The sequence below is a fragment of the Lepisosteus oculatus genome, chromosome 15 (genome assembly GCF_040954835.1).
Source record: "Lepisosteus oculatus isolate fLepOcu1 chromosome 15, fLepOcu1.hap2, whole genome shotgun sequence".
In the NCBI taxonomy this organism is placed as follows: Eukaryota; Metazoa; Chordata; class Actinopteri; order Semionotiformes; family Lepisosteidae; genus Lepisosteus; species Lepisosteus oculatus.
In genome coordinates, this window is record NC_090710.1 from 3,051,515 (window position 1) to 3,339,872 (window position 288,358).

The 288,358-nt window shown below is 41.8% G+C and overlaps 9 protein-coding genes across 10 annotated transcripts; 4 read left to right on the plus strand and 5 right to left on the minus strand.

Moving 5' to 3' along the window:
• Nucleotides 1–285: 285 nt before the first annotated feature.
• Nucleotides 286–7,802, plus strand: creg2 (cellular repressor of E1A-stimulated genes 2). The gene is made up of 4 exons (XM_006638929.3): nt 286–1,390; nt 1,970–2,139; nt 2,884–2,997; nt 7,259–7,802. Exons 1-4 carry the CDS (start codon nt 926–928, stop codon nt 7,404–7,406), a joined length of 897 nt encoding a protein of 298 aa, XP_006638992.2. The 5' UTR covers nt 286–925; the 3' UTR covers nt 7,407–7,802.
• Nucleotides 7,803–11,831: 4,029 nt separating this feature from the next.
• mgat4a (alpha-1,3-mannosyl-glycoprotein 4-beta-N-acetylglucosaminyltransferase A) lies at nt 11,832–79,315 on the plus strand. The gene is made up of 16 exons (XM_069179011.1): nt 11,832–12,002; nt 12,535–12,826; nt 36,648–36,815; nt 37,887–38,027; nt 43,368–43,501; nt 48,497–48,543; nt 49,667–49,780; nt 51,909–51,984; nt 53,476–53,590; nt 55,606–55,736; nt 63,545–63,652; nt 66,369–66,562; nt 72,775–72,853; nt 74,169–74,229; nt 75,394–75,506; nt 76,265–79,315. Exons 2-16 carry the CDS (start codon nt 12,733–12,735, stop codon nt 76,289–76,291), a joined length of 1,602 nt encoding a protein of 533 aa, XP_069035112.1. The 5' UTR covers nt 11,832–12,002; nt 12,535–12,732; the 3' UTR covers nt 76,292–79,315.
• A 4,081-nt stretch (nt 79,316–83,396) lies between these two features.
• Nucleotides 83,397–92,753, minus strand: unc50 (unc-50 homolog (C. elegans)). The gene is made up of 6 exons (XM_006638880.3): nt 92,641–92,753; nt 89,861–90,144; nt 89,120–89,240; nt 88,183–88,322; nt 86,937–87,044; nt 83,397–83,867 (listed from the first exon to the last, which is right to left on the minus strand). Exons 2-6 carry the CDS (start codon nt 90,138–90,140, stop codon nt 83,731–83,733), a joined length of 786 nt encoding a protein of 261 aa, XP_006638943.2. The 5' UTR covers nt 90,141–90,144; nt 92,641–92,753; the 3' UTR covers nt 83,397–83,730.
• Nucleotides 92,754–92,871: 118 nt separating this feature from the next.
• Nucleotides 92,872–96,534, plus strand: coa5 (cytochrome C oxidase assembly factor 5). Its single transcript, XM_006638881.3, has 3 exons — nt 92,872–93,101; nt 94,801–94,884; nt 95,803–96,534. Exons 1-3 carry the CDS (start codon nt 93,000–93,002, stop codon nt 95,842–95,844), a joined length of 228 nt encoding a protein of 75 aa, XP_006638944.1. The 5' UTR covers nt 92,872–92,999; the 3' UTR covers nt 95,845–96,534.
• Nucleotides 96,535–98,485: 1,951 nt separating this feature from the next.
• Nucleotides 98,486–106,365, minus strand: LOC102684955 (thiamine transporter 1). Its single transcript, XM_069179012.1, has 6 exons — nt 106,157–106,365; nt 104,134–104,720; nt 102,584–102,824; nt 101,694–101,886; nt 100,971–101,112; nt 98,486–100,295 (listed from the first exon to the last, which is right to left on the minus strand). The coding sequence occupies exons 1-6, from the start codon at nt 106,287–106,289 to the stop codon at nt 100,068–100,070; spliced, it is 1,524 nt and encodes a 507-aa protein (XP_069035113.1). The 5' UTR covers nt 106,290–106,365; the 3' UTR covers nt 98,486–100,067.
• Nucleotides 106,366–108,309: 1,944 nt separating this feature from the next.
• f5 (coagulation factor V) lies at nt 108,310–144,844 on the minus strand. Its single transcript, XM_015363526.2, has 25 exons — nt 144,610–144,844; nt 143,728–143,810; nt 143,038–143,160; nt 139,661–139,873; nt 138,663–138,824; nt 136,014–136,235; nt 134,989–135,154; nt 134,091–134,268; nt 133,683–133,785; nt 132,740–132,945; nt 131,935–132,085; nt 130,940–131,152; nt 124,851–127,794; nt 123,286–123,454; nt 121,750–121,986; nt 120,005–120,221; nt 119,146–119,325; nt 118,067–118,183; nt 116,833–116,904; nt 115,342–115,436; nt 114,122–114,277; nt 112,874–113,018; nt 110,643–110,794; nt 109,236–109,418; nt 108,310–108,698 (listed from the first exon to the last, which is right to left on the minus strand). The coding sequence occupies exons 1-25, from the start codon at nt 144,822–144,824 to the stop codon at nt 108,552–108,554; spliced, it is 6,849 nt and encodes a 2,282-aa protein (XP_015219012.1). The 5' UTR covers nt 144,825–144,844; the 3' UTR covers nt 108,310–108,551.
• A 4,981-nt stretch (nt 144,845–149,825) lies between these two features.
• Nucleotides 149,826–166,647, minus strand: atg3 (autophagy related 3). Its single transcript, XM_006638882.3, has 12 exons — nt 166,424–166,647; nt 164,106–164,147; nt 163,561–163,610; nt 162,873–162,943; nt 161,986–162,093; nt 156,798–156,847; nt 156,500–156,584; nt 155,794–155,828; nt 153,688–153,843; nt 152,500–152,627; nt 151,985–152,053; nt 149,826–151,134 (listed from the first exon to the last, which is right to left on the minus strand). The coding sequence occupies exons 1-12, from the start codon at nt 166,493–166,495 to the stop codon at nt 151,053–151,055; spliced, it is 948 nt and encodes a 315-aa protein (XP_006638945.1). The 5' UTR covers nt 166,496–166,647; the 3' UTR covers nt 149,826–151,052.
• A 115-nt stretch (nt 166,648–166,762) lies between these two features.
• slc35a5 (solute carrier family 35 member A5) lies at nt 166,763–176,200 on the plus strand. 2 transcript variants are annotated; one of them, XM_015363440.2, is made up of 7 exons: nt 166,763–166,838; nt 169,901–170,055; nt 170,163–170,261; nt 170,916–171,049; nt 171,804–171,871; nt 172,835–173,612; nt 175,948–176,200. In XM_015363440.2, the coding sequence occupies exons 2-7, from the start codon at nt 169,926–169,928 to the stop codon at nt 176,014–176,016; spliced, it is 1,278 nt and encodes a 425-aa protein (XP_015218926.2). In that variant the 5' UTR covers nt 166,763–166,838; nt 169,901–169,925; the 3' UTR covers nt 176,017–176,200. The 2 variants fall into 2 exon arrangements, with proteins under 2 accessions (XP_015218926.2, XP_015218925.2); XM_015363439.2 differs by lacking the exon at nt 166,763–166,838 and adding an exon at nt 167,388–167,476.
• Nucleotides 176,201–178,761: 2,561 nt separating this feature from the next.
• Nucleotides 178,762–196,884, minus strand: ccdc80 (coiled-coil domain containing 80). Its single transcript, XM_015363438.2, has 7 exons — nt 193,999–196,884; nt 192,371–192,527; nt 189,030–189,166; nt 186,101–186,252; nt 184,085–184,188; nt 182,560–182,640; nt 178,762–179,557 (listed from the first exon to the last, which is right to left on the minus strand). Exons 1-7 carry the CDS (start codon nt 195,829–195,831, stop codon nt 179,220–179,222), a joined length of 2,802 nt encoding a protein of 933 aa, XP_015218924.2. The 5' UTR covers nt 195,832–196,884; the 3' UTR covers nt 178,762–179,219.
• Nucleotides 196,885–288,358: the final 91,474 nt, after the last annotated feature.

The window sequence follows — 288,358 nt, forward strand, 5'->3', positions numbered from 1 at the left end:
AGGGGAACAGAAGAACTGAGTGATACACCCTGCCTATTGACAGTCATTGGAAATACTGGTAGACTAGTGTGCCAATTATATGAGGGTCTCTCGTGTCACCAGAAAATTATTCCACCAGACGTACTCACGAACGTAAACCTCTGTCACGTGCGTCTTTACAAAGCAAGGACTTCGGAGAAAAATAAAAGGGCAACTTAAATGAGTTGTTGATGTTTAAAGAGTGTATGTTCCGAACACGCTTCGAAATCCGCTGCAGAATCTCAAATAAAATTAAAGCGCACAAGTTTGTTTTACTTGTTTTAGCATCATTGCACTGGGAGTCTGTCGAGTTGAGAATAAAATTAAGAATGCTTTTGCTCACCGTTAATTATACAACTGCTTGCCCTCTGTACTGTACACCTAATCTACCTGTTGGACGGTGCTTTTCTGTCTCTTAGTACACTGGAATAGGCATGCTGGCTTTCTTTTCTTTTGATTTTCTTAATGTTCTCTTTTATTCTATAGTTTTTAACTGTTTCATTTACTTCATTCATTTGTGTGGACCTCACTTTTTTGTTGATGTATTTTAAAATACCGTAAGCCGATGTAGCATGCCAACTCAAGAAAAAGCTGCAGTAGACGACAGGAAAAACAATGGAATTTGAGTTTTATTTTATTTACTACATCAGAGTCATTTACCTTGGAGTTAGACCAAACTTCATTTTTATTCTGCACGAGTATACATTACTCGTATGTTGTGATTTAATGCATATGGCACAATTACACACGCGTCTCGGCGGTTAACTTCAGTAATTCCAAAAAATAACTCGGGTGGCTCTTCATTGCGCCCCAAGGTGGAGCTGTTACGCCGGCAGCCGGCGGTTATCTTCTGAAAATTCATGCTGCTGCGTATTTTGCTGTTGTGGGCAGCAAGTGAGCCAATATTATGGGTTTTGAAAATAAGAGTACCATGACGGAAACTCGGCGTCTTTTCGATGGACGGCGTGACCTGATTTTGGTGATCCTGGTTGCCTTGTTCTGCCTTGGAGAGACCTATGTCATCCTAAATTCAGTTTCCTGGGCTATCACCAGCGAAGTGGACGAGGAATTGGAAATCTCTTCCAGCGAAGACGCAGCTCCAGCTCTTTTGGAGGATACTGGCAGTATATGGAAGCAGCAGTCCTACCCGGCCTCTATTTACAAAGATCATTTGGACAGGCGAAGAGGGCAAAGGACTGCAGATGCCAAACAGGTTTCATCCCCGTCCAGGATGTTTTCGTACCGGAGGGAAGGGCTGAACGCGGCCGTCGCCCCGCCGCCTCCCCCGCACGAGCGGACGGCCAGGACAGCCCGGTACCTGGCGCACTACAGTGACTGGGGGTTCCTGGCGACACTTTGCACACAGGAGAAGGTGAATCACATGTCGTACGATTTTACGGGGTTCAGTCATACCAACCTGCAATGCAGGCTTTAGAGAGAAGGCAAGGGGGGGGGGCAGGAATTAAATTGTACGATTCCAAGATGCCCATAACAGTTCTTGTATCATCACGTAATGCTTTACAGCTGTTACTAAAAGTATGTTTTTACATTAAGTTTAAATTATTGGTTAACAATAGTCATATTAAAGAAGTCAGAGGTAATTGGTAAAATAAGGCTCACTGTGTCCAAGGGTCTGAATTTGTAGGGAAGATGTAAATTTGGGACCTCGCCCAAATTGTAAGGGACATTTAATAAATGATCTCGCAGGATTTCATGGCAATTCAATAGCCATACTCATTTTACTTCCATGTACGCAAGCATATTGATTTCAGAGTGTCGTTACCTCACAGTCAACAAGTCAACAAGGTGACCCACAATATTTACGCAGACACGTCATGGTGAACATTTCCTCGCTCCCACACCAGTCGGGGCTCTTGAACACGCCTCCTGGATGAATCTCTGGGGTTTAAGTGCTTCTGGGTCGTGTTATGGCTTCTCTTGTGTTCGTCAGATTCAGGGTCGGCCTTTTGGGAGTGTTTTCTCTGTGAGCGACGGTCCCCTGGGCAACAGTACAGGAACACCCTACTTCTGTGTCTCTGCCCTGCACAGCAGCGTGGAGGACCTCAAAGTCAACCCCGTGGCCTCTCTGACTTTTCCCGCGCCAGAAGGAGACTACTGTAGGTAGGGCCGTTGGATTGAGGGACGGTTTAGCTGGACTGCGTGGGGATTTTTTTCCCCACAGTGAAAGAGCACTTCAGCCCTGACGTTGTTGTCACGCCAGCTGTCTGATGCCAGTCACCTCGAGACACATTTTGATGGGTTAGGAGCCTTACCTTTCCCATCAAAAAGCTGCCTTGAAGGGCTGTAATATCTCTGTGCCATCCTTCCCACAGGGAACTTGTAAAAAACGGTGCAGCTCCTTGGGCAGTGTGAATGTCCACAATATGGACAGTGATGTGTAAAAGAGCTGGATCCACTCAGCTAGCCAACCACTGCATAGTCCAGCTCAGCAACCCCTCTCAGCCCGTGCTGCACTCCGGCAGGCTCTGTGCAGCCAGATCTAGTGAGGCTGTAACAGCAGACAATAACAATGTGAAATAACCCTGACTCCTACTCTCAAAACTTGGTTACAGCCAAGTCCATGGCCGTCCAGGGAATGCCAGGATGCTACAGCTGGCTGACTTGCTGCGCTGTGTTGTCAAAATTACTGTATTGATCCTTTAGCATCTGAGTAGGAGGTGCTGGAAATCAAAGTACTTTTTTTAGTGGTTTGGTCTGCTGTCAGTTAAAGCAGCAGACCCTTGTTTTAAAAAAATAAGTGTTTCTGGAATTTCAGACACAAGCTGGGCCTTTGAAAAAACAGACACGTGTGGAGAAGTGTCCCTCAGCCCCTGCGCTGATGATGTGGGTTCTCCTTTCCCCCAGGGAACACCTGATGGACCCGGAGGAGCCCAGGTGTGCCCAGTTAACGCTGACTGGCAGGATGCTGGCAGTGGAAGAGCCAGAGGGGGAGCTTGCAAGGGAAGCCATGTTCTCCAGGTGAGTGGGGGCTTCAGTACGCTCGCAGGCACGTGGAGAAGGTGGCTGGGGTTCTGTGTGGTGTACATGGTGATACACTGCCTTCAGAAAGTATCAACCCCCCTCACCAGAATACTTGTAAGTACACTTGTGTTATTGTTGGAGGTGCTGTATTTTATCAGTGAAGGAATCCTCCTCCAGGTACGATTGTTCTTAAATCTGAGAGACAAACACTTAGTAGTGATAGGCTATACTGCAAAACTGTACAAGTATGTGTTGTCAGCAAGGAAATGTACCCTGCATACTGGCTCTCGGTCTAGCTGAGGTCTAGCTGAGGTCTTCTATATTGCTCTTACCACAGTGCTTCCCCCTTTTTGACAAAGGTTCTCCTAGTTTTTCTTGGAGTTATGACCCATTGGCCCTAAATCGCAGAGATCATCAAAGAAAATGCCCTGTCTTTACTTAGATTTTGGTTTGTTTTTTAGACAATTCAGTGAAGAAATACAGTGAAACCTTCTGTGGACTGTTCCTTGAAAAATACTGTCCATATACATGTACTTATACTGTTGTGTATAAATGCACCAGTGCTGTCTGAAGGATTTTGTATCGCTATAGGCCTTTCCCATGTGCGTGGTATAAATTGGTGTCATACTATTTGAGTGGTGCCTTTTTTTAAGTGAAACTTTATCCTGACATTATTAAGATCACACCGTATCTCGCACTGTATTAAAATCTAGCTAAGAAAGACGGCTTTTGATCGGACCGTGCAGGTAACTTTTAGCAGAGCGTCTCCACTTGTGTCTGGGTATCCGAAGAACAGAGTCAGTGAAGTGAGGCCATGAGGCTGTCTCATATTCTGAAGGCAATGAATAGGCAATAGTCCCAGTAACCACTGGGCCAGCTGCCCAGCTGGCATCTCCCTTACAAAAAGAATTTGCCTGTTCTGATAGACAAGTGTGCAGTAGCAGACCTGTCTTGTGTAGTGTTGTCTGTGTGCATCAAAGATCTCAACAGAAGTGAGATCATTCTAGCCCAGAGCATACTGTCCTCTGGTGGCACATATTGGAAGGTTTGTGTAAGGAGACCAAGTGTGAGTTTTCTTTCAGGCTCCCTCACAGCAACTCCTCCTGGTGCAGCACAGATGTCTCATCTTCTGCTTCAGTGTTTTACTACACTATATATGCTGACAGGCTATGTTTCTTCAGAACCTGTGAATCTGAATTGTTCATAGGTTAGTGCTAACATTACTTTTAGTTGCCCTTCAGAAGTTTAGCTGTGACAAGGAACTACAGAGAGAGAGTCAAGTGAGAACTTTTTCAGTGATGGGAGGAAGTGTAGTTGCACAGAAAAAAAAATAAAGAAGAAAGAAATGAAAAATTATTAAATAACACAACATAAGACAAGAAGACTTGTAAGAACATTAACAAGGGAAATTGTGAGGCAGGATGATTTAATCACTCAAGGGAAAGTGCTCTGGGACAAAAAGATGTATAATTGGAGGTCGTTTGGCAGATTATTTCAGTCATTAGTGGCAATAAATTGAAGTGAGTTGTCGCTAAAAATGGCACCTACTCTTGGGAGATTCAATTTGATAAATTCTACATCTTAAATTGTGAGGCGGCACAGGTATGCTGAAATAAATTCCGCGGATGGGAAGTTGTTTTACTGACTGAAGGCCATCACCAGTTAATTGAAACCTCAGAAGCATTTGTCTAGTATGCAGACAGGACCAATCAATCAAAGTGATAAGTCAATGGCAGGACAGTGTGTCCCCAGAGCAGCTGCAGATGCCGTTTTGTAAACATCATCATCATCATCATGGTCGGAGATCAAGAGTTCTGAACAAAAAACATATTGGCACAGTGTTCCACAAACACAGAAATTGTACTGTGGCAGGCTGTTTGTTTCAGAGTCTAAAACACAAGATTTCCAAATTCAGGAAAGCAGACGATGAAGGAATGAGACAGTGCAGTAGGATAGGATGTGAAATCAGTGGAGGATGGCGGAAGGTTAAACAGGTTCTTCAGATTCAAAGCACAAAACAGATTCATCCCAAGAATAAGCATATGCTAGAACATGTAGTTCAGGTGTGTAGCTGCGTCAGCATGCGTAGGCTGCAAAGGAACAAGTAATAGGTTTATTCCATGCTGAAAAAAAGAAGAAAGAGAACACAACGTTTCGGCCGTGGAGCCTTGACACCGTGACACCTGAAGAAGGCTCCACGGCCGAAACGTTGTGTTCTCTTTCTTCTTTTTTTCAGCTTGGAATAAACCTATTACTTGTTCCTATGCTAGAACATGTTTAATAAATCAAAGAAGATATACAGAAAAGGAAAACCTTTTCTAAAATGATAAAAAGAAAAGGAATCAGTCCCCATATTTGGTGCATGTTTTTTGACAGTATTACTAAAACTAGCTGTACTAAAGACTCAAGCATCTCTGCTGGGATGAGAGATTTCCTGACCCTTTATTTAAGCCAGAGCAAGTAGAAGAGCCGGTTTATTTTTTAAAACTTAAAATGTCTTTTATTTGAAATCATATTCTGGAGATTCACAGGTGGAAGGTGTACTTTTCAGATGGTTCCTGGAGGTGCTGTGCTTCAACAGTAGTGGGTCTAACTCCAGATCAGAAGGTTATGTGTTCAAAGCACATCACGGGGTCAGTGTTTTCTATGTGAAAGTGTATTCGAAATTTAAAAACGGGAGGTGCTTCTTTATCCAACAGGTTTTGGGAGTATGAAACAGTCACTGAATGACCTCTCATTTTGAGCCTTTCTTCTTAATACGTGCTGTGGCACAGTGACCGGTAGGATCATAACAATCGGCAGGCGTATTTGTGAGATATCAAGCAATATTGAGATACCAAGCAATGTTGACTTACAATCTGAAAAAGGTTAAAAGAATCGAATTGTCTTGTATGAATGTTTAACAAGGATCAGTTTAAATAACCCTAGAGAATAAACCTATGGCTCAAGTAAGGACCATTATGTTCACTAAATAAAGGTAAGGTGACTGCAGAAGAAAGCAGAGAGAGACTGTCAGACATTGTTTCTTCAAAACCTGGATTTTGATTATGAGTAAGTCTAGGGTGGCACGGTGGTGTAGTGGACTGTATTGCTGCTTTGCAGCTCTGGTTCCCTAGATTCTACTCCCGGAGGGCTGTCTGCATGGAGTTTGTATGTTCTCCCTGTGTTTGTCTGGGCCTCCTCTCATTATCCAAAGACATGCTGGTGTGTTAATTGCAGAGGTCTTGCCAGTCCAAGGACCCCTACCTGGATAGAAGGACAAACAGGGGACTCCATGAGATTTTAACCTGTTATGTCACTGCATAGTATATTTTATAATTATTGATGTAAACACCCCATAATTATGCTATTTAGGGAGATGATTAAAACAATAATAAACCTGAAGGATTACAAAACACCTTGTAATCAGCACACATACCTCAGTGAGAGGACTGGCACACAGCTTTTCTATTCTTGTGGAGATGGAGGATAACAGACAGAGCATCTAATCACCCTCTGGCTGCAGTCTTGAACCATATTTGTTTTTCAAGTAACCCAGGGCAGAAAATCCACATTCATACAAATATGTTGCTTCAAGAGGCCCTGAATTGCCTTTGTGCTCACTTGGGGAATCATCCCTCTGGTAACCAATCCAGAGGGCTGAGCAGGGTTTTTGATTGAGGAGCGATCCATTATCCCCTTAGCTGTTGTCTTTCTTGTTGCCACGCATAATATTGACCAGTGAATATGGCCAGTCGTTATTGGTTGAGTGCCCCAACCAAATGATACGGTACGTTGATTTGTTGATGCAGAAATGAAGATCAGGGAAGCCCTGTATGACAGAGTGGTGATTGCATGAATAAGCAAGTTCAGAGTTTGAGTTATAAAATAAAGTGTTTGTTCTTTTGTAACACATCTTTAAATGGATTATACTTTATATAGTTAATATTTTTTCCTTCCCTAAAAATTTAACTTGCAAAAGTATTTTTCTACAGACCTCCTTACAGACAACCCTTACAGGTTGAATTGGATTCTGGGGAAACGAATCTTGGTGTGAGTGTGTGTGTGTCTGTGTGTGCCCGGTGATGGACTGGTGTCCTGTCCAGGGTGTATCCTGCCTTGTGCCACTTGCTTGCCAAGATAGGCACAATTCCAAATAAAATGGATGTAATCTGTGAATTACCTGGAAGAAAAACAAATCTTTTGGAAAAGCTTAACACTACATGCTGCTTAAACTGTGTGCTTGAGAGTGTGTTTAAATTACAGCTTTGCCTTGCAGGCACCCTGTGATGAAGAAGTGGCCCAGAGGACAGGACTGGTTCTTCATGAAGATGCACATCGAGCAGGTGTGGCTCCAGAACTTGGTTGGAAGGGTTTCCTTCATACCGTTGGACGACTACTTCAAAGCAAGCCCAGACAAGCCCTGACAGTCTCACTCTCACGCAGAGCTTTACAGAACGTGGACTGAGATACAGGATGGGCTCATAGGCACCCATTCTCCTGAACGGCGTCCCCCATAAATAGGGAGACATTTGAACATTTGAGCTCCTGTTCAGAAGTCTAACAAAATTTGACAATCTGAGAGTAAACCAGGGCAGGGGGAGGGGCAAATTGCATGTACTAAGGTGTCAGCATTTGTTTTAAAGTGTGCCTGCAGAAACAATAAAGCTCTCTATGTATTTTTTCTTCTTGAAAACATGTTAATTTTGAGGTCTTACGCTAAAAAGACAGAGAAACTGAGATTAATTTTTGTGAGTGGTTTGTGTTGGCACCAGAAGCCCTTAATAAACTAAGAGCCTTTATTCTGTTGAGGTGGTGTTAAATTTTTGTTAATCTATTATTATTATTATTATTATTATTATTATTATTATTATTATTATTAGTGTTTGTCATAGGTAAGAATGATCCATGTTTTGTTTTGTATTGGTATAGGTATCAATAATCATTAAGATGGCAGGACAGTCGAGGGCCTTTGGAGCAGTTTTGCAACCAAACAAAAGCTGAAGCTAACTAACAGCTCTCTAGGAAACTAGGCTACTTACAGTACCTGCTTCAAAACAAGCAACTCCAACACTCGGTATCCCTGGAGCCTCTTCAAAACATCCAGACTCGCCAATGTAGCTTCCCAAAACTCCAAGATTCCTTATATTCACTATCGGTGAACGTGCACTGGGGGGGGCGAGGGAGGGAGGAGGAGGAGGAGGGCAGCAGGCCCCCCAGAGGTTTCTGGAGAATGTGGTCCCAACAGGGCCATGCTCTCACAATGCCCAAAGGCTAATTAATTACACACCACAGGATGACATGGGATTATAGTTGAATTAATAGAGCGCTTATCATCTTACAGTGCTCATTTAAGGACTCGTTTGTACAGTATCTGTATGTCTACCAATAGGGATGAACAACCCAATAAACAAGTACTGGGATCAATACCAGATGGTGCATTTTTAATGCCTCTCATTATATTTCCTTGAATTTTTCTACCAGTAGTTGAATGAGCTAATAATAATTGATTACAATTATATAGAGCTTTTCTGGACACTCCACTCAAAGTGCTTTACAGGTAATGGGGACTCCGCTCCACCACCACCAAGGTGCAGCCCCACCTGGATGATGCGACGGCAGCCATAGTGCGCCAGAACGCTCACCACACACCAGCGATCAGTGGGGAGGAGAGCAGAGTGATGAAGCCAATTCATAGATGGGGATTATTGTGAAATTTGGCCAAGTCACCAGGTTCCTGTTCAGGAGAGCTGATGATATGGTGTGAATCCTAGTTGAGAAAGGGCTTGTGTGTATAATACAGAAAAACAATAGAACAGCCTGCTTTACGTGGACAGCTACAGACCCACTACATCAGGCTATCTTCTGTACATGCAGTGTGAGGCTTGCTCTGCCTGTAACTTACAGTGTAAGGTAATTACAGTATTTTTTCCCCAGTTCTTGAACTTGGTGAGTTTTAGAGTCAAACACATTGCATTCAACCTTCCCCATTTGATCTCTCCAACATGCTGAGTATCCTAATGCTCTCAGTAGTGAACATAAATCTTAACACGGGCAGGTGGGACTGCCTTCATTAATGAGGTAATCCTCTGCCGACGAGCCTGCCCTCACAACTGGTGGGTTCAAACACATCCGCTGTTCTAAGTTTCACCTGGGCGCTCAAATCAATTAAATCCTTATCAGAACTAATAATAATAGGTTTGAGCTCTTTAACCATTTTCAGTCCCTAAACAAGTAGGAAAGCTAAAAAGAAAACTTGTAAAGGTAGTCCAAGTAGGGAGCTGTGTCAGCATGCGTAGGCTGCAAAGGGAGAAGTAAAGGTTTCTTCCGTGCTGAGAAGAGAAGAAAGGAAACACAACATTTCAGCTGTGGAGCCTTCTTCGAGTGTGAACAAAAGGTCCCCCCCCCGCAGAAGGCTGCACAGCCGAAATGTTGTGTTCCATTTCTTCGCTTTTTCAGCATGGAATAGACCATTCAATTATAAAGGTTGCAACCAAGTGACTTCATGGCTCGATTCAGGTTTCGTTGAACTAAATAGATCAGCTGTGATGACAACCACCAGGCGTGGGGGTCCAGGACCAGGCCTGGAAAGCGCTGCTCCGGGATACTTTGCCTGATATGTCAAGCTGCTCACGCAGTGTGCTTTGCACTTCCTCCCTCGTTCATTCATCGCTGGCCTGGGCGCAGACTCTCAGCTTTGGCTGCGTGTGCTGTAAAGGCTTTTAGAGGCTCCATTTAAAAAAAAAAGGCTTTGTTTTGAATAATTAAGAAAATCTTTCCTTGGGCAGGTTGCTGTGCATGGGATCTGAACAAGATGAATGAGAAACACGCTTTTAGAAATTAACGAGAATTTATCGCACATATTTGATCCGATTTAGTGGATACACTGAAGGCTGCGCTTGTGGGAGTGAGATTAAAACAGTTACAGTAATGCTGACTCTCTCGGCTCACGATAACCGCCAAATAAGAGGCTGTAAGAGACTTGTCTGTGTAACATCAATGCTGGGCGTTATCCTGTACGACGATCAACAGAAATATGTTTGAACTCACTGAACTTGTCATTTTGCTCTCTAGTGATGGATTTTCCTCGAATCGTCCTGACTTAGACCAATTCACAACCTCTCCTAGTTGTGACTAAAAGGTTTCACTGTTCGGAAGGAAGCATTCACAAAGCAAATCAGAGGTGATGCAGTCCTGCAACTGTGTTCTGTGTATCACATCCATCTGATTCGGGAGAAGCCCAGAACACCTGGGATCCAAAGAATGATTCTGTGGAAATTGTGATTTTCAGTTTTTGGGCCTGGAATGTGACCCAGATTTGCGGGTACTTTATTCGTGTATGGATCAGATTACAGCTCAGCAGATCTTGGGATTTTTGAATGCTCAATGTCCTTTGGTATTTTCATTCAGTATGTCAGTAAGGAACTTCATTTAAAGGCTGGGATTTTGCGTGATGGCTCTTACAGTGGGACTATTGTGGTCCAGCACGGTATTGCTGTTTCAAAATGCAAATGGAAGAAATGAGTGCGATGTCCTGCACTGCCGCCAGCAAGACATGATAGTGTTGGCAAGAGACAGGCACGTCCCGTACAGAAAGCCAGTTCATCCCGCTGCTCGTGCGCCCGAGATCGGTGTGTGTTTTCCTCAGCTCGCGAACCCCCCTGAGCGCGTGCAGGCTACTCTCGGATGACCCACTTCCGCCCCTTTGTTTTCGGAGCTGCGCTACAGTCTTGCCCATCCAGGTCGTTTGTGTTGTGCACGTTACGACAGGGGAAGTGCCTGCTGTCCGTAAAAACTGCGACTGGGCGAATCATCCGCTGAAGACCTTCAGACCACATTCAGAAAATAATTCTAACCAAACAAACTTTAATCCCCTTCCGTCGCTGAAAACAGCGCAGCGACGTTTTAAGCAGTCACGTAACCCGACACCTTTAGATGATTAATTTTTCCACATTTGATTTCAAGTTGGGGAGTTATTTTCCATTTTAGAAATATGGAATGGTAGAAGATGTTTAGACATTTGACAACGACCACCAGTAAGAACTGTCGACGCTTGACATCAATTACTTTCGTGTTTTGATGTGGAGATTATTTGTTCTGTTCGATGTCCCTCACTTGATAAGCCACGCAAAAATTATTTAAAATATATTAAACCTACCAATAGTACCATAAATGGCAATAACATTAAAGGACTAGATTTCAATGGTCATTTTTGAAAATGTTAGGTATAATTATATAATTAAATGTTGTCTTGGATATATTTCCTGACATGTTTTTACACGTTAATGGATTTTTTCTATACATTGCCCAGAAGCACACGAAACGCCAAAGGTGGAAGTACCCTGAGCTGTAGTCCCAGGTTCAGCCACACGGGGGAGTACGCGAGCAGGACGTCCAATGCAACTTTACTCCTAATCATCTGTGGTCACCACTTAATTTTATCTTACATTACGACCAAAGCTTGAAAGTCTGGAAGTAAATGTGTGAAACATATTTGTTTTCAGCGTGCATGCTTTGACAGTTATTAATATTCCGCAACTAACGTTAAACTAACGTATTAAATATAGTTTAATATTTCCTTTGATATATGTATATGAGGGACGCTCTTGAACCCGATTCCTCCACAACAAAACGGTAAAAAAAAAAACTAAAGCTTTGGACACAATTTACAACACAGCCTCGCGCAAAGGCACTCTTAATTAGAAACCGCTCACAAGGGGGCGGGAAAGACAGGGTGATTGACAGAGGAAACGTCCTAACAGAGAGAAGACTGGCGCAGCCCGGGTGTCGTGGTGCCCAATGGGAGTGCGCGGCGGGCGGGCGGGCGCCGCGCGAGGGTAGGTTGAGAGCGGAGAGTCCGTGTTTGTGAGAGAGAGGAAAGAGAGGCGGCGGTGGGCGACTGTGAGGGAGCTTGAAGTGTCGTGGGGGGGGGGAAATACGAATTTCTGTCGTGAAGTGACTTGGTCACTAGAGAGGTGGGGATCATAGCGTGTGGCGCTCGGAGGCTGGACCCGCACTGACAAGTAAGTGCAGCCTGTGAGGCTTGACCAGCTACAGTGTTTGTGGCGAGTAGCGGTTGAGAGCTGGGAGAGGGAGAGAGACGGCGCACTTTCAGATCAGTTCAGATGCCTCCACTCGTTGGCTTTTCATTTTTGTTTTTTTTAGTGTAGGGGGCGACCGTGTTTTCCATCAGACTTGCCGTTTCTCTCTTTAATGGGCGACCCTGCCGCCCGGGAGAAGGCGTTAATCTTTCGGATCCTGTTAGTTAAATCTCGCCGCGGGTTTGGCTGCGCAGCGAGTGACAGCCGTGCCGGAGAGGAGAGTGTCCAAACTTGGGGCTGTCTCGCTTCTCCTGTTTTATTTGTTGTTTTACGGGGGCGAGGGGGAGTTGGACACCGTGGACTGCTTAAGTATCCCGACCTGACGGCGTGGAGAGCAGGAGAAGGAAAACACGAGCAGCATCACCACCGTGTAGACGTGTCCACGCGTGTCCCTCGCGTGCGATATTGATCTTAATTTTTTCCACCTTCCCTTTGCCTGGCTTCCTTTTTGCAGCGCCGAGAGAGACGCACCGGCGGATCTGCGGCCGGGTTTGGAGGGGGGTCCGACGTGCCCCGGAGGGAGCGCTGGGATGCTCTGAGCCGGGCCGGCGCGCAGCGGGCTCCCTCGGCTGTCCCCCGGCGCCGGGGTGCGCACTGACAGAGAGAGCGGGGAGCGCTGGACGCCACGGAGTCAGCGCCGTGCTGAAATGAGATGAGGCTCAGGAATGGGACTGTGGCCACCGCGATCGTCTTCCTCACCTCTTTCCTCAGCTTGTCCTGGTACACGGCCTGGCAAAATGGGAAAGGTAAGGCCGGCGCTTCTGTCAGCTGGAGAGCTCTCGCCATTTCGGGTTGGCTGGGTCCCCTGCGCGTCGCCAGGAAACCACCCCCCGGTCTGACCGGCTCAGCGTGGTAGGCAGAAGGAGGTGCGGCCCAGCACCGTTTTCTCGTCTAGGGGCTCCTCGCAGGCGCTGCTGCTATCCCAGGTGCTGTGGTAAAGGTGGCAAGACGCAGGCTGTGGTTTTCTGATCAATTAGGGGGTTTGAGAAACGCCAGCTGCTTGACGGCGCCGGGAGTCACGGGCAGCGACGTGTGTGACTTGCGGGCTGGTGTTTGCCCAGCGCCGGCTACCTACCCCAGCGCCTGCGGCCCCGGCGTCTGGGAATGACACCTGTTCGGACACGGGGCAGGACAAGGAGGGCCACCGACTACACGTAGTCTCTGCTGTATTAATAATAAAACAAACGCACACAACTTTTTTTGGGGGTAGAATAGCAGGTGTTTGCGCATGTTTTCGGCTTATTAATAAGGACCGTTGCCGTTTTGAATGTTTAATTTCGGGGGGGGTGTGTGATTTCATGCAGGCGACTGTGCTCAGTCGCTGTGTGCCGCGACGACAAGTGCTTTTGGGTAAAACGATAGATCTCGCCCTCTCAGATTCCCTTCCTTTATCGGGAAAAATGGGTTATTCCTGGGGGGGTCACGACTGGCCGGGAAGTGAATGAGGAATCAGGTTTGAGGACGCGGTGAATACGGGCTGCTCGGGTTTAGGGAAATGGACTTTGCGGGTCTGATTCGTCGTTGAAGGAGCACTGACGTGTTTTATTCACTGGGGGCTCAGAAACGGAGCAGGTGGTCGTGGAACACCTGCCGGCCGAGCCGAGCTTCTTTTCGGTACAGGGCACAGTTGAAAGCAGGATGAGACTTGGTGTAGGAAAATAAAAAGCTAGGCTTCAAGAGTCGGTTGGGGGATAGCCGAATAGCTAAATGATCAAATTCCACATCTGAACATGTCTCGGCCGTTTTCGCACCGAAAAACGGCTACAGTATGTGGTGCAGCCAGTTTCATTACTTGATAAAACGATCAAGTTTGATGAGTGGCCCTTCTGCTTATATTTTTAGAAGCTCTCAACGGCCTTTTAAGCTCAGTGAAATAATTTAGCTGTATGTGATCTAAACCTCCTACGATGCGTTCTTTTAGTCTTGAAAGCAGTAGTAATTAAGAGGCTTCAATAAAAATGGGGAATGATTTGTGCTATGAAGCCTTAACTTCCTGTTGTCTGAGTAGATTGAGGTTTGAAGCCTTTGCTGGTATAACTGCCACAGTCCAGCTTCAGTATTGTTTACAAGTGGCATCACCTTTTGGAAGGTGCTTTTTGGAGCTGCTGTGTAAGAAGTAGTTGCAGGAAGGACAGTAACTGTTTTATACTTCGAGGGTTGAGACAAACTGCAGTCCAGCTGTGAGCCATGACTACACTCAGGATGAGACACACACTTATTGGCTTTCACTTGAACACGGGAGGCAAGTCAGAGATGCCAGCTTACCCAGACAGCAGCATGCCTGTGGAAGATGCGGAAGGAGCTGTAGCCCCAGGAGAAAACCCACATGGACATTTAAAGGACCTGCAGCCTCCATATAGACCATATATAGAAGGTGTCCCAGAATCTAACTGAGGACGCGAGAGCTGTGAGGCAGCAATGTTAAGCACCAAGCACTGTACTGCTCCTTTTTTAATTAATTTGCAAGATCGCCTGAAGCGGCTCATGTGAATACCCTCTTAAATGTACTACAGGACACCAGTGGTCTTGATCGTGATGGGTTCCCTGCTTGGACAGTCTCACTGTGTTGGCTAGGAATCGCGGGTGGCAGGACCTGAACTTGACTTTACATAACTAATGGATCAGATTATTTGATTAGGTTGATTTGACAAGGTGCAAATTGTAGAAATCATCATATTTAAAAACAAAATAGATGCCCACTCTGCAATGTTTATTTTTATTGCCAAAGAAAGTAATGACTGTTGGTGTTTCTTTAAAAAGTTATAATAGCCAGTTGTGTGTTTTGGGTAGCAGTTATGAACAGCACAACTGCACACAGGAAGTGTCTCAAAGATCTGACCACACCCACCTTCCAGCCAACCAATTATCTTTTAATTTGTCACATGTTGCCCAACCCCATACTGGAGGATCAACACTGATTGGGGGGGAGGCATGTCCCTCGTCGACAGTACTACATAACCGCAAGCATCAGGAAGCTGCAGGGGTGCCTGTGCTACTGATCGCCATGGCAGTGTTCAGGTCATTGTGTGTCACTGCTAGGAGAATCCTGGACGAGTAGTGACATAACCTTAGTTCAGACCCGTGATGGTAGAAGATGCGCTTTTATCAGCCGGGCCACTCTAGAGATCCCAGATGATCACCTTTTGAGAAGTAAGGAATTCCGTATTGGGGGTGAAGAACAGAAAAATGTACCACCTCTGCGCAGAACTGCAAAGGCTCTGGGAACCGAGCGTGGCACCCTGACACAGAAGCTGAAGCAGGCGGCTGGGCAAGGGGCACTCATGCTTGCATTGTGCAGGTGAACGTGGGGTGAGGGAAGGAGCTTCTGGCGAGAGCTGGCCCACGCTTCTCATCACCCTGCCTTGGCTGTGACGGGTGCAGCCTTGATGACGCCTGTGCCCCAGGCATTCCAGTCACACAAGCTGAAAGAAAGACAGAGTGTGACCTGAGTTTAATTCATCCTTCCATCAGAAGGACCACTAGACTCGAGAACCGCTTCTACCCCACTGCAGTGCATTCTTAACGGCTAACTGCAGTGCCTCAATACACGTCTGGACTCGGCTCTTTTTACATGGTCTACCAGTTTTTTCGGTCTCACTGCTACATATGTTTTTCTACAGTGCATTTATTGTTCCTGTTGTCTGCACTGTGGTGTTTGTTGCACCGTGTATGTCCCGAGAGATCAGCACGACTAAGAATTCCAATGTACGTGTACATATGGCAATAAACTGCTCTACTCTACTCTGAAGTCTGTTTTGACACTGGAGGAGATGACTCCTTTAGCATTTGTGCTTTGGAAGATCGGTTTTAGAGGCACTGTGTAGATGTGAGAGAAGTCACAGTGCTGCTCAGTGAATGTTTGAGATTTAATTTGTGGTGGGTTAATTTTGTGGCGAACGAGGCCATTTCCAGAGAAGACTGGAAATGACACACATCAGGTGTATCCCCCACCCTCCAAGCAGTGTTAGAGCTTCATAGTCCAGATACAGCCGTGGTCCCCATACGGTGTCACCATGAATGGGTGTTGATGAGAGACCATTACCAATTGTACTGGAATCATAGAAGACAGGTCAGAGTCAGTTTCTGCAATTGCTTCTTGAATGCCTAGGTTATATTTTTAAAAAGCACATTAGTCCTTAGAATAATAACTTAAGAGGGCCGTGGGAATTACCACAAAAACATCATCACTTCAGTAGAGTGTTGCACAATGCTTATGGTTTAATTTAATAATTGTCCTGTGTAAATAATTGCCTCAGCCCTTAGAGGAGCGGCTCATTTTCCTACAACCGGCTCAAGTCTGTTTTTAAATAAGAACGTCATGATGTGTCCTGAACGTAGACTACTCATGTTTTTACGGCCATTGACAGAAGTGGGGTTTCGTGTTGTGTTGGGTGTATGCTGCCGAGGTTATTTCATTCCCTGAGCAACGGTGACTGCTGCCTCGTGTCGGTGGTTTTTTGCCTCGGTGGGCTGGTGGAAAAAACGGGCCCTGACGGTTGAAGGACACTGTTCAAAAACCTCGGCCTGGGTGTGAGAAGTGGAGGCAAAATGTGTGTTTTAAAAGACTGGATTCAATTGGCTTCACTGAAGCTAAACATGCCACTTGAACAGGGCTCCACACTTCGTAGCAAGCAGTGGTGGCTAGTGGGAATGAATACATTTTCTTCAGAGAATTAATGCTGCTTTAAGCACATGATGCAGTGGTGTTCAGAGCACAGCCCTGTCTTCTTGTGAAGTGAAATGTCGCTTAAGGAGCTTGGATGTATGCTGAACTATAGAGAAGGCTGTCTTACTACTGTATACCAGTTTATTTAAAGTCAAGGCGTCTGCTCTGTGGGTAATGGTGCCTTGTATTACTTTGCCCACTCGGCAACTTTTAGTATCTTTTTTTAGTCATGTTTTTTTGTGGTTGTTGTCTTTCTTACTTGCGTGATGATTTTTGATTCTTTTATTGTAATGCGCTTGGGATGATTACTTTTAGAGACACGAGGTAGAAAAACACCAGTCACAGCACATGCTGTACTGTACATCGTATGAAATTAGGTTTGAAGTCCATAAAAATCACTACATATGAGATTGTTATTCTGAAGATTGTGAAGATCAGAAAACCTGACTTATTTCTAAGGACCTCCTGGTGTACGCGGTGCTAATTTTGGTTTCCTCCCTGCAACAGTGGTGACATGAACAGTAGCTCCTAAGACTCCCGTCCATCTCAAAGTGTTTTAGAAAACTGCCTCACAGGCATTGCTATATGGCATGTTTATGAGTGTTACCTGGGTGTATGTAGTGCTGGTTTGGTCTTCACAGGTGGCCAGCGGCTGAAACCAGGAAAAACACAAAATAAATGCAGTCTGTCTAAAAACAGCCTTGACCGCACAGTGGAAACAGAGATTTCATGCACTTCAGGTGTGATCTCGTCATCGGTCTCCATTGCCTACATGTCTTGTGAGCGCTTGCTCAGTGACGTGAAACCGAGGGACCGCTGTGACAAGCGCGTGGAAACCTGCGGAGCCAAATCCCAAATTCCGAAGCCCTCGTATCCGAAGTTGGGAAGAGCGCGGGGGTTTGAATCCGGCAGAGGAAATCCGTGGCCTGTTAGACTGCAGGTGAGCAGGAGGAACTGAGAAGCGGATGTCTGGCTCCTTGTACCTGCTCTCGGTATTCAGAGAGGCTGCAGCAGTTCTCACCGTGGGTTGTGCGGTCTGTGCGAAAAGCAGCTGGGGCAGATAGCGTAGATATTTAAATACTCATTTGAATTAGGCCAGAGGTCCTCTGCGCTTCTCTAACTGCAGTGTGGCAGTAGTGGTTAGGGCTGCAGATCACAGGGTTGTAGGTTCAATAGCCAGGTGAGGTGCTGCTGTCATACCTTTAAGGTCCTCTTATCAGATTGAGCCAGTAAATGTCCTCCTGTATGAATTAGTTTACAGGTCAGGTTTCTCAGTTTACTGTGGGCTGCTGCACTACCTCTTGGGTCCTAATCCTAGCCCTGGTGACCAACACACATGCTGGCTTTAGTTGACTAATCAAATCCTTAATAGACCTAGAAATAGATTTAATTTAACCTCATTCCATTTCTAATCTAATGAAAAATTAACATTTATATATATATATAATATTTCTTAAGGTTTTCTAAGGGACCACTTGGGTGGTTTAAAGGCTTCCCAGATCCCCTTTCTGAAAACAGGTCTGAGAACTGCCAATTATTTGTCATCTGATCTGGAATAGCCAGTTCTTTGCTTTGCATGTTCTGGGACACAGCTGGGAATTCCTTGACCAGTTACAGGGGAGAAGGGGGAAGTGGAGGCAGACTCCTCCTCCTTCAAGCCAATCATCTTGTAATAGGTCACAGGCAGCACCCGCCCCGAACCAGAGGTTCAGCACCCATTGGAGGAGAGGTGCTTCCTGAGAGCCTTGGTGACTGATCCAAGCCTGCCAACAGTGGTGCACAGCCAGTTGTGAACCGCTGCTTGGCGAGTCCTGGCCTAACCTAGGCTTGAACCCACGATCACAGAGCTCATTTTGCACTTGAGCAAACACCTTTAACAATTGAGCCACTCTGGAGGTCTCATAGCCCCCTTTTTAACAAATGTCATACAGGCAACAAAAATGTTTGTTTCAAATAAAAAGTGTGATGGTGGTCTTGATGGAACAACCTTCAAGTAAAGTTTTTAGGAGTTTTGTTTGGATTTATTGTCCTCAGCTCCACTGAGTTTAAGAGCACTGAGAAGGTTCAACATAATTGTGGGTTGTGTAGCTAAAAGTGTCGAACTTAAACTTTGGCCTTTGTTGAGTATATTACAGCAGTTGCTATCCTGGGAAGAGTTCAGGAAAGAGATGCAAAAATAATTTCTTGCCTAAAAGTGTTGTTGAACATGACTTCTTTAGATTTGAGTTTAACTGTCATTTAAAGCCTTTTAAAAAATCTTTTCAGTGTATTTTCTTTTTTTATCTTGGTTTTATTCAATCGACAGAACTTTGTCATTTTATTGTAGAATAAAACGCCATTAATATAAATTGATATGTAAAATACAAATATAGCTTGCATTATTAATACCTTCACTGTATCGGCTATCAGCTATTCGGTTGCAGTTTTGGTTTATTCTGTCTCTTGGGTCTTTCAAGGGCTGTAATAGAAACTAACTCACATACTACACTGAAGTACAGAATGATGTGCTGTAAATTGCAGTTAACTATATAATCTCGACAGTATTTCTGTCATCTTGTCTAGTTTTAGTTTCATCTGTCTGGTTTTGGTTTTGACCTTGCCTTCTGTTTGTGAAGCTTGGCTGCACAGATGTTTTTTTGACAATCTGTTGAAGTGCAATAAAACAGTTCATTGGCCATGCTTGTCAAAGTCATTCGGTTGTGCGCCACTTTGCTGATTAGTCAACAAGTTACCTGTACCTTAAATACTCTATAAGTTTAAAAGTCCAAAAGTCAGTTGAAATACTGCCAAATAGCACTATGGAATAGCACAAAGGAATTATGTAGAAAGCAAAGCATTGGTTCAAAAGCCATGATCTTTTGCTTGCAACAGGACAAGAAGTTTCCTCCACTTTAATGCTAGGTTTGATCCCATTTATTTAAGTGGACCGGGTAGACTTTCATATTCTTGTTCTCAGCTTTAGATCTTGAAATGTGATTAGTCAGTAGCTACTGCTGTTCCACGCTGCCTTTGTAGAAGTGCCGACAGGGACAGAGAGACTCTTGCCCCAGAAAAGGGCTCCTTTCTGCGACGTGCAGGTAGGACTGGGCTCTTGCTGATGTTCCTACCGCTCGCAGGCTGAGTGCGCAGGGTTACTGCGTGTGAGGGACAAGGACCCCCTCTTGTGGCTGCCTGGCCAATGTCTCACTGACTGTGGGACCCCCTGGCATTGACGTGTTGGATCCCCACTCTGGTCCATCCTGTTCTGTTGGCTGAAGCCCCCTTTTCATTGTGTTGAAGCTCTGAGGAGCTCTTGTCTTATCGCAGTGGCATCCGCGCCACACACTGCTCTCCACAAAGATTTTGTCCTGTGTGCTGTGGCCCCGGAGGAGCTCATGACGCATGGGTACCAGTCCTGGGACTGGCTGCAACACCACAGCATCGCCACACCAATTACCCCATTATTCTGCTAATGATTATTCACATCAACGTAGTATCTTTTAAAGGTGCAGAATCCCTTTCGTTGTGGCTTGTGCCCAATGTGTATAATGGCAATCAGCCAGTTTCCCATTGCTATATGCAGTAATCCCTTGTTCCCCCTAAACCTGCTCAGAAAGTGAAAACTCATACAGTGGAAATAGAATTCCCATTACTTTCTGTTATCATCTCTGATTTGTTCTCTCCCGCACCCAAACGTCACGTCAATACGCCATAGAACAGCACCTAAGAACTATATAAAAATTCCTGTATGAAAAAGTAAATAAGAATCTTGACAATGCTTTTAAAATGAAAGAACAGGTAGGAGTAACTCCATCACGTACAAACACAAACTCGTGCAGCGGTGGCCGGAGGGGTTGCTGTACAGTACATACTAATTCTCGTTGAATGATGGGGCTGGTTTCACCGCCCGCGTACTTTGAACAGACAGTCCTCACACCTGGCTCTGGTCTGCGGCAGCCCTTCAGAGTGAGGGAGTCTGTGGGCTCGCCATCTCTATAACTTCTCACAAGCGCTGCTCTTTTGGTAACCTGCCCCTGAACAAGTCGCTGTTTAAGTTTCACAGCCGGCAAATCCGTTTTGTGTAACCATCCCTCGGAGAGATGTACGTGAGCCGGGTCTCGTGTGTGCCCTTGTTAACGTCTGTTCATGCCCCGAGTGCTGCCGTTTATAATTGCATCATGTGCCCCGGGCAGCTCTCTTGTTCAGTGGGCTCACACTAACGCACATTGTTCCAGAGTCTTCCTTGTGCCTCAGCTTTTCTGTGTGGGGTTTTTTATGGACCTTGTTTCTTGGCAGCTCCGTCTTCCCTCCTGCAGCCTTTTCTGGAAGCGCTCTCCGCGGTTCCGTGGGAACGCAGAACGTCCTCGGGGCTATGGCTGTGTTTCCGAGCAGGACTGGAGCAGTGGGGGTGGGACTGCGGTGAAACACGTGCTCGCGTGCGGGGGGAGAAAAGGCAGAGCTGTGACAGCCTTGGGGTCCGCTCGCGCTTTTAAGAAGCACAAGGGTCCTTACAGACGGGAGCATTCCATCAAGCGGCTGAACCCTGGAGGAGGAAGGAAAGGTCAAATGCAAGAAGATAGTGTCTGCCACCAGAAAGGGAGATGAGCAGAGCAGGGTGTTTTATAGTCGCGTTCGGCATTAAGCAAAAATGGTTTCAGATGCACGGTGTGCAGGCCCAGTCGTCCCGCTGTGCTCGGGAGAAGGCGGCAGTGGTCCTGCAGCATGTCAACCCAGGGCAGTGTGCAGACCCCCTCATCAGAGATCTCTTACCAGATCAGTCTACAGCCTGTTGTGACCGCAGTTAGCCTGCGGCTCCGTTCGATTGGAGATCGTTAACTGTGAAAAGTCTGCCTTTTTTTCCCCCTGAACCAGCCAGCCCAGTTGCGTTGTGATTAAACTATCCTTTAATTAAAAAAAAGAATAAATAATTTGAAACGTAAATGACATTTTTTCGTTTGCTAACCTCTGCGTCTGGGGGGGAAAAAAAAGAATACATTTCATTTTTTTCCGTTTGCTGACCTCTGCCTGGTCTCTTGGTGGTCAAGAGGAGTCAGCTCCTGCTGGCAGGGTCTCTGTCCTTGTGGGGCGCTCTGTCCGAGGAGTGGGGTACAGCACCCTGTGGGCTGTGACTATCATCACCCTTCCTCGTGAACAACGAAGTGACTGGGACCGCTTCCTAAAATGTAGTGCAAAATGGACTACAGAACAAAGTCTTTGCTCTTGTTTCCTGCTATATTTAGTTTTGTCGTGAAGCTTCAGTACTCTCAAAAGTACTGCAGTACAGCTGAAAAACAAAAGACTGCTTATGTTATTTTCTGTCAGGCTTGAAATCTTCCCGAGTTTTGAATCCATCAGTTGTCTAAGGGTTCTTTGTGATCTAATTTCCCTTTAGCTTGTTTAACCCGAGACGTGCAGATCCCATGAGATCTCATCGCATCCACATTGATTCACCCATAGCCAGCTCACAGAGGCCCTGGCGTGAGATGTCTTACAAAGTGATGTGACTGAGAGCAGTCTGGGAAGGAAAGACGCATCTTCACAACACTGATAACATCATGAAAGAGGAAGTGTGCTGAATGAGAATCAAGCAAGGAGTGCTTGCAGGCCCCCAGCCCCGTTCTGCGTCCTCAAGCGTTCCTCAAATGCTACCTTTTGCTGACACTGTGCTTTTTTCTCTCTGTTTTCCCTTCTATATTTGGCATTTTTTCATGAGCTTACAGCCCTGATCTGTACAATACGTTACTGCGGTCCTTCATTTTGGCTGCTTATGTATAGTTTGCTTTGAGTTTTTAGCATTTAAAATCTGATCAATATGTATTAAACCACTGCTGAATGACAAACTTAAGCTTCCTTTCACTGAACCAAGCTGCATCATTAACAGTCAAGATCCCCGAGCTGGCAAGCAATGAGTGCGAGGCAGGATACACCCTTAATTGTAGAAAACGCCAGCGAAGGCTTTTCAATACGTTGTTAATGTGCACATTGTTCAGTAACCCTTGAGGATGTCTGTGATGCTCAAGAACTGCACAGTGGTATGTACAGTAAGTGGTATGCACATTTCACCACAGTTTGGCTTCTTTGTTTGTTTGTGATGCTTTCAGGAAGATAAGAAGGGTTGCACAGACAAGGAGGCCCCTCAACTCATCTGCTTTAATCTACTTTAACAACAGTATCTTGTTCTATACTCCCACAAACATGTATTTTAAAAAAAGCTCCTCCTGTTTTTATTTTTAAATGTGCTTATGCTTAGTTTCATCTTATTCTGTGGTTTGTTGGTGGCTTTGAGGATTTTTACCACTTGTATCAGGCCAACTGCTTATGTTAGGGTGTATTAGACTAAAACAATTCAGTTTTTATTCAGCCTAATGGTATAGTATAGGACATTCCCAGGCTCTATAGTATATATCTAATTTCTTTTCTATGGTAATATGGTGACGCTGACTGTACACTGTATTCTCGGTGGAGTCATACAAGTGAATTGTTCCATTATAACCCATTTATTTAAATTCTGCACTTGTAACTTGATGTGTTATGTTTGCTTTTTTTATTGCTTCTCCACATTGTCTGGAAGAGAAAATGATAGGTGCCGAAGTCTTTTTCATTAGGAACTCAGTTTCTCATGTTGTGCCTATAATTTAATTACGAATTTGCATGGAACACTTTGTACTTGGCATTCACAATGTGGACATCTGCCAGATTGTCCTGTCTTGAATCCTGTCTATATCCCTTTGAATTTCATATAGAATGTTTTGGCATCATCCGCAAGCATGACTATTTTACTAATTATATGAGAATCAAAATAATAAAGTTGGAAGAGTGTCGGTCCCAATATAGATCCCTGGGGTGGTCCACTAGTTACATCACAACAGGGATTGCAAAAGTAATTTTGCAGTCACAGATAAATGCAGAAAAGCTCTAAAGTATGTAATAGACTAAAGCGACATCTTGTACTATGTTTCAGTGTGATCAGCAGCAGTGAGACAAGTCAGGAGAAATTTTGAATGATCATAGGCGCTTGACCTGAAGGCAGTGAAATGTTGATGGGTATGTTGATGCAATCTGTTGCAAGAATTGATGTTTGTTGTTGGTTTCCTGGGATTGGCGAAGGGGGCTCTCTGTTTTCCTCGTGTGCAACAGTGATCTTTGTCCTCGTGCGCTCTGCTGGAACTTCACGAGAGTTTGAAAGCTGCTGGCTTTGGCTTGGGGAATTCTGTAAGAATAAAGAAGGGGGAAAACGAAAAACTAGAAACTCTCGGGCTTCCAAGTGCTTTTGTTAGCACATCCATGTCTTTCCGGCTTTCCACCTACCAACTGTATTCCCTTCATTTTGAGATTCTTGATCCACACTGATAATTGTTTTGAGGGGTACCCTGCCAGCAGCCGGTGTCTGACACCTGACAGGTATTACTGTCTCTGAATGCCGATCGGTCCTGTCCCTGTCTATATGTCTGATTTTTACAGCCTTGATGCTGTATCTCTTGTGGAGCACAGCCCTATATCGGCAAGGCACAGTGGAGACAGTGCATTGCGTTTGTAAATGTTTTTTGAATTTGTAAGTGGTTCAAATTCTCGAATACTGTTTTTTTCAGCAATTGTTTTTGCTCTCAAACATATGCTAGTAAAACAATTCCTGTTCTTCTAGTAAACGTGGTCATTAGTCTAGAATATATTAAGCCGTGTAGTCAGTTTCACGCCATAGAATATCAAATATCACTTTTGACCTGGTCTTCTGAATCTGAATGTCTTTTTCTCGGGATCTTGGGTCACTCATTTCTTCTGGCGCTGTGTGTGTTGTTTCCCACACTTTGAAGAATGACCGTCGTTTTGTCCACAGGTGGAGTATGATGGAGATGGAGTATGATGTGATTTCAAATATGAATTCTGGGGAAGAATAGTGCTGTATTCAGAGATATTCCTTGCTCTCTTCAATAAAATGTTTCCCAGCATTTGTAATATAACGTTTTTTGAGAAGTAGATTCTAATGGGAAAGCCCAGATAAACAATTTTTCCTAAATGTTACAAGCCAAACAAAGAATTCAGTGAAAAGTGTTTTGTTGGGCATCTGTGGGAGGATGCTGATTATGTAATCTCTGTTCTGTAGAATGAATGGTTTGGTCAGTATTTGGAAGCTAGACGTTTAGTATTGCTTAGAAACGCTTTCTCTCTCTCTCCAAGACCTTTGGCCTGTTTTCCACAACTTCTTCACTTGTCCTTTCTGCGATGTTAACACAATCCCCCATCCTGCCAACAGCGGAAAAAACAGCTTTTGTTCTCTTCAGAATGTCCATAATTTCCTCCCATTGTAACAAATTCAGTATGTGATTACAAAGCATTTTTAATCTAATTATGCATTTATATAAAAATGTTCATTAAGTTTAAACAAGTTCACATACAGTCCAGTAGTTTGAAGTTAAAGATATTGATCTACAGAGTTGTTGATTGCTGTTGAATCCTGAATTACTGTTCTGCAAATTTTATATTCATTTGATGCGAACAAAAGCAAATGTGCGTATGAAGGTTTAGCAGAACCATAATGTGCCAAATGAACAAAAAAAGTTTCTCACTGCATGAATCTATAAAACACAATGAAGTAAAAACAACACGTTCACACTTGGTGTAATGTGGGATGGACACATTAGTTTTGATTACCAAAGGTTGAGTTTAACAAATCTTTGTTGCAAACAGTTCATGAAAGGTCTCCAGCCTTTTTTAGTAGATGATGGTTGTATTGTTTCTAAAAGAAAAAACGTATAAACTGTTCGCTCTGTTGCCCGGAAAACTCAGGCATGTATCCTTTCAGGAGGAGGTGGTGCTTGTCATGTCCTGTAATTAGGAGAGATCATTTGAGAGGTTTTATCGATTGTCATTATATAGCTCATCTACACACTGTGGTCGGTTTTCTTGGCCTAGATAACAGACATGCTCAGTGTATGGAATGCCACACCTCTAGTTAACTAAAAGCTCCATCATTTTTCTTCCATGTCTCTTTTGAATGTGGAAGAAAAGAGCTGCTGTGTTTATTGAGTGAGTGTGTGAAAGGCTGTTTTTAGTTCTGCAGGAAATCAGTATTTAATCCAGAATTCCACCAGGACTTCATAAACATCCAGGCAAAACTGCCTCAGTAAACTTGGTTTACCAGTTTTTCATAAACTGTATTTCTGTTGTCTGGTTATGACCTATAACTTGATCTGTTGCCATTTTGAGTTTCCTTTCCTTGACATGTAGATTAATAGAATGCAAAAAGAGGTCCCGAAAGGACTCAATGTGTTCAAAAATATGTGATCTCTGGTTCATGATTTTCTCTGCCATTTCTTATATTGAACAAATCCGTTCTTTATTGGAAGTCATCAGATTTAACATTGAGAAAGATGGGGGTTGGGATCAGGGATCCTCACAGACAAGAGTGTATTTTTCTTCTTAGGAGCTTGTTCATCCAAGAAGCATAACAAGGCATTTGTTGGGAAACTCCTTAGGAATCAACTCTGCATGTTGTCTTGTACCTTGATCCTTATGAGCACCCCTTTCATACAAAAATTGTCTTTTTTTAGTACTGGATTTGCTTCATGGACACTAAGATTCCTGATGAGCTTTATTTTATTTTTGGTGTTTTTTTACAAGTTTTATTTTTAGATGTTGCCCTTTGTGCTTAGCTATCACACGTGCCTTACCAGGTTAGAAATAGAACAAGTGTGAAGCAAAAGTTTATCACTGCATAAAAAATAGTTTCAAACAAAAGGAGCCCATTTATACAACATTTTTAAATTCTGATCATGGTTCCTTTTGTTGAAGAGGGTAAATATTTGCGCGAGTTACTGTATATTGTACGTCTCTCTGGTAAGGCCTTCTGCCTAGTAAGTCATGAGAACATAGAAAACTGGCCTCTTCCGGTGATAAAAGGAAAGTTGTTAATATGTTGTTGTTTCTAGTTTACTGACTTGTTGCTTGTTTGCGTGTCCCTCGGGGTTATCTGCTTTTATAATCAATTTTGTAGTGGCAGATGTTGGAACACTCTGACATGGAGTGCGGCACCCAGTCTAATCGTGGGATTCACAAATCTTGTCCAAGATGCGCGCTGTCTGGGCAGTGCCTTTTGACAGCAGAGAAAAGCATTCGAGTCCGGATGAAATTCCAGCTGACCTCATCCAGTCCCAGAGCCACGTGGTCCCCCACAGGAAGGAGCAAGACGGTAATCTGGAGCTGTGGCCCAGCCTTGGCTGGTTTGCACTCGACTTCATTAAATTGGTTTTAGTTCTTATCTGGAACAAGGGGTTCACACTATGAGCCAGTGCCTCTTCATGAAACAATTTAAAGGCTTTTAGAAGTAAATTTCCAGTGGCAGCTTGTTAGAGACTGTGCACATGATGAAATAACGACCCTCATTCTAGCCAGAAACATAGTCCATCTGCGTTTTTTTTTCTGTCAGTGAAGATGGTTGTGATGTGCAAAACCGGACAGCTGGCCAGTGCCAGAGTATCCACCGATAAGCCTCCAATCTAGGGTTGGATCCCCAGATCAGCAGTTCAGTGAACCACAAGGATATTAATCCTGGCTCTTGAGATTTGCAGATGGAGGGGAATAATTACCCCCACCTTCACTGTTTTAAAAAACGGGAATTATTTTCTGAAAATTAGCATAATGCTTGTCGGTGATAACAGCCACAGCTGGTGTTTTTTAATGGCAGCAGAATAAAATGAAAACAATAGAGATTGATTGCGGGCTTTTAAATAAAAAAAGGAACACTTTCCAGCAAAAACCCTTATGACATTCTCTTTCTTTTTTGTAACCGATATTTCTAATGGCCACATCCGTTGTGTAAACAGTAATTCATTAAAAACTAAAAGAGTGCTACATTTATGTATTTGCAATCGTAGTTTTGCCTCAAGTGAATCACAAGAGACGCAATTAGTGTGTGATCTCTGGAGAGTCAGTCCTGGCTGTTCAGTGCTGTGGAGCTAAACAGCCTTCTCTCCACATTTCTGTGGACTCATGAAGACTTCAGTGCCATTTTATGTTTGTTCTTATGCTGGCATTACACTTGCTCCAGACACTTTCTCACACAGCACAGGTGTTCCAGTTGTTAAGGTAATGCTCTTATGTGCAGGGAGTTCCTGGTTTGAGTCCTGACACAGGAGTTCTTCTGCAAAAGTCAATAACCGGTGTATGGCCTGTCTAGATTAGATTAATATAAAGTTGTACTGAAGGAATAGGGAGGTTTATCAACCTAGGAGACCTCTGTGTGTGCGGCCTGGAAGAGCTTTGCAGTGAGGTTCTTTCGAACATGGAAGAGGAAACTGGGTTTTGCTTGGGCTTTCCTGGGCACACGCTTTGTGGTTAAATGCCCACAGTCAGATGCTCCGAAGTCCGGTTTAGGGAACTTGACGTAAAACACTGGCGTCTGTGTTTCCAGGGATTATGCTGGGAAAAGCCCAGTGGAAAGTGCTGCTCTGTCACTGTGGTTCTGGTTAGGCGTCGCTCTAGGGACCCAAAGTTTGAATGCGCTGTTACCCCGGGGGCACGAGTTGCCACCACTTAACAAGAGAAGGGCCAAAAGAGTCTTTGGAATGTTGGTAGGACGCTGGGGCCTCTTTGTGGCCACATAGATGTTCTAAAGAAAACATACAAATTCCACACAGAAGACACCCCCATCTCCACCTGGGAGCTGTGAGGCAGCAGGTTTAAATGGAAAACCTCCTTGTTGTCAAACACAGGCAAGCAATTGTATTTAGATCCCAAATACTTTAAATGCATCCTTCATTAAATGAGCCTCCATGAGGACGTTGCTTTCCTGCTTCTTACTGCAATCCTTTAGGAGGGGCCAGCCTTATTGTAGGGAGATGAGGTAAAGGTTCATTCCATACAAACCTGAAGAAGGCTGCACAGCTGAAATGTTTTTTTCTTCTCTTTTCAGCATGGAATGAACCTTTACTTGTTCCTTTGCAGCCTATGCATGCTGACGCAGCTCCCTACTTGAACTAAGATAATGATGGCGTATGCATGCTGATCTCAATAGGTGCTGTGATCCTGCCAAGAGCAGAAGGCATCTACGAATCCCACAGCACTGAAAACCAAAGGGTGGATGTGTGAAGAGCATTCCTGGGTGTCCGAGCATGGAGCTTAGTTTACACGCGTGAAACGGTGATGGTGTGGAAAGGCTTTGTGATCGCTGCTCTTAAAGAGGATCTTATATACTGTAGGTCAGTAGTTCAGAGAGTGCTGAAGTTCTTTCTTACAAGGAAACGGGTTACTCTTGGCGTTTGGGAGAGTTATTAATGCACAGCAAGGATGAACCTGGTCCTAAACCTTGTGAAGATTGTAATAGAAGCTATTCAGCGTGTGAATATAGGAGTTGCTCTTGTGTTCTGGTTCTGGTAGACCCTCGTGCGTGTGTGAAGTATTAAACATGCCTCCGTGTCCGTAGTGTCGGCTTTCTGGGAGCTGAAGCAAGGGTTAGGCCTCTTCAGACCGAGAGGCCCACTCGAAGGAGAAAGACCTGCCTCTTGAGGGCGGCCCGGAGGTAGATCTGCTTCTCCATCACGCCCGGCTCGTACGGGACAGGAATTCATCACACCCGCGCGCACACAAGGGGCTTCCTTGTGCAGAATGTTGTTCTTGTTTCGGTTTCGCTCGGGCCGTGCCAAAGCCCAGCCGCTCCCCCGCCAGGGCAGGTCTGTCCCAGGCCCGCGTGCGCCAGGGCCCGGAGAGCTGTCTGCGCCTCTCTGAAAGGGCCCTTTGAGGAAGGGGCTGCGTGCGTTCGCGGAGCTCGGCGCGAACAAGGGGCCGTGTGATGAAGTGAGCGAGCAAGTGCTGCCGCCCCCCCTCCCCACTGAGGGGCGGCCATTACTTTCAGAGAGCCTGGCCCTGGAATTAAACGTCTGAGGTCGGTGCCAACCTAGTTAAGCCCCGTAATGCCCATCGCGCCATACACTGCCGCCACACAGTACAGCCGTGGCGCGGTTTCTGGCTTTGAATGAGACATTATGCAGCAAATCACCATGGCTTCCTGAATTAACTTACTGAACAGAAACATCAGTGTCTATTTAATAAGGAAGGTTCTCCATTAAAAATGCATGACTCTTGTTTATTGTATGTATGTTCTTGGGAATTATATTGCTTTGTCCTTTTTTATTGAGTTAACTCATTTAAAATCTGGGAAGGCTTGCTGCAGTTCGTCTTATTAAATATGAAGGCACATTTTAGTTGCACATGGTTTGTGTGGTTCTTATTAAATGCATTTTCCGTAAAAAAAAAAAGCAGGAATGAAGTTTCATTTGTAAGTTTTCTTTTCTCATTCTATGCCAATTGCTCCACTACACTGGAGATAGGAGCAAGAAAGTAGAACTTATTGACTTCTGGGCACTTCAGTGGAGGCCATTGTGCAAGCAGAAAGATGAATTTAGCTAGGGCATCGGAGTTAATCCATTTCAGTGACTGACCATTTTTTTAGTCTTGAACAGTGAAAACTACAAGGGCACCTCTTTTTAGAGGAGCTCCATCTTTTTAGTCTTGAACAGCGAAGACTACAAGGGCACCTGATCCAAGTATTTCAGAGTCCCGAAAGACATTGACAAAATCAACAAAGCAGATTTTTCAGAATGACCAGAGAAACACAAACCACGGCACAAGTGGAAACTATGTGGAAGTGCATTTGAAACTGTGATCACAATGCACTTCTTTAACAAAGGATTGTGGGAGTCTGGAACAAGCTAGCCAGCCATGTTGTTGAAGCTGATTACTAGATTCTTTCAAGAAACAGCTGGATGAAATTCTGGGATCAATCAAATAATGACAAACAGGCTGGATTGGCCTGTTTGTGTAAATGCGTAAATATTCTTACAGAGTTACATATGCATATTTATAAAGTGACACGGGATCTTTGAGCACCAAGTTCAACTCCTCTGTTTACCATCTTGTAAGAAAGGGCATCACGTGCTGGTATCACATCACTGTGATACCAGTTGTCCTGGAGTATACTGGCAGTATACAGGGGCATTCGTCTGGAAACTCTGAGCACCACCTACTGGTCCAACAGTACACTTACAGCAGCAAGCTGGTTTCCTTAGAGATATCCTCTCCCAATACTGCCCAGGCCAGCCTTGCTCTGCTTCTGAGATCTCATGAGATCAAGCTACAAGGTGATAGATACCTTTACCTAGAAATGTAGTGCAAACTTTTGATACTTTGGACTTTAATTATTAAATTAAAGGTGAGAAATGGGGCATTAGAATTGCATTAGGGATATCAACAGTGATGCAGAGGGAATCAAAAACGTGTTTCTGATTGCAGGTTCATTGGTGTTGGTGCTGACTTTATTCTACCTTTCTGCTTTTACTGGATTGATGTGCGTTCACGGGACATTTAAGCTCATTTACATTCCTAGATTTTTAAATGGCAGCCTAAAATGATCATGGGTGTTGGGGATCTAAATCTGGCAGTCTGGTATTATCAGTGGTAAGGCGTTGTTTTGAAGTGCCATCTTTAGTGTCGAATTATTGCTGCACCTCAGCTCTTTGCTCTGACACAAGCCCCACAGAGATAGCGAGCCTGCTGCTTCAGATAAAATCTGACAGCCCTCTTGCAGGTGGAAATAATGACACTTTGAAATCCCAAGAAACCCAAGGAATTGGTGCAGTTTAATTCACTCGTGGACTTTGGGTTATTTTTCCAGGCGTATAGTTTTAAACGCTAGTTTACGGTGACACCAGGATTAAACATGAACATTTTTATTTTTTGAGTGTATTCATTTCTTTCCAGGAGTCGGTATCCCCCCGCACTAAAAAAGTGAGTTTTTAGTGTCAGATTGCGAATCCTTGATGAAAGGGTGCGTCCTCAGGAGGTGAGCAGTGCACATAAGTGTATTGTGGTTGACAGAGTGATTGATTGTTCTGTATTGCAGCTGACAGACGCATGAGAAGATATGCCGGTGGTGTGTCTCTGCCGTTCCCTCAGTTGTTGCTCTGCTGCCGACGGATGGGCCTGCAGCTCTGTAAATCTGACCACTGTGACATAATATTAACCTAATTTACTGTGTCAAACCACTTTACAGCTCTCCCTCGAGACTGTGGTTGGTCTGCAGCCCTGCTAACAGGAGGCTCTTTGGGTAGAGTAGTATTGAAAACAATCGGTTGGACATCTTAAGTGTTATGGCTTTATTAGTATAGTCGCAGAGATTGCTTGGGCTGGTCCCTGTCCTTGTTTCCCAGGTGAAGGGTAAATTTGTGCTTCCTCATGACGAGGAATGTCAGAAAGATTTCCCTCAGGCGTCGGATGTGCGATGCGTCAGCTTTTGTCCTTGACTTTCTGAACGTCTTTTTTTCTCCAGAATATCCTTGCCTTAAGAATTAACATTTCACCCGAAGGAGAAGAAGAGCTTTTTTTTTTACACCATGGTTCGTTGGAGGCAGTTCTGACTAATGTGAAAGCTAGTGTCCTGGATGGTTTGTAGGCGTAAGCCTATTGTATAGTAGTGAACTTGAAGTTCAGGGAATATTAAAGGCTGGGTTCTGGTGCCAGCAGGCAAAGAGACGCACAAAACCAGTGTACCTATGGAGCAGAAAATGTGAGGAGAGAGGTGCTGCTTAGTCCAAGGATTTAAATACGTCTGAAGACTGTACTGTTCCCGGAACATCTTTGGGATAATATACACTGTCTTGCACAGCAGTAAATGGGGACTAGGTCAGGATATCCACAGACCAGAGCTTGTTTGAAGTGTGCCGTAATGTCAGCCGAGAGATAATCCCACTTCCGCAGTCCTGAGGCTGTAGATAATGGGTTCTGTTTACTGGTTGGGAACAGTAGAGACCAAACTGAAAACTTTTTAACAAGGTTACACACATTGTATGCCTCTCAAAAAGAACAGCATTCTATGACACCAACTTATAAATATTTTGCTGCAAAGCCACATTTGTTGTTTCTTAAACGGCTTATGAATGACAGGTTCTGGAGAGCAATACTCTCTTGAGAGGAATGCACTCATTGACTTAATAGTGTGAACGCAGACTTTTTTTCTTTCTTTAATCCTATAGCCTGTCTGTTACACTCCCTCCTACTCTTTATTTACATGTATACCTGAACAGCAGGATCCTCTTAACTCCCAGCAGGTGGTGTTTAGAAGGACCTGAAACGCACGCAGCAGTCTGTATATAAATTACAGCTTTGCACTACTGAACATGGATCTTCAAGGTACTGTTATGGAAAGCGTATGCTTTTGCCCAGCCCATAGAAAAAACAGAAAACCTCATCCTGTAATTTGCGACTCCCTTTTTCTTAACAGTGTGAAATCTTCTGGACTTCGAACTTGAAGCCAGCCTCTCTAATTCAGATTCCTGGATGCAGAGTAATGAGAGGAAGGAACGCATCTCTTATTCTGAAGTAGAAGTATTTTCTCCATTTGGCCTCCTGCTCGCCATCCCTTCTAGCCATTTCCTGCTGAATGCCATTCTTGAGTCCCAGCCTTCGGACCAGCTGCGCAGGAGTGATGAAATCCAATCACACCTCCAGGGGTCAAACAGCGGGTCTCCCATATTGCACGCGGGATTACTGTAGTTGCTGATAACATGTGCGAACTAAGAGCGGGATTGTAGGATCCTCGTGTCTATTTTGATCCACTCGATCCTGGTAGCTCTTTACTATGAGGACGCTACCCCCACCTGGGGGGCCTACCTTTACACAAAGGGTTGTAGGAGTATGGGACAGTCATGTTGTTGGAGCCCATTTCCTCGGCTTCCTCCATGAAACAACTGGATAAGATCCTTAAGTCAGTTGGCTACTATCTATCTTGTGGGCTGGAATGGCCTTCTCTGGTTTTGTGATCTTTGTTCTTAAAGTTGTGAATGGCTTGATCAGTTGTGCCTCACGTCGGGCTCTGTTCATCTTCCTTACACTGTTTAGTAAAGCGGTCATTCAGGAATTTGACAATCTGTCACAGAAATCTCCAGAATGGGGAGATGCAGAAGAGCAAAAAAGAAAACCTGACATATTTGGTTCTTTAGTTTGCTTGCAGGCTGTGATCTGCCTGCCTTTGGCTTTATGGTCTCTGAGGCCCTAATTATTATTCAGCTAGCTGTCATAGTCTCCAAGCCGTCTATTATCCATGTATGTACGTGTGTGTGCTCTCTGCTTTAAGTGGATTAGTGGCTAGAGATTAGTGGAAATAAGATATCAATCCCAAGAGGAGAAGAGGTTTTGGGTGAGTGGGAGTTTGCAGATGGGGTGTGTGTGGGGTACACTGCTGTCAAAAGTGAATGCAGAAGAGGAAATGAAATTGATGGTGAATGAAAGCTAAAAGGATCTCTTGTATCGCACCCCTATAGTTTTATTGAACCCGGGGATGAGGACAAATATCTGTCTTCCCCAACCCCTATTCTCACTCAATGCTTTTTAAGCCAAATGCAGTTTAGTAAGATGTCTGCCCATTAAACTACAAACAGCCACTAAATCTAAGATGTGCCTTAAGCTAAATTTAGAAAAAGTAATTGAATCATTAAATGCCTTATTGCTTCTGCTTTGAAAATAGCGAAGCGAAACACCCTTAACCCCTCTGGAGTTTACAGTGACTCACTGGCTGGTGTGGAAGGGAACTCGAACCAGAAACAGTCCCCATTCCTTTAAGTCTAAGGATTTTAAGAAAAGGTCGCTCGGCTGTGCTCCAGGAAGAAAAGGTTAATGCTCCGCTTCCGTGTTGGAAATCTATCTGGTGAAACTGCCAGAACGTATCGGCGTGTACAACTTCAATTACCAGTTCCGCTCGTGCAGCTTGTTCAGTAATAATACAGAAGAGTATAGTTTTCAGTCTGGGCTGCCTTAGAATCGATCTGTCTTAAAGAAAAAAGAAAGGTATTGTCCTGTTGTCGCATTCAGTTCCGAAAGCCATTCTTCTCTGTGCGGGAAAACGAGGAGGGCGAAATTGAGCTTGGTGGTCTCTCTGGAGACAGATTCCAGGTACAGAGGCAGACGACATGCTTTGTCCTCCCAGTGAGGCCACGAATTCAGTGTGGAGGTCTGACAAAAGGGAAGGAACAGATAGCTTTACACATGCTGAACGTGCTACATATTAATACTCATTACCTGAAGTTCAGTCCTTCCTATGCTGGTTTGATTTTGTATTTGGGCAAGTTAACTGAAGATGTAAATGAGTCAAAACCGCGCAGCGGCCCGTGGGGCGCCAGGGCTGGCACTGTGCCCGCCGCCCTCTTTCAGAGCCCGTCTCTTTCGCTCCCCGCGGCCTGCCAGCGCGCTCGCTCTGCTGTATCCGGTGAAGCATGATTTCATCTAAAATCAGCCAAATTAATTTGCTGCCAGTATTAATGACTCTGTTCAGATTGCACACCAACTGAGTACAACCATGGTTTTACATTGTCTTACTGTGCACACAGTATTACAGTGTTTCCACATTAGAGGCCTTCAAGAGGTCTCTTAAGTCTTCTTGGAGTCTTCTGTGACATGAAACCCATCAGACTGGTCTAATTCTAGGCTCTAGAGAGTCAGGAGCACTGCTCTACACTGGACATACATATACATCGAGTTACTGTGGTTCTGGTTCTGTATTGATAAACCAGTCTTTATAGGGACTGGTAGGGAACATCCAGCTGAGGATGTCTGGAAGGATGAAAGGCTTGTTAAAACTGTTAGCATCTACTCAAGTTCAGGGACACAGTGGGGGGAAAGGGGGCAGGTCTGTGAGAGGAAGAAACCATTCAGATTAAGGCTTGAGGGAGCTCTGGGGGACTAGGGTTCCAAAATAAAGGCCAGTTACTTACGGATATTACAGCTGTTAATTCACGATCTTGCATCTCTTTTCATGTAATTTCATGGAAACATTTCAGCAACAGCAAGAACAAAGCCCTGAATCCCGTATTCTACCAGTTCTTATATTACAGTAATGAAGAGAAAAAGAGCATAACCTAAACTTAGATGGCATTTTTCGTGGATTTCTTCTGCGTTGTTCTAGCAAACACCTGTGTTTGTGTTATCTTTGTTCTTGGATTGCCAGATTCTCACACTTGTGTGATATGTTTTTCTGTGCAGGTGTTGTGCTCACACCACAGTAAATGTGCTCAATTTCAGACTCTTCCGAAAGCCTTCAGCTTCCAGCTTATCCTTATATTTCTCTGTACTTTACCAAGCGCTCACCAAGAAGCTCAAGCCTTGAGCAAGAACTCAGGCTGCTTCTTTCCTTTCATCTCCTGCCTTGCGGCATCTCGTGATGAAGAGCTTTTTGAAAAAGTCTGTCGGATCTCCACTCAGGAAAGTGGGAACTTGAGAATCGCGACGAGAAGGTGGCAAGTAGTTTTGAAGGCTTCCGCACTGTTCTCTACCGTCTCTCATGAACAGTCCTGAATAGTGTCGGACGTCTTCCGCAGAGCTCTTGCAGAATCCTCATGGCCGCAGGCCTCGTGGTGTCGAGAATGATACTTTACGTACAATAGTAACCCCACAGTAGCATGTTGCAACTACAGATGCTGCAAGAATTCTTTGCCTTCAAGCAGCTGTTCTCTAGACATGGAAAAATCGATGCCACACGATTATGATAGAGATGTTTTGCTCTGAGCTGCAGGCACGGGGAGTGTTGGAGAACACCACGCTTCTCTGAAATCCAGCATCAGAATCATTAATCCATGGTCTTTTTACTTACAGCAAGATACTCTACAGTTCTGAACAATGGCTTTTAGAAAGCAGAAAATGCCACACAGTAAAATGTGCACAACTGCCTGGATAGTGGATCAGACTGCTATAGGGAGTGTCCAGTATGTCAAACGTTATGACAGAAGAGCCTCTGGGGGCACTATTGTGTTAATTCGCCATTGTGGATCTGCCATACTGACGACGCAGAACATGTCCTGTCATTTTGTTGCGTTTCTGTTCCTAGAGCTGCTGATATGATTCTGTCAGAACAGGGTGTAAATGCGCTTCTCTCCGTGTTGCAGAGAAGCTGGTTGCCTACCAGCGCGAGTTCCACGCCTTAAAAGAGCGCCTCCGAGTGGCCGAGCACCGCACCCTGCAGCGCTCCTCTGAGCTCAACGCCATCCTCGAGCAGTTCAGGAAGGCCATTGCAGAAACCAATGGCAGCAAAGATGCACTCACCAACTTCTCAGGTAAGGGTCGGCTCTCTGACCGTCTCCTGCGGCCAACAGCTCTGCATGAATATTCACAGAGGTGCTCATGTCTGCTGTAATGCCAGTATATAGGGGGCAGCGTCAAGCACTCACATCATCAAGAATCATTTCTGCCTCTGCTTTGTTGTGAATCTCAATTCCTTTAACTTTTGGGATTGAACAAAAACCCAGTTTCTGTTTGATTCATGCGTTTTTGTCTGATTAAATGAATGATGTGCTCAATAAGATGAACTGTAGAACTTGCAGGATTGATCCATATCTTTTGAAATTTAATCATTACTCACTTTACAAATGAAGAGGTTGATCTAGATCCCAACACTAGATGCTTTGAGCAGTAGCGTGTGGAGTTTTGTTCCTCATGATTTTTGCCTACATGAAAAACTGGATAGTGTCCATTGTCAATCGCAAGATGTTAACATGCAAAAGTAACATACTGGTCGTTGATGTGAACAACCACAACAGCCTTGAATCATCTTATAGCCACTGAAGAGTCACACCGTTTTTTAAGAAGGATGTTACTACCCTTGGGAACTGTACTTAATCAAGGACAGGCAAACATTTCAACGTCCACTAGCTTATTGTGTGTGTGCGCTGAGCATATCGCACCAGTTAAACCACTGAAAGATTAGTCATTTTTTAACATGCATTTTTGACATGCATGTATGCTGTAACAATGACGAATTAATACAAATATGAAAAACTCTTTGCACCCTCTAGGTGCACCATTTCTTGGCATGCATGTGCTTTAAAAACGCAGGATTTGATCCACTGATGTTTTCTAAATTGTCCCATTTCTCTGTGGGTCTATGATGGTCTGCCATCTCTTGCTTCCAGGATAGGATAGAGTTGAGAGACCCTCATCAGGGGCACCAGAAAGAATGGCTCACTGATAATGAATGTCCAGGTTTTAGATGGGGTGTGTGATGAGTTCCTGAGAGTATGAGCACAGGGTTTTGAATTAACCACACAAATTCCCCTGCTTCTCCCTCGATGATTCTGTTGACTTTGATCCGTTGGTACCATGAGTTTCTGCTGTGCTCTTGTTAACAGATGAGACACAGAAGCTGCTGAAGGAGCTGGCTCACAGAAAACCGCTTCAAGTGCCAAATATCTACTACCACCTGCCTCACCTCCTCAACAATGAGGAGAGTCTTCACCCGGCGGTCCAGGTGGGCCTCGGAAGGACAGGAGGTGAGCATCCATGCTGGGAGCGCCCTGGAGCTCCTTGACCGCTGCCTGTCTTTCTCAGCGCCCTGCTACAGACATGGGGGATTGCAGACACCGGTCTGAGATGTAACGTCTTGGAGATTCTGTCCGCCATGTAGTGAAAAGAGGTTTGGCATACTTAACACGTGTTTTACACCTGTACTCTTCCAGCTGAGAAGAATGACAACCAGCCTGTAAGGGAGGGGCTGTCAGACCCTCGCCTCTTTAAGGAAGCCAGGGTGAGCCAGGGCGCTGCTGCGGGTGTGAAGATGGGGAGGCAGGGGTGCAAAAACAAAATGTGCAAGCTAGTTGGCAAGAAGGGCTATAATGCTGAGATTAGGGTTTGACCTCATCCCCAGCTATTGATTTAGACTCCATTTTGTGTTCTCTTTATCTCTGAAAATGCTGATTGACTCATTAAGGTGGAAACGGACAGTTTTAATAAAACAAGGTCTCCTAATTTGTGTTCTCTTTATCTCTGAAAATGCTGATTGACTCATTAAGGTGGAAACAGACAGTTTTAATAAAACAAGGTCTCCTTCATGCCCTTGGGTAGGGTTGATCAGTTGCTTCACTGCCCGCCTACATTAACCAGCCAATTCCCCAAACATTTTAGAAGCAGTCTTCAAATAAACTCATTGAGTAGTGAAAGGTGTGAGTTAGAGCTGAAAGATAATTGAAAGGTAGTGTAACTTTGCCATGACTTGGTAACGGCGCTTTCTGGAAAAATCCATCCCAACGGCCTTTTCTTCCGCTGTTTTGCTGTGGAAAAGCTTGTTCGAGGCGTGGGAGCTTCGCGCTGCTGGACCATCCGGTGATGCAGACGGTGCCTGAGGAGCGGCAGGAAGGGTAACCTATAGGGGTGAGGAAGTGCCCAGGGTGGGAGTATTGCTGGGGGCCTATCGACAGGCTGAGCACAGCGCGCCCCTACTCCCAGCAGGCTTAGCAGGAGGATGAAAGGAGAATCCAGGAGGGCAGCTATTGATCTTTTCTTTGGAATGGAGATGTGTTCTAAAATTCAATCAGACTGAAAGGCGGGCGAGAAAATATAACTTCACTGCGAGACCCAGATTTGGCAAACTGAGGTCACTTGGGTTTAACTGCCTTTCCTGGTTAGAGCCAGCAGGCATGAGGTGACGGCAGGGAAACAGTAAGCCACACATTGCCCTTTCATTCCTGCTGTCGTAGGCGTGAGCTGCCAGGACAAGGGGCTCTTTTCTGGGTGTAAAGCCCCCGGCCGCCATTTTTCATCTATAAGAACTTGGCAATTTCCAAAACTTGAGTCGTGGAAAAAAAAACAAACAATGTTATATGGTGAATCACTTCTTGTGTTGATATAAGAGTCTCTCACATTCCAGAGGAAGTGTTATCTAAAACAAAAAAAAAAACTTCAAATTGCTTTGTTCACTTTCCAGGTCCAAAGACAAGCTGATTCATTCATAAGCCAAGTGAGGAAAATAAAATAAGGAAGTTTAATTTCCTTGGCGGATTCAGTAAGCATAACTTTGTGTTTTAGCTTGTAGAAGAGCAAAGGCTAAGAGCCAGCCTCAATGACCGTTTCCTGTGCCCTTTTAATCTAAGTCCCTGTGTTTGTATGAAACGTGTGCTTCTGATATGAGGTGGATATTATTAGAAGTCCAAAATGGGACGTCTTGTCCCTACAGAGCACGTTGCCTGCTGAAACCAGGCCGCCTCTTTCCGCGGGTGCTTCTTCGGCGGCAGGGAGCTTGAGATTGTGTGAAGGCCAAGCCGGGATCTGTCACTGAGCTCTTCAGCTGAACATCAGCTCCCAGGAGGAGGGGGCGGTTCCTCGCTTGTTCCTCTTTAACCTTGAACCAAACAGATTTGCTCAGAGCACTCCAGTGGTGAAGTCTTCTGTGCAGCAGTTTGCATAACCATAAATGAGAGGAACTTTGCATCAGTGTGATGAAACAAAAATAGAGATGCGCCAAAAAAATAGCATTTGTAACATCTTTCTCCTATAACATCAACAGCGCAGAGATACGAAGCCAAGCTGTGTGGAGCTCAAAGATGGCCCAGAAATAGTGAGTCCAGTCAGGTAGTTGGTTTGACCATGATAATTATGCCTTTGCTTGTTTTTGTATTCAGGCAGATATTCGTACAGGATGACAGTTAGCTGAGTTAATGAGTGTTTGAGTGTGTGCCTGTATGACATCAGCCTTGTGTATTTCAAAGGCCTTTAGACTGTAAACACACCCCTCCCACATGCCCCACATTGATATCTTCACTCAGCAGAAAGAGTGCTTATCGAGACCCCAGGGCTTCCTGTGTCATATTTCAATGCAGAACTTTTCTCTACTCCTTAGGCAAGGAGTGAAGGCTCTGTGCCACCTTCGGCAGTTTGTTTAACAGTTATCATGCAGCACGGCCTTTACAGTGCTCTGGGCTGATAAATTTCAGGGGGAGAAAAAAATGGGTATCATTTTCTTTAGTCTCCTTGCTTGTTTTTCTGCCAGTTTACTTACCTCTGAGTTGTTCTCGGGTGTTTGACGAAAAGGGAACTTCTTTGTTGTAATTTGAAAGGAGTGCTGAAGCTTTAGGACACTTAAGGAGAAATTAAAATAGACCTCCCCCTGGGCGATAAAAATCACTGTCAGTTCTTGAGCTTGCGTTTGTTGACATAACAGTGACCCTTTTAGTCAGAACAAATGTTTTTATAATAGTAATTTATGCATTAGTTTATTATGTTTGTTGATAACTGCTTTCAAGATGACTTACAAGTAGGAAATTACTTTGGAGCATTGGAGACCAGAAATCATAATTCTGGACTCAGACTGGTAGTTTAGTGGAAGTCCTGGAGCTTGGTTGTGACTCAGAAAGGTTATGGTCTTGGTTTAAGGGTACAGTACAGTCTACCAAGGAAGTCCATGCCTGATGCAGATTATTTTAAAAACCCAGAGCTCATGCTGCTTTTGGGAACATCTCGGAATATTTCTGAACATCTCCAGGCTATTGGAGTGCCCTGTATTTTGAGGGATTTCGAGAGATTGCACTAGGTATGAATTGGGAAAATGAACTTGAATGGGTTCTCCTGCAGTCCCCTGTAGAGCCCTTTCACTGTCTGAGTTTTTGCTGTTGATCTGGGTTTTAACTGAAGTGAGGAAATGTTCCTGAAAGCATTGGAGGCTTTTGGCTGGTCCTTGGCTTTAGAGGTGGTATTTGAATAAGGCAGTAGGGTTGAAGGAAATGGGAGGGCATTTGAACATAAACAAACATGAGAACAAGCACACAAAAAATGTTCAGTTTCTGCAGTCTGCACTTCTGCTGGAATTCAAAGATTTTGAGATCTGTGCCACAGCTGAAAATACGGTGACAGGACAACACCCACGGAATATCCTCTGGGCTGCCCTGAGCTTTCCAGCAGAGAGCGGACAATATGCTACTGTCCAGCCTGCCTTCTCAGGTTAAACTGTAAAACTGCAGAGACTGCTGCCAAATGTGCACACCTCCTACTCCATAATGAAAGAATTCACCCCTAAGAAACACCTCTGGCAAAACTGGTTCACTGGTACGATCTCATTTCAAAACTTCAAAGAATTGTAGAACACAAGTTAGACACTGCCTTTTCTTAATCCACATTCTTATAGTGCCATCGCTGTGTTTTATAAAAGTCTTTCTAGTGATGCTCTGTTTTTCTCATATTGTGTCAAAGACTACAAAGACCAATCTTATAATTTTGCCTAAATTGCTGATTTAGTGCTAGGGTTCAGAAGCATTTGGTATAAAAGAGATTGACTATGAAACATTATTTTTGTAGTCTGGATGGGGGATGGCGACACAGCTAAACCTCTTTTCTCACCTGTTTTATTTTTATCTGTAAATGGGTCAGCTAATGTCACAGCAGTCCTTTGGGAAACGAGGTGTTATTTGGGGAGTCACTGTAAGGAAATGAACAGCAGCTTATTCTCCCTGTTGAAACAGTCCATTTGCCTTGGTGTGTGGTTTTCTGATGGTCGTTTTCGGAGAAGTGTATTTCTTTTCAGTCTTCTACTTGTAATAGCTGGAGGTGAAAAATACAAGAACATGAGTGCAGCTGCAGATAAGAGGAAGCCATGCAGCCCATCTAGCCTGTCAGCAGGATGTTGGTGGTTAGTGCTTTAGCTCATTGATCTGTGTATCTCATCCACGCAGGATGTCAGCTTGAATAAGCTAGCTGGATAGTTTATTTCAGACTCCCAAAATAAGTCTTTCTCAGGACGGTACTAGCCAACATGCCAGTTTCAGTTACAGTAAGTTACATTGAAAATCCTTGGCAGGTAATGAGGTTCATTTCCATGTATGCAGGACTCCTTTGGCTTCGTTATACAGTGTCCTCCAAAAGTCTTGAGGCAGCAATTGCAAAACTTATTTTTGCTTTAAGCTCTTGCAATTGGAGTCAGAAACACCTGAAGAATAGCACAATAGCACAAGAATAACACAAATGCAATGGGTGAGCAGATCTCCGACTTCATGCAGTTATTGTTTCAAAGGGATATTCTTTATAATCTAAGATTTGCTTAAAACGAATGTGTTCTGATGTTTATGGTCAATTAAAATGACTGGGTGGAACACAAAGTGTATTTTTGTTCTAATACGATTAAATGTTTGCATGCAGTTGCCCAAAAATAAAGCCTATTTTGTAATTTTTTTAAAGCTAAAATAGATCTTTAACTTTGTTATTCCAGCTCTTGGAGGGCACTGTACAAGGAAGGTTACACATGTGATGAGACCATTTGATATTTTTATAGGTCTTTGAAACTGCAAAAAAATCGCTGTTATAGCTTATAGTTCTTTAATAAATGCTCCGAATGAGAGGTTAAAGATGTTTAATGGAAACTGCTTAATGTTGCCTCATTAATGGTGTTCCCTGCTGTCTGGCATCACACGGCAGAATTGATAAGTACTGCAGTCTCTTTTGTAATACAGATAAAATGCCAAATGGCGGTGGATTGTTCTCATCTGCTGTGCAGGGCAGGCTTTATGTTAAGTTCCAGCTCAGAATAAAGCTTCACATTTGTCTCTGGTTAGGTCTCTGTTATCGGCTCTACTTTATTTGATCATAAAATATAGTCTGTTTCATATGGATTATACTTTAGTTTAAAGTGTATACTTTATGATTTAGTTTAGGCTTCTTGAAAAACATCCTGGGTCTGCCTAGTGAATGTCAGAAATGTACTTGGTTTCCAAGTCTTTGCGATTTACCCTGGACACACTGGCAGCGCTTGTTGTGTGCCGTTTCCTCCTGCGCTCTAGTGTCCCGGGACAGCCTGTGTCCTGCGCACGGTGGGCAGCACCTGTTCTCACATGGCCTCCATTGCTTCCCAGTGTCCATCGTCATGGGAATCCCGACGGTGAAGAGGAAAGTCAAGTCCTACCTGGCAGAGACACTGCACTCCCTGATAGACAAGCTGTCTGACGAGGAGAAACTGGACTGTGTTATCATCATTTTTGTTGGAGAGGTATGCTTTCTTTCATTTTTAAAACTTTCCCACCCAGCAGTGTGGCACAAGGCCTGTATTATTCCCCCTGTCTTCCTAAACCCGCGGCCTCTGAGGTGAGTAATACTAAGGCATTGGCCTCCTGCTGTGCTGGTACCTGGCAGGCCCAGTGACAGACTGCTTGCTTTTTGCACCACAAAGACGCTTACTGATAGGGCACACATGGTCTTTTCACTCCATGCATTTTGTTTTCTTAATAACATGGGTGCAGAGCCTTAATAGGGCCAGTTGCACATTTCAATCAAAGTTTATCAAATGCACAACAATACAGTGTGCAGCAGTGCGTGCTGCAATGTAATGTCTTTTCTGCAAGCTCACCCGGGGGGGGGAGGGTGGTGGTGAAAATCACAAAATTTAAAGTTTGTGGGTGTGCAGGCAAAAAACCAGGTGATTTGTGGGACCTGCCCCTCTTTTATCCTTGCCTGAATGGGATTAGTTACAAAGGAAGAAAATGTATTTAGCTGTTTTACAACTTCAAATCTGGATTGGTGCTTTTGGTCTTCACTGGCTCCATTTAAGGGGCTTGACTCTTGGGATCTAAGCTTTCCTGGCAAGAAGGTAAAATGAATGTCGTAGCGACTGCTGGGAATCCTGTGTCAGTACAATATGGCAAAGAGAACCCTTTATCTCAGAGGGTGGAAGTCAAGGACTGAAAGCCCATAGGGAAAATGACACCTGAGCTTTGGGAAAGGATGTCAGAACCTCAAGATAAAGCTGGTAACTTTATCAGAAAAAAATTGGTAACTGTCTAGTTTGATCTAGAATGCCAGAATCACAGGATTGACCAGCTCTAGAAAAGATCTGTTTCTGTTTTTCACAAAAGGGAGGATTATTTGTCAACAGGAGAGTCATCCTACTGTGCTAATCGTACTTGAATTTGGCAAACATGAACTGGAAACAGTTTTTGGATACTGTCTTTTCAGAGGCAACATGAGCTTTGCCACAGATGCCAGGCTTATGAGGTCAGCCTTGAATGATGGACATGTTGTAGTCAGATGATGTTTATTTAAAGTTTTCCAGTTGCTACCCCTGTGTTAGTTATCTTTCCAATTACTTTTCTGAACCTGCATTTGGGTAAATTGCTTATGTCTTGATCCTGGTGTAACAACTATCCCATTATCCTTCAGCTCAAAGGTTGAAATTGGCATGGTTTATGGATTTTTTTTTGTAGTTTTCATGGAGTTATTGAAATCAGTAATAATTTCCCCAAAAGCTCCAGACCTCTGTCTTTCCCCATGATGACGTGAAGTGTTTTTCTTCTCTGTCCGCCTGCTGTAGTGTTGTATTGGTTATTATAGTGATTTTCAGATGCTTTCAAGAAATACTCAATGATATAAAATAAAAGAGGATTCAATTTGCCTCCTTTTATTTTCTCAAAATACACAGTTTGAAGAAACTCAACTTTGTTAATTTAGAAATGTATTATTATACACCTTTCTGTTTTGCTGAATCTTTACTTCTTTATTTACTTTACAGTTACTGTTCATCGAGGGTATGAATAGTAGGCTACTGTGCATTTGTATGTTTTCAGCACTGTGTGCATTGCTAACAACAAAGAAAGGTTATAGGATTTAGAGAGTCCTTTCAAACCCCTTTTTTGTCAAGCTGGAACATTGTGTGCGGAAGGTTGTGCAAGACATGTGGCCAGAATTAGCCATGGTATTGTAACACATTCCAAACACCTGTCCGTGCTAAAATTAACAAATTTTCCTCATGGCGTAATAGTTTGCACAGTGTTATCTCCGTTTTGCTGCTTGTTTCAAAGCATGGAAACGGCACTTGTTACACTACTGTCCTGATAAGTCAAAGTCACGAGTTCCTGCATCTCATTTGTTTTTTAATAAAAAAGAAAAAGGAACAATTGCTGTACGGATTCTGTCATATATTCATCCATCCAGTACAGCCTAATCCAGCGAGCAGCTGGACAGGACAGAGACACCGACAAGTGCACACTCACACTTAAGGCCTGGTTTCCCAGAAGTCACTTAACCTACCAGTATGTGTTTGGACAGTGGGAGGAAGCTGGAGTATCTGGCAGAAACCCATGTGAACATGGGGAGAACATACAAACTCCACACAGATAGCACCTTAGGTCTGGAGTTCAGCCCAGGACCTCAGTGCTGTGAGGCAGCAATGCTAAGGACTGTGCCACCATGATGCCCATATATTACGTGTATAATTCTGTCTATAAGACTAAGATACCTACAGTACTTTGAGATCATATCTTGAATATATGTAATTTGTACATAAAGAAGGGATTATGTTATATACATATGCGTGGGATCACCTCATAGCCTTCTGTTTTAGACAACATATCATATTATTTTGTTGGCCTTTTTTATTGCTTCTGCATGTTGTCTAGATGATGGAAATTTTGTCAGACGAAACACCTAAGTCATAAGAGGCTTTTTCAAGCTCAGTGTTTCCTGCCTCGTGTTTATAATTGATCTTTCTGCTGCCTGCATGTGACACTCTGCACTTATCTACAATAAATGTCAGCTGCCAGGTGTCTGCCCAGTCTTGAATTGTATCCATGTTTTTTTTAATTTCCTTTGCAGCTACTGTAGTGTTTGCTCACACTCTAATTTCGGTATCATCTGTGAACCAGTAGCTTTTATAATGAAGGACTTGACAAACTGTAATAGCTCACCGTCTTCTCAGGAACCATTCTTCCTGCAATTATCCCACACACTAGATGCTGGAGCACAGAGCCGGATGAAATGAGATGAGTAAGAAACCGCAGATCCTGTCTGTCTCTGCCCCATGCCGTGACCCACCACAGTGGTGTGATTGGACCAACTCTAAGTTCTGATCTCTACTTTAACAGCCCATGATCTAGATGTTTTTTCTCTAATTACAAGACCTAAATTGTGGGTCCCCTAATGTGGATTTCCAATTTCTAGCCATTAACCAGTTTTCAATCCAAATAAATGCATGGCTTTGAAAGACTGCCCATTTTCAAGTTGTTGTTAAACGTTAGTGGTGAATCGTACATTTTGAGAGGATCTCTCTTGAGGACTTGAGTATGGTTCAGCTCTTAATCCGAGACCAGTTGGCTCAAACCCTCTCTGTGGAAGACCAGGCACCACACTGTGGGCAACAGTGCTATGTGCTCAGCCCACGGTCCTTATCCACTAGTGCAGGGGTCTCCATTCCCTGGTCCTGGGGAGCCCCAGTCCAGGTAGTGTTCTTAGTGCCTGGTTTTAAAGACTGGCAATACCTGTCATCTGTTTCATTAAGAGAACTCTCGTTCCTGAATGCAGAAGAGTGCTTAAATTTTAGTTCTAAATGATCTGTTGTGTTACCCATTTGAACAAATCACTTGTTTAATTGATGTCAATGGAATTGTTCCATATCTACAAATTGGTTATTTATTGGTGACCCATAAAACTGGTTGGATTTCCTGCATTTGAGTCTGTACCTGCTGACACTTTCAAAACTCGCTTTGAAACCCGATCGAGCGCTGTAGCTGTTAATGTGGATTTTGGCTTGACTTTTGTATTTTATTTTACTTCTGTTGCATTGTGTACATGTAGTATTGGACAGTGCCTTGGGTGTTTTGAAAAAGACTTCACCTATGTTTCTGTGAATTGTCTGTATAGCTTGTTAATATGTAGGTTTAATAGGCACATTGATCTGTAATTACTTTGTCTAGGGTTGTCACCCCCTGTGTGGATTTCTGCATCAGCAATTTCCCAGGTGGTTATTGTTCCTGTCTTGAGCAGCTGTTGGAAGAGTTCAGTTAAGGCTACATAAATGATATTTTTAATGCAAGCAGAGTCTTAAGTGCTTCTTATATTGGTAAAGTACTAGCACTGTCTGCCTGTTCTTGACTAATATATATAATATATTACTGACTGTCAGGGTATTATATCACACTGTATTATACAGGACTTACCTGTACCTCAGCCTGGAGTTTTTTTGGTAAACACCAAACCACCCCTTATTTCTGGGACACATTACTTCATTGTTTTTCACTTGTGGTCCTGAAAGATTGTGTATTTGTTTCGGCCTCCTTTGCAATATTCCTTTCTTTTTCATCACTAGCATCTAACATACGAGGTCCTGGGCCTGAATGCTCTTTCTGATCTTCCACGTCTCTCCCCTCTTTTCCCTGTATCTCCACTAATTCTTTGTATCATCATTGCTTTTTTTCTGTGATTCCAATTACATCCTTGTCACATGCCACTATTCCCTGGATATTGTTTCTAAGGTTCCTGGTATTTAGGTGCAAACACTGTTTTTATTTTTTATTTTTTCGTTTGAGTTCTGTTTTTGTTTCTACTCCCTATATATCTCCCTTTATTTTCAGCTGTTTTTGATTTTCTCTGGAGATCCTTACCCTAAACCAAACATTGAGCTGTTGAACATTGAACTTTCATTCAGCTGTAATATACTGTATAATAAAAAACATGAGACCTTCACTTTGGTTCTCTGGTTCATGTTTCCCTCCTGGTTCCGAAGACATCTCCTGTGTTGACTGTCTTTTTGAGAATTTTGAACTCTTGTGTTGTATCAGGTCCTCTTGTAGCCTTTTCTGTTCAAGGCAGTTCCTTGAGCCCTGGGATTTATCTGGCTGCTTTCCTCTGGGCTGAATCCAGAGCAGCCTAAATTCTCAAAGCCGCCAACGTGATGTGCACACAACAAGAGAGTTGAGGTTGTTGATCTTCGCAAGAGAATTTGTCACCAAAAGAAGAGATCAATGTGCTTGTGAAGAAAGCTAACACCATGCCATGCTCTGGGTTTGTGTCCCATACAAAAAGATTTAAAGTGTTTTTAACGAGATGTGACCTTTATTTATCAAATTCACGCCTGAGTGAAGTGCTATTGATTTTCATTTGTTTTGTTTTAATTTGCTCAAGTTGACTTGACGTGGGCGTGAATGTTTTTGGAATTTTCCTCATTTATATTGCAAGGCTGTTTTCAAGGTGCTATGTCTTTGTTTTGTCTCTGCAGACAGATCTGGATTATGTGCACAGTGTCGTGGAGAGCCTGGAAAAAGAGTTGAGTGATTTTTTTATTTCTTTTTTTCCTTCCCACCCCCTTCCATTTTACCCAGACGAGGCAAGATGCCAATCGGTATTTTAAATTCTGTAATTGTCCGGAAAAATGCTTGCTTTGAAGAAGATTGGCTGCAGTCATGAAGATTTCCACACTGTGTGAAGCTGTGGTATGCGAGACGTTAGTTTTTTGTGACTTTAAAGGCTAGCGGGTCTGCAGCAAGCAGGCTGTTTAGAGAACCACCCAACAATTATGATTTGTTGTTGCTGACTGATAAAAAGGCCGAGAGTTTTGTTTTCCCTCTTTCACCGTTCCTGGTGGAAGTATTAGACTTGGCATAGATGGATGGTATTGTAGAGAGAGGTAACACGTTTTCACCTTCTCTCCGAGATGACCTGGCTTTACAGAAAACAAATCTTTTGGTTATTCAAATGGAAAACCTGGCTGGATGTTAAAGAGTTATAGTGTATAACGCAGGTTCCGTGTTTGTCTCGGCAATTTGTTGGGAATATCTTTTTGTGTGCAAAAAAAAATTCACTGGGTCTGCAGTTCAAGCTCAAGAGAAACAGCTGGCAAGTAAAATGTGTTCTTCGGGAAATCGTAAGAACAAGAGGGGTTACGAAGAGGCAGTCATTTGGCCCATTTAGCTTGTTTGTTATTTGATGATTGGTGCGAATAACAAACAAGCAAAGATCTCATCCACCTGTTTCTCAAATGAAGGCAGGTTATGGTCTTTGAGAACATGGCTGGGTAGCTTGTTCCAGATGATAGAATCCCTTTGTAGTAAGAAGGGCCTCCTGTTCTGATCAGAGAATCTCATCCAGCTGTTTCTTCAAAGAAGCCAGAGCTTCGGCTTCAACATCGTGGCTGTGTAGCTTCTTCCACACGCTCACAGTCATTCTCATTCCTGAACATTTGATACTTTCCTAAAAAAAAAAGGGCTTGTTCCTGTGTCCTGTTCTCCTAATAATCCCCATCTATGAACTGGCTTCATCACTCTGCTCTCCTCCCCACCGAGGTGGGGAAAAATGGCACAAGACTGCCAGTAAGCGCAGCAGTGGTTGAGCAAGCTCTACCGCGTGTGTGGTGTTATGGCTGACGTCAGCCCTGCCTTCTTCCTCACAGGTTCTCCACAGAGTTGAATTCAGGGCTGCTGGAAGTCATCTCTCCTCCTGCCAGCTTCTACCCTGACCTGTCCAGCCTGAAGGAGACCTTCGGGGACTCGAAGGAGAGGGTGAGGTAAGAGCTTCTCCCCCTGTCGGCCTGGGGCCGGCCAGCGAACCCGTGAGCAGTGCCTCCTGTGAGCAGCCGTGGGCACTTTTGCTCTCTGCCAGCGGGGACGTCGTCGTCGCCAGTGGCAACGCGCCTGCTTTGCAGTTTTATCGTGTGAAAGCAGCTGTGTGAACATGGCCGCTGAGCTGTAAACCATGAGCATGTTTCCTGAGCTTTGGTCTGTTGATTTGTATTGTACGATGGCTATATCGCAAATTGTGGGATTTGAAAATCTTTTTTTTTCCCCCGCTATCGTCAAGTTGAACATCCATGTATTAATAAAACAATTTGCTCTGAGGAATAATCATGTTTTTAAAATCTGAAATGGAAATGTTTAAACCAGGAATGTAAGAATAGTTATTATTTGTTGTCAATAGTTGCCGTCCTTCGAATGAGACGTTAAACCGAGGTCCTGACTCTCTGTGGTTATTAAAAATCCCAGGGTGTTTCTCGAAAAGAGTAGGGTTGTAACACCGGCATCCTGGCCTACTTTCCCATTGGCCTTTACCAATCATGGCCTCCTAATAATCCCCCTATATGAATTGGCTTCATCACTCTGCTCTCCTCCCCACTGATAGCTGATGTGTGGTGAGTGTACTGGTGCACTATGGCTGCCGTCGCATCATCCAGGTGGATGCTGCACATTGGTGGTGGTGGAGGGGAGTCCCCATTACCTGTAAAGTGGAGTGTCCAGTTATTATTAATTATTAAATGAAAGGAGACCATTTTAACTACTTGGATCAGGTCCCCTTCTTCTTCTCTGTTCAGGACTAAAAAGAATGTCCACCAGGCGATGTATCTCATCACTCTTCTCTGAGCTGTTTCCAGAGCAGCAATATCTTTTTTTATAACACAATGTCCAAAATTGTATGCAATATTCTAAACAGTGTTTTACTAGTGTATTGTACAGTTTTAACATGACATCTCTATAGTGTATAACTGAAGTAACTGTGAACCAAACAATAAACATTTACTTCCCTGACGTTACCTCTACTCCTCACAGCCCTAGAATTCTTAACAAGCTTTAGTTTAATAGTAAGTTTTAATGCAACATCTTTTACTAAAATAATACTAATATGCTATTTATGACATACACCATTGTTTTTTTAGAACCACTAAGTGGTGAAGATAAAGGTTATATTCTTAACTACATTCAGGGAATAAATCACAAAGCTTAGCTGTTATTTTGACTGAGTTTTTTTTTATGACCCTGCTTTAAGAACGGCTCAATTGTAATGCTGGTAGCAGCATTTGGCTTGTATCCGAGATAGAGAGTGTGGTTTCTGAAGTAGAAGAATTGGAGTGGGCAGAAAAGGGTATTGATCTTTCTGGAGAGTGAGGCATCTCATGTTCACAAGAAGGAATCCTGTCTCTCCTTATGAATCACGATGAGTCAGTGCTGGTCACTCCTGGGACAACAAAGTTGAAAATGAAAGTTCACAGTGATATCTGGAGAAATGTTTATCCTCAAATTCAACATAGTGCAGATATTTTCCTCTCTCTAGTTCTTTACAGAAAGGTTTTGGGTAGGGCACAAGATACACGATGGAGAGCTTGAGCATTTAGGAAAATAGGTTTTCTGTTTTAAAAGTCTCCAGATGAAAGAGGGAAGAACAAGGCATTAGTAGAGACTGACCATAATGGACAATCCTACAAGACCCAGACCCAGTCACACTCCTCATGCTCAGCTGTTATTAGCTGAGAAAAAAGCCTAACAGAATGACGGCTACATAAATATCCCAGAAACTGACAGCGTCTCTGTCACACCATCCATTTCCTTTTCATTTTCTAATCTATTTGTGTTTCTATTGCTTTCTTAATTGGATCTGTCACTTGGGAGTTTGCATAAGCAGGCCACATTAAGTATTGATTTATGTCACTTAATACTCTAGGAGGGAAGTGTAGTGTAGATCTGTTACGGTGACATTTCTCAGCAGCAGGTCACCCAAACCGTATAATTACTCGGCACTCCTTCTTCTGACAACTCGGTTAAAATATGCTTGTATTCCTGCTGCCTTCATTTGAGGGAGGCTGAAGGTTAGACTTGAGGTCTGATAGAGCAACATGACATTAAGAATAATTATTACTGTTGTAGGTGGAGAACAAAACAGAATTTGGACTACTCCTTCCTGATGATGTATGCTTTGAATAAAGGGGTGTACTATGTGCAGGTATGTGCATATTGTGCTTCCTTTGTATTACAACAATTGTTTTTCTCAAATCATTTTTTCTTTAGAAGTCTTAGGAGTTGATTTTGTTGAAATGATTTCAAGATTTGCTGTGCTTGTGATTGTCATAATCTGTTGTCGGTGATCCGAGTTGCAGGATTTCCCAAATGTGTGAGGGCCAAGTTCCCTTTTTCCATTGCATTGTGGACAGTTGTTTAATGTGCACATATTTAGGTATGCATGTCTATTACATGCAGCGTGTGTGCATATAGCTATGTGACCATACAAGTGCATATACAGCAGGTATGTGTACACCTGAAGCTACGTGCTTCTTCCCCTGTTACTTATTAAATTTTTGTAATCTGTGTCCTCTTTTCCTCTACTGGGGGGCAAAACTTTTGGCTCAGCCAACATTTTAGTTGCAGAGATTTTGCCTTTCTACAATGTGAATGTTGCTGTGTTCAGCTGTGTACCCTGACACAGACTTCACCTACAGATATGTGGCATCAGCCTGTGGTGAAAGCAGTTTTATTATTGGTGTCACGTTAGAATTTGCCACTTCCAGTGTGTTACCTTAGCAACCTGGGCTTTTAGGAGCTGAAATATATTTTTATAAAAGAAAATAGGTTTCTCTAGAAAATCACCTAACATTTCAGCTGGAAGGCACTATAGAATTATAAAGTTGCTATGGGAACGCTCAAACAGATTTTTGTCCAGCTGTGCAGTTTGTCATTGAATTGTTCACCCCTTATACCTCGGTTTAGGCAGTCTGAGCTTCCTCATTCCACACAGCTTTTAGGAAAGTACAGGCACTGTAGGTTGGTTGTCTTTAATGAGTGAATTGAAGGGAGTTAAGTTAAACTGATTTTAGCTGATCGATCGATCCATCCATATTCGGTCTTCTGTATGGAAAAGGCACCGCGGATGGTAGACCAAGGTGAATCATTATGATCACAGTTGATTTCTTCATTTCTGGTTGAATTACATACTTGCAGTGCACAACAAGATCATCGTTCCTTAATGTTCACATCAATCCTATTACCAAGTCGGCTAAGGTTTCAGTTGTGTATCTGTAGTGCCACTGAGGGGGCTGTGCGATAAAGTGTGTCGATTTCATAACTGACGATTCTGGACTCAGTTTGATGTCAAATTGCAAATCGGCACCACAGCTGTCAGTTCCTAATTAAAAAAAAAAACAAAAGTGATGGGCAGATTACAGTGCAGCTGACCGCTCATAACAGGCACAGTCAGAGGGATGTACTTTAGGAGCAATGTCTCCTGTCCTGTTTTCAGCACTTGACAAAAGGGCAAACATCTCGCTTAAGACAGGATTTGCCTTGCGTCAAAGCACTGCTTAGATTTGCAGAAAGTATAGGTGATCTTACTACTGAGCTGCCTTGTTAAAGGAAAACTTGGAAAACTATGTAAAAGGTGTATGAAACTTAACTTGGAATCACTTGGCCTCGTTTGAATTTTCTTTTACTCTCTCATCAGCTTGAAGATGACATTGTTGCCAAACCAAACTATTTTGCCACCATGAAAAACTTTGCACTCCAACTTTCTTCAGAAGACTGGATGATTCTGGAGTTTTCCCAGCTGGGTTTTATCGGTAAGGAAACTGTCAGCGTGGCACAGAGCCAGCGCTTCACGAGTCTGTGTTTTCTGTTGAATAATTGAAAATGAAGCCTGAGGGGAGTGGTGTCAGGGTTTGTTGAGCACCAGGGACATGCACAGCGACATCAAAGCTTTTATCTTGCAGAAGAAAAGAAGGAAAAAAAAACAATATAGTAGCTTTAGACAATGAGGGAGAAATTGAAATTCTCATGTCTCTGTCACCAGCTCATTACAGAAATGTTTGCAGGAGTGAACAGAGCCCATATAAGCAGAAAGTGAGTCAAGTACACACAATCGATGAATGAATGTTTTTACAAAATGCCGTCCTTAAACTATGCAGATTCTCAGAATCCCAAACCAACAGAGCAGATGTGGTAGGTTTTGAAAACTATAGTCAACGACAACACCATGTGCGAAGATAAGAGTAGAAAAGAAGGCACTGAAACGAATAATTGAGATGATATTCAAGGACTGTGCATTTATATGGTTTCATAAATCAACAGCACACAAACTTTTTCAGTAATTTAACCTCTTTTAGGGAGCCCATTTATGGGGTGAATCGCAGGAGGAGAAAAGTGAGCTTCCTTGTCACTGAAGGAGTGGGCGACATTTTAATTGAGTCTCAGTGCTCACAATGGACTGTCTAGTCTTTTCTACAGTGGCATTGAGCCTGCCTTTTCTCAAGCTCTTCTCCGCCCCCATGGCGTGGCGAGCCGTCAGATATTCATCAGCACGTAGGCTAATCTAAGTGACCCTGTGAGGGGAGGCACTGCCACCTGCAACCATACCCCCCTGGCGTTGTCTGTGCCCCTGGCGGCCTTCATGTTATGGCTGCTGGGCAGCTGTTTTGGCAGATTCATGCTGTTTGTGCGCTTAGGAGTATACAGACTAATTAAAGTGCTTAATGTAAAAAATAATACCTGCCTACACACAGCTTCAGCCCTGATTTAAAAAATGATGCATCCTGTTGCGGCTGGCTGTTTAGGATGGACCAGTAGGCGGCTGAGTTGACGTCCAACGGCAAGTAACCTTGTGGTCTGCACATCTCCAGGCGATGGTTTTAAACTTAGACTCCTCTGCGTTGTTTCTTCTCCTTGCTGTGCATAAACCCCAACGGGCTGCCCAGTCCTTTTCCTCCTTACAGCTCCTGCCAGCTGTAAATCATAATGCTTTACCTCCAAAACATTTAATTAACATTTCTACATACTTAAGCAGTTAAAATCCCAGATGACAAATGTCTTGGTTGTAATAGTTTTTTTTCCCCCAATCATGTACTTCAGATACAGACATGACCCGCTAGCCTCAATATACAGGTATAGCTGTTGCCGCCACCTAACCTCACTCTGGAGTGACATTCAGCAGAGACTTCTTACACTCAGACTGCAAACAGATCAAGCGCTGCTATCTTGTGTATGCTGAGCACCTGCTGGTAACTCCACAGGGGGGTTCTAGCGCAGCGGTCTTTGCAGAATCGGCACCTCTTTGTGCTCCCCATGTTATTCTAGCAAGCGTGCGGCTTTCGGGGGCAGTACCTTGCATGAAAGCAGTGGGCCAGGTGACTCGGGAAACAGAGGCCTCTTTACGGGTCAGATTTGAAAGCCAGAAGTGATTGACGGCACTCAGAAATCGCGGAGCCAAGTCTCAGGGGAAAGAAAATCCTCTTTCCTTTTGAGCTGCCTTGGCAAGTACAGCCCGGCTTTTCAAAGCCAGAATTCAAATGCATGTAAATGCCTAAATCTCAGGCCAACCGTATTGAATTGAAGGTATTGCAGGCAGCCTAGGTATTTCTCCCCAAGCTACACGCAGTCCAGCTGGAGGGAGCTGCTGATGGGGCGTCTGGAGGCCTTGTTTCCGCTGTGTGGAGGAGAGGTCAGGGCTCTGGACTGGACTCGTTACTGGAAGGTCTTCCACTCGGATTACCTCAGTGCACATTCCTGCCTGTGTACGTGGGTACAAATCTAAGTTTGCCGCGATGAATGCGTCGGCAAGATAACTTTCTCCTCCTCGCAGGAAAGATGTTCCAGGCTCCTGACCTGAACCTCCTTGTGGAGTTCATCCTCATGTTCTACAAGGAGAAGCCCATCGACTGGCTCCTGGACCATATTCTCTGGGTGAAGGTCTGCAACCCGGAGAAAGATGCGGTAGGTCAATTCAATTCACAACAAGGTTCCCCAAGTGACTAATCATGTTGTGAATACAGAACAGAAAAGACCAGAAGAACATGGAGGAAGGGAACCAAAAACTCCATAGTAAGGAGAAAATCTTACTGTGTAAGGACTAAGTAATTTTAGAAAGATTACTTAGTAATCTTAGATCGATAGATACTTTATTGATCCCGTGAGGGAAATTGCACTGCATCAGTAGCTTAACACACACAACACAGCCGCAGTGTAACGAATGATACAATAATAATACAATACATACAATACAATCAGTACAGTGAGAAGTGCACTAAGACCGGTTACTCACAGTCCAGAACACACAAAGAACAAACCAGAACAGAACAGTACGCAAAAAAGTCGTATTGCACAATGTGACTATAAATATAAATGTTTTGCACAGGTCCCTGGCATATATTGCACTGAAACGGTTGTAAACAGGAAAAGAAAAAGAACAGATTTATAATTTTGCTGTTCTGTCCAGAAACAGGTCACTGTCAATGTTGCCTCTGCCCAGACGCAAGGTGGATGCGTTGTACAGGTTATTAATGATGATGTGTCGTATACCCTTACTTAGGGAGTAAGGCTCCCTGGGAGATCTGTATCCGACACACACTACACCTTTTGTCACTTCGCTCCACCATTTCTCTTGCTTTTATTTTCGTCTGGGTTGCTTGCAGTGTAGCTTAATCTAATAACAGGTGTGGCTCACTTTGGGTTTTATTGAGAGATTCTACAGGCACAGAGGCTGTAACATTCAGAACATGAGACTGCAGGGCAAAGTTTTTTTTCCTCTACACCGATCTCATTTTACAACCCCTGGTCTCCAGACTGATTGACCTTCTTCAATGTTTTGCAATGTCTTTTTTTTACCACTGTGCAAGACCTGACTTCATGAGCTACATAAGAAACGAGCACAGCAGACCACTTTGATTCCTTCATTTGTTTTTATTTTAGAGAACAAAACAAAACCATTTTACATATAATCAACATTACTCTCTTTCACTATACACTTTCGACTATACATCAAAAATGTATCTATTTGTTTTCTTAGTATTTTACGATTATATAACTTTTAAACAAAACTATATACATTCAAAATGAGGAAGATGTATACTTTTAACTTTACCTTAAAATACCAAGGTTTGATGAAACAAAGTAGTTTTACTGCCTGTGCTTAATTTATGTTTTCAGTTATTTACCGTTTAAAACAATCCGGCTCTCTCGCACCCTTGGGGGGTGTGTGTGCGCACACCAGGTTAAAAACCACTGGGTTGGAGTATCGGTCTAATGGAACCCAACATGGAGCAGCATAGCCAGGGGTAATTGAAGCACAAGCATGTTCAGGACTGAGAGCAGGAGGCAGCTCTTCATGACTGGCTGAGCACGTAACAAGCTGTCAGACAGTGTTGTGGAAGCAGTTTCTCAACCACTGTGCAAGACCTGACTTCATGAGCTACATAAGAAATGAGCACAGCAGACCACTTTGATTCCTGTAATTGGTAACCTTTCTGGTGCCCTTAGGTAATGAAATCGTTTGTGCACAGAACATCAAGATTGTACATGAGAGGAAGATTGCTACATTTTAAATACTTGTATGAAGTCCTGTCTTTATTTCATCTGTTACAGCCTGAATAGATAATAGACCTTTTTCTTTAAGCCTCTTAAATATAGCAGTGCTTTTGTTCTGACAAAAATGAAAACGGAGAACATCAGTCCACCCTTGACCTTTTTGATGAATGTTCTGTAACAAAGGCATGTCAAATGGTGAGAAAGTGAATTATACAGATGAATCGAGGTTGTTCTTAAACTTTCTTTGACCTGACCATTGGTACTACTGTAAATGACATTCTGAGAGCAGACTCTTGTTTAAGCATAAATCCTGCATACAGTAATCCACAGCTCTCGTCTGCAAGTTTCCTTTACCTGTCAGGAGGTAGAATTCATTTAGAGAATAAAATGAAAAACACAATTCAAATTAGCAGTAGTTTGCCTTGATCATTCGATCAAAGGTAATTACCCACACTGACCAGGACTTTGCGGAAAACTGCTCACCCACCTTGCACAATCAGGTCGGTAATTATAAGGAAAACAAGTTACTGTGTAGGCCTGGGTAATTGTAATGGCGGTGAACTGAGACAAATTGATGCCCTGCGCAGCCTTTGTAAAGGAAAATCAGAAGCAGATATTGCAACGAAATAAGAAAATAACCAGGTTGAACTGCTTTTCCATTCATCACATCAGCAATGTATTTTTAATATCATTTTCTTTGGAATTTCCTGCGCTTATTTGTTGTTTATTCCTTTCTGTGGACAAGCCATTTTGTGTGAAAGCCCTCAAAGTCTCAATGCCCTATTGAGTTTTGAACAGTGCGTCAACTTGAAGCAAGCTCGTGGCTATCACATCCATCTTTGTCTGGGTGTTTGCTGTCATCACAGGATCTCATTGAAAGTGACTGGAATAGGGTCGAAAGAGCTCAATGGTATGAAGTTAGAATTAATTTGTTTTTTCTTTGTTTGACAAAATCTGCCCGTTGTAGCTCTGAGACGTTCATTTAACTGAGTAAGGTCGTTAACATTCTAGCACTTTAATATATCCATTTTATGCTGGTGTTCAAATATATCCCTTCCCAAAATCCTTTTTTTCCTTTTTCATTACATTCTATTCTTCATGTGGTAATGCATTAACTGCATTGTTCTGTACATTAACACTCCACAGTGAGTGTGCTGCTGTCTCTCTGCCTTGCTTCCCTCCACAGTAAACCTGTTTTGAAAGTAAGCCGAGCTGCGCTGTGACGTCTGGCATCCCTACGTTTGCAATTCTGGTGTGAATTTAAAAACAAACCTGGTGCAGAGATTAAGATGAAATATTGCAGTGAAATTAAACACATTTTCTGTTAAATTCCATCCGAGGTTAATGAAGGACCTGGTTGCGATATGTTGCCAAGAGTAATACAGTGCTTATAGAAAGTGTGCACACCCTTTCCGAAGTAACACATTTTGAGGCCTAAGAGCTCGCAATCAAGACACATTAAATCATAATTGATTTTATAGGCACTGTTATTGTAACTGCTTCCTTCCTTCGTGTTGTGTTTATCATCTGAAATGGATAATTCTACGCGGGGATTAAAAAATAAACCCTTAATTAGGATAAGCGGACTCCACATATGCCAGGAGATCATTTCTTCCCAATCTGATAATCGCTTCTTGTGGAACGAGAGAAAACTAAAGGGAGAGAGTGTGCTGTGGAAATGAAGTGTCATTATTTCACAGTGTCTCTCTCTTCTCCCCAAAGAACGTTTAACACTCAGTCATGCAGACAGGAGCAGCGCTAAGGGAACAAACCGTTCGCTTCACTGATCTGCTTCATTTTTTTTTAAATGTAGCAACTCCCGGAATAATTTTGTTTGTTTTAGATGGCAGCTCAGCCTTGCCGTTCTGTGGGCTGTGACAAACGGCATTCTTTCCAAAACAACAACGACAGAACTTAGAACGGCCGGGTACATCTGCAGTCATACTCCCAATCGGTTTCGAAGCATCAGTGATGGAGTCTGGGCCGCTGGTCTGGCTTCTGCGACAGATGCAGAACAGCAGATATTTGATGTGTGTTTTGTGGAGCCGTTGCTCAGTGGAGGACTGTCATGTATTAATGAAGCCCAGAGCTCAGCTGTGAGTGCTCTCTTGTGCACGGTTACACTCGAGATGGAGTCTCAGGGCCCAGACCCATTCGATGTAGGCGTCCCAAAATGTTGAATATAACCCAGACAGCCTGAGACACTCAGCTCTCAGCCAGTCCACAAGTATGTTCCAGCTGCAATGGAATTGGTCATACAGGGCGGTTAAAGTGAAAAGGTTGTGAAATTGACATGATCCAGGTTTTGGGAGTTGACAGACTAGTGCCTTTTTGGGAACGGGTTGCTGGTTTTGAGGACGTCCAAAGCTCCCCAGCCAGATTCATTCCACCCACCCCCGGAAGAAATGCTTGAACTCGAGGAGCGACTCCCCATTGTGGGCATTGTGTCGTGGCTCAGATTAGAACCATTGACCTCCAGGCACGACTGGTAAACCTGTTTAACCATCAGCAAGAGAGTCCGTGTAACAGTAAATACACCCAGTGAAAAATGAAACTACAGGAAATGGCTAAAACCCTCCTTATCACTGTGAGTGAAGAAGCAAGACTGGAAAAACATTGACTTGTTTTTCTTGTGGTTGCTTTTATAAAAGTTGCTGTTCGTTTGGGATTTTGGAGATGGCGAGGCCCGTGAGAGGATACCCTGGGTCAGAGTTACAGAACGCATTGGCAGATATTACTAACCTTTCATACATAAAGGAAAAACGAATGCCTAATCAAGTAGAATCATACTCAAACATTCTGGCTGCCCGTGAGAATTCGTAACTTAGCATCCCTGGGAGATTTCTGTGGCTTCACTTGCTAACCTTATTTTCTTGCTACAAAGAAAAAGCGGATGTGAACTTTACTCTGAATGTCTGTTCCCCCCCCCCCATCAAATTTGTAAAGTGTATTGTCTTATGTTTACGAGGAAAGTCATACAGTAGGTGACTTTGCCTTATCTTCTCCACAGATTAAGAAAGCTTTGGGCTATGATGTGTCCCAAACCACTTAGATAGATTTCCCCCTGTGCACTGGCCCGTCAGCCCCCATCTCTCACTGTCTTGAAGATTGTATTTCACTGCCTTGTCATGCTCACCACTTTCAGCCAGTGTCCTCTACATGTACAGCATAGGCACCTCATTGGAAATGCTGCTGCGTTTGAAAAATTGCTCTTGAAAGGCCAGTTGTGACAGTCCATGTTAAGGGAAGTGTGGCTTAGTGTTGTATGTATAGTGACATTTTACACATTACAATATAACCCTATGATCCAGATATTCTTACTAATCCATGTTACTGGGTGATAAATGTCCCTAAAATAGCTCAAGTGTAACTTCTTAAGCCAAGTCTATATATAGTATTTACTGTATATATATATGAGCAGTTGAGAAGCCATGTAGCAATGCAAATCTGGTGACTTTATACAGTGCCATCAAGAACAAAATGAATAGCCTCATGTAAAGTATTAAGAATGTTCTTAATGCATGTTCTCAAAATATGTTCACAATTGGACAAACAGTAGGCTGTTTTAAGGTGTAATTAGATGTAAAGAGTTTTGTAATTAGATGTAAAGTCCACGGTGTATCCAAATCTGATAGAGGACCTTACACAAACTGTTCCTGAATTCCTGCATTTTCCTTCATATAGGTCACATTAGTAAGATGTATGCATGATATATCATGTGGGATTCTTGGCCAGTTGCTGAGTCACTAATTGAGGTAATTGAATAGTGAGCCAAGCAATTCTTTTACTCGAGCAGCATTTGAGTTTTGAATATTTTACTGTGGGATACCTTCATTCCATTAGAGTCCATCGTGATTTATGTTTGCGAGAGAAATCCCATGCCTTTGCCTCATGACATTGTTTCAGTCTAGGGCACGGAATTTCCCAGCATTCTGAGTAAGTGCCTCGAGAAAACCATAGATCACCAGACTTTCCAAGAGCCCCCTGAGCTTTGACTTTCACCAGAAGCAACAAGTCAGAATGCCTTGTCTCGAAACTGCAAACAGTTCCTCTGTACACTAACACAATGAACCTTTAGGAAAACTTCAAGCTGGCTACATTTCTTCCTGAAATAAGGCACTAATTGTTGTTCGTGTTGGAAGTAGAATCACCGTTTTGAATGGCTCGTGACAAATATTAATGTCCAATTTTTAGCTCCACCTTTTATTTCGCAAAGACACTGTGTGATTCTACCAAGTGTTTTTTATCTTTTCAGTTTTGTTTCAATTACTGAATCAATGCTGTGAAAGGTGTGTGTGTCTTTTATACTGTGATGCATCACACCATACAACACTCACAAGTTTGAGACTTCCTCAGAACAGAAAAATGGGACTTCAGCACGTTACAGTGTCTTAAAAGCATTTGATTTGGGACAAAGTATAATCTCTCTGGAGAATCTGAACATTCATTCAGGTCTTTTGTTTTGGAAACTGTGTCCTAGGAGTCTAGCAGGGTTTCTTGGGAGGGTAAAGTAACGTTACCTTTTTAAAAAGACTGAAATGGTAAAAAAAAATGAAAAGGTTTGTGAAGAGTCATTCATTATGAACTCAGTTTCTTTCTCTTTCTGTAATTTACAATGGCAGCGATTGCAAACGGAATCAAATTTACTCTTAGATTCAGATAAACTCCACTAATTTTTAGAGTTAGGTTTGTTCGTGTTGTCAGCAACTAATGCAATATTAATTTGTAAAGTTGTTTTTTTTTAGAAGATGATCAAGAGCATTCGCACCATGTTAAATTCCTTTAATTTGCACCTTGTTTTAAGATTTTTATTTGCTTATTCGTGGTTTTCGATGTGTCAAGTGTACACCTGAGATGGAAGACAATGGAGAAAGGAGACGCAGAAAGAGAAGTGGGTGTTGGGTGTGAGTGAACGTGTGTGCACCCTGGGGTGGACCATCCTGGGTGGAGTCTGGCCCTGCGTCCTGTGCCTCTTGGGCTAGGCTCTGACTCACTCTTTCTTTGAAATATGAAGGACCTGAAAATGAATGGATTAAGAAAACTGGAGCTGACTGAAGAGAGACAAGGTGGCTTAATGGTGGCTTTGTGAGGGAGATTAAAGATATTTACTTAAGAGATTGGATAACCGATAACAGTATCTGCTGCAAAGATGTTGCCGGTTTCCTCGCTTAAAAAGAGTTAAGGGTTGTCATTGATGGTGGCAGAGGGTGTAAATCTAAGAAACTATCAAAAGGATTACAAAATGAGAGGAGGCCAATTAGTCCATGTAGCTTGTTTTTTAGTTGTTAATTGATCCAGACATTACTTGAAAGTAACAAGAGTATCAGCTTCAACAACATGGCTGTGTACTGTAGCTTGTTCTCCTACTACTCTTCGTGTAATGAAGCACCTCCTGTTGTCAGTTTTAAATGAACTTCCACATATTTTCCAGTATGCAAACTCACAGAGGTTCAGAGAAGGGCTGAAAATGTGCCAAATCCGGTACATATGAATGTACCTGTTGGCTTTTGTCAAAGTCTTGATCTGTAGGTCTGTCTTGTCCATTTTAACCTTGGAAGGGCAGGGATAGCACAAGAACTTGGAGAATGCACAAACAACACATAAATGTCTCCCTGGAGGGGCCCAACTCTCGTCCATCACAGAGGGGAGATCAATATTCAGGTCTGCCCTCAAGAGCTTTTAAAATGAATAAATTATCCTTGAAACATGCTCGACTTCTAGGTCAAGTTGTTTTGACTGGAGGCTTTAGTTGCAAACATATTAATTATCCTGCAGGTTTCATTAATTTGCGTTTATTACTTGGCCATGTGAAGTATTGGCTCTGTTGTGCCAGATGGCCAGATAATGGAGCCCCTGTGGTGTATGGAGCTGTAAGGAAATAATGTCCAGTTTACCGAGTGCTGCTGTCTAACAAGGGCACAGGCTTTCAATGTAAAAAAAAAAAATCTTGGCACAATTTCTTAACGCTTTAGAGCGGATGTCTTTCAGTGGACAGTGACACTGTGGCAGAGCTGGGGGAGTGGGAAGGTGTGAGTTTTGAGTTTGTCCCGACCCATGGCAGGGCACCGATGAGCTGGCGTGAAGCTCTGAGTGTCGGCCGGGGGACGGCTCTCAGAGAATGCTGGGAATGGTGTGAACGATGTGAAAGGCTGAGCGGCGCTTTGCCTCCAGAGGTGTTGAAAAGGCCCTGATGCGTGTCCTTTCCTCTCTCCCCGCAGAAACACTGCGAGAGGCAGAAGTCCAGCCTGCGGGTGCGGTTCCGGCCCTCCCTGTTCCAGCACGTGGGGCTGCACTCGTCACTGGCCGGCAAGATCCAGAAACTCACGGTGAGGTCACCTTCCGGCATGAAGCAGCACAGCACTGTCAGGGAGATCCTTGGGCCCTGTATTCTGTAACTGGCAGGCTTCCAAACCAGTTCATTTACTGTGAATCGGGCAGTGCAGCAAACTTAGCAATCAGTGTAGCAATGATATCCCTGATCAACTGATCAAAGTTAAGAAATGTGGTATTCCTGAGGATTCTTCGAGCGCATCTTTGCCTTTCAAATACGGGGCTTCTCATTTATGTTACTGCTGTAAGGGATGTTACTGTCTCCCAGCAGAGAGTGGACACTGATAGGCCACTCAAAAACCAGCTTTGCTATAGCACTATGTGAAGTTCTCCCATCTCCCTACTAAACTAAAAAAAAAAATACAACTTTCCCAAATACAAACTTGAAATCCGTCTGTGCATTGAGATGTCTTTTATGTCTGAGACACTCGGCTTGTTACCGTGACTTGACTTTTAAACATTCCTTGCAACACAGAATGGATCCTCCCACACAGCGTAGCAATCAAATGCTCTTCGGGGTGGAATCGGGAGGATATTGTTTATTTTTGGGACGGGAACAATGCTGGTAAGTCACGTCAGGAATGCAAGAACTGAGGCACTTCAAGAGTTGAGCACAGGTCAGGAGTTCAGGAAGAGCTCTGAGCTGCAGAGGAACCCTGTCGAGAGCGAAATCAGTCGCTTGATAAAATCAGAAGGAGTGCTGGTGCCTTGACAATATTTAATCTATGAAAGCTCCTGTCTTGCAGTCAAGGCAGGGACGGGCTGCCCTCCTCCACAGAGCTGGATTAATTAATGCTGTTGGTGGCAGAAATGCTCAGGAATCGGTTCAGGAGCCCCGTGGTGGGTGAAGGACGCCTCTCCGTGCCCTGAAGTATCACGCTGGGGTAGCGGTCCTCAGGGTCTCTTCTTGGGGTCAGCCTTGTTTAATACCTGGGGGTGTTTGAACCAAAACTTCTGATTGGAAAACACGACTCGGGGGGGGATACCGCAGGTCTGATCAGAATTTCCTCCTGCCGGAATGGGTTTGTCAGTTTGTCCCGCTAAACTTCTGCATCCCTAGCTTGAGCCCTGGCCTCCAGGTTCGGAATGTGCGTCTGTGTAAGGCCCTGTGTGGGACATGTGTTGGAGAATTTTTTTCCCCGCTTCCCCTTAAAAGACAGTCAGGAGTCCCTTCTCAGAAGTCAGAAGAAGTTTTCATTTCATGCGCATGGGAGCGAAACACACAGAGATGCTCGGTGTGTTTTTCTCAAAGTAATTCAACTAGGACAGTCCTTAAATGTTTTTCTGTTATCTATTGCACTTCCCTGTGTTTACAAGATCGGCAGTGTTCCAAATTCACGCACATCTTCCTACCTCCCTATTTACTAAAGATAACTGCTTTTAACACAAAAGCACGCATTCCTATACAGTATAACGGTATAAAATTACATAGTAGCCCTTGTGTCCAGTATTCTTCCAATCCAGTTCAAACTAGTTCTGAATGTCCACCTCATAAAATATTGCAGCTTCTGCAAGAAAAGTGTGTACAAAGTTCACAGAGACCCTCTCAACACAGGAGGTGGAATCAGGTGCATCCTTCTTGTCTGCTCCATCCTGTGTTGGTTGCTACAAGGGAGAATATGGCTTCTGAACTGCAGTCCGCTCTGGTATTCTCCTCTCCTGAGGCAGTGACATAGCAGAGGCTCAGTAAGGGTTTAACCATAGTGCTGATGTCAGGGTTCCTCAATGAGCTCTGTCCTGCCCGGTGTCTGGTTATGACAGCCTGAGGGTAGGAGCTGAATGCCCTTGTGTCATGTCCAGGTTGTTATCTGCTGAGTGGTTTGGCAGGTGGTGTCATTTGATTATTTCTCTATTTCAGATGAAATATGCTGTGTAAGCTTTTTACAGCATACTAATGGCATAGCCACCCAGGGACACCCTGACAGCCCATGCTGAGGACTGTGATCATGTGCCTTATCCCAGATTTTCAAAACAACATGGCCATTTCAAATTTAATCCTTAAACTACATAACGCCAGTTGACAACAAATTTCAAACAGCATTTTGGAAGTAACCACGATCTATAAGATCTAAAAAAAAAAATGCTGGTCCTTGAGGCAAGTCTGGTGTGGCTAGACAGATTTTTGTAAATTGAAAAGTGGATGGCATTTGTTTTAATTTAATGGCGAATGACCTCCTGCTTGTGGCCGAAATTTTCTCAACAGGTCACCTTTGCTAATCAGTATTAGCCTCAGTAAATTTGCATTGTAATTTTTGGGGATGCTTTTGCTTTGAAGTTTTCCTCAAGCTGTATGGAGGTTTAGCTCACTGCCTTGTGTGTTTTCCTCGTGGACATGTGGTGGTTGGCACTGACATGTCACTGCTCTTGGGTCCTGCGTTCATTTCCAGCCTGGCTCACCTTCTGTGTGGAGTTTGCATGGTCTCCTTGTGTTCACGTTCCAGCTTGCTCACTAGGACAATTGGCGACCTCTAAATTCTCTCATCTAAAGTTATGCTTGTGTGTGTGCGCCTGCACCCTGTGATGGACTGCCGTCCTCTTCAACGTGTAGCCAGGGCCTTGCCAGGAATAAGTAACCTCTGATGATACAAGAATGATTTACAGCAACGAACTCTCACAAGCTGACATTGACATGAGCTCTTAGGTGAAATGATTGAATTCCTGAAAGATAAGTATGAATCAGCATCTGAAGTCAATTCTTTCCCTTTGTTTCAGGACAAGGACTTCCTGAAGCCTTTACTTCACAAAATTCACGTTAACCCTCCGGCAGAAGTCTCCACGTCTCTCAAAGTGTACCAGGGCCATACTCTGGAGAAGACCTACATGGGCGAAGACTTCTTCTGGGCCATCACCCCAATGGCGGGAGACTATGTTCTCTTTAAATTCGACAGGCCCGTCAATATTGAGAGGTGACCAGAATATACAGTATATCTTGTGTGTTGTGGAGGTGTGGTATCAGTGATCTTCTCATGAAGTGAAACCAGGGGAAACGAACACACTAACTAAATAACACTAAGATAAACAACAGTGGTGTTCACTCACAATGAGCAGAACATAACCATATCTCTCAGAGCTCTAGCTAAGCTCTCTGTACACAACTGGGCTACTTACTTACTGGCTCCAGAATGAAATTCTCTTCCAAAAATTCCCACTTCTCTAAGGTGTCCACTGGTCGTTTATCAGTCACCTGCTTCCTCGCTCCCTTTTCACTCTGTTCTAGTGCATAACAGAAGTTCTGCCAGCTGGAAGCCTCTGCATCCTCTGCACCCATCTTGGATTTAACAGTCACCCAGCCAATCATCTTTCACCAATTGGTCAGGTGACAGAGGAAGGCAGTTAATTTCCCATTGCTTTCTGGGAAATGTGGTTCTGAGTGGAGCCTGCATCTTGTTTCTACTTACTGCTCTTTTATAATATATACTGTACAGCAGAATTGTCCAGTTATTTTGAGTGAAACACATCCAATTCTTTTCTCTGAGTACTGAAAGGTGGGTCAGCACTGTAGATCCAGAATTTAAGTGACCTGTGAGCTGGGTCTTAACTTTTTTTTAACTTGGTTTATTTTAAAATGTTATCATCGATTGCGTGTACATCCGTGCGCAATAGGACATAATATTTATATGCTCAGTTCTCTGTGGCCCTCCAGGACCAGGAGAGCATATCACTTACATAAGCTGTTCAACTAGTGTACTTTTACAGAAGAGAGCCCTGTGGCACTTTACCTTTCATACTAAAGGCGCTAATTGCAGGCAGTCAGCTCATGACCCAGCAGAATTGCTCATCTGTCAGCTCATGACCCAGCAGACTGGCTCTCCAATGCCTAGGTATGTTGTTGTTCATTAAGAATGGTTGCTGACAAGAGAAGGCCATTTAGCCCATCTAGCCTGTTTCGTACTTTGTAGCTAATTGATCTCATCCAGCTGTTTTCTTGAAAGAAACTATTGTATCGACTTCAGCAAGGCTGGGTAGTTTCCATACACCCATGTTCCTGACTCCCACAACTCTTTGGGTAAAGATGTGCCTCCTGTTCTCTGTTTTAAATGCTCTTCCAACTGAGACGTGTTGGCTTTGGCACCTCCAGGGCCCAGCCTTTGTTGTTTTTTTTCTTTTTAAATATTCTCATGATCATTCACTCTTTCTTTACTAAAACGTTCTAAAACCCTTTGGTCAGCCTGGTTCTGCTGACTGCACGTTTCTCTAAGAAGATTCTAAATTCTGGCATTTGTAGAATGGAAATATGCAGAAAATGTAGAAATTCATTGTGGTGTCCTGTTTTCTTATTTCCATCCAGAGCTGTTTCAGGGCTGTTATGTAATTACCATTACTTGTTTGAAAAGGGAAAGAAATTGCTGCAATTAGACTGTCCCTGGAGGTCTCCCAGCTTTTAAGTTGCTGTACTTCTGTTTTGGCTGGGATGCCTGAGGATTATGTTGTGAGAAAAAGGAGGAGTGGAAAATGTTCTTGTGAGAATGAATTCCGCATCAACAGTGCAGCAAAGACCTTTTACTTGTGTGTGTGTGTGTAGCATGACTACTGTAACATGAGCAGGGCCTGGTTACTCTCTGAAGACAGATATTCCATCAGCAAAAAGTTTTTTTTACAAATCTCAAGGGATAAAGAGTTAAGTGTTTTTTGAAAGTTGAAAAGCTTGACGTTTCCAGTTTGTGAACTGTTCAGTCCATTTGTAAGAGTACTTTAAAAAAATAAATGTAATGAACTTTAAAGACTGTGGAGCTGAAGAGATGATTCCTGAAGTTGCGTCTTCATGAAGCTGATTACAAGATTGCAGTAATTCGGATGACTGTCTTATTTTGATGCTCTTATGTATGTAGCCTTATTGACCTGTAGGTTATAGTACTACACTATACCTTCCTGCAAGAACTCCTTTCTAGATGAAAGGGGCTGATAGGAGTATTGGGAAGGCTAGCTCATCTTTTTAAAATCTTTTTAAAGAGGAAACCACCTCTTTGTTACTGAATAGTACAGAGTAGGCTACAGTTTGCTTTTTGCTTATTATAACCAAGGGATAAAAACTTTCAATATGAAGAGTCAAGGGAGCCGTTCCAGATCTTAATGGATTTTCTATGTATGTGATCTTGGAACAGAGAATTGCAATACAGGGGAGTGGCAATAGGGTCTAAGGAGTCTGTGGTGGAATTTATTTCAGGTACCTGCTGAGACTGTGCAAGGTGAGATGTTCTAAAGTTGAAAGTGTATGAACTAAGCTCTGAAGTGGAGCTATAAGATGCAGGCTGGCCTCTGATTTTATGATTTTTAGACCATAAAAGCTCAGAAGATTGATTGCACTGGTCAGTACAGTGTGTAAGAGTAGTGCTCTTAACTGGATTCAGGAGATGAATTGAAGAAAACCTTTTCCTTTCTGACTTAGTGGTTAATGCAGTACTGTAGTACTGATGGTGTTGCTTGAATGCATGTCAATGAGATAGGCATTCTCTGATCATGAGGTTTAACAGAGAAGCGTTGATTGCTGTGCTAACCAGAGTGATACTGTACAGACACGAGTCTTCTTGACTTTTACCAGAGCTGAGGAATCTATTATGTCCCCCACTGCGGATTTGTAAAGTATAATGGAGTCCTTGGGTCTAAATTGGCCAAGGGTAATGGAAAATCTGAATGAACAGGCCTCATGTTGAGAAACTTGACTGGATAATTAACAAAGAGCTACAGTAGATGATCCTGAATGCCTATTTCAAGAACAGGAGGGTCACTAACAGTCCGATCACAGGTGATGAAGAGCGTTTGCCCTTTGCTATGAGTGATAAAGCAAAGCCAAAACACGTAGGAGAGCGCAGAAATCTGCTGTAACAGAACAGTGTCAATACAAATGTTAAATTTTCCTATACCTTACCTTAGTTCCCCATTAATTAAAATGCTGAAGAATTTTCTCACTTCTTCCTCTGATCTGCTGTGCAGTGGGGCTGCTGGTGCAGAATGCCCTCTGTGTGTCACCCAGGTGGGGCTGCTGGTGCAGAATGCCCTCTGTGTGTCACCCAGGTGGGGCTGCTCTTCAGTGTTGGATCAATTAGGTCCCTTCCTATATGCAAAATGCTTTAGATACGTCTTTGAGGATTAAATGCAATATATTAATTATTATTAAAAACATTTATTCAGTACCTAAAAGCTGTGTATTTTATTTTACTGAAGACATAGAATGATAAAATTCTTCTGATGTACATATAAAGTAAAACAATTGCTACTGTCAAACAGCAATCAACGATAAACACCCCCCCCACTCTTCCCCTAATGGATATTTTCTATTCATTAGTCATTGCTGTTTGGATTTCCAGGCTGCACCGGGGATGCTGAAACTCTAAAGGCCCGCTCTGAGTACAAATCAATTGATCATTAGCTCCATCATTAAAGTGTTGCCAGGTGCCTTTTAACGAGTTGATTTAAACATGCGCCGCTGCCCCGCGGCTGTGGGAGCTCCTGCGGAGTGAGGGGCCTCACAAGAGGGCAGAGAGCACTTTCTGAAAGGTGAAGGCTGCAGGAAGAATGAGAAATGTGGCTCCTGTCTCCGTGGCCTTTGGACTCCCACCACAGAATCCAAAGACTGATTTACAGCGATCTCAAACGTTTATGTTCAGCTGAATCATGTGCAAGTCATTCTTCTGTTATCTTCTGTTAGACTGTGACTTGGGACATGTAGTTTTCTGTACAAAATTGGACCTGCTTTATTAAAGATGGTGAATTTTATGATTTCACAAAAACCTTTTCTAGAGTTTTGTTTAGGGATTGGAGTACAGTAGGCCAACTTCCTGTGGCCTTGAGATCTTTGGTCCTTCCAGTTATATTTTAAAAGGGGCACTTCAGGGTTTGAAGCCACAGAACAAACCAAATACCGCAATTATTGTAAGCCTTGTGCAGCATCTCGCTCCGTGGTAATATATAATAATAAACTCATTTATATAGCGCCTTTAAAGTAACTTCTTATGTAAAGCTTTAGACAGTAGGGTGTTTCTATATGGGAGCATATATTGGGTTAATTTTCCTTCTTTGAAAACGTTCTGCCCCCTTCAGTTCCAGCTTGATTTGTGAGGAAAGCAGTAACTGCAGTATTTGCTATAGGGTCTCACCCAGGGTCGAAACGTGACGTCTCGCTAGGTGGAAGCTGACGAGCTGCGGCGCCGTTTGAAATGAATCTTATCTGCAGTCGGAACCATCCTCCGAGGCAGAACCGCACGAGGACCCCAGACTGGCCCTAAAGGAGTGTAAACGCCCCCACACCCCGTCTCTGCCACTCACTGGTGGCAGGACAAGTTGGAGCAGGAGTCACAGCCAGAGCCAGACTGGCCTCCTAGTGATGCCACTTCAAATGCTTCCCTTTAATGAGAGACGGCTGTGATCTGAATAACATCGTCAAATCGCACTCCAGAAAGGAGTGTCATGTGTCAAGCAAAATGCATCAAGGGCACCATGATGGTGGTATTTTAGATTTTATTATTGGGCGCCCTTAAAATACATGTTGTCTTCAAAGGGTTGAAAAGTCATTGATTTCCCCCCATTCTGGGACTCGTTAATCCAGGTGCAGGGCTTTAAATGTCACAGCCGCGATTCTCTTGCAGCTTTTAAAGGGCAGGAAAGCGTGGGGAGCTGCAGGCCAAGGTGGAAAGCAAGAAGGTTGCAGCACAGTGGGCACGTCACTGGCTCAAATACTCGAGCGACCGAGAAGGAAACATGCGTTCGATTTGACACCGGAAAATCTTGAATGCCTCTCTTAGAAAAAAAAAAAGGGAAAATGGGTTTTATGGATACGACGAGTGCTGCACAGCAAGTTGCTATTAAAAAGCACTGGGATTCCTGCCAGCCCGCTGGAAGACTCCTGGAGCCATGATGTTTAAATCAATTATCATTAGTTTCCAAACACCAGACCTTGCTTACAGTGCGACTGGTGTAATAGAAAAAGCTGCAGGGTCCTGTTAGTGGATTGATGGTCTGGTTATAAAAGATCCATTATAAACAGCGAGTGCCATTCGTGTAGGTGAGCCTATCATTTCGGCAGTGTACTGTAATGGCTAGTCTAGGGCAGGTGCTGAGGCATGCTGTAGTGGTCACCAGAGCTTGGGTTGAGTGCCACTGTCCTTTGCAGTAATTTCTGCCCTTCTACCGGAGCTGGAGATGATGGCTGGGATTGATTGCATCGTTTTCCCGGGTACTTGGCTGTGGCTTGCTTCCTTCCTTACCAGTTTGTTCAGTATCATCAGCTTGGCTCAGCTGATTGTGAGCATTGTACAGCATTAAACTTTCACCCTGCAAAACTAATGATCTTTAGAATTCACGTTTTAATATATTTTATGTTTTCAAAAGGCCTTCGGTTTTTCTGTGTTAAAACATCGGGAGCCATTAAAACTGAAATTACAGTATAAATCTAAGAAGAGTTTATAAACAGTTCCCTTCCTTCTCCCTCTTTCTCCGTCTACTATCGGGACACCTGAAGATAATTCTGACCCACAGCTATCAGAAAAAACAGAAGTAGTGGAGTTTGTTTTGCTGGATTTTTGATTATGCGATTAATTTATATTAGCAAGCCCTTGACAGACTGTAACAATCAGTCTTTAAAAATGATACATACATGGAACTTGAGTTTGCCTCTCTGCTTGAACACTAAAGCCTTCAATGTTTTGGCTACGCTGCTATTGACGAGGATTGAAGAATTCAGCCTTGAATGTTTGTTTTTTCTCAGACATCAGACCTGCATGTTTCTAACGTTTCAGACATCACTTTGTCTCTTGTCAGCTTTTTGGCTGGATTTTCTCTTTCTTCATGCAAAGTTGAAGATTTTGAGCTCTTTGTCCAGACCATGCTGCCCAACCTATATGAACATTCATTTTTCATATGTTTTGTATAAAGCTTTGGTTAAGGATTGGGAGGTTCAAACTCATTAAATTCTTCGAATGATAGGTTGCTCTCTGAAATCTGTTTCAGCTTTGCAAGACAATAGCGTTTTCTCCTTTTAACCTGTGTGTATGTCTATATATGTATGTGCCTTTGAAAAACTCATAGCGAATGTTTAATTGGACAGTATTTGAAGGTTTGGCCCGTCAGGACTGTGTATCATAGTCCTGGGACAACACCTGAACCTTGGCTGTTTGTTTCACAGGTACCTGTTCCGCAGTGGAAACCCAGAGCATCCTGGAGACAAGATCCAAAACACCACTGTGGAAATCATGCCCGTCTCGGTAGGAAACACCGGCGAGCTTCGGGATTATTTTAGATGACTGAGCCCTCGTTGTCTGAAGAGAGTGGAAGGACTGCACAGGCATTCTGACCACTTACAGCTGAATCCGAAGTGTAAATATAAAAGAAGTGACTAACAAATCTGACAGCGAAAGGCTCTTCAATGTCCTGGAAATGTCAGGATGGAGAGTTCCCTGGCTCTCTGTAAGACAGGCATAAAGAAAATCATAACAGTTTAAAAAATGTTATTGAACACACTGCAGTACAATGCAATGAAATGAAATGAAACCACAGAATTGTGGTTACTAGTTCTTAACTGTTGACACCATTGGTATACATGTTTAATACAGTAAACCCAAGTTTGTTTTTTTAAATGTTGTCTTAAGGGTAAATATTGATGTGGTCAATATTAATATGACCATAAATAGCTTTAGCTATTTCAGGATGCTACCAGATCAGAAAATCCTGATCAGTTAATCATCAGTTATTGATCACTTGGATCAATTTTAATGTGATCAGTTAAATAGGTGATTTGAAAATGAAGAATTTTAGAAAAAAAATGAAAACATTGTGGCTCCTAAATACTAGCATTCTTGTAACTGAAGAAGATACTATATTAACAGATCAGTAAAGTAGAGACGTTTCTAGTCTGAGATTTTAAGTTGGATAACCGGCCTGGGCCCTCCAGGACCAGATCTCCAGGGTTGGAGGTCTTTGAATTAATTAATTAGAAGATGGCAGATTTTAAGCCATCTGGGGTTAATATCTTTAGGTTTGTTTTCGGAGTAACTGATTTAATAGGAGAACTTCCTGAATACACACACATTCTGTGTGTTGATCATCTTAAACTTGCAGCCGAACCTCTCCTTGGCTGCAGGGGATGTCGCAATTTCGTGTTTAGTTAGTCACAGGCTGGTGAGCAAAACGGTGGCCTCTCCCTTCCTCTCACTCTGAAATGCAAGAGCACTTTGTTCTTGTTTGACGGCAGTAACCCCAGCTGGCGCAGAGGCAGAATTCCTGACCTCACTGGACAGTGAGTTTGCCCATGAGTTATCCTAACTGGCACCAAAGAGTTTTTTTTTTCCTTTAAAACAAATTAAAACTCATGGATCCTCAACTGAGTGTAACACAACCTTGAGGCAGGTGCTCGGTTTGATTATCCGGTATGTGCCTCTGTGCTGCTGACCTGTACTTAATATTTCCAATCACTTTGCCAATCCATGGCCAATCGTGAGCGAAGAGGAAGTGAGAGTGTTACATTTTGTTCTGACTACTGATTGTGAACTGTCCTTTGAATGGAATGTCTCTGTTTCTCAGGAAGCTGGACTGGAGACCAAAGATAAATCCAAACGAACAGAAGACCGCTTCTACAGAATCGGTAAGCATAAAAGGGTTTCTTGGTTTGTGAGTGGAACTAAATGTTAACTGTGAGGTGCCAATGTTCCAGTAGTAACTTTAAAAAAATAATGGATATATGCTGCTAGAAATGTAAAGCTCTGTCTTCTCGTTGAGTTTTCTTGTTTGGCCAAGGTGCACAACCCCTTCCTGGCTGCAGAGCCTGTAGACCTCTGGTCTTTCTCTGGTCTTAATGACAATAATTGAGCTGATCATTAGCTTAACAGGAGCGGTTTAACACTTGTCAGCTGTGGATGTAAACACTCCCGCTGGGCTCTGGTCCTGGGAGGTTATGCACCTGTGGTTTGGCTCAGGACATCTCAGACTGATTAATAGGTAAATGCTTTATCTTCCAGCTGAACGTTTGCCTGCATAGTTGAACCCTTAATTACCCTAATTAGAGGATCCCTTTGAATTCTTTGTTTTCAGTTGCCAAATATGTTGGCGGTTGCCTTTTTATCACGTTTCAGAATTTCAAGCCGAAAAACGAGCACATGCGAGTTCAATGAAATAAAGAGCACAGCTGGAATAAAATCCAGCAGGTGAGAAACGGCTTCAAGGAACAGGGCTTGGAGTCCCCAGTCTACCTCTTTTCACTGGAGTTGATCTCATCTATCCCAGGGCCAGTCAATGAAAGAACCACACACTTCTCTGACAGTCTAGAGGAGTCCATTCAGCCAGTCTAGCCCATGTAGTCGTTGGTAGCTAATGGATCCAAGGATCCAGACGCTTCTTGAAAGAGCTTTGCTGCAGATTCCCACCACTCTTTGTGTAAAGATGTGTCCAGTCCTGACTGGAGGATCTCATCCAGCCGTTTCTTGACATAAACCGGGGAACCGTCTTCACCAGCATGCTTGGTAGCCCATTCCATGCTCGCATCGCCCTCGAACCTTTGTCCTCCTGTTCAGATTTCCTCTCCATTGTGTGGTACTGGATTGGAAAAGCCAATGCCAATAATTACAAGCAGTCCAGATTAAAGAAATAGCTACACCTGCATGTATTGCTGCCCGCTACTGGAATCGACGTCGTTGTCCTCTACCTGGAGGCCGGCGCCAGGAGGTGGACCCGCAGACTGTGATGGCGCGAGAGCTGGGCTGCCCGGGCGGTGCCGACGCTGAGTGGGGACTCTTGTGTGCTTTCTCTTCAGGGCAGTTTGAGAACGGGGTGGCAGAGGGCACCGTGGACTCCAGGTTTAACCCCGTGGCAGCGCTGCGCTTGAATGTGCTCCGGGATTCGGCCGTGTGGGCCATTCTGAGCGAGGTGAGAGCCTGCTGTGGTGCCGCAGCCAGGAGCACTGCCGGGAAGTGGCACTAAACAAAGTGCCGTTTTCCTCTTTAATTATAAACTCAGTAAGGATAATGGGCTCTTCTGATGTTTTTGAACTTTATTAGAAATATTAACAGGTCTGTATTCCTACAGTCAATTCCATATCCTAGAAAAAATACATTTGGTCCAATTAATGAAAAAGTAATGAAAACCCACAATCTTACTTTTTCTTAAGCTGCTGTTGGTTTACCAACCTCATTTGTGAATGAATTTCTGTCTGCCACGTGCAGTCTGGGCACTGAAATGGACCGTTTCCTCTCATGGGGGAAAAGTACAATATTTGAATGTTGCCATTGTGTCAAAAGTGAGATAATCCTGTGGCACTTAGTCGGTATGTCAGCTGGGAACCAAGGCTCTCTTACAGTGACAGCCTGTGAGGTTCATTTATACTGCTGGGCATTTATTGCAAAAGTGTGAGTGAAGTAATTTACTTAAGGACAGAACGGTGGTGTCCCGCCTGAGATTTGAACCCACAACCCTCCAGTGAGGAGGCTGGAGTCCTGCTCCACTCCTCGGCCTTTATTTTGTTCTCTGGGGAAGACTCTTGCATGTAGATATATAGGGAGGCTGGTAACTGTCATTCCGTTTTGGGAACAGATGGCCAAATCTGTGAAAATGCACTTGATCGACGTTTGTTTTTCACAGCTCGTATGCACAGTGTAACGCCTGCTTCCTTTCTTGTTTCCTGTCAGATCCACATCAAAAGAGTGTCAGGCTAACAGCCCTTGCTGGTGTGAGACAGTTCCGCGCTGCCCTTTGTGAACAGAGGCCTCGCTGCAAGCAGCAGCAGAGCCAGTGGAAGGACATCTGGCGCTTTCCTGTCTCTGGGAACGAAGGACGCTCTGAGTCTACCTCTTGTGAATACTACTGTACAGCAGTTCCCCAGCCCCCCACTGGAAACCTAACGCGCATTCCCACACCAAACCAGGTCACCTAAACTGCCAGCAGGAAGTGCAGAAAATACCCAGAGTGCTCCAGCCACCTTGACACGCAGCTCGTTCTGGGAAGCCCAGGCTGGGAGGGTAGGTGTCGCTTTTCTAGGGCACACTGCAGTTGAACGAGCCACAAGGTGGTCCAGAAATCTCCACCAGAGTACGCCAGTTCCGTGACGGAGGTGACAGTCTGTCCCGGGTCTCCTGTCCTCTCAGGACAGGGCGGTGTGCCTGTATTCTACACCAGTCTCCAAACACAAACTGTTTGGGATGAACCCTCTGGAGCCAGAGCCAAACACCGCTAAGAAACAATAAGCCAGCAGCTGTTCAGTTCATTCCACAAAGGGGAACCAACAAATAATCACACTGTGCAGTTTTCTGTTTTGTGAGGCTAATGACCTGTGTCATCCATGAATCAAGCAGTGTGCTTCAGGTGGGCGTGTTTTGAGTTTCTCAGTGGCTTTTTCTGAGAACATTGTGCCAAGCGCTCCTTCAACTTCATAACCTCTCACAAATGGTTGCTTTTCGTTATTAGAGGGGAAGCTTGATTCTTGTTATGCAAAAGTCCATTCGAGACCATGAGGTCGCTTAGCTGGAGTAATGTTAATTTAGCTGCCCGTTTTGCTTCTGTTTTTTACACAATAAAGAATTGTCTGATACCTTCATTCTCAGTCTAGAATGCTAGCATCGGGTTTGAAAATTAAATGTGTTACAAATGTGTTGGTATTCGCATTGTCGTCTGCTGTGCGAATCAACTTTGTGGTTACTGAACACATCGGTCACCCAGGCACAGAAGAGGCTTCTCTCCAGCCACCTGGATGTGTCCAGGGCGTCTGAGGGCCTGGCTGGGAAGTATTGTTCACTGGGCCCACACAGCTAAAAGGTTTAGAATAATGGAAACACTTTCACCAGCTTTGTTTAATGTATTCATATAAGGAAATCTGGATTGCAAATGTTGTAATGTTTTATATACATATAAATGAAACCAGATTTCGAACCGTAATAATATGCTGACAACTATATATTCCCATTTTTGGATGTTTCTTCAAAAGTGCTCTCAAAACATCTTTTTAAAAGCTTGGTTGATGATGTCAGTCATGATGGTGAAACAGCTCAAGCAGAAACTGAAAATCACATGGAAAAAAAATGATTAAATGACTGAAATATGTGCAACACAAGACATTTTCACTTCACTTCTCCCTTTCTAAGATGTAATGAAATTGAAAAGAGGGCGAGACTTTTAACAGTGGCTGGGGTATCTGTCCCGAGCACGTTCAGTTCTAAGTCGAACTGTCCCGCAATATCAGTCTTGTGGCTTCCCGGCCCGTTTTCAGGCTATGAAATCTTAAACTGATCGCCATCGCCGTGAACGAAAAGCAAAAACTAGTGTGAACATTTAAACGTTTATGTGATGTCAGTTCGGTTATTTGTTGCCGCTGGTGAATTCCAAGCACTGGGAGCAGTCCCGGAGCTTCCTGTGACCCAGTTCCGTGAGCGGTTCAGGGACAGGCAAGTACTGGGCTCCAGACACAAAGAGCTTCGAATGGTAGTCAGCACACTGAATTCAGGAATGCATCTTCTCAGACATGTTGCAGCGTTAGATAATATAAATCATACATACTTTTCAAAAGCAATTGTTGTATAAACCTGGATTAAAAAGGTTTGTTGAATAGTAGTGCTATATGTACTTCAGTTTACCTCTGTGTAGAGTATCTGTAAAGCTTCTTTCTCCATTCATTTGAAGGGATATATTATAAAGGATGAAGGTTAATTTATTATCAATACACATACATTTGTGTGTGTGAAATTTGTAAAGGTAGAGCTTTTCCTTTTTTACAAATGTCAAAATTTATTTATTTTTGTTTAAAACAAAGGATGTACTGCCATTTCAGAATCCGTTTGGGTGAATTTTCTTGAATTTGTACAAATAAAAGCGTCCTTTTTAGCGCTGAAGGCATATTTTAAAAGTGTGTGCCTTAATCGTCCAATTTCTGATGCAGTTTATCTTTTTAAACTGAAAAGAATGTTTTCACTCAAATGAGAAACAGCAGTTAGATCAAAATTGATATGCGGCCCAAATAACATTTACATAGGCTTGCAGTTTCATTTCTCTTATAACAGTGCAGTACTTTAGTATTTTTCATACAGAAAATATTTGTATGTGCCCAGAGTTATAGAAATATTAGTGATTTTTAGACCAAATGGCTAGTTTGTGTTCCATACAACTACAATCATCTTATAAAGCTGACAAATGTTCATGCCATTCCAGATACATGCCTTGTTTTAAAAACGTGCAATTAAATAAAAATAAACGCCTTAAAATGTTGTTAAACTGTTCGGCAGAGTGTAAAACGTAGTCTTGGTGTTGTTTCTGAATTGTACTGTTAATTATCTGACCAGATTAAGTTATAGCATTAGCCTGTGAGGCCTCCCTGCTTTTGGAACAACGGGGAAGAGTTCGAATATGATCCAATGGGCAGTTCATGGGTTATGATAACAAGAGTAGGTAGTGTATACTAAGCGCTGGGATAGCTGCCTTTGATATTTATTCTTTGTTTTTTGGAACTAAATAAAGGACTATCATTCCAGAATAAGAATTCCCCTCAAAGGCAGATATTGAATCTTATATCGAGGCACATGCATTAACAACAGTTCGTTTGCGTTTATTACATAGGTTTGTTGGCAAATAATTTTCAGCATTTAAAGGAAGTCTGCCTGTTACAAACATCCACAGTTTGTGCCTTCATCTGTTTCATCTTGTATCACAGATTTACGTGGCTATTATTGAAATAAAACTTGACCTTGGTACAATGCTGGTCTTTAATTTTTTTTTTTCCTCTTGAAGAGCACTTTCACTTTCATCCTGTGTGATAAGACATATTGGCTTGTTAAACACGGAAAAGCAGAGTCTCCACAAGGGAGGGTTGTAATTCCTCTTTACTTTCGTTAGCCTTCGAATGATTTTTCCGGAGTGCAGCCCAGTGGTTCATGGGAACATTAGAAGGGTTACAGACGAGAGAAGGTCATTGGGTCCGTCTAGCTATTTGGTTAATATTAGCTAATTCATCTGAGAATTTCAGCCATCTTTTTCTTAAAAGACACCAGAGTATTAGGTTCAACCACATGGCTGGGGAGTTCCACACTCCCACCACCCTTTGTGTAAAGAAGCACCTCTTGTTTTTTTCTTCCTTTTACTTTTCCACATGTGGAAATTGATGGCAATACCCTTCAACTCATTTAAGGTCACATAGTTTCCACTTGTTTTTCTGTAGATTGGGTTTCACTAACTAGGCTGAAGATTTTTTTTCTGATGGATGGATGTTTTTTTTTTTTAAAAAAGAAAAATACTCCATTACTGCTCCGTCTTAGAGAAAGACATGGAGCGTACATTGGAAATTTAGATTGGCAGGAATTAATATGAAAATGAAGACGGAACACCTTTTCACACAGGGGATGTACAAAGTTGGCTTTGTATTATGCTCCAATGATGTTTTTCTTCAAGACACTGAATCAACTTATTAAAACGCAAAATAAGCCTCTCCTTGTCACAAAACATTCACTTATGGCTGGAAACCAAAAGAAGTAAGATGTGTGGTCTTTACTGAGGAGGGGGAATAGAGTGCCAGCAGCCATATCACTCTGCAACTCACAACTGGCAACCCACTGAAGCTCAGCAGGTGTGAACCTGGTCAGTACAAACCACTGGCACTTACATCACACCTAATGAAAACTCTGGAAAGGCTTGTACTGGACCACCTCAGAACCCTGGTGAGTACACCACTGGACCCCCTGCAGTTCGCCTACCGGTCACACTTGGGAGTGGAGGATGCAGTCATATATCTGCTACACAGAGCTACTTCTCAACTGGAGAAGATGGGGAGCATTGTGAGAGTTATGTTCTTTGACTTCTACAGTGCCTTTAATACCATCCATCCACCTTTACTGAGAGATATGCTTAGGGCGGCGCAGGTGGACACTCCCCTGCTGTCCTGGATTATAGACTATCTGACCTGCAGGCCACAGTATGTACGGCTACAGAGCTGTGTGTCCGAACAGGTTGTTAGCAGTACTGGGGCTCCACAGGGGACTGTCCTTGCTCCATTCCTGTTCACCTTTTACACCTCTGTCTTCAAGTACAACTCTGAGACGTCATCTGCAGAAGTTTTCGGATAACTCTGCAATTGTGGGGTGTAGAGAGGGGAGGGAGGAGGAATATATTAACACCAGCAAGATCAAAGAAATGATCTTTGACTTTCGAAGGAATAAGTCTCCGCTGAACCCTGTTTCCATCCAGGGTGAGGACATAGAGGGCGTACATTCCTACAAGTACTTAGGGGTACACCTGGATGATAAGCTGGAGTGGTCCGATAACACTGATGCCCTGTACAAGAAAGGTCAGAGCCAACTCTATTTTCTTAGGAGACTCAGGTCCTTTGGTGTGTGTGGAACACTGCTACACAGTTTAATGAATCAGATGGTGGCAGCCATCTTCTACACTGGTGTGTGCTGGGGCAGCAGTATCATGACAAGAGATGCAAATAGGCTCAATAAACTTATCAAGAAGGCACTGTGTTGGGGATGAGCCTTGACCCCATGGAGGTTGTGGCTGAGAGGAGAATGCTGACCAAGCTCACAGCCATCATGAACAACACCTATCATCCGCTTCATGGGACTGTTACTGATCATCACATTTTGCACACACCTATGTATTTTTTTTTTTTTTTTTTTGTTGTCTTTTGTTTTATAACTATTCTGTTGTCTGTTTTTGCTTGTCTTGGGCTGGAGTGCTGTAACACATCAATTTCCCTACGGGATTAATAAAGTATTATCTATTAAAAATCCCAGGACGTTTCTCGAAAAGAGTAGGGGGTGTAACCCTGGCATCCTGGCCAAATTTCCCAGTGGCCCTTACCAATCATGGCCTCCTAATAATCCACATCTATGAATCTGCTTCATTCCTCTGTTCTCCTCCCCACTGATAGCTGATGTGTGGTGAGCTGTTGCATCATCCAGGTGGGGCTGCACACTGGTGGGGGTGGAGGGGAGTCCCCATTACCTGTAAAGCGCTTTGAGTGTAGTGTCCAGAAAAGCGCTATATAAGTGTAAGCTATTATTATTATTAGAGACATCCACTTATGTTTTCCTGGGAAATTTCACACTTGCTGAAAAACCTTCCGCAGTTCTCAAGTCTTAACATCTGCAGATGACACTACTGACCTCTGGTGTTTGATCAGAATTATTACACTAAAATTGCTGTAATGTTATGGATACCTGAATAGGAAGTGTTTTAAAGAAGAGGGGACCATTAGGCCCATTAAATATGGTTGCCTGTAGCACATTTTATCCAAGTGTCTCGTCCAACCATTTCATCAAAGACTCCAATGACCCTTTGTGTAAAAAAGTGTCTCCTGGTCACGGGTTTAAATGCACACTGCAGTTTCCACAGGGGCCCTTATCGATCGGCATTCCTTTCAGACTAATAATGTATCTGCTCTGGTCTGATTCCAGAACAGAAATATCTTTCGTTGTGTGTGTTGTGGTCAACAAAATGTATACAACATTCTAAATAAAGCATTGCTGGTATATTGGTCAATTTTAACATAAGATTTACATTCTTTTAACTACATTTTGACATTTTAGTGCATCCCTATGGTGCCTAAAAATAGCTGGTGCTGCCTTAAAAGTCTTATTTCCAAATTTATGGTTTGTTTTTGCTACCTGCATGTAAACCATTAACGTTGTCTACTCTAGGTGTTCCTTTCCCTTTGATTGCCGAGTGCTGAATTTTACCCCTTTCTTTCACATTTTTTTTTAATAATCATCTGTGGATTTTTCTAGTTTTAATTATACCAGCATTTAGATCAGAAATTTGTCACGTGTTACTGTATCACCAAATCTAAATTTACTCTATAATTGTTACTACAAAGCGTTCAGTCAGGTCAAGGTTACAAAGTTCCAGGTAGAATTTTGTTTCCCTATTTATAAGTACAGTAAGATCAAGATCACTTTATTGTCCGTATACAATTTCCTGTATTAAGAATTTCTTTTCACATACCCCAAATTGCTCTCCATGAAACACAGACAGGGAGAGAAGCTTGAGGGTCAGGGTGCAGGGTCATCCATTTATACGGTACCCCTGGAGCAGCTGGGGTTAAGGGCCTTGCTCAGGAGCCCAGCGGAGTAGGATTCCTCTGCTGGTCACGAGATATGAACCGGCAACCTTCCAGCTACAGGGGCAGATCCTTAGCCACAGAGCCACCACACTGCCCTAAACAACTTGCTTGTTCCCGCCTGGTTACGAACCGGGGACTTTTTTCGCTTGTGAGGTGAACGTGATAACCACTACACTACAGAAATGACAGTGATAACCCTGTGTATTAGTACTTATTACCCTTCCCTAATAGATCAGGGTGCAGGGCCCCATTTTGATTTCTAGCTGTAGCTCAGGCACTGACTACCAAAAGGAAAAACAACATGAATTCAGAAACACAATCAAAACCTCAGATGTTCCCTCAGAATCTTGATGCAACTGTTTTTTTTTTCGTTTAAAAATGGGAATTGTGATTGTCATCTCTCCGGCGGCCCTTTCCACATCTGTCCAAGAGAGAGAACCAGACATGCAGGCGTGTGTCTCTGTTCACAGGCTCATTTCTCATTGCACGGAGCCTGATGAGAGTGGAGTGACCCAGGTGTGAGCTTGCGCCATGGAATCTCACAGCCCTCTTCTGCACTGTTCACCATTTTTAACCAGTCGAGTCACTCGTGAGCCTCCCCGTATGTCCGATAATTCCGTTATGGAACATATGCTAGCCAGCAGTGTATCTGTCTTCCACATCCTAACACACAACTTGAGCTTCCACTTATTCCAGACTATTCCAGACTCACACAAGGGTTAACAGCACGCAAAGTAAAAACCTCTTTATTTGAAGAACGCCTTGTCACAGGAATGTACATTATTTTCGGGACCAACAGCCGATGTCCTCAAGACTGAACTGCATGCAAATTCAGAATTATCTTTTTTTTTTCCCTCCAGGAAGAGGAGGGATTCTTGAAACTCAAGATAAAAAAAAACCTCCAGGTACGTTATTACAAACAGTCCCACGTTTTATCTACAGTGAAAACTTTTATTTACAAGCTTTACAAAAAAACCTCCAAAAAAGGCTTCATCCCAGCTGGGTTCCCCAGCAATGAATGTGGATAGTCCTTCAGGGAAGTGGTCTCATATTCTACTGTACTCTGAATTTGTAGAACCAGCAGAGGCCTTTGGTGAAGTTCCAGCCCAGGCCCAAAGACAGCAGGTACAGCAACACCAGGGGTGCAAAAGGATACAGCAAGATGGCTGTGTTCTTCAGGAATGGTAACACTGTGGGGCAAGGAAACAGAAGTAAGAATGCAGATACTTCAGCTGGATGATGAAATATCCACAATCTCATTTATGTTTGTCTGGATCAGGCTTCCCAGCCAGGTGTTTGAAGACAAAAGTTTAGGCTCTTTCAAGAAACTGCCTGGACAAAAAGTGAGATTTTGAAATTTGTGAATTTGAGACAAAATTTCACTCAGCTAGTAAACCACCCGGTAAGCAATGTGGGCTAAATTGCCTCCTCTCGTGTGGTCTTTATGTTTCTATGAGATCTAGATCTGATCTCACACTCATGTTGACCCACGTCGAGTCTGGGGTGAATTTGTGATGACATTCCTACAGGTCTGTATCAGCTGTTCTCACACAATCCCCTCCCAGGAACAAGCCAGAGATCTACAGTGGATAAATCCCAGACCAGCAGGCTGATGGTTTAAAGATTTGGCATCAGAATTCGGCAGTGATGTTAAAGCTGCTGTGTTCAAAGCAATTGTCTTGGATGGACAACCCCAACTAAATAATCTTTCCATATCCTTCCACACACAACCGCATTTTCATTTCCAAGAAACAATATTGTTTCATAACTTGTTTCACATGGCCGAGAGGAAGAACACAAACACAATGACGGGAGGCTGCAAATGTAAACTGCACTGATGCAAATTCACAGCAAGGGTACAAGGCGGAATACCAGCGGGCTTTTAATCTGCAGATACAACTAGGTTATGACCTGGGGGGCAGCAAAGTTTAAATATGTTTGCATTTCCCATCTCAGAGGAACAAAGGGTATTGTTCTGAGGTGTCTGCCTGGTTGTATGTAGGCTAAGAAGCAAGCACGCTCAGATGTTCAAAGGGTGTTTCTGATGATTTGCTGAGGTTACGTAACTTCACTTTACGTGTATTCACAGACATTTTCAACATGTCTCTGGCCCAAGCCGTAGTCCCCACCTGCTTCAAGACAACCACCATCATCCCAATACCGAAGAAAACTACAGTGACATGTCTTAATGACTACCGCCCGGTGGCACTAACACCTGTCATCATGAAGTGCTTCGAGAGGCTGGTCATGAAGCACATTAAGGACACCATCCCAAACACACCGGACCCATACCAATTTGCCTACCAGCCCAACAGATCCACAGATGACGCAATCTCCATTGCCATACACACTGCCCTAACCCATCTGGATAAAAAGAACACATACACAAGACTACTATTCATCGACTTCAGCTCAGCTTTTAACACCAGCATTCCAGAGAAACTGGTCAAGAAACTCAGTGCACTGGGTCTCAACACCACCCTCTGCAACTGGATTCGGGACTTTCTGACAGGCAGACCTCAGGCTGTCAGGCTTGGAAACCACACCTCCGGCACACTAACTCTGAACACTGGGGTCCCCCAGGGGTGTGAGCTTAGTCCATTGCTCTACTCCCTCTACACCCACGACTGTAAGGCCAACACAACACCAATCCCCATCATGAAGTTTTCCGATAACACCACAGTCTTAGGTCTGATCACAGACAATGATGAGAGGGCCTACATGGAAGAGGTCAATCTCCTTACAACATGGTGTGAAGACAACAACCTCACCCTCATCGTCAGCAAAACCAAGGTGCTGATCGTTGATTTCAGGAAACTGCAAAACAGACACGCCCCTTTCCACATCAGTGGAAAGTGGAAAGGGTCAGTAACTTTAAATTCCTTGGCGTCCATATCACCGAGGACCTCACAGGGTCTCTCAACGCCACCTGTCTGATCAAGAAAATGCAACAGCGCCTGTACTTCCAAAGACGGTTGGAGAAGGCTAAGATATGTCCCCAGATCCTCACTAACTTTTACAGATGCACTACAGAAAGCACACTGACAGGCTGCATCACAGTGTGGTATGGCAACTGCAGTATTGCTGACTGCAAAACCCTACAGAGGGTGGTGAAACCTGCCCAGTCCATCACTGTGGTTGCCCTCCCATCTATACAGGACATTTATGATACACGGTGCTTGAGGAAAGCTCTAAGCATCATCGAAGACCCCACGCACCCAACTACAGACTGTATGACCCTCTACCATCTGGAAAATGGTACTAGAGCATTCCAGACTCAGAGACAGTTTTTACCCCCGCACTATCAAACTATTAAACTCCCAGCCTCTCTCACTCTCACCTATGATCTGAACCTTACAGTCCCTTCTTTCTTACCAAAAACTCAAACACATTGAAATCTACCTCTGCCTTACATGTCAAAAGCTCCCTCCCCAAAAGTTCTATCCTTTTATTTCATTCTGTTGATGCATGTTTTTGCACATTGTTACCTTTTGTTGTTTTGTCTTTAATTATACAATTGTATTGTTGTTTTTTTGTACTAATCGTCTGAGAGCTAGCTAAATAGCATTTCGTTATACCATATACCTGTATATGAGTATAATGACAATAAACTTGAACTTGAACTTCACTGTCAATCATTAAAACCATCACAGAAGTGAAGAATCATAGTGAAGGAGAACAGCATGAATAGGCAAAGGAGAGAAGAGGGAAAAAAAGAGCTTGTGCCACGTGAGAAGATCTGGATCAGTCTCGGAGACCAGATTCTGACTAAATAATCTGAACACTACAGAACATTTGTCGTCTCTTTTTTTAATCAAATTCTGATTTCTTGCACCGTGAAATCATCAGACTTAAAACGTTCTCTCCTAGTTTGTTGAATAGGAAGATTGATTCCTATTCTTTTTTGGCTATCCGTGTTGTAGGACAGGAATAATAGCCCTTTTTATTAGGATACAATTTGCTTCTCTCTTTGTCATGTTTAAGATTTTGCATGGTGAACCTGGATTACGAGGGCAGAATTCCATATTATCTAAATTTATTGAGAGTTTTGTAATAGGGATTATTTATAATGAATAAATATTTGTCTGGTCAAGTATGGAGTATGGATTTATTACTCCATTGCCAGAGAATAAAAATAACTTACAAGCCTCACATTTCACATGGTAACACTTAGTCATTTCCTAACCCATTATGTTATAATAATCATACAAGTAAATAACAGGATCTGATTTTATTAGCACTCAGACAAGATCACTTACCATTGTAGCCCAAGAAGGTGATGTAGATATAGTATCCTATGGCGATCAACCACACTGTGTTACCGACAAAACACCCCAGGAACCATTCAGAGTTTATGAAGAAAATGTCTACAAGAAAATTTTAAAAAATCGGAAATCATGTATTTTATAAAGCTTTTTTTATAAGAAAAACAAATATGCTTATCAAGACCTGACAGTGGGTGCCTGGCGTGGTTAGAGAGCTGACATGGTGAGGAGTCAATAGTCTGGGCCCACACATGCAAGACCAGATCAATCACATCCCAAGTGAAGTGCATATGGGTAATGATGTGATTTCTGAATATACCCCTAAAAAAGAAGCACCCATATTGATTTAACTTCCATCCAATTATGTTAACTATACATTTACAATACATACTTACTATTACATCTGTCTCGGCCTTTTCTTGTGCCAAGAGCCTTTTTTTTTCACTACAGCAATCAAGAAACCAGCCGTTAGGCAGTTTTCCCTTTTGGGGCTTCTTTTTCCTAACAGTGCTTCATTCGCAGCCCTCTTAATGGGTTCAGTCTAGACCAGCAGCCTGCAACGTACGAGTAGCATTTGAACAGCCGGACAGAAGTCACAGGCTTTCCAAGGCGCTTCCAAAGGTGTTTTCATGGGGAGACATGCTTTGTCAACTACTGCTGACAACATTAGTATAAAATCTAAGATCAATGCTATAAGGAGGAAGAAAATAAAGGGATGCTGATTCAGAGGAATCACATAACATGAATGCCATAATATAGACCTATACCATACATAAGCCTTCATGTTTCAAATTCCCAACTGTGATTGTCTTTTATTATGTACCCACCCAGTCTGCAAGTGACAATGGTGTATTTAGGTCTGACACAGATCATATAGCTGGCAAGAGAAAGGGACAGGCTCCTCTGACTTGCGGCCCTTGGGGTTATTCATCTTTCAACATGCTACAGCAGGGATCCCCGGTCCTGGTCCTGCAGGTCCAGTGGGTCTACAGGTTTTCAGTCCAGATGGGCTCTTAATGACCCGGATCAGCTCTTTACTGGCTGGACCAGTTCTCCCAGCTGCACCGACACCGTGGTTTAGAAGAACCCGGAAAGCCAGCAGACACACCAGGCCTCCAGAGATCCCTGCACTCGGCTGTTCCGGTTCTGATGCTGCTAAATCCAGAACTACTTACAACGGGGTGCCCAGGGGAGCTTTAACAGGTTGCGCAGAAATGTCCGCCCGGCCCTCCACACTTACGGTTGATGAAGAACAGCTGGAAGAAGTGCAGGATGACCAGCAGGGGGTAGAAAGCGTTGAGGTGGACGTCAAAGGCGTAGCCCCACTCCACGTCGTACTCTCGGCTGGGGTGCTTCATGAGGTACTTGTTTGCGACGACCCTGGGAAACGAAGCCAACAGTGCAAAGGGCCTCCTGAGCCTCCATACTGCAGGGGTTAAGCACACGGCGGCCACAGCTGACACTGCTGTATGTCGAGCACCATTTCTAGTGTCACATAACCAACAGTGAATCCGAGTAGAACAGCATTTCCCAGCCCTGGCCCTGCAGGACACCAGCGCCCCCTGGTGTTAGTTCCAGCCAAGTTCTTAGCTGCAGGCCAATTGATTTCAGTGTTTAATGCCAGGCGGGTTTTCAAATTTGCTTTCAGTTCTTAAAAAAGTTCAACGGGGCTGGTAATTACCCGAAGTGTCTGGTAATTGATATCGAACCTGTGCCAATTTATTAAGTTTTATATCTATCCTCATTTCAGGTGTTTACCTGAAATGGAATCAAATGAGTCTGCAGAAAGCATAAATAAAGTCCTTTTGGGGGAATATCGGATGCACCGTCTTTCCCACCTGGGTTTTTTAGGTTGATTGTCAGGTATTGAGACAGAAGAATAACAGTCTTTGGTAAAAGAAGACTGTTTGACGCTCAGCACACTCAAAAAGGGTGTTTTGCTAACGAGGTCTGAGAACGGAAACATACAAGTCTGAACAAGCAGTAAAATCAATTAAAGGCATTAATTCACAAATTTCAAATGAATAAACAGTGTCTTAAATGAATATTTAGGACTAATTGAAAAGAATAACAGAAAATATATTATTATATACAGTCAGAACATTTGGTAATACTTAAAAGAGTTTTTAGAGGTGATACCAGTGGAGGTTGCTAAAGTAGGTAGCGAGATATCTTACCACATTAACGTGGATATCAGGAGTCCCACACCTATGCAGTCAATGAAGACAACCCACAGGAACAGCTTCAGCATCTCCACAAACCCCATCCCCAGCACGATCGCAAAACCTATGGTTGAGACTGAGAACAGAGAACAAAGTCATCGTTGTTTCCCTCATGGCACTGAATCAAGGAGTGATGGAAATCCTGACAGGAGATACCCCAAATTCTCACAAGGAGCGACGGATATCCTGACAAGGAATATCCCAAAATCCCTAACAAGGAATACCCCAAATCCTGACAAGGAGTTACGGAAATCCTAACAAAGAGATACCCCAAAGCCTTAAGAAGGGATATCCCAAATTCTCACAAGGAGTGATGGATATTCTGACAGGGAATACCCCAAATCCCGAGAAAAAAACCTGACAAGGGGTACCCTGAACCTAAAGAAGATGTGACGGAAATCCTGATGAGGGGTGCCTTGAACCTTGATAGGGCATGATGCTAACTCTACTCCTGAAATCAAGCTGACTGTAAATTTTAGGGATGCCTGATTGCACAAACCCAGCAGACAATATGGCCAGGACACCGATACCAGTGTAACACCCCTATTCGTTCCAACGTGTCCCAGTGGCCCCAGTCACCACACTGCAGCCCTGGTTTGGAAACGCTGATCCAGGAGGAAGAGCACCTCCTACTGGTCCACCAGCACCAGTGAGAGCGGGAAGTTGGACGTTCACCCACCCGCGAGGCCAACTCACCGCACAGCCAGATGCTGAGAATCACGAGGAAGGCGGGGTCATCCCTGGCCCACTGGTCCTTGGTCTGCTTCCTGTAGTGGAAGTTGCGGTACACTTTCTGCGGGGACGTGAACAGGTAGAGCATCTGCCAGGTGGCGAATTCGAAGTCCATCTGCCGGAAGCGCAGGAGCCGGCGCAGGTACTTGTGCCGCTTGGCGCCGGCCGTGTGCCGCGCGGCGTCCCGTGGGCTCAGGCTGCCGTTGCCCTGGCTCGGGGGTGGGTACGCGGTGGTGGGCAACATCTCGCTGCGGGAGAGGGGAAAGAGGTCTTGAGCCGCTTCGGCTCCACGGGAGGGAATTGGGGATTGGGTCTTCATTCCCATGGGGCACTGCGACGGTCCTGCTGGAGCGCTCGCTCCCCCGCGGCTCTTTCCGAGCTCCTCGGGCGGATCGGTAGCCCAGCCGGAGCAGCTGAACCCTTGTCAGACCCCAGGGGTCTGCGGCTGTCGTTGATGCAAAGAGACCTCGAACACAGGCCGGGTTCTGGCGCTCATGCACCCGTGTCTAATACTTAGCCCTCCAAGCAAAAAGATTCCACATCACGGACTCGTTGAGCTGGCTGGCGCATCACGGACGGCACAGGCATTCGGAAGCGCCACAGGGAATGATCCGCTGACCAAGGCTCTCCAGACGAGTTGAGAGGCCTTTTGCTAGTGGGCATGCTTCCAGCTGTCCGGCCCCTCTACTGTCGGAGCTCGGGGGGGGGGGGGTTATTCATAACATCAAGGCTTGATTTCTGCTCAACTCTTTTGCTCATGGGCTCCTTCCCTTAGCAATGTGCCCCAAACTCTGCAGCTGCGTATCACTCCTACACTCAAACCTCTATATAAGCCAATATAAGATCTTGTTACCGACTTTTAAGACTTTAAATAACCTGTCTCCATCACACATTTCTGAACGCCTCCAGGTTTACACTCTCTCCTGCAGGCTCTGCGCAGTTGAGGCTGGTCCTTTGCTCATTGTACCAGGACTAAATCTTGAGATTTCTGGACTTAGGGATTGTGCTTCTTCTATCGCTGCTCCTTTGTTGTGGGATGACCTTCCTTGGACTCTACAGGAGACAAATTCTTTCAAATCTAAACTTAAAATTCACCTTTTTACCAAGGCCTATGTCTGATTGCCCGACGGTTTGTCCTATACAGTATGCTCTTGTTTTCTTTGACTTTTTACTGCACTTTGTTTTTTTTTATCACTACGTACAGCATCATTGGGTTTGGAAAGGCATTTTATAAGTAAAAAATTATTATTTGGAAGTTGGGAATGGGTGATAACACATGATGGGGTGTCCCCTCTGGGAAGAAACCGATTTTCACACCTGCACACAGTACAATATTCTGCTTCAGCACAGCGAACGGAGAGCAAGCAGGACACAAGAGGAGCCATGACGTGTCGAGCTCATGAAAGGAAAGGTTGGGCAATGCTGATCTATGAACCAAAACTTGAGCGCTGTACCATTTCAACACAGAAAACAGAGGCTACCCTTGGATCAGGCTCGAATATCAGAAGCCTGATATGACTGATATCATCAAAGCAAGGGACACAGCTTCATGACATCAACAGGTTGGACAATTCTGAAGAACTCAGTGAAGCTACTACAGCACTGAGAGAGAAATACAACAGAGGAAGGAAGAGGTTTTGGGGGACTTGCTGAAGACAGAAATGATACAAGACCGAAGTGTGAAATGCCTCTGGTCTCTGGTCCTCTGGACACCTGAGTCTCGCCACCCCCAGTGGTTCCTTAGGTTTTCTGACACACGGACAATGATTCACTGCTGTGGACTGCTAGGACCAGGACAGTATTTTTCTGCAGTATAAATGGGGCACAAATGTAGATTGTTTAAGACAAAAGCCTCAGCCAATTGCTTAATAATACAGAATGGCAAGGTACGGCCCTGTTTTCAATAGGTGGCAGATTTAGGTTCGGTGACTTTACACTGCAAAGTCAAACACTTTACTTTATGATAGCCGCAGTTCCGAAAAAGGCATTCGTTAAACAGTGCTGGAACAGAAATGATCAAACTAATTTTCAGCAAGCCGGAGAAGGTAACCTCCCCCTTCATCGGCCACGGGTTGCTCCCTTGTCATCGGACATACCCTTCTGAAACTAAGAGGTGAGATATCAAACCCTGTCAGTCCCGATCCCTTACTCCATGGCGTGTCGGCTAAGTTCCCGGGCACTGTGCCTTCCGTGATGACATGTTGTTATTAACGTCATGTGGTCTCGCTGCCCGGAGGCTGAAGTGTCTCCGCTGTCATTACCTTCCGATTCAACAGAGCAATCCCGTTCAACTCGGGGGACGATGGTTGTGTTGCCTTTCGGAACAACACAACCATCGTTCAAAGCAGAAATAGGCACCAAAAATAAGTAAAGAATTCGTGCATTTCTAGAAAAAAACAACGTTATTATGTGCAATTACGTCAATTCGCCCATATAATGCTTTGTTGCCCGGAAACAATGTTTACAAAAACAACTAAGCAAAACAAAATCAGATATAATCTTGTCCAAATCCAGAGGCTGACCTGCAATCTACATTGCCTATTCCCCTTGATTACAAATAACTACGGTACAGAGTTAGCTAATTAACGCAGCTTTAACTATGTGAGTTAGCTCTAAACAAACCTCTTTTCGAAACGGAACAGGCCGTCCTTAGCATTCACGGGCACAAAGGATGCTCAGAAATTAATACACACCACAATGCAAACGATAACAATAAAATACAGAAACTCGGTATCACTGCTTACCTACAAAACCAGCTAGAACCCCGAACTTCCTAGAACGCTCCAGCCCGAACTCCACAGTCCCAGTTCCTGCACACGTAGTCCAGTGCTTAGCACCTGAGAAAAACGCCTACTGTCATATGCACTCTGGGATTTGAAGTCCACTGACTGACAAAATGTAATGAGCTCTGCCTTTGAAAAAACTACAACTCCCATCGGCAATGCAAGAAAGGTCATGACCAGGTTATTCAATCCCACACGCCCTTGCTTTACGTTGTTTGTGCTGCTTTCGATACGAACTGTATGTGCGCAAGCAGTCAACTGGTGGGAAGATATAGCTTACCGTTGATTTTCCGGAGAAGTCTGCAGACTAGTTGTAAATAATGCCCAAGTATTACGAGGATAAAGAGGACGACAACAAAGCATGTTCCGGTGTGAGAGAGGACTTCAAGTCATGCCTCCTTCAACATGATTGCGTCCTCAAGGTAGGTCGGACGAGTGTTACGCAGTTGGTGTGTTACAGCCCTTTGGGGAAAAAACACTGCCCGTGAAAAACAAAATATGTTTCAGTGCGGCGTTGGCTAGGGTCCTACTACTTAATTGTCTTTACATTTCTTCAACCTGCTCTACGCGGTTTGATCAGCTGAATCCAGCTGCCTGGTCTGTAGATCAGGGAGTTTGGAACTGTCGGTGAGAACATGAAGAGCTTCCTGTCTCACCTTTACAGTATCAGCCCCCTTTGCCCGCTATGGCAGTCAAGTGTGTAGTTCAGTCACAGACTGGGATTACACAAAATGGGACAAACATCCCATAGGGTTTTATTAAAATATTATTTGCCAAATAGTGTGTGCAGGGGTGAATCAATGTGTTCCCTTTTAGCAATTAATATAAAGAAGGGGCAGTGACCAGAAATCTTACTACCACAAGGCCCTGCTGAGCCCAGTGAACAGTCCCCTCAGCAAGATGCTCCTGAATTTCACTGTCACAAACCAACCTCAGGACAGCACAGCTAGAACCACATGAACCACCAAACCACTGCCTGACCCACCGCGACACACAGCCAAACACAACACAAACCAAAATGCTACCAGACCCTAAACGGACAACAGATACTAGCTGATTACTGACCAGTGACCAGAAACGGCAAAGAGAAACAACTCTGAAGACGTACAGGCTCAGTCACAACAGCCTGGCCGTAGTTGCAGACAGAGCAGGGAGAACGGGCTGTGATCCCACTGCCAGCAGGGGGAAATGGAGACAGAGGTGCTGGTTTTGCTGCACTGTGGGGAAAACCTCTGGCATTAGACAAACATTCTACCCTAAAATAACAATCCCAGAATTCCCCCACCTGCCAGAATCAGAACCAGTCTCGATCCTGTTGGGAGAGAAAACTTAATGCAGCTGCAGTCCAGTATGTTTAATGTTTAATTTTGCTTTATTAGCCCTCTACAATTTCTTGCATTAGGAATTCGTCTTTTTGCATACCCCAGGTTGCTCTCCATGAGACACACAGACAGGGAGAGAAGCTTGGGGTCAGAGCGCAGGGTCGGCCATTGTACAGCATCCCTGGAGCAGTTGGGGTGAAGGGCCTTGCTCAGGGGCTCAATGGAGTAGGATTCCTCTGCCGGCTGCGGGATTTGAACCTTCCAGTCACAGGCACAGATCCTTAGCCACAGAGCCACCACTCCGCCCATGTGATCTCCTGTCGCCCTCCCAAACTGTCAGATTGAATTTAATTGCTTACTCTCTGCTCTACCAACTCAGAATTTTCTAGAACTTCATACTGTTAACAAATGAACATTTGTTTTGGCTATGATAAATAACTCCTGCATTGTCAGTGTCTGTGAAACAAGGAACTAAATAGAATTGTTTTGAATATTTTTACCACATACAGCTTGTCGTTTTGAATCTCATGTAAGTAATCAACGTTTTCATTGTATTAACACACAAATATGTTGGGGTGTTGAATCTAGTTTCCAGTTATGTAAAGAGTTCTTGTTTCTCTTTTTACAGATCTAAATATGGGTTTTATTGTATATTTTGTAGAGTAAATATTTCTTAGAATATTGCCTGCAGTCTTTGTTACATGATCTTCAATCTCAGCTTTTAGCAGCAGGATAAAAAATAAATTCTACAAAATCCGCCAGTTAGAGACAGCATCTAGATCCCGTCTCCTTGTTGCAGGACGGAAAGAGTGCCAGGCAGTGTCTGAAGGAAGGTCACTGCAGAGCTCTTCAAGTGTCCTTCTTCGAATGTAAAAGATCCATGGTAAGTGACTCAGCGCAACAGCTGCTGTTCACCACTAGGGGGCGCTGAAGCCTTCCTAATTTCAGTATCCGTGAATGAACGCTTCACATTATCAACATGTTACACAAGACTGTGTGTTATGTAATTACATAATATTAATAGAAATAGTACATAATAGTATTCGCGTTTTGTCTAATATTGTGTAATCCGCTCTCAAATCTTGATTTGAAAACATTTTAAAAGATGTGTTGAAAAGGGGTCAGCGACAGCATATTCTCAGTACAGTGTGTACAATGTATTCCAATGCATACATTGTACAGAAAACAGACACGAACTATTAGTAGAGAAATACCATTAAATATGTTGATGTGGAGTACGGTACATGATTTACATTTGACATTTTTAACACGCTCAATAAGGTCTTTCTGTCTTCATTTTTATATATCCATACAGTTCTTCTGAATTCCCTTTGTTTTTCCCCTTCCTTGCCCTTGTTCCTCTCCTGTTTGTAATGCATTATGAAGGGAGCAAAGCACAATCGCCCAGACTGCATTTCTGTTTGATTTAATATTTTTTTGCAGTTTTGGCTGACATGTAACTTCCTTCACCCATGCAAGGCTTAGGTTTGAGCATCTAAGGTTTGGTTAAGAATATGAGTGAAAGAGTGCAGTTAATTGGGTTCAGTAACACGGCTGGGTGGGTGTTCCAAACTCCCACAACCCCTGCCATGTTCACAGCATTCAGGTTCCATTTAGAAATATTCACTTGAAAAGCATGTGCGCCTTGTTGGTTAAGTTTTGGATATCCTTAGAACTAGGTGACTGCTTTTTCAAGGCACTATACATATAACACCTAAAAGATAAACCCCAGTTTACCATGTGTGCCTGCAACATATTGTGCTAATTGTTAATTGGTTAATGGCCGTTTCGGTTTTCCTAGGTGGACGCTCGGTCGAGATTCAGGGGCAGGAAGGGATACTGAAGTGGAGGCTCGGCCATCACGATCTGTCGGGAAAGACGATACAGCAAGACTCATTTCATACATCAATAAAGCAGTATGTTTGCACAACTGTATCCCTTCATTTTTATAATAACGAAGACAAGCCAAGGAAAATCAAGATGCATTATGGGTGAAGACTAAATGTGTTGAGCATCTCATGTAGTCGACTCCCCTGCGGTTTAGTAAGGAAGAGAACTTCATAGGCACGGTAAAGATCCGGGACTACAGTTGGTTCTTTGAGAACAGGGGGGCAACTTCTTGATGAATGGAACAAGTTACCCAGCCCTGCTGTCGAAACCGATACCCTGGCTTCTTTCAAGGAACAGCTGGATGAGATCCTCACAACAGTTAACGGCTAACCTCCAAATGGACTGACTGTGTCTCCAAGATGGTTCATATCTCTGAATCAGTCCATCCACTTCTACAACTAGGAGACATTGGGTTTAAAATCTAGTTTATTAGCTACATACCTTATCAGCAGAAGGGAAGTATTTGAACATTGATTAGTTTTTCTCCAGGAATGTGGTTGTCTTACTCCAAAGTTTGGGATTTCATTTAAAAATCACTCGATTTCATTTTTCCTATGCTTCCCTTGTAAATGTAATTATTTTATTTTTTTTTTTAAGTTTGACAATAAAATTGACACAAAGTGTGGAATTTGTTCATCACAAATGTAGTGGTCTTGGTGTGAATGTGTGTCTTTGGACTGTGGGAAGAAACTAGAGCACCTGAAAGAAACCCATTTGAACACGGGAAGAACATACAAACTCCACACAGACAGTACTGTATGTCCGGAATTGAGCCCAGGGTCCAGGTTAAGACATTATTAAGATAGAACAGGGTTTTGCTCCTTGCAATTTATTTCATGACCTGGGTTAAGGTATAATGTTATTCAAAGGTATCATCACTTTTATGCCGATTAATTTAGATGAGTAGTCTGATTTTGAAATAGTATTAATCGGTCCACTAATCAGTGTTTGTTACGTCACTGCTTTTTTTAAAAAGATCGTATTTACTCAGTGTAATGCAAATAACCAGACGGGATTTGTTTGCACAATATTGTTACAAATGGGGGGAGTTATGGAAAGAAAATCAATTGACCGAGTGGTTTATTTCGAATAATTAAAATAATCATAACCCACAACTTGTGATTTCTGCTAGAATATACCCTGGCTGTTAATATAGAGGCACCATAATTCTTTCTCTGGCACTGCTTTGGTGAAAAGAGTAATAATTCAGACATACTTGGTTAAACAACTGTTTATTAACAATAACAGTGACACTGCATTTCAGTTATTTAGACTACCACAATACTTACCTTACCACTATCTTATTTTTCAAACGACCATAAAGTAGGGGCTCTATCCTGGTGCAAGAGAATTCTTTTCAAGTTACAACTTCTGCTCTCTTCTTTCTTATGGTCTGGCCTTTTTTCCATTTTTCTCTCCTCTGATCTGATCCTATGATATCCTAGTGTATTTCTGGACTGTTGATTGATTGGTAAATTTAATCATTTGCCAAAGTAAACTCTGGATCACAGACTCTGGATCCCTACAGACTGTTTCTGCAAATATCACCACTGCTTTGAACCTGGAAATGTTTGTAGTGCCTGATGGTACACACTTTATCTAGAGTCTTGGACACCTCCATTGCCACCTACCTCAGCTTCTAATGTTAATTTTGAACAGATTTTAAAATTGTGTAGAACATTTTTGATCAAATCTGCTTGTTCATTTTACATTAAAGGCCCCTAAGACCAACGTGCCTTGCTTTTGGAAAATTCTGAAATGTGCTTTTTTGTACAGCATGATTAATTTTGAGTTTTCATCAAAACCCTTGACTATTTTGGTTTCTCCCTGCTATAAACCTGTGTAGCATATTCTGTCTGTGACATACTCGAGTTGTGGAATTTAGTAATGCATTAGCTAAACAAACAGCCTGTTTGTTTTTTTTTTTGCCTGTTTGTGCAAGGAAGGTGAGATTTTTTATGTAAAAATGTAAGACATTCCTGCTAGTCTTTAAATCACCAGCTTTTAAAACAGCAGAAACACTTGAAAGTTATTTGGAAGAGGGAAATCTGGTAATGTAAGGCTGCAGGACTGCTATTTCCCTTGTTTAATTGATAGCTCATCTGTTTTAGATTTTTTTAGAAATTCAGATTTTGATTTAGAGCAGGGCAGCTCCTCTACCAGCTCTTCCACTCCGCACCATTGCCGTGCTTTGATGGAACTGCTGTAGTGATCCAGTTTCATCAATTAAGGAAGTGGTTGTACTGGCGTTGTGTAATGGAGTGGATCAGAGGGTCTTCAGGCAGAGGATCTCTGATGTAGCTACCCATAAAAACCTCCTGGACTGGTGACCCCTGGATCAAGAAATAAAGATGAAGGAAGCCCAAAAATAATCCGAAAAGTTGAGTGATGCACAGGGCAAAGCTAAAAAATTGTCTATTAATTTAATAGAAATCGGGATTCAGCTGCAGATTATAACAGCAGTCTCTTCACTTATTTATAGGTAATGGTAACACTTATAGGTAACACTTGGTGACAACCTATTCAAATATCAGTTTTTGTAAGGGGATCAAAACTGGAATGACTGGAAATAAACTTACAACACCAACTCCAAATATTTTTAAATATTATGAGATCCCAAAAAATATTTTATTCACACTTCAATGCAATTTACAAAAATAGAAATGATTTTATAACACACGAAACAGCAGTTCAGTGTCTGAACATCATAATTCAGTTGCCTTATGTACATAAAAACCAGGAACCAGGTTTGGATTTGCACCAATATAAGCATGAGATACAAGTACTGTATTCTGATTTCACCAGAACAAAACAAACATAATCCATTACCAAATAAAAAACTGCCATGAGTCTATCACGCAGATTTTTAAAAATCTGGATTCATCATGTACTTTTCAATTTTTATAACCTCCTAGTTTGAGACTGCCCATTGTTTATCAGCTTGAATTGCTGCTGTAACCCCTGTACTGCCTGGGAAAACTGAGGCCTGGGCTCCCCTGACACCCAGGTGACACCACAGGCTATGAGTTCTGCAGTGCCCCATGGAAGAGGTGCCACAGCCTGCAGCTCCCGCTGACAGTGCTGGAGGATTAGGGCCTGCTTGGACAATCCCAGGATTTGGTGTTGCTCCCCAGACTGAAGGTGCTTTGGCTGATTAGATCAGCCAGCCTTGCTGCTACACAGCCAAGTTGCAGCTACTGCCTGGCGAAACCTGGTCTCGGTCAGCTAATTACATGACAGACTGGAACTAGTGACATCTGAACTATAACACAGGACTGGTACTTCCAAGTCACTGAAGAGCCCAGGCTTCGCCTTTTGGGCCGTATTACACATTGAAATTCATAACACCAGAAAGACTGTGGCAGGAAGCACAGAAACAAACTGTAACTCAGGCCCATCATTGGTACATTTTGCTCAAGTAAAACTGTGATGCAACTATGTATGTTTTACCTTATGTACAGTAGCATGTCTTTTAACAGTCCTTCAGCCCCGTCATACAGCATAATGTGCTTTAACCCATTTCAAGTTATCGGATTCCCATATATTAAGTCTCTTCCATGATCAAACAAGGTCATAAGGGTTATAATACTCTTACTTAGTGCTTTATGATTGTCTGCCCTCATCCGACAGTTCTGAAGTTTTTTTAGAGTGAAACTGGCACTGTCCTAGAGATCAAATTCTTCCCAGTTTGTCTTTAGGCTCAATATCATATAGTGCAACATTGTATGGTGTTATATAAGCCAGAGGTTCCCAATGCTTGTCCTGGAGGTTCAAACAACTCATGCTTTTCATTCCATCTGACCTGTATGACCTAACTGAAGCCTTAATTCATCTAGCAAGAAGCTTGATTAGAACGCTTGTACATTTTCATTTTTCTACTCAAACGGTTACATTTAATCCAACCATTAAATCGGGCTGAATTTGTAATTGAGCTAAACTGGAACACAAACCAGCAGTTTGGATGTGGACCTCCAGGACTAGGATTGAGAAACCCTGATCTAGGCTTAAGGGTCCAAATCCTGACACACTATCCCACAATCAACACCTTTAAATAATTTACACATATGTAGAAAAAGGCATCTTTTCCTGCGGTGAAAAAGGCATGTGGCAATTTTGAAACTATAACTCTTCCTGCATGTGTTGTATGCGTTAGCAGTCAAAGTCACAAAGAGGGTACTAGTGTTTCTCAGAGACATATCCTGTTTCTGTGCTCTGTACACCATGAACAGAAAGATGCTTTATCACGTCTTCTCCAGTCTCTGTGTCTCGGGCACAGTCTGACTCAGTCTCTGCACTCTCTGCCTGACACTGAGGCCGCCTTCGGCACCGCACCAGCTTCCGGTAAATTCCCGCTAGCAGGAAAATGACAGCAATCACTGCAAAGTAGCTGGCGTAGATCAGGAACTGGAAACGAAAGGACAAAGGAAGGATAAGAGTGTAAACCGAAACAGAACCACAGAGAACTACAGTTTCAAAGTCATATCATCAAGAAGACTCAATGACATGTTTGGGAAAATTCTGTGACCCCTCACCACACACCCCAAAAAAAATCAGATATGTTAGTGTTAAAAAGATGTTAGTGATAGTCTTTTTTGTGTGTTATTTGTGCTAGGTCTGAATTCTAATTCTACATGTTTTAAAACATTTTAGGCTTTTCAGCAGGTTTGGATATTTTTTTGTTGAAATACCTTGACGCCACTAATTCTAAGTAAAACGGTGATTAATTGCTGTGCTGAACACATAGTCTGCTGCAAGGATACATCAACATTCAGGTGCAATGAGCAATTCTAGGTGATCAGGGACAGTGTTGGGGAGTAAATGTAGATGTGGTTTATGTAATATTTATTTTTAGTGTAATGTTTATTTGTAGTTTTTATAAGTGTTTTCAGGTGCAAAACAAATTTCTGAGAATCAAAAGTATTATCGTATCATATAAGCGTTAGAGATCCGGAGAAGGAGAAACAGGAAGAAGCTCCGATAGTACGGTAGCTGCAAAAATGTGTCATGACTCCTCTTCGTGCAAAACATTTTAACTTTGCACGGGAAGATTTGCTCAGCGAAGGTTTGCTTTTGCGTTACCTGGGCAAAGATGTCCAATCCCAGGCCACTGGAGTCCACAACGATGACAGTCAGCACTGTCTGCAACGCAAGGGCAATGAACGTGTTCACCCCAAACACCAGGGCATAGCGCTCCATGCTGAGGTTTACTGCAATCTGATACCTGTATGGGAAAAGAGAGCTATTTACATGAGCAGGGGATTTTTCCTGCACTGCAGTCAAGTAATTAAACACATTTATGGGTGTCTGGGTCTGCAATTTTATTTCAATCCCAGAGAGTTTAATGAGCTGTATAAAACCAACAACAAACACTGGACATTTCATAGTTATTACCTGAACTAAAATCAAATTAAAAAGCAGTGGTTTTTGCTTCTCTTGTTCGATTAACACAAGAGCTCGCAGTTCACAAATCCACAAATCCCTGTGGTTGTGCAAACATAAGGATCCTTTTCAGGGACACAGCAAGGTTTTCCAAATTCCCCACACCCCTGTGCAATCAAGTCCACCCTCTTCTCAGGCCTTCTCCATTGACAGCTGTGGTACAGCGATCCTGAACAAGTGCATTGAATTCTGAAGCAGAAATGTAATTTTAAAATTGAAACAGCATGCGATACTCCTGATGAAGGCTTAATAATGCACTGCACCATTTTAACAACCCTTGGCTTAAATTCTGCACTTGTCCAGACCGCATCTGTAACATGGTGCACAACATCAGAAAGGAGCGTGGACAACAGACATACTCACGTGGCAATAGTGATCAGCAGCATATATGTAGCCCGGAAGACAATGTAGGAAGTGTAGCACACCCACACATTCCTGACAGTGTCCATGAGGTACACAGCCACGGCAATGACCACTGAGAAGCTGCAGAGGGCCAGCTCTCCCCACGCTGCCCAGGGGATTTTCACATAGCCCACCCCAAAGGCTGCCGCCGCACCTGGGAGACAAGAGACCACCGATTAGCACTCCGACGCCCAGCAGCTCCGAGCACAGGGACCTTCAGCGAACCGGCCTTCAGTCGAGAGGTTGCCTTGGTAATGCCTCCCAAAAGGCCATCTTTCACAAGAAGGGTGTCTTGAGACTCGGCTTCCGCACAGTCATCCAAAACACAGGATTGAAAGGTGTAAGGGAAACGTTAAAGAAGCCAATCTTTGCCCACAACCTTTTTAAGGATTCTATAAACGTTTCCGTTACTAAGAGAATTGAAAAACGGGTGTGAACAGCAGTTGCAACTTGTGTCTACTTCTGCAAGAGGTGCCCCAGTCTTACCCTACACAAGCCAGCCTGACCACAGTAACAGCCAGGTAGTGAGCAGCAGGAAGCACTTTGAGCTCTTAAGAGGGTGGCTGGGATCGGGCAGGGGCAGGACATTTTACAACCCGTTAAGGATTCAGCTGTTTCACAGGAGTGCACCGCCCAGTCAGAGTCAGCCCTTAATACCAGGTCTGGTGTTAATATTCTGATTCTGCTCGTTGTCCATCTGTAGTATCCTTAACAAGGCTAATCCTCAGTACCAGTTCTATTGTTTGTACAATTTTTCTGCCCATCGTCCATCTATACTCATAGTACTGTCCCTAAAGGTACCAGTACAAGTTCTATGGTTAGCACTCTGATGTTGGTAATCTGTACTGTACCTAATAAGGTTGATATAGTTTCCACATAGCCATTGTAGATCTCAAAGTCTTGTGAGGGCAGGACTCTCTCCCACAGAGCCTGGGCATAGTTGATCACCTGGTAGTAGCCACAGGTGGACAGCGCCCACCAAACAGACCAGCACAGCAGAGTTTGCGAGGAATAGCACTGCAGGAAGTCCCGCCACACGGTCCTCAGTACCTCGGACACACTCTTGCCCCCAGCTCGGCTAGCCTCTGCTTCCTGTGTTAAAACACAAGAAAACTCAGTCCGCTGAAAAGCACTGGGTTCTGACTAGTCAAGGACTGAGATGCAGAGAGATGGCTGCAAGTTAACAGTCATGAGTTATTACCGGGAAAGTACAGTATCGATGTTGCTGCAACACTGCAGCACTTTTAACAATGGAAGGATTATGTATGTAATTTGACACGTTTAATACTTAAAGAGAGAACAGAGTCAGACCCCTCAGAATTCAATATATGTGCTGCAATGCAGAAAAACGTGTTATTCAAGGTAATCTGGAATATCTTAAATCTTAAACCTGGTGGAGAGGAGGTCAAGCTACAGGTCAATGCCTAGAAAGAAGCATTTCTAGCTGAACTGCCACACTTCCTCACAAGAACGATTCTTGTTCTAAATAGGAGAAGAAAGTTAAAACCAGACTAAGACTCACAGCCGTGCAAGGATGATGATGATGATAATGGTATCTCTAGGAATAAATAAGCTGATAAGCAAAAGTCAGTCTCAATCGATTGTGTGGTGACATCAAAAGCAATCAAAAATAAACGTAAAGAGCCTCTGATTGCACTGCTGTACAAGGCACCAAAGGAAGACACATTGGCACAGAGAACATTCAAAAACCAAAAAAAAATGATTTTTTAGGAAAACCATGAAGAAATGTGCTACTATCAACATATTCCCATGTAAGAAATGAAGTAACAACAACTCTGCTTTCCTCGCCTACAGAAACTACACTCCCCCTGGAACAATTGGTCCTCAATCACATCAAATGTTGCCTTCCCCACGTGGAAAAGAAAATTGCTGTACTCAATACCTCAATCTGTTTCTCGGAATACGCAGATTATACATGGTACCTTATGTTAATTTGTTTGGGATCTCACTGATGAATTCTCTTACTGAAACATGCTGTGCTTCATACTGAGAGACCCCTTTCAAGAAATCCCTTTCTGTTTCAACAAACGGAGGCTGAAGTATTTAAAATCTGCAGTAACAGAACTGCAAGTCTACTGTACGCACCTCTGGACTAGATCCACTGAGTAATGGATACTTACAATGAGATTGATCTGTTAATTTAGTTAGCTAATCAAAAACAGATCTCATTTGTTTTTAGAGACCTCGATAGAGCCTAGTTCAAAATCAGAACCCATGCTGTAGGCCAGTTCAAGCACTCAAGGTCACCTGCCGATTACAGAAATAAAAATCTTAGATTAAAACAAAGAGGCAAAGAGTTGGCAGATCTGAACGGCCACGAACTAGCTTTGATTTTATTAGCTGGGCCCAAACAAGACTTAACAGGAAAGGCAGCTCTTACCCCGTCCGGCAGAGGACAGCTCTTAGGATTCAGCGGCTCCTTCGACTCAGGATCCTCCTGCTCGGTTCTGTACAGTTCTCCCAGAGGCACTGCTGGGGCTTGCTCGACCCTGGCCTCCTTGCCAGGACGACCGGGGAGCTGATGGAAAAATAAGCTCCTGCTGGCTACTGGAAGAAACCACGGAGCTAGAAAAGCCACGATCATGCACACCAAAGTCACAATGTTCAGATACAGTAAGCGGATCTGCGCCGTGGACACCAGGACCTGCCCGGTGAGGGAGCCCACAGCAGACCCCACCAGCGTGATGCTCCTGCAGTAACCGGTCACCTGCTGGTACCGCGCAGACTCCACCACGCTGTAGATGTAAGAGTAGTAGGCGATCTCTGCTGCTGTGGCGAGCCCGTAGAAGAACTCCAGGATCTGCATGCACAGCACGCCCTGGGCCTGGACCAGCATCACGTAGGTGACGATGAAGCTGGCCCCCTGCAGGATGATCACGGCCTTGTAGCGAAGATAGTCGGTGGCCAGGAAGACTGGGAACAGCAGGACCAGGTAGGAGTAGGTCCATACTGGGTAAATCTTGTTGACTACCTGCAAAATAAAAACAAGCCAGTAGGGGGCGAGCCGACAAACATGAGAGAGCTTGTCAATGACAAGAGGCCATTCAGCCCGTTTAGCCTGTTTGGCAGATCGTAGTTAATTGATCTCAGGATCTCATACAGCCGTTTCTCGGAAAACGACAACAAGCAAACAAACTTGGCAAAAAAAAGCCACCAGCTAGGAGTGGAAACAGTGACACACAGGCGTAGCCATCAGAGAGGGTGATATTTATATTGTTTCCAGTCTGTGCCAGGACTGTCTTATATTTTGCTACTTCGGTTTAAGAGGGATTTGAAAGTAAAGCAAAAGTTGCCCAAGTGCCGCTGAAATGTCATTAAGGCTGGTTTAATCTCAAAAGGGATTAACACACAGGTGCCAAAGGCATAGGAACTGAGCTTATTAAAATTCCATGTGGCATTAATGATCTAGAGCCTTCGTCGCTCAGTCCTGCTCCTGAAGGACCCCTGAAGGAGTCTGCTGTTTTCTGTCCCAGCTGGGCCCTTAACCCCCCAGTGCTAAATTCTTTTCAATCTTCCATTCGGGGGTCCTTTTTTTACATCGGCTTTCAGCTATTAATAGAGTGCACAAGATTTGAAATTTGTATAAAACATTGGCTATTTAGTACATTTTCAGGATTGCCTACATTCAGGTGTGCGAGTTGAATATACCCAACTGGACTGAAGAAAAAGAAAAAGCAATGAAACATCTGATAGTCTGTTTATCCCCAGTTAATCACCTAACTGAGCAAACCGAGGAGATATACATAGCGTTCAGTGTAGTGAAATTGCTGAAAATAATGCACTCTAAGTAAGAATTTTTTTTTAAACCAAGGTACTAAGTCTAAAGCAGCAAGCGGCTCAGTTACAGGTACCAATTTGCACATGTGCTTGAAGACAGCCGGAATATAAAGCAGACACACACCAGGGCATCACTGCTCTTACTCAAACGGGATAATGAAGGACATCATGAGATCACATTCTGCTCTTGGATCTCGGTAGTAACTCTCTCTTTTAAAGAAATGTCATAGTTTCTTCGCTCTCAATACAACACTCGACCGACAACTACACAATAACATGATGCAATGCTCAAGTGTATTTCCGCAATACATCTGAAGAGTGTAATGCAGTGCATTTCTGAAGCTTATATCTGCAATTCATGATCTACAGCCTTTTCTTCTAACCCCTGTGAATAACCACGATGTGTAAAATGGTTTCGAAGTTTGTTAAATCTTGTCCTCAACCCCAATGTCATTAGAATTCCTATATTGCCAAATAAAAAAAAAATACTCCGTGAAGGCTGACCTTTTTCTGAAATAGCTAACTTCTTCGCAGACGTATTCTTAATCCTAAATTTGGCATCGTCTTTAAGGTACTACCTCCACACGAGGTCTTGTGTTTTAATCCACCCGAGATTCCAACACCACCTACCTCTTTCTCAGTCAGGTTTTTATCAGGTCCCATTAGAAATGCTGTCAGGAAAGGCTCTGAAGGTCTCAGACTTGAGAAAAATCCGTAAAAACACAACAGGATTGTGGGGTAAAGCCATGTTTCAGACATTTCCAAAACCCGTATGACCTTCCTGTGCTGCAACGCGTGTGATCCAGCTAACCTGGCGCCGGAAAATGACAGCACCAATAGTTCTCCACACCCGGGGTGTGTGTGCTATCGTAACCGCTTCTGGATGACGGCATTGGTCACTCTCTTGTTGCGCACACACCCGCAGATCTGCATGTCGTTACGTTCTTCGGGGCGCCTTTGCCTGACATCACGCAGCAGTTTTACAGCTGCGAGAGACAGGTGTCGTCGTCGTCTCTAATTCAGTACAATATGGTGTTGTTAGTGTGTTACAGACCACTAAATGAAGATGTTATAATTCAATACTCCACATACTGTAATAAAAAGTTTACGTATAAAAGAAGAAGTAGTTTTTACAGGACACCTCAACTTTCACCTGAGCTACTGTACTTTCCTACTACCAAAGGGAGCTACTGTAGATATGCTGAAAGATTAATCTCAGATCTTAATCAAGAAAGATTAAGTAACCTTTCTTGTGGTCTTAACAGTTGTCAATGGAGCTGAATCAAATAGGATGAATACTATTGTACTGGATATGGTTCCATCTTTTACTCTGCTGCTACACATTAGTGAGTTACACATGCTTATCTATTCATGAATATTTTAGGGAAATGAAGTACATGGACTTTAGGTGTTCATTACACATTTTTACCATTGTTTTGATTGACTTCTCATTCTGACTGACATTACTTTGACTGTTACATAAGCACTAAATCATATTTCAGTAGGGAGAGAGTGGTTTGGGCACAGGCAATGAGGTGATTTAGCCTGTTGCTTTTTTCAGTGATACTACTATGTAGCACGGTCTTATCAGAGCACTGGAGTGACCTTATAGCCAAAATGTATTAGATGGTTGATTCCTTTACAGTCAGCATTATTACTGTCTTGTGTCCTGAGTTTGTCAGATCTCTGAGCTAAACAAGGCTGGGTCTGGTCAGTACTGGGATGGGAGACCACCAAGGAATTCCAGGTTGTGGCTGCAAGTACTGTAGTGTTTGTGGACCAGTATGCTCTTCCCTCTGGAAAAAGAATTCCCAAACTAGTACCTCACCATGGGGACAAGAAGGCACTGGGCTGTAGGATGAGAAGTTAATCCCAGGTCCTCACTACTTAGTCATTAACAAACCCAACGGACATGAACACTAATACCAGAGTGAAATTTAGTCACACTCCACTCCACAATCCCAAAAGTGGACATGAATATCTGCAATAAATCATGAGCAACCAGCTGAATGCAGAACAATGAAATGTCTTTTACAGAACCATACTTTTTGTGTTGCTTTCAGACATTGTTTCCCCAGAATGCCCTTCTAAATGTAAGCTCGGTGTCTCCTGAAACAGTATTTTCAGAATGAAATAATAATTATAGGTGATTATTTCAAATAAGTTAGAAGTGCTGACTGTTGCTGTTTGTTACTGCAATATAATTGCTTGCAACAATCTCAGCATCATGATATTAACATGACAGGAAAAACTATCTGTAGAATCAAAGCCAGAAAATGAAGAAATTGGGGCAAAGTATCTCCTACTAAGATCAGAGTGCACACAAGTTGCCTAATCTACAGTAAGTAACTATTCAGAAAATGATGAAATTCACTCTGTGTTGGGCAATGTGTTTCAAAATGTGTGAAAGGAAAAAAAGAATGCATTATTTCTTAGAAATTCTTTGTTGTCCGTTTCACATTATTTTGCCAAGAGATGATTCGCTTTTGCGAACAAGGGTAGAAAAAACTCATGCATAGCTCACTGTAGAAAAATAAGAGAGAACAGGAAAGGTACACAGAGGAGGCACCTCCAGTCTCCACTTACTGTATGCAAGAGCTGGGCAATTTTAAACACACCCGGACAAACAATGGAAAACCTTTTTGCATAGTAACTTTATCAATTTCCCCCTTTGTTTAGCTCATACTGTATATTTAACTTTAATTTACAAATCAGTCAAAATCAAATAATGTCGTATATCAAAACAGCAATAAAACAAATAGGCTGACCACACACTGCCAATGATTAAACTGATAAACATTTTATATAAAATATTTTACACCAGATTTCTCTTTTTACATAATCTTACTTAAAGTTCATTTTATAAAGTATAAAACAGGACACATTTCCTGTGATACACTTGAGCAAAAACATTTAGAACACTTAAATTAAAATGTAACATTTTTTTCCTGGTATTAAGAGAAGCTTCCGTTTCTGTAAAATTTAACATCTCGGATAACCTGCACAGTCATCTCGGTTTTCTCACTCAAAGTCACATCCTAACAGCTCCATTCTTAGGGTGATACTGTTGTTCCATGTTTTAGGGACAATTCGAATGAATCTTGCAAATATTGGAGGATAAATATAGTTTTTTACATGGCCATTGTTGTCCGTGTTTCCAATAAAAATCTGCAAAGGAAAACAGAAAACATGCAACTGTGAGGCGAAACCATGCAAACTGCCTGGCTTTTAAAAGTGGAAAAGAGATATTCCTTTCTGCACTTAATTCGGAAAAGACGTTTTCATTTATTTTCTCACTAAAAAAAACCCACAAAGCAAAATTACTGAAACAAAAAACATGAATAAAAATGTTACTTGTTTAGTTACTCTACATCCAGTTAACCGGTAACATAATGACTGAACTTCCTCAGAAATTTGACACAATAACACTCATAAAACATTGATGCCTCCTGCTTATAAGCATGACTAAATTTAATCTGGACTTCATTTCTACTCGTCTTGTGTTACTAGAAATATCAATATGGGACTATATTTTCCTAACGACTTTGGTATACATTAACTGGGATTGCATTCTTACAGTCCAATATTGATGAAAAGCACTGCAGATACCGTGTGATCTCTTAGGCAAGAACACAGTACCCTGAAGGAAATGGCCGAAATTAACGGCTGTTCTTCATACAGTAAGTGCACACTGAGAAAGAGTACCTTTTCTGCCACCTGGGTATCGTCCGAGTACATTTTCCAGGAGCTCCCGTTATCGCTGTACTGGAGGGAATATGTCTGGACGTACATCTCTTTCCCTAAAGATTTGGCACCTTGAGTGATGATTCCAGTAATCTTTTTAGTTTCCTTCAGTTCCACCTGGAGCCACTGGAATACGTTGTTAGACTGTGGAAATTATTTATAAAAAATAATTAAAATACGACAACTGGCTGATGATCCTGTCTTGAAATTCTGTAAAGGAGTGAAAAACGAGAATGGACAGGGGGCAACGGAGCAGATATGAAACATAAATCAGAAGATGCGCTGCTGCAAATTCAACACAACTATTTCAAAAGTTACAAGCACGTTATTTTTTACAGGAGCAAGACATCAACCTCATTTCACTCATGTTTCTTCCCATGGCGCCGTTTACACTGTCCAAACACTGCCATCTACTGTCCAGTTCTGTCAGTGCACATTGATCAGAGTAAGTGATCCCAAAGCTTCATTACAGAGAGTGTCAGCGGCGGCCTTCCTGGTTTTCTGTTTTTTTTTTTTATTTTCTAACGTGTCTTCTTGGAATGAGGCTGCAAACCCCAGGTGTCATTGTGTTACGCCGGGCCCGTAGATGGAAAGAAAAAGGGCATGGCAGAGTAATTGTCCTCAGAGACCGATTGGGGGTGAAGACTACAGAGTTCATTGTGTGATTGGGTGATAGCAATGCAGTAATGGGAAGCAGAAGGAGAAGGGCAGGCAGCTGAGATGCGCAGGGGAAGCAGAAGGAGAACGGCAGGCAGCTGAGATGCGCAGGGGAAGCAGAAGGAGAAGGGCAGGCAGCTGAGATGCGCAGGGGAAGCAGAAGGAGAAGGGCAGGCAGCTGAGATGCGCAGGGGAAGCAGAAGGAGAACGGCAGGCAGCTGAGATGCGCAGGGGAAGCAGAAGGAGAAGGGCAGGCAGCTGAGATGCGCAGGGGAAGCAGAAGGAGAAGGGCAGGCAGCTGAGATGCGCAGGGGAAGCAGTCGGATCTGGGCTGGAGACAGGAGGGGATGATAGATAGTTAGTGAGCGGTAGTGTTGCAAACAGAAACAACTGTAAGTAACTCCTGGAAAACCTGAAACAAAGGCCAAACACACACTCTTCAGGAATGGTTGCTCAGGGTTTAAATAGTTATGCGAGGTTCTTAACAAGGTTGATAAGCCCGGCCTGATCTCGTTAGCGAGGGCCCTGATGAGCTCTTTGCACGGGTGGAATGCGGCCTGGTGATTGAGGTGGCTGACGCAGGAACACATCAGGCACAGAAGTCTTACAAAAACCCATGTCGGTGACAGACACCTTGTCTTCTCAGGACGTTTTTAACAATTTGCAGTCATTCAAGAGAAGAAACTCAGAGCTTGGGGTGACAGAAAATACCTTTGCCCTCCAGGCGTTGACGTTTCCTTGGTTATTCAGCCGAGCGAACGAGGGCTGCCACATCCCCTTCAACCAGTTGGAGTAGACAGAGCTGGCTGTTATCATGTCGTTAGGGATGTCTCCGCTTTCCATTCCCAAGGGAATGGAACATCCTGCAAAATACCAGCCAGCTCTCAGCCATTAGTGTCACGAACCGTATTCCCGCGCACTTCTCGCCGTCAACACCTGCGCACTAGTTAAGCTCTTATCACTTCTCATGTTTTTCCCTATTTATACCCTCCCACTCCTCTCAGTCCCCGCTCACTGTTGACATCGACTTTTGACTTTCTCTTGTGCGCGTACCTCTCTGACCTGACCTCTGGATACCTGACCCTGTTCAATCTCTGGCCTTGACTTCCGTCTCAGTCTAGCGTCTTTTGGATTTGGATACCTTTCTGACCTGACTTCTGGATACCTGACCCTGTTCAATCTCTGGCCTTGACTTCCGTCTCAGTCTAGCGTCTTTTGGATTTGGATACTCTCGACCCGACACTCCGGAAACCAGACCAAGCCTTCCTACCTCGACCTCGTATTCTGCCTTTCGATCCTGGGATTTGGACGCCAAACTCATTCAAACTACTCTCTCAGCACCGCGTAGGGTCCGACCAGTTATTCTCACACATCCCTAGTGACAACATTGACAATCAGCGCAGCTTTCATTACATTCCTTGATCTACAAATTACTAGAGCAAAGCGTCGTCTCTGGCCCATATTAATCATTCTTGAGTTTAACACTAAGATAAACCCGTTAGATAGATCCAGTCATTTAGTAATGCTTTAGGCCCTATGGCCACTTAAAAAGTGGATTCCTTCTTTATTATACTAGATGTTTGTGTTCTTATTCATCCTTTTTAATGAGTGTTTATTGCTGTGCAGCGTAATCTGGCAGTTAAGGACAGTCTTTTAGGAGAGAGTCTGCATTAGCGTTAGTGCTAAATTCTCCAACACAGATGACTGTGGTATCCTTGAACAAGGTCAGCTGGGCTGTGGAAAAAGGGGTTTCAGATGTTACAGGAGGGTTCTAAAGAACAAGTGTTCCATCTGGTGCGGGAATCCTGCAGTCAGTTCACAAAGCTCTGTAGAAACTATTCACCTGCTTTGAGAAACTATCACGATGCAGGTCAGCTGTCAGTGGAAACCAAAGCTTTTCACTCACAGAGTATTCACAGACAGAGAGTGAGAAGATACCTCCATTTCATTACAGTTGCCCATGCTCTTAACTATGGCTCTAATGTGCTAAAATGCAGTCTCAGCCTCAGTCTTGTGTTTAAATTAGGCAACAGAGTGACAATCTGTTCTGAGCATCCCAAATGGCTCAACTGGTATAAAGGTGCTCACTTGAACACAGGCTGAGCTCTATGATAGTGGGTTTGAGCCTGAATCATGTCACTAGCTGACTGCCTAGGATTCCCCAAGCAGTGTGAGGTTAGTCAGCCAGCGCTCTCAACAACACAGAGACCCGTGAAGCCTTCCAGGCACTTGCAGGCATGAGGTTCTGGAGGTGAGGGACATGCCTCTCCTCCAGTCAGCACTGATTTACCAGTATGAGAGGTGGTGGCACCTGTGATGTGTTAAAAGACAATTGGCTGTAAGGTGGGTGGGAGGAATCTGCCTACACTTTTTCAATGTTCCCTGTGGGCGGTCATAGGGTTCAAACCTGAGAACTGATGCATGAGAAACACAGAACTGTCTATTCCAAAATGAGTGGGAATAAAACAAAAAAGATCTGGCAATTCTGAATGTATAAAAAGTCTCGACCTAACCGGACAACTGGAGAGTCTAGTCTTGCTCTATATGCCTTTCAACTCTCTTCTTTTCAATCCTAACTTAATCCACAGTCTTATAAGATTCACAGGAATACAGTTGTTTATTTTACGCATTTGTAAAACTCAAAACTCAATTTAGAAACAAAACAGCTATGTATTTCTTATTCTTGTATCATAATTTGAGAAAAACATTATCAAGACTGCAGGTCCAACAGCTCATGTCCATGAGCCATCAGAGATGCCAAGTGTCTTCAGACACTGCAACAGGAATAAAACATGTTATTAGCTACTAATATGTACATGGTTGGTCTCATGCTGTGAACAACCTCTCCTTTGTCTCCTAGGTGATTATTATTTTTTGTAAATACAAGGAGCAACACGTCTGTGGACTAAAGGCCAAGCAGTTCACATCATCAGGTCGCTCACCGTCCAGCTCACATCCGTAGAACTCCATCCGCACAGTGGGCGTGCCGTAAGACTCCACCGGGTGCAGCCGGACCAGCCGTGCGATCATGGGGGGGTAAAACACGTTTTCCTTCACATTGTAGGAATTTTGGTTTCCTTCAAAGGTCTTGAGTGACAGAGAGGGAGAAGATTTCATTATGGTGGCCCATGCTCTCTTTTACGTTCTGTAACATGGTGTAGAAACCGTGCTTTCAGCCAGAGTTTTGTGCTCCCATTAGGTGACACAAATGGCAGTCTGTATTATTTTGACTTGCTGTTCATTTTGCTCCAGAGCCCGAGGTAAGCTATGAATCACACACAAGAAATTCTGCTTTGTGGATTTACATTGTGCTGAGTCTTGTAGCGCACACAGACTTTGGAATAGATGACAGAAAAAAAGAGGAGAGGACTTGAATCATAGCATTTTACTATTCTAATAAATAATAAAATGACACTTGGGACAAGGGTATTATTATTAGGGTGTAAATCTTCACAGTGTGGCAAAGTACTGTGTACTATTATACGTACTGTACTATACTGTACGTACTATTATAAGTACTGTTATATGCGAAAAGATAATTCCTAATGCAAGAAATTGTAAGGGTTAATAAAGTGCTGTTAAAGTATAGGGCATAGTTTTATTATTATGGAGCAAGGCTGTGGCTAATTCTCTGCTGCCTTGTCACTAAGACTGTAGTTCATAAAGTCCATCAGGGTTTATATGAACTACATTTCCCAGGTGATCATGGGATGATCACCTGATGATACTTCCTTGGATGGAATAAACTCTGTGTTTTCAGTTAAAGTTTGTTTTCAGTGTATATGAGTTCGCAGTCTATTGTTTGAGACTGTGCAGAATGCTGATTTTGCCATCTGACTCTCTGCTTGGGGAAGGGTGCTTTTCTTGTGGTAGAAGAAGATGAAGGTTTTAAAAACCTTAAGATTTGATCAACTTAATCTGAACATTTTTTCTAACATAATACAAATGAGGAAAATGGATGAGCCTTTGGGCAAAATATATGTAGGAAACCAAAAGAAGAGTATTTTGATTTTGGGGGGCTTTTTTTTTTCTTTTAGTCTTTGAATTATGTGCTCCTTCAGTGCTGTGGAGTACTTGGAACTACTGCATTAAAAATGGAAACAAAAGCTGAAAGTCGGCAAACTGAATCTCTCTGAACAGGTAGAACATAAACAGACACTGAATGAAGTTCACTGAGGAGCTGCTCGCACCATTCTAAAGGAGTCACTCCTGCCTTTGTAGTAGATCCACTTCCTCTTGTCCGTGCTGTAGGAGATCAAGTACTTCTGCACATAGTAGGAGCTGAAGAGCTGCTTTGCTCCCTGTGTGGCTATTTTACTGATCACCACTGGCCTCTGAAAATCCACCTGTAGTTCACAAGGAAAACCCCAATCACACACAGAGGAAGGAGGTTGTAAAGTCAGTCGGCCTGTTCACACAACAGTAAAAGTTCACACATCGTGAAAGTTGTCCACTATGGAGCTGAGAAATGCTCTAGGGAGAGACATGGGACCAATGGAAACCTAAGGCAGTGCCTGCTGTACATCAGCTCTGTGTGATCTTCCACTCTATACTGTATATTGACCTTGCAATGTGTCGGTGCAGACAGCTCACAGATGAGAAACAGAGCTCATATGAGCCTGTTTTGGTGATGTAATCCTCTAGAAACCAAGACAGTATGGAATCCTCCTGTAGTAGGAGACTACTGTGTGTATACTCTGAGCTGGCCTCCACACAATTCCAGCAGGGAGCAGGGCTCCACATCGCCGATACACAAAGCCGCCCTGTGTCTGCTCTCAGTATTCATGAGAATGCTCTCTCTAAGGTCCCATGTATCAGATGTCACAGTCCATAATGGATAGTTCCCACGTTAAGGTTTTTTGACTAGTTGGACTAACTTTATCAGCATCCTGATTGCATTTAAAATATAAATTCTGATACACGAACGGCAAAAATACATTTGCAGAGAAGTTGCAGAGAAATGTCATTCCTAGAGCAAACACCTCCTTTAGATCAATTTTAAAGCCATAGACTTCATATGTTTGTCACAGCCTTCACACAGTAGGGCAGCTCAGTTTTCAAACCTTGCACCTCTCCTGCAAAATGTGCTTCCAAAGACTTTGGCATCCAGGAAGAATGAAACTGTTCCAAGAGGGGGACAAAAGAGCACGAGCACTTCCCAATAAAGTCCAAAGTAGCATTGAAAGTAGCAGTCACTGTTGTGTACGAATCATAAAAAGCTGTTAGCTTCTTACATTTCTTACTTACTGCATCATCGACTGGTTTATCTCTGTTTTTTCTTCCATTTTTTCCCAAACAAAGCAATCCTCCCTGTTTCGGGGAGATTGTTTGAATGTGAACACTGTACCCTAGGGTAAAACTGCCTTCTCGTTAACCCACCTGCCTCTCACCACACAGCGACTGTCCATACCTGGATCCAGAGTGAGTTAGCCGTGTTCTCGTCAACACTCCAGGCGTTGTATTTGCCTGTGTTGTGAAGTCTTGCTAAATGGGGCTTCCAGTCCCCTTTGGAGACAGCAAGAGAGATTTTTGTTTGTGTTCAACAGCCAAGACTCAGGAGACTCATTCTCAATCTTCATTATTGGAGCACGCACATTGCGCAATACTGAGTCTAAACAACAGTTTTTTAATATCCTGGGTTACTGTGGAACCATTTAACAGCTCCCTACAGTGGACCAGACTGAGAACAGTGAGGACAAGTTTAGATTCCATCCAGCGAAAAATGTTTTCTTGATTCCATGTACAAGAGTAATTGGGGGATGAAATATTGACCAGGAGTTTATAAATCTTCGGTGCATTGTCATTCACTTCTGTGCATCGTGTTTTTACTACATATGTTTCTCTCTGGCATTAACAATGCAGAAATCATCTGACAAGACATCGATGCAGCCATGACCTTTGTGATAATATTGTAGCAGCTGTACAGAAATTAGTGTTTTTTTTCCTGCTATTCATATTGCTGATACGCTGCAAAATGATGTAGTTCCCTTATGTGGTGGTGTTGAAGATCACAAAACATTATTTATTTGTAGTGTTTTGCACTAAATACCACCCTCTTAAATGCAATTAGCAGTCATTGTCATGTCATTTGCCAAACCACTTTATACCATATGGTGTCGCGGGAAACTGGAGCCTACCCAGCAAGCAATGAGCGCAAAGCAGGGTACATCCACGTCCCACTTACACTACTCCCAGCAGCAACCATAACTCAACTCTGCTTAGCTTCAGTGGGTAGCCACTTGAGAGCTGCAGGGTGATATGGCTACTGGCAGCAGTCGTTGTGTCTTCACTAAATGCCAATATAGCAAAACTCATTACCCTCTGGGTAATGTGATTACTGTGCTCTATGCAAATGTCTGTTCTGTTGATAAGACTATTGTCAGATTATCTCCTTCAATAACTGGTGAAAATAAACCAGCAACTGCTATACTGTACATGTACACGCACCCCTTGCAATAAAAACTGTTGACTTATTCTGATTTTTTCTACATTGAAGCATGCATTTCAATACCCTTTATTCGCTGTTCAAAGTAATTTTTTATACTATAAAGGCACTTCCCATGAGATCTCCTTTACTTAGGGATTTTTTTTATCATGGAACATCTTCCCTATTTTAAATGTCATGTCAGAACTTCAGGTTTTACAAATATCAAACAAAATAAAGAAACAAAAGCACCTGACTGAAAGAATTGGAGTGTTAGAAATATTAGAAAAAGTCTTATATAACATCTTCGACTCTTATACTACTGTATGTCAAATAGGCTAATTATCGTAAACACGCAATGGTGTCCCCATTGTGTCAATTCAGATGTCTGCATTTTCTAAACCTAACAGTCAGAAGCTTTTGCATGTATTTCATTTTCTAATAGAGAACTGGCCTTTCCTGCGCTAATGGACTTACCTCTGTATTGGGAAGCAGTTATCTGGTTGTCTTTCACACTTTGTTGCTGCAGACCCAAGGGATTGCCACAGTCTGCAAGACACAACCATGACATTCACTCAAAGGTGTATAATATAATATCATATCATATAAGATAATAATTACATAGCACTTTTGTCCTAATTTGTTTCACTAGCTGAATTAAGGGGTTCTTTTAAGGAGGTTAGATTGAGCATATCCAGAGAGGAGTTTATGAGCTCAGTGAAGCTGGACAAACAGCACAAACAATGAAACAATGAATCGGCAACTCTTGTGGTTACATTAAGTTATCGGAGATTTAATTTTACTATTTATACATATGCTCAGAAAATACTGTTATCCAAATACACAACCTCCACCCCCCAACACACTCGCAGAGAAAGCAAATTGCTGGTGTGTTATCCTCATGTTCAGTAATTAAGTACATTGACTATCCAGAGTGTATTCTACCAGTAAAGTTCTTTGTAGACAGTCACGGGATTATCTGCAAAATAAAATGCTATATCTCAGGAATGAAAGCCATCTGGAAACTTTTTTCATCATCGCAGATCAGCATTAACGGTCTACATTCAGTTCTCTTACACTTCAAACCCCTGAAAAAAGAAAGCACTATTTCTCTGGAGTGAAAGCAGCACAAACTCTACTTTTAATGGCACAAACCAGAACAGACTAAGCACTAACGAATGTGGTAGTTTTCATTGGTTCTGCCATTTGTACTTCATGGAGCTGAATTTTTCAAGGACACTGGGGTAAATATTTCTACTCTTGTGAAAAGCACCAACAGATCTTTAACGTCCAAGCAGTTTGGACCTTAGGTTAATTCAGGGTTGGGGACTTTAGTTTAATGCAGGTCATGGCCAAGAGGGTTGATGTGTTAGTTGTCAAGGTGTTTTGACAAGCTTGATGATCTGGGATAAATTGTTCCATTGATCTCATTCCAGTAACAAAAAGTGGATTTACGTTTTTCATTGCAGAGCAGGAATGACAACCTGCAGACACACTGGCTCTCTGGGACCAGAAAAATGTTTAATTTAAGGGAGAGCACCTACTGTACTACAGTACAGCGTCCTCTTTGGTTTGGAAACGCTAATCCACAGAAAATAACACCCCCTACAGGTCTACCAAAACCACTGAGAGCAGCAACATGTTTTATTTTCTGAAGTCTCCCATCCCAGTACTGAGTAGGCTAGGGCCTGCTATACTGACTGATGCACACCTTCGTCTAAAAGCAGGAACAGAGTCTGCATCCCCTTCTGCTGGAACTCTCCCACTTCGGACTCTAGCAGCCACAGGCCTGGCTTAGAGGGCCTCATTTCCACAGTAGCAAAGTCACCTGAGAGAACAAAAAACATCTGAAATGAGAGCTAGCATGGGAAAAGATTACTCTGGTATGCTACAGTGAAAGCAGAGTAAGAGTTGATAGAACCCAGTGAAGTCATATCATAGCTGATGCAAAAGCACACAGGTATGACAACTTTGTCAGGGTAACTGTTCGGAAGGGAGTTCAACCCTTAGGTGATACATGTTCTTAGTGGCGTCTGAGAAAGACTGCAGTGTGGAGCAGTGGCTAGGACTTGTAACTGGAAGGTTGTGGGTTTGAATACCAGGTGAGACTGCTGCTGTACTCTTGAAAATGGAATTTCACACTCACATCGCGTCCCTCAGACTTGACCCCACTTACTCTTGCAATTGAGAACAAGGGTGAACAATAGCTTATTCTGCATGGGGAACATGTAAGTTGGGTGGTGTGGTGGCACTGTGGCTAAGGATCTCCACCTGTGCCTGGAAGGTTGCTGGTTCAAATCCCATGGCTGGCAGAGGGGTGCTGTAAAAATGACTGACCCTGCACTCTGACCCCAAGCTTCTCTCATCCTGCCTGTGTGTCTCATAGAGAGCAAGTTGGGGTTTGTGAAAAGACAAATTCCTAATGCAAGAAATTGTATATGGCCAATAAAGTGATCTTATCTTTTCTAATTTCTAGCAATTTAAAAACCACAGAGACCCAACACAGTATTCAGTTTATACACTGTAAGTAGATGCAGGAGAGCGTTGCCTGCTCCAGAATCCGAACACATCTCAGCCCAGTGGCAAGATGGCATGAAAAACACCTTTGGTTACACTAAGGCACTGTGCTTGCACCTTCATTTTTTGCACTTTTGATCTTATTGTGTTCAAGGGCAAAAAGCAATAAGATCAAAAGTGCAAAAAATAAGGTCAATATAAAAAGCAAAAATCAGAAAAAACACATATAATATCAAAACTGCAGTAAGCACACAAATTAGGTCTGTCACTCACCAGGAAGCAGAGGGTAGACTCCCATTCGATAGTCCCTGTTCTGTCGGTTTAGAAAGGTCTGTCCGTGGAAGTGGACACTGTGGATGTCTTTTGGGGAGCCCATGTTAATCAAGTGCCACCTAACGAGCTGATTTGTGTACATCCTGAGTCCCTTCAGACTGTAAATGATCCCATTGATGGCTAGAAGAGAGGAAATAAGCAGAAGTGGATGCACTGAAGTGCTAGAAACACTTATTTAAAAATGAAACCGTAACAATAAGGTCACTCGTGTCACATTTAACAGCTGAACTGCAAAAAGCACACATTAGTGCCATTCCCGATCTGAACTGAAAAGAACGTCTTCAAGCCAGAAGTTACAAAAGTGACTGCAAGCTTTTAGTGGCATCAATCCATCCATTTTCTATCCGCTTCTTCCAGTTCAGGGTCACAGGGAGCTGGAACCTATCCCAGCATGCAATGCATGGCAGGACACAGTGTACAGGACGCCAGTCCATCGCAGGGGACGCACAGACACACACACACACACACACACACACACACCAGGGCCAGAAGCCAATTAACTCGCAGAAGTAAATTAACTGACCAGTGTGTGTTTGGACTACGGGAGGAAACTACAGCACCTGGAAGAAACCCACTCAAACGCAGGGTGAACATACACACTCCATGCAGATAGCACCCCAGAAATTGAACCCAGGGCCCCAGGGCTGCAAAAAAGTAACACTAACCAAACTACTCTTGCTTTTAATTTTACACTTCACAATTTAAATGGTTTGGAATCCAATGCAAGTTCCCTTATCTTTCATAATGTGTTTTTTCAAGAGGCAACACACTTCAGATTAAACATAAGAAAGTGCAGTACCATGGAATTTGTTCTTCTCTTTCAACTCTGGGTCATTTATATCCACATCCTTCATCCTCTGCCTTTTCCTCATGTTTTCTTCGAAATACCAACTTTCGTTTTCATCAAATGTCATGAACAGTAAAACAAATTCCCTCGTGTTCGCTGTGGTGTTGCTCAGGACTCCTTTCTGACAGATTAAGAGGGGCCCAATCAGGCCTGAGTGGATGTCTTTCTCCTTCAAATAAAAGCAGAAAGGATCAAGGGAAACCGTGTCCCTGTATTAGCCCACCACTGTGAGGTGCAAAAAAGGTTTCTATCACTAAAAGATGTAATAGAAAAATCTGACTGTAAGAACTGTAAATTGCAGTGTCAACTGTACTTGCAATTCTAAACCCATAGTCAGCGTAGATGCTCTCCAGTTTATCAAGAGGGCATTGGATTTAATCTTTGAAATACTTAGATGAAGGTGGAGGACAGCTGTTATTAATGTTGAGCGTGTGAAATACTTTGAAAACCACTGTCTATATACTGTAAGTGCTTTACACGACACATCCAATATCTTTGATTAAAAAAACTCCTATTTTTTCTGCCCACTCTGAAAATAAGAGTAGCAAGGAAAAAACATCTACAGAACAAGAATATTTGAAGTTCAACATGCTTTGACAGATACAACATGATCATTTTTCACAATAGTGGCATAGGTGTTAGTTATACACAATTAAAGTTATTCTTGTAAATGATTATCACGACCAGAACCATCCATTAATATGTGACTTTTGACAGCAAGAACAACCTCAGATTGCAGATGATCTTTTATTTATTTCCTAAACTGTCGTTACAGGAAAGGAGAGATCTAACAACCATAGAGGTAACAGTATACCTAAGTATCTACAGCAGTTCTTATAAAACTTTTTTTAAGTTCCTGCAATACATTTCATAGGAAAAATACAATATATTTCTTGTACTATACTTCATTTTCAGTAGGTGTGGATAAACAAAGTTTTGGACAAAACCGATAACATTTCACACTTGGACCACAATACCTTAGTACACAGTCATTCAATTAATACTACAAAAAGTCTTGCAAAGAATATCACATTTCCCGATGCCTTAAAGTTTTGTGACATAAGGATTAAGTTACCTGAAAGACCTTTTGGTTATATTTATTACTAAAATGTTTCATTAAGTAATAATCATATTTTATTATACTAATATACTTCTTCATTTTCACTTACAGTATTTGTAAATCTTTTCATTTTTTCTTATAATGTATATATTTCTACTCCATTCTTGTTTTATTATCTTTATTTTTTTTTCATTCTTTTGAGTTCACTTGTAATTCACTTTGGATCTTTCCGTTTTATTAAGTTACCGATTGTTTTTTATCCATTCAGAAATGTTCTTGAGAATTTTAGATGGCTTTGTTGATTTCTAATTTATTTTGTCTTTCAAGTGCTCCAAATTGTTTGTAGTCAACATCTAATGTCTCAAAGTCACTTTATGCAACATTGCTATATTTGTAAGGTTAGTGTATCTTAACACTATTATTTGAACATTTTCTGTGTAGTATTAATTTTTATAAGTCTGTAAGTAATTAAAAGAAAATTGTACTCATTCAGGCTCAGACGTCTGTCCTCTTTTTTGAACCTAGAGAAGATAAATTGACCTCCTGTCTTGTAAAGGGGAAAAGTATACTGGAGAACTAATTTTAATTTCACCTCATTCATTTCTCTTCCACAGCCGACACCTTGATCGGTACTTACAGGGTTCACTCCGGAATAGTAGGCCCAGGTCCTGCAGGCTGAATCAGCGGATTTAGGCCCGATTTTGTCAGTCGCCTGCCAGATGTAGGTGTAAGTGCTCCCTGGGGCGACGGCATCATCCTTCTGATACCAGTGAGGGGATTCGTCGTCATACTTCATTCCTTCCATTTGTTTCCCAAAGGAAACCCCGTGGGCATGTAAGGAATAGGGTCGGGAAGCAGAGTTTTTGAAAACAACCTGAAAATGTAAAAACAAAAGTTATCAAAAGGCTAAGAACAATACATTTTTAGAATACTTACCAAGGAGAGTTTAGTTTTTATTTACATATTTACATAGGTATTTACATATTACAACTAGCAGTGAAACATGAGCCAGACGGCACAAGTAGGAGCAACAGAGAATTGGAAGCAGATTTTAATGGGAGTGTGAACAAGCTGCCCAGCTTTGGTACTGAAGCCGATATCCTGTCTTCTTTCAAGAAATATCTGGATGAGATCCTCGGATCAATTAACTACTAACTACTAAGTGGGTTAATTGGACTGAATGGCCTCTTGTTTGTCACATTTCTTGTATGTTTTTGCTTCCATATGTCTAGTGTCAATACTCCTCCAGTTACAGGACAGAATTTCAATTAATTGTTGTGATATGAAGCTGCATCAGCTACAAATACAGAGAGCCTTGCTAAAGTATTCACCCTCTAACAATAATTTCACATTTTGATGAAATACAAGTAATGTATAATTTTGATTTTAATTTTAATGTATACATTTTGTTTCTGTATCTAACTTAAAACTTGTTTATGAAGGAGATTGAATGCTAATAATCTAAGGGAACTTTGAGAGACAGATGTATTTACTCTGAAGACAGTTTAAACTAAACACACATAGAGACCATTGCACTAATTTAGTAACCTTTCAAACTATTCTTCGTACCTTAAAAGGGTTTAGGCATATTACCATTGCCGTAGCAAAATCAGTTGATTTGCAATTAACCTATGCAATTACCTTTATGTTGTTTTGTTTTCATATTATCAGTATGTTTTAGGTCAATCAGTTTGGAGAAGATTCTGAAAATAAAATTCTATTTGAAATCCTTATTGCAGGCTCAGGTGGCAGCAATATACTGTATGGAATTGTGCACGGGGCTGAATTATTTTTCAAGGCTTGAATACTTAATAAAAAGACATTAAACGGGATCAAGTATATGCATGCCCTAGCTTGTTCAATATTTAAATGCTTACTGTTTTTTAGTGATATTTCCAGATTGTTTATTTATTCTGAGAATTTATGACAAACAGTATGCGGTCACCAATTCTTATTATATCAGCAAGGCATTGTGGTTTATATAAGCCAAGATATGTCACTTATTTTATATTCAGGTAATTTCAGTCTTTGCTGTAGGGGATGACTACCTATCCTGACCATATGGCAACAAAACTACAGTACAAGCCCTGTTTTCTTATCCATCTAGAACTAGTGTTTGCTAGTTGTTGCAGTTTGTTTCTGTGTAACACCATGAAAGGTTTAGGTAACATACTATGATGCTCTCATCTATCTCCGCTTTTATAATTGGACCAAGAATTCCCAGGTGCTCATCTACTTCTCCACGAATGCTTGGAATGCTAAAGGTACTGTCCAGGTAGCTGCGGAAAATGGCTTTCTTATACTGCGTGTTCCTTCTGCTGTCGGTGACCTCCTCATCCCTCCTGTAAAATAAACAACATTATGACATTTCAAGAGTGGACGGTCCACTTCTCGGTCCACTTCTATGAGCTGTGCCATCAGTGATGTACTCCTGCAAACCGAGTATCGGAGTAGATAGGAAAACGTTTACTATGCTAGTGACACTATGTAAATACTTTGCTAAATACTATAATAAATACTATGCTGGTATTTACTATACTATTTACTATTACTATGCTATGTGACACTGCTCTTACTACACAAGGCAGAGTATTAGAAAGTATGGTAAAAATATTGAGTAGCACAGTATGACCAGGCCACGCTCCTGTAGAAGGCACAGAAAACAAGGTTAACAGTTCAAAATTGATCAAGTAACTCACTATAGCAATGCAATAATGCTTAAAACATTGAATGTGTTACTGTTGTTCTGTTCTGTTCTGCAGCATAACCACTTACTAACCTGCAGATTCACCAGATCTCAACGGTTAATCAAGCCTTGGCCTGGTTTGTTCTGAGAGAGGAGACCTCTAACGAAAACCTGCTTGCTGCTGTAAGTGGTGTTGGTGGACCATTACGGGGCACGCTTTGCTTTGGAGCTAACAGTCCAAACCAATTTCCTAGTCTACTGACTAGGGACAGTGTGTTATAGGAGGTGTTATTCTTCAGACTGTATGTCAAACCAAGGTCCTGACTACCTGGTTGGGAACATCTGGGTTTTAAGAGTTGGGGTGTTGATTCTAGTATCCAGTCGAAATTTCATTTTCAACTTTCCTTGTTAACCTTGTACGATTCGTTGTTAAAGTTCCCTCTTAATACAATTGGTGAATCAAATTACAGCTCTCCATCTGGTTTGAACACAGTAGCAGCTTTGTGTCACCTAGAAGAATGATGAAGTGTAAAGTGCATTCGGATCCTTGGGTATAAAAAATGATATATAAATAAAAATAATGTCTTTTCAAGATCTAATTCTATATTGAATACCATTTCATTGGACCTATGCAGAACATCTGTCAGGTTCCGCAAAGCCTGTGGTACTTAACAGTCTGTAGGGGCATAATCACTCAAAACTGCACCACTTGCAGCGCCAAATAATTAATTGACAATAATAAACAGTAGATCTGTTTCCTCAGATCTAATCAGGTCTAATTCTGTATAGATGTACTTTTACATAAAAACACCTGAGAACAACTTGCTCCTCACATTTTGTAGAACAATGGACATGATGTGCAGGAGTCACCCTAATTGAAAGCTTATTCGGAGAGATCAGAGAACTTGCTGTCAATTTAAAATGTCCTGTGATGAGAAGATTTTGTGAATGGATGGTATCTCACTGTCTTAGTAAAAGAGTCCTGTGATTGTGAAAAGATACCATGAAAAATGTTAATTTGGTTCCTTTTACAACGTATGCTCTTGCCTTACCTTTGCCCTTTGTAGCCAGCATAGTCCCATTCGACTTCCTCTGCAGCTATGTAGTAGATTCTCACGTTGCCTTCTTTGTTTTGCAAGTAATACTTAACAGTTTTATCAATGTCTTCCACGTCAGCAGCAGAAGCATAAGGGTCCTTATATTCCACATACTCATACGCATTCCCAAGATTCTGTGCAGTCTCATCCATTTGGTCGACATCGTATTCTTTTTCTAGTGGGAGGTACAGCTCATAGTCGTCGAAATCTCTCCGTGGCACCCCTATGACGATGGCTCGTTCGTTCAAATCGTCTTCACTCTTGACCGGCCCAAACGATCTGGGGCCAGCAGTCTGGGGCTTGTGTCCTCTTGGGGAGATGACACTACTCCTGGATTCAGGCTTTGTTTTCCTCCTTCTTTTAACTTTGACCCCATCCTTTTTCCTGCGTCTCTGGCTCTGAGGTTTAATTTTGGTTTTGTGGTCTTGTCCAGCTGTTGATTCATTGTGCATGTATTTTGTTATGTGAGATGGGACCTTCACGGGCACACTTTGATGTTTTCCCTCGTAACCCCAGTGTCTCTTTGAGGGATCCAGAGAAGTAGTGAGAATGCCTTGCGTACTCGTGTTCTTCAGGCAGATCAGTACATTTCCTGCATTTCCCCTGGAAGAAGACTTGTCCTCTTCTGAATGTCCATCGTAGTCCAAGTCATGTGGGTTAAGAGTTTCTGTCGAGTTACTGGGGGGTGTTGGGGAAGTCCACGTGCTCAAGCTGTCTTCTGTGTGTTCTCTGATTAAAGAAAACGTAATGTGGGTATCTGAAGAGGACTCATTTACAGTACCTGGAGATGGGGTTGTGTTCAAGTGCTCATCAAACTCTGCAGAGGGAATGTCCTCTTCGCTCTCTGAGCTCACTGGATCTGGTGCATTCCAGTGTTCAAACCCAAGGTTTACTGTTGTTACGTTTGGACCAGTTTCTAAAGCCGGTGAAGATACTCCTGGAGAGGTCTCATTGCCTGTACTGGCTGGCTGTGTATCAGATGACTGGTCCTCCATTCTATGGACATCGGTTCCATTAAAAACATCTTTGGGGTCTTGAGGCAAACTAGATGGTGGAAGGACCCAGAGGTTTCCTTCTTCAGAATGAGTGTTTGTTTCCAATGTTTGGTTTGGTAAAGTGGCAACAGTGTCCTTCCCAAATTCAGTGGAGCCAGTAAAATTCAAGTCCTTCAAACGGCTTGCATTGAATAAATTCATATTTGCATTTTTCCCATTTTGATCTATTGTGGAACTTGAAAAGTCTGTGATATTGTTCTGATCTTCTCCATTACCAGCAGCTTTGGGAGACAGAATGCTGTATTGGATGTCAGTGTCCTGTATGTTTGCAGGATTCTTAGTATTATCCAAAAGAATTTCCACAGTGCCACTATCCAGCAAGACAAAATCAGCATCACTTTTGCTCTTTGATTCACTAGATCTATCACTAGTCCATTTGTTTGAGAGACTGACAGAATAAACAAACATGTCTTTATTGGATGTTGCAATATCGGAATCCCCAGATGATACATTGTCCATTTTTGAGCTTTGCACGCTTTCTTTCTGTACCTCCTCCCACTGTGAGGCAGAATAATTTTGGAACTGGCTTTCCACAAGCTCTCCTGTCTCCTCCATCTGAGCACTTACCATTTCCAATGTCCAGTTACTCTTCGGAACCGGCACTCCTGTTTCATTTTCCTGGATGTCTGTTGCATTTTCTTCAGAGAGGGAAATGGGATCAGGAAGATTAATTTCTTGAAGACCTGACCACAGTGTTTCTGGTTTTACAGTAGACATTTCAACTTCTTTGTTTTTTAAATCAAACTCTTCTGTCATTGTTGTGTTCACCAAGATTGCTTTTGAGTTATTTCTGCTTTCCTCTATGGGTCCCTCAAGTAGTGGCAGTTCAGTGAACTCAAGGTCCTCATTATCTGCTTGCTCAGGGTTAGTATTATTCTGTAATGTAGCTGCAGCTAAAATAGTTTGTTTTTTTCCTGATAACGTCTGGTTATAATCCTTGAGTCCAGAAGAGAGTTCTAAGATGTCTTTCTGAGCCAATGATGTTTGGTTCAAATTTTCTCTGGACAAGGTTTGATTATAATCTTGAGGTCTAGATGAAATATCAAACAAGTCTTCTTCAGTTGATGCTCTTTTACTCTCTTTCTTGTTTCCTCCTGCTAAAGTCTGATTATAATCTCCACGACCAGAAGAAATATCAAATGAGTCTTCAACTGAGGCTCTTTGACTCTCTGTCATGTTTGTTCTTGTTGAGGTCTGAATATAATCTCCAGTACCAGAAGAAATATCAAATGAGTCTTCAACTGATGGTCTTTGACTCTCTGTAATGTTTCCTCCTGCTGAGGTCTGATTATAATCTCCAGGACCAGAAGAAATATCAAATGAGTCTTCAACTGAGGCTCTTTGACTCTCTGTCATGTTATTTCTTGTTAAAGTCTGATTATAATCTCCAGGACCAGAAAAAATATAAAATGAGTCTTCAACTGATGTCCTTTGACTTTCTGTCGTGTTTCCCTCTGCAGAGGTTTTAAAATCTCCAGGAACAGCTCCTGTTCTTTGATGCTCTGTTATGTTAGTCTCATCACCCTCTCTAAGCACCGAAGACAGATCAAGCAGGTCTTCCTCAGCTACAAGTCCCTGAGATTTGTTTCTGAGTGACCGAATTTGAAGCTGAGAAATCCAGTAATCTGTTTCTGGGTCATCCGTGTTTGTATATTCCTTTGGTTCTAGAATTTCAGTTTTTGTGTCAACTACCCATTCCTCGGGTTCCCACAGAAGTATGTCTGATGGTTCACTATCAGTTTCCCACTCATCAGAAGAGTCATTAATGCATTCAAGATCTTTGAACTTTAGCCTCATTCCCTTGTTACTGTAATGGGCGTTTAAAGATGCCAAAAGCCAGTGTCCTGTAAGAAGAACAAACACCATTTATGGACCAGGGTTATCCAAATCAGTTTGATTCTTTTCAGGTTTTTCAAGAAGCCTACTCAGCATCTTGAATGAAGCAGCACAGCAAGCAAGACCATTAATATTACATTACATTAACATTAATCACCCGCCAATGCAATTCTATTAAATTAAAGGTAGTACAGTTTTTAAGTCATACAGTGCCTTGCGAAAGTATTCGGCCCCCTTGAACTTTTCAACCTTTTGCCACATTTCAGGCTTCAAACATAAAGATATAAATTTTTTATTTTATGTGAAGAATCACCAACAAGTGGGACACAATTGTGAAGTGGAACGAAATCTATTGGATTTTTGAAACTTTTTTAACTAATAAAAAAATGAAAAGTGGGGCGTGCAAAATTATTCGGCCCCTTTACTTTCAGTGCAGCAAACTCACTCCAGAAGTTCAGCGAGGATCTCTGAATGATCCAATGTTGTCCTAACTGACTGATGGTGATAAATAGAATCCACCTGTGTGTAATCAAGTCTCTGTATAAATGCACCTGCTCTGTGATAGTCTCAAGGTTCTGTTGAAAGCGCAAAGAGCATCATGAAGACCAAGGAACACACCAGGCAGGTCCGTAATACTGTTGTGGAGAAGTTTAAAGCCGGATTTGGATACAAAAAGATTTCCCAAGCTTCAAACATCCCAAGGAGCACTGTGCAAGCGATCATCTTGAAATGGAAGGAGTATCAGACCACTGCAAATCTACCAAGACCTGGCCGTCCCTCTAAACTTTCAGCTCAGACAAGGAGAAGACTGATCAGAGATGCAGCCAAGAGGCCCATGATCACTCTGGATGAACTGCAGAGAACTACAGCTGAGGTGGGAGAGTCTGTCCATAGGACAACAATCAGTCTTACACTGCACAAATCTGGCCTTTATGGAAGAGTGGCAAGAAGAAAGCCATTTCTCAAAGATATCCATAAAAAGTCTCGTCTAAAGTTTGCCACAAGCCACCTGGGAGACACCCCAAACATGTGGAAGAAGGTGCTCTGGTCAGATGAAACCAAAATCGAACTTTTTGGCCACAATGCAAAACGATATGTTTGGCGTAAAAGCAACACAGCTCATCACCCTCAACACACCATCCCCACTGTCAAACATGGTGGTGGCAGCATCATGGTTTGGGCCTGCTTTTCTTCAGCAGGGACAGGGAAGATGGTTAAAATTGAGGGGAAGATGGATGCAGCCAAATACAGGACCATTCTGGATGAAAACCTGTTGGAGTCTGCAAAAGACCTGAAACTGGGACGGAGATTTATATTCCAACAAGACAATGATCCCAAACATACAGCAAAATCTACAAAGGAATGGTTCACAAATAAACGTATCCAGGTGTTTGAATGGCCAAGTCAAAGTCCAGACCTGAATCCAATCGAGAATCTGTGGAAAGAGCTGAAAACTGCTGTTCACAAACGCTCTCCATCCAACCTCACTGAGCTCGAGCTGTTTTGCAAGGAAGAATGGGCAAGAATTTCAGTCTCTCGATGTGCAAAACTGATAGAGACATACCCCAAGCGACTTGCAGCTGTAATCGCAGCAAAAGGTGGCTCTACAAAGTATTAACGCAAGGGGGCCGAATAATTTTGCACGCCCCACTTTTCATTTTTTTGTTAGTTAAAAAAGTTTCAAAAATCCAATAGATTTCGTTCCACTTCACAATTGTGTCCCACTTGTTGGTGATTCTTCACATAAAATAAAAAAATTATATCTTTATGTTTGAAGCCTGAAATGTGGCAAAAGGTTGAAAAGTTCAAGGGGGCCGAATACTTTCGCAAGGCACTGTACTATCTGATATTACGGTGTGTACTCATTTCTTGCTAACAAGTAAGCCTGCATGCATTCTCAGGTTGGAACATGCCTGCTTAATGGGGCATTTGTATTCTTTGTGATTCCACAAAGGCTAGAAGATCAGTGAACCTCTCTCTCAAGATAAGAGTTGCACAGACACAGCCATAAAACAATTTAGCCATGAACAAAGTAGGCCTGATGATTCTCAAGTCAAGAGAAGAAATTCCCCAACACCAGACACAAGATTGTAAATTTGGGGCCACTACTTAGCAAGGAATGCAAGGAAGGATTTTTGTTAAACTTTAGTTTCAAGAAACTGTGCAACTATGCCTTAAAACCATCCATATATACTGTATACTCTATGCACCACAAACACCATATTTTACCATTCTTGTCATATTAAATGAAGGAATCACATAGTTATACTCATAAGAAACATAACCAACTGCATTGAATGTCACGACAAGACATGTCTGAAATAATAACAGAAAAGCCTGTAGATATAATTTGGTCTTAAAACAGCTGAAACAGTAAGGACTGTAGTTGCAACAAGCATTAAAGAATTGAAAGGATTTAGAATTTAGAAAACAGATTATTCTGTCAATTCCACATCAATTGAGAGTCCCACTTTGGAAAATCAGGTCACCCCTCTAGTGGTGAAATGAGGTACAAACCCCTCCCATTCTGATAGCAAATCACTATTCTGACATAATAAAATAGCGTCAATCATTTCTTATGGATAAAAAAGTGTATGAAGTACCAGATGTGTTACCACATTATCTACTTCATTCCCTTACAAAACGGTAACTCAAAATATTCAATTAAAATACAATTTAAGGCACCACAATTACTTCATGAAGAGGTGGTATCAAATTAATGGGCAAATCTTGAAGAATTCAGACATCTAAATATCAAACCTGTGTGTATTACTTAGTTTGATTAATATGCGTTTGGGAAAACAGTTTTCCTAAATAATGGACATTTTATTGCTGTTATCATGTCTCTCCTGATAGCAGCAATATAAATTCCTGAAGGATAGATGTGCAAATCACAGATTTGAATTGGCCAACCAGAACCCTGGCAGACAAGACACTGGAATGTCTTTGTTAATAAATAATAAATAGGGCAAGCAAAGAGCCACACCTTGGACGTTAGGCCCCGGAGGAAAGAAGTTAGGTCAAAGAAGACTGGAAGTTATAATCCCTCATAATCCCTCACTAGAATTACTGAGTCTTGACTCATAATCTCTCACCAGAGTTACTGAGGTCTGTACCATAGTCCCAGAGATAGCTTGTGTCACAATTGCTCACCTATTTTATCCATGTCCATTGCTATGGTCTCTCCACTCATAGGAAAGAGGCTCAGAACATCTTCTTTTCTATCATAAAGATCAAACGTGTGACCATAGGAGTGGAGAGTCTCTATGTAGTCCTGTGCCCCGACACTTGACACGTGCCAAGTAACGATCTCTCCGTGGCAAAATCCAAGGACTTGTCCACTGTCGTACACAAAGCCATTTATTGCTGTGGAAATTGAAACATGAAGGAAAGAGCTAGAAGAAAATGTGACTACAGACAACCTGTGATAGGTATATGTATAGTATAGTGAGCATCAAAATAATCATATTATTCTATGTCTGTTTTCTGAAAAATATATAGAATGATACTCCATTCATCAAGACCTGGGGCCTAACTTGCTGCCCTTCCTGTGGGCCCATCCTGATGTGACAACATTCCAGCAGGACAACACACATCCTCATGCTGCTCATGTAAGAGCAGCTATCTTGAGAGATGAGACTGTAAGAGTTATCGTGCCTGGGACGGCCAACTCACCAAACGTCAGCCCCTATGTACATCTGTGGGCTGAGTGGGAATAACATGTGACACCCAGGGCTCAGACACCAGTGCACAGGCACTTGATTGTCCAGGCTCTGGGAGAGGAATGGGACAGAGTCTCTCACTACATTCAGACTGAGGAACCTAGTGAAACATCAGTCATGGCTAAATTGGCATTGTAATACATAAGGTCACAAAGCCTCCTGGAAGAGCAAAAACTGCATTTTTTCACGTAACTGTCCCGTCTAAGCAAGCTAAAAATACATTTTCTTCCATGACAACATGATTTACCCTCCTCCTTACTGTGGAGTAACAAGAACAGGACTCAACTGTGCGCATATTTATAAAACAGTTATCGGCACAAAAACTTCATCTCCCTTTTTTCAAGGCCCCATCCACTTCTGTGAAATATGTTTCAGGAAAGAAACATCAAAGAACAAAAAAGACCAAAAAAAAGCCCAAATACTTACAACGCATAATGTTGGATTCATAAAATTTGGGGTCTTCTTTGTTGACCTTTGAGGGATCTGTGCAGTAGTTTCTAATGTTTTCCTCAATGTACCAACTTTTGTTCTCGTCAAGAACTGCCAGAACTGCATGCTGCTCCTTATCGGCCTTCAGCTGTTAAAGACAGGTGAGTGTTCCCTCAAAACCTCAGCTGAACCGATGTCATGATACTGGCGTGGTGGTTGACGCTGCTAATGTCTGAATGGGGGCACCTTCTGTGTGGCGTTTGCATGCTCTCCCCATGTTCACATGGGATTTCTCTATATACCTTCTACTCCTCCCACCTTCTGTGGTGGTGCACTGGTGAGCCACCTGGGCCCTGGGTTCAGTTCCTGGGGCGGAGTTTGCATGTTCTCCCTGTGTTCATGTGGGTTTCCACCAGGTGCTCTGGCTTCCTCCCACAGTCCAAAGACATACTGGGAGGTTAATGGGCTTTTGGGAAAACTGGCCCTGATGTGAGTGTGTGTTTTTGTGGCTGTGTGTACCCTGAGATGGACTGGCATCCTATCCAGAGTGTATCCCGCCTTGAAGAACCCACTGCTTGCCTTGATAGGGTCTGGCTCCTCCGCACCCCTATATTATATGAAGTGGTTACAAAATAGATGGACGAGTGGATTTAAAAAAAGAATCATCTTGTTTAAACATAATACAACAGGAGAAATATTTCTATACAGAAATCTACTGTATATATAGAGATTCTAAAAACTGCTGCAAGTGTGTTTGAAGTGTCAGGGCTGGTCAGACTGGGAGTAAACTGACTCAGATTACCTGCATGTTTCTTTTGTTGAGGGACTGGCTCTTGCAGATGAGCAGTGGCCCGATAAGGCCTGAGGCTATATCTTTGGCCACGTCCACGGCGCTGTGGTACATCCTGGTCAGACACCGTGGGTCATTCTGTGCCGGCACATCTTCCTCTGTCACCTTCCATGTGTAAGTGTGCGTCTCTCCTGGCTTCACCTCATGCTGGCCATTGTCTGCACAGTGCCGGACAAGCCATTAGCAATGACAGCAATTCTTCATTCCCGCATGTAAGTAGCACATTTCATCAAAAAGGATCTCAAAGCACTTTAGATGTAGGAGAGGGGCCACTTCATCTGCTACTTAAGAGCAACAGCCGCTCTGTGTCTGCAGTACAGAAATACTCATGGGGCAGAGTGGTGGCTCTGTGCTTGTGCCTGGAAGGTTGCTGGTTCAAATCCTGTGGCCAGCAGAGGAATCCTACTCTGTTGGACCCCTGAGCAAGGCCCTTACCCTCAGCTGCTTCAGGGGTGCTGTATAAATGACTGACCCTGTGCTCTGACCCCAAACTTCTCTCCTTGTCTGTGTGTCTCATGGAGAGCAAGCTGGGATGTGCAAAAAGACATATTCCTAATGCAAGAAATTGTATATGGCTAATAAAGTGATCTTATCTTAATGCCCTTCTTTTCATACCTTTCAGGGACCAGCTTTTAGACACCTACAGTACAGAGTTATTCCTATCCCTGCAGGGAACCTTGTGAAAATGTCTTTAGTGCTGCTATTCCTAGTCCTGAGGGCTATAAGGAATTCTCAGTTGATTCTTTAAATCATCAATAACTTAAGACTTGTGGAAAAGAATTCAATTGGCCCAAATAAGGGACAGATAAGTGGACCTCCTAGGTTTAGTTTGAGTGTTTCACCTTGATTTGGAACCAGAGCCAAAGGTTTGTGGTGAACATGAAATGGCACGAACCTGAGCCGTCTTTAGGATAGCTGGCTCCTTCCTCTGACTTGCTGATGGTGAGCCCATGGGGATAAATACTGTATGGTCGGCTTGCATTGTTCTTGAACACAATCTGTCAACACAGACAATGGATCACTCGACCTTCTCCCACTTCTCCCAGTCTTCCTTGACCTTTCATCTTTTAGTCTCTACTCAGTGCTGTTTTAAATATTAAGCAGTGTAGCCTGGCAGCCTCCACCACAGGATTAGAAGAGATAAGATCACAAACCTTTTGAGAAGCTTTTTCCACAGTCGGTGAATGTTCATCTGTTTGATTTCTTGGCTGCACTTTATCATTATAAATACTGACTTAGTCTTCTGAAACCATCATGTGTAGCTCAGGACATACAGTATGGGAAAACACTTAAATCACATCACCTTTATTACATCCCAGATCTGGGCCCTCACTGCCGGCCCGAGGATTCCAGTTTCATTCTTCCTTGCTCCTTCTTCCATTTTCGTGAAATTAGCATCCTTATACTGGACATAGACTGCCTTCTTGTACTTCCTGCCAATCCGATCAGCCCTTGGTTCCAAATATTTTGACTTGTACTCCCTGAAAGGTACCAAAGGTTGAGAAAGGTACCAAAAAAAATCTGCTTTTGACAGTCTTACACTGCTTAAAGCCTGAAAAGCAGTGTACTTCTCTGTTAGAGCATAGACTTGTTAATTATCTCTCTCTGCTACTACTGCGCTAAATTGCATTTATCTAACTTTTGGACTAACTTCCCCAGTAGAAGCCCTTTAAGTAATTTTTTGATGGCTGCAGTAAGATGAATGTCAATGCGCAATGTGGTTAGTATATAAGAATTTCAATATAATCTGCATTATGTAACATGCCCCTTGTACAATGTACAGTTTATACATCACACAAAACTTTAAAGCACAAACTTTAAAGCACACGAACTTTAAAGGAAATGACATAGAGAAATTACCAGACACGTGAAACAATGAGTGTATACAGTATGTATAAACCCAAAAGCATGATTATGTTTGGTTAAGTATGTACTGTATATATTGGGTAAGGGATCTCTCTGCATGACTTTCCCACTGCTCTGCTTCATCAATTTGAGATACATGTGCTCAGGCACTAACCTCTCAAGCTTATTTTGAAGTGGACATGGTGTTGGAACACCATTTCTGTACTCCACCTCACGCACACACCCTGCTGTTTGCATTCTAGAAGCACAGTGGGCAGCCTGACAATGTAGACATCATAGCAGACGTGTGCATGGGGCTGCAGTACTGTCTTCAGCTACTGTGGACTGGTTCTTACCTATCAACATATCCAGGCAAATTTGGTGCATAGTCCCAGATTATTTCTTCCGCAGCAATGTAGTAAACCCATTCACTACTCTGGCGTTTCTGCTGGACTGTGAGTCTTCGTGTTATAGGAGCCTTGCTCTCACAGGATTGCACCTCCAGGTATCCGTGCATCCCAGCTACAGGCAACCAGAAATAAAAAATGCAAAAGTGAACCCCGAACATTACTGCAACTGTAATATCAGTAAACCTTTACCAAGGAACAAGAAAACAACAACAAAAAAGAATATAGGGACTTTTGGTTTCTACTCTTTGGGTAAAGAACGGCATTCAGTTCTTAGTTTTAAATGCACTTTCAGTTACAGTTATACAGTACATGTAATACAGATTGGGTCCCAATTATTTCTTAACAAAGGTGGCAAACATGAGGTTTCCTGTTCATTCTGTTCTTAGCGTTTAATAGATCTCAAGAGGTCATCAAGGTGTCCTTTGGGGGTGTCCATTCTCCACTTTTATGTCTGTCTTGACAGTTAAATGATGTACAGGGCTGCCTAAACAGCCAGACAACCAAGGAAATGGATAGCGTGTAGCAACCAACAGACCAGAAGCAAAAAGTAGTAACCAGAAGATGAAGACCAGAGGTAAAGTACAAGAGCAGGTCAAATTCAGAATCCAGGAAGTCAATCCAAGGGAAAAGAACACAAAAAGCAGGGAAACAGAAAGGAGAAAGGGAGAAAACAATGCAAGAAAGGAGAACAAGAAACAGGACAAGAGAAAGGAACAAGGGAAGAAACAGGGTAGACGAATCAGGAAAAACAGGTTAAGTATAGATTAGAACCCACACCAGACTGAATGTGACTGAAAATAAAGAGGCAGGGAAGGGAGGCTGGAGTCCTTGGTACACTGGTCAGTGATTGGCTGATGCTTAATGCAGCTGCGCAGGTAGGCCAGCAACCAGTGAGTGAGGCATCCTCTGGCAGCGAAGATATGGAACCATAACATCTAAAACATGTGTCAGGGCCCAGCTGAGCGCCTTACCCTCTAGGTGCTTAAAGATTTTCGAGGACAGCAGCCAGACCCCCGCGTGCATGGCGGTCATGTTGGCTGAGGTGCAGGAGGAGGCGACGAGATCGATGGTGGAGAGCTTGTGCCCCTTCTGCTGCAGGACCTGCCCATTGAAATGGATGGAGAAGAGCTCCGGCTCGGAGCTCATCCCCACCAGGTGCCAGCTCACATGGTCGTAGGCACAGATCTTCAAATCTGGGAGAAGCAAGAGAACAATCAGAGTAGGTCAGAGAGTGGGTCAGAGAAAACAGAAAACGTATTAAATGTGGAATCACAACATTGGTGGAAACAGTTTGTTGTAGTACATTCTGTATCACCTGGGGCTCAGGTTGAAAGGATCATTCAGGAGGATTGGTCATTGAGCACTGTTTCATTGCAAGTTACCCTAAGCAACATACTTAACCTCCTTTTGCCTGGCCTATGCTGTTATCTCACCAGCAGCTGTTTAATGGGTCATTCACCCCTGAGTATCTGCAAGTTGTTCTGGACCAGTGGTTCTCAAACTTTTTGGACCAAGTACTGTACCACCCCTGATCAAATCAAAGCATCCAAGTACCACCTACAAGTCAACATGTAGTCAATATGACCAACATGAGCGTGCGTGTGCGCACACACTCACACACACATACAGTATAATACATATTATTACTTTATTTGATATAGCGCCTATAAGTGGCTTCTCAAAGCCCTTTACAGAAAAAAAGCAGGAACAACAACAAATAAAAATAAACAATAAAAAAGCACCATTTCAGTGAGAGGGGTTTGCCTGTTTAGTCGAGCAAAGCAAATGTGAATTCATTTTTTGAGCCTTGATACAATTCACAACAGAGTCTAACAGATTTTAAATCTTCAGGCATTTTCTTGACGGCAAAGGTCTCACGGTGGATGTTGCAATGCACCCATTAATTTCTGGAGCAACCTCTCTAATTCGTGCAACTACACCGCTGTTTCGGCTTGTCATTGCTCTAGCACCGTCTCTACAAACTCCAATGCATTTTATCCAGTCGAGGCCATTCTCTTCGATAAATTCATTCAGAAGCTGAAATATTTGCTCTCCTGTAGTTCCTGTTGGTAGCGGCTTACAGAACAGAAAGTCCTCACGGGACGCCCTCAAACTCATATCTAACGTATCGAGCAAATTGGCCAAATCGACTACAGACTCATCTAATTGCAGTGAAAAACATCTGCTCATCTTAACGCGCTCTATCAGCGTACTTTTTATATCATCCGCCATTTCAATAATTCTATGAGTGACTGTGTCTTTCAGAGGGGGCAGCAGGTCGAGCTGTTTAGCAGCTTTTTCTCCACACATAATACGTGTCAGCTCTTTTGCCAATGGTAAATAAGGTTCTTCAAAAATAGTGTGGGGCTTACCTGCTTTAGCAATCCGCAAGCTTGCATTTTTCCCCGTTTCCGTTTCAGGAGTCTGTCTCAGAAGTTAAAAAGTTTTTATTTCATACGCATGGGAGCGAAACACAAGAGATGCTCGGTGTATTTTTCTCAAATTAACCTAGAACAGTTCTTTAATATTTTTCTGTTATCTATCACGCTTTCCTGTGCATTCCTGTATTTACAACATTGTGCGTGAGTTTCAAACAATGCCATTCTCTTACCTCCCTATTTGCTGGAGATATGTTTTTTTAAATACAATTGTTCACTTATGTTCATAGCGTGCATTCCTATAGAATGGTATAGAATTACATTGTAGCTCTGTCCACTCAAGTATTAGCGTGCGCTGTATCGTAGTACGTAGGCTGCATATTCGATACGTCTTAAAATAGAAAATATGAAAACCCATCCCGATTTTTCAGCGCACACAACACAGTTCCAGGGTCATGTGGTGTACCACCTGGCGGCATCTGCGTACCACTGCAGGTTCGTACCACAGTTTGAGAACCACTGTTCTGGACAAATGCATGTACTAATAGGATTATTACTAATTATCCTTTGCTTTCACAGTGATCTAAGATGGATCACATCTACTGCCTCTTCACTTGCCAGCACATCTCACAGAGCCCCGGGGACAAAACACATTTCTGCAGGAACACATATCTTTAACTTGCTTTTGTTTGCTGTCTTTTAATAGCCATCCAGGGGAAGCAGCAGTTTGGAAGTGCCAACTGTCAGTCAGCCCAGCTGGGCACCAGCAGGAGGAAGACGAGGATTGCTCACTTGCATTGGTAATAGTGCAATGGATTAGCGATACCAGTGATACCAGTGAAGCTGTTTGAATTTAATGTCCAATGTCTGTCAGAAGCTATTTTTCCATACTTATGCTGTGCAGGAGACCTAAAACAAACTGCAAGAACGAGGCAAGTCTGGCTGATTGAACTGCTAGCTGACAGACGCCAGGCAAGACCAGGGGACTGTGCTGTGAGTATACTCAATACCCAGCCCTGGCAACATGTGACCAAGAGTGGACCACAAGACTCCTGGTGATAATCTGCTAATACATGAGCTTTTAAAACCAATAAAACCCCCAATAAAGAATCCTAAAATACTGCAATACTACTGTATATCTGAGAAATGTAATTGGAAATTACTTGCATTAGGAAGTCTTTACTAAGACACGGCTTGCCGTATGAAATCAGAGATCAGGGCTGTTTGTGGTGGTGTCCTTACCTGGCAGTGATCCATTGATATAGCCATTGATGGAGTACTTGATTGGACCAGCAGGCTCTGCCTCCTCTGTCCTGTACCAGCTCTTACTTTCATCAAATACACCAAAAAGGAGCACATGTTCCTGGTCAAAAGAGATCTGCTTGCCAGTGTCACTGAGGCTCCCTGGAGTATTGTGAAGAACAGAAGGAGATTCTGTTTAATGGGGAATCAGTCTTCAAAACATCCTTCAGGATCTCTGTCCCTTAAAAGGGGTGTTATCCCAGCATGCAGGTCAAATTTTCCCCTGGTCTTTATCATGGCCTCCTGATAATCCCAAGTAATCATTATTATTAACGAGCATTGCTTACTGGGACATTCCTTCTTCTGAAACTCCCTCAGAAGCAACATGAGCCAGCCTATAGAGCTACCACACCTGAAGTGGCATCTGTTTCTGCAGGGAAGCTGGCAATGTAAATGAGGTATCTTACAAAACTCCAAAAGCTTTGAATCCTGCTGCAGTCATGTTTTCAGATACATTAGAAGCTTAAATGGTCCCTGCTCATTTGGGTTTTCCTTGCTTCATACAGCCTTTTACTAGGATTCTCATAGTCTGTGCACAATGCTAACTTCCCTCTCCTCTTCTTTTAGATTTGCTTATACACAAGCCTGTCATATTTCTTCCATGCAAAGGAACAAGTATTAGGTTTATTCTTTGCTGAAAAGAGAAGAGAGAAAACACAAAGTTCTGGCTATGAAGCCTTCTTCAGGTGTGGAATTCAGCAACCTATTACTTGTTCCTTTGCAGACTAAGCATGATGACGCAGCTACCCAAATATTTCTTTTATTATTATTTGGGTGCATGACTCATTTATCAGGGGTTGTGACAACCTAAACCTGTACACCTTGGTTCACTGGGGCGCTCAAGACACAGAGCTCCAAAGGTTCAATTATCACCACAATAATGTGAACGCAGGTCAGGCAGTGGGATTTGCCTATCAGAGACAGAGCTGTCACGTTACCTTCTTTACAAATGAGCAGGGCCCCAATCAGCCCGGAGTTGAAGTCCTTGACCAGGTTGACATGGGAGAAGTAGGTGTAAGTGAGACACGGCGGGTCATCCATTGTGGGCGCAATCTCCTTGGTGACCTCCCAGATGTACTTGTGCTCCCCACCCGGATTCACTACGTCATCCTTCTTCTCAAACAGGGAGGTGTTGTCAAAGTAGAGAGATCCTAAGGAGTTGAAATTTCACAGCACGTTTAAGCCACAAGGAACATCCACTCTTAGTTAGAACTACCCCCAAAACGTAATTAAAGGTCAAGGCATGATACTATATTATTATTTTTTTTATTTCTGAGCCAGCAGCCCTTGCCAATCGCCCCCAGTCTCTTCAGCAACGCACCTCATGTCTCTTGGACAAGTACAGGAGAGCGTGAGGCAGCACACAGGTGCACTGTGGACATTCACTTTCTCTGACAAGAACAGATAAGTCACAAGGGGCCAAAGGTGTAGCTCTTCTTGTGGACAAGTGCAGAGCGGTACATGCAAGGAGCAGAAATATCAACTAGAAATATAAGATGGGAAATAGAGAACCCGAAAAGTTTCTAGAACAGCAAGAAACGTACAGTAGGTGCTTATGTTGACTCAACATTTATATCTTCTGTGCAATGTGGGTATGCAATAAGACAGGCACAGAATGTAAGGATGCATAGTTAAAAGTGTGGAATTGAAATTAAGGGATGCTATGTTTAATTTGCTCCAGACAGATCTCATTTAGAATACTGTATATCATGTCAACAACCACTGTATGTAAGAAAAAAATGACTGCTGATCTGGAAGGCCAGAGAAGAGCAACCAGACACATTCGGGCACTATGGCTAAGGATCTGCGCCTGTGGCTGGAAGGTTGCTGGTTCAAATCCTGCAGCTGGCAGAGGAATCCTACTCCAATGGGGCCCTGAGCAAAAGACCTAAACCCCAACTGCTCCAGGGGTGCTGTATAAATGGCTGACCCTGCGCTCTGACCCCAAACTTCTCTCCCTGCCTGTTTGTCTCATGGAGAGCAAGTTGGGGTATAAGAAAAGACTAATTCCTAATACAATAAATTGTATGTGGCCAATAAAGTGATCTCATCCCAGGTTAATGTAAAGTCCCACTTTGATAGGTTAATGTAATTCAATCTTTATACTGTAGTCATGAATAGAGAGGTTTGTGGGGGAGTCTGATAAAAGTATTTTATCAGCATACGGCTGGATCCTTTGACAAAAAGCTAGTAAAAACTAAATGAACTGGATGGTCTATATGTCCTCTTGTTTTCAACCTTTCTGATGTTCTTTTGTGAACCAGGGTCACCAGTGAGGACAAGAGGCACTTCTTTACACAAAAGGCTGTGGGAGTGTGGAACAAACCTTGACCTCAACCCTTATCCTAACCCTACCCAGCCGTGTTTCTGAAAATGATAAACTGGATTGAGATCCTTGGATCAGATAGATTCTAGCCACTAAATAAGCCTAAAGGATCGGCATGACACCCTTCTATTTGAAAACTTTCTTCTTTTTTTATGATCTCAGGTGCAAGCTGAGCACACCGTGAGCTGACATCAGACTCAACCAAATTTAGCAGAAATTGGACAACTGTGTGCCAGTTGGGGAATCCCATTAAAACCAGTGTTGATTATAGTTCCCAGTCCATGCTCTAACTGGACGCCTTTATCTGATTAGATTTTCAGTAACCTCAGATCCAGATTCAATGTAAACTAAGCACATTTTACTAGCAGCTTTCTTCCAACCATGGCTTTGAATGATATGTTACTGATTTTCAGCATACTGAGGGGAGAGACCAAACCAGCTTTCCAAATTTAGGTGCCAAAAAATCATTTTGAGTTGACAGAAGGTTTGATGTGGATCATCAGTGACTGGTGTGAACTTTAAAGGGTTTCATTTGTAAGTCAAGGCTGGTACAGGTGCTCTCTGAGATGTCTGTGAGAAATGTGTACAGTATGTACAACTGATAAAGAAAAGTACCAAAGTCCCTTGTACATACAATTAAAATTCAATAGAATTAAAATAAATTTACAACAATAAACTGATAATGATGTATTACATGCTCTACCAAGCATACATGGTTTCCTGCAGGAGTACACAGGCCAGGCGGACTGACAAAATGTACACGAGAGTCCATATTGAAATACTATCTTGTAGTAATACACTGCAAGATCATTTGCCAGCTAGAAGCAAATGGCACATAATCACAAAGTTCTCAAGTCTCATGTACTGTATAAAGACCAAAATCTTGAAAATCACATGCATTTGCACTGGGTCTAGGTTGACTAAAAAAATTAAGTTAACAAAAGTATAATTTTATAATTGTTATTTAGAGACTCATGATTCAGTTAATTTTCCAGTGTTAATTAGCTTGTGTTTTTAAACATGAAAAAAGTGACCATCGATTCAAATAGAATGCTATCGCAATTTTAAATGGAAAATCTCATGCATTATGGTTTAGGACTCTTGAGAGCTGCGTCAGTAACCTACGTAGGACACACGCAGGGTTTCCTCACAGCTGAATCATCGGGTCACAGATAGATACAGAAGAGTAGTTTAGTCACAATAATAAGATAGCTGGTTAGTCCACAAGCTAGTACAGTAATTTACTGTAGCTGCTCTAAGCTTTTACCTGCAGAAATTGTACTTAATTTCCAACCGGTTTCTAAATATGAACAATTCCAGAGCTTGAAAGGTAATGAACTTACAAAGCTACTGTACCACTGATAGTGCATCTGTTCCCCAGACTGCACTTGATGAGAAACTCTTTAGTTATCTGTCTTGGTTAAAAATTATCTACAGAAGACAAACACAACTGTTTGCTTTTTTCTCAATTTGTTTACCTACTGGAATGAGTAATGTCCAAAAGCAAGAGAAACAATATATAAATTGTGGAGGGAATGGGTCTCACATCTCTTCCTTCCATACAGTTGCAAGATCATAACTTTTTATTTTAAAAACGGACAATGCTGACTGTAGTTGTTAATTCTGCTTCATTTTGCTTGGCACAGCGTTTGCAATGCTTGGTCTGCTTGTGCTGGCTTCATTCTTCACTTTCAGTTTGTCGTTTGACCATGATCATTGCTATAAATATAATTTGCTGTACGAGGCCAAGTTGATTTCACAGATGTATTTCAGATCATCTTGGATAAGAGCTTCCGATTTGCAAAGAAACAAAGGCATACATACATACAGTAATAATAATCTCCCGCCTTGCAGTTGGTTTTCTTCACAACATTGAAGTAGTGCAAAATCCCCATTCAATGCCCTTTTCACTGTTGTGCTGATACAGTGCATTTCAAGATCACAACAGCACCACCCCACCTGCAATGAGACTGAGACACAGGCACGTACCCTCGGACTGTTTCCCGTACTCTATGCCATGTGGGTGGAGGCTGTAGGTCCGGTCAGCCATGTTCCTGAAGGTGACCACAATGACATCCCCCACCTCTCCACGCAGAGTGGGACCCAGCAGCCCTGAAAAATGAGGATGATTATTCTAGTGCTAAGAGGCCCTTCTGTCCATCTGATCCTCTGGGTTCCCAATAACTTATTGATCCAAGGATCTTATCCCGCTATTTCCGGAAGGACGAGACAGCTTTCATGAGCTGGGATGCTTTGCTTATCTATGTAACAACAGTATCAACAGTATGACAGAGATGGCTTTTAGTTTTTGTTTCTGTGTCCGTATTACACTGAATATGTGGCCAGTCATTCTCTGCTCTGGCAATGGCAGGCAGCAGATTTGAGAACGTCCTCATGGAGCTCCCATCACTAAGAGACATTAACAGCTGTCAGTGAATGTATTCATTCTTCAACACTTTCACTTCACTGGTCAGCACCCTGACCCACGTGGTCAACCGCAATACACTGTACAAATCTGTAAAGTGCTCTGTTGTAAACTGTTGCAATGTGCATTATAGCAAATAAAATTACTGATTGATTGATGGATCAATTGATGGATCGATTGATTTATTGGTGGATAGCCAGGACAGGGTGAGATGTTTCTTCCAGCAGCATGGCTGCGTCTCCTCTGGCACTCACCTGACCAAGATGGATGGGGCTTGGCTTGCTTGAATTCAGCATCATATTCCCTGAAAACCACCTTCTTGTAAGTCTGGCCTCCCCTAAAAGAACAGAAGGAAAAGAAAGTAGTGTTTAGAGCAGGGCTGTCCAGTCCTTGTCTTGGACGGCCGGACTCTGCAGGCTTTCAAGATCTGCCTAAGGCAGCAGCATCTTAAGAGCTGAGAGAAACTGATGCACTGGTCCAGTTCAACCCAGGAACCAGCTGATTTAGCTCCTTAAGAGCTGAGTTTGAATAAAAAACCCAGAGACACACTGGCCCTCAAAGACCAGGACTGTAAAACCCAGGTGTGGAGTCAAGGGTAGAATACAGATGTGTCATTTTGGACCCACATAGAGATATTATGAAGCACGGATACTCCTGAATGGGGAAAAAAATACTGTTTTTTTAGAAAAATTAAAACACTTGCATATTATATGAAATAGGATTTCAACATATTTGGTTTCAACATGTCAGTCTGTTTCTATCACAATCATCGTTTATCAGAAAAATTTAAAATGCCAATACATTCAACATATGTTAAATTCTGTAACTACTCTACAACACCAATCCATAACCACAAAATATAAATGTTGCAAGTTTTGTTGCGCAGGTGAACCGAGGATAGACGCAGTGCTTACTGTTTTGATCAATAAAAATCAGAAAGTGCAGCTTACTACTAGAACAATAAACACATGCCAACAGTTAAAACATTCAATTTCCAAATTCTGTACCGTGTAGAATAAAGTCTTTGCTTCGTGCCGGAGTTTTCTTTCGTATTCTGGATACTTTCCCAGCTCTCTCTGGTACGCGCGTCAGAGATACCAGGGGAGGAAGAGAAAGAGAAAACGGATTGCCTTTACCTTTGATCTCCATAGTAATCCCATTCCGTTAGAACCGCTGCAATGTAATAACGTCTTTCCACTGCCAGAGAGCACTGGGACACGAGTACCAGGAGCAGAGCCCCTGACCAGAACCAGTTTCTGTCTGTTCTCATTCCTGAAGCACCAGGACACATCCTCCTGGGACACCAGGAGAGTCGGCTATGCGTAACGAGGCGAGTTTGCCCCGCTTGCATTGACACCCACCTACGGGGCCGTTACGTATCAGCATTCAACATACCGCAAACACACAGTTCAAACACGCACTGTGTTCCCAGAAACTAGGACACAGTTGTTGACCCCCCTGAACAGGAAGAAAATAAAATAGTATCCCTACTACCTGTGCGAAATTAGTCATTAAACGGTTTAATATTCACATGACTCAATTTAACGCAAGTGTGATCAAGTCTTCGCAATTTCCTGTCTTTATCTGCCTTTACCTGTCTAGCTTTCGAAACTTTTGAGGAACAACACTACGAACTTTTTTAAAATAAAAGGACAGTGATTTTCTAATGAGGACAGGCCACAAACAGTTTTTTAAAAAGAGTTATCTTCTTCAGCATTCATTTTTTTAAGGTTACAATTTCAACTCCTTTCAGGAGTTATGTGTTCTAGAACATCATGGTCTCCAAACAAGTGGATCCCAGATATCAAATGATTCCAATGATGTCCTTATCTTAGCTCCTAAACGAACGTAGGTACTGTACACACAACTAGTCAGTACTACAAAATCTATGAGATACAGCATGACCTTTATGATAACTGAATGATTAATGACAAGCTCATGGATATCACCAAGGACGTAAACAGCATTGCAGTGGTTAGCATTGTTACCTTGCAGTTTTGGGCCCTGTGTTGAATTACAGACCTGTGGTGGGACATTATCTGTGTGGAGTTTGTATGTGCCCCCTATGTTTGTGTGGGTCTCCTGCAGGTGCTCTGCCTTCCTCTCACAATACAGAACATACTGGTAGGTTAATTGGCTTCTGGAAAATTGGCCCTGGTGTGAGTGTGTGAATGTTTCTGTGTTTTCCCTGAGATGGACTAACATCCTGGTCAGGCTGTGATAGGCTCCGGCCCCCCAGGTACCTGGATTGGATGAAACAGTTAGAAAATGAATGGACAGAAGGAAGCCATTTGGCTCCTGTGTGTGGTGGTCAGTAGTTAATTGATACAAGGATCTCATCCAGCTGTTTCTGGAAGGAAGCTGGGTAGCTTGTTTTGTATTCCCACAATCCTTTGGGGAAAGGGTTGCGACTCACTGCTCGGTCTGAAGAAATCTGCTGTGTTGACTCATTCTTGGGGATTTTGACTGCTTGTATCAGGTCCCCTTGTAGTCTTCTCTGGTCAAGAAAGAGAAGCTTAATTCCTCTAGCCTGTCAGTGTACGACTTTCCTTTAAGTACAGGAATGTACAGTATCTGGTTGCTCCTCACTGGATGGATTTCAGAGCAGCAATATATTTTCTATAATGTTGCGACCCAATCATGTACAATATTCTAAATGAGGCCTTATTAGTGCATTATACAAGTTTAACATTACGACCCCCTTTGATTTAATTTCTAAGGCTTTAAAATATATACTCAATCTAGTTCCGGGTAGGACCCCCTTTTACCTCCAGAACAGCCTGAATTCTTGGTGTCATGGATTCAACAAGGTGCTAGAAACATTCCTTAGGGATTTTGGTCCATGCTGACTCAGTTCCTGCAGATTTTACGGCCCCACATTCATGTTGTGAATCTCCCATTCCACCTCACCCCAAAGGTGCTCTGTTGGATTGAGATCTGGGGACTGTGCAGGCTATTGGAGTAAACTGAAGTCACTGTCATGTTTTTGGAACCAGCTTGAGATGATGCATGCTTTGTGACATGGCGAATTATCCTGCTGGAAGCATCCATTTGAAAATGGGTATTCTGTGGCCATAAAGGGATACACATGGCCAGCAACAATGCTTAGGTACGCTGTGGTACTCAAATGATGCTCAATTGGTATTAAGGGGCCTAATGTGTGCCAAAAAAACATTACCCACACCATTACACCACCACCAGCCTATACCATTGACACAAAGCAGGATGGATCCATGGATTTATGCTGTTTACACCAAATTCTGACCCTACCATCTGTCGCAGCAGAAATCGAGATTCATCAGACCAGGCGACGTTTTTCTAATCTTCAATCGTTCAGTTTTGGTCATCATGTGCCAACTGTAGCCTCATCTTCCTGTTCTTAGCAGACAGGAGTGGGACCCGGTGTGGCCTTCTGCTGCTGTAGCCCATCCGCTTCAAGGTTCGACACGTGTGCTCAGAGATGCCCTTCTGCACACCACTGTGCAGTGGTTTAGTATTTGTGGCCTTTCTATCAGCTGACTGCTCTCATTAACAAGGTGTTTTGGCCCACTGAACTGCCACTCACAGGATGTTTTTTATCACACCATTCTCTGTAAACTCTAGAGACTGTAGTGTGTGAAAAGCCCAGGAGGTCAGCTGTTTCTGAGATGCTGGAACCATCACGTCTGGCACCAAAAATCATACCATGGTCAAAGTCGCTTAGGTCACACATCTCCGTCATTCTAATGTTTGGTCAAACAACAACTAAACCTCTTGAGCATGTCTGCATGCTTTATATATTGAGTTGCAGCCACATGATTCACTGTTTGGCTATTTGTGTTGACGAGCAAGCATACATAATAACATGGCCGCCGAGTGTATATTCTAAAACGTTTTGATTGCTGCCCTACAGTCTGTAAGATGTCGACGTGTCAACATAATCATCTTAAAAAGTTTTCATTAAGTAGCTCAGCATTTTCCAGAAAAGAGATTGTTTCAGCTGCAGGGCCTTCTTCAGGTGGGAGGGTGAGAGGAAAACCTCCTCTCTCTCTGGGTTTTCCTCTCTTCACACCTGAAGAAGGCTGTTCTTTTAATTTACAGCTTCAATAGTGTATGAAAATCGTACAAATGTCTATACCTGCAAAACCGACTAGTTTATTAGTTAACTGAAAATAATATCTAGTTGGTGGATATGAATTAGGAGGAGCAGTGGTCCTGGTACAGTTCCCTGCAGTATCCCAACTACACTAACCGCCCCTAATTGTGCATCTACCCTTCGTCTATACTACTTTTTACATATTAACCAACTCCCAGTCTCCACATGTAACGTTATGATAAAACCCCTCTGAAATGCAAAACTGTATTCGCTGCCCATTACTGTTGTTGCTTGTTCAAAACAACTTCAACAAGTTGGATAACCAAAATCTACCATTTCTAAATCTATATAGACTAGTCCCTGGGATCCCATTTCCATTTCAGTGATTCTCCAGTTGTAGTAACTGCTCCCATAACCTGACATGAAATAGAAATAACACTTATTTTCTATTCTATGACAACTTGGGTCTTTTATGTCCCTTTTCTCACGTAAGGGCATTAGCAATTCTCCAGTCACTGGGTACTACTGGGCACTACCTGTATCTGTCAAACCATCTGTCAAACACCAGGCTCCACACAGCAGGTGTTCAAGCCTCCTGCGTGAAGCACTGCATCTGTTGGGCTCTCCCCAAATCTATTATGGACTCCACACCTGTAGCACATTTACCCAGAGCATCTCAATAATTTAGTTTCCCTCGTAGTTTTTTCCCTTTTCTTATTGTGGTGTTTGTTGGCAAATCAAGAGTAAAAAAGTCTGTGGTGCTAACCACTTTTATCCTGCTGTATTGATTCACATCGGGTTCATGTACTTGTATTGTTCTGTACATTGTGGAGCCTGATTTTATCCTGTTTATTAGTTGGGTTGCATATATTCAATTGTATTGCATTTTGAAATTGACCTATGAATAGTGTACTATAAATAAAATGTACTGATTGCAATGCCACTGTATTATACTTTCTGGAAAAGCACTAACAATCTCTTCCATTAATTATATAAATTATATCTAAGGGTAAAAAAAAGCAGCACTCCGATACACGTCCACAGAGACGCAACTCAAGAAGAGCCAGTGGCTAGATCCAACAATTAAAAAAAAAAGAAAACTCTCTTGTTCCCAGCACTCTTATTTACTGGGCTTCTAATTATGCCCCGACATTAAGACCATCTTGGTTGGATTTCATGGTGATTAAAAGCTCAGTTAAGAAAATACTGCAAAGGATACCAGTTTGGACAAGCAGGTTTCAATAAAATAACTGCACATTTGATTTGGATACAGAATTCAGTTTATTGATCAATATTTAAACTGAAAGAAGTGTTAGAGCTGTAACTGTAACAGAACAAAGAAACTGCAGGATAATGAATGACGCCAGGATGGTTCAAGCGATGAAGCAACTGTGGATTCCAATAGCCAGCACAGATTGCTCTGATACTTCATCAGAAAAGAGGAGAAATACCCAGAAAGAGACTTTGGACAATCAGCAACCAATGGAGCTAGATGAGGTGATTGGTTTCCTCCCATTTGGAAACTTTGTGTTCTTCCAATTTCCTTGCTATTTCCAAATGAAGATCAAAATGCTGGAAGAAATTTTAAAGTTTAAGAATGGTGAAACATTCTCACTGGTGACTTTTCAGTTTGCCCTTTTTTGCATTGGGCAGTTTAAATCATTTTGACCACCTTATATTGAACTTATTCTATTTTTCCCATTAATTAAGTGTGAAGCAGATGTACACAATTAACCTGCTAATAGCCATGTATGACAGACCAGTTGCTGGGTAGGTTGATGGTCTGGGCAAGAGAAGCTAGTTACTAGAGAACTCGCAATGATAGTGATTGATGGTATCCTGACAGCACAGCACTACAGTGTGCCTGTTGCCGAGAACAGACAATCGGCATAATTCTATACACAATGGCACCCGAACGCGGCTCCACAGCCAAAACATTGCATTTCCTTTCTTCTCTTTCGAGCTTGGAATAAACCTTTACTTGTTCCATAATTCCATACAACTGCTACAAAAATACTGCTTTGTAATTTTTTTAATCTGTTGAATGTCATTAGACATTCCAAGTGCTTGGGATATATGAAAATGCTTCTCTTCAAAAACCTCTCCATCTTGAAATGTAAATATACTGTATTATCTAAAGTACTGGCACATGCATTCCTTCACAGAAAGGTCTCCCATGGTAAAAGCCTTAAGTTTACATACTACAGCAATTTAGGTCTAAACATGGGCAATGGTACACACAGGGATGCAACATTTGATCACATTAACATAACAAGACACAGTTAGAAAATGCTTTATTTAGTCTTCCAAATTATTTCTCTTCTCATTTTATCCCCAAAATTGATTGTTTTACTGAACAGTCAGACCTCTTGAATTAAATGATAGTATACAAATAATATTCACAAAATACATGCCAGGCTAGCACTAGGGATAAGAACTCTTTCCATTAGAGCTCATGACGCCAGGTAGAAGCATGAACGTATACAGTAGATGGGAATTAAAATCACCATCCACACCAGCGATTCTTCATATTTAAGACCTTAACAGTTCCAAAACATACAGAATGAATTAATGTGGATAAATTTCCTCATATTATGCAAATATTTAGGGCAACAGAAATCAGAATATCTCCAAGACTGAAGGACACTGATAATTCTAAGACTTGCTGCCAACACCTGGAATAATACAAGCATCAGAAACATTGCACGCTCACCGCTGTGCGAGTGACAGTCTCTCTGATATTATTTCATTTGTCAGTCACAGCCACTGAGGCTGAGGGAAGAATCCATACAGCAGGAGGAGCACAAACACCACACTGTGGTAGTGATGCTTCTATAGCCCACGCAGCTGCAAGAGCTGACCAGCAGGCAGAAAAACTGTTAGCATCAGCTATATAGAACCAGACTGTGCAGCTCTGTCATAGTGGTCGGTCATCCTTAGAAAAGGTGATCACAGCACAGTGCCAAGACTGTTCTTAAGACATACAAGGTGCCTAGAGTACATTATTAGCTGGGTAGTAATGAGTGATATTTTTTGTTGCACTTTTTTGAGCTCTTGTATTGCAAATTTGTGAATTATAGTCAAAAGGCTAAATAATCCAAATGATAAATGTTTACTTTTAAAGGGGAGTAGTATACAGTAGGTAGTAGCTGTTTACATACCAGAAATGTCAAGGGCTCTGAACAGTTCATAAATTTGATGTGTGCAATGTTATTTTTAATATCAAGAGATTATGCTTTAAAGCACCAAGAAATGAATCACCAGAAATGCTCTTTCTGAAAGCAGACTGAAAAGGAGAGAATAACAGGGTTATGTGATGAACCACAGCATGGCATCAGAAAACTATCCATCCATCATGCAAAAAGTTTCTTGAAATCCCAAAACCGACATTTCCAATGTCACTGCAGAGGAGAGGGATTAAGTTCATATACCATGGGCAGCAATGTTCCCATCAAACTCCAAGCTCTGTAACCAAAGGTTTTGAAGTTTTATCTTAACTGAGCTTTACATTGTGAAATGCCTTGTGTAGTCATATTCTATTGTAGGAATGACAGCTTGCACAAATTTCAAGAAAATTAGAAGGTACCTGAGGTCTTGAGTTAAGGAATAGAAAAGGGTTACAATTACCTATTACACCACATAAGAGACAGTTACACTGCATTCCATTTGCAAATACAATATACTGCATTTATACAACATTTTCTTTTTAACTTTCTTTTTTGCATTAACAGTTCACCCAATGTAAACTGAATATCACTGTGGGCAATCACAGTTAATGGAATTAGGAGGACTCGTGCAGTGCCACCCGATAAGCATACTCCTTCAGAATGCAGGACGTACCCTACTAACACAGCACTTTTAACCCCAAAAGATGTCAGAGTGCTTCACGTAGAAGATTAGATCTGCTTCTACCACTACTCAGTGCTGTGCCCACCTGGGTAAAATGTGGCAGGTATGTGCCAGCAGGTAGAAACAGGTTCACCAGCTGAATAAATAGGGACCTATTGGGACACCAGACTATACAATCCCAGAGAGTACTTTAGGAAAGATACTGGGGGGTTGCCATCTCGACCCTAACGAACAGTGCTCTGCAACCTTCAACGACCAATTAGCCAGGACTTGTTTATTTTCTCATCTGGGAATTGCGTTAGACGTTCTGCAACAGAGGAAAGAGTGTCACCTACTGGTTCACCACTACTTACATCTGCAAACTGGCTGTGCTTTGAGGCCTTCCATTCAAGCATGGACCAGTCCCAGCATTACTTTGCTTCCGAAACCTAATTACACATCACGAGCTCCAGTCTGGGAATAAATTTCTTAGCTAATCGTGTTTGGTCACAACTGGGTGAATGCTACCGCCACCTTGCCACCCAACACACAACATCCATGCTCTGCGTTAAGCATGTTAATACATCGACCATTTCTCTGAAGGATACATATGAACTCCAAGTTCTCCGCCTCCTTCCGCAACAGTTTCAATTATTTTCTTCATCACTTCTGCATGTCTGTAAAACAAAAATTTACAACTTTACATATAATTTACTCTGGGCTCTTATGAAAAACACTAATAACAAGACAAACACTTTTGTACACGTACAATGAGAGGTGACACTTCACATTTTGGATGTGACTAAAGAGTGGCATCCAAAATGAAGCATTTCTTACAAGAAAGAAGCAATGACAACAGCAGGATGAGCAGTTTCACATCCTTCCTTAGTGTAACTAAAGCATCACTATAAAGTTCCAGCAGAGATGTCATGTAATTTGTTTTCAGTACTATTATAATATAGAACAGATACATGAAAATCTGAAAGTAAGAACATGATGGAGATGCTTCAGGTCTGCATGATGGCACAGCGGGTGGGCCGCTACGTGGTTTTTTGCTTCACCCTTGGCATTTTGTGTAATTTCTGAAGCTGTATGAGTTGGTCAGTCTGAAAGCATGGCTGACCTGCAGGGGTGGACAGAGCACATGGCAGGAGGAGGCAGGTGAGGGTGGTATTCCGTGGTCACAGTCTTCTTCACATGGTCCTGGCTGATGTCCTCGTACATCTGCTCCACTGTTAGAGGCTGCCGATTCTGGGTGGGTGAGAGAGGAGACATATGGCTGTGCACTGTCACGCATTAAGGCGAGGCATAGTTTTGGGAAAGGTAAGGTGCAATGTACAGGGCAAAAACGTGGTCCTGTTGCTAATGGACCTATCAAAACAACCATCCATACAGTCCTACAGCACACACTATCACACCTCCACCTCAGAACCCATCCCATACTGCAAGATAGCATGGACGGTACCTGTCACCTCAGACTGGTCTGCAATTTGTCTTTGGACATGACAAGTTTCACCAACTCGTTTTTGGCCAGTTTCTGTTGAATGCATCAGAGTGTGAAGACAACCTGATGGCCTATACCAGTTATTCAATACTGATCTTGCAGGGCAAGACATGGTGACCTGAGCTGTAGTTGGTCAGACGATGTATACTAATAGAGGTTCAATGACTGCCGACATCCTGGACTAAGGAGAATATCCTAATATTCTCACTTTTGGCATCTCAGTGGCCTGTTTCCTTCTACTTTGTGGCATCTACCATAGCATTTTGGTTCTCCCATTCAAGAGCAGGTTTTCCTCAGCTTTCTGTAGTTTCTGTCACATGTACAATAACAAGAACATTTCCCCAATCACATCCATTGCTGCAAACCATTTACTATATATAAAGTGTTAGAAATGCACAAGTGATGGAGATCAGGTTCAATCAGATAAAAAGCATTAATTGATTTTTTATGGATAATTCTTTCATGGAGCACATGAATATGCTTTTCTGAGCAAATAATTTGAGTTCTTTAAATGCTAATAGTATACTTTCACATACTTTTAAACATGCTGTTGTATCACCAAGTTTTAAAGCAGGATAAAATAAAAATTCAGAGCTCCGTTTTCTCAATAATACCTTAGTCAAAGCAGAAAATCACTTTCGAAATATGTTTGGGGGGAGGGGGAATCAGTTTTTGTTGTAAAACAGGTTGTGCAACTAAAAAATGTAGGCAGGAAGTTGTGGGTTCTCTGTAAATTTCCTGTAAATGAAATGGCCCCCCCTTTTCCCCTTGATTCAAATGCCTCCCCTGAAAAAAGCGTGCAGATACCTCATCATATCCGAACAGCCAGAGCCGTGGAGTTTGGTAGTATTTGTCGTAAGTGATGTAGAGGTCGTAGGTTCGGGTCTGCAGAATGACATCTTCTGAACCAGCATCTGCTTTAGGGTTATTGGCTTCCGCTACCTTACTGGTGTCCAAAGTCGCCTGTGAAGGAATATCCCACACATTCAAGGACTATAACTGTGCCTCTATCGCAGTGTCAAAAAAGGTAGTTTTACTTAACATTCCCCCCTAAATGACAGGAGCATGGCCCATTTTCTAGCCTGTGTCAGAGCTCAAGAAGGAAAAGCAAGGCTGTACCCGGTCAGTAGAAATCTCCTATCCCATTAGTAACACCCATGTTGCAACAGCATGTGATGTGGGTGGACCAGTAGAATGGCAGACTCTCCACAGCCCAGATAATTCAAACCAGTGCCTCAGTACAGTGACAGAGGAGACTGTGTTGTAGGAGGTACTGTCTGTTGAACAAAACTGAACCCTGGCTTCCTGGCCATTAAAAATATAAAGGAACGTTTCAAAATCCTCAGTATACTGGCTGACCTCCCTCTTGAGCTGATCTGCTGAGTAATAGGGCTGCAGGTGCAGATTATCTGCTCTGTCACTCTGGAGGGCTGCACCTCAGTGGTGGGTGAAAGGGGTCCCCCACCTATGTGTAAAGCACATTACATGAGAAAGTCAGTAAATGCAATTAAATTAGAATCTGAATGTAAATCAAAGATAAAACAGCTTCTTGAAATGTAAAGTTTAAAAGTACTGAACTGAATATTGTCCACATGATTCCGTCAAGCTAGCTTTAAGTTTATTTCTATGAAGCCCAAGTGCTTTACTCTTGCATGTCAAACCAATGCTTTTTTATAACATGATTTCATAAGGAGCTACTTGCGATCCATCCATCTCCTAACCAGTTCAGGGGTGCAGGCGAGCAGGAGCCTATCCCAGTAAGCAATGGGCAGATTACACTCTTGTCAGTACACTGGTCCACCACAGGGCAGACAGACAGATGCACACACTCATGCAAAACTATGTCTTTGGACTCTAGGAAAAACTCACATGAACAGAGGGAGAACATACGAACTCCATGCAGACGGCGCCCCAGGCAAGGAACTATACCCAGGGTCCAGCACTGTGAGGAAGCAATAGTAACCACTGCACCACCATGTTGTCCACTGTGAAAAGCTCAAGTTGAGTGACTGCTATACAAAACCCATTGAATTTAGCTGGTTCTTTCATAGGTAGCCATCTGCCTAGTGAGTACAAGGTGTTGGCTGCATGATGCCAGGAGTTGGATGCCTGAGTGATGGCAAACCAGCAGGACACTCCTTCCTTATTGAGGATTTAATACCTAACTGACTATCCAGTAATTTAATGGAGGAAAAGTACAAGGTAACTCAAGCTACAAGAGGCAGGTTGTCAAGCATAAAAATGACCGTAGTATAGTGGACTTTGACCAGACAAATGTTGTTTTGTAAGACAGAAGTTCATACTAACTTTTTATACAGTGGAATCTCTCCACTATCATAAAGTACAGTATATAATCTGGAAACAGCCTTAATTTTTAACAAATCATACTGGGTTTTATTTAAAGAGAGCCACAAAGATCGATGTACATGGTAAATATCTTACATTTATATAACAGACGCCTTCAACTGATGTCTTCCTTCTGCTGTTTCACTACACTTATTCAGTGCATTACATCTCACTTTATCCTCCACTGAAGAGCAGTGCCCCCCCACCACCCTGGACATACACAGCAGCTGTGATGCACCAGAGGCCCAGGTTGAGGAGTGAGAAACTTCTCCTCCAGGGAGGCCCCTGGAGTTAAAAGTCCTGTCCTTTCAAACAGCACCATGGAAGCTTTAATCAACAAGGTGTCAGGACCGCAGTTTCATCCACTACATGAGCACTGCACCTCTTACAGCACAGTGTCCCAAGTCAAGATAAAGGGACACTGGTTTGACAATTGTGGCCCAGGAGGGAGAGCACCACCACTTACTGGTCCACCAACACCACTTACCGCAGCAAACTGGTTTATCTTTAGAGGTTCCCAACTTGATAAGGACGACAGAGAAAAACAGAGGTCATAGATTTTCATACCTCATCCGTTTCCAAAAGCCCACTTTCTTCATATTCTAAAAAAAGTTTGAAAAAAAAAGTCAGATTAGTCTGACCGTATATTAACACGGAATAAAAAAAGCACCTAAGTCATGAATCAATACCTCCAGATGATTAAACATAACTGTCCTACATATTAAGTGTGTGAATGCAATGTCAAACAATTTCAAAGACTTACTTAAATTATACTCAGAAAAGACCACAAAACCAAATTAAGTTCTTTCTTCAGCTCTTTTAATATTCTGATTTTGTACAATCCTATGGACAGGTTCATCTTGAATAGCAGAAATTAATTTCAATCAGAAATTAGAACTTCAGCAATGAAGGTGATGACCACATGCTTCAATTTTATTCTTGAGAGGTTTGACCCATAATTTAGGAGGGAGTTATTAACAACTGAATTTAAGATTAACCCCGTACCAAAAGTGTAAAAACACCCATGGGCAAAAAGTTTCAGAGGCAAAATGTTACCATGTTTTTGTGTGTAAGACTGTCACAGAGGTATTATATAGACTTCCTCACTATGTTCCTAATTAGTTTGCTCATTTAGGCTTATCTGGCATCCCATTAGAGTTTGCTGGACACTGATATGTAATAGTACACGGCTGGGTATGAGCCGATAGAAGACACTGCACATGAACAATCCTGGAAGCCGAGACCACGTCCCTAGAACATTTCAGTCACAAACCTTCCATGTCAGCTGCCTCGCCCTCATCGTCATCCTCCTCGTCATCTGGACCAACCCCTGAGCGGACATTGAGATTCATGTTGTCCTTAGAAAAGGAAAAGAAAACAGTTGGAATGGGCTATCATTCCAGAATTAGCTTTAAGCACTAAGCTTTTAGAAAACTAGACGAGACCACATTACAAAGCATAGCAGCCTTTTTCACAACAAAAGGTAGGAATTAAAGTAATTACGATTGGTGTGCATTTGCTTGTGTGTATGAATGCAAAGTTGAAACCACAAGGCATGAGAGGAAACATACCTTACTGTCCAACGTGATTTCCCGAACCGCCTCAGTCACCCCGGTTACTCCTAAAGACAGGTTGAAGACAAACGGAGGGATATTCCACATTTACATCAAGAACAATTGGGATAAAGCCTCTGCTTTGCAAGAAGAGCACCTAGTCAGTAACTGCTATAGATTAAATAAAATTGTGCAAAACAGACTCACTTGGTTGTATGCAAGTTGAGCTATTTAAATTCCCCTGATCACAACCACTTGCGCACAATGTGCTCTGCAGTTATTCCAGGTGCATGTCTGTCCTGCTTAGCAGTAAACCCTCGATACACCTGGTGCGTACTGGATACCGAGTACCTCACAGATGAGGAATGTGCTTCAGCTGTGGATGACAAGTCCTCTCCAACATGCAAAGCACTGTGGAATCTTTGAGATGAAAAGTGTTAGGTAAACGCAATCAAAATTAATTTGGTTGCACTGCACTAGAGATATGCAATTGGTTGGTCAGTTTTAATTAAAGTTAAACCGGACACCAACCATACTCACTTTTTCTTTTTATATTAAAGGGTAAATATTTTCACAATATCTGTGAAAATTCTCGGTGTCTGGCAACAACATTGCTGTAGTCAGATATCACCTGACGACTATTTACTCCACAGGAACTCCCAATGCTAATTTTAATTGGTCTGTCTTTGATTGTGTTTAGTTACTATATCCCCTTTATGTTGGGGGAAAGGGAAATAAGGAGAACTCAGGCATACAGGCTGCTTCAATCAGAAAAGCTGTGAAGGAGTTTTGCTAGCCGCAGTCAAGTTTCCAAAAAACTTTTACACAAATAAATCTATTAATTTTATTTGTGTTGGTTTGATGCTTAAATTATTACTTTTATACAAGTATTATGTTGTTATAAATTAGAGGGCCATTGAAACACCTTTCCCCAATGCACCATTAAACAGCATATATTGACAGGCTAGATTTTTACAAATTTTTAGGAGACATCTGCAACACAAATCAAGTTTTTAGGAAAAACCAGTGGAACAAAAATGAGAAGGCAGACTAATGTTAGGATGTCTGAAAAATGATTTATGAGTATAATGCAGCTGCCTCCATACATGTTATTTATAGTGTAAAAACCTACCAATTCAAATTCAATACAGAAGATAATCAAAATAATCTTCAGAATTAGCCTAATTAACACCTACAAATATTATTGAAGTCTGTATGTGTGACATGGTAGTATTTTCAAAGTTGGTTTACACTTTAAACTTAGTAGATAGTGTCTTTTCAAATGTGTGGCTCAACAGGTGGGTTGAAACTTTAAATGTTCTTTGAATTGCCTAGTTATTTGAAAATAATTTAATGAGAAACTGATTAGAACATCTTTGGTTTAAAATAAATTGACAATTACAAAGAATTATAACAGGTTCTAGTTAAAGCCAGTTTTAAATAAATGTAATTGCCAATATTCCCATTTTTAAATGTGAAACACCAACTCTTGTGGTTTTGGGAAAGTTTTATTTTACTGTTCACACAAATGCAAAGAAAACTTACAAAAGTTATCTGGTTGAGTAATCTCACTTTGTCCCCCGGTCCTCACTTAATCTTGAGACACTCGCTTTGTGACCACACTGTGACCTCACGTTGTTATGAATAGTTACCATTGAAAATATTTTTGATTTACTAGAATATTCATCACTTGTGAATAACATTGCTTTATGTAAATAATTAGTGTCATCTTGGACTTACTTGACCCGAATTTACTAGAATGATTTAAATTGATAAAAAGGAGCATGCAACAGAAAAGGGAGTTTGAATTCACCAGAGAGAGTAACGGACGGAGTTTGAGCAGAGAGGGATTCAGCCTGTTTTAAAGTCATTTTATACTTACAAACAGGATTTATACAATATATTTGGATTTACCATTTATCGAGGGATATTGAACTTTGCTTCTTGTTTATCAGTTTTGGTGGACACGAAACAGTGACGGAAGGGCATCGACAGAAAGGGACTCGTAGATAAGTGAACTTTTGTTTTTCTTTACTCATGATAAATTATTGTAATTATAATTACAATAAATAATATTTAAAAATTGCTGACTTTTTTCTTTTTCTGTATCGTAACAACGTGCAGGTATGAAATACAGCAGGGCTAATAACTTCTATTAAAAAAAAATTAGATTTGTTTTAAATTTTGTATATGTTGTAACTGTTAATAGAATGGCAAATATAATTAAGATTGCACTATCACCTAATATTGCATGACATTGCAAGTCATTGGTTGTACACAGTTACTCACATGTTCAGTCTTAGCGCTTTCACACTGGGGAAAAAAAACATGCATGTGCTGTGTTGATGCTAGTGGTTTTATTATAAATAAGCCTGTTTTATTACATCATCACCATTACTTCGTTATAGGTTTTTCTACCTATATTTTGAAGGTAGAAAAACAGAACACAAAGCAAGAACTCATCATAGCAATTAACAGGTTCTGGGAGGAGGAGCTGACTGAACAAAGTTGCAATAATTGTATTAACAGACTTTTTTTGGGTTCTCCCAAAGATTGTGGGGAATGGGGAACATTCAGGAATGTAATTACTATAATCTCACAACAATAATACTACAGTGTGTGATCTCCTGTCACAGCCCGAGGAACAGTGTGCCTGTCTCTCAATGTTGAAAGTTTTATATCTGTAAATGTCCAATGATACTGTAGGTCCTGTATATAGTATAAACAGTACAACATACAGTATACACTGTAGAAATACACTGGAAATGTCTGTAAATGATGTGATAACTGTATATGCTTTTGGCAACACATTCATTTTCAAACAGATGCAGCCATATTGTTTGGATTACAAGTCTAGTTTGCACCTACTTAGCTAGCCTTTTTGACTCCAGGTACCAGTTCAAAAAATGAAAAAAAAACTGTAGTTTTTTTTATATTAGTTTTAAAGTTTCATGTGCTCTCCACAGCATACATTTTACTGGTAGCAAAGACACTATATCCTACAGCACATTGATGTTTTTGCGATTAAAAATGGTCTAACTCCATTTTTATTGCGAGATGGTTTGGTCTGTTTCACAGTGTGTGCAGTTTTAAAAATGTCGGCCATGTGAATCGAACACTTAAGGACAACAGTTCCCAACGTGCCACAGACTAGAATCACATTCGACTTGAAGTCATACCCACAGATATACCAAAACAATAACACACAATGTACTGTGCTTTGAGTGGCATACTGTATAAATACACTATATACAGTAAATAATAATAATAATTGCTTACACTTATATAGCGCTTTTCTGGACACTCCACTCAAAGCGCTTTACAGGTAATGGGGATCCCCTCCACCACCACCAATGTGCAGCATCCAAATACAGTATAATACACATTTTAAGCCACTTCAGCTCATGTGAAATATTTTTGTGAATCAAAATTAATAAAATTATTTCCTAAATACAAAATAGATTTTAATGTGGATGTAAACCTGAAAATAGAACATCGTGTTCACAACTAGCTACAATGAAAAACTATTTTTTTATATAGTTCAAGTAGCTGTGTCGGCATGCATAGGCTGCAAAGGAACAAAGTAAAGGTTTATTCCTTGCCGAAACATTTGCCAAAACTTTTTTTGTTCTCTTTTCAACCTTTACTGCTATTTACTAATTTTGTTTTGCAAAACATCCTTACTTTCTTTTTTAATAGAAATGTAATATTTAACATACTGTTATACACAGTATAAAATTAAAAGTAAAAAGAGTAGACAATTCTAGAATTGGAAAAAGATCTACATGTCTCTACAAGGCTGAGGACTGAAAGAACCTATGCCTGTTAGGAGACAACACTTAAGCCCTCAAGAACTGTTTCATGCATCCCTTGCTGACCTACGTTTCATTAAGGTGGGTAGCTGCGTCAGCATGCGTAGGCTGCAAAGGAACAAGTAATAGGTTTATTCCATGCTGAAAAAAAGAAGAAGAAAGAGAACAACGTTTCGGCCGTGGAGCCTTCTTCAGGTGTCAGTTTCATTAAGACCTTTTCAGTGGAGGTGTAGCTCATGTATCCTATGCTTGGTTCTGAAACATGAAAGGGAACAGGGTCTTAGCTAATAAGGGCCTTGATTATTTGACCTAACTGCCTAACTTTGACCTTGTTTATACCCTATATGGTAACAAACTAATGACCAATCATAAATGTATGTTTTGGTATGGAACTTTTACTCACCTTCAAGAATAAAAGCTTGTTGCAATCCTTAGAATAGTGAATGTGAGATGAGGTTAACCTGTTAAGTCTGTCCTCCTTTGTTTATAACAATAAAGAAATGATTCCCAGCTTGATCTGTGTGTTTTACCGAGAAAGGGTCGAACAGCTGTGACTAGGGATTCGAAATCAGGCGTTTTCAGGTGACAGCCCAGATACTTCCACACCACATTAAGCTATCACTGTGCCACCTGGCGGTTTTAAAAAGCAGTGCAGTCCTGCAATAGAATATTTTAAAGTGCATTGCAATGTAGTATGTATACCGCATTATGCGGCATTATTAATTGTGCATTTTGAACGGCTGGATCTCTAAGACCAAATTATTTAAGATATTTTATTTAATGCAGTACATGAATGTTACTTTCAATTATAAAGTAAAGGCGTAGTATTTGTGGAATTAATACTCTGCTTTAATTTACTTGGACATTTATGGGTGTTTTTGTCTGACAAAAACTCATTTTAAGAATTATAGGGATGAAACCATGAAAGAATGAAAGGACAATGCAAGTAAACAACTTCAACTAATCTATCAACTATCACATACATAGGAGAAGAGTGGGGAAAAAAGCAAAATGCTGAATCTAATGAAACTTTTAACCACCTTCATGGATATGAACAGTTAACATGAAATATTTATGGAAAACAATAGATGAATGATTAACCAAATTCAGGAACGAAACCAAGTGCTTAGAAACTCGGTTATATCAGGATACCAAATTGAAAAACTACACTGCACATGTGAACGGGCTCATTTAGATGCACTGTTTTATATCGCAAGGCAGAACCAGACAAGCCCCTCCAGCTCATTACATGAAGGTACCACGACACCAAGTGGACCATTTCAGCCTGGCCACGTGGTCCACCAGCCCTCAAGGTGGCAGTCAGTGATCAGACCTCCAAGGACGGCATCACCGTCTGCAAGTGAACAGCCAGAACCCACGGCTGGACTTCTCACCTGCGTTGTGGAAAGTGTCCACCCACCCCCCGTCGCCATCGTCCTCCTCAATGATGGCTTCTTGCTCGTCGCAATACTCCATCTGCTTGCATCGCTTGTAGCAGGGGACTAGTGGAGAGGAGAGATGGCCCGTGGGCTTTCAGGAATTTAATCCTTTTTATGTTACGTGTGAAAGAAATTGCAGTGAAGCGCAATGTGAAAAAAGGGTTTATGTTTTATAGACACAAACTTGACTACACCCATGTAGCCTGGACAACACAGGTAGTGGACAAAGTTAAACAATGATCAATGATAGGACTTGGGACCACCATGCGCAGCCAATACAGCCTATATGCACCACTGCATTCTCACGAGGGATGTGGCACCATTCTTCCACGATGAAGTCAATCACTGATGTTCAGCCTTAGGGCTAGGCCCATGAAGATGTGCAAACGCGTTAGGCTTCCTCCAGTTAGACCACGGGAGACATTTGTGTCACAGTAGAAGGTGCTACTTATGCACTGTACCCTGGACACACACAGCAACTGGGTGTGCTAAATAGTCTAAATAGAACAAGTTACCCAGTCATGTTGAACTAATGTGCTGGCTTTCTTCAATAAAGGGCTAAATAACATCCAAGAATTAATTTAATAACTTTAAAATGGGTGAGATGTGCCAAGCTGCCTCCTCCTGTGTGTAGTTGTTTTTTTTAAACCATTATGAAGGAGGAGTTATAGACTAAAAAGTCTATAAAGTAAAAAGGGGGCTGGGAACCCTCCCTCCTTCAATACTCCCAACTCTAATATTTTGCTTTTGTTTATAGCCAGCTGCCTAAAAATGCACGAGACTAATCTGAGTGGCATTCTCGGAGTGCAAAACGAGTTCAACAGACAATATGGATCACTTACCATTGCGAGTTAGAAGAAACTGCTTGTCTTTTGGCAAATAAGGCTTCACTTTCGCTTCTTCCCCAGAAGCCCTAATAGAAAACAGTTTCAAAATTAATAAAACTGCAATCTGACTTGCAGTCAGATCCATCCTTGTGCAGATGGAACAGTAGTACATTTCGGCTTACTTTCAGCAATCCCAACAGTCCTCTGCAACTGCTCAGACTGATTGCATACAGCTCTATGCTTTTTTGCATACATATTTAAACTATGCAATCTAGAGCGAAAGCTGTGCCCGACTCAATCCTATATCATTCGGCGTCTCTCGACATTATTAAAACATTTATTTCACGTAAAACATTGTGGCAAGTTGGCAACTTAGAAACGCAAAGTTTGTAAAAGGTTCAATGTAGATCAAAATAAGTCATGTAGATCAAAATAAAATGTGCCAACTCCATTGCCAAAACCCTAAGAGCTGTACAAAGTTCCTGTATTACAAATATACCCTAATTACACTTCCTTAAAAAAATACCAGTCTGATGAAACGCTGCATTTTTTGCAATTAAAACTAAAAAAACTTCCCCAAAAGTCTGCGATTTTCCCCAATTTCCCCCCTGTCCTCTACAGCTCACACCACACTTTCTCCAAACTGAACACTCCTTCCTTATTCCCCCTACTGATCCCCACTCTCTCTCAGCTCTGCACTCACCATTTCCATGTAGGACAGTGATGGACTAGATGATCACCCGCTGCCACAAACTGCAATAGGATGGGTGAAATCAGGAAGGTACAGTCATAAAGTCATACTTAAACCTGTTCTTTCAGCAAAAGAAAATCCTTACAACTTCAACAATAACAAATGCTACTCTGACTCTGTTACTGTAATGAAATGAAGTCATTGAAGCTTTCGAAATGGAGAAGTTCCCTTTTTTTTCTCAAGTTTGGACGCAAGAAGAAATGATTGGTGAACCTAGCAAACAACCTGTTCTGTTAAGACAACTCTGGTGTCTTTGAAGGCTTAAAGTTAGTCTTTTCCCTGGAAAAGGTTGGAGAAGCCTAAGAAATTCTTAGTGTTTGGTAATGATTTAAATAGCAAAATCAGGGGGATAGAGAACAAAAATGCATATTTCACACTTACTACTTCAGATGAGGTTTACCAATTGATTCCTCCTATGTTTGGAAATGAAAACTAGTCTTTGAAACTGTGAGCCAATAAAATATCAATTCCCGTCAGAGATTCCGGCATGGACTCACCTCTTCCGGGGTGATGACTCCCGTTTCTTTAAACTTGGATTCCTTGGGAAAAGAAAAGAAAATCTCATCAATGCAACACTAGCTGATATAATAAACACACTCATTTTGGTACAGACATGTTGCTTTACCAGTAATAGTATAAAGGCAGTATTTACTTTCAGTAGCATTGCCAAGTGTACTAAAATGTAATCAGTGCAAAAATTAATACTAGAGCTCTGCAGAGGTACACCTCTATTAAGCCATGCGTCTTACAGTACCTGATTTATTTCACTTGAAATCTTAACTGTTCACTGGAATGAATGGGATCCTTCATAAATACCGATGAAGCACACAATACTACACTACACAATATTTATATACCATATCTGGCAAAGCCAAATTACAAAATACATCAGAAAACACCCAACACCTGTTATTGGCCTATACAAAGTGACAGTTCTGCACTTGCAAGCGCTTGCTTGATAGCAGGAACTGCAGATGGGGCTTCAGTTGAGATAGCACTGCAAGTAAGAAGACTGACACGGAAAGAAACTACAAATCCTACACTGGCTGAAACTCAAGATTTAGGGGGTGGGTATAAGGACGAACACTGTGACCTAAATAGATCCCCTTGGTCCGATTGTTGGTTAGGCACTAATCATTTATAGCTAGCATGACACATTCCTATCCTAATGACATGGCGATGTGACACATTTCACACTTTCAAACCAAGCACTATAATGACTTGTAACAATACAGAGCTAATGCCAATCCCACAGTGAAGAATTTTAAACAGCTGACAGGCTTAAAATAATCCTTAGTCCCATTGAATACAATAACTCTGCCGTAGCACCACTTCTCCTGACAGTCACTGTATGCCAGAATCTTTATGCAATTAACAGTAAGCCCTATGAACAGGTTAATGGCCATCTATATTATGCAGGTATGAAAATAGAGCCAACATTGACAACGAATATAAGATACAGCTCAGCAGAACAGCTCTAAAAATGTCTATTTAAAATGAACTTCCTGCAAACTGATGGCACAGACTCTAAAATGATTTTAAAAGCTTCTGCCTCACAATCACAGCCTTCAATATATTTATGGTGGAGCAGCAGCCTGGCGATTTGCGTAGCTGTCCCACAGCTCTCAGTGCCAGGTTCGAGTCTGGCACGAGACACCTCCTGTGTGGCGCTGGCACCCTCTCCACATTCAAGATCATATGGGTCTCCTCACGCCTCCCAGCGACACACAGGCTGCTACTGTTCGAGGTCCTAACTGTGCAGTAGGCTGGGGTCCTGTCCAGGGCACAAGTGGAAACTGCATTTAAAACCAGCAACAGGAGGCATGTCTTGCCCAAAGAGATGTGGGAGTGTGGAACAGGGTACCCTGGGCTCTTTCAAGAAACAGCCAGATGTGTTCCTGGGATCAATACGCTACTACCAAAGAGGCTAGAGAGGTAAATGGTCTCCTCCTGTCTTTAATCTGTCTCATGTTTTTATGTTAAAGGGTGTAGTCCCACCTCCCTTCAAGTGTACTTCCATGACCTACACCCTCTAAGAGGGACAAATCCTACACCAACTAAAACTCATTTTTTTTATGAGCTGGGAATAAGGTGATACAGGAGTGAATGGTGGAAATCTGAAAGAGCACTAAGAACACATTCGTTTTACCTGTATTGAAACTACGACAGAAGTCACCAAGTTTCACGGTATTAGCTTCGACTACGCAGACAAATGTAACAATTGGGTTGCTAATTCTTTCCCTTTTATATTTTTAGAATTTCCTTGTGCACATAGCAGCCCGGTTGAGCAGCCACTGCAAACGGACAGACTTGAAATGTAAAACGAGCGTGTTATGTTAAAAAGAAGGAATGTTTCTGCACCTCTCTCTCTCGATACTCCCGCGAGTCCGCCCTGCCAATGGTAAGCAACTGCGCAACATTCGGTTCAGAAGAAAGAAAAACTGCAAGGTGTAATACTTCACATTTCTACTCCCATTCCCCTACAACAAGAATGTAATGGCGGGAGACAGCCACGAAGAACTTCAATTTAAGATCTTCGTCATCGTTATATATTTAGCATCAAACTTAGTGGATTTTACTGTTCGACGTCTTCAAGTTGTACCAATGCATACAACTTTACAGAACTGATGGACGTCACCAGTCTTGTCTTCATATTATCCGCCACATTTTACGAGGGATGTAGGTTTGGGATCAGAGGAGAAAGGTGAAAACAAAATCCGTCTATCTAGTGGGCAGTACAAAGACTTCTCTTTGGAAAGCGCATTTTGGAGTTAACGCTTCATTCCCCTGCTCTTTCCTCCTCGGCCAGTCTTACCTTGAGCACCGGGGTAAGAAACTCGGCCACTCCCAGCGCCGTCCCCTTCACTGAGTTTATGACATTTTGCATGTTTCAAATCCAGGTCCCTTCCGAACACAGTTAAACTCTACACACGAAACTCGTTTTTCGAAATTATTCTCTTTTCGCCCCCAGCTCAACCCGTTCACTACTACTTCAGCTGCCACCAGATCACATGACCGTTCTCCCTCGTCATGTGACCGCCCACTTCCGTGTCTCGCTTCTCGTGAGGTCGCGCGTGACTTTAACACAGCTGAAAACTATATCATGCTATTGCTGTTGTAATGTTTCACAAGTTTGAAATCCCAGAAATTGTAATGCATTCACCGTTTTATTCTCAGATACAATGTGTCGAATTTGGAGGCCATTAAACTGCATTCTTTGTAGCTCACAGGTAAAGCTGACTTTACTATCCGTATTGGAAATATATAGCCCTGAGTGTATCATCTTAATATTTTCATCACCTTTATAGCAAATTAATATACTCCTAGTTTATATTGCTTTGTGGCGCTAATTAAATGGGCTATATACAAAAGCAAAAAGAAGGGCTCCCCTAGTTTAAAAGCTGAATAAGCCTTTATACACAGCACTCTTAGAAATGTTCGTCTTCACAATTTCTTTATGTAATGACTGATGTTTGTAGACTTCAATACAGTATTATGAATAGGATTTTGTCCGAGAAAAAAAAACATTAAGAAATCAAAAACTCATATAATCGTTCTTGCTACAACATAGTTGTATATAGGCTCAATTGAACAAGAAGGATCCGTAAGTAGCTGGATAAAAGTCCTCGATATCAAACTTTCTCTCTTATATTAAAAGAGGCAACTACTGCGTGTGCTTCGCAGACGTTTAAATTATCCGTATTTTTCGATATACTTCCATCTATCTCTGCCTAATTCACAGCTCCCTCCGAGATGACGTACTCACCCCACATATTCTACGCTCACGTCGCGTCGGGCGTGTTTACAGTACAGCTCTGGAATAGGAAGTGATGACGGGACAATGAATACGGGTTAGGCTGGGGGACAGGTAAAACGCACTGCAGATTTAAATTGAATTATGTTGGCCTGTGGGACACGTTAACCGCAATGAAGGTTTATTTTCAGCCCACTCGATCGTTTAAAGAATTTACGTAATTGTGATTAGAAAAAAGACGTCACGTTGAGTTTACTTCATTGCTATACTGTCCAAATGCACTTTGCCGATAGCTAGTGGTTGTCCTACTTGTGCTGTATTTACGCACGGCGATGATTTTGTATCCAGACACGTTATGTGTAAGGCTTACTAATGAAAACGATACCCGCCGCTTGAACTTTATCATTACGGCCTCGGGGAGACAGAATGTTATGAGAGTTAATGGCCACGGTGTCGCTTCTGCAGGAATTAAACACAACCTCGATCTAGAGCGAAAACAATGGTAACACAGTGACAGATGTTTCAGTTATATCGAATAACTGCTGCAATTCCACTTTGAGATGTTGTACCTCACTGAGCTCTTCTGCAGTGTCAAATAGAGTTTTCATTGCAGTCCTTCAGAGAGTTTTTAGTTCTAAAGTCCTATTGCATTTTTGTTAGTACTGCTGGGCGTGTTTAATAACTTTCAAATGCAGTGTGTAGCCAAAGACTTATACAAAAACGTACAGTATGCTTTAAAGAATGGGTTACATTCTTACTACTACATGCAGAAGAGTTTGAAACTGTACAGGTAGAGTCAAAATGAAAAGATCTCTATTTCAGGAAAGCAGACAATTATAATAATAATAACATCACTTAATTAACCCTTTAGAGTTTCTTGCATTAGGAATGATCTTTTCACATACCCCAGCTTGCTCTCCATGAGACACACAGACAGGGAGAGAGCCTGGTGTCAGAGCACAGGGTCTGCCATTGTACAGCGCCCCTGGAGCAGTTGGGGTTAAGGGACTTGCTCAGGGGCCCAACAGGGTAGGATTCCTCTTCCAGCTGTGGGATACGAACCAGCAACCTTCCAGCCACAGGCGCAGATCCTTAGCCACAGAGCCACTGCGAAAAGTAAAATGTAGAAGGATAGACATGGAATCAGTAGAGAATGAAAAGCAGTAAGTTCACACAGTCTGTGGTTGAATGCCAAATGCCAAATTCTGCCACCAAAAAACATGACTGAGCTTCAGCAACAGTATTCTGGGCAGAGCGAGAGTGAAGATGAACAGGTTTCCTGCCTGCTTCTGTCTGCCGGTGACTCTGCTCATCAGAAGATCATGGTGACCTCACCTCTGGCCAGCAGGAAGTGAACCAAGATGACCTTGAGGTGTTGGAGATGGGTGGAGCTCTCTTTTTGATGAGTGCAGGAGTCCATTCCAGCCACGTTATTTCAATTCATGACTTTATTCCATTGCTACATATTTAGAGTAGCAGGTGCTTTATTTAAGAATATATTAACACTGGAACCTGTTGTGATTCCTGGGTTCATGCACCTGTTATTTCACATTGTGCACCCCTGTGTAATTTCACTAGAACTTTAGTGTATAATGTCTTTCACTGGGAGTGGAAAAAATCACTTGTACTTTCTTGTGACCTTTTTCATTGTTCACCTTACCTAGAGCTTTACTCTCAATGCAGGGCTATACTATAGAGCGTATGTCCTCAAACCAGTCCTGTTGATTTGGAGTCTGGCAAGGTGGAATTCAAATTGAGTTTGACACAAGTCAAAACTACAGCTGTTCTATATACTGTTCTGTTCTATGTTCTATATGCTTATGATACTTCTTTTGCTTGATGGTTTCAGATGAGGACTTACTGTTCATTGTAATGCTAAAAATGCAGTTTATAGTTTAAAATATTTAGGTCTATCTATTTAGTATGTATAATACTAATTCTACATTTTTAGCAAATGAATGCTTAACGAGTTAAGCAAATTTACACCAGAGGCTTGAGAAAAAGTGAAGAGGCAAAACTGCCTGTTACTGTGAAGAATGATCACAGTGTGGAGCAGTTGCCGGGAATCTGGACTTGTAACTGGAAGGTTATGGGTTCGAATTCCAGGTGAAACACTGCTGTTCATCCCATGAGCAAGGTACTTCCTCTGAATCACTCCACTAAAACACCCAGCTGTATGAAAATGGCTGCAAATGTAAGTTGCTTTGGATGGAAGCAACAGCCAAATACAGGAAGTGAACATCCCAAACCATCTGTGAATGTTTTTGGGTTGCTTGAGTCTGGAACAAGCTACCCAGGCATGTTGGTGAAGCCAGTGCTTGGCCTCCTTCAAGGAATGGCCATATAAGATCCCTGTATCTATTAACTACTAATTACCCCAGAGGCTAGTTGGGTTGAATGTCTTTCTCTCATTTGTTACCTTTCTTATGTTCTGGACACAGCAACAGAGATATGGTGATCAATTAGCCACTGTAGCTGCTGCATGAGTATAATGGCCACATGTCTTCCTCTTGCTAAGAGTGTGTTGTTATGTCCCAGCATTCCGCTGTCCGAATCAGACGCCATGGCTCCCCAGTGCTCCTCCTGCCCCTGGCTGTGGTCCCGGGCCTGTGCCTACACCGTGGTCTTGGGCGCTGGTTTTGTTACCCTGGGCACGAGCCGTATCCTCCTGCTGAAATTGTCTGCCAACGCAGGTACGCACGCCAAGAACCTCAGCACCACACGCCGCACGCGTGCCGTCTCGCTGCCTCTCTCGCCATGCCTAATGTGCGGCCCCAACAAGTTTCTCTTTGTTCCGCAGAAGACAAGTACGACTACCTCCCTGCGTCTGTCAATCTGTGCGCCGAGGGGGTCAAGCTGGTCTTCTGCCTGGGAATGGCGCTGCGCGTCATGATTCGGGGTGAGCTCCCAGAGACGGAGGCACACAGCCCATTGAGTGCAGTGGCCTCGACCCTGATTCAACCCTGGAAGCAGGCTTGTGATTTTGATTTTAAAATTGGCAAGAACTCTTTAGGTTGTAGCTAGTTTTATATATAGCTTTTATCTAAACCTTTTATTCCGATGTGTATGTTACTGGAGCCATCTGAGTGAAATACCTTGCTCACGAGTACAATAGCAATGTCTTCACATGGATGCCCCACCATCAGTAAAAACACATTAGTTAGAGAGAACTATAATATGAAGTGTGTGCGTAGTTACTGTGTTGAGTCCTACACTACTGCTTAAAAGCAATTTGTCCCAACTTCTTTATTTTAAAAAGCAATCCATTACACAACTCACGTGTTATGTGATTATATACGTATGTGCCTGTTTTTAATGTAGTGCTGAAGTACTTAAATACCAGCTGATCTAAAAATAAATTGAAATTAAACCACTCCTTTGGTTTAATGTTGACCTGTAAAATTCTACTTCTTAACCAAATGGCCATATGTGGGATTGGATTTTAGTTAGTGAAGTTTTAAGCTACTACCTTGGATGGTGCAAGAAATCTAATGTATTTTAACCATTGGACAAAAACAGTTGTGGTTTAGTAATGCGTTTTGCTTGCTTTCAGAGGGTCATTCGTACAAAGACTGGGGCTGCTCCTCCTGTGGAGATTTCCTTTATTTCATGAAGTGGTCAGTGCCCGCATTCCTCTACTTCATTGACAACCTCATCATCTTCTATGTGTTGTCCTATCTCCAGCCTGTAAGTTATTTTAAACACTGTTACAATACACTGATTGCAAAGAAAACAAAAAAAATGTTGAAAACGGTATAATAGTGATTGCGGCCCATAACACTCTGAAATCAGCTAGAAATGGAATTTAAGGTGATGCATGTGGACATTCTTGTTGTCCAGCTATTGGTGATTGGTTCTGTAAGACTATGTCTGTCAGCTCAACTAGGGCACTCAAACTTGTTTTCCAGAAGGTAACAAGATCCTGTAATGGGAAAAATGGGAAATTCTTATTAAGTTTTAAGTTTTGTTCAGTGAAGGAATCAGCTGTTCTTTTTTTCTAAATTGTGTTTCCACAAGTTATTGTGTAAAACACATACATAAATGTGGTATATCTGTACGATTTTATATGATTTATAACTTTTTTTTTCTGTAAGTAATTTATCAAACAAGGGTAATATTTATAAAGTTATTATTTATTATAGGCAAGAGTGCAAAGGTGGCAACTGAGAACAGGAGACACTTCTTTACACAAAGGGTTGTGGGAGTATGGAATAAACGTCTCAGCCATGTGATTGAAGCTGATACCTGGTCCTGGGATCAATTCACTACTATACACAGGATAACTGGGCTGAAAGGCTTCCATTCTTATGTACTGTGATGATGGAGGAACTGTATTTAGACTTTAAGCATACTACTTTAGCATCATTTAAAGTCTGGATGTGTGAAATGGAAAAAAATGTGATGCAGAGAAGTAGCTGAAAATGGTCTTGTTTTTTTCCAGGCCATGGCAGTGTTATTTTCCAACTTCGTCATCATAACTACAGCTGTCCTATTCCGGCTTGTACTTAAGTAAGTATCACAGCATTAAGGGCATTTAGTGTAGCTGAGTCAGTGCAGCAAAGATTTATTTCATTATAAAAAGAGCCCGTGAAGCAGGTATGTTGATGTAGATTGGAGACTCTTTTGTAACACCCTCCCAGGATCTTCCCAGGATGAGCAAAGGACACAGACACATATGATCTGAAACTGAACTACGGTGGACTGAGAGATGTAGTATTTTTTCAGCGAATGCTGTTTGTGTGGAAGGCTGGAAATCTTCAGCCTGTGATACTTGTATGAAAATTATAATATGAAATGGTTTTATCGACTGACCCAAAATAATGTTTTTTTTTCACACACAGTAAACCTCTGCAGTTAAAGCAGTCATGTTCCTAGGACCATCGTTGTTCCTGTTAGTGAAATGTGTTTCCATTTGGACAGCGTCCATGAAAGCCTCTGTTTTCACCTGAGTGGCTTTCAGTGTTTGGAGGATTAAAGACATTACGGGATGTGGTTGCCCTGTTTGGAAAAAATGACAGAAGCTGAAGGCTCGAGAAGTTATTTTTTTGTATCCTACCGTAAATCTGCTACCATAATATTTAGGGAAGGTCTGACATGATGCCAACCATAGAAAATGATCCTTCAAAATCAAGTTGATGTCCTTGAAACAGAGATTATACTGTACATCCAGCAGGAAGTGGAGCAGTCACAATCCCCTGTATCTGTTGGCTTGATCTCATGCATCAGTGCAGGTGGCAGTACAGAAGGCAGCTCTTTTATACCATGGTTGTGGACATGCTGTAAGAAAAATATAACATGCTTTTGTGAGAGGGTTTCTCATTTAAATACAGCAGGCTTTACACGGTGTTGTGTCTCCATCATAGCATGATCCGGATGCGTTCAGTTCCGTCTGTGATGTGTGTGGCTGAAGTTCTGACCCGTTCGTGCAGTGGATCGGTCTTCTCTGATTCTCTGGCTTGTCCTCTTGTGTAGGAGGCGTTCGTCCTGGACGCAGTGGGCGTCTCTCGTCATCCTCTTCCTGTCCATCGTGGCCCTGACGAGAGCGACCGGGGGAAGCCAGCACGGCGCGGCGGTGCACGGGCTGCACCCCAGCCACCTCTCCTCGCCTTCCAACAGCTGCTCGCACCTGGTGCAGCAGGAGGCGGAGCGCCAGAACTCCTCCACCTGGGTGGGGGTGTTTCCCAGCATGCCTTGGGATGGGGAGGTGATCAGGAAGCTGAACAGCTTCGGCCTGGGTTACGTCCTGCTCCTCCTGCAGTGCTTCGTGTCCTCCTTGGCCAACATCTACAATGAGAAGATCCTGAAGGAAGGGGACCAGATCACGGAAAGCATCTTTGTGCAGAACAGCAAGCTATACGTGTTTGGGGTAGTGTTCAACAGCCTGACGTTGGTCCTGCATTCGGAATATCGCTCCCGCACGCTGCACTGCGGCTTCTTCCATGGCCACAACGCCTACTCCCTGGCCCTCATCTTCGTCACGGCCGCCCTGGGGCTGTCGGTGGCCTTCATCCTCAAGTTCCGGGACAACATGTTCCACGTGCTCACGGGCCAGATCACGACCGTGCTCGTCACCGCCTTCTCGCTCTTCGAGCTGGACTTCCGGCCTTCTCCAGATTTCTTCCTACAGGCCCCTGTGGTGCTGCTGGCCATCTTCATCTACAATGCCAGCAGGACCCGCGACCCCGACTGCACCTTGCAGCAGGAGAAGCTCAGGGTCGTCAATGGGGAGATCTTCGAGAGGTCCAGAGGGGTAAGGGCACAGAGCCACAGCAGGCTGACAGCCAGGGATCTGTGATCTGTGAATCAAGGAGGTGGACTGGTCAAAGGGATTGTTCCTAGAAGGTTCAGTGCCTGTCTGTTCCCCCGAGCACAACTTTCTCATGCTCCATTCTTTGGATGTAGAATTGAGTTTACAGTAGTCACGATTATCTGACCTTTGCTTATCCGAAATTCTATTTTATCCGGCATAGCCAATCACCATAGTGTACAGTATATACCGTACACTGTGCGTGCGTGTGCATAATATTTTGCCCAATCCGATGCTCTTCTGTCTCTCGTGTGTCACGTACTGCCGTTGACGTAGCTTCGCCTGCTGATTGCGCGCTCGTGATGATTATTTTCCTGTTGTACTTTCGAAGCGGCACTAGTTAAGGTTGAACAACAAGAGGAGGCGACTGCTACTGACGTCATGTTACTAAGACGCTGGCGGGACTGTGCCGCAAGGAAGAGAAGCACATCTGGGAAACAGATTCCAATCACTCAGTTTTTTAAAAAATAAAAACTTAACATAGTTCTGTACTCTGTTATTTTAGTATTGCAGTAGATTAATAAACCAGATTCCATACTTAGACTGCGCTTCCATTAATCTATGATTTGTCTCTTCAGTTTCCGTATTATCCAACATTTTCAATTATCCAACATACTATGTCCATTTAGGTTGGATAATCGTGATTCTACTGTATTATCTTCTTTCACTTGAACCTCTAATCTGTTTTAAATTCATGAAGTTTATTCTAGCAGAAACGCATTAGCCTATTGTAAATCAAAAAAAATTTAAGAGAAAGGTTAAGCAAAATATTAAGTTAGAACTAGGAACAAATTGGTTGGTGGCTTTTGCTTTGCAGTCTTCCATTTGTTTTGAGCAGAAATTGACTTTTTGTGCCTTTTCCCTTCTGAGATTCACACATCATGGCTAACTCGCCTCTGAACAAAGTTCTGTGTTTTGACCTAGTTGCAAACACTAAAAATCACATTTGAGGAGCACAGGACTGGCGAAATAAAAATAATAAATGATAAGATGATTGATTTTAAAGGTTCTTCAGGATATCAGAGTTTTGTTTTTTAAAACTAAACATTTTTTATTAAAGTTATTTAATGTGAGTTTTTAAAGTTAATTTTAAATGTTGCCTTTTGCTGTCAAGCCTCCTGATAAATATAATTACAAATCGAGTGTTTCTTACAGTACGTTCATGTTTTTACTGTTCCAAGAGTATGTGTTGTTCGCCTAGCTTCTGCCTCATAAACGTGAACACAAACATGAATTTATAAAACTTCTGATGTTTCACACCTGTCTGAAAGACATTTATTTGCTTTGCTAATTGAATATATATTTCCACCAGATTTTAGTTAATACGTGATGAGGGGTAATGTCTTCTGTCACCATGCTTTTCAATTGTCTTGTGCTTATTTAAGCAGCTCCTTGGTCTGTTTTTGTAACTCCTAGATTGTGCGGCAGATTCTCCACGTAGCTCAGGGGTGACTCTGGGAAAAGTATGTTTGGGCATTGAGAAAATCAGAATTGATTGTACCACATGCTTATTCTTTGTGATTTCACTATGTGGTATAGCCCCGATTGCTGGTGCCCTTCAGATCTTCTCTTGTTGCAGCTGTTTTGACTTGTGCTGTCCTGCAGGGGGCACCACTGCACTGTATTTCAACCGCGGTATGATGTCCAAAATGTGAGTCAGTTTGTCCATGAGGTGGTGTTTGCAAGTCTTGGCCTTGTTAAATCCCAGTCTGCACATGCACAATCAGGCCTCCCGAAATTTCCCCTTTAATGCAATCAGTGAGTAAAGTGGTTCTCTCACTCCTCTCCCCCGATCAGCTGTGCAGTGGGGCTGCTCTTCAGTGGTGGGTGAAGTGGGTCCTCTCCTGTCTGTGATGAAAAGCACCGTACCAGTGTAGGCAATCCCTGATCTAAATACTCACTGCTTGGAGTAATAAAGCAGTTTTTTCTGAAAGGAAACATTCTGGGGGAAATTAAACTGTCTCACAATTTGGGGTAGGTGACGGCTCACATTCGAATTCATTCTGGCATGCGTTTGATAATAAAAATGAGCTGTTCTGAATAGGATTAATGACTGAACACATTCACTGATAAATTACACAACACCCCTTTTGCCATGATGAGTACAGACCAGGTAGCCTTCTAAAAATATTTCAGTGGATCGCTGAGCTTGAAAAAAGATCAGGAACTTAATCCAAGACACATTCGTGTTGGAGTTTGTGAAAGAAGACTTGAGAGAATGCCCTAAAAGCTAATCATTTTGTGCCATTTATAGGTTTTTATTTCTTTCTTCTTCTAGGATGGTGAAGAACTGGAGAGGTTAACCAAACCCAACACAGACAGTGAGTCCGAAGAAGAGTCTTTCTGAGATTCCCAAGAGAAATACATCCTCTTCTGGCAGGCAAAACATTTGTCGTCCTGTTGTTGCATGGGACATAACAAGAACACATAATAATAAATGCTTGTCAAAGAAACGTCTCTGTGAAGCCAGTATTGTGGTAGAATTGAAAAATTCCAATGTGAAAAATAAACTCAGGATTTTATAGATTGTGGACGTCTGATCTGAAGTATCCCTCATTAATAAAATAATGACATACAGTAGCATTAGGATTAGAATGGGACTAAAAGCATAATAGTATATTTGTATACAGGTATGTACTATACTTACTGTATATACATTGTATATGTACTGGAAATATATAAAGGTATTCATACAGTACATAAGTGTTTTGGATATGCTTTTAGAGGAAGAAAGCAAGGGTTTTACAATACTGTTGTTTATGTTGGAAGTGACAGAGCATTTGACGCTGCTGGAAATATTGAAAATATGGAATTTAAATTTTCCGTAGGTGCTGTGCACGTGAGCCTATAGAAGGTCTGAATCAGCTGGACTGTTGACATCCACTTTGTATCTATGCAGAATTGCAGGGATTCTTTGCTAAAATTCCCGATCTCTTTCTTTACAAATCACAAAGCACCCAAAATTCTGTATTTGCCAGTTTTTCACTAAGTGCTATCTGAACTGTGGTTGCTTGAAAGCACAAAAAACTTGAAGTGGGCTTTGTTTTGTTTTTTATTTGGTTGCTTGAGTGAGGATTACTAAGTCTCCAAACAGTAACATTGAAAAAGAATGCAAATAATTCAGGGAGCTGACACTAGCTACACTAACTAAAAGTACAGTATCATGTAAGGAAATGTAACTGAGGAACTTAGTTGTTATGGTGCAGCAGTGGTTAGGATTCAGTGCTTTCAACTGTACAGCCGGGGTTTGGTTCCCAAACTCTGGGTGAATGTGTAAGTGCATTTAAAACCACAAACAGGATGCACGTCTTTACACAAGGAGCTGTGGGAGTATGCAACAAGCTATACTGCCGTCTTATCAAAGTTGATAAACCTGGCGTCTGTTAAGGAACAGTTGGATGAGATCCAAATGGCCCCATCTAGTTTGTAACCATTTTCTGTTCTATGTTTTTTTAACCAACTGCATTTGTTGTGAAATAAGAGAGAAAGCCAGAAGAGGCTGTTGCCACGCTTCACAGTGTACAAACAGAGCTGCCTTTATGGAGAGGAAACGAAAGGAGAGGTGCTTCTGTGGAGGTCTTTCTGTGAATTTCAGGGCCAAGCCTCTGGAGTAATTTTTCCTGCTGATCCCCTGGTGATCTGAAATATTTATTAGGGAAAAAGCTATTTCTAATTGTAATTTTTAATGTTTTGTTGGTGTGAACTAGGTTATGTTTTTTATTAAAGAACTCAAGTTTCATTCAGTGCTGCTTATGCTGAATATGTCATATGTACATTACAGTATATCTAATTATAAGTGCTTTATTAGGCATATAGAGAAACAATGCTTGTTACTTATACAGCCACAAGAATGTCCTGTTTCCCTCAAAATTAGCTTTATTTGTTAAATTAGTTCCCTTGTGTTTATTTTCCTGGAGCAAATAACATTGCTAATTGGTGAAATTGCTAAATGTTTTTACATTTTTTATTAAATGTGTCGTCACTAGCTATATTCAAAGTTTTGGAATGAATGCAACTGTGAAAAGAAAAGCAATGAAAATTCAGGCTCATTAAAATAAACAGCATTAACTCTTGGTTATCTGAAAAGTGTGAATTTGACATTACAGTTGATCATATCTTCTTTCCAGATCAAAATAAGCTTTTCAAAATGCTTACCAAGTCTTTGAGGGGGTTCTTGTGATTCTGCAATTCATGCAGAACAGTGGTACTATTAAATAAAAAAGTCCCTAATGACTCTTGATTTATCAAGTGGCTTGTTTTCCTTTTACAAATTCAATGCCAACTTAATTTACTTCTGTAGCAGAGTGAAAATGGCCAACAAAAGTGATAGTGATAGTTTTGGCCACTCTGTCTTCTAGTTTTCATTACAGCCTGGACTCTTTTGGCTTGATTGGAATCAACTGTTTTTTTTAATCGGTCTATATTACCACAATTCACTTTTTATACCAATTTGTTTTTGGAAAAAAATCAACTGCTAACCTTACTCTTTGAGGATTCTAGATTACAAACAATTTCAGGTGGACGATGGCCCTCCAGGCCCAGGAGAAAATACTACTCACCAGAGGCAGTTTAGGGTGGGGGTTTTGGCATTGGGCCATAGTTTAGGATACATGTGACTTTGTATACAGTCTGCCCCTCGCAGACCTTTGGAGAATGAAGCCCTGTTCTTAATGATTGCTGAAATTGATTGCTGCGCACAAAAATGAATGGTCCTCATTTGTTATGACCTCCGTAGTGAACTGTTGTTGGCCAAATGCCATTTATATCTGGTGCTAGCAACCAAAAAGGCACAATGCTCATGATATGGGCTTCACACCAGAAACCCAGAAGGGCTACAGTCTTGTAATGTCCAGAACACTTTAATTGTTAGCATTCTGGGTAGGCTGAATTGTCCTAATAACTATAATGGTGTCAAAATAACATGTTTAAATTTAAGCACTGCAAATATCTGGTGTTAAAAAAAGTTCATGTAACTTTTGAGGTAATGTGATTTGAAGGATAGGATACATGTTATTCAGAAAGCATTGTTACATTGTACAAGGAAAAGGCATCAATGTTCACGAGCATTTAATTTGCAATTTGAGATATCTGATTTTTGTGTCAGCATGAAGGCTTTATTTATTTTCTGTATATAAATAAGAACATGTGACAGAAACCTGTCCAGTGACACAGCTGTTCATAAAGTCCAATCATAATATACCATTACAAAAGAAGCCAACATCCAATAAATACAAATGTAACATTAAAAAAGATGTCTATACAGTACAAAGTTTTCTTGATTATCTACAATGTCCTTATCTGGAAAATTAACCCCATTTTCTTTTGTCAACCTCTGAATAAAATCCTCCCAACATTTCATGTCCTGGCATTAAAAACAAATTGTAACCATTTTTATTTGTTGTCGCAAAACATCAGAAAAAAAAGGAAGGGGAGAGGTGTCCTGGTACTATTGGAATGTAGCTTCAGAAAACAAAACCATTCAGCCCTGCAGAACATTTATTAAAACATTTGTAAAAAAACCCACTAGGGTCAAAGGTTAAACGGCTTCCCTCAATAATGGTATCCATGGTGATAGGAGCCCCTCTGATAGTCATCCTGGTAGCCGTCATGGTACCCCTGATGGTGATATCCATAACCCCCATATTCATCTTCCGGACACCTCATTCCCAAAGACTGCTGGATGGCCATTTCCTGCCGTCGGAGCTGCATGGAGTCCACAAGGTCATAGATAATCGCCATAGACCACATGGGAGAGGGGTACCAGGACTTCACATTGCCGTCCTTCCCGACCAGGAGCATGGAGAAATACTCCGGACTGATTTGGAAGTAGTTCCGAATGTCCTTCACCAAGGACATGGAGAGGCCTTCGCGGTCCACGGTAGCACTTCCTGCGAACAGGCAGAGAAAGAATGTTATAGTCCCCCTCGCCAGACTACAATTAGGTGGATCCCAGAGCACTTCCAGGCTCCTCACAGTTCAAGACTTACGCAGCAGCTCTCCAATTGAGAGCACTTAGGGGTACTTTTAAGCATCTTTAAAGGAGTACTGTAAGAAGCTGTGAATCTATACATTTTTCTAACACTTGAGCTCTTGTTTGTACTGAAATTGTAGCAAAAATCTCAGCAGCAGAAGTTGTTGCAGCTGTTCATATATTTGCACAATGTTCAAAAAGCATTTAGTTACCGTGGAAACCAAGGCCTGGTACTCACCTACTGCCTTGGCTCAGTGATATTTCAATTATGTGGCCAAAAGTCTTAGTTTTTTGGAGAAAATAAAGTGCTAATCTTACACAACTCACTCACTTATTCCCCTTTGACTCCATAGCACATTATTTATAATTTGTATTAAAATAAGAAAGTTTGACACCCTATACTAGTACACATAGAGACTTTGTATTCATCTTTTCATTGTAGGCATTCAGGATTCTGTAAGGTATGAATTTAGAAATACAGCCACAGAGCTGTGGCTTTTGTCTTACAGTATCTTCAAAAGTTGGTATCCCACATTTGGACTAAGCTATTTTTCAAGCTGACATATACTGGACATATACTGTATATTACTAATGAGAATTTAAACACTGATAAGAGGTTTATTCATTTTCACATCGCACACTTGAGATGATATCATGAATTGAGAATATGGTCTGTGTATTTAACAGGATATACTGAACAGGTCCAGTGTAGTCAGGTTGGCAGACCAAATTACTGTAGGAGGAATAGTAATACAGGAGTTGCAAGGGACAAAAAAAAAGCATTAAAAAGGACAAGGGGAATGTTGGGATGCATATTTTAAAATATAAAATGGATGTTATGTTAAAATTGTACAACTCAATAATAAAACCTCTTTTTAGAATATTGTATAAAGTTTTGGTCGCTACAGTGCACAAAAGAATCGGTTCATAGAAGAGCAACCAGACTACATTCCCGGACTTAAAGGAATATCCTACACTGACAGGATGAAGTAAATTAACCTTTTTTGTTTTGAACAGAGGAGATTATAAGGGGGCCTCACACAAGAATTCAAAATGTCATCAATAAAGTCAGTTCAAAAGACTCCCACAAAACAGTAAATTTGTGAACCAGAAGATACAACGGATTTCTTGGGTTTAGGCTCAACTCCAGATTTTCTTCTTTTCAAATTCCTGTTTCTAACTACCATATGGGACACATGGTCAGAATGGTCTCCTCTGGTATGTAAAAGTTCTTGTCATTTAGAATATTGGGTACAGTATTGGTTGCTACTGTACATCACATCGTTTGTAACCCTTCTTGTGTCCTTATGCCTGACACAAAAACGCCATCATGGGCTTGGAAACTACCTGGAGTGCAAAGCAGTGGCAGTGGCACAGCTCTGCTTTTTACTCAGCTGTTTTTTAAAAACCTGCCAAAGTCTTGAGAAACCGTATTGGCCTGAGACCAAAGACACAGTAGATCTCGGCAGTGAGAGCTGGACTGAAATCGCAGACAGAGCTTTGCTGTACTTTCAAACTGTCTTTCGCTGTAATGTTCCGTCTGTGTTATAACTGCTTTCTGACAGTTTCAGAACAGACAATGAATCAATGTACCCTGTTTTGTTATGATGATTTGGTCATTTTTTTCCCGTCACTGTCAATATACTTTTCTAATGTACTGCCATTTTTTCTCAATATCAAGCCCTAGGATAACATAATAGGAGAGTAAATTAAAAATGATGGATTTATGAATATTACAAATTTAATGAAGGTGTAACACCAGCAAACACAACTCTGCACACCACCAAAGTAGCCAGTTTCCTCCTCTTAAGAGGGTGCAGAATTCCAAACGGCTTCGCCCTACAGGTGGACAAACACAAAAGGGAATTGAACATTTCTGTGGTTTTACCACTCCCAACGACTTCATATATCCCCGGTTTCTCCTTCCTTACTGCAAAATATTTCTTCTTGGCATACATCCTCCTGACTTCCCAGACTGCTGTGTCTGTTAGAGGGCCTGGAACAGCAGCAGCAGGCCCGACCACAAAGGTCTACCTGCCACACTGCGGGTCACCTGCAGTCCTTCAGGCTGCACACAGCCCAGCTGTGTCAATACAAGACGCTGGAGCTCTGTTATCTTTTAGAGCCACTGATTCAACTACTGGCAACTACTGCAAGAGGAGGGAAATACAGAAGGTTTTTGTCCTTATGTTTAAATGAATGTCTTGAACTTAAGACAGCTGTGCAAGACAGGAGATAGCACAGTGTGGTTTGGCTGCCCCCATTCCTTATCACATGAATGTTCAAAGTGCTTTGTTGAATCACATCACAGTCACATTAGACCCAGAGAGTTTAGCTTCACCAATTATGGATGGAACCAAATATCATTTGTTAACGGAGGCCTACCTTTCAGGTCATTCATAACATCTGAGTATTTGTTTCTACGCCAAAATGTCTTCTTCTATAAATATATATTGAGTATAAATAATATTAACTTACAAAATTTAGGGTAAGAATCAGCAGCTTCATTCTAACCTAATTCCAGTATTTCCAGCTTAATTACTGCGCATTTGTTTTTCCTAAGCTAGAACAGAAATGGGTAGAGTGGGTAGAAAAAATACCAACTTGCCAACTCTGAGGTTCTCATGCAAACACTTCAAAGGTTCCATCCATTTTCTTCTCTCAAGTGGCAAGTGTTGAACTGATGTACTGTGTATTTGCTCAGCCAGTTCGACACAGAAACATGACTGACCTTCCTGTCAATGCAGTTTAAAACAAAAGCTGGGGAGGAGGTCACACCCTAATCCCGCCCACTTCCCCTGCACATACTGTACAAATCACACTTCTCGCTGACTCACACTCCTCCCTGGACCCCATCTCCACCCTAGCAGCAGCACCGTGGTTCACACCAGAGATGCTGAAGTAGAGCAGGAACCTTACCATTGATAGGAAACAGCTCCAGTACCCCTCCTGCCTCAGGCCCGACACCAACTAGCTTCAGGACAGCCACGTGACGTAAACCTGGTGGCCAATAAAAGGTGTGTTAGTAGGACCATTTTCCAGAAGAGTAATCAATCGATTGTCAAATGCCTCAGAAGGTTATTCGTTTGGGAAAATATATTTGTACCGGCATTTGCTGTTAAGTCCTCAAAGTATCCAAAGGTTAGGATCACTTTTATTTTCAGTCAACCAGCAGACAGTCTTGTTCTCTGAATAACAGACATCCCCTTTTACAGTAGTGGGAATTGCAATGCTTGTCATCACTGGAAAAGAAGCCGGAGGCTGTGCAGCTGGAAATGAAGTCTAATTCAAACCAAACAAAAACAATCTTATCCTTTTTGAATGCATTCTTTAACAGCATCAACCGCACATGTCTTTGTCAAACAAAACAGATTTGTCAGATCTGCAAGTTCAGCGGTAGTGTGCAAAAGCATTTCCATTCCACAACTGAAGCTACAATTTTCTACTTTCAAATGTGCACATTTACCAATGTATATATTTACAAATAAAGGAAACATTCTTTCTAATGTTAGATTGTCAACATATGGCAGTTTAGAGACTATGAAGAAGTGCATTTTAAACCAAGAGCAGGAGGCACTTCTTCACAGAGGGCTGCGGCAGTTCGAGAGCCAGCTGCTGGGCCACATTGTTGAAGATAACATGTAACTTCTTTCAAGAAGTGGCCTAATGAGAACTGAGGCCAATTTCTGACTACCAGCCAAATGAGCCAGGTGGACCAACTGGCCTCATCTTGTTTATGTCCTTTCTCATGGTGTTATATCCAGCAGCAGTCAGCTGGTGTACAGATGAAATAAAATAAAGTTTTATTCTAGTATGCAAATAATAGACTAAAACATATTGACAAAGGATTAAAAGTGCTGTGAAAAAATTAAAATAGCAACATGCCATATATAAAAAAACGAATATTGTTCGTAATTGGTTTTGGTAGAAGAAGATTTTTTTGCAAAGCATTTTGAGTCAATTTTGTGACCCCTGACATGACACAATTACTAATAGAACATGAAAAGTAGAACAATAGCAATCTGTGGTATGATGTGTGCGTTTCAAAGCCACTTTTAGAAACGTCTGGAGTGTGCATGACACAATAGGGCAATGAGCACAGTAAAACTCATCTTGTCTGCAAATCTCTTCTGAGTCATGGCGCTAAAATCCTGGCAAAGTCTTGTGGTTGTCTGGGAAACTGGGAAAATCTTTCAACTGACATTTGCAGCTGTCCACAAAAAAGGAGAGACATTTTCCACTGTGAGGAACCTTTGAATGACAATACGGCATTAAAATAAGGCTAACTTTACAGAAAATGAATGTTGAAGTCGTGTGGTCTAGCTGAGGTAGTCGAGATGCAGACTCCCTTCAGTCTGTGTTGTGTGTAGAAGGGAATAAAACTGAGCCTCAGTCGTTGTTCAGCCATCAGAACCCACGGAGGCCACAAGGTGCCGGAACTCACCCAGGTTGCAGGCTTGGCTGTTCAGAGCGTAGAGCTGCTGCTGATAGGCCCATTCCTCGTCAGACGGGGCGGAGATGACAAACAGCCTCCGCCTCCAGCGGAACCTGGCGGCAGCGCACACAAGGGAAACCACGTTAGTCCGTCAGCCTCGAGCCACTAACCCATTCTTGAGCAAACACCCCGAATACCCTAAACGTCTTTACTGTATCCTAAAGCAGAAATTAATTGTGTTTCTTTTAAAGATGGGTGCTAAGGTTTTGACAAGCGCAGCTAAGCCTTGTTATGTTTATGGTCCAGAAAAGGTTTGAATTAAGGTTGAGGTTTAGGGGTTGAATGGAGTTAGGACTAGAATTCCCTAACGTAATGTAACAGTTCCTTCATTATGTTTCAGCTGGGCAAGTTAATACCGTCTGCAGTAGTCATTATTAGGCCTAATGAATAGCTAGGGTAGGTTTGGTCTTAGCTTAGTTGTATTGTGTGTATTGTCACGTTACATACAATTACATTAGTGCTGATTAGAGAACAATATTGTTTAGAAAACGTCATGACATATTGTTTTGTTCCAAGCAAAACACACAACATAAAACCGGAAAGAAAGAAAGATACTAAAAAAACTTATGGCTACATTACGAAAGAAGAAAAGCGGCTTCTACAAACAGTCTGGTTTTTGAATGAAATCTGCTGGAGGAGGTAGCCAGTTTTTCCACATGAGTCATTAGGACCATACTTTCGACTGCAGAGTCCAAAACCATGATGTAGTGTTGGCCCACTTAAAAAAATCCCCCTGCAGTGTTATGCCTGCACAAAAGCTTCATTTAATGACAGAAGATGCCTGATATTTGTCAAAAATCTCAGCCCTAGGTTGTACTGTTCATACAATGCACACTAAAGGTCTGGAGGGTTTTTTAAACTCCAGCAGTTTTGTGAGGCTGTATTTGGAACAGGACATAAGCAGGCAATGAGCTCACTAGAAGCAACATATATTCACAGGACTTTCAGGTATGAGACTGATTCAGCCTCTGTTGATTTAATATGAATTCAGACTTTCCACCTCAGTCATCCAGCAACTTCATTCCTCAGTCATGCGTTATATAAAATGAAACAGTGCTGAGCTGGACATAGCCCAGCACTGTAACAAAAAATACAGGACTTTGGGCCTCCTGATAAGGTGTTTGCTCAGAGTACAGTGCATGATGAGCAACTGGCCAGCAAATGACAATTCAAAAAAAGGAGAAGGAATAAAAATAATAATTCCACATTTACAAAAAAAAATAAAGCATCTCTCATCAAAGGCTGAAAACCTGAACCCAACCAGACAATGCAGTGGACTATTTTTAAAGGACAAATTTTATTATGTGACTAGGGACAGAGACAGGCAGATCCTTTGCAAGTGCTAGGAAAATGTAATGATTTTAGAACATTAGGTTAGGTTAACGATACATTTGAATAAGCTGATTAGAAAATAGCAATAAATGTTTCATGCACATGAACATGAATTAAACTGACACGTGAACTTGAGCTACTGAAACTCTATGGCAGGGCTGACCAATCCTGGTTCTGGAGGGCTGGTGTATCTGCAGGTTTTCATTCCAACTCAGCTCTGAGCAAAACCAGCTGGTTACTGGTTTAACTGGGCTGATTTATCAGCTTCTCCCAGCTCTTCAGCAGCTTCTGCTTTAAAGAAACCGTGAAAATCAGCAGGCACACTGGCCCTGCAGGACCAGGACTGGACAGCCCTGGTCGGTGTCCTGGAGAGACTCGCAACCCTGTCATTTTTGTTCTATCCTAGCCCTTGATGAGTTAATTCATCTCTTTGAGCTTCCACTGTCTCCAACCCTTTAGCACACTGACGATCATGACAATCATGACACAGGGCCTTTCCTCCGTTGTTAGCAGTACACATTGCTGTCCTGCACAATTATAATGCGGCTTTCAAAAGAGTGCCACAATACTCCGAAATGCCGAAATGTCACAATTATGAACCTAAACTTATTAACTGTCATGTGTTGCTCCTACCTTGACAGGAAGTTCTCCAGGGATCTTGGCTTGTCTTCCTTTTTGCAAAGCACTCCCTCTTTCTTTTGCTTCTCCATCTCCTTGATGCGCGAGGGAAAGGTGTCGATGAAGTCAAACACAGCCTTCATTGCAATGGGCACCTCGTAGTATTGCTGGGGTGGGGGAAAGGCAGAACAAGAAGTAAAAAATATGGATAAACATACTGTATAGATAGAGGGTATTCTTCTGAGCAGCTGGGGACAAAAGCTAAATCTCGGATACTGTACAGGGTATGTCCGACCCTGGTCCCGAATAGCCCCAGTCCACTTAGTCTTACAGATCACCTAAATGAGAAACACTTGCAACTTATTGTTCAATTAAGTAAGTTATTTGTTCTATTAAGAGAACTCTTTCCTTTATAAATGCAGAAGGTATTATGATTTATGTTCCAAATGATCTCAAAACTAGACCTAGATCTAACCAATCCCTCCATTGACGGATTGATTGATTAATTGATTGATCGATTTAATGATTGATCGATCGATCGATCACGGCCTTTAGATATTGGTAAGGGGCTGGACCAGAGCTCTTCAGAACCCAGGCTGAGGTCCCCTGCCGTAGGTGTAGCGAAATGATCTCGCCGAGCTCCAGCCCAGTTCTGCTTTTCCTCTTCTCTTTTTGTTTTGTTTAGGGGTTTCAAAAATCAATACAGAACCCAAAAGACATCACCAAAAAATGGCAGTTCTGTACTACCCTAGCCTGTAGTTCCCAATCCTGCTCCTGCAGGCCCAAACACACCTGTTGGTTTTTGTTCCCATTGAAATCTCAGTTACACTCCTGAACCCTTACTCCAGCAGTTTAGTGAGGCTGTATTTGGAACAGGACATAAGCAGCCAATGAGCTCACAAGAAGCAACATATATTCTGAATAACAAACGTAATAACAGGATTGATTTGAACGGCTTTGGCTGTTTTCAGCTCTTAAACTACAAGCAGCCTCTGAACTACGGCATTTCATAAGGAAATTAAGAACCCAGGCTTTTGACAAGAAAACAACTAGAAAAAACCTGTTAGCACGATTAAAGCTTCGATTCGCTAACGAGGCTGGGAAGCTGGGCTGAAATGAAAAGCAGCAGGCTTGTTGACCTGATGGACCTGGACTGGGTGTGTTTTGTTTGGTGAAAGGAAATGCCTGCTCAAACCCTTACTTCTGTCTGCAGAGGAATCCATTCTGACAGTTCAACATTAATTAGTAGTTTCTGGTAAAATTCCTTGCCAAGAATTGTGGGTTATTTCTTGGTGCTTCTCACCAGTAGATGTCAGTAGAATATGGATAATTGTAATAACTACGACCAATAAAACAAGATTAAACCTCCAAGAAAACTGCTGCAGTACCTGCTTCCCTTTAACTTGAGGGACACAGTTCTGTTAATATTATATTCTTCTTTGATAATTAATTTAAATCAGTTAATTTTCATTGTTTATCTTTTCTCAGGTTGTTTCTAACGGTCTTTTCATATAATTGTTTGGAAGAATGGATATAAGAGTCTTTAGCACCAAAGCAACTTATATAAAATGATGTACATTTTATATAATTTACAATATACCCTTGTAGCAGTCCTAGCAGAGAGATAGTGTACAATATACACTATCTCCAGTTTCAGATATATTAAGAAGAGGCTACTTGAGTACCACAGGTCATCAAAAAGCTACACATCTTTTATGTTCCCAACCTGAAAATATGCATTCAAGCATGTAAGCATTTTCTGCTTTATTTTGTCGTTTTGGGTTTTATTACTGTGAATCGAACATAGAGTGTTACGCCAGGCCCCCGGAAGACTCGTTATTCGACCTCGCATTCCAGCACAGTTCCCAATTAGCCCTTTTCCCCCAGCCTATTTAATGCTGCCTCACACTCTTCCCTGCGCTCAGTATTAGGGTTTTCCTGGCTAGAGCTGCTCCCAGTCTCATTGTTATTTACTACTGGGTTTTTGGCTTCCTGACCCAGGTTTGTTCCTGGTTTCGGTTTTGGTACTTTTGCTCTCGTTCTGGTTTTGACTCTCCGCTTCCCCGCGGTTTCACTCCGCCTCTGGTTATTTGTACTTTTGCATCGGCTAGTTTATCTTGGGCTTTCAGACCTCAGATTGTTCTTTCGACTACGCCTTTGGAGTTTGCCCTCGTTTTCTGCATAGGGTCCTCACTACTTTTCGTAACATAGAGCTTTACAGTACAGTTTTCGCATTCATATTTTGAGATTTCTAGATCACTCTACAACACTGACAGCCACAAAGCAGATTCTTATTAAGTTTATGCTGCTCCTGCTGAAGCTCAGCACACAGTCCTGTCTTTGTATATAACATCTGTCAGCAGAAACCCCCTCGATACACACCGGCTTATATGCAATAGTGTTTGACTTGGACAGAGTAGAAAGTCAAAGTTTCCAAAATTAAATACTGCAGAATGAAAATACGGTTATCCAAGACATGGGAGTTAACATGACAAGTCAGCAAGTACTGCATTTATAGGTGAGTCATCCCAATGTGCTTGAGACCCAAAGACATCAAAGACTGGCCTCTCCAATGGGGGGAAACTGTAAAACTGTAGAAAAGAAGGCGCTACTTGTTAACCTTGTAACATTTCTGATTCTAAATTGTTTAATATGTTGGCCGAGCCTGGCCTATCAAGTCCAAAACAATGTTTAAACTGTCCAGTTTAAAAAGAAGACTAAAAACCACTTCCATACACATGATATAAATTATGATCTTCTGTAGGGGGTTCCTGCATCAGGACTCAAAGTGATGCTCAGGACGGGTTGCCAGACAATGCTTGTGTCAATTTTTGTTCTGGACTTACATACTGTATATTCACTTTATTTATTTCATTTCATTGTCAATTATTTGCTCTGCAGATGCCCTTGTCCAGGGTGAGACGCCTTTATCCAGGGCACTAACCTTAACTTTCATGTCGAAGTCGGTGAGTACCATGAAGAAGTCATTGTAGGTCATGCCATACTCCTTTCTCAGCTCAATGATGAGGTCCTGGTTCATGAGGTCGTCTTCCTTCAGGCCTTTCATAGGCTTATCATGCTCTGTGACAGACAACACCAGAGCAGCATCAATATCACACAGAGGGTTACTCACAGGGACTGGCAAGGATCACGGCAGTAAAACACGTGAGTTTGTCCTTTAGGAACCAAGCTAGGAGTGGAACTGAGCGATTCAGACTAAAATTGCAACATTTTCAAAATGCGTGATGACTATGTGCAGTTTTAACGCAAGGCAAGAGAAAGAGCTCAAATAAATCTGTCAAAAGACACAAGTCTACTGACTTTATGGCATGTACAGCATGTGCTTCTCTCACTCTCATCCAGGGTGTGATTGCTGCCTCTCAGTCCTGAGCCTGAGCCGGTACACAGTGCCTCCTCCAAACAGTGAGGAATCCTCCTCTGCCTGAAGGAGAACTGTGGGAGAATGCAAACACTATTCTGTGCTAGGGCGTGCTAGAACATTACATCATCGTAACAGGCTCATCAACACCACAGGTATAGAAACATTTTAGAAAAGGAGCACAATTCCACTAAGTCTGGAGAAACTACATTTAACATGGCAGAACTCCAGAGATGGGGACGTGATGTAACACGCATACTGCTGTGTGCCTTTAACTTTCCATTTGTTCTGGGCAAAACCTTTTCTTCAGAGAAACGGACAGTGAAGTCAATTACTACCTCTCAGGAAAAGGCCATTCCCTTAGTGCTGGAAACAAGATGAGAGGAACCAACCTTCCAACACTTATTTATTTTCCTTTCTTTTAAAGTCGGGGAGTTCCTGCTTCTAACCAGACAAACCTGTTAAAAACATATCTTCTAAAACCGGAAAATCAAGAGTTCAAAAAAGTTTCGCCTTTTTATCCTTGAGCATTTTGGAGAATCCCCATTTAAATATTCATTTTCACTGCCTTTGGGTTTAATATAGGTTAAGACAATCCACTTGGCTCAGCTCCTTAGGTAAGCAACAGAATTTGTTGTTAGAACTTAATAGGGAACAAATGCCACCCCCTCCTTTCGACTTGAGCATCTGGCACTGAGCTGTAAGCACTCACCCTGACAGTCAACATGTGGCTTTTGTCAGGGCCACATGTGCACCAGGAATACGCTCATTGGCTCCTCTGACACTGAGTCCACAATCTCGACTCCCAATACCGCGTGGCGATTCTGGAGGATGTCAGGGTCATCCAGCAGAGCGCTCTTTCCATGACCGCAAAAAGGAAAGGGCTTAAGAGTTTTCTAAACAGAAATGTTTCAGACCTCTCAGAAGTGCATATGAAGACCTGTTAGAAAACATCTCACTAACACTCACTCTCTGTATAAATATAGAGGAGAACAGTGTAAGGGTTCTTCAGGTTCCCACCCTTGCCGCTCCTGCTCTGCCATTTTGTCCCTTACTGCCTGGGCGGGAACCCAGGTCTCCAGCATCACGCAACAGGGAACGTGCCGGCTGAGCTAAAGGAGAACTCCCTCAGCCCTAGTGGCTGAGATCCCTGTTATACACAGGGGCGTATTCATTACAATAGCATGTTCCAGCTAAATAGATGTCTAAGAACATACAACAGGTTACAAACAAGAGAAGGCCATTCTGCCCAACTAGCCTGTTTGAAAGTTTGCCATTAATTGATCCAGCGATCACATCCAGCTTTTTCTTAAAGGAAGCCAAGGTATTGGCTGAGTCGCTGGTTCCAGATTCCCACAACCTTCTGGGCAAAGAAGTACCTCCTGTTCTAACTTTTAAATGCCCTTCTATAAGAAGAAAGGCATTTCTACAAGACCCAGTAGGGTGAAAAAATTGTGGCTCAAACAACAGCGCGGCAAAATTCTCATTTCTGTCTCTGTCCAGGCAAACAACAAGACCTTAAATCTGTTTGCCGAGCAAACATTCCCAAGCTAGTTCCTGTGTCAGTGGTGTATGAAACATATTTTTTTCACGGGCACCTGCAAAGGGCAAATTAGGAAGGCACCTGTGCCAAGTTACTTTTCTGTCAGGCTTATGAGCCTTGTAATTCTGACAGTGCCCATCTTCCCTCATGCTTCTGTTTCCCACTGGCCTGAGCAGTCATGTCAGGTCATTGGCTGCAAACACACTGGTTTGGTTCACATTTTTACCATCATTTATTATGGGGAGGACAGGCCAAACAAGAAAAAGCATGACGTTTGAAGCCAAATTGTTTAATCCTTAATATCTGTCTTTTTTTTAAACAAAAAGGAAATGTAAGCAAACTCACACTTGTACAGGATGTTCAGGCACAGGTTTGGTGTAGCCTGACAAGTACAGGAATAAGTGTGGAGTAAGCTTGGTGCTTTCTCCCACTTTATAAGGCTGAAGAGTCCCACTGGGCAGGAAAGCATAGCTATCTGACACTGGTCTCTCTCCCTACACTTCTGCTGGTGCTACTGAAGCAGCCCAGCCTTGCAGAGAGACTAGATTTTACATCAGAGTTAAGTAGCTCAAATAAATTTTTATTTTTGGAAATTAAGATCATGTTAGAAAGTGAGAGTGGAGAATGTACATGAATTTTCAGGTCAAAGCCACATATTACTACAGCTTGAGTGCAGTGTTAGTCAGTGTTAGCTAGTCAAAGCTTGAAATCTAAGCAAGGCTGTACCTCAGCATTATTGTGATAGGAGACCTCCAAGATAAAACAAACTGGTTCTGTAACTGGTGGACCAGTAGGTGGCACTCTTTTCTTCTGAACCAGAATCTAATATTACGATATTCCGATGACATGAGGTGCTATACTGTAGGATATGCTGTCAACAGATTAAATTGGGAACATGAATGCTTCATCATTACATTTTCCAGGGCTCTGCTTGTAAGAGCATAGGTTTCCTGGCTAAACTGCCCTTCTACAGTAGCTGGTCTCCTTAATAATCTCCCTTAAATCAACTGGAGAGTCAGTTTTCTCTCCACTTGATCCACTGTGCATCTACACAGAATGGCTGCTGTACGTCATCCGGGTGAATCACTTCACTTGAGTGGTGGATGAAGTCAATCTCTTCCTATAAGCAAAGTGATGGAATTCTTTGCGATGAAATTGGTGCATAAATACAGTTGTGATGATTTTGAAAATACATGCTTATGCATGCAATCACTTTTCTCTTCCATGATATCCCGAGGTTTATATCTTACTTACAGTTTACATTTTTATATATCATTATAGGAAAACAACCCTTTCTGACGTCTTCCAGACGGGCTGACTATTGTTTCAGAGAAATTGCAAAACCAAAAAACAAAGCTCTTACCCAGCTGATAGTGGTCGATCTTCATGGTGTTATTAGTCAAAGTGCCAAAAATGGTGATGATGGAGACTTTTCTGATTGCCATCTCACACACGTGCTCCAGGTACTCATCCCTCTGCTGCACGTACATGTTGTGCTCCTCGTGAGGCGAGGTGATGACCTGGAGGAGAGAAAAGGTGGTGGCTGAATGTGCAGAAGACTGACAATCCACTGGAATGAACACAGACAAAATCCATCCATGATCAGAGAGGCCACTCTCTCCCTGCAGGGGTCACAGTAACCTGCAGCCAGTCCCAGGGAGACAGGGCATGACGTCAGGCTACATCCTAGGCAGTCAGCATGACTTTGGGAACTCAGTGAAGATGTAAACGTCACATACTGTATCATAAAAGACCCCTCACTCTCGAATCGAACCCAGGACCCGGGAGCTGTCAGAAAGCCATGCTAACCACTATACCAGGGCGCAAACCCAGGAAATGAAAGAAATTCACCAGCCTGAGAAGGTGACCAGATTGTGCTGTACGTTTTTACTCATGCAAAAGATCATATATGAATATGTCATAGATTCAGCCGGACTCTCCTAATGGAAGTTAAAGCCTGCCATGCCCCTGCTGTCTTGGCTATTCTGGCGTGAGTCTGAATCTGATAAACAGGGCAGGCGGCTTGACACGAAACAGCTTCCCAGCCTGGCAGCGGAATAAGTTCTCTCAGTCGGACAATCTGATAATCTTCTGAGCCCTAATGTGCTCAGACTGGGTATTCAAAAACCTTAACTGCTTTTTGTTTTGTTTAATCCCTGCGGGAAAGTCTCTGCTGTAACAATAACAGATCAAGGAGGAAAAATTGTCTTTTTATATATGGAGAGGCAAAAAACAACACAGTGACTTTGCACAGCTTTTGTCCTCCAGACAACATTCCAGGCCTCCTCCATAAAGCAAGCCATCAGCAAGCACACAAAATGCTTCAGCATTTGAAGCTACTGTACTTCAGCTTGGGGTGCATTTAGTGAGTGAGTGAATGAGTGAGTTAGTGTTGCCATTTACCCCTTCCTCTTGACTGACTGGTATGACTTTCTGTTTTTTTTTTTTTGGAAAAGTGACCTCTCCCCCACTGTTCACACTGCTTCATTGGAAAAATAATAATGTGCCTCAGCCCTTAAAAATGTCTGTCCACACCCCCCTGAATCCGAGCTAAAGAAGTGTAGGATATATTATGCAGTGCTTTACTCCAGAGGTACAGTAGAAAAGTAGTTTCAAAATGATTTTTTTAACGAAGAAACTATATCCCCAATTAATGGGGCCATCATAAATAAATTCTTTATCGTCATAAAAATTCTTTTTAGAATAAAAAGGCGCATGCCCTGGAGCTGAAGTAACTCTTCGTTTCAAAACAAATCTCACACGGCAGAACGAGTCTTTAATCTTCGAATGCAACTCTGTTCATGCAGCCGCTTTGTAGGACAGCTGGGGCACCTGCAGTAGTGCTACAGGTGTTCCTCACACCTCCTGTTATTTTTAGGAGGGCTGCCACAAGGAAGAGCCAAATAGCCGTCAAAAATCAGCCGGGAGACCTCCCACTTTAATTTGGAAACCCTGGGGGGAATTCACGGAGCAGAGTAAAGCCACACTTACGAGGAGCCGTCGTCGATTTTCGAAGTAATCGAGGAAGGCCGCCAGAGAGCTCTTGGCCGGTGGCAGCGGCTTGGCAGGTTTCCGGTAGTCCTCCTTGTCCGGACTCTTGCTCCCTTTCTTGCCGCTCTTCTTGGGCCGGCCCTCGCCCTTGCCGTCCTTGCCCGGTTTGGCCTTCTTCTCCCCGTTCTCCTTCTTGGCTGCTTTCTCCGGCTTGTCTCCCTTCTTCTTCTTCTTCTCCGCCTTGCCCGGCTTGCCTTTGCCCTTCTTCTGGGGGCCCGCCTCCACCGCCGTCTCCTCCTCCACGGCCTCACCGGGGGTGGGCCTCCCCCCGTCGTACTTGTCCTCGTACTCGTTGGTCAGGATTTTGGTGGCGCCCTTCTTCTTGGGGGGCCGGGCTTCTGTGGGCTTGTGCTGAGGTGGCGTAAGGTGGGACTCCTTGCGCCCATAATCCTTCTTGTCTGTGCGGTTGTCCCCCTGGCGGCCTGTGGTGTAGGCCTTTGTGTAGTACTCAGAAGGAGCAGTAGGATCTGGGGGTGCAGGAGTTTTGGGGTATTTGCTAGCAGGGGTGAAGGCCTGGTGTTGTCTCTCCTTGCGGTGGTCATATCTCGTAGGGGGGTAATAGTAGGGCTCCGCAGTGGTGGGTCGGCGTCCTCCGTGGTGGGAGTTTCGGCGCACCTCTGGCATCCAGTGAGGAGTGCCTGGAGCTTTAGGGGGTTTCTCGGTTGTCGGGGGGACCGTGGTCGTGGTGACGGCGCGTGTGGTGGGTGGGGCTGTGGTGGTTGTCGTGGTAGTCGTGGTGGTGGTTGGCCTAGTTGTTGTGGTTGTGGAGGTTGTTGTGGTGGTGGGGGTGGTTGTCGGTTTTGTGGTCGTCGGCGGCGGGGGTGCTGGGGTCTGCGTGGGCCGCCGGACCACCTTCCTCCCTGGCCTACTGTCCTCCGGCGACTCAGTTCTCTGGGTGGGCCTGGCCCCGCCGCCGTCCACCACCACGCCCTCCACGCCAGCCCCCTTGCATTTCTGCACGAAACCCTTCTGCCTCAGCTTCTCGATCTTGCGCATCGGCGTCTGGTCGATCACTTCGTAAAGGGCCTCCAGCCGCACCGGGTAGGGGTAGCGCTCCTCCACCTGCAGCGTCTTCCGCAGCAGCACCATCCCGAACTTGCCCTTTTCCAACTTCAGGAAGCTCATCATCTTGGGGATGAGCGCCGGGTCCAGGGGCTCCTCGACGACCTTCCCCTCGCTGGTTATGCGGCGCACTGTCCCGCCCATCTCCCCCTCCTCGTGGAACATCACGATCTGCTGCACATGCCGGTCGGCCAGCTCGCAGTAGACGTCCGGCTTGAGCAGGCTCATCATAAGACGGTAGTAGCCCTCAGAGGCGTGCGGGGCGGAGATGACCCACACGCGATTTTTCCCTGCAAAACTTGCCAAGACGTTCGGGGAGCCTCCACCGGAAGACACGCGCACCGGTCTGGAGCGGGGCCCGGGAGTGCCATCATCCTGCACCATGCCCCTGGGGCTGTGCCTCCCAGAATCCCCCTGTCTCCTAGCGGGTAGCGCCTTCCTCGGCTGCTCCCTCCTAGAAGGAGCTGCGCTCTGGTCTCCTTGCATCTCTCCGGCTGAAACGGAGGAGGCAACCGCTGGATCAACTACCCTAGCGGAACGTCCCTGGGCCGCAGCGAAAGCACCTTTTTGCAAACGTGTTTTGTTAAGCCTTGCTCGATGAATTGGCAGCGGCTTCAGTTTGGTATATCTGTCAACGGCTGAGATTTCAGAGGCGCATATAGCCCCCAGCGCAAGGAGCACGGCTAAACTGCACAGTAATGTCCGCATCATTTTACAGTCCTCGCAAACACAAGATCTGCTAGTAGAGAATATAGCAGCCGTTACAGCACATGGAGTTGATCGTCTTTTGAAGCTGCTGGGGTCCCCCTAGGATCACTGTCCAGAAGCCAGATGATGCAGGCAAAAGCTGAGTTTACAGTTTTGCCTAGAAATCATAGCGTCCCTCGCTGAAAGTGATATCGAAGTGGCGTTTTCTTTGCAAACGACAAGGTGTTATTCAGATGCAGAAAAAGAAGTATAAAACTGAAACGGCTTACTTTAAAATGGAAACAAGACACTCATCAAAGCACACTGTTAAGGGAACTGTCATTGATCTTCTCAGTTATGAATCTGAAACATTCTTGTCAATTGAAATTAAATCCATAAAAAGATGCGAACGTCGGGAAAATAAAATGTCTTCAACCAAGCTTTTTAAAATGAATGTACAGCTGTTATTTTTATAAGTAAAGCAAAATCGTGGCAAGCCCGATTCCCCCTGATCTTGAATCTTGAATGAAACTGCATTATTATTATGTTCTGTCCGATGTCTATTCGTCCAAAGTGTTTTTTTTTCCAGTTCAGAATTATATTCCAAAAAAGGATCAAAGCTGTTGAACGTCTTCTTTGAGCGAATGCAGATGTTTTATTAGCAAAATTGAAATGGCATTGAATAATCAAAACAAAATAAATTTATCCGCTCCCATAAAATTATTTCCTTTCCCTGGTACTGTAGATCGCCTTTCAGTAACTCCAGACTGCAAACTTCCTCTAACTGGTAGAATTCAGCTACCGTGTAGTTTCTACCCTTTCATTCGGATAGAGTTTTCCTCTGTTTCCGGCTGAGAAAGGTTTTATACCGTCTGCACAGCCGAAGGAAATCTCAGGAAAAGTGACGACGGAGGGGAAAGGAAAAAAAACTTTTCTTTTCCCCTTCTTTTGGATTCGGTCCCAGAAATGTCAGGGAAACCACAGCCTCTGTGCCCTCCGGCGAGCTGAAACAAGGAGCAAACCACTTGAGAGAAAAGATAGACAAAAACTACTGTATCTGCGATCTGAGCAGCAGACCCTCACTAGGAAAACGGGATGGAAAAATGGATTTGAACAACAAACACCGCCCCCCCCCAAAAAAAAAACCTTTATCGAAAACTCGGTACTTAAATCTTTGCCGACGTCTACTTAAATGCTGGAAAATTCCGTTCATGTATGTTTTAAGGCAACCGGTTAGTCGTATATATTCAATATATGCAAGCTATTGTGCAGGGCTCCGCATTTATTTATAACCGCCGTCTCATAGAATAAGCTGTTTTTTTCTTACTTCATTTATGTTTTGTGTTGTTTTGTTTTACGTGTTGTTTTTAAATATAGGTTTGTCCGAAAACCAAACCAAGAGAAAGAAAATCGTTTCTTTTAATCTTGGACCTGAGAGGAGTATTGTTACACGTTTCGCATTGTTCCGTTGTTAAAAACTTTATTTGTATCATAATAAGAAATAATATGAGACAGTTTCAATTGCAACATTCCTCGAAAACAAACGAGATAATTTTTTTAAAGTATTGCCAAAAGCGATTTCAGTGACTATTTTGTCATGATATCAAATATGTCTTTACTGAGCAACATGACCAGATTATGACTTTCTTGACTTGGAACATAAATACACTCTAATTTTTGCCCATTATTATCATATATCAATCCAATTGTAAAAAAAAAACCTATTGGATGACATCCTGTAAACAAATGAGTTCACCTGAGTGAACGCTATGGCCGCTTAATGTCACGGATAGGTTTGTTTGAGCTCCCTGAACATCCGCTCGCCACACAAATGCGCGACATTTTCTTTAACAATTTGCACTTGCATGCTGTATAAACACACACACACACACCACGGGACTGTTGGAAGAAGATTTCTACGAATTAGATTAATTGTTCTGGAAAATATTAAAAATAACACTGAAGGGAGATAAGACACCGATCAGTATATACAGTACAGTAGCAGTCGTAGTGAAATTTAGATACTTATATTAAAAAGTATAATTATTAAGATAATTATACAGAAGTTTAATTTTTCTCGTTCTATCTTCTCTCTCCTCAAACGTAGGGCTCTTTCACACTCTGTTTTATGAGTCTGGGTAATGTTTATTGTTTTATATAATGTTAACATTTTCCGTAAATTAAAAATACTTGGCGTTGAAACTACGGCATGTATGTTTATTTGTGTAAAAACACTCGAAAGTTGCAGTTTGAAACGTTTACATTTTCGTACTGTAGCAGAATTTACATAATTTGTGGGGTACTAGAAATCATTGTCCTGTTCTTTTTTTCTTTAATGTGACTAGTTTTATACTTTCAAGCAAAAATGGGCTTTACTATAGCAACCCTTGGTCAGAGGGACGAAAGTCAGCTGGGAATACACGCAATTCCATCTATGAGACCGCAAAGCGCATTGCAATTTTTAAACTCTTGCTGTGGGTCTCAGGGACTGGATCATTCCTGACGATTTCCGTGCAGGAGATTGTAAAGATCGGCAGCCAGAGGGACGACTGGAAATAATGAACATTCCAGAGACGCCCTTGTCATAGAGTCTGACCTAATTACTACACTGTTCTGGAATCTTCCAGGACTAAAATTGTGTCAGCTTCCCGAGATTAGAGTTCATCTACAGCGGTTTAATTACGTGATCTGTTATTATCTGTTAATAATAAATTTTAAGTTGCTGTAAGACCTTGAAAGAACATTTGGGTTTTTGTAGCTGCTTTCGGAAACAATGGATGTTTTGTAGTTACACAGCAGGTAATTCCAATCATATGTCTGAGTACTCCCGAATTATGGATGTTGGGATGTGCGCTTTTTCTGCCAATATTTTCCGGGGCAGTGTTTTGAAAATGAAAATGTGCGCTTGATATCGACAGATGAAGGCTGCTGTAAGCTTATAAGAAAATAACAAGCGCCCGAATTAACTTTTTCACCTATTCAGACATTCCCATTCAACACTCCCACCTCACCAGTGCAACAACAGGACTGAAACACCCAAGATCGCAGTACGGGCAACTCCCCCTCCCTAACCATAACAAACTTCGAGAGATGAGCTGTCTTATTCTAATAATAGTAACACTGCATTTTATTTAACTGCTTTCACACACACAAAAAAAAAACTTTCCAACGCGGTGTGAGAGGGCGTGTATAAACTGCAATATTTATTAAAAATAGAAAACAAATCATAGTAAATTGTCACTATAAAAGTACAAGTAAAAAAATCAACTTTAAGCGAGTTTTTAAAGTGTTCTCTTAGCGGAGTTTCCAATGAATTTGGCCAGCGAGGTCCACAGACTGTGCCGCGCCTGTGTGGAACTGTAAAATACCTTGTTGTTTAATAGCCTTTATTTTCCGAGGCAATATTTCTCTTTCCTTTACTTCATTCTTTTCAAACCATTTGCCGTCTGCCACTTTGGCTAGCATTTGTTTAGGTTAAAAAATTAAATGTTTTTATTTCCTCTGTCACCGGAGCAAAAGGCTTCAAATTGATTTGGTGCAGCTATAGTCTATATGAAGGGAGGAGTGGTTAAGATTGACTTCCTCACTGGGCTGTTGTTGGTTTAATTCCCAGGTGGGGGGACTGCTGTTGAATTCAGTGAGGTACTTCTTCTAACTGTGTAAAGATCTACAAAAGTACATTTTGGATAAAAACATCATCTTAATACATTAACTGTATTATGTGAAAAGATGACACAAACAGTCAAGCAAGCCAGAAACCTACAGGTCAACTGGCTCCTTTTTGGACATAGATGTACAGGTACAGTATGTCACAGGGTGACTGGCGTGGGAGCAGGACAGTGGCTTGAGGGCTATGCCCTGTGTTTTTGTCAGGGTTTGGTGTGAGTTTCTCTCTTTTGTGTCTGCTTCCTTCTCCTATTCAGGTCTTCCCGTCGTCCTAGCACAAACACTGCAGCAGATGACAACCAGCGCAGCTTGACTGTCACACTGTCTGCCTGGTTTACCCAGCGATCACCTCACAGTCAGAGGCGACGTGTTAGCTGTGTGGGGGGGACAGAGAAGGCTGAGGCTGGACCTGAAGGACGAAGGAGGGAGGGCCAGAGTGCTGAGACACCTGGTCATCTGCATACAGTCGGTGCCTCAAGCAGCCTGCACTTGTCTACAGTATGTCTGCCTCCCCACAACCACCCAGACCCTTGTTTGTGTCCTGGAGCCCTGGAGAAAGACAAAAAGTGTAGGGGTGTTACCCTGGCATCCTGGCCAAATTTCCCATTGGCCTTTACCAATCATGGCCTCCTAATAATCCCCATCTCTGAACTGGCTTCATTACTCTGTTCTCCTCCCCACTGATAGCTGATGTGTGGTGAGTGTACTGGTGCACTATGGCTGCTGTCGCATCATCCAGGTGGATGTTGCACATTGGTGGTGGTGGAGGGGAGTCCTCATTACCAGTAAAGCGCTTTGAGTGAAGTGTCCAGAAAAGCGCTATATACTGTAAGTATAAGAAATTATTATTATACATATAAGCCTCGGGCAGAGGAGGCCAGGGGGAGAGGGGGATCGGTCTCTCCTCCCCTGCCTTGCGGTGGTTTCAGGCACCAGAGTAGGGGAGGTCCAATGTTCCTCAGGATTATCGGGACAAAGGAAGAAGCTGGCATGACAGCCAGAGGGCTAAGCAGAGGTTTCTGCCTTTCTTTGGTAGAAAAAAGAGATGCACGAAGGAAGAAGGAGAGATAGGAGCAGGAGAGATGCATGGGGATGAAGTTTTTTTATTGGAATGTGATAGAGAGCCAGGGGACTGTGCTGTCTTCAGGGAGTGCTCTGTGGGACTTCTTTTCTGTCTTCTTATTCAGTTAATGAATATAATACATTTTTTTGGGTGGTGCGGTGGCTCTGTGGTTAAGGATCTGTGGCTGGAAGGTTGCCGGTTCGTATCCTATGGCAGGCAGAGGAATCCTACTCCGTTGAGGCCCCCTATGCAAGGCCCTTAACCCCAACTGCTCCAGGGGTGCCGTAGAAATGGCTGACCCTGCGCTCTGACCCCAAGCTTCTCTTCCTGTCTGTGTGTCTCATGGAGAGCAAGCTGGGGTCCTGGCGTGTGGGTGTAATGACCACCTGTGCAAGGAGAATGCAAGGCTACATAGACCTGCTTTGTTACAGCTAATGTGGCTTATACTGTATAATGAGATTGTTCAACCCTGCTGTGACTGGCCTGCCTCTCAGCAGGTAGCTCGTGAGCTCTGAGCATGTGGACAAACCCCAATGGAAAGAAAAGAACTGTGCAAGGAGCATTGAGCAAACGTCTGCAACATACAAGAGAATACTGTACTAGTGAATCCCTTTATATACCAAAGAGTTCTAGATAGTGGCTCTCTTCACCAATTATTCAATAAATTAACAAATTCACCACGTGTGATCCTATTTACACGTAATAGAGGCCTAAACCACAACAAGTACAGGTGAACTGAAACTTTTAGGTTAATTACTAGACCTAACTACTGTATGACTGTTCAAGGCATCTAAGCATGTTTCGTATTGTTAATTCAACCCAAATGCTAAACAGTTTGCTTCCTGGGCACTTTCAGAAGACATCTAACCTACTGATCCAGATAAATATATGGGAATTGTACATACTGCATTGCAAAACCATCAATACATTGGTTTGGAAAGGGGAAATTAACCATGAAAATAAATAAAATAAAATAAAATAAAATGTAACCGCCCAAAACAAATAACTTCTTAGAAGCCATCAAACTTCAACCAGTTAATATGTCTGGACACAGTTCATTTTCAGCACGATTTTCATCCAACCATTAATTATCAGGAATATTTTTATTCCTGTTGAGGATCTGTGAATGCAGAGTTCATTCTACACCCGGGATATAATGCCTATCTTAAGCAAGACAAACACAGCAACAATTTAGATACACCAGCTGATGTAGTCAGTATATTTTTAGGTGATGAGAAGAAACTATAATGCATGATTTTCTAGAGGGACAAAAACAAAAAATGTCTGTAAAGAGATCTATAAGATGTGGTGTGGGTCACCAAACAATTATCTTTCAAAGGGGTTTTCGTGTGTCCACTTCTTGAACTTTCAAAAAAATGTGTGACCTGACCAAGCGATTGTGTTACTGACTTCGGCAGTTGAGTGTTTGTGTGACCATCATGATTATATAAGATCACTTTGAAGAAATAAAATTAACAGGCTGGCTTATTTAAAGCTTCTTGTAAAGCATGTCATCAAGACTTCCTTAATAGGAAGAATTACCCTCAAAGAGTATGATATAGGGTGAAAACAACATATAAATCAAGTGATGTTGTTACGCAAATCAGGATTCAAAAACCACCCTACATTTTTACTGACCTCTTGAACATTTGTCAGCGGAAACTATATTAAAAAGACAACTTATTCCGCAGAAAAGAGATGTAATTATGTACATGTAGAAAATTAAGTGCATGTGGGATGTTAGGAAAAAAGGAAAGCCTATTTCCACCCACAGCAGCCTCTGTACTCTGCAATTGAGGCAAAGCTTTTATGACAGGAGAGGACAACAAATCTTGAACTGCCACTGGGGTCAAGCACAATGCCAACAGAAGTTGCTTAATTAGTATTCTTATTGTAATTTAACAATAAAACTTAATTTAAATCTTAAGTTCACTTTCTGGAAGGAAACACTAGCATGGCAGTAAACAGGGCCCTGCCATTTTAAACCAAGCAACTCCATGATACAAAACAGACAATATGTACAGTATGGGACGCAGTACCAATCACAAAATGGAACAGGAGCACAAAAGGCGTCTGACCCTTTGACATGCTTTGTGCCTGACAAAGGGAGGACATACAGAAGGCGAATATTTTGTGCCACAAGTATGGAAGAGTCGTGAACCATTGAGACCATTCCTGAACCAAATCATGGTTTGGATCCCTGTATGAGGGGCTTTTTAAAAGTTCAGTGCAGAATCCCGAATGGCTCTGTGGGAAGACATGGTATGGAAGAAGGCCACTTTGGATCATTACCCATGCTCCCGAGTGCTCCTGCCTTTAAGTGCAGCAGTGTCTCTCGGCGGAGGTCTGCGCGATGTCCGGACTGTTATTTCTGTCCTCTCTCACATCTGTTCAAAGTTATTGCAGTGCAGGCAGACTGCGCCCCTTTGATCTGGGATGCATCTGTCCTGTCTTTGGCTTTGAGCACGTGAATGTTCCCCCCTCCCCACCCTCAATTATCTGTCATGTCTTTAAAACCCAACTCCCCAAGGCCTCTCTCAAGATGAGATTCCACAGGCTTTTCGCACCCACATTATTATTGAACAAAAAATGTGCATCATTAATGTGGTGCGCAGTCACTTCCCAACAAAATTTGGCATGCTCTATTAGCTGGTTCCACCACAGTAAGCTTACTGTCCTCTACTGGAGAGTTTTTCCAAATGATGCAGATTTTTAATATACTCGCAAACTTTCTGTAGCTGTTTTGAGGTCCTTGTGATTAAAGCACTACATTCTTCTTCTCAATTGCGGGAACAAAGTGTGGTACAAATTATGTGAGCACGCAATCATTTTCTCAGCTATATTTGCTTTCAAATAATGTGCTAAAAAGTCCAGAAAACCGCTAGCTATGATTTCACATCTGCTTTTTCAATTTCATAGTCTGGACAACCTTGAGCGAGACAGACTTCATACCCTTTGTTTGGCACCCCTGAGGACCAACAAAGAAACACTTCTTGCAGATGGCAGTGAAGCTGTAACATTTGTCTGCTGTTTTTTAGTTCTGTGAAGGCCCGATATCCTACTTCAGCAGAAGACGAACTCAACGGCCAGTGGCATTCATCATCCCACAAGTGGTTCTTCAGAGAAGCCATGAACGCAACATATGCTTCTTTTGTGCTACAAATAGAATTACAATAAAGTTATTCACGAGGAATGACAATAGCCAAAGTGGGTGTTATGGTAGAATGGTTTATTGAATTTAGTGAAAACCTTGGCTTAACCTGCTTGGCCGAGGGCCAACCTCCCAGCCATTGGACAGGAAGGCTGGGACCCGCCAGGCTTGGTGAAAAGGCAACCAAGGGGCGGCTGCAAAGGTGGAGATGGGGTGGAGGAGGGGTGTGAATATGAGCGAGGAACAGGAGGGGGTGACATGTGGTATATATGGGAACGGAGGCAGTTATGTCAGGATTAGGTGCAAGTTGAGCTGAGTTTAATTAGTTCAGCTGCCTTAATCCCGCCAGAACGTTCATTTAATTAATTGAAATTTGGGCTATTGCCTCCCCTCCACCTCCCCATTTACCCCCTTTCAGCAAACTCCCTAGCGCAGTCCTTGCAGCGGTAGCTCGGATCAGCTTGCTTTCCCTTAGCTATACTTCATACAGATTCAACTTCTGTTCAAATTTAGACTAGAATCTAACCGAATCTAAAATTGCATTGTAACAATTTTCCCATGAAAGCAAGAGAAAAAAAACCCCACAAAAATCTAAATTCTTTTGATAAAGGATGACTTGTGCATTGAAAAAAGTAATTGTGACCGATATAGAATCAGCTCATGATATTGGAAGCCCTTGAGTGCTTGAACTGTTACCAGTGCCTAAATGTGGAGCACTGCAAAACACATTTAAGGCTGTTGAGATCAGCTATTGTTTTCATCAATGGGGCTGTGGTCTGTAGGAATTAAATGATCCGAACTTGTAGATTTGGTGATATGAATCTCTGTTGAATCGCCCACATGAGAGCTGGGTTTGTAATAAGATTAGCCGGCCCCCTGGATAATGAGTGCGGGCCACTGACAGATCGAGAAGACAGGAGCATGGGGGCAGGGTATTCTCTGCCACCTGTTGCAGTCAGTTCACTGCGATCAAGTGTACAGTCTTTCAGAGGAATAGAACTAAAATGATTTTATAGTAATATAAGAGGCAGTGTGTAGTGGTCCATAAATAATTCTACTGGACCACACATCCAGTTTTACTACCCTTCACACAGTTAGCAAAACATCTCGTACTGTCATGCACTGAACCAGCGGAGAGAAGCCAAGGGCAGATATTGTCCAGCTCAAAATGATTGAGTCAGCTTGACAATCAGTGGGAAACATGGGCATTGGGAGTGGGAATGAACAATAAAGAGGGTAAGGCCCATATCTGCCTGTGAATACCCCTGACTGCTCAATTTCTAGGAAAATGGATTGACCCTTTAGAAAGTCAGTAGTCCAGGGGATTTTTAACTGCTGTCAATCCCCTGGAGACTCTCTTCATGACAGCACCAATCGACACCCTCTCTAGGAGATGAGGACACACACTGACATTTGCTCAATTGTCAGACTCCTTTCAGTCTCATCCGGCCAAGACCGAAGCAGGGGTGGGTGATTAGGAGAGTAGCAGCTGCAGGATGTCTGTCACACAGATACGGTAGCCCCTCACTATCCAACTTCCATCTTCTTGCAGAGCAGATTTCCCCTGCCTCTGTAATGGGGCCCAGTGGCAATGGGCGTGTTGCAGAGCAGAACCAGAACTCTACTCCAGCAGGAGACACTGGGTTTCACTACAGCCGGGTTTCAGGTTGGAGCTCTGTGGTTCTGAGCCCTGGAGAGAGCAGCCTTGAACCCTGGCTGTTGTAGAGAAGAGTTGCACACATCACACCTGCTAGTGTAGGTTCCTTCTTGTGCTCATCGAGAAGATGCTGTAACATGAATAGGCAGGAACAAGTGCAGGTTAACTGGGAGAAGTCTAGTGAGTTGTGAGAGAAGCCTTAGTTTCTTAGTGTGACTTGGACTTGTGAAGCCGATAAGCAGCTTCACTGTCCGGTATAGTGAGGGACTTTGTAAAAGATGTTTAGGGAGTAGCTCAAAGAGCAGCTTAGGTTTTTGTTTTGATTGTGGTTGGTTTTTTCTTCTCACACTGTAATTAAAAGGCACAGGTTCTGTACCTTACAGCTGTGTTTGAGACCCGCCTATTAAAAGATCACAGCACCTCCAGCCTCTGGGTGTGTCACCCTTGAGAATGTCTATTGTTTTTTAGCCTTTTTTAAAAAAAAAAAAACTTTACTTGGAAATATTCTGTCTTAAATGTTCTGTCCTTAAAAATAATTCATTTAAAATGTTCGTATGGCAAGCGTATTAAGTTGTACTGTTGATGTGCCACATTAAAACTCAGATCAAAACCCCTGTAAATAGCATGGTAACACATAGCTATAGTATAGAATGATATACAACATTGCAACACATGGTAAATTATATTTTACAGGCACAGTAAAACCACAAAGTGTGATGAGGTTGTACAAAGTCCTACTCATTCAGCCATTTTTTGCATGCTTACATTTGACAAAATTAAACTAACAAAGTAAACATAGAATTATATGAGCACAATACATTTGTCCACAGAGGTTGGGGGTGTTGTGAAATCAATACAACCCTCCAGAACTAAATAGAAACCTCTCTAGAGCCCCGCTGATCCAGCTATAAGAAGTATCAATACGTGATGATGATTTTGGCCTAAATGATGCATGGAATTTAATACTGTTATTGGTGGATGGCTCCTCTTGAGGCCCACCTGTCTGCATACTAGAGTTACATCTACTTAAAGTGTTTCTGGCAACAATATTTTCCCCTGTCATGGTCAAAAAGAAGGTGCACACCTGGTTACAAAAATCTCTTTGGAAAACAAGATCTCAGTGACCGATACTTCTCGACCTTTCTAAATGAGTCCCTCCTTTGGAACAGAAAAAAAAGGTATTGTGCATTCTTTAGTTAAGATGTGATGGTCTTTCGTTTACTCAAACCTAACCTTTGCACAGTTGTTTTTTTTAAAACAGATAGATACTGCAAGTGAGTTTTCTGGCACAAACTCCTTCAGGCTATAAGCTAACTGAGAGATTGCTGGCAAACATTCTGAAGAGAGAGTCTATTCTGTGGTTTGTAATACTCATTTAGTCTTGTGCAGCTACAGTACATCTGGAACACACTGTACAGTGACGTGACCACACTCCTCAAGGATTCCTCAATTAGATCTATGTAAGGGTCTATGTTAATATTTTGCCAAAGAGTGCCAATGGGTTTGCTAAAAATATGATAGAAAAAATGTCACCGAAAATAATATTCCAAAGAAATGGGGACTTTTTCACCTCTCTAAATCTACCTTTGAAACAACATACAGTACACAATAATGAGTTGCACGTGTACTGGAAAAGACTATAACCCACGTCACCTCATCAGAGAAAGGCCTTGTTTATTCTGAATTGAGTAAATGGCATTATTGAGAAAAATCGAAAAGTTTCAAATGAGTTTCAGCTGTTTACCATTTAGTAGTAAAATCTTTTTAAAAATAATTTCTTAACGTTTTTTTTATGTGGAGTTTATAGAATAAATAAACTACATATTTATTTCATGAGCGTTGTGTCTTTCCACTGGTGTATTACAGTAAATTAGCTACAATGGAACTAGTCAGTAAGCACTCAATAGTGAGTGAACAGAGAGGTCAGACTTGACAGAACAGCAGTCACATTATCTCCTATTCACAATAGGGAATGTGAGGATACAAGAGTCCCAGCATAATTCAGGGTAGTTCGAAAACAAAGTCATTTATGGAAGGCCAGCTGGAGAGCGAGCAGAGAGACACCATGTTCTCTCGTCCCTCAGATCTGAAGGCCAGTTCCTCAGATTCTTCACTCCTCTTCATGGTCATTGTGCAGTGGGGCTGCTGCTGAAAGGCTGCATCACTCAGGGGGGGCTCTACTCTCCATTCACCAGGGCTGGATGAATCCACCACCCACCATCCACCTTCCACCAGAGTTCTGTCACAGATGTCGGAAGGGACGAACCGTGGAATGGCAGGATAGCGAGAAAGACCCTATGCGTAGGGGCGAGACGAGGGTTAGCCTGGGCTCAGCTGCTCAGGTAATGCGGTATAGAAACCAATGCCTTCAGACCAAGGACAGGAGTGACTCAGGACATCCGAACCTCAATACTGAACGAGGAGCAGAGCAGAAACAGGAAGTAAATAGGCTACACAACAAGACACACCGGAAAGACATGAATAATCACAGGGAACTAGGAACAGGACAGAAGTAGAGCGCCCTCTAGGTGTACTGGGCGTGACATGGTCCTAATTGTAAAGAACGTTGAGGTTCTTTGGAATAAATACAAGGCATTATTATAATCTGATTGTGTTGCGCGTTATGCAAGTTGATGATTCAGCATTAAACATAAACAAAAATCTCAGGTGAAATGCTGTGATTGCTGAATCATTTCTGTGCATCTCGTCAATGGGTATCCACTTCTAACCAACACGCGGTTAACAAGCTTAGGAGGTATTTGATGAACTCGGTGTTCTCCCTGGATCACAGGGCACGTCGTCACATCCAGCACATCCACTATGCCTGGACTAATTCTATGCCAAACATTGTACTATAAGGGGATCTCAGCATTCCAAATGCACAGCTTTAACCCTCATCTAACACTAATGCCTAGCTCATTTCTGCCAAAATGCACACTGATGACCTTGAACCTTTTGACTCTATCACAAACCTGGTATCTGCTTTTCGTTTCCACGCTTGGAACCCACGTCCTGTCTCTGGAGCATTCTAATGCACAAGGACAGCTGTTTCCAGATGTAAGCCCAAATGTCTGAAACAAATGCACACAGAAGACCTTTCTTTATAACTACAATCATATGCACAGAAGCAATGTTTTTGATTGCTCGAAAATAGAAATAGGAACCATAAGAGAGACAGGCCACTGGGATTTTTTACAAGGTCCTTTTGAAGTGCATCTGCCTTTTATTGAATTCGGCACGAATGTTTGCCATTCCAGATCTGGGTGTGTTTATTCTGTATAATAACAAAGGTTACCCTCAGATTCTGGTATAACAGAAGATACTTTCTATGATTGTGAGCCGGGCTCAGATTTTTAAAATATTTGCACTATGCGACCATTCCCAGAATGGTTCAAGCCTTCTGACAAAAAAGGAAATATACCTGACATAACTCTTGAACATTTTCCATTGGGAGTGTTGGGTCAAGAAAAATGATGTAATGTTGTCATTTTGCCAGCAGGGGGCTTACCACTCCAGTGACTGTCAATGAGCTGACCATCTTGTCCGTGGGGAGGCGTGGTGTCCATTGTGGAAGGGTGTTGGGAGCAGGGAAGCTTTCTCCCTCTCCTAGACTTGTGCATCTCCTGCGTACCTGCAACAATCAATAACCATTAATCATAGTTACAAATAATGCTAGCGCAGACAGAAATGCCAAATTTGTATTGAAGGACAAACTAGCCTTACTCCTGAGGGCAGAGGGAGAGCCTTGTCAGTGTGTGATCTCCTAATGAGCAAGTAAAAGTTAATTTCATGTTGAAAAACAAAAAAAGGAAAAAAATATATTTTACTGTGGAGTGTCCATAGGTGAGTTCAACTCACAATGAAAGAGGCTTCATGGCCAAAACATTTTTTGACATTTTACTTTCCAATGTGGAACTATATACTACACTTTCCTCTCATTATAATCTCACTGTATTCTACTGAACAATATTTGTTATTAAGAAACCTAAGATCTTCAGGGTAATTAACTGTGCCAATTAATTTTCCTTCTTGTAATCTTTGCAACACATTCTTAGATTTCTTTAGTTCTAAGATTGACAACATCCGGCATCACATTCTCTCCACTATGCATATCATTTCCATACCTCCTCCCTCCTCATCCAACTTCTCTGGTTCCCTCCTCTCCAGCTTCTTTCTTCTTGACTCAGCATCCCTCAATAAACTAGTTATAGGCATGAAACCCACCACATCTATTTTAGATCCCATTCCCACTGCTTTTTTCCAGTCCTGTTTCTCTTCTCTCTGTCCCATTGTCCTCAATATTATAAATGAATCCATGAGCACTGGCGTTGTACCAATGGTCCTCAAAACTGCTGCCATTACCCCCATGCCAAAAAAGCCTAACATGGCTCTCAACAATCTTAACAATTTTCACCCCATCTCCAACTTACCCTTTCTTGCAAAAATTCTAGAACATGCTGTCACACTTCAGTTACATAACCACCTCATGACAAACAACCTTTTCGAACCCCTCCAATCTGGCTTCTGTCAACTTCACAGCACAGAATCTGCCCTGATTAAAGTCACTAACGATCTTCTAATAGCTTCTGATTCTGGTTCTCTTTCTATCCTTCTTGATCTCAGTGCTACTTTTGACACTGTTGACCATAACATCTTACTTTCTCATCTTGAGACTGTGTTTGGAGTTTCTGACACTGCTCTCAAATGGTTCAAATCTTACACCACTGATCTCTGTCACTTTGTCTCTCTTAATTGGTACAGGTCTGAAATTGGTCTTGTTAAGTCTGGTGTTCCTCAGGGCTCATTACTGGGCCCCTTGCTCTTCAGCATTTACAGTACATGTTTCCACTTGATCACATGGCCTCAGCTTTCATTTCTACGCCGATGATACTCAAATATAGATCCATACCAAACCTGACACTGATGTGCCTGTCTCTATTCTATCTAATTGCATCTCTGACCAAAAAATTTGGGACAAGACTGAAGTCATGCTTATTGGCACCCCCCATCAACTTTGTAAAGCCAGTCCTTCAACCCTATCTGTAGATGGTTCTGTACTTGAGCTTCAATCTAAATTGAAAAACCTTGGTATTATATTCAATTCTGGCTTAACATTCGACCCACATGTGCAGCATACTGTCAAAACATCTTTTTTTCACCTCAGAAATATTGCTAGACTATGCCCTATGCTATCACTAACTGTGGCTGAAAAGCTGATCAACACATTTGTGTTCTCTCGAATTGACTACTGTAATACTCTACTCTCTGGGGTATCTAAATCTACTTTGAACAAATTGCGGTATGTCCAAAATTCGGCAGCCAGAATCCTGACAAGGTCTAGTGCAAATGATCACATTACTCCTATCCTGGAGTCCTTGCACTGGATTCCAGTCAAATTCCATGTAGACTTTAAAATCCTCATGCTCACCTATAAGGCTCTACATGGCTTGGTACCTCAGTACCTATCTGAACTATTATCGCCCTACTCCCCACCTCGCAACCTTCACTCTTCTAATTCTGCTCTCCTTACTGTCCCCCAAGCCCGTCTACATTGTATGGGTGATAGGGTCTTCTCATGTTATGCCCCCAAGCTCTGGAACTCTCTCCCCAAGGATATCAGAGAGCCACCTCCTCTAAACTCCTTCAAATCCAGACTCAAAACCCTCTTCTTTAGAAAAGCCTTTACTTAACTGGTTCCATTCTTCACCCCTTAGCTTTTCACCATCCACGGTCTCCTCTATATATTGTAATTGTGTTTTATCTTGTGTATTCTTTTTATTTATTGTTGTTGTCATTCTGTAAAGCGCTTTGAGAAGCCACCTTTAAAGGCGCTATATAACATATTTATTATTATTATTATTATTATAATCTGCTTCTATAATGGAAGATTCATAGAAAAAAAACTCAAAAGCTGTACATTTTTTTAGATCTAGTAAGTTATTTTCTTTAAACATTGCAAGACATCTTGCATGCTCAGCATCAAAAAGCTCAGCCTTTCCTGTCCTAAAGTTTCCTGGTATCGTTATTAATATTTGTGTGAGTCACCACCAAAATGTGACCTCGGTGTCCACCTGGATCGTTTCTCTTTACTGCACATAGACATGTTCCAAGAGGCAGACGCACACGAGTAAAACCACACAACGATCACAGTAAACACAGGGAGGAACCTTAGACCTACAGTATGGGCAGAGCCTGAAAACGCATGTCTGGAATCTGGTGAGAGGCCAAAGGGAGGAGAACGAGCTGCACAAGAACAGGGACAGAGGAGAAGGAAATGCCTGAGAGCCTACAACTGAGTAGAATGGAACAGGAACAAGATGGGGTGAGATTGTTAGGAGAGGACCTTAAGCCCAACATAGGTTTACATCATGGATCTACTTTCCTGAATTCTGTAAGACCTTTGAAAGGGGAAAAAAGGCTTCTTGAGAAGGATGTCTCTCTCTCCAGGCTCTCCTGTTCCCTGCTGTGCAAATTTCCTTTCTTTACACTCTTCATGGCTCCGTATTGTGAAGATCGTGTATCCCCACAGTTAGTTTGCTGTTAGCCACGAATGGCCGCCCATTCACAGACCATCTCTTGGACTGATTCTTCCAGTTTCTGCAGTCCTCCTCTCCAACTCTCCTCTCCGCGCCATACCAGAGACAGAGAGGGAGCAAAGAGAATGGAGAATAGGGGTGGCAGAGGCCAAGCAGGGAAAGGCCTAAGCCGGAGTAGCCATGGAAGGTGGCTAGGAGAGAACTGCAGTAGTCCTGTCTTGAGAGGAAGGCATAAATAAACTAATGAAGAAAGTATCAAACCAGCCAGGAAACTGACCCATCAGGGATGGCATTGCCAGTTTTAGCGGGTAGTCCTGAGGTATTCCAGAAACATCTTCCCTATGTACTTGTGTGGCATCATCTATATGATGCTCTCTCCTCTCACAGGCAGTATCAGCCACCTGCTTCGTCCTTGATTTGCTGTCTCGTTTATTTATTCTGGTACACCGACGTGCAGCATTTAGTTAAAAATCCATCGCTTTATGCAACAGAGCGAAGACGAATAAAAGAAAAAAGAAAACTTGTGCAAAACGAGGACTCAGGAAGTTCTCTGGTAGTGGTATGTTGCAAAACGACTGTATAAAAATGCTAGATGTGCTAGCATTGCTATCCAGAATCATCTTCATGAGAGTGAAATGGGGCTCCTTCGTTAACCTTGCACCTTTCCTTCAATTCTTTAGTTTCTAAAAGAGCTGGCCTCTCAGCTACAGTAAGCCAGATTCATTAACTCAGTTATTTGTTTAAGTAAAGTAAAAAGCTTTCTTTACTTTGAGGGTTGTAAAGTGCAGTTTAAAAGCTCTTTGACATGTGTGATACTCCAGGCTTGGGAGCTATTTACTGTACGTCCCCCCGGCAGCAGAAACATCACTTTAGACTTGATGCAAGGATTTGTACAACTTTATGGTACTCGTCAATCGCCTTTGGCAATCAATCACAAATCGCCCTGCAAGAGAGAAGACAGTCACCTCAATGCAATATCAAGAATACATACTAAGGAAAAAGAAAGAACTGGTAAAAAAAAAAACTCATGAAAACTAATTTCTTCAAAATGAAATCTGAGAAGATAGTTTTTGTTTTTCTGTTTTGGTGATGTTCAAGGGACGAGTTACTTATGTTACGAGTTACGAGCTTCACAGTCAAAGACAAACTACAAGAATTTGTTCAGACTGAACACTTCTAAAACGAATCTTTCAGATTCTTAAATACATGACAAAAGCAGTAATGGTGGTAGTACTAGAGTACAAGACAAAAGAAAATGAGTAAAATCTGCTTTTTGGAAACAGAATGTTTGGAAACAGGCAACGGAAAATTCTAGTACTTTTCTCTTCATCCTTTAGAAAGTCTCAGAAAGCAAGCTGTTGGTCTCATGGCTCAATGCAAAGCTACATTCACAATCCTTTTACATGTCAAAAGCATAGATCTTTTGACTTTTTACATTAAGCTCTTTACTGTTTCCATATGAGGCTCAGTATTTCATTTCATGGAGAAATGAAGAAATCTGGGATTCTGTCCAAAAACCTGTGATTACTATATTTTCCTGTCTCCAAGCAGTGACCACAATGATAGAGGAGCCCACACTGAAAGGGCAGAGTTGGTCAGAAGTTTGCTGGGTAAAAGGCAATACTGTGTTTCACTGCAAGAGAAGAACTCAGCTGAATCACAATGCGTGCAATGTCCCAGTTGCACTGAATATTTCTTATATAAAACCGCAAGAATGTATTGTACAAATTGTGTCATTAGGAGGCTGTGGAAATTGTTCCACAAAGGAAAGGGAACAGGATAAAAACTCTCAGCAGGTGTTTTAATGGAAGCTATTTTGTCTTCCAGCTGTTTTGCAGAGAGGAAGAATTTTGACCTAAAAAAATTCTGAACCCCCATTGTCTTTTCTGTCTTCGACTATGCAATATCTGTACCTCAGAAACTATTAATCTGCCCTGCTTCTTTCTTATATTTTCAATATACTGTACATCGTAGGCATAGTAGTAGCACAGGTGATGGGTGCAAAACAGAGGACACAATTGAAAAAATATTGCACAGCATTTTAAGCATCAAACTGTCTCTGTAGTCCTTAGGACACTTCATGAAAGGATACGATTTTGAAGTGTTCCCTAAATTGTGACAAAACATTATGAAACTACAGCACAGTAGTGGAGAACTTACACAAACTCTGTAGAACCTGTCAGGGCAGGGGTACACAACTCCAGTCCTGGAGAGCCAGAAGATGTCTAGTCATCTTTTCACTTGAACCCCTAATAAAGTAGTTTAACGCATTACTTGCTAAAGTGTACAAGTTTTATCTTCTGTTTGTTTTTAAGAAGCTGGACAGCAGCCCTTGAAAAAGCCCTTGAATTGGGCTCCCCTGTGATAGAAGGTTTTGTCATAGCTACAGTTGCATGATGAAGGCTAATAAGACTTAATAACAGTATAACATACTGTATATGTATCTTAATAACAATTTAATCTGTCTTTGACCCAACTCAGTACGAACTACAGTATGACCCAACTACAGTATGACCCAACTACAGTATGACCCAACCACAGTATGCTACTGTTTTTCAGTTAATAATCAGTCCTAATTTTATATTCAGAACTTATAGTTTTTGGGCACGAACACAGTTTCTCACATTGCACAAACATTAGAGATCTGAAATGCTCTTTAAAGATGAAAAGAGTCAGGAAGTCTGTCCAACTGAAGCATGGTTTCTTCACAGAAGCCGTGATCTCAACCACATCAAGTGTGAATTTTGAATTGTGCAAATATTTTTCTTTTCAAGCACTTTCATTTAGAAAACATATACAGTATAATCTTATGTTAATTTTCAACCTACTGTATGAACTCATTTTCACCCATGGGAAACCACTAGCTTATTCATTTAAAAAGAAATCTGTTTGTGCCCTGAATTATATTCAAATACATATTCGTACAAAACAAGGACAGACTGATCACAGAGAACCCTGTGAATGTGGGTCACTTGTTGCAAACAACAAGTAGGGTAACAAGGAGTCCCAGTTTCTTTCTACACCATTCATGAAAAATGCAAGCACATCTTTTAACATCCTTTAGAGAATCTGTATTCAAGTATTCAAAATGTTCAGTGTCATGAATACATCAGAACAGACTGAAAACACAAAACATAGGACTCAAGAGGAAACTAAGGGGAAGTGCATTTAAAACTGAGAACCAGGAGGCACGTCTTGACACAAAAGGATGTAACAAGCAGCATTGCTGTTGAAGTCAATACTCTGAGTTGTTTCAAAAGATGAACGGAGATTCTTGCCTCTAAAGCTAGTAAAAATTAATGAGATGTCCCCAATGTCCACCCCTCATTAATAACTTTTCTGATGTTCTCATCTGTGATTCCTGATTGAATGAATGTTGTTCATAACTAATACTCTGTAAATGTGTTACAGCAGACAAATTAGTATTAGTAGTTAGTAGTGTTAGAATTAGTAGTGAGGTCTCTATGCAGAAAACCAGAGCGATCTCCAGAGGCGTAGTCGATAGAACAATCCGAGGTCCGAAACCTGAAACCTGAAGGTAAACAGGCGGGCAAAAGTACAAAAACCAGAAGCGGAGCCGTAAACCATGAGGAAGCTGAGAGTCAAAAGCAGAAGAGAACCAAAGTACCAAAACCAAGAGACGTAGACAGGGAACAAACCAGGGTCAGGAAGCAAAAAAATAAAGTAGCAAGTATTAGCAAAAATCTTAGCTCTAGCCAGGAAAAACCCTAATACTGAGCACAGCGGAGAGTGTGAAGCAGCATTAAACAGGCTGGGGAAAAGGGCTAATTGGGAACTGTGCTGGAATGCGAGGTGGAATGACGAGTCCTCCGGGAGCGTGGCATAACTGTAGGTCCCTGGTCAGTAAATTGTATCAGCAATTCTGATTATTGTTTGCTCTACAAGTTCAGAGGAAGCTGACACTCTGTTACATTGTTGTGCAAAGAACAACTTTTACAATTTACATATTATGGACGAGAGAATTTAGAACTTTGCTCTGCAGTTAACTTCCAAAATAAAGGAAACACTTGAATAAATGAGGGATACAAGTACTGTATATTGAAAGCGGGCCTTCCACACAGGTGCTGTTTCTCACTTTATAAAGCAATTAACATCCCATCATGCTTAGAGTCATGTTTAAAAATACTGGGCAGGGCCAGTTGCCCATTATTTTGGCTATCGTGGCTAGAAGAGGAGATCTCAGTGTCTTTGAGAGAGGTGTGATGGGGCACTTTTGGCAGGAGCTTCAGTGACAAAGACTTCCTCATCCTAAGGTGATGTTAGCATGGAAGTCTGAGGGACAGATGTCATCAGGTAGGTACAACTGTGGATGAAGGCACATACTCCTTAACTGTAATGTGTGTATATTGGTTCAAGATTGCAGGGCAAAACAGACTAGCAAATCTGAATCAGTTGACAGCAAATGTCAATCTAAGGCATGAGTAGACAGTTTAATCAGCTACAGTCTGTTGAGAACCTCAGAGAGGGATACTATGGTCATGTTGCAGTGCATAAACCCCTTATTACACCTAAAATGAGATAAGTAGTGCAAAGAACACGGGCAGTGATCTCCTGGGCATGAGTCCACTGAACAGTTTGATGAGCATGGAAATTATGCACACCTTGTGCCATGGCCGTACCAGACCAGATCTCAACCCAACTGAACACTTTCTGGGAGATTCTGGATCAGTGCCTGAGACAGCACTTTCCACCACCGTCAACAAAAAGACAAATGATGGAATTTCTCATGGAAGAATGGTGTCTTATCCATTCAGAGGACACAGACCTTTCATGAACAAAAAAATTAGGACTTTTAAAAATATGCAATCATTCACAAGCACATTCACATCCTAAGACGTCTCAGTCCCATAGGTCTTAGTCACCCTGAAATAGCCACTTGTAAAAACCAGGAGCATGGGAGTTCTGCTCAGAGTTCAAGATCATGGGTGCTTGAGAGCTACAGGGTGTTGTTGAATTTTGCTGACCAGGGCCAGGTTTTAAAGTGATCAGTGAATTACTTAATCGAACACATCACCTGCTTATTTGGTCAGAATGAAACGACTCCACGTCTTACACGGCGATGACTTAGGGGTGACCTATAAGACCCGCTGGACTGTGGATATCCAAGACGAGGGTTACTCATCCCACAGCTTGCAGGCCTCTAAAACAAAGGAAATAACAACAACTAATTTAATACTTACCCCTTTGTTTGCGTTGTGTATTATAGTATTGGGCCAAAAAAGGGAAAAACACAATGGGTGAAGTCTGAAATGTTTGGTAGCTGCAGTCATTTTTTCTTCGTCAGTTCGCATGCTTGCTTAACAGTCAAAACCACATTCAGGGTCAGGGCCAAATTTAAAATCAGGGAATCAGCTACGAAATGGACGCCGGTCTGTTTTCACAGTGAACCCTTCTGTACTGGAGGGGAGCAAGTCTCCCCATCCCTCTGGTAACACCAGTGATTGTTTTTAAAAGTGATTAGTCATGTTACAATAGTTTAAAATAAAATATATTGAAGACATATTTTTGCGGTGATATTTTGCGGTATGTTTGGCATATTGTGTTTTAGGTATGATGGAGTATTTATTAGATGAAAAGAAAAAAAGGTCTATGGTCACTTTAAGTTTATTGTAGGAGGAGACAGGAGGTGGAGCCTCCACAATAAAAGGCAGAGTTGAGCTCTTCTGAGGCAGTTCTCTTGTGAGATCCAGGGAGGAAGGTGCTGTGGCTTTTTTGTAGAAAGCAGTGGACCTCAGTTTGACTTTTGTTGTTACTTTATTATGTCTGCTGCCTTATAAATAAATTAGGACATTTTTTGAACCTTTTGATTGTGAATTTTGTTTATTTTGGCACCCGCTAAGAACTGAGCCCTGGTGACTGCGTGGGTGAAGAGCACTGTGATCCTGTGACATGGATCTTAAAACTGGAAGTAAATATTTCCATAAATATGACAAATACACTTCCTTTTCCTTCATTTTAGCTTAGTCACTTCGGTGCCCACAGACAAATACCTGGTAGGTTTCTGTTTATTAATGAAGCACTCAAGGTGGCAACAGACCCACATCCCTTTCTATGCTTCTACTCTAAATAAATACTGTTTTTACCTTCTAACTGGTCAGCATGTCACATGATCCAAGCAGAAGGCCTCTTGCTGACCTTTAATTTAGTTGTCCAAGTTCAATTAGTAGTCCTTCAATTTAATTAGTAGTCCAATATTTATTGGACTATTGTTGGCTTGTATAATCCAGCCATGGAGTGTCTGCGAAGCACATAATTGACTACATATGTGTAATGTTGCTATAAACAATTTTGCTTTTGATCACTCTGAAGGTTGGTGCAGTGCCTGTGTTGTGATTACTAGATTTGTGTCATGCATGGCAAAGATTACTGCATCTTTGTGCACTCTGATCATGTAAGTCCCATGACAAGGAATCATTAAAACATTTTTATTAATTAATTTCCTCCTTCTCTTCTCACACCAACAGCATAAGTGTGAAGACATCTAGAAAGATGTAAGATGGGTATATGAAAGAGAAAATGATGTAGAATAGGCATGTTAGTGTTGGTATATGGGAATTAATCATTAATTACCCCTCACTGGTCCTGCCTTCAGGCATTGTGATACTAATGTGGTCATTTCCTATTCTCTACTCTGCCATAAAACTCCACATGGGATAAAAGAGAGGGAGGGCCTAAGCAATAGATTTTCCCTCTTAGTTTTATTAACTCAGAATGTCAAGAGTTCCTGTCTTTTCTTAAAAAAAGAGGTTTGGGTAGAGGTCATATTCTAATCTCACAAGTCTGCTTCCCTGCACATGGAAACTGCATGTGTCTTTTCTATCAGCCCTCCACCTCTGCCCCAGAGTGACTGTTGGAGATATATGGAGATGGTGTGCTTAATAAGTTGCTGTTAGCTTGTCTGCCTGAGGAAATTACTTTGCTGGCTGCTGATAACTGTCACATCCCATCTCGCTTACAAGGAATGAGCCAGGGAGGCAGCTGCAGCAGTGATGTTATAATGGAAGGAAGGGTGCTAGACGAATTACACACAGTGCCATGTGCAGCCAGAGAACTTCTATGTGAGAATAGAATTGCTCTTATTGATTTTAAAGTTCTGTCAGTCTCTTTGTAATTCACTTGCCACTGTTTCTATCTCGGCTACTCTTCTTATTATAACCTGTGCATTTAACTAGTTGGCTAACTCTATCAGATTCTGTCACTGACAGATCAAAAAGAGCAATGGGTCAAAAAATGGACCCATGCAGCACACCACTGCTTACATCTGACCAAATAGAAGTTGTACCACTTAAGATGACATACTTTCCCGTTTGATATCATATTTTCTATTCATGTCCCTACATTACCTATAAGTGCAAAGTGATCCACACTGGAAATGCGTTAGGAACACACTATACTGTACATGTCACATTGGTGATTCAAAGCTGTAGGAACTACATGCTACATGACTAAGTAGAACGTTTACATTTGTAACATATTTGTACAACTAGACCTTGATTCCTTTCAATTTTTTACTTGAAATTCTTACATTTACAATTTTACCTTATATTTCTAACCTGGGCTCATACTCAGTGCCTTCAATTATAAATCACTTGAATAAAAGAATAATTTGACTACCATTCACCTACCCTACAATACTACAATTTGAATTGTATTAATCTTTGAATTTATTAATTGTTTTACCATAATTATATTGAGGTTAATTGTATGCCAACTAAGATACATGTTAATGTCTCTGTTCTCGCCAAAGATTGTTGTGTGTCTATCTGGTACGCCATTCTCACAGGAGGGCGATGCAAAACTATCATCTCCTAGTAATAAACATCATTGAGGATCGAACTATTCAAATTCAAAATAAAAGTAAACAGTCGCCTCAGGGTTTCTCAAATGTACTGTACATTGAGAAAAAACTCAGATTGCTTTAGTGCTCTTTTATTTCTCAGGCAGAAACACTTTATTGATAAGAGAATCAAAGTTTTTCTATAGCATTTCTGTAGCTCCATTTAATTTTTTATCTTTAAAGATAACAATTTATCATTTGTTATTGAACAGGTTTGAATGTTCTTTGCTCTTGTGCCCATAATTTGCTTTACAAAGCAGCGTAATGTTGGCTTTACAGAGTGGAACTGTGGCCAATTGGAAGTAAATAGAACTGTAAATGAAATGTCAGGAAAGCAGTAAATTGCTCCTTGCAAAGATTAACTAATACTTTGGCTCTACTAAGGTAATGAGGATAAGATTGCTAAACCGCTGCAGAAATATTCCCATATTGTATATAATGACTTACAGATTTCATCAGTCCCTGCACAATACAAAAAGTTGGCCCTTAGTTTGAAGACCAGGCCAGAACTACTGGCCACTGTTGAAAGAGGCCTGCCACATATCCAGTGCAAAAAAGTCCAGCAAAACTAGGAAACAGAGCACGCTGTAGCCCAGTGAACACTTTTTAACACTGAACATTTTCAAGGGGAGATATAGAGAGGGAAGTTGTCTTTTTGGGTTAATTATCAACATTAGGTTCTTCCAAACAGTGGCCAAGCAACAACGTTTAAGATTACTTTGCCATCGAAGTCTTTTTAAAAATTCCTGTGATGTTATGTATTTTCACTTTGTCTTGATATCCATGGGGTTTTATGGGAATCTATTGGAACGCAGGTAAATGATTTAGTACAGAATGGGTTATAGACCCATACTGTACACTGTATCTTCAAAAACATAAGAAAGGTTGCAATTGAGATTAGTTCATTTGGAAGTAAAGGAAGGTGTGGAAGTAAGTGGTTCATTGATCTGAAGATCTCATCCATCTGTTTCTTGGAAGAAGGAAGGGTATCAGCTCCAATAACATGGTAGGTCAGCTTCTTCCAGACCCTCACAATATTCTGTGTGAAGAAGTGCCTACTTAAAAATATGTTTTAAGAAATTACAAAACTTGAAAATAGAGAAAGATGAAAACACGTCATCAAAATTTGTAATAATTCTGACTTTACATTGATGTGTAGAAGCCAAGATATTTTGAAAAGCTTCAGGCATTTGTCTCATGTGGTTTAAAGAATTCTCAAAATCGAAGGCTTCTGCTGAAAGAGCTAATTTGACCAATTGCACAATCCCCTTTGCTACTATGTTTTCCCTCTGAACAAGCTTCTGATGGCTGCTGCGTGCTATGCAATTAAACGCAGCTTAACCAAGCAAGGCCTTCAGAGAGTGACAGTATCAGAAGTCATCTATTCTTGGCAAAACATGTTTTTGTTGCTGTGGGGTGTCAGCAGATCTGCAGCATCTATTTCACAGGATGCTTTTACAACTTTACTGTAATTCCAAGCATGTCGATTGTTTAAGTGCTTTTAATCCGAAAGCAGCTAATTCCCAGGATTCATACTCACTGTTTTGCTGAGCCTGATCTTCTAACATGAGCTGCATGACATTATTCACGATCCCCGTGAGCCAGAACAAACAGGGTTTTAACTTTCAAATGCCCTCCCCACCCCTCACCCCTGGTCTTGCAGCTGTCATGAAAGATGGGAAAAACTGGAAGAGGCGTCCTTATTTCAGCTGGAGGGAAGTGGTGGGGGTTTCTGGTGGGGGAGGGGTTGGCCAGTCAGAGTGAGTGTAGAGGTTGGGTATTCTACTTTTGTAGGAAACACTCGGATGACAGATGCTGGATAGCTGTTTCACCCTCGGCTGTCATGACCACAATTTCTTTTTCATTAATTACCAAAAATCCACACTGCTCTGCAGTCCCAAAAGAAGCACAAGAAACATTGAAGTGATTGAGACATTTAATTCTCTTTGGAGGAAATGTGGAATAATGCTTAAAACAACACATTAGTGGACTAGCACAGAATGAATGATTCATGTTCCCACAACCATGTCTGAGGAGGGAGATTCTACGGGCTCTCCTCCTGGTTGTTTGCAGAGCTTTCTTGGTAATGAGAGATTCATGGAGGTCACTGGTGCAAGTGACTTGGTCTACGGTCATGGGCAAAACTAAACACAAGAATGCTGAGAATGTTGAGGCTGCTGAGAGAGAGAATGACTGACAGAAACAAAACAATTATGGCATAAATTAGGAAACGTGGCATTTCAAGGTAAGATTACAGTGAAAAAACAAACAAACCCAGAGAAGAATATGCGTCTGGTTTTCTATATGGCTCCAATGGTTGTATCCAGAGCTGCTTTTCCATTTAGGTGTTTTGGCACCCAATTTTAAAACTCACTTTTCAGTAAATTCCCTGTCTTACATGGTGAAAACTAGACAAAAGAACATGGTATGTTTTTTTTCTCTTTGTATACACTGACAAACAGTAAATGTCAGTCATCATCATCCCACCTCTTTCAATAACCGATTACCTAATTCAGGGTCACAGTGGCCCAGAGCCTAAACCAGGACACAACAAGCGCAAAGCAGGGTGCACTCTGGATGGGACATTAGTCCATCACAGGGCAAACGCAAAGACACAGATGCTCACACACTCGCACCAGGGCCAATTTGTCTAGAAGCCAATTAACCTACCAGCATATCTTAACCAGCGAAGGAGGAAACCAATGTTATGGTTCCACCATCTGGCCACCAGAGGGCACCCCAACCTCTATCGCCTGCTCTGACTGCGCAGCTGAGGCGCAGACCAAGCAGACATCTGTAGCCAATCATTGCTCGCCTAGTGTCCCTAGCTCACCATGCCTCCCCACCTCCAGCCTACTTAAGCCCTGCTCACGGTCCAAACAGTGTTCAGTATTGTTGCCATTACTCTGAGTGCTAGGTTGAGACTTTGTACATTCTTCCCTGGTTCCTGTTTTTGTCTCCTACTCCTGTTTGCCTCCCTGTTCATTGTTCACCTTATTGTTCCTGAGTTTTGTCTGTTTGTAGCTTTCTGGATTGGTTTTATTCAGTTTGGTGTTTTCAAACCTTGATTCTTTTATTTCCTCCTGGACTGCTAACCTGGGTTTTGGATTTTGGCCTCTCCCTCAACTTTTTTGGGATTGTGTTCCTGGACTTTGATTCTTGATTTCTCCTTCCGGCTCTGCACTCCCCACTTGCCTTTTGACCCTGGCTTTGGGTAGCCCTCATTTACTGTTTTGGTTCTTTGTGACCTTTGAACCCACATAGGGTCCATTCCCTGTTTACTGAGCTGTGGAATAGCCCAACAGCCAAAGCAGATGGAGAAAAGAGGAGAACATATAAACTCCACACAGATAGCACCCCAGGTCTGGGACTGAACACCCCATGCTATGAGACAGCAACACTAGCCACTGCACCACCTTGCTGCCCATTACATAAACATTGGGTTTTTTAATTAAAATTTGAGAAATTCATGAACAAAGGAGTCTGATGAAATGTCCAATTGGACAACTGCTGTTGACAGTTCAACTAAATGCTGTTTCCTGTGAATAAAAGCATAATAAAGGCTTGGTCAAACAGGCAGCCCGAAGAACAAAAAAATGACAACAACAGATTTATTTTTAAAGGAAACAAAATCTCAAAATCTGTTATAGGAAGGCCAGTCAAATAAAAAAAAAGTTGGAACCTATCTCCACAACATCAGAATATTATCACACTTTAATTATGTGTGATTGCATCTATTAAAATAGATATTGAGAGAGGAGACTACAGTATTGACCCATTTTTCATTGTCTGGTTCTCCTTTGATTGCAGCTTTAGTGTAGTACCCAGAAAAAATGGCCATCAGGCTACTGGCACTGAAGTAAGAAATGACACCAATCTCTTGCTGTAAAGAACACATTACATGGCACACAATACTTGGCTCCTTAGTTTGTCCCTGTGCTCCTCCCATCCTTTTCCTTTGGGCTAGTCACTCAGTGTATTTAGCAGGAAGTATTTGGAAAAAGGTGGAGAAACCAGAGAAGAGGTTCACTGAACTGGCTTATTTTGCTCATTTAATAGAATTTGTGCATCCTCTTGAATGATAATCACTTGAATGCAGCAATGGTGCTGTATGCAGTATGTCCTCATGCCTATGGGTAGTGTCACATTTCTGTTGGTCAATAAACCCAGACTGATTTCTGAAATCTGAGCATTTATCTCCTTGAGTGATCAGTTCGCTTGAGTGATCAGTTTCAAATGGGAACATTACTCCAGTTGAATGATGTCTGCATATAGCTACTGTATATATCAGCAGTTTAAAGCTCTTCTTAAATGCTAACATAGAGGTGAATCAAACTACATGTCCCTCATTGGTGCAATTCATGTGACTGTCAATCTGTTTTTAATTTGCTCATCTGTTTCTTATGAATATAAATATAAAACCAGATTTGGAGAGCCGTCTGACTTTGATGGCTAATACGTGCTGTTAATATGCAGATTTCATTACAGACGCCCCCACTGAGCCAAGGAAGGGGAACCTCTCAAAAGAAAGCTAAACCCCTTTTCAACACGTGGACTTGAAAACGAAAGTGCAGGCAGAGGAAAATGTCTTTGCGTATGTCATTTTCATACTCCATCTTCACCTTTGCAGCAGCTGCCTGGCTTATTCCTCATTAAGGGGGGATCCTTATGAATGGGCTGTCTTTCTCCTCTGCTTAACAAGTTACCTCCATCTTACCTCAGTTAGATTTTCACTGAGATCTTGAAGCAAAGTTTCCCCGTCTTCAATCTGGAGCTCAATTGTAAGCCTGGTTTTCTTGTACATTATTTATGTGCAGGTCTGTAAGCTATTTAAATGTTTAACTGTGTTGTACAGTATGGCATATATTCTCAGAGGTGTCCTGAAAGAAGCAATTTAATGACTGTTTGCAGCTTGCAGTGAAGAGCCCACAGAATGATTAACCCTCTGCTGTCACTGGTTTAGATTTTGTGCTCCGTTGTCTGGTACACCTTCAGTAGCCTCCATTACACAACATGAGTAGGGAGTAAGTTTAAAACCCATCTCTGGCCTGGCAGGGCCGAGGTATAGCTTGCTGTTCTGAAACAAGGTGGCAAATTTCCAGCCCTTCAGGCTCCAATAGGCTTTATAGCTCTCTTTAAATCACCAAACAGCTTCAGACTTGCAAAAAATAAATTCTCAAATTGATGAAAATATTACTCCAATTACAACACACCTAGAATCAAATTTAGAAGAGCCCAAGGTCTTTGTGGAGCTGTACAGCTTGTACAAAACTAGGTGAAAATATGCTGTGGTTAAAGTGGATTCTTGAATATTAAGCAGGCCTAATGGAACTAAATTAAATTCACTAGGGTGCAGGTGTTAGTCTGTGATAACTTGAAAGGATTTTTCAGTTTGATATTGGTTCGTATGATCAGCATTTGCTTTCAAGGTGACGCCAGTTCTCTTGTCTGTGGATGATCAAGCTTCAACGTGGCCTTTTTGTCATTTCCTGACAAAAAAGGCTAACACCAGATTTGCTTTGGATACTTTTCTGTTCATATTTTTTTGTTGGAACCTCAATTGTTCATTTAAGGAACTAATAATTTAATAAGGTAGACCTTTTTATAATTTTTAGTTCATAGTAAGTTGCTGATAGAGGTAGAGCTATCTACTGTACCTCTGTAATGTTTAGAAGCTGAGAAAAATGTATTAAATGTGGAATTAAATAAATAGGTTAAATTTAAGTGTACTGTTAGCTCACTGGGATGTAAGAACAAAAGATGAATTAAGAGCAACTGGAGGCCTGTCTGGCTGATTTGGGTAGCTTATTGACTCAAAGGTTTTATCCAGCCATTTCTTGATAGTCCCCAGAGAATTTGATTAATCAACTTGACTAGGAGGCTTTGTGTAAAAATTGCTTTCTGTTTTCAATTCTAAATGTGCTGATTCTTAATTTCCAGTAGTTTTTACAGGTTTAAGCTTCACTGGTGCTCCTGAGGTAGTCCCTTGTGCATTTACATTGAGAATATTTTTCAGGATTTTAAATACTTGTTTCAACATTTTCATGTTGTCTCCTTTGCAGCACAGGATAGAAAATCAGTTACGTTCAGGGTTTGACAGGGTCATTTAGGCTACTGATGACCAATGTTCCCTCTAAGCTGTGCGCGTGTGCGCATGCACACCTAGAAAATTGAACTGTGCACAAAAAATTAAATTCCAAAACAGTATGATAATAATACAGCAAACACGGTCAGGCTCAACTTGGATGTGAACATTATTACTGCTACTCGATAATCGATATCTATGCTCTGGTAGTCTCGTATCTCCCTACTCATGCTCGCTCAACACTCAGTCTCTACGACTGGGCTCATTAAATTGCTGTCCTGGTCTTTTGGATCTCTGTGCCTCTATGAAAATGACTTTATTGACAAAAAAATAATTTCAGGTTTACAATTTTACATACACTCAATTTAGTGCGCACAAGTTTTTGGCACTGAGGAAAAAAGTTGCACGGCTTGAAATTTTTGCGCCTACAGGCCATTAAGAATTAGAGAGAACATTGCTGATAACCCCTCTGAACAGGAGATGCCTTTCATTGACAGGAAAGCCATCCATAGAACAAAAAGTCTCAGTGTCCGTGGCTGGATACCTGCCTAAAAAATACTTGAAAAGTCTATGAAACAGCTAATGTAACAAAGATACTTTTCTAAGATCAGTTAGCAGGTGGAATGAAAAGTGGTTTCTCTGCATTATCTGGACACAGCAAAACTTTGTTTAGGTACATGATCTGTGGTTTTGTATAGAAATGATGGTGGGCAGGCGCTGAAAGCTGCTGTGTTTAAACAAGGCATTCCTCATCCCGATATTAGAACAACATTTCGTGCAAAGAGGCTGAGAAGATGGGCTGAAAATCCCCTTTGCTGAGCCCTGTGAATCGGTGTGTATGTTCTCATACATGTACGTCCAGTAGATACGCTGGATGGAAGAGAGGCTACATGTGTTTTAGTTTGGTCAGCTGCAGCTGCCAGAACAACAGCCCAGAGTGACAGGAGCTGTCAAGGTTCAAGGACTGGCAGCTTCGGTTTCCACACTGTCCTGGGGAATGTTTGCAGACGAGTGGTTGCCTCGCCACAAGGAAGTTATTGTTTAGGGTGTTTTCTTTTCCTGTCTGCTTTCAGCAGTCAGCACAGCCGTAGCTGTGAAATCATTGTTTTCGTTCTTCTTTATTTTTTTTACTGTCTCGCCTCCTGAGGTTTATTGATGGATGGGGCTGAGAAATAGATCTCCTTTTCCGAGACACTGATTGATTTGAACAATCTCCACAGCTCCCTAGGAGATCACCCAGAGAGATCTTCCACTACAGGGCTCTCCTAGCAAGAGTGCAGCCATTCACAGTGAAGAGTCTTCATCACATGGAAAGACTCCCGTAATGAAACGGGATAGAAAAGTACAAAGGAAATTTGTTCATTAATATCCATCATCTATACAGTGGTCAGTTTTTTTTCATCGGGCCCCCTTCCTTGGGATAAATTTAAAGTTCAACAGATCATGTCGACATACTGTAAGGCTAACCAGTGTGGCTGTGTGTAATGGAGTAATTGTGTTTTAAGAATGTGCCCTTTCCTTAAAAGAGCCAATTCATGATTTGTACTGCTAGAGTACAGTGGGGAATGTAGTGGTTGGTTCTACAGCTAAAGTTACAGTATATAAAAAACTCCAGTGAGCCCAAATCAATGTATTTAAGCGAGATAAAAGCTACTGTCTGTAAAGAAATCTTAATAGTGCCATTTTCCTTTCTAACCTTTGTCCTAATTTATATTTGGTGAGTTTATATTCATATGAGTATTATAAAAAATATATACTTTATGGAGCTTAAAAGGAGAAATATATACCTGTAGTGGTATTAATCAATAACTCATACCAACAGATGTAATTCAAAGATTTTGTGTAGCAGGGTGTAAGATATTATTTCGATTTTTCCAGGTTCACTATGTTTTGTATTGCAAGTGTTTTTCATTGTACTGTAAACATGACCTCACTGTGCTTTATCCATGGAACGACATAGTATCCTTAACTTAAACTTGAACGCAGACTAATGGTCAATTTAAAGATCATTTTGGAAAAACCACAGAGCAAACAGCCTTTTGTTAGTAAAAATCCTGTGTCGCTCATGGTCACTTCTTAAACCACCTGATGTATTTTTGACAAGCCCTGCCTGAATTTTTAAGCCAACAAATGCAGGAAGCTTCTCAGATTTTTGAAACACAAATGAATTATGTAGCTTTCAGTGACAACCTTTTTGGTTCAGCCATGATAGTACTGATAGTAAACTGATAGTAAAATACACAGTATAAACAAGTGGTGTTTTTTCGCTACTCTGACTAAGAAAATGTCATGAATGCATGTTTCAGATTTACAGGTCAGGAATAACATTTCTGCCCTTTACAAATAAACATTTACCATTTGATTATAATATTTATGATGTGTTATTTTGAAGACATGCAGACTTTTTCAGGCTTCACTAAGGAGTTAATACAGCAGAACTGATGTGTACTTTTATTGTCTTTCACAAGACTGAGCTAAAGAACAAAACAGTATGTCTAAAACATTGCTCCATTTGAAACAAAATATAAAGGCCAACAAAATAACCCAAACAAAGCCAGTCTAAACTAGAGATATACTCGTTTTTAATTATTTTGAAACTGAATCTAAAAAAGGATGCTTTTCAAAATATTTCAATGTCACCTCTTTGCTTTACAAGCAAGGACATAAGATTTCTAACCTTAAGGCATCCTTAACTTGAGCCATTCAGTGCTGTCTTTCCCTATCACAGGTGTGTGTTGTGTTTGTGTGAAAACGTGTTTATTTAATTGCTGTAATCATGAAACAGAAAGATGAGTGCAAAACACAGTCTTTTATTTTTCCGAACAAAATTTAGTGTAATGTGCAAACTCAACTGAACTCAAACATTCTTCCAAGTTTCCCCACTGCTCTTTCAATACTAACTTATGACACGACCCAAGGACATACATAACAGGTAGATTAATCTTAATCCTTGCTGAACTGTCAGAGGAAGCTTTCATGAGCCCTGCTTCTTCCCTGTGACTTCACGAAGCCTCTACCAGATTCGGGCTGTTTTTACTCAGATCGTTTGGAAGCTTCCCCAATGTAATTCGACAAGCAAATCAACAGCAAACTTCAAGCATCCTCCATTATTCTGGCTGCTCACCAAAGGCCCAACCCCCTCCCTTTGAAAGTGAATGCAATACCGATGACTCTGAAACTGGAAAGAAAACATTTGGCATCTGTTTTTATTAATGGTGATGGCTGTCCTCATTTTAGCGGTTCAGAAAAAATGAAAAATGACAAACCAAATAAAGAATCCAGGTATTCAAATATTTAAGATTTAGTTCTTGGGTTTCCTTTTTAAATAGAACCATTTTTTTCTGTTATTTATATTGTTGTATTTACATCTTGAATGTCAAACAAAATCTCCAAACACTTCTCGGGTTTCTTCATGCAAAATTATCTTTGAGTCACACTCAGCTACTCAGATCATGTGTATAATTCAAAGCAAATTGGTGTGTCTGAGATAAGACTGGTCTCAGAACAGTGCCTTGCAAAACTACCCAGACTCTTTCTATAGCGTCTGATTCAATGAATTATAAAATTATGTATACACATTTTAAACATAATGTTTTTATTCAAAACTTCAATGCTCATACTGAAGACTTCTAAGGGTAAGATAGGTTAGTTTCAGAAAAATGCAATATGTTGATTCCATGATTATTCAGATCCATTAAATCAATATTTGGTAGAAGCACTTTTGGAAGTGTTAATCTTTTTGGCTGAGTTTCTACACGTACTGTATTACATGCCAGCTTTAAGTAATATGTGCCCATTCTTCTTGGAAGATTTTAGAAAATGGTTTCTCGATTTTTATTTCATTATAAATAGTGATTTACTGTACTTTAAAGCCAAAATTAAATTATTTATTATAACTCCTTAAAGATGAAACTGTCTGAAGGCCAAGACTGCCATAAAATTCCATGAAGAACTCAGTATTCCTATTTTTGTATGTAATGAGAATATTAAAATATCCAGGCTTGACGATTTTGCATCTGCAGTGTGGGATCTGTTCCAAATGTATGTTCCACCAACTTTAAGGCTTGTGGGAGTGTGGAACAAGGTGCCCAACCATGCTGTTGAAGCTCATACACTGTCTTCTTTCAAGAAACAGCTGGATGAGTTCCTCCAGTCAGGACAGGGGCGGCATTTCTTTAACCAAAGGATTGTGGGATTGTGGGATTGTGGAACAAGCTGCCAAGCCATGTTGTCAAAGCCCATACACTGTCGTCTTTCAAGAAACAGCTGGATGAGATTCTCCAGTCGGGATGGGGGTGGGGGGGGACCTCTTTATGCAAAGTGTTGTGGGAGTATAGAACAAACTCACCAGCCATGGGGTTGAAGCCAATTCCTTCACTTCTTTCAAGAAACAGCTGGATCCTGGCATCAATTAACTATCAAGTGGGTAAGACAACCTGCGTGACCTTCTGATATCTGTAACCTTTTCACGTTCTTAAGTTAATGGTACAACCAGAAGCCAGGAGGACCGGGAGACTGACAGAAGGCCAAGGGTTTATGCTCTTCACTGCACCAAAAGAACTGACTCATTTAGCTAGATGCAATCATGTGCCTGAGTTTGTTTCCAAGACGATCCTTCACAAGCTCTTTAAACGGATTAAGCACTTTACTGCGCTCTGGCGTCAGCCATGATCATTCTAACAAGCTGCAGATGTGGTTATTCAGTACGAAAGTTTAAAGTTTACATTACAGTGCGAGGATGTTTACAAACAAGCAAAAACCCCAGTATTCATCGGCTACCTGCTGTGGCTCCAGGCTGCTCTCACAGACCTGCCAAAGTGGCATTGTGGCTTTGCTGGTGTCCACAGCCTTGTGAGCTCCATAATAATCTCAGCAGTGTGCGGTGTGGAGCAGGAAACACGCTCAGACTTGCCCGCGGTTGAAAACAGGATGTTCAGCCAATCGGTGCACTGCAAGGCTCCATTAAGGAGCTATGAATAAAGTTAGATTATTTCTCCGGAGTTTTCTGGCAGAGAGTGTCCTGAAGTATGTTTTCTTTTCTAAGATTGTCTTGTTTATCAGAGGGCAAAAATATTATGTCTTCCCTGAGTGGCAGAAAACATCCAAATGAAAAAGTGGACTGTATGGAAAGGCACATGTATGGTACCCAGATTTAAAGTTTGCTAGGTCATACAGAATACGTTTATACTTCATATTGTAATATGCTTATTGACAAATGGAGAACACCCCACTAAGTTACTGAACTCCCCACATGCAAGTAAAAATTTAGACCAGTTGGCACTACTTTACACAAGGGGTTGTGGTAGTATGGAGTAAGGTGCCTAGCCCATAGTCTGGCGTCTTTTAAGAAACAGCTCGATGAAATCTTTCAATCTTTTAGTCACTCGCACCCAAAGGAGCTAGATAGGTCCAAAGGCCTGTTTTGTTTTCTAATTTTGCGATTTAATGCTCAAATGCCCATCTTAAAAATGATTCACAGGATCTTACCACAAAGTTGTAGGTGTGAAAAACAATATATTAAATTAAAGAAGAATTTAATAGGTGGCACAGTGGTGCAGTGGTCAGCATTGCTGCCTTGCATCAGTGGGGCCTTGGGCTCAATTCTGGATCTGGGTGGTATTTGTATGCTCTCCCTGTGTTTGTGTGTTTTTTCTCCAGGTACTCTGATTTCTTCTCACTGTCTAAAACATACTAGTAGGTTAATAGGATTCTGGGAGAACTGGCCCTGGTGTGAGTGTGTGTTTGTGTCTTTGTGTGCCCTATGTTGGACGCATGTCCTGTCCAGGGTGTATCCCGTCTTGTGCCTACTGCTGGCTGGAATAGGCTCCAATTCATCCACAACCCTGTACTGGATGAAATGGTTAGAAAACAGATGAATGAAAAAATCATTTACTTTTGGCTGGAATGTTACCTGATGTATTGAATAGCACCTTAAAACAGGCTATTAAGGACATTAAGGATTCTCTTCTCAACAAGCTGTCACGCCCTCTGCAGCCAGAGGGCGCTCCTTCTCTGTCCTGTCCCTAGTTTCCGGTCTGCTGTCCTTCCTGTCCCTCTCTTTCCCTTGGGCTATATATTTCCGGGTCTTGCACTCTGTCCTGGCTCAGCATTGACGTTCGGATGTCCTGAGACCTGCCTAGCACCAGGGCGCCCCACGTCCGCTCCCTGAGGGCATAGGTTTCTATACGGCATTCCTGAACTCTTTGCACTATGAGCCCGGGCCTTTTTCCCGTCTCGCCGCTATGCATATGGGTCTTTTTCCGCTCTCCTGCTCCCCACGGTTAGTCCCTTTGGACATCCGTGACACAAGATGTAATTTGTTCAAAACTCTGCAGCTACTAATTCACACCAGATCTCGTCTCTACTTTGTCTAAACTGATCTGGTCTAAACTTATTGTAAGTCTCTTCATCGGTTGCCTATAAACTCACATATTCAATATAAGATCTTGTTACTGACTTTGAAGGTCTTAAACAATCTGCCTCCATCATACATCCCTGAACTCCTCCGTGTTTATACTTCCTCCCGTAGGCTTTGATCAGCTGAGGCTGGCCTCAACTCACCATACTGAGGACTAGATCCTCAGACCTTCCTCAGACTCTGCAAGAGACGAGATCTTAAACTCTCTTCAAATCTAAACTCAAAACCTACCTTTGTACAAAGGTCTACGCTTGCCCCACATCTGTGAAAACCTGTATGCTCTTGTTAATTTTTTTCTTTTTTATGTTTTATTGCACTTTTTCATTGTCTTTTTCTTTATTCAGGGTGTACAGCTTCTTTGGGTTTTCGAAAGGCGCTTTATAAATTAAACGTTTGGATTTTATTTATAAATAAAGCCAAATGCAATTAAGGTATTATTTTAAAACTGAGCCTTGATTTGTTTTTTGAAGCTGATAAAATATTTTCATTTTTGAAATTCTGAAGAGCCCAGGCAGTGATTTGATTTTGTCGACCGCATGACCCACCGTGAGGTGCTTTCCCATGCAGGGTCTCAAGGCTTGGAGACTCTACGCGCACAGAGTGATGTCTCTCTGCTCCGGCTGCCCAGGTGCCCCGAACAGGGACAGGGCTGTGCCTAGATCACAAAGCTCCATTGCAGGGGGAGCTGAGGCGCCATACTTTGGAGACACAAATCATTGGGAACAAAGGGGATCTTTCCCAAACCACAGGCATGACGGTAGCTGCCATGGCAGCATCTGGTGGGGACATCCAAACTGTTTTCGTTCTGGGCCTTATTCATGTAAAATAGAAAAAATATATATTTTTGCCTAAAACTGGCATTCTAAAAGAGTTACAAAGCACTGCACAAGTCCATTGTGCTGCTCATTGAATGTGAAGGTGAACATTTTAATTTTGAACCGCAACCTTAGCAGTGACGTTAAGGTCAGAACGCAGATGAAAGTATAGTTTGTCTTTTATATTCTTCCGGTAGTTTCTGTACCATGGCTGCTACATTCCATCACAAACAAAGTAATGATGTTTGTCATGTTAACAGCTCAATAAACAATCCCAAGGACGCCAATATGGTTTTTACTGCACTACAGTGGAGGTTTCTGCACAGTCATTTTTACCATCCTACTAAGGCTTATTGGCCGTAACACACATATATTGGGTTAATACACAAAACCGATGTTTGAGCTTATTCCCAAATCATCTGGAAGTCTGAAACACAAACCAGCTTCAGTACAAAGTCCTTTTTGGATTGAACAAGCTAGAGATTTATGTGGAAACATACCACCAACTTTTCTAAAACTGCAAGTCAAAACCCATGTTAAAACACTTGAGGAACTGGAAAGTAAAATTTCCCATTTAGTCTGAGTTTTTCTGACTTTTTCCAGTCCCTTCCTCCATCACTCCCTGTCTTAGTCTGAGTAGACTGAGAGAACCTCGAACTTTACATTCAAACTCAAGTATGGTTTTGTCATTAAGGGAAAGGTCTGTGTGTGGGATAGATTTCCTTTTTTACTACAAAACATTAAAAAACACACAATAATTGAGACAAAACTTCTGAAAAACTCTTAAAAGATAATAGTACAATAAGAACAAAACCTGTATTATATAATCAGGAACATTCAGCTTACTTTGATTGAATTTAACAAATGAAAATACAATTATGTTTATTTAATAAAATCCCTCAATTTAAAAAAACCAAAGGAACACGTTCCTGTAGTCACTATGTCTACATTACCAGTGATGTTCTGCTTTAGCAAATTTGAATGTAGCTACGTGCCAAATGTCACAGTTCACCAGCCCATGCTTCATTCATTTATTAAAAAGGAAATTAAACAAAGACATCATAGTTACCTCCCATTTCGGATTCTATCTCCCATTATCTGAGGTAAGCTCATGTGCATGTGATTCCAGACATCAATAACAATGAACATGAGAAAGAGACAATGCTATTCAGCCTATCTACAGGTACTGTAGCTCATTTAGGGTTTGGTAGTTTGTTCATCCAAGGATCTCATTTAATTATTTCTTGAAGGAACCTGGAGTATCTCCAGAATTGGGGCCTACTGTTCTCTGTTTTAAAATAAAAATGACAGGAAACCCACCTCCATGTGCAAGAAGCTTTCTCATCAGTGCCCTCTCTGCCTGCCAGAGATGGCAAAGGTAATTGAATGCTGAAATATCACATCCCTGGGTTATGAAGAGCTTTGTTGTCTGGCAGTTTGAGCAGAACATCTGTCAGTGACTTTAGAACATTAAAATACTGCATCACGGGGGCAGATTTGGCCAATGGTGTATATGGCTTCACCAGTACATGTGTAACCGCCAAAGTAAGCATTTTCTGGATGTAAACCAAAATGAAGCGTGGGAGGGGAATAAGGGTGAACTGTAGACACTGTTTCATTTATGTTGCCTTTATTTTTAGTCTAAGACATGGAAAATTGAAGTACCATCCAAACATGAACAGTATTTGGAACAGTTTTCCAAACCCTGAAAACATTTGATGGATTTACTTGGGATACACGGTCACCTCCTGTGCTTTCATCTGGAATTCTTAATCTTGTTTCAGAGCTTTATAAACGGAAAAAAATAGAATATTTTACTGCGCTGGAATAACACAACCACCATGTGATCGTGCAGCACTTGAAGAGAATCTAAAGAAAGACATTTGTTTTCTACTTTATCTTCTGGCCTATCTGATACAAAAACATAAGATGATTGGATTTGTGGTGCACGTTCTTGATAATATGTAGAAATCCCTTCAGCAAAAACCCACCAAGACAGAAGAATCTCTTTTCTTCAATATTAAGGAAGTGCAGAAAACAACCCCTATCCCCATGAATTATGAACAATATCCACAACAGTGGGGACAGAACTCATCTGAGCTCTGAAATCTTTCTGTGACATGTTGTATATATCAGACAGTGACAGCTGGCAGCTCCAGATGAACAGTAACTGAATATTCTATGATTTTTAGTCTTTTATCAGCTGATCAAGAGCAGCATAATCCCACTAACCTTATTTGTTTGTCCGTATTTTAGCCCCCGATAAGATTTCTTCTGAAGACAGAAACAAAATAGAAAGACAGAAACTGCTGTAATGAGGGTACTTGTGGATAGTTTGGGAGTCAGAACCTCCCACAAGGATAAACCGATACATTACTGTATTGGAGGTGAATGTGAATGATGGAGGGGTTATTATGAAAACACTGGGAAATAGTGGTATAATGGTCTAGATTTATAACTCTGGAGACAGTGCTCAGTAAGAACTGGGGCTTTTCATGTCGTGCAATTAATGATGTGTTTAAAGCATATGAAAATTGTGGTAAAAACCACACAAGTCCAATTTCTAGCAAACTTTCACAGGGGAACACAGATTTTAAAAACATTGGCTACTGTAATGGATCTGTGGGCTGTTTGAAGAGTGATTTTCTTTAGACCACTGTAAATATGTAAACTTTAGCGTTAATACGGAGTCAGGCTAGAAAGACAGACCATTTATCAAAAAAAGAAATCTTGCTTCAGCTTCACACTGATGGTCAAGAACAAAGCACCTCATGACTCTGGTTTGTCAGAGAGATGAACCATTACAAAACTGACAGTGTTGTAACAATTCAAAAAGAAAATATGTACAGAAGCTAATCTAACTCTGAGGGATACATTTCACTTTTTAAAATTGATGCTGGATGTTCAGATCCCTGACCAGTGTGAAAGAAAGGCATGTTTCTTATCGGTCTTTAAATCACAAAATGGCCCAAACTTCAAAACAGTTATTATTTTTAATGGGGATTTAAATGTCCCTTTAGTTTTAAAAGAGCCAGAAGATTTCTGTAAGCTTCATTGATGTGGTAGAGGAGAAGCTATAAAGAAAATGGGATTTCTAAATCCCAGTAAGTAGTTTCCAATAACGTAATTTTTCCTGTGGGATTTTACTTTTCATTCAAAACCTGGCTCAGATGCAGCTTGTCAACCACAACTAATGTCCAACCAAACTGACTTCCTGTAATCTTTGGTCTAATGCTTTCTGGTCATCTGTGTTGTCCTGGTGTGCTACTCCTGCCTGTGTGTTGTCAAGCAAGAAACACAATTGTTTGCTTCAAAACAAAAAGTGCCAGGAGCAGGGATAGGGACAGGAAGGCAAAGATATGAGTTCTTCTGGTGACAAGCAGGAAATTCTGCATCACTGTTGCCTCAGCTGTTTAAAAATGCAGCTGTTCTTAAGAATAAAAGAGCAGGGAATTAACCCAGGGTAATTGTCTGTGATGGTTGTAATATTATTGTATGTGTGAATCACACATCACCTGCTCACTCAAGGGCGTGTCAATAGATGTGTTTCCTATATCTACAGTATACACATGCTTAAAATGAGCTGGAAGTTTCATTAGCGCATGCCTATTCTGTTTTGTTTCCAATGTGATGGGGAATCCCTTGTTCTTTTGCAGGCTTGTAGGTTAAACCCTCTTTTAGAGGTTAATGTTATCTTGATGAAGTATTAAGCACAGCTGGCAACATTAAGCGTAGAAGGTGCCAATAACTGCTGCTACAGTCAGCTGAAGAGAGCCAGAGAGGAAATCACTTTTGGACTGAATTCCTTCACTACAGGGATAGTCAGTGAGAGGCTCCAAGTGAGCTTTTACAGTAGGTCATCCAGGACACGTTGCTCATTTAGTCTTCACGTTAAAGGAATAGAGTACTGAGGAAACAGGATAACCTTTCTTTTATCACCCTACAGTTCACTTATTCCTGAAATGATCTCTCTCTTGCCGTCATGACAGCAGTCAGCTTCTTGCCTGTAGCTGTTTATAAGGTAAGAGAGATAAGATCACTTTATTGGCCATATACAATTTCTTGCATTAGGAATTTGTCTTTTCACATACCCCAACTTGCTCTCCAAGAGACAAACAGACAGGGAGAGAAGTTTGGGGTCAGCCATTGTACAGCACCCCTGGAGCAGTTGGGGTTAAGGGCCTTTCTCAGGGGCCCAACGGAGTAGGATTCCTCTGCCGGCCACAGGATACAAACCGGCAACCTTCCAGCCATGGGCGCAGATCCTTAGCCACAGAGCCACCGCTCCACCCCTGCTTATGACATGCTTCCCAAAGGTCTTTGCTTGTGTGTTGGTGGCATGTTTGGTGTGGCAATTGCTGACAACAGGTCAAGACATTTGTGACACACTTGTTCTTTTCTAGAAGGCATTTTGGTAAAAATCAGAAAACAAAACACAAAAGAAGCTTTTTTTCAAACCTTTTTGCAGACAGCTGTAGTGTATATCATTTCAAAATGTGAAGAACCTCATTTGCACAGACTCCACCCCATTTCCCGAGTCCTCTTATACAGGAATAAACTGTATATAGTAAGATGTAGAATGTAGAAACCTACCTGCAAAGACAAATTATGCAGAAAAAAAACTTCTTAAATGTCACACTTACTGTATCATTACTCTTGTTTAGGTCTTTCTGCACATTCAACTCATTTGCGACAGCTTTATGGTTTCAGACATCTGACCCTGTAGCCTTTGTGAGTGCAGCACTCCTATTTAATTTATCCCTTTGCAGCAGGCATGTCTGCCTTCAATCTTCGGAAAGCACACAAACCTGTCATTAATGAACACCAGCACAAAGGCAAACAAGGAGATTGCAGGCCTGCAGCCATGCTATGTTTTATGTAACAATAAAACTATATACACAGTCATTGAAAACAGGCACACTGCAGAAATTGAAGGTCTGCTTTCTGTGTATCATAGGGTGAGACAGGCCTGTGTGTGTTTAAGTATGTGCAGTGGAGAGAGGTAGAGGGGGTGTGGGCAGTGATTTACTGTACTTTAAGGTCACTCTGTTCCTTCTGAAGAAAATAGAAAAACATAACATTTCCCTATCTGGAAAAACACTGACGTGGACGTTGAGCCTTTGATTTGAAAAAACCAAAAAGGCAAATGGCCAAAAATTGGTCTCACTACTGCTCTAAAACATAGATCCAAAATTCTGTATTTTCGAGCTCTGCAAAATCAAGTATACAGTGTGTCTTAGACTGGATATGTTGTATTTTCACAGGAAGCCACTGTGACAAAATGATAGATCAAGCGACTGTTTCTTAGAAACACTTCAGACTTCACAGGTATGACCTACTGTACATCTTGGTCACAATATATTTTCAACACAGGAAAAGAAGGACTGAAGAGCTAATCCTTACAAAGAAATACTATAAGAGTAGATTTCGTAATATTAACCACCGTGTAATTTGTCTTAAACACAGGGTTAATCATAATATCATCCCACTCTGCAATTGTAAAATACACATCCAGCCATTAATGGTAGGCTTTCATAGTGCAGATCTTAACAGCTACTACCAAGAAAAATCAAGTAATAAGCCCTGGGCTTTAAAGTTTTCACCAAAGAAAACAAAAAAAACATTCGTGCAATTTTTCCTTTTATAAAGAAATCTGTCTGTTTTATCAAATTTCCCATTGTACTGTATGTACTGTTCTTATTGTCCTTTTGATCATAACATTTGTCTGTAACATTGATGTTCCCACAGAAAAAGCTCCACACACTCTATCATGTCTGTCGGTGCATAATTGGTTTTCTTTTACTTCCATTTGCATTTGTTTTTAATTTCTCCAATCCTGCTTTGAGTCAATGGAAGAAGCACTGCTTCTGACTAGATGATGGTTAGCTTTACCGGTGACAGACAGCTATTCTCTTCTGCTCCGAGAGGATGGTGACCTCAGTGTTGCTGACAATGGCAGCTGGTAGCATGGTTTCCTCACAAGCCTCATGGACAGTTATTTCGGGTTTCCCAGTTTTCTTGTGTTTGTTCAGCTGTGTGTGGAGTCAGTTTTTTTACGGAAGTGTACTTGGATGTTCTCTTGCTGCTTTGGCAGCTGAATCCTTTGGGTATTGTAACGCTGTCTGAGTAATTTGCATTGCGTCGTATGTTTTGAAATGAACCTGATGGACACATCCTGGTGTTTTCTTACAATGCCAATGGTGGGGTCTTTTGCCAAGTTGTATTGCACTTGTTGCCTGACAATTGTGTTTGTGATCACACGGCCCCCCTGCAGGGGTTTCTCAAAAGGCCAGCTCAGTCATGACCACTCCTCCTCTCTCCAACACAGACCAGAGGCACAGGAAGGCTGTTCCATCACAATGCATGAGAGTGTCTGTGATGAAGGAATACTGGTGATCTCTTCACCTGTCAGAAGATTGCTCTCTGCTTTCAGATCTTGCTCTTCGCCATGGGATGAACTAAAAATAGTGTGCCAGTATTGGCATTTCCACAAATGTTTGTAAATGCTGATGCAGGTTATGGCAGTGTTTTTTAAGCCTTATTGCCCACTGTTTTTCTCTGCGTCACCTTTTTGAAAAAGGTACAGACTTCTAGGCTCTAAGTCGGCACTCAAATCTTTTTGCAGAGGTACAGAAGCCTTTCTGTATGTCAGCACTTTAAAGGTATACACTGTCAGCTGTCTTAAAGAGCCTGCTGTGAATGTAATGCCAAGAATATCACATTCATTGTTTGGAATGTCAGGGTGTTTGCATAGAATGACCTTTTTTGAAACAGTGACCCAGGAGTATCACTAATTTGCTGCATGTTTGTACCCCCCTTGTTCCCCGGTCTGATTCAATAAAGCTATGGCTAGGATTTTGTTTCACATGCCAGCATCTCAAAACATGCCACTGTTTTGCAAGCCTGCGATATAAACAGGTTTTTGTTCTTATTTGCCAATGGGGAAAAGGGAGCCAGTTATTGCAAGTGACCTTGAGCCGGGTTGTCTAAACAGAAGGCTTGTGGCAGCAAAAATCCTTGGGCTGAATGAGTCCTTTTTCTAGCTCTGCACAACTCTTTTTTTTCTGTAAAAGCAATGCTCCAGTTCCCTCATTTATTGCTCAATTAATGCGGATTCCAGTGTTTCAGATTCAGGTAAGATCCATCTTATTATTCTGCAGTAGTTAATTGATCCAATAACAACACCAAGCTCCTTTTTTCTTTCCTGTTTTGCATGTTCCTCAGTCATGCCCTGTCCCTTCACGATCGTTCTGTACATTTCCTCCTGCCCAGCCCCCCGCACCTCACGGTGGGGGACAGGGCCCCCTGAATGTTGACTTTACTCAGATTACAAACGCAGTAAGGCTATGTGTTTGCTCCAAAGTGATCCGGATCCTGCTAACAAGGGTCTGTGTTCTCGCGTCAGCAAAAAGGAAAACCTGACGGCCTGTGTTTTCTTTTCCACATGCAGCCATTTCCTGCCTCGGATCAGACGCTCATGCAATCGCAGGGAGGCGGGGCACATGTTGTCAATTACACCCGCTCGAAAAGCCACCCTGCGGAGTGTGCGGCCCCGCTCGCCGCTCCTCCCGGCTCTGGCCTACTGCAAGAAATGGCTGCTGAAGCCCACATATTGATTTGTAACTTGTGCAGAATGCTTCTGTTAACCTCAGCTTGAGTCGGGAAGCGGTACCATTGGTCCTGCATGTGTCCCGAGATGGCAATGCGGTCTGCACCTTGTACAGTAGGTAAGTGCTTCAGCACACTTGGCTAAAACCTGGTGTGGGAGGTGAGTTGTAGTGAGGGTGACCAGCCACTAGAGGTTATTAAGATCCCTAGTGTCTGTGTACAGGTTCACATACTGTACAGTGTTTAATTAGTTAATTGGTAGAAGGCTAAGAGCCACATACTCACATTTGAGATATATAGAAAGTCACCGTTAGCTGGTTGTTGGGTTGTTTTAGAGCAAGTCTTTGTTGGTGTACTGTAGATTTTTGCTAAATAAAGAATCCTTATTCGTATTTTTGCTGTCCGTTGAGAGTTTCATTGAGCTCACACGCCACTTTCTTATAAGGAGGCCTGGGACACCCGACTTGTCATTATTTGTGACAAGAAGAATCCTTCGTGCCTCGTCCGGAACAGCATGCCATTCTGAAGGACATTCAGCACAACATCCACTTTCTTTAGTAGGTAAAAAAAACATACGTACACAAATCTCTGAAATTGGCCTCCATTTGGAGACTCAGCTGTGGAGCTCATCTTGGTTTGGTTAAAATGCTAATAAAAATGAATTTGCCACTATATAAAAATCAGTATTCCCCTACATCCATAAATCTGTTCAAAACTGTTTTTCAGTAGACATCATTTCCACCATCAGATGAAATGGTTCTATTTGGTTTTCTTCACACTGCCGACTGAGTCTGCTAAGTTTACATACAGTCAGTAACCGGAATAGAAACTGCAGTGTTGCCATTCAGGATTTCACTCTTGTGGTGTTTCTTTATGTACTGTAGATCTCCAGCTAACATGAGAGAGAAGTGTACCCAGAAAAGACAAAGCACACAAATCTCCTGTATGTCTCCTGCCATGGCAAACCTAAGAACCTGACTTGATTTCAGTAAAGAAAAACTCTTTTTATTTCTTGCAGTGGGAAATTTAAAACATTGATATTTATAAATGTTGAAAACATTTATAGCACTGGACATGGAAATTAAGATCTGACTGAAGCAATATTATACAGTATAAAGTAAAAATAGGGTGTTTTAATGGTATTCACAATGAAATATGAGGTTCAAAGCCTGGAAAAGGCTAAAAAGAGAACATCAAAGTTTCTGACTAGTGCATTTGGAATTAATTCAATTGTCAAGTTATAATGTCACATTTTTTAAATTTAGCAAATTGAGGTCTTCCAATGCCTGTCGGGAGTTTATGCAATCTCTGTGTTTAATTTAAGAAATGTTTAATATATTCATGTTCTGACATATTTAAGGAGCCTAAAATCCTTATCCAAAACAACAAAGTCTGTGCTGTGCTTTGAACAGAACACAGACTGAAAATGTCTGATTTACCTCATTCACTGCTAGATACATTTGTATCAGAATGATTACAACACGTAACACAGATATGAAATTGGTTGGTACTGAAGACATAATGATCTATTGGAAGGATCTTCAGCCATGGTCTTTCAACAGCCTGTTTTAAATCTCGAAACACTCCAGAAAGCAAAAAGGAAAAATGTATCACCCTAGGGCAGAAAAGGACTTAAGGCAGCAAAAGTTCACAGATGTAGGCAATGGGACAAAGCACTAAGTAGTATGCTTCATTTTTAAGTATTAAATCAGCGTTCTCAATTAGAGTGACTATTTTGAAACTACACAGTTGAAAAGGAGGGATTTTTAGCAACTTCCAAATACAGTACACCTCCTTAATAGCCAGAGCAGAAATATTTGACCTAAAGACAGAAATGTTATTCTGAAAAATAATCATGAAGTCATTCATTTTCATCCCTGCTTATGTAACGTGAGCAGAGACAGAAGGAGGCTGACACAAGCCACTTATGATCTTAAACAGATGACTTGGATTATGAACTTGTTGAAATGAATAATCACAAAAAGCTGTGTTGGTCATCTTAACGACATATACAAAAATTTCTTCTCTGTCTCCCACAATATTTTGTCACCTTTCTCTTTGCAATGAAAAAAATGGCTTTTTACAACTTTAGAGTACATATCCAAAATATCCAGGATATCACAAAACACCTGTGACTGATTCATGGCACAGTGATGTGTAACATTGATACATAGCACTTGTGTAATGTTTCCTTGCTTGTGCCTTTTCTCCACGCTACCTTTTCACCTTGAGCGGCAATAAGGATATGAATCAGTTTGAATTTTCTGTCCACTTCTTAGCTGTGATTTCAAAACAGCCACGTCTCATGCTTTCAGGATCTTGCATTTGTAAGAATGGAAAAAGAATGATGGTTTGTTTGTATTTCATCCAGTGTGAAAGAAAATCCAGTTACAAGTTTGGGTACACTCCCAGAGGTGCAATAACTTCATGACTCATTGCACTACTCTATTAACCTGTCATTGTGTGCCCTTAAATATAAAGGTTGATCGTGGTTCTTTGATGTGCAGACTCTTCTTGGAAATGCACATTATTCATTTTCTTTAGTAAAACATCCTTGTTTTCAGCTGTTGCTTGCTATCATGTTAGCCTTTGTATCAAAGCACAAAATTGATGGTGTGTTGAACATACAGTAAATATCCAACTAAAAAGCAACAGTGTAGTTTTCAATACACCAAAGAGGAAATTTCCACTTCAGTAGTTTCCAGTAGATTCAAAGCTGATAATCAAACTGAGAATCAAAGAAAAATCTCTTTTGCAAGGACAAATTCTGCCTTTTTATCCGTTATTTTGCAAAGGACTCGGGGTGTTCAGTTTCACATCTGTGCTGCATCTAAAGAAAGTAAATCATTTTGATCAACTTTAAAGCATTTAAAAAAAGTATTTTAACACATCAACAGAGTGGGTGTTTATCCATTTAAAAAAAACAGTTTCACTGCAGGAGAATGTGTTTGAATGTCTTGCCAACAACCACACTGGCTGGCAATTAATGGTTTGGGACTCTGGGCTTGTCAGTAGAAGACTATGAGCTCAAGTCCCAGGGAGAGTGCTGCTGTTGTACCCTTAAGAATAGTACTGTACTTTGACTGCTTCAATAAAATAACCGTCCGTGTAAACAGGTATAAAATTAATTTACATCTAATAAAACATCAGACAAATTAATAATACTACAGGGGGCCATCGGGGCTGTGGTAGCTCAGACGGCAATGGTGTCTGGCCCCTAACCAGAAGGTCCCAGCTTCAGTCCCAGGTAGGGGCAGGTGATGTAGCTTGCTCTAATTCCTTCCAGATGGCTCCCAGGTCCACTTAGGCTGCTTGCCAAATGAGTACCAGGGGTTAATCCTTCTGGGAATAATAGGCTGGCCGGAGTGTGATGCTGACCACACCACCTCCAGTGTTGGACGGTTGAGGAAAATGTTGCCCCTTGCCCCCCATTCCCTCATGGGCCTTTATGGCCTGAAACGGGAACTGACTCCCCTACCTTCCTACAGGGGAAGATGTAATAAACCCCTCTTCTTTGCAGATCCAATAGACATGTACTGTTTTTATTAAGTTTTAAAAACTGCATTTCAGAATGTGAAAAGGGCACAGGACATTCTTTGATATTTTGGTTGAGCTGTTGAGGTGGCATGCAGGTATAGTGGTTACAATTACTGGGGCCCTGGGCTCAATTCTGGGCCTAGGTTGCTCTTTGCGTGGAGTTTGCATGTTCTCCCCGGGTTGGCGTGGGTTTCCTCCAGGCGGTCCGTTTTCCTCCCACAATCAAAAGACGTATTGGTAAGTTACAAAGGAACAAGTAAAAGGTTTATTCCGTGCTGAAAAGAGAAGAAAAGAAGCACAATATTTCGGCTGTGGAGCCTTCTTCGGTGGGGTTAGTTCGGTTGGTAAGTTAGTTGGCTTCTGGGAAAGCTGGCTCTAGTGTGAGTGTGTGCATGTGTGTGTCCGTGTGTGTGATTGTGTCTGTCCTGCAATTGAAGTCTGTCCCATCCACTCTGTACCCTGCCTTGATAGGATAGCCTGCTGGGATAGGTTCTGGCTTTCCCTGCAATCTTGGATGGGTCGATCTGTTAGTAGACGAGACACTACATTTTGAAAGAATTAGTTTTCTGCTCATTGCCATCCCTCGTTGCTAAGCTAGTAATTGGCCGAACCTTTAACACAACCCACGAGAGGTGTCCACTACAGGTTGTACAAGTAGCAGACATTATTGATTCCACTATGCCAGCTTTTGAAACCTTCTGCTCAACTCAATGGATAATGCACTGGTTTGAATAATCCTTTTCATTACAAATCTTCCCTTTAACTCACAAAGACTTACCCACACTTCAGATCACAAAAAACATCAGGACTAGATAGAGAACTCCCATAAAAAGGAACATTTTGATAATCATAACACAGAAAAAAGGTATTTTTACATTTTTTATCCTAGTTTTATTTTAAAATGGCATCTTAGAGGAGCTAGCTGTCATGGTTCTGCATTATGTTTGTGTGTTGTAGTCTGTATGAAGAAATGATTCAGATTTGTCTGTTACCCTATACATTCATACAGAAAAAGAAATGTCTGTTTTTATTTATGAATCATAAACATATTCTTGTTCTAATCGGCAAACAAATTCTTAAAATGTATCTGCAAATACATTATACCAATATTAGAAAATTGCAAACGTTTTCCAAATAAAGGTGTAGCTTTTGAAAATAAACCGCTGGAATGCTCACCACTCCAGAAGGACTGGAGGTATTTTTATAAGGGCGTGCCAAACAAGCATGACCTCCATCACACTTCAGAAGCCATGAAAACATTTTTTCTAGTCATTAAAAAAGCAAAAGAAGAAAAACATTTTTTTCATAAACAGCAGTTACTGAAAACAAACTTTATTCTGGAAAGCTTCCTGCTGAAACATGTTTCCTCGCGGCCTTGTGGAGGACATGTTCTTCTTCCAAGACCTTTCAAACATCACCCCAGTTGTGAAGTCACTTATCGCGGCATGTGGACACAAATGACAATTTTCTTATGGAGTCTGTTTCTTTTTTTAACACCTTTGCCACTTTTGTAAATATTTTGTGATCCGGAGCACAGTTTTGAGAGGATCAGTAAAACGCAGTAAAAAAAAAAGTAACGGGCTCTCTGGTGCGCATCGTCTAGTCCTACCCTTGCGTCATTCATCACGAAATGAGTAAAAGTGAACTGGACTCTTTCCAAGTGCACGATTATCGTGGGTAAAGTCACAAGCGTGAGGATGCACATGAGTGAGCAATTTCCGGTATGAGTGTGCAGTTCTTGTGTGCGAGTTCACCGACATGAACTGTTGCTTCCTTCAGGAGGCACTGCTATTCTTAGGATACTGTATTACCGCATGCAAAAAAACTGTGAGTTGGCAACTTTCGGCAGACTTCACTGTTGCTATTCAACACTACGGCAGGAACTGTCATCAATAATGCGGCAAATGCAGAAAACAAGTATCGCGAACATAGCAGACAAGTCCTAGAGTGAACCTGAAGGCTGTAGAATACCCATTTGAGCCCAACAATTTAAATGCAATAAAGAGACCTATCCAAATTTCTTTTGCAGAGATTTGGGATGATTTGTAGGAATTGTTGGACTGTGAAGGGAACAAGGGGGATGTTCCCATGCCTGGAAACCTACGGTACTTTCACTCTTTAGATCACTGGCCAACAAAGACTCAGAGTAAAACCATCTTCTGGGCTACCTTTTGTAAATCCTTTGTCTACCGCCAGTTTGACTTGTTTGGTAGCTGTGCTGCTGAAATTAATCCCTCCTAGTCTAGTTGGAGATGGGAATGGAAGAAATACATAGACCGTAACCTTCCTAATTAAAAAAGAGAGGGAAAGAGAACAGAGGTGATGAGAGCTGTTGCCACGCATGTTTTGGAAAAAAGGACTTGAAAGCAGATGATGGAGACAGCGCCTTGCCAGGACTCACATGTGCTTTGGCCCGCAGAACGCTATCAGCTGTCAGGCACAGCTTGGCCCAATTGCGGCCCCTTCTCACTGCCCCCTTGTTTTCTTTTCCACGGGGCTGAGATGAAGCAGTGTTTGAGAGGCAGATGGGTGATGTGTTCTCGACTCCAGGTTGGTTGGAATCTGAACTGTAGCCCTTCCAGCTATGGTGTGAACGGCCCTGATAGATTCAGCACTGTTCGGTGCTTTAGAACTCCAGTCTGCCATAACATCAGCACTCAGCAAAAAAAAACTGTATTTGGAATCTTTTGTCACCAAAGAATAAACAAACCAAATTATTTACTTAGGTCTGCTTTTCTAGCGAGCACATTTGGTAACTTTTGACTGTTTTCAGTGACTTCATACTATAGCTCACATCTTCATTGCAGTTCCACTGTCCAATTTTTCTATAATAAAGCAACAATCTTAGCTCAGTAATGTTCACATACTGTTTGAACAGGATCTGGGCTATACAATACAGTCCCGATCACAATCTTGCAGTATATAAAAAAACAGAGGTTTGGACTTGATAGTGTGTACCAGTACCAATTTATAAGCTGCCAGATTGAGACCAGTTTTAAGTTAAAAAAAGCCTTATGATCATAAACTCTGCTTTGTGTTTTCTTTTATTAGTACCATGCTCTGCCAAAATCCAAAGCTGTGCGGATAGAACTTATTATACATCAGCCAGAATCATGACCAGGTCTGGAGCAAGTGATCACATTACTCTTGCCCTGACATCCTTGCACTGGCTTCCTGTGAACTTCAAAATACTCAGGCAATGGAGAATGGGAGTGGTCACCGTGGTGACCAGAAAGGAAGGTAACTGAATGAATGCAGGACTGAGGCTTTAAAAAGATCAATAATAAGTGATATTATCCCAAACTGAAGACTCTTTTTACAAAATGCTCCGAGGTGTTTGTGCTGCTACATTTTTTTGGCATCGCTGTAACTGAGACTGTGAAATTGTGGATGGTCGGTTTGGGTTTATCTGTTGTAGCTTTCAACTACTGTACCTGTGTCATCCCCGCAGCTATTTTCAGAGCAGTGGGTAATAATTTGTATGGTTTTCCTCTGAGTGTAATGAGTTAAGCTGTCTAAAAAAATGGCCAAAACCAACAGGAATGTACCTTGATTGTCTCTGTAGCACTCTGTACAAGAGATTGAAGTTTTAATAACAAAGGACATCTCTGGCTGCAATGTGCTGTCTGGATGCCTCCCAATAGCCTGAGTGAAACTGATTTGGCAGACAAATACCAGCAATGTGACTCATTCAGCAGGAAAGCTTTGGTCACAACAGATGGTGAGAAAGAACTAAGAACTGCTGACAGAAAAAAAACAGAATCCAAGTATTCCTTTAAAATGATAATCAAATAATTGTTTATGTAAACATCAAATAATTCAAAATTAAGTTTCACATTGTGCTGTTTAGCTTAGTGGGATAATGAAAAACATGAAATAATTCTAAATAGTTCTCATATTGTGCTATACTAAGGAATAAGATGAATATAAGATTTTCCTGTGATAAACTGGGTTACACTACTCTTGTGGTGCTGAGAAACACAAATATTCAACATTTCTTCAATTCCTTTAAGCCCAGGAATACATAGTAACTGATTTATTTTCTATTGATTCCAGAGCAGAAGTGTTTTATTTTATACACAATATACTACAATTTCTAAAATATTATTTTTAATACCATCGCTGTACACAATATTGTGAATGAGATCTTAGAAGTGCACTATATAATTTTACATAATAATCCTTAATTTAGTTCTGCACTTTTAACTATACTGTACATCCCTGTTTGTTGTGTAATATTTCTCCATAATGTCTCGAATATTAAAATGGGTCAACACAAACACCTACATCTTTTTCAAACTTAGTAATTGTCATATTGTATCTATAGTTGATTTTCTTCTTGCATATAACATACAGTACTACAGTTGTCTGTATTAAATGTCATCTGCCAGGAGTTTGCCCAGTCTTTAGTGTTGTCTAAGTCTTCCTGAATTTCAGGTGTGCTGTTTGCTACTGTACCATATTTTGCTTATTCTCCTGTACTGGTATCATCTGCAAACTTGACTAGTGTACTAACTATACCAGGATGTAAATCATTAATAGAAATTAGAAAAAACAAAGGACCTAATACAGGTCCCTGTGGTACTCCCCAAACTGATTACGCCCCAAACTGAGTTTTTACCGTTTATGTGCTCTTTTCTATCCATTAACTAGTTCCTAATGCAAATATGTGACTTCCATTAAAAGAAACTTTCTAAATGTATCATATCATGCAGTAGGTTATATTTATATCCTTTAGTGATGTTGCTTTTTGAAATACTTGTCTATATACTGTATACTGTGTATAAAAAATAAAAATGGTAAAGATTGCTCAGATCTCCTGGTGATCTGAAGCCCTGGGTGAGCTTGTGGTTCACATGGCCCCCTAAACACTTTAACAGGGGTAAGGGGCAGCAGGTTGTGAAATTCTATGACCAAGTCCAGATTGGACACATCAAGGGTGTGTCCCTATACCAGATGTACTGCATGTGAGCAGGGATGAAAAGTAAAAAAGGTGTAATGCCTATTACAGTATTTAATGAAAAAATCTTTTATGGGCTGGAGAGGAAATCTGCATTCTAGCAACTCCACATCTAACAGAAGCTGGGGGACAGCAATTATTTCATTTTTGAGCATTTTGGGGTTACAACAACAAGCCATGGACCTATTAAAAGCTCTAAATCAATAAATCTCTTCATTACCATATTACAGGTGTCCACAACCCTGATCTCCATCAGGGTCCACAACCCAAAGTCTGCAGCTTTTAAAGATATCTGTATACAGGTACAGTATGTTCAATAAGAAGAGATCTGTTGACCAACATGGCAGAATCCTGTATTGAATCAACTTCCTCATACAAGTGTGAGAGTTCAGCTCATTGACCTAACTATGACACACAAAAGGGAGCATAGGAGGTGCCTGACATAACTGAATTTATCATGTTCCACAAAAAAAAACAAGAAAACAAAGAATAACCAAAGTATTGAGTTGCTAATAGGAAACTACTGTTGTACTAGAAGCAACCATCATTCCTCACCACAGGAAATTAGATCATTGAAGTATCTTGTCAGCTCAGTACAACACTGCCATCTGCAGTCCTGTCTTTGCTATCATCAGCAATGGTAATGTAGTTCAGGTGGGTAGCTGCGTCAGCATGCGTAGGCTGCAAAGGAACAAGTAATAGGTTTATTCCATGCTGAAAAGAGAAGAAAGAAAATACAATGTTTCGGCTGTGGAGCCTTCTTCATTTGTTTAAATGCACTTTTATCCATTTATAACTGGACAAAAATGAAGTCTAAATGAAGCCAAATCCATTCTCCAATCCACTGAAACTCTTAAATGTTTAAGTCCAGACTCATTCAAATAGAATGCTTGGAGAGTTAATTAAACAGCAATGAGAATTTAAAGACCTTCGGGACTTGCTTTCCTTACAAGGAAATAAGTGCCTGGTCTTAAGTGTGAGGTCGTAGGAACCTCCCTAATGAGTTCAGTATTGTTAAGCTAACTAATAGGATTCACAGACCACCAGTGTCTAGGGGCTAGAGGGATTTTCTAATACTACCTTTCTTGACTTACTACTGTAAGTTTGAACAATCCAGAGCACACTGATGGTAGTTCTGTTCAGGACAGTGTTCTAGTGAGCAACAAACGATGTTGTTCATTCAGGCTCTGGGCTGCTGGGTAAAGAATCATGGGGCACAGAAATGGCCATTCATGGAGAACAGTGCAGCAGTCCCCGCTTAACTGGATTGAAGGTGGAGGACACTTGTGGCAGAACTGGAGAGGTAATTGGCTTCTGGGAAAACTAACCCTGGTGGGATCGTGTGTGTTTGTGTCAGTGTGTGTGCTGCGATGGACTGGCGTCCCATCCAGAGTGTGTCCCACCTTGACCTGTTTCCCCCGTGACCCTGAATTGGATGAAGAGGTTGGAAAATGTTTGGATGGATGGTGGAGAAAAGTTGTGTTTTATGTATAGTGTCCCAAATACCTGTAAAGTACAAGTTCTTTACTGTACAATACGTAGACATATTTACAGTAAATCCACTATTTAAGGACATGGCGCTTTTACATACCAAAAAAATCATTTAAAGCCATTTTATTGGTGTTTCATACTGTATATACTGACGGAAGAAAGAAATACAACACCTCCTCCTCCACACTCTGGCTCTCCCATCTGTGTGGATCAAGCTGAAGAGTGACTCATCTGTGAAGAGGAGCTGATGCTACTGCTGATGTGTTCATTGCAGCCTCTCAGATGGACTAATCTGATCTGTATGTCCTGCTCTGGTGTGGTCGCTCGAAGGCGGCTGGATCTTGGACGGTCTGCTGGAACCTTCTGATGGGAAACACAGATGGGAGCCGAGCATAAGGAACAAATTAACAATGCACACATTAACCCCCGTTTAACCTGCGTTAAGGGGCTTCTGGACCGATTTTGCTGTGTTTAATCATTTTGCCCCTCACTTAGTCCTTAACAGCTCACCTCTGTTAATCATGTTGTACCTTAAAAATGAGTAGCAGTGGAATACCTCAACGATCCATCCAGTTTAGAACGGTCCCCTATACCTGTCTTCCTTCTTACTGGTGAGCTGGCATGGCAACACCTGAGGCTGCTACAGTACTCCATGAGACCTTTCCAGCTCTCAATAACAGTAGATGTTTAGGAGTCTCCCTACTCCTAGACTACTCCTCCCATAACCCTGGAGCCTTTAACCTGACAGAAATGTGCTACTATCCAGTCATCTGCCCCTGAAACTGCATTGACTGTCTCACTTGAGCCTGAGAAGACATTTCTCTCAGACATCCCTGTTCTCTTTCTCCCTCAGAACAGGTTGCCTGTAAAATTTCTCAGTCCCACCAGAATTTTTCAGCATTGTTGCTGGAACCAGTCCCATCCAAGGTTTTGATCTTTCATTCCCTCACCGTGTCACCATGAGACCTGGCTTCTCACTGATCCCCTGGCAGTGAGGAACTGTTTCCCCAGAATCGAAAAGCAGGAGCCTCCCCATGAGACTCTGCGTCTTACTGTCCCCTTGACGGATAAGGTCTAGCTCCCTCTGAGCCGACCGTCAGTGTTTCACATCATTCATTAGCCTTAAATAGAGAGACTGCCTTCTCACAGGTGACACCAGCTCCCTAATAACTTTATGAATATGTGATTTTAGTGTCTTACCACCGCCCTCTGCAGGCTTATACAAGCCCTTACATCACATACTATCAATGGACCTGAACCCAAAGGTCACCCCAAGGCCCCTCAGAGTTCGCAGGGTTCCCAATGATAAATGTCTTTTTCCCACAACCCAGGCCTTACCTCCCGACAGCATCCATGATTTCAGAATCTTGACTCATTACTGCAGTATGTTAATCTGGCAACTGGACTTGGTCCTTTGAGGTTTTTTCAATTGTTTCATTCCATTTTCCACTTCATTGGATTAGAGGGCCCTGTTTCGCAGTATGTAAACCTGATTGGGGTAATTTAGACCCTAAAACAAACATCAAGAATGATTCCATATCTGTTTATGTTTGTTTAAGAAATGTCTTAAGTTCTTAGATTTGTTATCCAAACTAACATAACTATCATCACTTTCATCACATTTTTCCACTTTCACCCAGTTCCAGACCATTTTGCTTAGATCATTTTTTATGCTCTTGAGCTTCATTTTGAAAGTTTTGTAAATATCAATTAAGATTTATACAGAAAAAAAAATATTTAAAGCCACCTTCTAAAGGGGAACCAAGCATTAACAAGCAGAAGTGAAGGATTTTGAGCTGACAGCCTACGCATGCAGAGGTGGTCACAGAAAGCAATCCTCTGTCCCAGATTTAGTCTGCTTCAGCAGAGATTTGGGCTGCCATAATTGTAAGAGGTTCTGAAGTGGCGTTCATGCTGCTATCTCACACTTGTGGCTATTTGGATGTGAAGGACATTAAGACAGAATACAGCTTCTTCCTCTGAGCACTCCTGTGAACAAAGGGAACAACAACATCTGTTAGCATCTTACCTTTGATCTGCTTCTCCTTATATCTCTCTGAACTTCCAGGTTTCCTTTCATGGGTCACTTTTGATCTACAGATTTCCAGTGCTCAGTCTTGGGAAAACTCCTTTTTTCTCCCTATTCATTCTCAGTGCTCAGATCTCCTTTTTCCTCCTCTTCCTCTGATATCACACTCTGTACTCCTTCTTTCCTGGCCATACTGCCTTGGGTGATGTGAGCATATCATTTCATTTTAACATACTGTAGACTGAATTTTTAAAAAACTCTTACTCATCCCCCTCTTCCTCTACCTCCCTTGAGTTTTCTGTGCTCTTTGAATCCCATACCTTTTCTCCATCCTGTGTGGCCATGAATCTCAGAGCTATCCTGAACCCCAAAAATATGAGGCCCCAAAAGTGAAATCTGCTGTACACAAGGGGACCCAGAATAACAAGTTGAACAAGGTCACATGCAAACACTGCGCTGGCTCTGCTTTCCCAACCTGACCACGGCCTCTCTCCTCTGGCTGGTCACACTCCCCACACTGGCTGTCTATTGCTGCTCGCATCCAATTCAAACTCTGTCCCTATCGCTCCGCTCCTTCCTGGCTTGCTCCCATTAATCTTCCTCTGCTGGGAGACACACCCTTCCTCTCCTCTGTCCTCATCTCCCAGCCTCCTTCGGCTGCTTCCTCAGGATTCACCTGTTCAGACAGCGCCTGCAGCCTTCCCAGCATGACTTGCACTTACATTATCACACTTTCCACAGGGTTTCTGCCTGATGTATTTTCCACCATATTGCTACCTTCTATTTAACACAGTATTGGTAATGGATTGCAGTTGGGTTTCTGAGTTTATTTTGAGATGTCCTATTGATTTACGATTTTTGATGTTCTGTTGATAGTAAAATTGTACTATTGATTTAACATTGCAGTGACCTGTATTGCATTTCGGACATATTGAAAGTGTAGTGCTATCATATTGCACTCATCAGTTTTGTAGTTTTCTGTAAAATGTCTGCTATTAGCACAATTGAACAGTTTCATCCATATTCCTTCTTGCTGCTATTGGCTAGAATTCTTTTGAATCATTACTCAGCTGTTAACTAAAAGCTAAAATAACAAGATAGAACTGCACATCTCTATGACAGACGTGTTACAGATATGAGCTGAATAATTAAAAGTTGGATGTGTTTGAGACTGCACTCACCTTTCCCTTGATTTTAAAAATACAGAATTTTTTAATGGTTTGTTCTATTAAATATATATATATTTAGATTTTTATTTTACAAAATGATCCAGCAAAACACTAGACATGGTGGTGTTGCCACCTAGTGGTCAGCCCTTGGTTTTTCCCTTTATGGTTCATATCTTCATATTGTATGAGTGTGCAGCTTTCATTTCCTAAACGTCATCAGAAAACACAGTGCGTTTCAATACAGGAAGGCAATCCCTGCTTGATTGTATGGGCCCGTTTAAGTCAACAGGGTAATGCAGGTGCTAGTGAAGATGCTAAAAAAGGACCAATCACATTTTGTACTCATTCATACGCGATATAGTCTAAAAAATAAGAAAGGAGTAATTTTAAAAAGAAGGAACTGAAAATGAAATATAGGTTCTTTGAAAGGTCACAGAATGTAGATAAATCCAGCAATAGTAATTTTGGTTTAATATAGCCAAAATTCTTATAGTCAACTCGCAACTGGCAGCCCACCGAAGGGCCGGATGGGAGACCTCCCGGGAAAAACTAAGGTTGCTGCTGGGAGACGTGTTAGTGGGTCCAGTAGGGGGCGCTCACCCTGCGGTCTCTGTGGGTCCTAATGCCCCAGGATAGTGATAGGGACACTACACTGGAAAAAAGGCACTGTCCTTAACATCTGTGGTCTTTAAAAATTCCAGGGTGTTTCTCAAAAAGATTAGGGGTGTTACATAGGTGTTCTGGCCTAATTTCCCATTGGCCCTTACCAATCATGGCCTCCTAATAATCCCCATCTATGAATTGGCTTCATTACTCTGTTCTCCTCCCCACTGATAGCTGATGTGTTTTAGTACTACAGTACTACATAGCACTGCCGCATTTTGGTTGTCGTTGCATCATCCAGGTGGGGCTACACACTGGGTGGTGGAGGGGAGTCCCCAGTACCTGTAAAGCGCTTTGAGTTGAGTGTCCAGAAAACTGTTCTGGTTCAACTACATTTTTGTAAAATAATATTAAAGTTAGACATAAAGTTAGACATTTCTTTTCATGTTTAATATCTTAACACATTGGAGTCAATGTTGTGTATTATTTGCAATACAATTAGACGCAGTTGATGCTCAGTTTTCATTTGTCCTATAACTTCACCGTCTTTCTTGTTTTTCAAAAACCTTCCTGTTGTGAGACAGAGGGAGGGGTCAAGTTGGCCTTTGCCCTTCAATCAATTTTTAGTCTACATTACTACAGTCTACATACAGCCTTAATTCTGAGACAATACATCTCAATGAGGAGTAGTATAATGCACTTGCAGTGATAACAAAGATTTAGCATGATGCTGGACCTTGTGTAGAGGGCTTGCTTTTGTTTTGTCTTCTTTCTGGTCAGTCTGGAGTGGAATACATTACAACGATGATGAAGACACTGCGGCAGGCAACCAGGAAGCCCGTCAAGCAGGTCTTCATTGCGTCAGCCCAGCGACTGCTCCAGTGACTAACCTGCAGAGGTGATGTCTTACGCTGCAATGACAGGGAGAGCTTGCTTTGTCTGTTTGTAATTGTCTTCCAGGCCAAAGTTGCCCTTGTGGTGCAGATTACTCAAATATGGTATTTTTATTTTCCCTACCTCCCACCTCCTGCAGCCACAAACTCCCTGTCAGAGGCCAACGCTGTGCTTTCACTCCTTGTATTCTTCAGGATCTTGTTTGCTTGTTTTATGCTCACGTAATACAGACCATGATACCGTGTGGGTGGCAGGGTGGTGTGGTTAGTGCTGGAGCCTTGTAGCTTCAGGGAACGATTTGGGCAGGGGTCCTTTCTGTGTGGAGCCTGCACGTTCACAATGAGTTGCTCTATTTGCCTTGTGAAGACGGTATTAAGTGATCAATTGGTGTCGCAAACCAGCCCTGTGACATTCTGAGCTTCTATAAAATAAGCTCAGACACTGTTCTGTTCTATTGTGGTAAAACACAACTACATGGAATTGAAAGTGGGAAAATTATTTGTTTGGCAGGAAATTGTGGTTGTTTTTGAATATGAGTACATTAGTTTACTGTAGTATAATAGAAAGTGAATTCATCCAAAGTCTGTGTTTCTTGAAACCTATTTTATTTTGGATAGGACATTTCTATCAGATGTTAATAAGGGAAGGATCTAGCGAGATTAAGTAGATTTGACACACTGCTTTGATTTCTCTTGAAATTTCTCATTCTTGGAACACAGTACCTGTAATGCTGATCTAATAATGACCATCATTCCAATGGGGAGAAACCAAGTTTGGGAAAGCAGCCCCCATAAAACAAAGTAAGATGCTGCTTGCTGAACCCCAAAGCTCTGGAGTTCTGTCCCTAAGGATTTCAAAGGGATAACGTGCCCTGAGTGCTTTCATATCCAGACTCAAAACCTTGTTCTTTAGAAGGGCTTTTAGTTAATTGGTTCTGTGTCTGCCCCTTTGTTTTCCTACTGTATTCCAAATCCTTACTGTAATTTTGTTTTGTTTTTCTTACCGTGAGAAGCCATTTTTAAAGGTGCTATATAAAATAAAGTTTATTATTATATATTTACCTTTTACTAGAGCTTTCAAGCAATCTTGGAAAGAGGGCTGTAACCTGTGTTTCACCAGATAAACTGGATCCTGCAGGTGTTCAGGGAATGTTTGAGCTGCAATACATTGATAGTATGTACAGTATACAGTACATGTTTAATACATTGTCAACCCACATGACACACTCCCCTCCAATGATGTCTGTTTTCTGGTGAAATCCAGTGATGTATATTCATTATTAAGAACATATTTTAAATAAAAACTTGAATGAGCAATTTTATGGGTGAGAGAAGTGGAAATGGATTGAAAGCTACTTTTTATAATACTAGTTTTGAAATAGGAAAATCAAAAATAGTAGTGTAATTTGTGTCTTGTATTTGTAATAAATATTTGTTTAACCATGGGTCCCTGGATGATTACTCCTCTCACCAAAGCTGTGCCAGAGAACAATAATAGCCTCTAATTATACCAACTGATCGGGTATATTCTAGAGAAATCACTTACAGGCTGGGGGTTATGAATAACTATTTTACTTATTGACTAAACCGCTTGGTCAAATCCTGATTTTCACAATTTTTGTAACCCCCCAATTTGGAAGAATACCGATGGCACAAATATTCACACTCTTCTCAGTGACAAACTGTAACGAACAGTTGTTTCCGGACCCTATGCGGACGACACAATCCGAAGAAGTGGGGAGTCACAGGGAAAACGTCATGCAGGAATACAGGGCTGAAGACAGGGGGGCGTGTCCAAGGTGCGCTGGTGCACGGGGGAGGTGTGGCCGAGGCGAACAATCCGAGAGAGTAATCCTTAGAGGGTATCCAAAACACAAGGATAAGTCCAAAACCAGGAGATCCATCCAAACAAAGAATTAAAACCAGGAACAGGAACAGGAACAGGAACAGGAACAGGAACAGGAACAGGAACAGGAACAGGGATTTACAGAGATTTACCAGGCGCTTCCAAGTCCCGGACTCGCACGGTACGGAAACCAGATGCAGAGCCCGGATGAGCGTCAGCGCCTGGCTTTTAAGGTGGGCTGGGAATAGGAATCAGGTGCACAGAATAAAGTCTTAAGTGAAAGGGCTGGAGCACCCTTAAGGAGGGGGGACTATAATCGTGACACAAACCTATGTTAGTTGAAGTGCACTAAATTACTTTGACAAATCACACAGTTTTATAGTGCTTTGAATAATTTCAGTATAACACAACTATCTCTGTAAGATCCCTCAGACAGGTAGTGAAGTTCAAATGATGAAGTTTTTTGTATACATATACAGTAATTCATAATTCAACAAAACTGGACATCATGGGAAGGGGGTGAATACTTTTGCAAGGCATTTATACATACAGTATATACAGTACAATAGGAACAAGTAATATGTTGATTCCTGAAAAGAGAAGAAAGAAAACACAACGTTTCGGCCATTGAGCCTTTTTCGGAGTGGCTGTTCTGTGGCTAAAGATCTGCACCTGTGGCTGGCAGAGGATTCCTACTCTGTTGGGCCCCTGAGCAAGGCCCTTAACCCCACCTACTCCAGGGGTGCTGTGTAATTGACTTACCCTGCGCTCTGACTCCAAGCTTCTCTCCCTGTCTGTGTGTCTCATCGAGAGCAAGCTGGGGTATGCGAAAAGACAAATTCCTAAGGCAAGAAATTGTATATGGCCAATAAAGTGATCAATACAGTACAATATACACCAAACACCATGCCAACCTCTCAAGCCTCGCTTCAACCTGTCAATCAGCCTGTTACCATGACAACACGATCTGTCCATTGTTCAATTCCACCAGTGTTCAATTAATGCATCACCTACTTTAACTAACAGGGTACTTAAATCCAGCCTCGAAAATACCTCTTCTTAGTAACAGCGTTTAGTATCTTGTCCTCAACATTCCTTACTTGTGCCTGTTTGATTGCTTTCTCTGGCTTCGTTCTACTCTTCCCTCAGACTATTTCTATGGATCATCTCCTGTGTTTTGTCTCCTTTTTCTTGTCTTTTGACCCAGTCTGCTTTGACTCTGCTTTGGACTGTTTCCTGTGTTACAAACCTGGCTTGCTTCCTTATCTACTCCTGATTAGATACTGATTAGGTGACAAAAATGTGATTCATTGAGAAGGGTTTCAGTTGATTGTATAAGGCTCCATTTGCCGATATTGTCTCAGACTCTGGAAGTCAGAAAGGACGTCATTTGCTTAACCTTTATTTCAAATCCCCTGTTGGACCAGCATGTTAAATGTAAAGAGAGTGATATGTGTTTCCATGTGCATCAATCATTTTGTCTAAATGGAAGAACATAAGAAACAGCCCATCTCTCTTGTCCTTTTTGGCTTAGACCATTGTTTCTAGTCAGTACTCTGTTACTAGATTGCGTGACTATGTACTAGTCTGTATTGGATGTGTATGGATGAGTTCTTCCACCTTTCCGCATACATATAGTATATGTTTATAATACAGAAAAGATTCAGATGAATGCCTACTTAAAATAAATAGAGAATTGGGACAGCTACTCTGAATTCCTGTTCATTCCCATATCCTATGTTCAGACGTATTCACCACCTGAAGATGGTGCTGTTGTTCATGAGATTCTTTAACAGTTGTCTTGGTAGCTTGATTGCTTTAAGAAATCTTTTTAATACTCCAGAAGCTAATTATTATTATTAAATTGCAGAGATCTCTAGTCCAAGTCCTCATGGCCTTAAGAAAAGGATGAAAGTGTTCCCATTAAGATTTACATGGATCAATTTAACTGCCCAGATCTTCTGAAGATTTTGGAAGATCCAAAATACCTTCTCAAATACAGTTTGTCCCTCAAGGTCAAAGTCATGCAAAGTCAATTTATTTTCAGGACCAACAAATAAAAGTTGTAATAATAAAAGACATAGCAAATAATACTCAAAGAAATACTAAAAGAACTGTTTCTTTAATGTCTTTATTCCTAATTCACATTCATCACTGTTTAAAACTGATCTAAAATTAACAAGTTTTATCTTTTTTAACAGTCACATTTTTTACAAGGATGTGTATTTTAGAAATGAAATTGTTGCCTTCTGATTGTCAGCTTAAATGTTTGTCTTGTTCTGAGATACAGTACATTTTCTATTTCATACCATCTGTTTTGATCCCTTGATGAAAAAATAAGATTCGGATAATGGAGAATATTCCATTTGCTCTGTCCTAACACAGAAAGGTATCATGTGATCTTACTGAATTCCTGATTTTTTATCTTGAATTCAAGTAAAGCATAAAGCAATCCATGATAAAGCTGTATGAACCTTAATCATAACATATTGAGTAAACCCTACCCTACTAATGTAGCTGTAAAAGGGCAAAGTCATTGAGCTCTTGGTAAGTCAGGAAATACAACAGCAATTACTTTTTTAGGGTTTGAGGGAATGATTTATAAACATTTTTAAAGCATTGTGTAAGACTTCTAATTTATTCTTCCTTGTCAAAAGCTCATACAAAATTTGAGTATTATTGGATGAATCTGAAGGCAGTGTTTTTTGCAACAAGCAGCCTTTTCACTCTTGTTTACGGGACACTTTTGTGGTGTTTTGGGGCTGTAGAGTGTAGTACAGCCACCCTCCATGCACAGCAGCAATGCAGGGTTGTCTGAAACTCTGTAGTATGTGTTCTGACTGTTATTTAGCGTAAACAGGACATGTTGATTCATATCCTCAGTAATCTCATTAAAAAAACTTGCACATTCCTTGGCGTCTCTTGCAAAGATGAACATAAGGGTTGCGTTATTAAGTCGGACCCTTTCGTGAAAATACCTTTTTTGTCAAAATAGAAAGACTGACCCTTTTTTCACATTAAGAAATGTAAGAGCAATCCAGGTATGGATTGCATAAAATCCTAATTATAATTGGGATTTTTTATTTGCACTGCTTTTAGAATCTGTGTCACTCAATGTAATAACCTACAGACTTACTGGTGACCACAGCTTGATCTGCTTTTCCTGAAATGCATAGGACAATTCATGCTTTCATCCATCTTGTCTAACTCTTTTACTGCTCCAATAAAAAAGAAGTTAGTAATTTTAATTTCACTGCTTTCTTTCATATAATACACATGGCTTTGTTTTTTTTATATAAAATTTGAAAACACCTCACATCATTAATCAGTGAGCATAGATGGGTACAGGCAAGGGGCTCTCAGCCAGAGATCACAGAGGTATTTTTAAAGCACTTAAAGAATGTCAAAGTTCAGATACAGGCCAATTTTAAAGTATCTGTGTCCACTGACTTTTTTTACGCCTGTGTGAACACCAAAATAATAGACAATAAAGTAGACACGTGTGACTTTGAGCGATAAAAAAACACATGTTCATAGACAAGTTTGTAATATTTACAACATAAAGGAATATTGAGCACAGATAATATGTGATTACTAAGCAAGTGATGTGACTGTGTGCCATTTTTGGGAACAGTATATAGAATGGGCCATCAATGAGCTTATGTAGATATGTGTAGATATATTTATTCCTTCACACAAGCAGATACACGTGTACAAGTGACTTCCACTTTTTTGAAGAAGTGGGTTTAGAGGACAATTTATTTACAGTAGGAACCATCTGCATTTCCTTCAGCAGAAGCAGTATGAGTTGTCCTGGGTACAGATGAATGAGTACGGCTCATTACCGAATAAGTGATGTTGCAGACCCTCTTAATTTTTAGTATTTAATGAGATGCTGTTTATTGAAATCAGGTGCCCTGAGTTTCTTTCTTCTCACATACTCTTTATGTTGTCTGGCATCATGACAGCACAAAGGTCACACACCCATGTTAACCATTTGCAGTTTCCATTTGTGAGTGGAATGTGAAATCTACATTGCTGAGAATCAGAGTCACTGGAAGCAGGAAGATAAAACACAGTGCTCATCTTGATCAGATTTGTCTCTCATCAAAGGGAGTGAAATTCCAGGCCTTATTTTACATGTCTTTTGCCACTGCCTTTCCCCCAGTTTATTAACTTCATCAAAGTAAGCAAGCAGCAGTTTATAAACCTTATCGAGCATCAGCTGATAAAGATCGCAGTCTCTTCGCCCACCTCTGGAGGAGTTTATGCAGGTTCAAGGGAGTTTTATTCTGTGGTAGGTGTTGTCAAATTGGTTCCCAGGGATTAATGCAGTGAGACAGTGGGAATGTGACAACTTCAGTTTAATTTATGGCTTGATAGTGTCTTGAAGTTCCTCTGGTCACATACCAAGAAGCTTGTGAGGTGGATCACATTACAGGGTGGTTAATGATTGCTTTGCCATCCTCATCAGTCTTTGGCCACAGGTTGTGCTGTCTAAAGTACTGTAAATTGGATGAGCAAGATGTTCGAAGAGGATCTTTAGTTTGTTTTCACTTTGTCTGGTAAAGTATTGTGCTAAAACGCCTTAGTTAATGTTGTAAGGATGGCAGTGATGGTTTATCACGTCTTCTGGGTGCAGTCAGATATCATTATCCCTACTGATTAAAAAAGACATGAAAGATAGTGCTTCATTATTTGATTTAAAAAAAAACAGTAAGACTTTTAATTAAACCCTTGTAGTGGGGGTTTAATTAACCTCCTGTAATATCAAGCACAAAAGAGGATTTATTACAGTATATACTTCAGATACTACTGTACATGATAACAGCAACAAGAATCATGCTGGCTGCCCAATGTACAGTAGTTACAATTTGAATTAAAAATGATGTATAAACCTTTATCTGTTTATGTAAATCCTCCCAGTTTAGCATAACTGATCTGTGGAGTTCAGGTTCTTTTGCAGCCCCTCACAGAGTTAACATTAATGCTGTAATGTACATAAATGTACATTTACAATATACTGATGGGTATATACTGTAAAATAAGAATAGAAGAGAGTAGTATGGTCAGGCAAAAACAAAACATTTGAAAGGTATCACTATACTAGGAGTACTAGGAGTACTACCAAACGCAGAAGAGTTTGAAACTGCACAAGTCTAAATTAAAAGTTTCAAAAAGTATTTCAGGAAAGCAGACTATGAAAGTGTGGGAAATAGAATAAAGTAGGATAGACCTGGAATCAGTAGAGAATGAATGGCAACAAGTTTAAAAAGATGTTGCTTGAAGCACAGAACTGATTTTTTCCAAAGAGTAATAAACCCAAGGCTACAAAGCTGTGGCCCAAATTGTTTTACAAATCATCCATCTATCCATTCATCTATACTTAAATACCTACATCCATTTTCGAAACTGCTTCATCCAATACAGGATTGTGGGGGAGCTGGAGAGCTGGAGCCTATCCCAACAAGCAACGAATGCAAGGTACAGGAGTACAGGACAGGATGCCAGTCCATCATGGGGCAGACATGTTGACATGCACATACAAACCAGGGCCAATTTTCCCAGAAGCCAATTAACTTACCAGTATGTCTTTGGACTTTGGAAGGAAACAACAGTACATGGAGGAAGCCCATGCAAACACAGAGAAAACACGCAGATAGCACCCTAGGTCAATTCAGAACAAATACAAGGAAAAAGAAAGCACATCATCAAACATTATTAAGGGACAGGGTTCAGTTGAGGAATATAATATATTCTTTGTATAAAAATATAATGAATTGTAAGCAGATGAAACAAAATCATAAAGGCCAAGAGAACACTAAAAAGGAACTTTGCAATGTAATCTAAAGGTAATACTAAAATTATAAATGTTAAATATTTGTTTTCAGTGTTACAACAGCAAAAGATCCATAAAGGATGACATAAATGTTTCTAGGATAGTAATATAAATTTGAATTCAGGTGTTCAACAAGGAAGTAGTTAGCAAAATACCTCAGCTAACAGATCAACAAGGTTCTTTATTCAACAGTCTAACAGTGGAAAAAAGGCAGAAGTGTTACAGGTACTAGAAACAAGGAAATCCACAAAGCTTCAGGACCTGATGGTAATAAGGCAATAGAGATGCTATTCATAGGCCAAGACAGGGTTCAAACCCAAGAACTGGAGAACTTCTGTAGTGCTCATCTATGACAAGTTGCAAACTGAATCTAATAATTAAAGACCAATACTTCTATTACAATGAAAATGATAATTATAACTAATCTACAAAATTATCAATATCATTGGAGATAGGCAACATGCTTTAACATGTTCTTTGAACAAGCATTTACAATAATGTAGAATATGTGAAGTAAAGTATGTGTGAAGGGTGAATGTTCCAATTAGGGTTATGCAGTAAGTTGAGTGCCACAGGGGTCTGTATTAGGACCATGTCTCTTCCTATTTTATAGCAATAATCTAAAATCTGGAATAGCTAACAAACTATTTGCTAATGATTCCAAAATAGCAGGATCAGCAAAGCTGTGAAAGAAATTCAACGATATTTAGAGGAAATTTAAGACCGAGCAAACATATGGTATTTGATGATTAATGTAGACGTGCATTATTACAGTTATATAGCAAACATATGCCTTGGAAATATAAAATAATTACTTGTGTCTGGTTTGTGATTCTGAAGAAGTCCACTCTGTTGACTTTGTCAATGTCTTTGAGGATTTTGAATGCTTGAGACAGGTCCCCTCACAGTCTCCTGTGTCCAGAATTAAAAAGAATTGGATACTTTAATGGCAGATTAAGACATTTTTTGTAAGAATATACGTACATACACATCTATACATTCTTGTTTTTGGACAGATACCAGTGCATCAAATCCTTTTTGTAATTTTTGGGAATTACAATTATACACAGTATTTTGAAGGGGGTATTGTATTGCACAAATGTAACATTACATCCTTTGATTTAATTGACCTATCAATTATTTGATTTAAAATCCTATTGACCTATCATTCCTTTTGGCTTTTCTTTCCTCCCCACACTGCCTGTAAAATAAAAATATTGTGTCAGCATAAACATCTTATAAGTGAGTTCTGCAAATTCAGTTTTTCCCCTTTTCCATGAATAAGTATCCAGTACAGTATCAAAGGATGAACTGGGTATTGTCACATATTGGTTGGTTGCAGAAACATGGTCTGACATGCAAAACAAGTTCCAATACATGTCTTCCTGTGCCCTGTTCCTGAAGTGAGGGCATCAGGTCTTGATATTTTCCTATTATGGCGTATTCTTTTTAACACAATGTTGTACCCTTGACTTCTGGTCTTTTGCAGTTTCAACAGTTGGTGGCTTGGCTCTTCCCCTTTGCTCCAGAGCAGATTGATTTTTAAGGTCTGTGGAGTCCAACAAGCCTCCACACTCATATCCTAAGAGGATGTGGGACGACAGGTTGCTGAATTGGAGTTGGGAAGGTGGGATGAGCTGTTGATATGACACATCTCTTCATGTGGGCTGAGATTTTAAACAGTTATGCCCCGAGTGTTCACTTGTAAGCACTGTTGAAAGCTTGTTTTTAAAACTTGGCTCACTTTTTCAGCTTCAGTAGATTTTTTTGGAGTTAAGGAGAATTACAAAATGCCATCCGATTTGAGAAGAATGTCGCTGCACACTGGAGGTCACTGCTTGAGGTGTGTGAGTGGGGCTTCCTGCTACAGTGAAAGGGATTTTTAATGGAGATGAAGCGAAGTGAAGTGAATGTGAAGCGAATATGAAGTGAATGTGAAGCAGTGATGAAGTGTCATCTAAATGGAAGGAAGCTGAAATGTGAGTGATGTTAGTCACACACTCATCAGATCTCATACCGTATATGATGGCACACCATACAATGACAATACTAACAATAAGGTTTTCTCATTTTCTGCATTTATTTCTTGTTGAGATTAACAGTCATTAATCCATCTGCTTCCTACATCAAACAGAGCAAGGCGGAGCCCTTTTCCTACATGCATTTTAACTGCTTTAATGTTTTTTTGCCACGTTTGCTTGAACAACAAACAAAAAATCTTCTGAAGATGGCCATGTATTGAAGTGAAAAATAAAAAGACACTGTGCATACATCAAAGCAATTGCAGGAGTGGTCTGTAGAGAAGGCATATTCATTTAATTAATATTAAATTAATGTCCCTTTTCTATATATCTTTATCAACATTCAGGTTCTGGAGCATAAAAAATGAATGTGTCAGTGACAGAATTACATTTAAGTCAAGCAAACTAGTATAAAGCACATGAGCTGCTGTTAAGATTAAAAGTTAATCTCACAATCCATTTAAGGTAAATTACTAAAACCACAGTAGTCTTAATGTTGGGGAAATGTTCCGATGCGTATCTTAGCTTGTAATTAAGTGCCAAGCTGCCTTGGTAGAGATTGTAACCTATTAATAATGCTGTCTGGTGTTTTGGTCTGAAATGGATGTGAATTAATTTAATTACTAAAAAATAAACATTATGAACACAGGGACTGCTTAACTTATTTAATTGTAAAATGGATTTTAGCAGAAATTATAGAAGTGCAAAGAATGGGTTGCTCAGTGTTTCTCTTGGCATCTTTCAAAGAATCAGGGGCATCTAAAAGAAACTACAGAGCCATGTTGTGGATGCTGATGCCCCTTCTTTCTTTCAAGAAACAGCTGGATGAGATCCTCAGATGATTTAGCTAAATGGCATCACTAATTTACACACTTTAAGTACATATATCCTCTTTTTGGCTTTTCATTTTTATTGTAGCATTTATAACCATTTATATATTAAATTAATATGACAGCCATATTGGAAAGTACCACAAAAACATTCTCCCCTCTCTACACAAAAGAAATTCAAGACCTGAAATGTGCACAAACTAGTCATGTTTCCAGATCATACCAAGCTTGGAGAAGCAGAAGAATAGTTAAAATGGACCGATTAGGGGTGGGCAAATACTCAGCACATTATGTTTAATGTGGTAAAGGTACAGGGTATTGCATACAGATAGCAAAAACGTAAAGTCCAATTATAAAATGGAAATCACTGACCTTGAAGTGGCCACTTAAGAAAAAGTCCACATTGAAGTGTCACATCAGCGTTATCTACCTGGCAATGTGGGGAAGCTATTTAAAAAAGCAAACGAAACATTATGATTTATAAAGCATAGCATTTAAATCAAGGAATGTTATGCACAATGTACAGTTTTACAATGCACAAATAAGTCCTAATTTAGAATATTGTGCACAGTTTTGGTGACAAAGATATTGCTGTTCTAAACTCTGTCCAGAGATAAGCGACCAGATACAGTACGTTACACAGCTTAAGAGAATGTCCTACACTGACAGGATAAAGGAACTGAACATTTTTAGTCATGGGCAGAGAAAATTAAAACTGTCAAAAACCCCTCAAAGGCATTGACAGAAAAAAGATTAAATTGTACAACTCCATTACAGGGATGATATATGTTTCCCAGGCATCAGTGAGGATTTGTTGCTCTACGCCATCAGTGTCAGCACTGGAGGAGAAGTGAATGGACTGTTTATTTTGCAGGGGAAGTGAAGTGAACACTTCATCCTGTGGGAAGTGTGCTAGTGGGGTGTGTTATACATGTGCACAGTTCTGTGATAAGACAGCTGACTGTTTGAGAGGTAAGACAGGCAGTGAAGCCTACCTGCAGGGATAAGAATGAACTCTGGTATGACCATCATGACAAACATCCTCGCCTGCTTTCTGTATTTCCCCTTATTAAGTATTTGGAGTTATTTCAAGCTGTTGGAATGTGTAACATGAGGGGGCTTGACCATTTTGTCTCACGTTTCGACTGGTTTGAAATGCCAAGAACACAAGAAAAGGTTTAAAACACTAGGAGACCTTTTGGTTCATTTAGAATATTTGGCTGCTATTAGTAGGTTAGTAGTAGAAATCATGGGATATTCAAGGAATTCCCCATAACATTAGTCTGGAGTTCACCGTCTTGCTTCCATACACATGAGCGCAATGTGTGGTTTACATCTGTCACTGAATAGCCATACATCCGAAAGTTTGAAGTGAATACTTGTTTACATTAAATAAATGCATCACCAGTAAAAAACAACCATAGGATACAAGGAAAGTATTTTTAAAACTGTAAACAAGAAGAACTTCTCTACGCAGATAGTCACGGGTATCTGGAGCAGATAGCCAATACCCTGGCGTCTTTTAGGAAAAGGGTGGATGAGGTCTTGGAATGCAATAACTACTAATTACTGAATGGGCTAGATGTGTCGAATGGCCCCCTTCCTGTTCCTCTATACTATAGTATACTATACTATACTATACTATAGTATATATAGTATATACTTTCATACAGGTATGTTCTCATTTACTACATACACAGACACATTCTTGTAATTTAAGTGATACTGAATGTGTTACTGTTTTATCTCATGTGTTCAAGAGCTGAATTTGGATTCTTTCACCACCAGAACATTGCTTAGGGACGTCCATTCGATCACCCATTTCCAAACTGCTTTATCCAATTTGGGGTTGCAGGGGAGACTGGCATGTAACAAGTGCGACACGGAGTACACCCTGGGCTGGATGCCATTTCATCGCAGGGCACCTACAGACACTCACACCACACGGACAATATTCCTGGAAGTCAATTAACCTACCAGTAGGTCTTTGGACTTTGGGAAGCAACCAGAACACTACAGAAAACGCGCTCAAAGGGAGAGCATATTTAATTTTAGTTTTAAATTTTAAATGAACCCTTTATTTAACTAAATTTATTGTTAGAGAAATGTATGGGTAAAAATTACGATGTAACCCTCTATAATATTTTTTTTTCTATCAGAAATCTGGAAGAGTGTGGCTTCTAATGCCCCAGCATACTGATGGGGACAATATACTGTAAAAAGGTGCCTTCCTTTTCACTATCCATCCGATGCATCAGAGGTGAAACCGAGGTCCTGATTCTCCATGGTCATTACAAATCTCAGGGCATTTCTCAAAAAGTGCAGGGGTGTTACCCTGGCATCCTGGCCAAATCCCCCCCCCCACCCAGACCCTGGACTTTACCAATCATGGCCTCCAGATAATTTCCATCTGTTAATTGTTTCTATTACTTTGTTCTCTTCCCCACTGACAGCTGATGAGTGGTGAGCGTACTGTCGCACTTTGGCTGCTATCACATTTACCTCTAAAAAATTAATGAGGCCATTAACTCATGAAGTCACCATTAATGAAGATACAGTATTAGTCCAGTTATTGACTAGAATTGACTGAGGTGTCATAATCTAAGTGACAGTCATCAGCATTTGGCTAGTGTCAACATTTCCAGTTGTGGGAGCTTCAAAGCAAAGAGATGTTTATTAAGTTGTGCTGGGTGTGAGACACATCGATCAAAGGAATCGTCTGGTTTACCTTTGTTAATTAAGTTCAAATAACTGAATAAGTGTCAGTCAACAATCCTGGAATACAGCATAAAACAGGTAGCTGTGGAAGATCTCAGGGTGGACAGGATACAGGAAGATACAAGAAGAGACCTGAGAACGGAAGGCAAGAGCTCCTTATCCAGATCATCTTTAAACCTGGTTAGTAAGTGCATTTTTAGAATGGGGGGTAGGTTTCCTATTCACCCGGATTTATATAAACTGTAGAGAGATGTCACTGCAGATCATATTCTGTTAGTTTTGAAGGCAGCCTTATCTCTTTCATTGGCCTTTGCAGGTGTTATTTTTGGCCTTTGTAGGCATTATGGGTATTCAGGATGTACTGTAGGCCTCTGGGACAACTTGCTTGTAAATTTGTTATTAGCATTAATAATAATAATAATTCCTTACACTTATACAGTATAGTGCTTTTCTTGACACTGCACTCCAAGTGCTTTACAGGTAATGGGGACTCCCCTCCACCACCAACAATGTGCAGCCCCACCTGGATGATGCAATGGCAGCCACAGAACACCAGTATGCTCACCACACACCAGCACACTAGCCATCAGTGGGGTGTAGAATAGAGTGATGAAGCAAATTCATAGATCCGAATTATTAGGAAATTCAGCCTGGATGCCAGGGTAAATCCCCTACTATTTTGGAGAAAAGCTCTGGGATTTTTAATGTCCACAGAGAGTCGGAACCTCATCTGAAGGATGGCACCTTTTTACGGTATAGTGTCTCCATCACTATAATGTTAGGGTAAGCGCCCATACTGCAGGGTGAGTGCCCCCTACTGGTCCCACTAACACCTCTTCCAGTAGCAACCTTAGATTTTCCCAGGAGGTCTCCCATCTGGGTAGTGACCAGGCTCACACCTGCTGAGCTTCAGTGGTCAGTTGTGAGTTGTAGGGTGATATGGCTGCATTAGTGTTTTGTAGTATGTTGTGTGTTGTTTAGTGTGTATTGTCATCATTAATAAATATTTGTCCCAGTGTGCCTGAATCTTTTCATCAAAGCTGTGTCAGAGAACAAAGACCTTAAGTGCATTTAATTATACCAAGGGTGTATATTATTGGCAAAACTATTACAATTCGGGGGTTATGATTTAAATTACTTATTGATTAATTCGTTTGGTTATTTTCTAATATCCACTATTTTTGTAACCTCTTATTTGTAACAATATGATTATACAGTATACTGTATCTGGAGAGCTCAATTTTGTGTCTCTCAGATTGTTTTTTTCCCCACTAAAATTAAAACAGAAATGCAAGAAAATCCTGTTCTTAATAGTTTGTAGCAGCAATTTAATATAGGTCGATATTATCTCTCTCCCACTCTCTTTTTCTGTCACTTGTTAAAATTTTTACTCCAATGTTGAAAATAGTGGTACTATGTTAACTTTAATTTTGGAGAGCCACTGTGCATGATCTCTCTCTAATAATTGCATTCAGAATGATGCACTGCATGTTAATTGCTGTATTCTTAAGTGTGTGCGGGCCAATGAATATGGATTTATAAGATGGGTGGCTCACTTAAGATGCAGCCACGGTGCTCATTATTTGGGAGGCAAGAAGAGGTAGAGTCATTTAAAGTGTATTTTAATGCCCTGACAGATGAGGGCATTTAATGAAAAGAGGGATTAGTTAGCCGTTGTTTGATTCTGCATAAATGCATTTCATTTTGGCAAATGTGATGTATGGTTGGCCTCTGCCATAACAGTAAATGTGTATAAAAATAAAATTTAAGAAAAGGTACAAACAAGAGGAGGCCCAATTGGTAGTAGTTAATTGATCCAAGGACCTCCACACGCTGTTTCTTGAAAGGGTGTCAGCTTCAAAAACATGACTGGCTAGCTTGTTCCATGCTCCCGCAACCCTTTATGTAAAGCAGAATTTGACAACAATAGCACATTTACTCTAAGCCTTTATGAACAGAGGCAGTTTTTTAAGACATGGTGTTATACTGTGATTTTTACCAAATAACATAAATCAATCAAGCAGGATCAGTTGAAGAAACCTCTCAAAATGTTATGAGCAGCTACTGTACCTCCCAACACTCTGCCCTGGGAACAGTGGGAAGGGGCAGTTATTCACACCAAGAACACTGTTTTCACTTGCAGTCATTTAAAAGATACCCTCCCCCTTTCTAATTCAAGTGTGGTGGTCAGAAAGCTACAAGGGAATATTGCTTTTGTGGTTTTTATGCATGTTAAATAAATATGCAGATTAATATTATTAATTCTATGTGTAGGAGGCACAGCAGTCTTGCCTTTGTTGAAATTCTGGCCTCCTTCTGTTCAGCTGAAGAGGAAACACAAAATTAAATTTCATTTCTCCATGGTTACCTCATTGGTCAGTGTATTATTGCCACTAACTTGTTAGCAGATCAGAAAATGCTGTACATTAAAGCATTGAAATTGACTATCACCCCAAATCACACTGGCTTTATTGGAGATGTGGATCCACCTTAAATGCCATCAGCAATTCTCAGCAGCACTGTGTGTGATAAAATGAATACAGTTTCTGCAATGTATCTGGTCTACAGTGTTTTCAGAGATATGAAAATGGTTATTTTCAAGGATGTTTTTCTTTTTCTCCATGAAGCAAGGCCAGTTGGAAAATGTTTATTTCACAAGGCTGAAAAAATACATATGTATATAACAAAAATATAAAACCAAGAAGACTGATTCTAAATATGTATTTTATTTCTGGTATGGAAGGCCAGAGCAATGTTTGTGTTCATTTTTTAGTTACTGGATTAATGCTTCTCCTGTACACAGATAATACGACGTTGAGCAAGTACTGCAATTGCTACAGAATAACAAGACCTCAGTTTAATAGTATGTCTCATTTGAAGGACAGAGCACAAATATGTAATACAGAGAAAGAGCCAAAATCTAGTGCCAAAATCTTCCCAGCCAAAATCTAGTGGATGGTTGATTCCTCTACCCTCGGCAGCATTACCACCCCATGTCAGATCTCTGAGCTTAACAAGGCCAGGCCTGGTCAGCACTGGGACAGGAGACCTCTAAGGCTGATGATGTTAGTGGTGTTGGTGGACCAATAGGTGGCCCTCTGGGCCAGAATTCACATTACCCCCCCTCCCAGTATAGCAAACACAGACACCTTTAATTCAACTAGAGATGCAGTGGTGATGCTGGAGCACAACGACTGGCATTCGTCACCCAGGAGGGGGCGATATGTAATGTGCTCTGGGGTCTACGGGATGAAAAGTGCTATAGAAATGCAAGTCATTATTATTATACTGTAAGTGTCAGTAAGTGTCAGTGCAAGGACAGAAATAAAGAATAACATTCCACGGAATGACCCCTTGGATTATCTCAGAACACCCCAACACCCCGCCCAGCGACCACACTCACCCCTAGAGGCACAGAAGGGTGTCCCAGTATCCCGTCAAGCACCCACACTCAAGAACTCAGGCACAGAAGGGTGCCTTGTCTTTTCCAACAAGCAGTCAGTCAGCCTGAGCATTTTCCTTACAGGGGATGAGGTGTTTGGCCTCCATCTTCTGAAAAAAGTCCAGCGCCAGTGATGCACTTCATTCATGATGCAAATGGAGCTTCAGAGAAAGACAATGCTGACAGCCCTTCTCCAGCAACACAAAAACCTTTTCCTAAGAAGCTACATGATCAGATCATGTGAAAATCCCAGAATGTGAACAGTGATATAGTGCCTGCCCGCTGGAGAGTGAGTATCAGTGGGAGAGTATTGGTGAGGCTGCCCTCAGTGGCACAGCCAAGCTCACAAGTGCCAGGCTTGTCACAGAGGTCGGTCACACGCAGATGATCAAGGATCCCAGTGTCCTGGGTGCCAACTACTAATACTGTCAGCTTACAAACTGACAATGGCAGGACCGCAGGACTCAACCTGTGCACTGAAGGAGTGTTGTTCTAAGCTGAACCCCTGGACATTTTTTTTTATTTTATTCAATTGCAGATTTTTTCCTCAGGGGATTCGTCTGCTTTGTAGCGCAAAGAGCGAAGATCCTGCACTGAGTAAGGGCAGCAGCAGAGCCCAATGTGTTGAATGTGCCCTGAAGGTGCATATTCTGAGCCTGCATTCAGCTACACACAGATATGGATCCCACTAAATTTTAAAGTGCTGCATGACAAGGATTTCTTTTGACATGCATTAGCATCGCGCCTGGTGGAATGCCAGTTCCTGCCATCTCCTTGCTAACAGCTGCAATACTATAAATTGTTGCATTTAAGAATTTAAACAATATGCTAAATCTATCTACCTTGGTGGCTCAAGGAAAATGTTTCATTTTAATTGTAATTAATGCAGAACAGGGTCCTTTGCTCATATTGGAAAGATGAAAAATGTGGCCGCAACTCAAAATACTATTAACTTGTAAGGACGTTATTACACTGTACACATTATCAATCCATAGGCAAGATTCTTATATATTTCACATTGAATATATACTGTATATGGAGGAGTTTAAGAATCATTACATCATAATCGCACGTGTTTCTCCTAGAATTATGCAGGAGATTGTGTGCAAACACACAATTAAATTTTGTCTTATCAAAAATGGGAAACTGCTCAGAATGAAGAATGTGGCGTCTTTAAATATCACCAACTGAAATACACATCTGGGCTCTTCTTGAGATCCAGAATATCCTTCCTTGTTCCTCCGCTGTCAAAACAGCTCACGGCTATCTCACTAGTTATGTTTAATGGTGGTTGTTTTTTTTTAAAAAATACCTCTGCAGAAAACCAAATATTCGAAGGACGTGATTTGCCCGGAAGAAAGAACAGCAGATCAAAGTTGTGAATAGCTGGAAGATGCTGTGGAAAAAAAAGAGGACACGCACACCCCTTTCACAAAGAGACAACATAGGAGAAAAAAAAGGAGGCTCTAACTAATTTGGCTCCTGCTAGGAGTGTGTCCTGAATAGCCTGACCTTTGACTGGAATGGTAAGGCCGAAATCTGGTTAGAATGGCAGGTCAGCGCTGTTTGCTTTTTCTAAAAGTGCTGCCTAGGAGACTATGTGAGGAATGCGAAGAATTCCACTGATCACTGTGCGTCCTGATATGGCTCAAAGGTATTCAGTCAGGTTAACAGAAACCCGACCTACCTGACTGATCGAAACTACTCCCACGCGTTATTAACCTCTGGGCTGCTTGTGTGGGAAACAATGCAAGGACTGTGAAAAACTAATTCCTCCTTCAACAAGACAGATACACTTCCTCTGAAGATCGGCCTCGAATTCTGAGGTGTTAGGAAAGGTGACGGAGGAGCAAATATCAAAGGGATTGTTTCTCGAGTAAAGTTTTGAAAGGGAGCCCAGACCAGTCGTTTTTTTTTGTGTGAAAAATTGCAGATTGCAGGCGAGTCCTTTTTGTGATGTGCGCTACTTTCCAGATGGGGACTGACAGCCCCTGAAAAGCAAAAATCGCAGTTGTTTGAATTCCAGCAGATACAACTCGCTTCTGAAAGAGAGACCTTCACTGGGCAGAGCCCTTTCAGATCTTTTAAGATGCAAGGATTACACATTTTCTACATCGTTTCGAGAAATGTAACCAACCTCACACAGGGAAAGATCGTATTGCAAATACATGCCCCCACATGAAGTGCTTAAAAAAGAAAAACTCCGGGAAATGATTAAAAATGATGTTACTTCTAAGTTAAGAGGCTGCCGTACAAACAGAGTACAGCTCAGATGAGCAAAGCTGCCCTGCAAATGCTTATCACAACAGACATTTTTGGCCACAGTTTCAACAAAGCAAAAAAAAATTGTAATTGATTTTTTTCTGAATCACCTTCATTCCTCCATGGGAAGACTGAAGACAACCCTGGTTTGATGCCAGTGGTGTAACCCTCGTGTGACATCAGAGGTGTATTCCTGGTGTCATGTCACAGGTGTATCCCTAGTGTGAAGCCGTGTATGCCTGGTTTGATGTCACTGGTGTAATGTCACTAGTGGAATCCCAGTCCCAGATTGCAGAACCTACCAGAATGCCTGAGCCATGGGGTTCAGTCCGGGTTCTGAACAAGCATCTTTGTTGGAGTTTCACTTTAATGCACTAGCGTGAATGGTTTTCAACTGTCAAGTCGATCTCAATAAACTTGCTGCTCCAGAGGTAAAATAGAGGTTTCCTAGCTATGGCCTGCTCTATAGCTATGATAAGCTTAATGCATCAGTCATGATACTTTAGATTAAAAAACCCTATATATTACATTGTATATATTTAATCTATATGTTATGACTTTACAAAAGAATATAAATCTATGTTTTATTCTGGCTTTAAAGGAACAATGTTTCCTTGCACATTGCAAATGTGAAAAACATTCGCAAACAAAAATGAAGCCATTGCAAGTGCAAGCGGCCAATTCCATTATAGAATTGAACACCTTGGCTCTTTTTAGGTCAGCAGGCACTGCAGAATTTCTTACATCTATCTCAGCTAAAACAACTGTATGACAGCAAGTCTGCATTCAGCCACAACTTCAGGCCTGTCAGCACAGCAGCCTGTCTGCAAGGTCAACGTTCTTTAGAACAGAAAGAAGAAACATTTCCTGGCTGCATTGAATTGGATTCCTGAGCAGAGCTGCTCTCCTTATCTATGGCTTTATCTTCAGTATATTCTTAAGGCCAGGTTTCCCTATCCCTAAAAGTGAACTTTCTTCCTCAGAGTGAATTTTAAAAAAGCTAAATTCCCATTGAATCTCCAGTCCTAAAACATCAGTACTTTTAGAAATAGAAAATGCTTTCATCTGTTAAGCTCAAACACAAAACACAAAACAGAGAACTCTCAAACACAGTCACACCTGATAGTTCGGTGTTCTGCATCAGTGCCTTACACAAACGGTCAGGCCGGAGGTTGTTTTTTTAAAAAAAAGGAATACAAGAACATCAAAAAATTTGAAAATAAGGGGAGGCCTTTACGCTGATGGTCTCATCTGGTTATTCCTTGAAGGAAGTTCATCGACCTGGCAGGGTAACGTGTTCCAGGCTCCCACAACCCTTTGTATGAAGACTGTCTCCTGTTATCTTTGATTCTGTGTTACTCTCCTGGTTCTGAAGACAGCCACTGGGTTGATTTTGTCAGTGCATCTGAGGATATTGAATACTTGGATCAGTATTGGGTCCCCTCATAGTTATCATAGTAAGAAGTGTGTAAAATATTGCAAATTGCATTATTTTTGTAGAGCTGTTTCTTCACCATTTTATCAAAAGACTTTAAATTTAAATGCATGTCTTTAAGACCTACAGTATGCCACTTCTTCACTTGTCCTTTTGTTTCCTGAATGAATTATTTTGGAAGTATGATTCATCAAGAATAATTCGTTTTTTATTCTTTGTAAAATACATAGAAACATAGTGTAAAATGTTTAGGATAAAATGTTTAGGATAAAACAGCCTAGACCCTGAATGCCTTTACAGATAGAAGCTTTATCAGTGGGAAAATAGTTAAGTAGAAGAGGAATGTGCCCGTGAACTCAAGGAACACTATCGTCTTGTCTGAAACCGACACTTGTGAGCGGTATAACATCTCTGCTAGATTCACACTAATTTCTACGACATGTCAAGTGTGTGAACCATTCTGGCTGTGTTGTTGTCTTTTTCTTGTGTGATTGGTTTAATTTGCAAGACCACAGAGAGCTATTACATAACAGCCCACTGCTAGAGGGATGAGTAACAGGACCACTCGTCTCTCAACAGGATAATAGAAAGAGAGTCAAGGATGAGGATATAGGATAGATGAAAACACCAGTTTCCAGTCTCTTCTGTCGCAGTTGCCTTTGTTTTGTCTTAGGGTTCTCCAGTCACTTCTTCAGTTTTCCTTACCCAAGAAGTTTATTTTTGTTTTTCCGAGGTGCTTTGGTGCTAGCTGAAGCAGACACGGTCAACGAAGTGTCTAATGATTACCATCCAAAAAGGATTTATTTTATTATTGTTATTTAAACTAAAGCGACATGAGCCAGGATGAAACATTTAAAATGCATACACACAATTATATTTCAAAAGTGAGCATTTGAAACTTGAGGAAGTGGACACTCACAAGTGTTAAAGGCCTATATACGCACTTACGCCTGCATACACAGTCTCTTTTTTATGCATTGGATGACTGTAGAACATAAAACACAGATTTCCTGAAGGTGGCTTTTAAAGAATCAATTTATAACCTCTTTATAAAACAGATTCTGCCTGTCTTTTTCATGCCTTTCTTTTCTTTTTATAAGCTTTTCATACAAAGCTGCAGGGTATCACTTGCTACTGTACATTTTAAAAGTACATTATGGGAGACTTTGTTAGCAGGCAGCAGTACAGCACTTTGCTTCTCCTGGTGGAATCCAGCAGTTTTTCTAGGCCCCATCAGAGACACAGGAAACAAAATATGCTGAAGATTGACTTACTTTGTCGTGTGCCCCAGAGTGAATTGAGCAGTAGCTCCGAAATTCCAAAATAATTTGTGGAGGAATCTGGACTGCCAAAAAGAAAAAAGTAATGACAGCTTTCAAAGGGGATTGGTTTATTTTTTCCTCACTTGATAGCGTCCAAGAAAAATAAAAATAATGATTATGTGCTTTCAGTTTCTAAAAACATTTATGTCTGAAGTTAAATTTACAGTAAATTTAAAAAATCTTCACAGACAGGAAATTAATCAGCCAAATTAAATTTACTAAGAATAATCACGCTTTTATTTTGAAGAATTCAACTTCTGAAGAACACACATACAGTAGATAAAAAAGGATACATTTACTGGTGTCAAATTAAATAGGATACTATCTGTGAAAAATAATAACATATTATGCGTAGAAAACAACACCAACACATCTTGCTTCAATCACAGCTCAGATAAGAGGGAATTTTTAGAAATGACTATAGCTCAGTAAGAGTGATTTAAACATTTTAGGACTGTATCTAGAATTGAAGAAGATGCTATCCATGTTTGTTCATTCGTTGTGAAAGTGCTCTCAAGTGACAAAGAATGAATGTGGGAATCCAGCTACTATATTTACATCCTTATTCAGAGCCACATTGTTGAAGGTTAACACTTCATACGAAGTTCAGGTGGGGAGGCTGCAAAGGAACAAGTAATAGGTTTATTCTATGCTGAAAAAAAGAAGAAACGTTTCGGCCGTGGAGCCTTCTTCAGGTGTGAATCTATATGTTATGATTTTACAAAAGAATATAAATCTATGTTTTATTCTGGCTTTAAAAAGAGATGTAACACAAAGGAACAATGTGTCCTTGCACATTGCAAATGTGAAAGATATTCATAAACAAAAATGAAGCCATTGTAAGCGGCCAATTCCATTATAGAATTGAACACCTTGACTCTTTTCAGGTCAGCAGGCACTGCAGAATTTCTTACATCCATCTCAGCTAAAACAACTGTATGACAGCAAGTCTGCACTCAGCCACAACTTCAGGCCTGTCAGCACACCTGAAGGCACACCTGAAGAAGGTTCCATGGCCAAAACGTTGTATTTTCTTCCTTCTTTTTTTCAGCTTGGAATAAACCTATTACTTGTTCCTTCATACGAAGTGTCTGTTTATGGTTAATTAATGTCAAACAAGGATATTATTGTGCATTACTTAAGCAGTATACAGAATATTGTATTGTAGCGCTTTCGGGTTTACATGGGTATGCACCCTCACCACTCCCGTCTCAGGTCAGCCCTCCACCACTGGGGTTCAAATCTAGGCCTCTGGTGCCACTCAGCAGGGAACCAGCTGGCTGAGATAAAGGGAGATCTCCTTTAGCCTGGCGGCTGAACTCCCTGCTATTCACAGGGAAGGACGGTGATGTCACCGGGCTGGCAAGCCGGCTCGCGCAACCTGTAATGTCGGCCGTATCCGTTACACTATACTGTACTCTATATTGTATTTAATCTTGGTCAGGTTTTATAGAAAGAATGTTTCTACTCTGGAATCAGGACAGCAAAGAACAACCAAAATTAAACGTCCTTTACTAACAGTACGCAGGGATTAAACTATTTTAGTCAGGATCTACCCAGCAGATTTCTTCAGAACAACAATTAATCATGAATCATTTAAACCTGAGAACATGAGGCCCTTCTTTCCACAAATAGTTCTTTACACTGGATGACATCCTTGGATTAGTGGCGTAGTGGCACAGCCCCATGTTCAACTCCTGGCATGTTGCGCTTGTGTTTGTGTAGTTTCTTCTGGGGGTTCCAGTTTTTTTTCCCATAGGCCAAAAATATGTTGATAGGTTAATTGGACTCAAATTGAATTGAAAAATTAGCCCTGGTACGAGCGCCTGTGTGTGTCCTGCAATGGACTGGTGTCACATCCAGGGTGTATCCTGCCATGTGCTGGTTGCTTGCTGGGTTAGGCTCCAGCTCCCATGCAACGCTGTATTGGATAAAGTGTTTAGAAATGGAGATCCATGTGTCAATAAGCTACTAGTAAAAAAATGGCCACATGGGCTGAATAACCTCCTATTTGTAACCAATATTTCTTACATTGTAATACAGTAAATATATAAAATAGCCTCAGTACATTAAGAAATGTTATGGCAACATAGCATTTATAATATTTTATTTTGCTTGGTCAGTTATGGACAAACAATAGATCATCACGGCAGTGAAACAATGAATTTAAATGGGCATAAAATGGGCAATGAAATGAATTTAAATGGGCATTAAAAAGTTCACTCATCCCTCCTTTCCTTAAATCACCGGGAAGATTGGAGAAAGACTTCAAAGCAGTGCTCTGAAATAATGACAGACCATTCCAAATACAGCAATCATTTTCAGGGTATTGTGCACTTCCACTGTATTCCTATAATGTCTGATAAATCAACTTTATTTGCTTTTTTTAGCACCTTCATAAAAAAACAAAGCAGTTCAAGAGAAGGGCTTGCTCCTTGTAGAAATCATACAGCATGCCCTTTCCTCAAAAAAAGGGAAAGTCAACAAAATTGTCATTTGAGTCTTCACTAACATTCCTTTGGAACTTGCTTCCTAGCTGTCATTTTGAAGTGAGATTATTCTTCTTAATCATGTGCAAACATCAAGATATTTAAGTGTGGTGGTGACAAAGGGCTTCAAAACAAAGAAAGTCTTGGTTAGGAGTATACCACAAATCAATACCAGCTCCCTTTTAAAATCATTTTTGAAACATATTTTCCTTTTCATTAGGACTGTGAAGCATGCCGTTGGTAACAGCACTGGTCTGTGTGAGGGCTCCATACATTTGTAGTGAAACTGATGCGTTATTGATCTACAGCATCATTGTGTTGATCTCCGTGCATGTGTTATCACCACAGGGTGATATTTTAAAACAGCCATAATAAGTTTTATTGTATGACAAGGCTTTTATTTAAGGTAGGTGGAACTGATAACAAACCTCCAGTTTGGCACAAGATCACAGGAGAGTGTTTTTATCATTGCAGTCCTTTCCTGTGTGAACTTTGATACCATTGAGTTCAACTATATCAAAGGATCAAGCCGAATAATCTTCCTTTGACTTGAGTAAACACAGAAAACTGCTAGATCACTTTGCCATGCCAGTGGAGCTCAGAAGCACTCACAAATAGAAGGACAGTGTGTGCAACAAGCTTGATTCTCTGGACACCGCATGCAATGTGTGCAGCCTTGTGCAAACATGTATATGCTTTTCACTGATGTTTTCAAGAAAAGGTACAAGGTATCCCACTAAAATGAAGTTTCAAAGATTTGCTGTGTGCAAAAAATAGCATTTCACCACATGATAAAAATATTATTCAATGTTAGTGAAAAATCAAACAGGCAATTCTTTCTAATTATAGTTATTCTAGTTCTTTGCCCTGTGATTAATTCTGAATCCATTTGTCAGGTACCTTGTAAGGCAAGCAGGTAAACCTGTTTCATGACACTTTGATCAAAGATTAACTTGCTGTGCTTTATATATTTTAGTGTTGTTTGGGGTATTGCTTTTATACAGAATAAAAGCTGTCACTACTTGTAATGACCAGTAAATTAAACTGAGATAAAATAAAGACAACGCAATTGCCTAGTGATATCACTTACACTTTTATTGTAACTGGGATCTCTGGGTTAAATAAATCCCAGTTTCACATTGCTTTTGTTAAATTATATTTTTTTGAGCAAAAGCCCCTATTCTTCATAATAAAAGGTAGCATTGAATGATACCTGCACTTGTTGAGGACTTGATAAATCATTACAATGCTTGGAAAAAACCAAGAGGATCCTGTTTTTTGCTCCTTCATGAGCTTATATTGTAGTGCTGGTACTCTAGATATAATCTGGTTATATACCAACCACAATCAGTAAAGGAACAACAATCAAACAATTTGGGAGCAATACATTAATCGATTAATTAATCAAGTAATTAAGAATTGAGCTTAATGTAATAGAAAAAGATACAGTATACATTCAGGTAAATCCACTGCATACGAGGTTTTTCATGTATTTGATGGAACAATAGGCTATGCATACAGTAACAGTTTAGAAGGAAAAACACATAATCATTATTTCATTTATCAACTTGATTCTTCTTTATGCTCTTTGCTTTTGGCATTTTTACTGCAATATTTCACTTTTGCAGAAAAATGATAATCATTCAAAGTCGCTCTCAGACTGTAGACATCTGAAGAACAGTTCATCACCTAGGAAATGAGCAATTACAGGTCGCTGATCCACACATGAAATATTCTTCTCTTTCCAAATAAACAAGATGGACTCTTTGCTTTTTTGTTATCTCACTGAATCTTGCATTTATCTTGTTTATCTAAAATTAGGCAATTTCTGGATGGAATCCACTACAGCTTTATTTAATTTCCTGGTGACAGGGGTAGGTAAAAGATAATCTTATCTGCCCCCATGGAACTTTCGCTTTTAGCAAATCTCTCAAATTTTTCAAGGAACGCTGTTTAAGCAATCCTGTAAGATAAAGCATATATAAGACATATAAATCTTGTGCTAGCTCTGGAAGGTTGCAAGCTAAATTAAAAAGGAAAGCATCACATTCTGATTTCAGACCACATTTTGTGATTCGTTTTAGACAAAAATACAGTATTTGTTTTGCTGGGTAACAATAAAATGCGCTAAAAGGCAGTACAGAAACCTTTTTACTCTTCTCCTTCATGATTAAAAATCCCTAGAGGCTGTCTAAAACTAAGCAAATTTGTTGACAAGGATTAGTTCCACATTCCACATTGCTTTATTCAGTGAAATTTCTTATCAGCTGCTTTTTTTATAGTTTTTTAAACATTTTGATATCTTAGCAGAAGTATTGTAAAACTTTAAAAACTTTTCTTCCATTTAATACTGGAATAGAAGCAATTTGGATTAATTTTGTTTTGTAAATATAGACATGTAACCTACATAATGAATGCATAAAGATTATTACTGTAGGTGTTGGAGCCCAGAGAACACATATTATACTGCTAAGTTTAAATACAGTAAGTCCAGTGATAAAAGCAGAGGTTTCAGAATTAGATGCTGATGAAGATTGCTCGGAATGCTTAAAAACCATGTTACCTCAGGCAACACTTATTCTAAACCCAGAAATCAATGTACTGTATAAAGTATATATATATACTTTTAAGATATACAGTATTTTTAATTATGTATATCTATCTTTAAAACTTTTTATGATACTCAATCGTAGTGACACAGACAGTATAAAGACACTGGTTAACAAATTATCTGTGCAATGACATGTATCGTATGCTACATTCTCCCAAAAATTGCTCAAATAAAAATAACTTGAGGTGACAAATTATCATTTGGATTTTATTAAGGTATTTCATGGTAATCTCAGGAAGAACTGAAATGTTTTCAAATTAAGTGATTGTGTCAAATTATCAAATTTGAAATTAATCATTTCTACTGTATAGACCTGAGGAAGGTGTATCATTTACTCATACCTGTCTTGTTTGCACAGTTCCTGTGCATATTTATGAAGCATTTTTTCCTTGGAGTCCATATACACCACTTGTTCTCAATTCCGATATTGGCTCCTAAACACATGGCTCCAGATTCTTATATTAAGCAAACACCTGGCAGATGATATTAAGTTCAAGTTTTCAAGTTTCAAGTTTCAAGTTTATTGTCATTACACTCATATACATGGTATATGGTATAACGAAATGCTATTTAGCTAGCTCTCGGACATAGTAGTACAAAGAGAAAAAAACAACAACAACAACAACAATACAATTGTGTAGCAAAAGAAAGACAGAGACAACAGGCAGTGTGCAAAAAACAACAGACGATGTGCAAAAAAACAACAACAGGCAATGTGCAAAAAACAACAACAGGGAATGTGCAAAACAACAAAAAGGTAACAGGTTATGTGCAAAAATATGCATCAACAGAATAAAATAAAGGGATAGAAATGATGGGGAGTGAGCTTTTGATATGTAAGGTAGGGGTTTTTGGTAAGAAAGAAGGCACTGTGAGGTTCAGATCATAGGTGAGAGGTGAGGTGAGAGTGAGAGTGAGAGAGGCTGGGAGTTTAACAGTTTGATAGTACAGGGGTAAAAACTGTCTCTGAGTCTGGTAGTCCGGGTCCGAATGCTCCGGTACTGTTTTCCAGATAGTAGCAGCATAAAGTCTGTAGCTGGGGTGTGTGGGGTCTTTGATTATGCCTAGAGCTTTCCTCAAGCACCGTCTGTCATAAATGTCCTGTATAGATGGGAGGGTAACCCCAGTGATGGACTGGGCAGTTTTCACCACCCGCTGTAGGGCTTTGCGGTCAGCAGCACTGCAGTTGCCATACCACACTGTGATGCAGCCTGTCAGTGTGCTTTCTGTAGTGCATCTGTAAAAGTTAGTGAGGATCTGGGGACATATCTTAGCCTTCTTCAACCGTCTTAGGAAGTACAGGCGCTGTTGCGCTTTCTTGATCAGACAGGTGGTGTTGAGAGACCATGTGAGGTCCTCGGTGATATGGACACCAAGGAATTTAAAGTTACTGACCCTTTCCACTTCAGTCCCGTTGATGTGGATAGGGGCATGTCCGGTTTGCAGTTTCCTGAAATCAACGATCAGCTCCTTGGTTTTGCTGACGTTGAGGGTGAGGTTGTTGTCATCACACCATGTTGTAAGGAGATTGACCTCCTCCCTGTAGGCCCTCTCATCATTGTCTGTGATCAGACCTAAGACTGTGGTGTTATCGGCAAACTTGATGATGGAGTTGGTGTTGTGTTTGGCCTTACAGTCATGGGTATAGAGGGAGTAGAGCAATGGACTAAGCACACACCCCTGGGGGACCCCAGTGTTCAGAGTTAGTGTGCCGGAGGTGTGGTTTCCAAGCCTGACAGCCTGAGGTCTGGTTGTCAGAAAGTCCCGAATCCAGTTGCAGAGGGTGGTGTTGAGACCCAGTGCACTGAGTTTCTTGACAAGTTTCTCTGGGATGATAGTGTTAAAAGCTGAGCTGAAGTTGATAAATAGTAGTCTTGTGTACTGTATGTGTTCTTTTTGTCCAGATGGGATAGGGCCGTGTGTGTGGCAATGGAGATTGCGTCATCTGTGGATCTGTTGGACCGGTAGGCAAACTGGTACGGGTCCACTGTGTTTGGGATGTTGTCCTTAATGTGCTTCATGACCAGCCTCTTGAAGCACTTCATGATGACAGGTGTATTAATGTATTCAACTGAATAGTGTTTACAGGTAGGTGGGAAAAATATAAAAAGATGGGTACCACTAAGCTTAAAGGGGTGTCCTGTGAAAAAGGCAGTTTTATGTGGTGCACTTTAGGGTGCTACTTTGCAAAAATGACATTGCTCTCCTCAAATTGGTCAACAGAAGAGCAACAAGGTTTATTCTCAGGCATGAAGGCACAAGTTAAAAGAAATACATTTTTTTCATCTTTAACACAGAAGACAAAAAGCGAGCATGATTCAAGTATTCAAAATCCTCAGACACCCAAGTAACACACAGTAAATGGACAGAAAAGCATCTGATCTCTTTTAACCTTATGTTTTAATGTAAGTTGTTTCCTTAATTTCAACCAGAAATACATATAGTGTGATGGAATTGAGCTAATCTGAAAGGTCCGCCCATCCTTAAATCTGCCCGATATTCTTTATATAGTAAAATAAATTGAAGTCCTACACACTGCCCTTAAACCAGGATTTGTAGATTGGAAGATAATAGTACTGGATCACCTTTACCAACAGTTCTTAGGAGCTTCTTACCAATAAGCTTTTCTGCCCAGTGTTTTATTACTTTCCACTGAGCAGATTGAATTATTTTTTTTCCCTTTAATGTGTTTTGCCACAGTCGAGCTCACTTAGTTCAGATCTGGGGGCTAAACTTTGGTGTCACGCTCATCAAACCACTGGGCCTCCACATGTGCTCTGGGGGCGGGGAGGGGTCATTATCATCCTAGAATAGGTCTCACCTGACAGGAAAGAAGTGTGGCAATATGGGGGGTGAAGATGATCACCCATCACCGTTAAGTACTGATTAGTGCTAGCAGTCCAAAGACATGGTGTCCTCTAGGGTGTATCCTGCCTTGTGCCTGTTACTTGTCAGGAAAAGCTGGACAGGATCTCACATGGTCCTGTACTGGATAAGATGGTTAGAAATTGTGGCTGGACAGATGATCTGCTTTTGCCTGCCTGTTTTTCCTTGCCTTGGAGTATGTGCTTCAGCCCACTGTTGCCCTCAATCAGTAAGCTGGACAGTCTTGGTCACTGAAACTCCTGCCAAACACTCATACCTAAAAATCATCCCTCTTTCAGTCATTGTGGTGATTCTTTGGAGCCATGTTAGTCATAATAATACGCAACCAGGCCTGTAACGCATTTTACTATATAACCTTAAGGATGCTGGGATGATGTTTGATTAATTAATGGTGGTCTCTCGTTTACCCAGGTGTTTCCAGCGTTTTAACTACTACCTGTATTTCATAAAGTAGGAATGAAGACTGCAAATTAAACCATTCGTTTAATGGTGGCCAAGGCTGCACTTACTGATTTATCACCAAGTATCACCTTTCTGTGAAAGATAACTACCAAGGTGTGGGAAGTGCTTGTTCCAGCTTCTTCAGACACTCATTGCAAGTCTGAATCAATTGTGATGGGAGCTGACCACATGGAGCTTGGTAATGTAGAATCCTGGTCTTCTGAATGTTGGGTGTGACAATATGGGGGCTGTTTTGTATTAGCAATAAAAAATATATACAGTATTGCTAGACTGGAATCCATCTAGTGATATGATACCATATCACTCTGCAACTCACAACTGGCAATCTATTGAAGCTAAGCAGGTGTGAGCCTGGTCTGTACCTGGGTGGGAAACCTCCTGGGAAAAACTAAGGTTGCTGCTGAAAGAGGTGTTAGTGGGGCCAGCAGGGGGCGCTCACCCTGCGGTCCATGTGGTCCTAATGCCCCAGTTTAGTGACAGGGACACTATACTGTAAACAGGCACCGTCCTTTGGATGAAACATAAAACCAAGGTCCTGACTCTCTGTGGTCATTAAAAATCCCAGGGTGTTTCTCGAAAAGAGTAGGGGTGTAACCCTAAGTTTCCCATTGGTCCTTACAAATCATGGCCTCTTTATAATCCCCATCTATGAATTGGCTTCATTACTCTTCTCTCCTCCTCACTGATAGCTGATGTGTGGGGGGTGTTCTGGTGCACTATGGCTGCCATCACATCATCCAGGTGGGGCTGCACATTGGTGGTGGTGGAGGGGAGTCCCCATTACCAGTAAAGCGCTTTGAGTGGAGTGTCAAGAAAAGTGCTACATAAGTGTAAGAAATTAGGAATTATTATTATTATAGAGTAGAGAAAACAGGTAATGCTTAAAGAAAGGTCCATCACTGACATTAAAAGAACTGAAGACTGTAATAGGGAAGACTATGAGAGGATGTGACTCAAGTATTCAAAAGCCTTAAAGTCACTGACAAAGTCAACCCAGTAGTAGACTTCTTCAGAATCAACAGTAAAATATGAACCATAAGACACAAGTAAATGGTACAGGGAAGAGTATTGAAAACTGAGAACAAGGGACAGGGTTTTTTCACAAAGGGTCGTTGGGGGTCAGGAACAACCTACCCCATCATGATGTTGAAATGAAGTATGAATGAATGCAAAAATATGTATATTTACCTAAAACATCTTTAAGCTTCGGGCAGCATGCTGGTGCAGTGGTTAATATGGCTGCCCCACAGCTCTGGAGCCCTGGGTTCGAATCCAGGCCTGGGATACTATCTGCATGTTCTCTTTGTTTTTGCTTGGGTTTTCTCCAGGTACTCTGGCTTCTTCTCACAGTCCAAAGACATACTGGTAGGTTATTTGGCTGCTTGGAAAGTTGACCCTGGTGTGAATGTGCACATGTTTATTCTAGATGGACCGCTGTCCTGTCCAGGGTGTCCCCTACCTCGCTCCCCCTCTTCGTCGGGATAGGCTATACAGTAGCTCCCCTACAACAGCGCCTACTGTCAGAACAGGGTTCACCTTGTGCAGACCAATGAGTGGTTATTCTCCATGGCATCCCTGTTTTGCCTTTGACCCACAGCGCATTGCTTCCTATTACTCAGCACATTCTTAAACTGATACCTGAGGCTCCAGTCTCCATGCTGTTTGCTCTCTGTTGTTGACTTTGGAAGGCTGTGTTGGTGCCCGGTTGTCTAACAAGGCCCCTCTGTGACTGAGCCTGGCTGGGCTGAGTCATGACTGGTCTGGGTTACTCCAGGCCTTTTTTTTTTTGCAGCCAGGTAGTAACTTTCCAGCTTGGAGGGATGGACATCCGTATGGCACACAAGGGCATTGCTCAAGTCAGGTCTCATCCTGACTTAATTGACATTACATCAATTTCCCTACGGGATTAATAAAGTATTATCTATCTCTCTATCCCAGGGCTGTTGGATAATGGAGAAGTTAAGACCTTTGGACTTCATTCCCTCCCACGTGTTTACTAAAGAAATGTGAGAATTACTTTCATTTTTACCAGCTGATAAGACCAGATAATTACAGTAGACAATCTTTATAAAATGAATAGGTCAAAATAGTTTTTTATTAGTGCTTAGTGTTAATAGTGTTTGTAGTGCCATAACACCTGGCACAACTCAGGAAACACTTCCCATACAGCTGCTGATTTACAATCAGGCAATGACAGGTTTGTTTTCATGTTTTGCAGATAAAAGTTACCATTTAAATCAGATAGCCACTGCTTTTTACTTTTAATTGTTAAAAAAAAAACATTCTTGCTTTAAACCACCTTCTGTATTTTTTGAAGTGCCACATTCATCTCCTCTGTGAATGATTTAAAGGAGCACTTTTGGACTCTGTGATATAGCCTCTCGCCCACGGAAAGTGTGACACGAAAGATATTTACCTCCACCTATAATTGCTGGCACTCCCACATAATTACTACTAATTTGAACTCTCCTGGGCAAGAGCCCATTTCCACTCCATTCCCGACTGCTATGGCTCAACCATTGTGCTACAGTCATTAATAAAACTGCAGATCCAGGGGCAAATTCCCAATGAAATTAACCCCTTTACAAGGCCCAGTTGTGTCTGTATCATAGAAAAATAGCCTCTGCTCCTTATTACAAAAAGAAAAAAAACATGCACTGAAGTAAATTTAGCCACCTAAGTCCACCTAATGGCTTACCTAAGTCCATTTTGTAATAAAAACAGAAACTTAATATTTAAAAATGAATCCTTTAGAAGACAATTGTTATCACCAGCAGCACTAATCTGGGGACTTTGATACCAGTCCTGTTCAACATTTGATGTTGGCGCAGAGACATCTCTTCCAATTC

Coding starts and splice junctions, on each gene's coding strand:
- creg2 (XM_006638929.3), top strand. CDS start 926: ATGGGTTTTGAAAATAAGAGTACCATGACGGAAACTCGGCGTCTTTTC. Junction 1,391..1,969: donor CACTTTGCACACAGGAGAAG/GTGAATCACATG, acceptor TGTGTTCGTCAG/ATTCAGGGTCGGCCTTTTGG. Junction 2,140..2,883: donor CCAGAAGGAGACTACTGTAG/GTAGGGCCGTTG, acceptor CCTTTCCCCCAG/GGAACACCTGATGGACCCGG.
- mgat4a (XM_069179011.1), top strand. CDS start 12,733: ATGAGGCTCAGGAATGGGACTGTGGCCACCGCGATCGTCTTCCTCACC. Junction 55,737..63,544: donor GCAACCCGGAGAAAGATGCG/GTAGGTCAATTC, acceptor CTCTCCCCGCAG/AAACACTGCGAGAGGCAGAA. Junction 63,653..66,368: donor GCAAGATCCAGAAACTCACG/GTGAGGTCACCT, acceptor CCTTTGTTTCAG/GACAAGGACTTCCTGAAGCC.
- unc50 (XM_006638880.3), bottom strand. CDS start 90,140: ATGTTGCCCACCACCGCGTACCCACCCCCGAGCCAGGGCAACGGCAGC. Junction 89,241..89,860: donor TCTCAGCATCTGGCTGTGCG/GTGAGTTGGCCT, acceptor CTCTGTTCTCAG/TCTCAACCATAGGTTTTGCG. Junction 88,323..89,119: donor CTGATATCCACGTTAATGTG/GTAAGATATCTC, acceptor TTCGTTTCCCAG/GGTCGTCGCAAACAAGTACC.
- coa5 (XM_006638881.3), top strand. CDS start 93,000: ATGCCCAAGTATTACGAGGATAAAGAGGACGACAACAAAGCATGTTCC. Junction 93,102..94,800: donor AACATGATTGCGTCCTCAAG/GTAGGTCGGACG, acceptor TCCTTGTTGCAG/GACGGAAAGAGTGCCAGGCA. Junction 94,885..95,802: donor TCGAATGTAAAAGATCCATG/GTAAGTGACTCA, acceptor CGGTTTTCCTAG/GTGGACGCTCGGTCGAGATT.
- LOC102684955 (XM_069179012.1), bottom strand. CDS start 106,289: ATGTCTGAAACATGGCTTTACCCCACAATCCTGTTGTGTTTTTACGGA. Junction 104,721..106,156: donor CCTGACTGAGAAAGAGGTAG/GTGGTGTTGGAA, acceptor TTTTGCAGGTAG/TCAACAAGATTTACCCAGTA. Junction 101,113..101,693: donor CTGCTGATCACTATTGCCAC/GTGAGTATGTCT, acceptor TTTCCCATACAG/GTATCAGATTGCAGTAAACC.
- f5 (XM_015363526.2), bottom strand. CDS start 144,824: ATGCAAGCGGGGCAAACTCGCCTCGTTACGCATAGCCGACTCTCCTGG. Junction 118,184..119,145: donor AGTCTACCCTCTGCTTCCTG/GTGAGTGACAGA, acceptor TTGTTCTCTCAG/GTGACTTTGCTACTGTGGAA. Junction 113,019..114,121: donor GGAGTGACTCCTTTAGAATG/GTGCGAGCAGCT, acceptor CTGTCACTCAAG/ACCTTTGAAGGAAACCAAAA.
- atg3 (XM_006638882.3), bottom strand. CDS start 166,495: ATGCAAAATGTCATAAACTCAGTGAAGGGGACGGCGCTGGGAGTGGCC. Junction 164,148..166,423: donor TTCTTACCCCGGTGCTCAAG/GTAAGACTGGCC, acceptor TCTTTTCCCAAG/GAATCCAAGTTTAAAGAAAC. Junction 153,844..155,793: donor GGCTTTTGGAAACGGATGAG/GTATGAAAATCT, acceptor ATTCCTTCACAG/GCGACTTTGGACACCAGTAA.
- slc35a5 (XM_015363440.2), top strand. CDS start 169,926: ATGGCTCCCCAGTGCTCCTCCTGCCCCTGGCTGTGGTCCCGGGCCTGT. Junction 170,262..170,915: donor GCTGCGCGTCATGATTCGGG/GTGAGCTCCCAG, acceptor GCTTGCTTTCAG/AGGGTCATTCGTACAAAGAC. Junction 171,872..172,834: donor CTATTCCGGCTTGTACTTAA/GTAAGTATCACA, acceptor CCTCTTGTGTAG/GAGGCGTTCGTCCTGGACGC.
- ccdc80 (XM_015363438.2), bottom strand. CDS start 195,831: ATGATGCGGACATTACTGTGCAGTTTAGCCGTGCTCCTTGCGCTGGGG. Junction 182,641..184,084: donor CAGCCAAGCCTGCAACCTGG/GTGAGTTCCGGC, acceptor ATTGGCCACCAG/GTTTACGTCACGTGGCTGTC. Junction 179,558..182,559: donor GGAGCTGTTTCCTATCAATG/GTAAGGTTCCTG, acceptor GCCTGTTCGCAG/GAAGTGCTACCGTGGACCGC.